The sequence below is a fragment of the Heteronotia binoei genome, chromosome 7 (genome assembly GCF_032191835.1).
Source record: "Heteronotia binoei isolate CCM8104 ecotype False Entrance Well chromosome 7, APGP_CSIRO_Hbin_v1, whole genome shotgun sequence".
NCBI classification, from domain to species: Eukaryota; Metazoa; Chordata; class Lepidosauria; order Squamata; family Gekkonidae; genus Heteronotia; species Heteronotia binoei.
Genome location: NC_083229.1, coordinates 7,136,741 through 7,353,628, shown reverse-complemented (window position 1 = coordinate 7,353,628; position 216,888 = coordinate 7,136,741). Strand labels below are relative to the sequence as shown.

General features: G+C 48.8%; 1 protein-coding gene across 4 annotated transcripts; it reads left to right on the top strand.

Moving 5' to 3' along the window:
- The first annotated feature begins 6,278 nt into the window (after positions 1-6,278).
- LOC132574922 (adhesion G protein-coupled receptor B1-like) lies at positions 6,279-168,919 on the top strand. 4 transcript variants are annotated; one of them, XM_060243175.1, is made up of 15 exons: positions 6,279-6,430; positions 53,572-53,675; positions 64,980-65,082; positions 71,258-71,408; positions 78,473-78,542; positions 88,720-88,786; positions 95,173-95,258; positions 117,938-118,109; positions 120,451-120,546; positions 123,343-123,397; positions 138,796-139,514; positions 140,894-140,929; positions 142,183-142,287; positions 148,041-148,094; positions 167,410-168,919. In XM_060243175.1, exons 1-15 carry the CDS (start codon positions 6,428-6,430, stop codon positions 167,605-167,607), a joined length of 2,019 nt encoding a protein of 672 aa, XP_060099158.1. In that variant the 5' UTR covers positions 6,279-6,427; the 3' UTR covers positions 167,608-168,919. The 4 variants fall into 4 exon arrangements, with proteins under 4 accessions (XP_060099158.1, XP_060099161.1, XP_060099159.1 ...); XM_060243178.1 differs by lacking the exon at positions 148,041-148,094 and having other exon boundaries at positions 123,343-123,382; XM_060243176.1 differs by lacking the exon at positions 148,041-148,094.
- The last annotated feature ends 47,969 nt before the right edge of the window (positions 168,920-216,888 follow it).

Sequence of the window (216,888 nt, the reverse complement as noted above, 5' to 3'; positions counted from 1 at the left end):
CCCTGCCCAAGGTCTTTACAAGTTAAATCACAGCATGGTGGAGAAAATGCGTTGGGTTTCTAGCACACACAAATACAGAAATGCGTGCACAAATGCTGAACCATGCAGTGCACAGCCGGCCCTTTTTCACACCACCGCTGTGTGTGTGAGCTATGTGGTGTCAAATCGCTTCTGACTCTTACAGTGTCCTTATGAATTAATGTCCTTCAAATCATCCTCTCATTAGCAGCCATGTCTTGCAAAGGGAGGGCCAAGGCTTTCTTGAAGGAGTCAATTCATCTGATCTTGGGTCTCCTTCCTCGTTTCCTGCCGCCTTCAACTTTTCCTAGCATTATTGTCTATCCCAGTGACTCTCATCTTCTCAGAATGTAACAAAATTTGATAGCCTCAGTTTCACCGTTTTAGCTTCTGTAGAAAGGACAGCTGTGATTACTAAAAGCCAGCATGGATTTCTCAAGAACAACTCATGACAGTCTAACCCTATCTCTCTTTTTTTTGAGAAAGTTACTACCTTGCTAGCTCAGAGAAATGTAGACATAGTTTATCTTGATTTCAGTAAGGCCTTTGATAAGGTTCCACATCATATACTTGTTGACAAGTTGATAAAATGTGGTTTGGATCCTGTTATTGTTATGTGGATCTGTTAACAGATCACACCCAAAGAATGCATGTTGATGGTCCTCATCCTCTTGGAGAGGAGTGACAAGTGGAGCGGCTCATGGATCTGCCTTGGGGCCTGTTCTGTTCAACATCTTTATAAATAATTTGGATGAAGGAATGGAGAGAGTGCTTAATGAATTTGCAGACGATACTAAAATTGGGAGGGGTTGCAAAGACAGTAGAAGACAGAAACAGGATACAGGATGACCTTGACAGGCTGGAAAACTGGGCTAAAACCAGTGCATAATTACAGGATGAAGGAGACTTGTCTTGGCTGCCGTATGTGCAAAAAGGATCTAGGAGACTTCGTGGATTGTACACTGCACACGAGTCAGCAGTGTAAAGCAGTTGCTAGAAAGGCCAATTCAATTTTGGGCTGTATCAACAGAAGTCTAGTGTCCAGATCATGTGAAGCGATGGTATCATCTTACTCTGCTCTGGTTAGACCTCACCCGGAGTATTGTGTTCAGTTTTGTGCGTCACAGTTTAAGAAGGATATAGACAAGCTGGAATGTGCCCAAAGGAGGGCAACAAAGATGGTGAGGTGTGGAGACCAAGTCCTATGAGGAAAGGTTGAAGGAGGTGGGGATGTTTAGCCTGGAAAGGAGATGACTCTGAGGTGATAGGATCAACATCTTCAAGTACTTGAAGGGCTGACATACAGAGGATGGTGTGGAGCTGTCCCAGAAGGCTGGACCAGAACCAACAGTTGTAAATTAAATCGAAAGAGTTTCCAGCTCAACATTAGGAAGGACTTCCTGACTGAGTTAGAGCGGTTCCTCAGTGGAACAGGCTTCCTCGGAAGGTAGTGGGCTCTCCTTCTTTAGAGGTTGCTAAACAGAGGCTAGATGGCCATGTGACAGCAATGCCGATTCTGTGAACTTAGGCAGATCATGAGGAGAAGGGCAGGAAAAGTCGCATCCGTGCTTCATTCTCATGACCCTTTTGTAGACACCCAGGGAAATGCCGATTGCCACTTCGGGGCTCCAGGCGAGTTTGGCCAAGGATCCTGGAGGTTTTTTGCTATCTTCTGGGCATGGAGCAGGGGTTACTGGGGGTGTGTTGAGAGGAGGTATTTGTGGATTTCCTGCCTTGTGCAGGGGGTTGGACTAGATGAGCCTGGAGGTCCCTTCCGACTCTTTGATTCTATTATTCTAGGGAGAGTTCAGACTTGAACTCACTGATTTATCATTTTGGCAGTTCACGGTATCTGTAAAGCAACTTGCTTGCTGTCAAGGTCCAAAAAAAAAAATGCTGGTGATGAATCAAAGTTCAGTAGTCATAAGACTCCATGCATATTCATGCAACAACATGCATCCCGGGTCCAAAAGCATGTTTCTATATGAAAATCTTCTTCTGGCCGTAATTACTATAGAAACCAGTGCTCTTGTTTTCACAGTGCATCTCTGCTCTTGCTTTTTCCATAGCCAGGGCCAGCTCTTCCACAAGGCCAACTAGGTGCTTGCCTAGGGCGCCGGCCCTGGAGGGGCTCAAAATTGGGCACCCCCACCCTTTTTTGTTCTTAAAAAAATTACTTCCCCGACCCAATCACTGCTGTCTAACTCGGTTGCTTTGCCGCCGCTTCTCCCCGCCTCCTTCCCCGCCCCGATTTCTACGGTCTTCCTCCGTTGCCTTGTCGTCCCTTCTTCCCACCTCCTTCCCCTCCCTCCCCACCCCGATTGCTGCTATCTTAAGAACATAAGAGAAGCCATGTTGGATCAGGTCAGTGGCCCCTCCAGTCCAACACTCTGTGTCACACATAAGAACCTAAGAGAAGCCATGTTGGATCAGGCCAGTGGCCCCTCCAGTCCAACACTCTGTGTCACACATAAGAACCTAAGAGAAGCCATGTTGGATCAGGCCAATGGCCCATCCAGTCCAACACTCTGTGTCACACAGTGGCCAAAAATTTATATATATATATATATATATATATATATATATATATATATATATATATATATATATATATACACACACACACACACACACATATATATATATATACACACTGTAGCTAATAGCCACTGATGGAGCTCTGCTCCATATTTTTATCTAACCCCATCTTGAAGCTGGCTGTGCTTGTAGCCGCCACCACCTCCTGTGGCAGTGAATTCCACATGTTAATCACCCTTTGGGTGAAGAAGTACTTCCTTTTATCCGTTCTAAAAGTACTTCTTTCTCTACCTTCTCCATCCCAGGCATAATCTTGTCAACCTCTATCATGTCACCCCCGCAGTCGACGTTTCTCCAAGCTAAAGAGCCCCAAGTGTTTTAACCTTTCTTCATAGGGAATGTTCCCAGACGGAGAGTTCCAACAATACACTGTGGCTAATAGCCACTGATGGACCTCTGCTCCATATTTTTTTATGTATCCCCCTCTTGAAGCTGTCTATGCTTGTAGCCGCCACCACCTCCTGTGGCAGTGAATTCCACATGATCGCCTGCTATAACAATCGATCTCAAGGCCACAGAGCAGTTGCCCTGGAGAAGATGGCTGTTTTAGAGGGTGGGCTCTGTGTCGATATACCCTGCTGCAGTCTCTGCCCCCCCCCCCCCCACAGGCTCCACTCCCAAAAATTGTCAGGTGTTTCACAACCCAGAGCTGGTATCTCCACATATGCAGGAATGAAAGTAGCCCTGTTGCTGGGAAGAAGAAGATGATGATGATATCGGATTTCTATCCCGCCCTATACTCTGAATCCCAGAGTCTCAGAGTGTCTCACAATCTCCTTTACCTTCCCCCCTCCCACACACAACATACACCCTGTGAGGTAGGTGGGGCTGAGAGGGCTCTTACAGTAGCTGCCCTTTCAAGGACAACTCCTGCTAGAGAAAATGCGGTAGGGGAAGAACTTTTGTAAGTCACTTCTTCAGGCAGAGAAGAAGAAGAGCACATTGGATTTATATCTCACCCTCCACGAAGAGTCTCAGAGCGGCTCACAATCCCCCCACGACAGACACCTTGTGAGGTGGGTAGGGCTGAGAGATCTCCCTGAAGTTGCGCTTTCAAGGACAACTGCTACAAGAGCTATGGCTGACCCGAGACCATTCCAGCAGATGCAAGTGGAGGAGCGGGGAATCAAACCTGGTTCTCCCAGATAACAGTTTGCACACTTAACCACTACACCAAACTGACTTTCTATCCAAACTGGCTCCAAACTGAAGTCAAAATGCCCCAGGAATTTTTCATTTCTTGGTTTTCTGAATCAGATGTAAACAGTCTTGTTTTCTCTCTCTCCCTCTCTTTTCGGTGACTGCAGACTATTGACTCCACTGTTTTTAGTGAACTTTGCCTCCAAAGGATTCATTTCGAGGACTTTAACCATCTTTTAATTTGCTTTGATGATATTGACTAGCAGCCAGCCCTGGAGGATTCCTCTAAGTATGGTGGTTGGCTGCTGTTACTAAAACGTCCATCCTGCAATGAGGTTGTGTAGAGGAGGGAAGCTATCCTCACAGCTGACGGAAGATTTCCTTTTAATGTGTGGTTCCATGTGAGCATCTCTGATGTTCAAGTAATAGGTGTATAGAAGTTACAACTCTTGTCATTTTTTTTTAAAAAAATTTTGTGGAAAAGAGATGGCAAGGACAAAATATTCCACCAGCTGGAACAGTTAGAATCAAAGAATCATAGAGTTGGAAGGGACCTCCAGGGTCATCTAGTCCAACCCCCTGCACAATGCACCTCCCCCTAAATTCACAGGATCTTCACTGCTGTCAGATGGGCCTCTAGCCTCTGTTTCAAAACCTCCAAGGAAGGAGAGCCCACCACCTCCCAAGGAAGCCTGATCCACTGAGGAACAGGAAGTTCTTTCTAATGTTGAGCCGGAAACTCTTTTGATTTAATTTCAGCCCATTGGTTCTGGTCCTACCTTTTGGGGCCACAGAAAACCTGTTCCATTGAGGAATCGATCTAACGGTCAGGAAGTTCAAACCGGAGAGCCGGTTTGGTGTAATGGTTAAGTGTGCGGACTCTTATCTGGGAGAACTGGGTTTGATTCCCCACTCCTCCACTTGCACCTGCTAGCATGGCCTTGGGTCAGCCAGAGCTCTGGCAGAGGTTGTCCTTGAAAGGGCAGCTGCTGTGAGAGCCCTCTCCAGCCCCACCCACCTCACAGGGTGTCTGTTGTGGGAGGGGGGGAAGGTAAAGGAGATTGTGAGCAGCTCTGAGACTCTTCGGAGTGGAGGGCGGGATATAAATCCAATATCTTCTTCTTCTTCTTTGATTTAATTTCAGCATGTTGGTCTGGTCTGACCTTCTGGGACTATTTCATAAGTTACTTTTCCATGTGTACACCAGAGGCACTTTAAGTGTGCTCCCTTGTGTTAGAGACAGGGATGGAATTCTAGCAGGAGCTCCTTTGCATATTAGGCCACACACCCCTGATGTAGCCAATCCTCCAAGAGCTCTTTTTTTGCGAGCTCCTGGAGGATTGGCTACATCAGGTGGGTGTGGGCTAATATGCAAAGGAGCTCCTGCTAGAATTCCACCCCTGATTAGAGACATAACCCTTTTTTGAGGGGATACACTTCTCTTATGCAGGTCTGTATATCACAGGGTGTAGATAGTTGGCAGCTCATTTAGGAACATTCACCCGGTGACAAACCCAAGTTTTCTGCGTAATGCCCCTCGGACGCACTCTGCACATGGAATGAGTGTGGGCATGTGGACAGCTGTGTGTGAGGATGTGTAAAGTGAGTAGAGCAGTGCGTGTTTCACGGAGTGGGTGTTGTGGGTTGGAGAGAAGCCCGGCTTTGTTTGCAGCCGGGGTGACGCATCAGCATCGGGGCCTTTTGACAACGAAGCGCGGGAGGCTCTGAAAACTCTCTGAAATTTGTGGGCATAGCGGCGGCAGCGGCCAGGCCGTGTGGACCAGCCGCACCACGAGGTGGAGGAGGACAGAAGGGGCCCGTCAACAAAGGGGTTCAGCGCACAAGACTTGCGCATGGACCTTTTTTTGGGGGGGGGCATGTGTCCTTGACCTGGGTCACCTTCCTTGAGGAGAAACAAGTGAGCATGGAAAGAGGTGACGTCCCAGAGGGGCAAGAAGACAGTGCCGTAAGCGGGAAAGACAGGTCTGTCACTTTCAATGAGGAATCTTCTGAGGGGAACAGAAGCCAGTGAGGGACACTAGTCGTGGGGGGCACATTTTGTCTGGAAGACTTCGGCGCAAGGGAACTGCAGAAACAAGAACGTAGGCCTGACAAGGCCACCAAAAGCGGTGTTTCAGTTGGGGGGGGGGGAGAAGAGAAGGTTGTGTTTCTCTGGGGGCACAATTTGTCTCACAGTGGGGGAGAGTGTGACCCAGGAATGCGCTCCATCAGGTGTGTGGGAAGGCTTTGTGTGCCTGCCTCTCCTGTTGTGTCACGACAAGGGTGTCATTTGTAGGGAAGGGGGGGCACGGATGCGGTGGGCACGGGGTGGGGGGGGTTGGCTGTTGCCGTGCTGTTTTCCTGTGGCAATGTGTTAGTGATGCTATTTTTTTTTCTCTCCCTCTTCTCTCCCTCCTGTCTTTCTTTCTCTCTCTCTCTCCCTGTGTGTGTCTCTCTGCCTCCGTCTCTCATCCTCTCTGGCACTCCCCGCACACTGCTACCCCTCCTCCCTCCCCTCCACAGACCCTCCTCCTCTTCCTCCTCCTCCTCCTCTCAGCTGGGTGCGTGGTCCTGGCGTGGCTGCCGAACGGTCCCCGTCGATCCTTTCCGAACTAAATGCCTCTGTGACAGAATCTCCACCTTCGCCATCTTAGCCCAGCTCAGCGCCGAAATGGTAAGTGCTGCTCTACAGTTGCCAAGGGGGCACCCAAAACAGCCGAAGGAATGAACCTGCCGGGGATGCCAAGGAGGAGGAGAGAGAGAGAGGGAGGCAAAGAATATTGTCCAGCGTTTGACATTTCCATGTGGCAGGCGATTGCCGTGGGGTGGGGGGGGGGGTGCACGCTTGCGTGTGTGCATGGCTGGGCTACTACTGTGTGGGCAACTGGAGCGCGTTGGTACGTTGTGCGGTGTAAGTGTGTGCGCGTGTGTACACACACACACGCGCGCTTCAATCTGCTGATTGCAATGCATGGACATATGTGCGTTGCAATAAGCGCTGCCCTAATCGAAAAGGCAGTGCATTTGCATCTGGGAGAGAGAGCGAGAGAGAGCTGTGACCTAAAAGCGAGCAATATTTTTTATTATTATTATTAACCTGCTCAGCTTTTTTTGCTGCATTGAAATGTCACCGTTGCCTTTAATCGAGGTCAGTCTGGGATGATGCTTTTGTGTCCCTGCCCGACTGCTGTCTCTCTCTCCCCCATGCCCCCCCTGCTGCACTCCGACCCCCTTCCTCACCAATGGGCAATGCAGTTTTGGCCAGCTGCCTGTGCCAAAAGAGGTGGGGGGGGCTTCTGTTTCTTTGATTGCTATGGGGCTGAGGCCTTGCTCTTTGAATCTGAATGGGGGGTCGGGGCAGGTGGAGGAAAATAGGGGCAAAGTGGGGATGAGGAACTGAATCCATCTCCTTTTCAGAAGGTTGTCACAGCGTCCCCTAATCCTGTTTGGGGGGGTGAGGCTGTCTCCAGGAATCTTTTTGTGTGTCTGGCTTTTGTTTCCGGCCACTTGAGAGTCTCTTTGCAACGGGGGTCAAAAGTGTGTGTCGATGAATCACCTCTGGTGCTTAAAGGATTCTTATGGAAGAACCGGATTGTGGCTTTTTGTGTGTGTATGCGGGTCGGCCATCAGAACTGGGAGGTGACTTGACCAAAATTAGATTGTGCTTGGAGTTTGTAAAAAAATAAAAATGTTCTTGGTTGTGTGTGGCTTTGGTGATGCCTTTCCCTTAAACGCATCTGCCACCCCCCCTTTCTCCTCCTAGACTTTTGGCTTAGTGTGACCTAATGCAGCTCATTGAAGCTACGGGACCCACCATCTTGGCCTTGAGGCCTCGCGCAGCCCTCCCCACAATTCCCTACTTCAGCCTCCCGTCTTTCTTGACAAGGGTTGCTTCATTTCAGGAAGGGGAGGGGAAGTGAAGGAGTGATGGAGAGCAGGGGGGAGTGGGAGGGGCGCTGCTGGGGAAAGGCAGGTTTGGTTTATTATTAGAAACACTAATGTATTTGGTCCACTAGTTGCCATGGAAACATCTGCACTGAAGTGGCTTTAAAGATGGGTCGTCCGTCTATGCGTGCCTCAGCCCGAGGCAGGCCCACCCCCCTTCAGGAATCGCAGGACTTCTGAGGGGCAGGAGGAATTTTGGTTTGGGAAGCTGCAGCACTTTCCGAGGGCCCAGGAGTGGGTGGAGAGGGGGAAGTCCGCAGTGTGGTTGGACAAAAGTGGTCCCATTTTCTCCATTGCCTTCGCTGCTCTGCTATCTTGACCAAATAGGTATATATATACCTGTTCAGATTTTAAGATCTCTCATCTCCACTCACACCTTGACTTGGGTGGCCCAGGCTAACGATCTCAGAAGCTAAGCAGAGTCAGCCCTGGTTACTACTTGGGTGGGAGACCACCAATGAAACCCGAGAATACTATGAAGAGACCACCTTGGTTTAGCTCGTTCCTTGGCTTGGTTGGTGTCAGATCTTAGATGTTATGCAGAGTTGGCCCTGGTTACTGCTTGGGTGGGAGACCACCAATGAAACCCAAGAATGCTATGCAGAGTCCACCTTGGTTTATCTTGTGCCTTGGCTTCGTTGGTGACAGATCTTAGAAGTACGCAGGGTTGGCCCTGGTTACTACTTGGGTGGGAGACCACCAATGAAACCCAAGAATGCTATGCAGAGGCCCCCATGGTTTATCTCGTGCCTTGGCTTGGTTGGTGTCAGATCTTAGAAGTTATGCAGAGTTGGTCCTGGTTACTACTTGGGTGGGAGATCACCAATGAAACCCAAGAATGCTATGCAGAGGCCCCCATGGTTTATCTTGTGCCTTGGCTTGGTTGGTGTCAGATCTTAGAAGTTATGCAGAGTTGGCCCTGGTTACTACTTGGGTGGGAGACCACCAATGAAACCCAAGAATGCTATGCAGAGGCCCCCATGGTTTATCTCATGCCTTTGCTTGGTTGGTGTCAGATCTTAGAAGTTATGCAGAGTTGGTCCTGGTTACTACTTGGGTGGGAGACCACCAATGAAACCCAAGAATGCTATGCAGAGGCCCCCATGGTTTATCTTGTGCCTTGGCTTGGTTGGTGTCAGATCTTAGAAGTTATGCAGAGTTGGCCCTGGTTACTACTTGGGTGGAAGACCACCAATAAAACCCAAGAATGCTATGCAGAGGCCCCCATGGTTTATCTCGTGCCTTGGCTTGGTTGGTGTCAGATCTTAGAAGTTATGCAGAGTTGGCCCTGGTTACTACTTGGGTGGGAGACCACCAATGAAACCCAAGAATGCTATGCAGAGGCCCCCATGGTTTATCTCGTGCCTTGGCTTGGTTGGTATCAGATCTTAGAAGTTATGCAGAGTTGGCCCTGGTTACTACTTGGGTGGGAGACCACCAATGAAACCCAAGAATGCTATGCAGAGGCCCCCATGGTTTATCTTGTGCCTTGGCTTGGTTGGTGTCAGATCTTAGAAGTTATGCAGAGTTGGCCCTGGTTACTACTTGGGTGGGAGACCACCAATGAAACCCAAGAATGCTATGCAGAGGCCCCCATGGTTTATCTCGTGCCTTGGCTTGGTTGGTGTCAGATCTTAGAAGTTATGCAGAGTTGGCCCTGGTTACTACTTGGGTGGGAGACCACCAATGAAACCCAAGAATGCTATGCAGAGGCCCCCATGGTTTATCTCGTGCCTTGGCTTGGTTGGTATCAGATCTTAGAAGTTATGCAGAGTTGGCCCTGGTTACTACTTGGGTGGGAGACCACCAATGAAACCCAAGAATGCTATGCAGAGGCCCCCATGGTTTATCTCATGCCTTGGCTTGGTTGGTATCAGATCTTAGAAGTTATGCAGAGTTGGCCCTGGTTACTACTTGGGTGGGAGACCACCAATGAAACCCAAGAATGCTATGCAGAGGCCCCCATGGTTTATCTCGTGCCTTGGCTTGGTTGGTATCAGATCTTAGAAGTTATGCAGAGTTGGCCCTGGTTACTACTTGGGTGGGAGACCACCAATGAAACCCAAGAATGCTATGCAGAGGCCCCCATGGTTTATCTCGTGCCTTGGCTTGGTTGGTGTTAGATCTTAGAAGCTACGGAGGGTTGGCCCTGATTACTACTTGGGTGGGAGACCCTCAAGGAAGTCCAGGGTTGTGACGCAGAGGCAGGCAATGGCAAGCCATCTCTGTTCAAGTTATGCCTTGAAAACCACATGATGTGTTGCCATACATTGACTGAAACTTGATACACTTTATAAATGCTGCAGTCATGGCACTTTTTGTATGAGCAAAGGTAACCTTTCTGCCCTCCACTGGTTATTCTCCCTTTCCTGTCCCACATTACGCCTACTGCCTAGTTCTGCATGCGCATATGGAGCAGAAGTCCATCAGTGGTTATTAGCCAGGAGGTAGAACTGGAACATTGTCTGAGGCCACGGTGGGAGGGCTTCTGGAGTTCTGGCCCCACTGGTGGTCCTCCTTTTTTTTTTTTCTCTAACATGAAGCCTACCGTTTAAAACCATTTTACTTAGTAACATATGGTAACAATATCTGTTTCTTGCATCGTTAATAACTTCTTTTTATCTATCCTATATATTACTTTCTAACCACCCCTCCCCCCGTTACTTGACCCCCGCCCGTGTTATTTACTTAAAATACTAACATTTAATGGTACCCTTAACTAATAAAAACAAAGATTAATATTCTTCTTCCTTCTAAGACTTAATCATGATCAAAAATTGTCCAATGTCCTTTTATTTTCCACTCTTTTTCTACATATCTTCTAAACTTTTCCCACTCCATCTTAAAAAACTTCTAAGTCATAGTCTCTTAAAATTCTTGTTAATTTGTCCATTTCACTCCATGTCATAACTTTTACATCCAATCCCATTTTTCTGGTATTTTTTCTTGCTTCCACAACTGCGCATACAATGTCCTAGCAGCTGAAAGCAAGTACCAGATTATAGTTCTATCTTCTTTTGGAAATTTTTCCATTTGTAATCCCAACAGAAAAGTCTCTGCAACTTTCTTAAATTCGTATCCCAAGATCCTAGAAATTTCTTGTTGAATCATCTGCCAATACTTTTTTGCTCTTTCACAAGTCCACCACATATGGTAGAAAGAACCTTCATGTTTTTTACATTTTCAACATCTATCTAGCATCTTATTGTTCATCTTTGCCAACTTTTTAGGAGTCATATACCACCTGTACATCATTTTAAAACAGTTCTCTTTAATACTATGACATGTCGAAAGCTTTAAAGAATTCTTCCACAAATATTCCCAAGTTTCCATCTGTATTTCTTTATTTACATTAATTGCCCACTTAATCATTTGAGATTTCACTACTTCATCTTCCATAGACCATTTTAAAAGTAATTTATATAAGTTTGAAATTAATTTTTCATTGTCTCCAAGCAGAACTTTTTCCATTTCTGTTTGCTCTCTTATTCCTTCAGTTTTAATATCATTTTCCACCAAGCTCTTTATTTGTTGCATTTGGAACCAATCATATTTATTATTCAACTCTTCAGCAGTTTTCAATTCTATTTTGCCACTTTATATTTTTAATAGTTGATTGTCTGACAACCACTTCTTCACCCATCTCAGCTGTTATTTTTATTACTTCTGCTGGCACTATCCATAACGGCTTTCTCTCACCCCCATACTTCTTATATTTCATCCAAGTATTTAGCAAATTATTTCTTATATAATGGTGGTCCTCCTGATGGCCTCTGGGCTTTGACCACTGTGTGACACAGAGTGTTGGACAGCATGGGCCATTGGCCTGATCCGACATGGCTTCTCTTAGGTTCTTATGTGTGACACAGAGTGTTGGACTGGATGGGCCATTGGCCCGATCCAACATGGCTTCTCTTATGTTCTTATGTCTGTGGTAGTGATGCTCTATATTCTTGGTATATGGGGAGTAACAGTGGGAGGGCTTCTGAAATTCTGATCCTGCTGGTGGACCTCCTGATGGCACCTGTGTTTTGGCCACTGTGTGACACAGAGTGTTGGACTGGATGGGCCGTGGGCCTGATACAACATGGCTTCTCTTATGTTCTTATATGACTCAGAGTGTTGGACTGGATGGGCCATGGGCCTGACCCAACATGGCTTCTCTTATGTTCTTATGTGACACAGAGTGTTGGACTGGAGGGGCCACTGGCCTGATCCAACATGGCTTCTCTTATGTTCTTATGTGACACAGAGTGTTGGACTGAAGGGGCCACTGGCCTGATCCAACAGGGCTTCTCTTATGTTCTTATGTGACACAGAGTGTTGGACTGGAGGGGCCACTGGCCTGATCCAACATGGCTTCTCTTATGTTCTTACGTGACACAGAGTGTTGGACTGAAAGGGCCATTGGCCTGATCCAACAGAGCTTCTCTTATGTTCTTATGTGACACAGAGTGTTGGACTGGAGGGGCCACTGGCCTGATCCAACATGGCTTCTCTTATGTTCTTATGTGACACAGAGTGTTGGACTGAAGGGGCCATTGGCCTGATCCAACATGGCTTCTCTTATGTTCTTATGTGACACAGAGTGTTGGACTGGATGGGCCACTGGTCTGATCCAACAGGGCTTCTCTTATGTTCTTATATGACTCAGAGTGTTGGACTGGATGGGCCATGGGCCTGACCCAACATGGTTTCTCTTATGTTCTCTTGTGTTCTTATGCTTACAGACAGACCTAGGGCTAGTCACACACTCACAGACTAACTTATTTCGCAGGGCAGTTGGAAGGGCAAAAACGGATGAGGAGAGAACTATGGAAGCTGTTTTGGAATTGGGAAAAAAGGCAGGGTGTAAAGGAAATGAACCAACAAGTAGAGTGAATATGTAGATTCGCTTGCTTTGCTGAAAATTCGTCTTCAGTGACCCACAGCATCCATGAAAAGGTGCCTATTTTCTATAGCAACTGGGGACCAATTCAGATGTGACTCCTTCTCCTACTTCTTAGTGTATGCCTAAATTGTTTTACATGCAGAGTTGATAATGTGAATGCACTCTAACAAAGGTTTTTGACAAATTGAAAATGGATTTAGAAATGGGCAACTGACATGGTTAGGGATCTGGAAATTAAGTCCAATGGGGATAGGTTGAAGGGGCTGGATATATTTAGCCTGGAAGAGAGAATAGCGGTGGGGGACATGAATGCACTTTTCAGATAAAGGGCTGTCACGGGGGAGCTGTCCTAAGTCTTGCTGTCTGCAGCTCCAAAGGGTGAGACTAGATCAAATGGGCAAAAGTTCTGGGACAGGAGATTTCATTTGAATACTAGGAGAAACTCTCTGTAATCAAGACTGGATAATCATATGATTGGACTGATATGACTGGACTGGATAAACATCTGGAGTAGAGGTCCATCAGTGGCTATTAGCCACAGCATATTGATGGAACTGTCTGTCTGGGGCAGTGATCCTCTGTATTTCTTGGTGATTTGGGGGGCAACAGTGGGAGGACTTCTGGTGTCCTGGCCCCACTGATGGACCTCCTGATGGCGCCTGGTTTTTTGGCCACTGTGTGACACAGAGTGTTGGACTGGATAAGAACATAAGAGAAGCCATGTTGGATCAGGCCAATGGCCTATCCAGTCCAACACTCTGTGTCACACAAGGGCAAAAAAATTTATACATACACACACACTGTGGCTAATAGCCACTGATGGACCTCTGCTCCATATTTTTATCTAAACCCCTCTTGAAGGTGGCTATGCTTGTGGCCGCCACCACCTCCTGTGGCAGTGAATTCCACATGTTAATCACCCTTTGGGTGAAGAAGTACTTCATTGTATCCGTTTTAACCTGGCTGCTCAGCAATTTCATCGAATGCCCACGAGTTCTTGTATTGTGAGAAAGGGAGAAAAGTACTTCTTTCACTACTTTCTGCATCCCATGCATTGTAAACCTCTATCATGTCACCCCGCAGTCGACGTTTCTCCAAGCTAAAGAGTCCCAAGCGTTTCAACCTTTCTTCATAGGGAAAGTGTTCCAGCCCTTTAATCATTCTAGTTGCTCTTTTCTGGACTTTCTCCAATGCTATAATATCCTTTTTGAGGTGCGGCGACCAGAACTGCACACAGTACTCCAAATGAGACCGCACCATCGATTTATACAGGGGCATTATGATATTGGCTGATTTGTTTTCAATTCCCTTCCTAATAATTCCCAGCATGGTGTTGGCCTTTTTTATTGCAATCGCACGCTGTCTTGACATTTTCAGTGAGTTATCTACCACGACCCCAAGATCTCTCTCTTGGTCAGTCTTTGCCAGTTCACACCCATCAACTTGTATTGGTAGCTGGGATTCTTGGCCCCAATGTGCATTACACACACACACACACAAATATACACAAGCATAGCCACCTTCAAGAGGGGGTTAGATAAAAATGTGGAGCAGAGCTCCATCAGTGGCTATTAGCCACAGTGTGTATATTTGTGTGTGTGTGTGTGTGTGTATAAATAACATTTTTTGGCCACTGTGTGACACAGAGTGTTGGACTGGATGGGCCATTGGCCTGATCCAACATGGCTTCTCTTATGTTCTTCTGTGACACAGAGTGTTGGACTGGATGGGCCATTGGCCTGATCCAACATGGCTTCTCTTATGTTCTTATGTGACACAGAGTGTTGGACTGGATGGGCCACTGGCCTGATCCAACATGGCTTCTCTTATGTTCTTATGTGACACAGAGTGCTGGACTGGATGGGCCACTGGCCTGATCTAACATGGCTTCTCTTATGTTCTTATGTTAAGGCTCATATCCCCCAAACCTTGTTGGTCTTTAAAGTGTTGCTGGTGAATCAGCCTGTTCTACGGCAGCCCCATATGGCTACCCTCTGAAATTGCTTTTTGATGGGATTCAGTATTAGACCGTTTGGGAAAATAGGCACAATTTGTCGAAATAATTTGGGCCAATATTCATCACCTGGTGTTGGAGAAACGGAAGAACTCTGAGGAGACTTTAAGGGCCAGTGAGATATGCTTTCTTTTTTGTTCTTTTTAAAGAAAAGCAAGCCCATAACAAAAACAGGGACCTTATTAACAGAAGTACTGTTGCAATCATCTGTACTTACAGGAAAGCAGTCGAGTCGGATGAGGTCCTCATTCATTCCTTATAGATACTACACTTGGCTAGGCTTGCCAATCCCCAGGTCAGGGCAGGAGATCCCCTGGTTTGGAGGCCCTTCCCCCACTTTAAAGGTAAAGGTAGTCCCCCGTGCAAGCACCAGTCGTTTCCGACTCTGGGGTGATGTTGCTTTCACAGCGTTTTCACGGCAGACTTTTTTAATGGGGTGGTTTGCCATGGCCTTCCCTATCACAAGTGGCTAGCTAATCTGGCATCACGCGTACGGGAGTGTGTATCCAGGGGTGGAATTCTAGCAGGAGCTGCTTTGCATATTAGGCCACACCTGCCTGATGTAGCCAATCCTCCAAGAGCTTACAGGGCTCTTTTTTGTAAGGTCTTGGAGGATTGGCTACATCAGGGGTGTGCGGCCTAATATGCAAAGGAGCTCTTGCTAGAATTCCACCCCTATATGTATCTACAAGAGAGACTTGTAGGAGCATACGTCTCCATGGAACGCCATGTTCAGAGAGTGAGAGGGCAAAGGGAGAGAGGAGAGGAGTCAGAGTCAGCTCCCAGGTTAAGACAAAGACAGGCATCCTGGTAAAGGGAATAAAATCTACACACCCTTAGAACGGTCTAGCGCCTAGGGTTGCCAATCCCCAGGTGGGGGGCAGGGGATCCCCCGGTTTGGAGGCCATCCCCCCGTTTCAGGGTCATCACAAAGCGGGGGGAGGGGAGGGAAACTGCTGGGAACTCTGGGAGTTCTGCTGGGAACTCTATTTTTCTCTACGGAGATTTATTCCCATAGAAAATTATGGAGAATTGATCTGCAGGTAGCTGGGGCTCTGGGGGGGCTGTTTTTTGGGGTAGAGGCACCAAATTTTCAATATAGCATCTAGTGCCTCTCCCCAAAATACCCCCCAAGTTTCAAAAAGTTCAATTCTATGAGCCCCAAAAGAAGGTGCCCCTATCCATTATTTCCTATGGAAGGAAGGCATTGAAAAGGTGTGCCGTCCCTTTCAATGTGATGGCCCGAACTTCCTTTGGAGTTCAATAATGCTTGTCACAGTCTTGCTCTTGGCTCCACCCCTAATGTTTCCTAGCTCCACCCCCAAAGTCTCCTGGCTCCACCCCCAAAGTCCCCAGATATTTCTTGAATTGGACATGGCAACCCTACTAGCGCCTCCCCCCCCCCCAGTGTCCACGCACGCTGAGTCGCCCACTCCAAACACTCCAGGGGAACTGATCTCTGTGGTCTGGAGATGAATTGTCATTCCCAGAGGTGCCGCTTGGATGTCGACGTCCTTAGCTTGCATAACTACATTGGGGTAATTGTCCTGTTGCAGTGCGAATCCTGGGATAGTTAGACTAGAACATCGTGGCTGTTCAGCTTCGCCATCAAGACACTCCAACTTGTGATGCTGTAACCATGCTAGGGAAAGGGGATCCTAGAAACGCCTTGAGCAGAATGTTAAGGCGGAATGTAGAGCCCTCCATCTTTACCCAGGGCTTTTTTTGTGTGTGGCAGGAACTCATTGGCATCTTAGGCCACACCCACCTGATGTCGCCAATCCTCCAAGAGTTTACAATAGGCCCTGTAAGAAGAGCCCTGTAAGCTCTTGAAGGATTAGCTACATCAAGGGGTGTGGCCTAATATGCAAAGGAGCTCTTGCTAGAATTCCAAGCTCTTGGAGGATTGGCTACATCAGGGGTGTGTGGCCTAATATGCAAAGGAGCTCCTGCTAGAATTCCAAGCTCTTGAAGGATTAGCTACATAAGGGGGCGTGGCCTAATATGCAAAGGAGCTCTTGCTAGAATTCCAAGCTCTTGGAGGATTGGCTACATCAGGGGTGTGTGGCCTAATATGCAAAGGAGCTCCTGCTAGAATTCCAAGCTCTTGAAGGATTAGCTACATCAGGGGGTGTGGCCTAATATGCAAAGGAGCCCATGCTAGAATTCCAAGTTCTTGGAGGATTAGCTACATAAGGAGGCGTGGCCTAATATGCAATGGAGCGCCTGCTAGAATTCCAAGCTCTTGAAGGATTAGCTGCATAAGGGGGCGTGGCCTAATATGCAAAGGAGTTCTTGCTACCAAAAAAATAAACAGAAGCCCTGGGCTGGGCTGAACCAAAGCAACCATTCATTAGGTTTGTTTGTTTCCCTCCTTCCATCAGGACTGTGATGTGTTTGTTGAATTGAAATATTTATTCACTGCTGTCCTCCTTTTTCACATCATCAGGCTATCTCCTGTTTCACCCTCTGACCAACCGTAGTGCGTCGCTCAGGCTGTAGGAAAATGGCTGCCTCAAAGCGGCTGATGATAGGAGTTTTGACTCTCAAAAGCTCATGTCCTTAAGCTTGTCATTGTTCTTCAGTTGCACAGTTGAGTCCGACTCTGCGACCCCATGGACCAAGTCACGCCAGGCCCTCCTATCTTCCGCCATCCTCTGAAGTCCGCTCAAATTCGTGTTTGTTACATCAGTAATGCTGTCCAGCCATCTCCTCTTTTGCTGCCCCCTTCTTTTGCCTTCTGTCTTTCCCAGCATCAGGATCTTCTCCAGGGAGTGCTCCCTTCTCATTGGGTGGCCAAAGTATTTGAGCTTCAGCTTCAGTATCTGACCTTCCAGTGAACAGTCTGGGTTGATTTCCCTTAGGACTGACTGATCGGATCTTCTTGCAGTCCAAGGGACTCTCAAGGATCTTCTCCAGCACCACATCTCCAAAGCATCTATTCTTCTGCGCTCAGCCTTCCTTATGCTCCAGCTCTCACAGCCATACATTACTACTGGGAATACCATCGCTTTGACTATACGGACTTTTGTTGGCAGGGTGATGTCTTTCCAAGCATCTTCTCCAGGGAGTGCTCCCTTCTCATTGGGTGGCCAAAGGATCTGAGCTTCACCTTCAGGATCTGACCTTCCAGGGAACAGTCTGGGTTGATTTCCCTTAGGACTGACTGCTTTGTTCTTCTTGCAGTCCAAGGGACTCTAGTTGTGTTGTTCAGTCACACAGTCAAGTCTGACTCTTTGCGACCCCATGGACAAAGTCACGCCAGGCCCTCCTGTCTTTCACCATCCTCTGAAGTCCGCTCAAATTCGTGTTCGTTAATCAGTAACGCTGTCCAGCCATCTCCTCTTCTGCCGCCCCCTTCTTCTTTTGCCTTCTCTCTTTCCCAGCATCAGGGTCTTCTCCAGGGAGTGCTCCCTTCTCATTGGGTGGCCAAAGTCTTTGAGCTTCACCAAAGGTCCGCCTCCTACTGCAGACCAACACAGATGGTGGTGGTCATAGAAAGTTGCAGCCAACTTATGGGGATCCCATAGGGTTTGGAAGGCAAGAGACTTTCAGAGGTGGTGAGCCAGTGCCTGCCTCTGTTTAGCCACCTTGGACTTTCTCGCCAGTTTCCCATCCAAGAACTAACCGGAGCTGATCCTGCTTAGCTTCTGAGACCAGATTAGCCTGGGATATAATTAAATGTCAAGTCACAACCAACTCAGGGTGACCTCGAGTGGGGTTTTTGAGGCAAGAGGTAGTTGGCCATTGCCTGCCTCTGCATAGTGACCCTGGACTTCCTTGGTGATCTCTTATCTAAACACTTTTTTGTTGTTCAGTTGCACAGTCGAGTCCGACTCTTTGCAAACCCATGGACAAAGTCACGCCAGGCCCTCCTGTCTTCCACCATCCTCCGAAGTCTGCTCAAATTTGTGTTAGTTACATCAGTGATGCTGTCCAGCCATCTCATCTTTTAGAACATAAGAGAAGCCATGTTGGATCAGGCCAGTGGCCCCTCCAGTCCAACACTCTGTGTCACAGAAGAACATAAGAGAAGCCATGTTGGATCAGGCCAATGGCCCATCCAGTCCAACATTCTGTGTCACATAAGAACATAAGAGAAGCCATGTTGGATCAGGCTAATGGCCCCTCCAGTCCAACACTCTGTGTCACACATAACAACATAAGAGAAGCCATATTGGATCAGGCCAATGGCCCCTCCAGTCCAACACTCTGTGTCACACATAAGAACATAAGAGAAGCCATGTTGGATCAGGCCAATGGCCCATCCAGTCCAACATTCTGTGTCACATAAGAACAGAAGAGAAGCCATGTTGGATCAGGCTAATGGCCCCTCCAGTCCAACACTCTGTGTCACACATAAGAACATAAGAGAAGCCATGTTGGATCAGGCCAATGGCCCATCCAGTTGAACACTCTGGGCGTTTTCGCACTGACCTTAATCGGCAGTGACGCCCCTCTTCAGCGCGCAGGATCAGCCTGGATTTCGCACCAATTGCCGCGGAGCACCCGGAAGAGCTGGAAAGTCCCGCAGCTTTTGCAGCGCAAATGGAAACTGGATTTTGGCAGTTTCCATTTGCGCCGCAAAAGCCGCGGGACTTTCTGGATATTCCGGGTGCTCCGTGGCAATTAGTGCGAAATCCGGGCAGATCCTGCGCGCTGAAGAGGGGCGTCGCTACCGATTAAGGTCAGTGCGAAAATGCCCTCTGTGTCACACAGTGGCCGAACAAACAAAACCCAAGTGCCATCCGGAGGTTCACAATTGGGGCTAGAAGCCCTTTCACTTTGCCCCCCCCCCTCCAAAGCACCAAGAATACAGAGCATCACTGCCCCAGACAGTTCCAACAATACACTGTGGCTAATAGCTACTGATGGACCTCTGCTCCATATTTTTTATTCAATTCCCCCTTGAAGCTGGCTTTTGCCGTCCCTTTCTTCTTTTTCCTTCTGTCTTTCCCAGCATCAGGATCTTTTCCAGTGAGTGCTCCTTCTCATTTGGTGGCCAAAGTATTTGAGCTTCAGCTTCAGCATCTGACCTTCCAGGGAACAGTCAGGGTTGATTTCCCTTAGGACTGACTGAGTGGATCTTCTTGCAGTCCAAGGGACTCTCAAGAGTCTTCTCCAGGGAGTGCTCCCTTCTCGTTGGGTGGCCAAAGTATTTGAGCTTCAGCTTCAGCATCTGACCTTCCAGGGAACAGTCTGGGTTGATTTCCCTTAGGACTGACTGATCGGATCTTCTTGCAGTCCAGGGGACTCTCAAGAGTCTTCTCCAGGGAGTGCTCCCTTCTCACTCAGTGGCCAAAGTATTGGAGCTTCAGCTTCAGCATCTGACCTTCCAGGGAACAGTCAGGGTTGATTTCCCTTAAGACCGACTGATCTGATCTTCTTACAGTCCAAGGGACTCTCAAGAGTCTTCTCCAGCATCATAGCTCAAAAGCATCTATTCTTCTGCGCTCGGCCTTATCTAAGTACTAAGCAGTGCCAACTCTGACAAGATCAGGCTTTCCGGGACCATACACAGCTACCCACATGAAAGTCTACCAATGAGTTCATGCTCTGAGGCAGAATTTGAACCCAGCTCTCTCCAGCTCATTTCACACCTTACCTACTGTACCGGGTTAGCTGAGAAAAACTGGCCGAGCCTTTTTCTTAGAAGACGCCATTTGTTTCATTTAGGATTTTTAATCATGGTTAAACTGGATCGTTATATTACATTTGCACAGGGTTCTTCTTTTCCGTCTGAGCTGTTACATGACGGATGGAGACAGCCACCATCTGCCGGTTTCGTGGAAAACAGGGCAAAGGAGGCAAAGTTATAAATCGCCTTGATTTCAGCACTATGATTTATACGATATTATTTCTGTGACACAAACACACTTTCCCCACCCACCCCCAGTTTGCATTTAGGTTCAGATCTAGATGTACACAATAACGTTAGATCAGCATAAGCCGTTGGTGACATTCGAAAGGAGTCTAGAAGCGGTGCCGGCGGTTACTTGCTTCAGATGAAATTTATCACAAAACAAAAAGACCACGGATAGCTATGAAATATATGGGGCAGAAACCGCCGGTACAAATTCATTTCAATGTGGTGGTCTCAGAAGAGAGGGGAGGGGGGGAAGGCCTCTGGGTAGCTTCTCTCCCTCAGAGGGAAGAGTGTTGCATTTGCCCAGGGTAAAATCCTGCACTCCAGACTTTCTGCAGAGCTCAGCAGTAGCTTCTGGGCAGGTCAGCTCAGCTCCTCTGAATTGAACCGATTTGACAGGTTAGTCTGCAGTGAGATTTCTTTTTTTTTTTTTAAGTACATTCAAAAGTTCTATATAGAAGGTTCATAATACAAAGCAAGACTTGCAAAATGCCTAATAAGAAAGCCAGTTTGGTGTAGTGGCTAAGAGTGAGGACTCTTAACTGGGAGAACCGGGTTTGATTCCCCACTCCTCCACTTGCAGCTGTTGGAATGGCCTTGGGTCAGCCAGAGCTCTCTTATCTGGGAGAACCGGGTTGGATTCCCCACTCCTCCACTTGCAGCTGCTGGAATGGCCTTGGGTCAGCCATGGCTCTCTTATCTGGGAGAACAGGGTTTGATTCCCCACTCCTCCACTTGTACCTGCTGGAATGGTCTTGGGTCAGCCAGAGCTCTCTTATCTGGGAGAACCGGGTTTGATTCCCCACTCCTCTACATGCAGCCAGCTGAATGACCTTGGGTCAAGCAGAGCTCTCTCAGAGCTGTTCCTCTCAAGAGCTGTTCACCCAGTGTTCTCTCAGCCCCACCTAACTCGCAGGGTGTCTGTTGTGGGGAGGGGAAGGGAAAGGAGATTGTAAACCACTCTGAGATTCATTTGGGTCATAAAAGGTGGGGTATAAATCCATTCTCTTCTTCTGCTATGGTAGAAGCCAGTTTTACCATAGAGTTTATGCCCAAATACAGAGTGTCGCCTAGAAGTCGCTGGCATGACAATGTCACTTCCTGTGCGACACTAGCACTGTGGCTTGGGCCAGTACCGAGCCCTGCGGCACCCCACTGCTTACCGTCCTCCACTGCGAAGACTGCCCATTTATACTCACTCTCTGCTTCTTATTAATTAGCCAGTTTTTGATCCACAAGAGGACCTGTCCTTTTACTCCATGACTCTCGAGTATGATAGAGTATTTTGCTTCCGAAATGTGGATAGACAACACCATAGAGCAGGGGCGGCCAACGGTAGCTCTCCAGATGTTTTTTACCTACAACTCCCATCAGCCCCAGCCAGCATGACCAATGGCTGGGGCTGATGGGAGTTGTAGGCAACAGACATCTGGAGAGCTACCGTTAGCCACCCCTGCCACAGAGCTACAATTCACTTTGACCTTGTCTACAAAGATATTTGGACCATGAATATGACCTGAGCAAGGCTGTTAAGGACGAGATTCTCGGGAGGTCATAAATTCATTGGGTTGTCATAAACGGGAGGTGACTCTTCTGTGCCACCAACATTGGGGAGATATATTCATTTTGTCAGAGAGATTTTAGAAGAAGAAGAAGATGACATTGGATTTATATCCTGCCTTCCACTCCAAAGAGTCTCAGAGCGGCTCACAATCTCCTTTACCTTCCTCCCCCACAACAGACACCCTGTGAGGTAGATGAAGATATTGGATTTATATCCCGCCCTCCACTCCAAAGAGAGAGGCTCACAATCTCCTTTACCTTCCTCCCCCACAACAGACACCCTGTGAGGTAGATGAAGATATTGGATTTATATCCCACCCTCCACTCCGAAGAGTCTCAGAGCGGCTCGCAATCTCCTTTACCTTCCTCCCCCACAACAGACACCCTGTGAGGTAGATGAAGATATTGGATTTATATTCCACCCTCCACTCCGAAGAGTCTCAGAGCGGCTCACAATCTCCTTTACCTTCCTCCCCCACAACAGACACCCTGTGAGGTAGATGAAGATATTGGATTTATATTCCGCCCTCCACTCCAAAGAGTCTCAGAGCAGCTCACAATCTCCTTGACCTCCCCCCCCCACAACAGACACCCTGTGAGGTGGGTGGGGCTGAGAGGGCTCTCACAGCAGCTGCCCTTTCAAGGACAACTCTGCGAGAGCTACGGCTGACCCCAGGCCATTCCAGCAGCTGCAAGTGGAGGAGTGGGGAATCCAACCCGGTTCTCCCAGATAAGAGAGCTCTGGCTGACCCAAGGCCATGCCAGCAGGTGCGAGTGGAGGAGTGGGGATTCAAACCCGGTTCTCCCTGACAAGAGTCCGCACACTTAACCACGACACCAAACTGGCTCTTACACTCGGAGAAAGAGGAAGTGTTGTGTAGGGATGGGCACAAACCAATCTATGAAGCAATATTCATCACGATTTTTTAGCCCTGTTCATAGTCCGCAAGCCAAAGCAGGCACCTGGCAACCCTCTTTCAGTCCCCAAGCTCTTTTGGTCTGTTGCCCCACCCCTGATCATAGCCTTTGCTCCCTTCTTCCTGTCATGTGATTCTGATGTCGTGTAACTTCCTGGGAGTGGTCTGAAGCCCAACGTCGGGCAAGATGGCTGAATTATGCTGTCTCAGGGATGCATTAACTGCTGGGCTCAGGTTGTGCCTTTCCCTCCCCCCCCCCCTTATGTCAAGTTGACTCCATTCCTGGGACCGGCTTTTACGCAAGTGCCTTTGCATTACCCCTTGGTGCAGGGAGATGCTGAAGCGATGCTGTAAGCGGAGTCGCCAGATTCCATTCCCAAATCTGCAGGAGCTTCCCAACCTTGAGCTAGCATCCTTACCTCCCCATCCCTTAATGGTAGGGTTGCCAAGTCCAATTCAAGAAGTATCTGGGGACTTTGGGGGTGGAGCCAGGAGCAAGGGTGTGACAAGCATAATTGAACTCCAAAGGGAGTTCTGGTCATCACATTTAGAGGGACCAAACAGCAGTCGTTGCACCTCTAAGACCAAGCAAGTTTTATTCAGAACGTAAGCTTTTGTGTGCTCCAAGCACGCTGCGTCGGACGAGGGGATCAGGTATTGTGGCCTGAAATACCAGCAGGTTGTTGATTAAGTATGCAGACTGATCACACGGTAAACCAGTGTGCCTCGGCCATTTGGTCTGGATAGCCATAAAAGGTGATAAAGTCCTCTGCCAATTGGTGTTTCTGTAAATCTAGGTGAATCTCAAAAGGACATGTATTTTCTAGTTGTAGTCCACCTAATTTACTTATCAACGCCTTTTTAAATGCCTTCCAGTTTGGCGTGGTGGTTAAGTGCGTGGACTCTTTATCTGGGAGAACCGGGTTTGATTCTCCACTCCTCCACTTGCACCTGCTGGAATGGCCTTGGGGCAGCCATAGCTCTGGCAGAGATAATCCTTGAAAGGGCAGCTGCTGTGAGAGCCCTCTCCAGCCCCACCCACCTCACAGGGTGTCTGTTGTGGGAGGAGAAGATAGGGGAGATTGTAAGCCGCTCTGAGTCTCTGATTCAGAGAGAAAGGCGGGGTATACATCTGCAATTCTTCTTCTTTCTTCCATAGGAAATAATAAAGCATAGGGGCATCTTCTTTTGGGGCTCATAGAATTGGACCCCCTGCTTCAAACTTTTTAAAACTTGAGGTATTTTGAAACAAGGCGCTGGATCCTAAACTGGAAGTTTGGTTTCTCTTCCTCAAAAAACAGCCCTCCCAGAGCCGCAGATACATGTGGATCAATTCTCCATTATTTCCTATGGGAACAAGCCTCCATAGGAAATAATGGAGATCCCAGCAGGTATTTCCCTCCCCTCCCCCCGCTTTCTGATGACACTGAAGTGGGAGGACGGCCTCCAAACCAGGGATCCCCTGCCCCCACCTGGGGATTGGCAACCCTACCTAATGAAGACATTGGATTTATATTCTGCCCTCCACTCCGAAGAGTCTCAGAGCGGCACACAATCTCCTTTACCTCCCCCCCCCCCACAACAGGCACCCTGTGAGGTAGATGAAGATATTGGATTTATATCCCACCCTCCACTCCAAGGAGTCTCAGAGCAGCTCACAATCTCCTTTATCTCCCTCCCCGACAACAGACACCCTGTGAGGTGGGTGGGGCTGAGAGGACTCTCACAGTAGCTGCCCTTTCAAGGACAACTTCTTCCAGAGCTCTGGCTGACCCAAAGCCAGTCCAGCAGGTGAAAGTGGAGGAGTGGGGAATCGAACCTGGTTCTCCCAGAAAAGAGAGCTCTGGCTGACCCAAGGCCATTCCAGCAGCTGCAAGTGGAGGAGTGGGGAATCAAACCCGGTTCTCTCAGATAAGAGAGCTCTGGCTGACCCAAAGCCATTCCAGCAGCTGCAAGTGGAGGAGTGGGGAATCAAACCCGGTTCTCCCAGATAAGAGAGCTATGCCTGACCCAAGGCCATTCCAGCAGCTGTAAGTGGAGGAGTGGGGAATCAAACCCGGTTCTCTCAGATAAGAGAGCTCTGGCTGACCCAAGGCCATTCCAGCAGCTGTAAGTGGAGGAGTGGGGAATCAAACCCGGTTCTCTCAGATAAGAGAGCTCTGGCTGACCCAAGGCCATTCCAGCAGCTGCAAGTGGAGGAGTGGGGAATCAAACCTGGTTCTCCCAGATAAGAGAGCTATGGCTGACCCAAGGCCATTCCAGCAGCTGCAAATGGAGGAGTGGGGAATCAAACCCGGTTCTCCCAGATAAGAGAGCTCTGGCTGACCCAAAGCCATTCCAGCAGCTGCAAGTGGAGGAGTGGGGAATCAAACCCGGTTCTCCCAGATAAGAGAGCTCTGGCTGACCCAAGGCCATTCCAGCAGCTGCAAGTGGAGGAGTGGGGAATCAAACCTGGTTCTCCCAGATAAGAGTCCGCACACTTAACCACTACACCAAACTCGCTCTCTAGTTGTACCTGGCTACCTTGCCGCTGATAGACCTCTCCTCCTCCTCCATTATCCCCCCTTTTAAAGCTTTCTGTCCTTGTGGCAGTCACTGTCACTTCCTCTTTGTCTGCTCCTCCATTTTTTTAACTGGCAATTCCTCCCCTGCCCACCGCTTTGCACTGGAGCTTTAAGTTCAAAGCTAGAAGCTGCAACCCTTCTTGCTCGCAGGGCTGGCGACTTAGAATCATAGAAGCGTAGAGTTGGATGGGACCTCTAGAGTCAACTAGTCCAACCCCCTGCACAATGCAGGAAACTCCCATACACCTCCCCCTAAATTCACAGGATCCACATTGCTGTCAGATGGCCATCTAGCCTCTGTTGAAAAACCTCCAAGGAAGGAGAGCCCACCACACCTCCTGAGGAAGCCTGTTCCACTGAGGAATCGCTCCAACGGTCAGGAAGTTCTTCCTAATGTTGAGCCAGAAACTCTTTTGATTTAATTTCAACCCATTGGTTCTGGTCCTACCTTCTGGGGCCACAGAAAACAATTCCACCCCATCCTCTATAGGACAGCCCTTCAAGTACTTGAAGATGGTGATCATATCACCTCTCAGCCGCCTCCTCTCCAGGCTAAACACGCCCAGCTCCTTCAACCTTTCCTCATAGGACTCGGTCTCCAGACCCCTCACCATCTTCGTCGCCCTCCAGGCTAAACATTCCCAGCTCCTTCAACCTTTCCTCATAGGACTCGGTCTCCAGACCCCTCACGATCTTCGTCGCCCTCCAGGCTAAACATCCCCAGCCCCTTCAACCTTTCCTCATAGGACTCGGTCTCCAGACCCCTCACCATCTTCGTCACCCTCCTCTGGACCCGTTCCAGCTTGTCTATATCCTTCTTAAAATGTGCTGCCCAAAACTGAACACAATACTCCAGGTGAGGTCTTACCAGAGCAGAGTAAAGTGTTACATATGAAATATGAACATATGAAGCTGCCTTCTACTGAATCAGACCCTCGGTCCATCAAAGTCAGTATTGTCTACTCAGACTGGCAGCGGCTCTCCAGGGTCTCAAGCTGAGGTTTTTCATGCGTACCTGCCTGGACCCTTTTTAGTTGGAGATGCCGGGGATCGAACCTGGGACCTTCTGCTTACCAAGCAGATGCTCTACCACTGAGCCACCATCCCTCCCCATCGCATCACGTGATCTGGACACTAGACTTCTGTTGACACAGCCCAAAAATTGCATTTGCCTTTTTAGCCACCACTTTTCAGACTTGAATGAAACCTCCATTTGGCCCCCCCAAATCCTTCCCAACCTTCTCCATGTTAGCAGTGAGCTCTGGTGTGCTGGGTTTCTCTGCATTGATTCATGCACTCCACACACCCCCCCCTCCCTCCCCTGTGTAATTAGCTTACTGAGCTGTCAAGGCTGTCAGGACAAATTGATTCCATTCAGGTCTTGTTAATTCCTGTCCCCTTTGGCGACTTCACCCGGGCGGCCACCTTTGCTCGCGACGATTTGGCAGCGTGGCGCTCATTTCCATACGGGCCGGGGAACAGAGTGTCTTCGCGCGGCAAGTGGCGTCTCCTCTGGAAAAAGCTCTCGGGGGGTATCATAGCTCGGTGAAAGTGTCAACCCAGAGTGGTGGGAAAAGGCAATCTAGGGGTTATTAGAAAAGGGACTGAGAATGGAACAGCTGATATTGTAATGCCTCTGTATAGACCTATAGCGAAACGGTACGATCTTAGCGTACAAATGCATCAATAAAAACCCACTAAGAGACACCGTAAATTTTAAATGAAGAAGAAGAAGATGATATTGGATTTATATCCCGCCCTCCACTCCGAAGAGTCTCAGAGCGGCTCACAATATCCTTTACCTTCCTCCCCCACAACAGTCACCCTGTGAGGTGGGTGGGGCTGAGAGGGCTCTCACAGCAGCTGCCCTTTCAAGGACAACCTCTGCCAGAGCTATGGCTGACCCAAGGCCATCCCAGCAGGTGCAAGTGGAGGAGTGGGGAATCAAACCCGGTTCTCCCAGATAAGAGTCCGCACACTTAACCACTACACCAAACCGGCTCTCCGGTTTAAATGACAAAACAATGTAATATGAAGGTCAGTGGCGAACCTGGAAATCTATTGGATATTTCTTGAACCTTGTTGGTCTTCTGTGAATGCATTGTAAGCAGGTCTCGGATTCAGCAGGAGCTCACAGGAGCACAGTCCCTGAACCTTTCGGAGGACTCCCCCTCCTTCTCCCAACCTTGTACATTGAATAGTTGGTGCAGCTGAATAACAATCCCTGGATGAGCTCTACCACCTATTTTCCTACAACGCGACCCCTGATTGCAAGAGATAGGATTCCAGTGGAAAATAAGCCTCCATACTGAAGGAAGACGGATGAAACGTCTCGATATCTAGAACAGACGTCGTTGGAAGGGCTTCCTTTAGCTCTATGAACTAAATACTGGAATCTGGATATTACTTTGAGATTGGAAAGTTTGTTGGACTGCTTTTGCACTGATTTGTGGGGATGTCCTTTCGAAGCGTGTTTTTGTTCATTTTAAGGTCTGTGCGCAAGCCTGGTCAGAACACCACTGACCTTCACATTACATTGTCTTGTCATTTAAACATTATGGTGTCTCTTAATGGTTCTGTCCAGCTCTATGGCATTGCCCCATTTGGAATAGTGTGTACGGTTCTGGTCAGGGGTAGTTTTGTAGGTGGTGGAACTCATTAGCATAACTCATTAGCATATCCCCCCCAGCCAAAAGCAACCTGATGCAAGAAAGGAGACCCAGGCGAGTGAGGCGTGCTTGGGCTGGCTAGAGATCCAGCCAGCCCAAGCAGACCTCACTCGTCTGTAGGTCTCCTGGACCGCCCCCCCCAGTCAAAAGGCCAGCAAGTCACCAGCCACCCAAAATCACAGAAGAAGTGGAGAAAGGGTGGCGTGGGCTTCTCCAGGGATTAATAGGGGCTGCTGGGGGCGTGGCAAATAGGGTTGCCAAGTCCAATTCAAGAAATATCTGGGGACTTTGGGGATGGAGACAGGAGACTTTGGGGGTGGAGCGAGGAGACATTGGGGGCGGAGCCAGGAACAAGGGTGTGTCAAGCATAATTGAACTCCAAGGGAGTTCTGGCCATCACACCATTTTAAAATGTCTTCCTTCCATAGGAAATAATGAAGGATAGGGGCAATCGTTTTGAAACTTGGGGAGGTACTTTGGGGAGAGAGACTAGATACTATAATGAAAATTTGGTGCCTCTACCTCAAAACACAGTTCCCCCAGAGCCCCCGAAACCTCCAGATCAATTCCCCATTATACCCTATGAGAATTGATCTCCACATTGGACATATGAACATATGAAGCTGCCTTATACTGAATCAGACCCTTGGTCCATCAAAGTCAGTATTGTCTATTGACTGGCAGCGGCTCTCCAGGGTCTCAAGCTGAGGATTTTCACACCTATTTGCCTGGACCCTTTTTTGGAGATGCCGGGGATTGAACCTGGGACCTTCTGCTTCCCAAGCAGATGCTCTACCACTGAGCCACCGTCCCTCCCCTTCCACATAGGGAAGAACATAAGAGAACATAAGAAGAACATAAGAGAAGGCATGTTGAATCAGGCCAATGGCCCATCCAGTCCATCACTCTGTGTCACATAAGAACATAAGAGAAGCCATGTTGGATCAGGCCAATAGCCCCTCCAGTCCATCACTCTGTGTCACACATAAGAACCTAAGAGAAGCCATGTTTGATCAGGCCAGTGGCCCATTCAGTCCATCACTCTGTGTCACACATAAGAACCTAAGAGAAGCCATGTTGAATCAGGCCAATGGCCCATCCATTCCAACACTCTGTGTCATACATAAGAACATAAGAGAAGCCATGTTGGATCAGGCCAATGGCCCATCCAGTCCAACACTCTGTGTCACACATAAGAACATAAGAGAAGCCCTGTTGGTTCAGGCCAATGGTTCATCCAGTCCATCACTCTGTGTCACACATAAGAACATAAGAGAAGCCCTGTTGGATCAGGCCAATGGCCCCTCCAGTCCAACACTCTGTGTCACATAAGAACATAAGAGAAGCCATGTTGGATCAGGCCAATGGCCCATCCAGTCCAACACTCTGTGCCACACCGTGGCCAAAAATTTGAACGAGGAATTTGAAATTGTACGTATCTGAACTGTTGTTCCAGGTTAGGGTGGCCAGGTCCAACTCGAGATATATCTGGGGGCTTTGGGGGTGGAGCCAGGAGACTTTGGGGGTGGAGCCAGGAGCAAGGGTGTGCCAAGTGCAATTGAACTCCAAAAGGAATTGTGGCCATCGCATTTAAAGGGGCCATGCTCCTTTTAAATGCCTTCCCTACATTTGGAATAATGGATAGGGGAGCTTTATTTGGGAGCTCACAGAATTGGACCCCCCCCTGTCCAATCGTATTGAAACTTGGGGGGGGGTGTTTTGAGGGGAAACACCAGATGCTATGCTGAAAATTTGGTGCCTCTAGCTCAAAGAACAGCTCCCCCAGAGCCCCAGATACCTGTGGATCAATTTTCCATTAAACCCTATGGAAATCACTCTCCATAGGGAATAATGCAGTGCCCAGCAGACATTTCCCCCACACACACACTTTCTGATGACCCTGGAGGGATCCCCTGCCCCCACCTGGGGATTGGCAAACAATGAGACCTTGGCTGCTATTGTAGCCATGAGATTAAAAGACATTTGCTCCTAGGGAGGACAGCTATGGCGAACCTGGGCAGTATAATAAAAAAGAAGAAGAAGATATTGGATTTATATCCCGCCCTCCACTCCGAAGAGTCTCAGAGCGGCTCACAATCTCCTTTACCTTCCTCCCCCACAACAGACACCCTGTGAGGTGGGTGGGGCTGAGAGGGCTCTCACAGCAGCTGCCCTTTCAAGGACAACCTGTGCCAAAGTGATGGCTGACCCAAGGCCATTCCAGCAGCTGTGAGTGGAGAAGAAGACTGCTGTAGATTTATACCCCGCCCTTCTCCCTGAATCAGAGACTCAGAGCGGCTCACAATCTCCCATATCTTCTCCCCCCCACAACAGACACCCTGTGAGGTGGGTGGGGCTGGAGAGGGCTCTCACAGCAGCTACCCTTTCAAGGACCACTCCTGCGAGAGCTCTGGCTGACCCAAGGCCATTCCAGCAGCTGAAAGTGGAGGAGTGGGGAATCAAACCCGGTTCTCCCAGATAAGAGAGCTCTGGCTGACCCAAGGCCATTCCAGCAGCTGCGAGTGGAGGAGTGGGGGAATCAAACCCCGTTCTCCCAGATAAGAGAGCTCTGGCTGACCCAAGGCCATTCCAGCAGCTGCAAGCGGAGGAGTGGGGAATCAAACCCGGTTCTCCCAGATAAGAGAGCTCTGGCTGACCCAAGGCCATTCCAGCAGCTGCAAGTGGAGGAGTGGGGAATCAAACCCGGTTCTCCCAGATAAGAGAGCTCTGGCTGACCCAAGGCCATTCCAGCAGCTGCAAGTGGAGGAGTGGGGAATCAAACCCAGTTCTCCCAGATAAGAGTCCACGCACTTAACCACATCAAACTAACTCTTTTTCTACGAACTTTTTCTACGCACTTAACCACTACACCAAACAGGGCTTTTTTTTTTTTTGTAGCAGGAGCTCCTTTGCATATTAGGCCACGCACTCCTGATGTAGCCAATCCTCCAAGAGGCTGCAGGGCTTTTAGCTGAGGGCCTACTGTAAGCTCCAAGACGATTGGCTCCATCAGGGGTGTGTGGCTAATATTCAAAGAAGTTCCTACTACAAAAAAAGTTCTGGCTGTGTCCGTGAAACGTTTGAACCTCTGTTAAGAGGCCAGCGAACGTGGTGCTAGGTCAGCGATGTGGCTTGCCCCCCCTCCCAGTTCTCCAGCCACGAGAAAAACAAACTTGACATCATTTCTTATGGAGAATTCACGCTTACAGTTTATACCACCCACGGATATGCATTCATCTCTGGGCTGCCTAGATTCGATTCCTGCCCTGGGCACATTTGGACTGTGGTTGCACCTTCCTTTGAGAGAGCCCGTTTCCTCATCTAAATCTGCCTGCTCTGTTCAGCATCATCTAAGGATGAGTTCGCCGTCTGTTGTTTTGGTAACATCCCTCGGGGCGTTGACAGCTGGTCTCCAACAAAGATGACATTTCTCTCAGGATAGGAACAGCAGCTGGGATCTCTTTCCCTGTCGCGGTGTTCTCTCTGTCTCTGGCCGACTCCTTACTAGCAGTTATTCCATCTCTGGGCTTCTGCTTTCCCTGGCTCAAGGGATTGTTTCCCCACTAGTTGCTGCATGGGCACATTTTGACCCACGGCTCCCTCCAATTCCCCCTGCGGCTTCCTGGTTTAAGCTATCAGGAATCCACGAGGGGAATTGGAGGGAGCTGTGGGTCAAAATGCACCCATGCAACAATAGGTGGGGAATCAATGGCTTGAGCTGGGGAAAGAAGAAGCCTGGGAGTCGAGAGAGCCAGTTTGGTGTAGTGGTGAAGTGTGCGGACTCTTATCTGGGAGAACCGGGTTTGATTCCCCACTCCTCCACTTGCACCTGCTAGCATGGCCTTGGGTCAGCCATAGCTCGGGCAGAAGTTGTCCTTGAAAGGGCAGCTGCTGTGAGAGCCCTCTCAGCCCCACCCACCTCACAGGGTGTCTCCCAGATAAGAGAGCTATGGCTGACCCAAGGCCATTCCAGCAGCTGCAAGTGGATGAGTGGGGAATCAAACCCGGTTCTCCCAGATAAGAGAGCTATGGCTGTTTCAAGGCCATTCCAGCAGCTGCAAGTGGAGGAGTGGGGAATCAAACCCGGTTCTCCCAGATAAGAGAGCTATGGCTGACCCAAGGCCATTCCAGCAGCTGCAAGTGGAGGAGTGGGGAATCAAACCCGGTTCTCGCAGATAAGAGTGCACACTTAACCTGAACTTCCAGGGGGATCTGGTAACCCTAGAAACATGTGTGCTCTAACCCTGATCCATGGTCCCTCTCCACCAAATGGCAGAGGAGAGAGACAGATAAACAGACAGACCGTTCAGTCCGCATACTTAACCACTACACCAAACATGGCAGTTCCCTTCAGCCACCACGGCCAGTAGCCACTGATAGACCTCTTCTCCATGAATCTGCCTAATCCCTTTTTCAAGTCATCTACACCTGTGGTCATCACTGCATCTTCTGGCCTTATCATCACTCTCTGTGTAAAGAAGCATTCCCTTTTGTCTCTCCTGAATCTACTACTCATCAGCTTCATTGGCTGCCCTTGAGTTTTCATATTTGGTGAAAAGGAGAAAGAAAGGTCTCCCTGTCCACTCTTTCAACCCTGTGCATCATTTTATAAGCCTCTTTTGTATCCCTCCATAGTCATCTCTTTTCTAAACTGAACACTCCCAAAATCTTCATCCCTTCCTCATAGGAGATGGGCTCCAATCCATTAAGTGAGCCAGTTTGGTGTAGTAGTTAAGTGTGTGGACTCTTCTCTGGGAGAACCGGGTTTGATTCCCCACTCCTCCGCTTGCAGCTGCTGGAATGGCCTTGGGTCAGCCAGAGCTCTTGCAGGACTTGTCCTTAAAAGGGCAGCTTCTGGGAGAGCCCTCTCAGCCCCACCCACCTCTAGGGTTGCCAAGTCCAATTCAAGAAATATCTGGGGACTTTGGGGGTGGAGCCAGGAGACATTGTGGGTGGAGTCAGGAGCAAGGCTGTGACCAGCATAACTGAGCTCCAAAGAGGGTTCTGGCCATTGGATATAAAGGGACTGCACACCTTTTAAATGCCTTCCCTCCACTGGAAATAGTGAAGGATAGGGGTACTTTCTTTTGGGGCTCATAGAATTGGAACCCCTGGTTCAATATTTTGGAAACTTGGAGGGTATTTTGAAGAGAGATACCAAATGCTATGCTGTAAATTCGGTGTCTCTACCTCAAAAAACAGCCCCCCCCCAGGCCCCAGATACCTACGGATCAATTTTCCATTATACCCTATGGGAATTGGTCTCTATAGGAAATAATGGAACGCCCAGCAGACATTTCCCCCCCATCACTTTCTGATGACCCTGAAGTGGGGGGGAGGGCCTCCAAACCGGGGATCCCTGCCCCCACCTGGGGATTGGCAACCCTGCCTTGAAAGCCCTACGGGGGTTGCCATAAGCTGGATGCAACATGGTGGCGTAAGAACATTCAGTGCTTAGCTCTCCTGGCTCTTTCTTACATGTCCAGGGAAATGCTGATCACCTCTTTGGGGCCAGACAGCAATATTTCTCCAGACCAGTTCGGCCAGGGAGCCTGAATTTTTTTTTGCGGGGGGGGGCATCTTCTGGGCTGCCACCTCACAGGATGTCTGTTGTGGAGGGAGAAGCTATAGGAGATTGTAAGCTGCTCTGAGTCTCTGATTCAGAGAGAAAGGTGGGGTATAAATCTGCAGTCTTCTTCTTCTTACACCTCTTGATTGTCCATTTCTGTACTTCCTCCCCACCCTCACCCCCCCAATCTGCAAAGTTCTTTTTGAAGTATGGTGACTGAAGCTGTTTGCTCCGTAAGAGGAACTTACAAGTAGCCCATGTACAAGTAGTACATGATCAGGTATCCGCACCCCCCCCCCAACAGGGCAAAGACTGGGTTCCCCTGAGCCATTCCAGGTTGGCAAGAACATCTCCCCACACCTGTAGAGGTGTGCACACCTGGGCAATAAATAAAATCAATTGCTTTCCAAGTACAGAACTCGCAGACCATGTTTGATCAACATTTCTTTTTAAAGATAACATTGGAGGCTTTGCAATGTGTGAATTTGCCCCAAGGTGGAGAGAGAGAAAGAGAAGAGGTGGGATGGAAGAAAGGGAACTCAACAGTCTTTGGTAGAACCAGAGGGGGGAAGCCTCTCTAGGAATCCAGTTTCTCTCACTTTCTGTCAGCACTCAGACACCTCCTTCTGGGTGCTCACAAACAAGATATGACCGTAACAGCCTTTTATCCTGTTGTGGTTTCCCCGCCCCCGCTTTATTTATTCACGTGGGAAGGGAGACCATAACAATGTGACTATTCCCACATGCAGCCTCAAGTCTATGCTTTCTCCTTAAGAAGATAAGAGAAGCCATGTTGGATCAGGCCAATCGCCCATGCAGTCCAACACTCTGTGTCACAGAAGAATATAAGAGAAACCTTACTGGATTAGGCCAATGGCCTACACAGTCCAATACTCTGTGTCACATAAGAACATAAGAGAAGCCATGTTGGATCAGGCCAATGGCCTACCCTGTCCAACACTCTGTGTCACACATAAGAACCTAAGAGAAGCCATGTTGGATCAGGCCAATGGCCCCTCCAGTCCGACACTCTGTGTCACACATAAGAACATAAGAGAAGCCATGTTGGATCAGGCCAATGGCCTACCCAGTCCAACGCTCTGTGTCGCACAGTGACCCAAAAAAAACCAGGTGCCATCAGGAGGTCCATCAGTGAGGCCAGGACATTAAAAGCCCTCCCACTTTGCCCCTCCCAAGCACCAAGAATATAGAACATCACTGCCCCAAACAGAGAGTTCCAACAATACGCTGTGGCTAATAGCCACTGATGGACCTCTGCTCCATAGGTTTATCCAATCCCCTGTTGAAGCTTGCGATGCTTGTAGCTGCCGCCACCTCCTGTGGCAGTGAATTCCACATGTTAATCACCCTTTGGGTGAAGCAGGACTTCCTTTGATCCGTTCTAACCCGACTACTCAGCAATTTCATGGAATGGCCACGAGTTCTCGCATTGTGAGAAAGGAGAAAAGTTCTTCTTTCTCTACCTTCTCTATCCCATGCAAAATCCTGTCAACTTTGGTCACGTCACCCCTCAGTCCTAAAGTTTCCTTGGGAGGCTTTAGGAATTTTTTTTCTTTCTTTTTTTGGATATTCTGTTTACAAAATCTCAACTTCCCTGTTTTTGTGGCAGCTCGCTGTATCGTTTCTTTTTTAAGGCTGTGAGGAGAAGCAGAGCGGGTTACCGAATGGTGACTCCCAGGGCGTTTGCTTAATAGAGAGCGAGGAGATAATAATTGCTAATGAATAGCGCTACACCGAGATGGCTCTCTGGATCCTTTTTATTTACTATAATGATGCGGAACATCCAGTTAAGTCTGGCTCAATCCTACGGAAAAAGGCACTTTAAGGCGGCCCGCCATGTTTTGCGAACCGAAATGGTATTTTCTGTTATGCTGTCTGCACTTTTTAGATGGCTCTGCTGGGGAGAGGGCATAAAACATAACGATTGCGATTCTTATTATTAGGAGAAAAGATAATAGCCTTTTGTATCCTTTGTGTTGAAATGATGTGTTCGTGGGTACGGGTTACTCTTTCTTTAATAATCTAGTAGATGGCATTTGACAGAGTTTTAATGAGTGGAAGAATGAGGGGGAAAGACAACTCCTGCCTTACGCAGCCATTCCCATGTGACTTCTATTTTTTTAATAAAAAAAATATTTTCATTCTCCACTTTTCACTGTTCATTTGAAATAGGGTTGCCAGCCTCCAGGTGGGGCCTGGAGATCTCCCGCTTTTCCAATTTATCTCCAGTTGGCAGAACTCCAGTTTCTCCCCTGGAGAAAATCTGCTGCTTGGTGTAATTAGTAGACAAGCCAAAGCCATCACGGAATACACCGTCCTTTAGTCTGCAAAAATGTATTACAAGAATTGTGTGCAACGCAAAGTAATTCTGGCACACTAAGGCGAGGTAAGCTCCACAATGAAAGGGCCCGTGGTGCACGCTGAAATGAGAAGCTTGACGCCGCGATTAGAGGATGTAAAACGGGGGGTGGGGGTCAGCCTTTGCAAATAATTGTTGCGATATGTTAAATCTGCAATTTATCCTTTTGTGCAAACCTTAGTTGGTAATTGCTGTTATCATTGTAATTCTAAATAACTGAGCTGTTAAACTGAAGAAAGAATTGAAACGTCATAAAAATCTAGAGAGATGTCTTTTTCAGCAAGCGGCTTCATTAGGCTTGCCGATCCCCAGGTCCCAGCGGGGGTTCTCCTGCTTTCCCAGGCTCCTTCCTGCTCCCAGTCAGCTGGCCGACGAGGGGAAGCCCCGCCCCCACAGCCATCATGTGCCTTTCCCCCTCCGGAGGCTTCAGTCTCTACTTGAGAAAGCCTTCCTCTTGGAATGGTGTGTCTGCCTCTTTAAGGCTGAAGGGGAGTGGGGGTGGGGGGAGGAGGCAGAACAACACGGCTGTGAAAGGAGCCCAGACCCTCTGTTGGTTGCACAATCCTTGCAGAGGACGTTTGCATAGCGTGAAGGTCAACTTGAACCTTTCGGTGCCCTGTGTTACTGCGAAGAACTTGGAAGTTCAGCAACTCGTGAGTGGAGGTGCCAATCCCCAGGTGGGGGCAGGGGAGCCCCGCTTTGGAGGCCCTCCGGAGCTTCAGGATCATCAGAAATGGAGGGGGGGGGCGGGCAGGGAAATATCTGCTGGGCCATAGGGTATAATGGATAGTTAATCCCGGGGTATCTGGGGCTCTGAAGGGGCGGCTTTTTGAGAAAGAGGTACCCAATTTTCAGTGTAGCATCTGATGAGTCTCCTCAAAAGGCTCTCCAGGTTTCAAAATGATTGGACCAAGGGGTCCAATTCTATGATCCCCAAAAGAAGGTGCCCCTATCCTTCATTATTTCTAATGTAGGGAAGGCATTAAAAGGGTATGTGGTCCCCTTGAGTGTAATGGCCAGAACTTCCTTTGGAGTTCAGTTGTGCTTGTCACAACTTTGCTTATGGCTCCGCCCTCAATGTCTCCTGGCTCCACCCCCAAAGTCCCCAGATATTTCTTGAATTGTACTTGGCAACCCTAGGCTGCGTTGAAACTATGTTCCTCAGGAGCACCCACCTTGTGAATTTCAGTTGGACTATTTCCAAGTTTGGAGTTATATCTATTCATTTTGGGACAGGGGATTTTGGCCCCTTTGGGGCTTCTGTTACTTTAAAAGGTCCTAGCACCGCCAACCTTTATCATTTATTTTGTGCTGGCCACAATTCTTGTAATATATTTTTTGCAAACTGAAAGAGGGTGTATTACTTTGCGACTTTGATCAGCTGCTTTGAAGGGTGGACTCTAGGGCATTGTACCATGCTGAGGCCCCGCCCCTCCTCAAACCCCGCCCCCTCCCAGCTCCACCCCCAAAGTTTCCAGGCAACCCTATGCATTTATTTTATACAGTTACTTGCTCTTTTTGCATGCAATGTGTGTGGATGGAAGAAAGTTTGAGTCCAGTGGCACCTTTAAGGCCAACGAAGTTTAACTCTAGGTGTAAACTTTTGTGGGCATGCGCACTTCGTAAAGTTACCTGAAGAAGTGCGCACGCGCATGAAAGCTTATGCCCAGAATTAAACTTTGTGGGTCTTAAAGGTGCCCAGACTGCACTCAAACTTTATATATTTATTTATGGCTTAAATTTCTATCCCACCCTTCACTGCACGCGGGGTTCAGAGCGGCTCGCGGCAATTTTGAAACGCAATAAGTGACAGAGCAATGAAACAATTCTGCAATACAATGATTAACAAATCCAAATGGCTCCGAGGTCTATAAGAAGGCCCGAGACAAAACGCAGGGTGTAAATATTCTAAGAAAGAAAGAATTGTGTTTGGGTTCTTACAAAAGGACTGTAAAAGCAACATGGGAGGTTTCAGTCTGGAAAGGCTGGGGGTAGGATTACCGAGTCTGTGCTGGAAAATACCTGGAGAAGGCGGGGTTTGGGGAGGGGAGGGGCCTTAGCAGTGTACAATGCCACAGAGCCCACCCTTCAAAGCAGCCATTTTCTCCAGGGGGAAAGCACTATGAGATAACCACCGGAAACAATAAAACTTTTACGCAAAGCGTGTAAATATGCGTTTTTAGTGAAGTAAAACAAAAACAAAACTAAGGAATATTGAACATTTTTGAAATTTCCCCCACAAAGTCTCTCAACAGTCACCAAGAATGATAGCTTCTTCAAATAGGACTTAATGAAGACGTGGGTGAATCTTTAAATTCTTAGTGTTCCACTCGTGATGGTAACAGAGATGGTACAGAGAGAATAAGGAACCGCTTTTAAAAGGACTCCTCCCGTTTTCAATGGTTTTTCCTCAGCCTCTTTCTCCCGACGTTACACGGAGCCACAGCTCTGCTCTTTACAACATGGATCCATGCATGCTCTAATTTGCTGCTATCCATGTTGTAAAGAGTAGAGTAGTGGCTCCGTGTAACGTCAGGAGAAAGAGGCTGAGGAAGAACCATTGAAACCGGGAGGAGTCCTTTTAAAAGCGGTTCCTTATTCTCTCTGTACCGTCACGAGTGGAACACTAAGAATTTAAAGACTTCACCCACATCTTTATTAAGTCCTATTTGAAGAGGCTATCATTCTTTGTGACTGTCGAGAGACTTTGTGGGGAAAATTTCAAGAATGTTCAGTGTTCCTTAGTTTTGTTTTTGTTTCACTTCACTAAAAACGCATATTTACACGCTTTGCATGAAAGTTTTATTGTTTCCGGTGGTTATCTCATATTGCTTATCTCCACATCAGCTCCAGTTGTATTTACTCTTTTCTCCAGGGGAGCTGATCTCTGCCAGCTGGAGACCAGTTGTAAAAGTGGGAGATCTCCAGGCCCCACTCGGAGGCTAAGAAAAACCGTGTTCCAAAGAGATGATAAACCTCACCAAAAAGTCTCTAAGGACTGATAAGAAACTTCAAAGAGTTCCACAGGCCAAGAATTGTTTTTACTGCCAGTCTAACTAGTAAAGCTGTGAGCTCGTTAAAGGCACAAAGCCTATTTTTTTACAAAGTTATACCACTCAAACAAAACATTTACAAAATCACAAATCATACAGAAATGCAAGTCACTTGAAGAGTCCACCTCAGGAAGGGCTGCTGACCTGTAGAAAAACAAAGTAGTTGCTGACAAAGCCTTTGAACAACCATGTTGCAGTATAGTGAAGACTCGAAGACAAATAAGAAGTATAATTGATAACACGTTTCCCAGGTAAAATGTACGTGTTTCGATACCAACTTCCTCTGATCAAAATACTTCAATAATCTGGAACCAATGCTCTATCACGCGGTATGCGCGCAGTTGTCCAATTACTCCAAACAGGCATTAGCTGTTCTGTTGGTTTTCACATCCACCTGGAGGCTAGCAAACCTAGACGGGGTAAGAAGTTATCAGCTGGTGGGGAAGGGGTTTTTTTTTGGGGGGGGGGCAGAGTGCCATGAGGAAAATTAGAAAGAAAAACAGTGCCTTGCCTATTTTAAATATATATATATTTATATTTTTTATATATATATATATTTATATATATTACCATAGAGTTCCTTGTGTTTCCCAGAACTACAATTTATCTCTCCTGGGTAGCTCTAGGAATCACCAAGATCTCTATGGTAAGAACTTCCTGTAAAAATATGAGGCCTTATTTTCGTTAGTTTTTCAGCTATAGGATTGGGGGTGGAGGATCTCCTGCCCCACTGGGCGCTTGACATCCCCATTTAGCCCCTCTTTCCCCTCCCCCGCATATCACCCAGTTCTAAACAGGAGCTGCACAAGACTGTAATTTGCCTTTAAAAGACAAACGGTAGTCTGTAGTTTGTCTCACGTCTGCTTTGGCCTAACATTTTCAAGAAGAGCTAGGGTTGCCAAGTCCAATTCAAGAAATATCTGGGGACTTTGGGGGTGGAGCCAGGAGACATTGGGGGCGGAGCCAGGCACAAGAGTATGACAAGCTTAATTGAACTCCAAGAGAGTTCTGGCCATCACATTTAAAGGGACAGCACACCTTTTTAAATGTCTTCCTTCCATAGGAAATAATGAAGGATAGGGGCACCTTCTTTTGGGGCTCATAGAATTGGACCCCGTGGTCCAATCGTTTTGAAATTTAGGGGATACTTTGGGGAAGGGAGATACTATATTGAAAATTTGGTGCCTCTACCTCAAAAAACAGCTCCCCCAGAGCCCTCGAAACCTCCAAATCAATTCCCCATTATACCCTATGAGAATCAATCTCCACATAGGGAATAATGAAGACGTTTCCCTCTTCACCCCCTCCGCTCCCCCCCCCCCCGTTTCTGGCAAATCTGATGTAGGGGACTGGCCTCTCTACTCACGAGTTGCTGCCAGCTTTTCACAGCAACACAGGCACACCAGCTGGGCACTTTATGGCATGGAATAGGAAGCTGGCAGAACTCACTCACCTCCGGAGGTGCAAAGGCACATGGTCCTTTGGGGGCGGGGCTGGGCTCCCCTCCCTTCACCGGCCAGCTGACTGGGGGCAGGAAGCAGCCTGAGACAACGGAAGAGCTCTGGCTGCTGCGATCGGGGCTGGGTGGGAAGGGCTGCCATTCTCCCCCCTCCCGCTTTCCCTTTTTTGGCGCGCGGGGGGAGGAGGCTTCAAATCGGGGGTCTCCAGGGCAGGCGGGGGATTTGGGAAGCCTAAGAAGAGCGGAAGAAAGGGCCCAAAGAGAGAGAGAGAAGGACAGTTGCACATTGACGCTTCCTTTGGCTTGTCAACAGAAAAGAAAGCGTTAAGTCAACAGTCACAAGTCTGAGTGAAGAAATTTCTGGGGATTTTGGGGGTGGAGCCAGGAGCAAGGGTGTGACAAGTATGATTGGACTCGGAAGAGCAAGGGTGTGACAAGTATGATTGGACTCGGAAGAGAGTTCTGGCGGTCAAATTTAAAGTGACCACACTCCTTTTAAATGCTTCCCCTCCATTGGAAATAATGGAGGATAACGGGCACCTTTTTGAGGGGCTCATAAAAGTGAACCCCCTGGTCCAATCGTTTTGAAACGTGGGAGGTGTTTTGGAGAAAGGTACCGGATGCTATGCTGAAAATGTGGCGCCTCTACTTTAAAAAAAAACGCCCCCCCCGCCCCCCCAGAGCTCCAGATAACCATGGATCAATTCTCCATTATACCCTATGAGAATTCATCTCCATAGGGAATAATGGAGTGCCCAGAAGACTTTTCCCTCCCCCCACCACATTCTGATAACCCTGAAGTGAACGGAGGGCCTCCAGTCTGGGGGATCCCCTGCCACCACCTTGGGATTGGCAACTCTATTGAAAAAGGTGGGTTTTGTAGCAGGGATTCCAGCCTCCAGGTGACACTTGAAGATTTCCTGGAATTACAGGTTATCTCCAGGTGACAGAGATTAATAATGGATGGGCTCTAGGGCCTTGTACCCCACTGAGGTCCCTGTCCTCCCCAGGCTCCATCCCCCAATATCCAGGTGTTTCCCAGCCTAGATCTCACAACCATATCCCCCATTCCTCACCAGTGGCCAAGAGGGACCTAGCAGCTTTACTTTGTAGACAGATTTGAGGATAGAGGACCCTGTGGATTTAGGGGGAGGCATTTGTGAGTTTCCTGCATTGTGCAGGAGGTTAGAACCAAAGAATCATAGAGTTGGATCTCTAGGATCATCTAGTCCAACCCCCTGCACAATGCAGGAAACTCACAAACACCTCCGCCTAAATTCACAGGATCTTTGTTGCTGTCACATGGCCATCTAGCCTCTGTTGAAAAACCTCCAAGGAAGGAGAGCCCACCACCTCCCGAGGAAGTCTTTTCCACTGAGGAATCACTCTAACGGTCAGGACATTCTTCCTAATGTTGAGCTGGAAACTCTTTTGATTTAATTTCAATCCATTGGTTCCGGTCCTACCTTCTGGGGCCACAGAAAACAATTCCACACCTTGAAGATGGTGATCATATCACCTCTCAGATGTCTCCTCTCCAGCCTAAACATCCCCAGCTCCTTCAACTTTTCCTCACAGGACTTGGTCTCCAGACCCCTCACCATCTTTGTCACCCTCCTCGGACTAGATGACTCTGAAAAAGAAAGGAAAGGTCCCCTGTGCAAGCACCAGTCATTTCCGACTCTGGGATGACGTTGCTTTCACAATGTTTTCACGGCAGACTTTTTACGGGGTGGTTTGCTATTGCCGTCCCCAGTCTTTTACACTTCCCCCCCCCCAGCAAGCTGGACACTCATTTCACCAACCTTGGAAGGATGGAAGGCTGAGTCAACCTCGGGCCGGCTACCTGAATCCAGCTTCAGCCGGAATCGAACTCAGGTTGTGAGCAGAGAGTTCAGACCACACTACTGCAGAACTGCTGCTTTACCACTCTGCGCCACGGGGCAGCTTTAGATGACCCTGGAGGTCCCTTCCAACTCTATGATTCAAAGAGATTTGAAGTGGGGGGGGGCGTAAGGTCAGTAATGGAGACCATGTCAAGCCAAAAGAGGTAGGAGATGAGAAGAAGGAGCAAGAAGAAGATATTGGATTTCTATCCCACCCTCCACTCCGAAGAGTCTCAGAGCGGCTCACAATCTCCTTTACCTTCCTCCCCCACAACAAACACCCTGTGAGGTGGGTGGGGCTGGAGAGGGCTCTCACAGCAGCTGCTCTTTCAAGGACAACTTCTGCCAGAGCTATGGCTGACCCAAGGCCATTCCAGCAGGTGCAAGTGGAGGAGTGGAGAATCAAACCCGGTTCTCCCAGAGAAGAGAGCTATGGCTGACCCAAGGCCATGCCAGCAGCTGCAAGTGGAGGAGTGGGGAATCAAACCCGGTTCTCCCAGATAAGAGAGCTCTGACTGACCCAACACCACTCCAGCAGGTGCAAGTGGAGGAGTGGGGAATCAAACCCGGTTCTCCCAGATAAGAGAACTCTGGCTGACCCAAGGCCATTCCAGCAGCTGCAAGTGGAGGAGTGGGGAATCAAACCCGGTTCTCCCAGATAAGAGAGCTATGGCTGACCCAAGGCCATTCCAGCAGGTGCAAGTGGAGGCGTGGGGAATCAAACCCGGTTCTCCCAGAGAAGAGAGCTATGGCTGACCCAAGGCCATGCCAGCAGCTGCAAGTGGAGGAGTGGGGAATCAAACCCGGTTCTCCCAGATAAGAGAGCTCTGACTGACCCAACACCACTCCAGCAGGTGCAAGTGGAGGAGTGGGGAATCAAACCCGGTTCTCCCAGATAAGAGTCCGCGCACTTAACCACTACACCAAACATGCAAGAAGCATGTTCTGAGTTTTACGGCCTGTAGAATCAGGCTGCCATCCCTTTGCTAACTTATGTTCCAGAGGAAGGGAAGAGCCACCCCACCTGCCCCGCTTTCCCCAGTTCCCCTTTCTCCAGCTGGCCACGTTTGGATGTTCGTGCAGAGAGTCTTGCCAAACTCCCCTTCCAGGAGAGGAGCAAGCTGAGCTCTTCCCACTGGGAGATGCCGCCATCTGCATCCAGGTTTCTACTGACTTTGGAGCCTGGCCAGTGGGAAGGTCACGAGAGAGCCAAGTGTCACTTCAAATTATACGAAGTACAGTCGGCAAAGACAGGCACCTGTGCGTTCTGCCAAGCTGATCCCCCGTAGGAGCCGGGAGCGCGTCTGCTCTCTTGGCTGTCCACGCAGCCCAAATCCCTGCCAGCACTTTCCGAAGCAGTAGCTCCAGCTGAAGGCCTCCCTCTGCCCCCTTGGTGGGCATGGAAGCTTGGAGGAAGAAGAAGGGGAAAGCTGAGCAGAACAGAGGAGGGCGACAAAGATGGTGAGGGGTCTGGAGACCAAGTCCTATGACAAAAGGTTGAAGGAGCTGGGCCTGCTTAACCTGGAGAGGAGGCGGCTGAGAGGTGATAGGATCACCATCTTCATGGACTTGAAGGGCTGTCCTCTAGAGGATGGGGTGGAATTGTTCTCTGTGGCCCCAGAAGGTAGGACCAGAACCAAGGGGTTGAAATTAAATCAAAAGAGTTTCCGACTCAACATTAGGAAGAGCTTCCTGACCATTAGAGCGGTTCCTCAGTGGAACAGGCTTCCTTGGGAGGTGGTGGGCTCTCCTTCCTTGGAGGTTTTGAAACGGAGGCTGGATGGCCATCTGACAGCAATGCGGACCCTGTGAATTTAGAGGGGGTATTTGTGAGTTTCCTGCATTGTGCAGGGGGTTGGACTAGACCCTGGAAGTCCCTTCCTACTCTTTGATTCTATGATTCTATAATTCTAAGTTCTTCAGGGCCCGGATCTCCAGCAGAAGCTCATTCCACCAAGTGGCGGCCCAGACCGAAAAGGCCCTGGCCCTCATTGAAGCCAGTTGGGCGTCCTTAGGACCACGGATCACAAGAAGATGTTGTGCAGCTGACCTCAGAGCCTGGGGGGCTCATATGGGGAGAGGCAGTCTTGAAGATAGGGAAGGAAAGGGTTTGGGAAAGGACCCCCAGGCTTGGTCCACAGCCATCCACCTCCATATCCATCTGTACCCTGAAAGAACATCTGCACAATACTGTTGTTGTTGTTTTTCTCACCCCAGTGATTCAAACATAATCAGCTCAAAGTGAATAATCAGTCCAAATAAATAACCTTCGCTAAGAGAATCGTCTACATTTTTTTTAAAACACCCACAAATTCTAATTGAAAAGGGCATCTTTCAAATACCAAACGTTTGAAATAATATAGCATTACTTTATGTTGCGTCCTTGAACGAACGACAAAAGCCCACGGAAGCTGCTCAGCTGCAGTTTGTGGCCACGCACTGTCCTCATGACTAAGCTAGAGGGGGCTGTTTCCACATCTCAAGATGGAAGGCAAGGAGGGGTGAGATCCAAAGTTATTCACATATTTTTAGTGATGGTTCAAGACGGGTCGCCGTATTAGTCTGTCTGTAGCGGTAGAAAAAGGGTAAGAGCCCAGGAGCACTTTCAAGACTAACCAAATTTAGGGTATATATAGTTGGTGTGTTCAGCGCTTTTTTTGAGCAGGAATGCACAGGTCTGGCTGTCTTGGTATAAAGGGGTGTGGCCTAATAAGCAAATGAGTCCCCGCTGGGCTTTTTCTACCCCAAAAGCCCTGGGTGAAACAATGGTGGCATCTGGGGTGTGGCCTAATAAACAAATGAGTTCTTGCAGAGCTTTTTCTACCGAAAAGCCCCACGTGAAGCAATGGTGACATCAGAGGGTGTGGCCTAATATGCAAATGAGTTCCTGATGAGCTTTTTCTACCAAAAAAAGCCCTGGGTGTGTGCCATTCAGCCCATGGATCTTAGTCACCAGTTCCTCAGAGGTCATTCACAGCAGAAACTCAGTTTGGAAGCAAACTGAAGTTACTGATGCTTTACTATATGCTAATGACAACCAATCTGGGGATTCATGTAATCCATTTGAATCTGAGTTACGCTGCCTGAGGGACCATCATTTTACTGATGAAATTAAGAACATAAGAGAAGCCATGCCGGATCAGGCCAGTGGCCCATCCAGTCCAACACTCTGTGTCACAGAAGAACATAAGAGAAGCCATGTTGGATTGGGCCAATGGCCCCTCCAGTCCAACACTCTGTGTCACACATAAGAACCTAAGAGAAGCCATGTTGGATCAGGCCAGTGGCCCATCCAGTCCAACACTCTGTGTCACTTAAGAAACTAAGAGAAGCCATGTTGGATCAGGCCAATGGCCCCTCCAGTCCAACACTCTGGGTCACACATAAGAACCTAAGAGAAGCCATGTTGGATCAGGCCAATGGCCCATCCAGTTCAACACTCTGTGTCACTTAAGAAACCAAGAGAAGCCATGTTGGATCAGGCCAATGGCCCATCCAGTTCAACACTCTGTGTCACTTAAGAAACTAAGAGAAGCCATGTTGGATCAGGCCAATGGCCCATCCAGTTCAACACTCTGTGTCACTTAAGAAACTAAGAGAAGCCATGTCGGATCAGGCCAGTGGCCCCTCCAGTCCAACACTGTGTCACATAAGAGAAGCCATGTTGGATCAGGCCAATGGCCCATTCAGTCCAACACTCTGTGTAACACATAAGAACCTAAGAGAAGCCATGTTGGATCAGGCCAATGGCCCATCCAGTCCAACACTCTGTGTCACTTAAGAAACTAAGAGAAGCCATGTTGGATCAGGCCAATGGCCGATCCAGTCCAACACTCTGTGTAACACATAAGAACCTAAGAGAAGCCATGTTGGATCAGGCCAATGGCCCATCCAGTTCAACACTCTGTGTCACTTAAGAAACTAAGAGAAGCCATGTTGGATCAGGCCAGTGGCCCCTCCAGTCCAACACTGTGTCACATAACAGAAGCCATGTTGGATCAGGCCAATGGCCCATTCAGTCCAACACTCTGTGTCACATAAGAACATAAGAGAAGCCATGTTGGATCAGGCCAATGGCCCATCCAGTCCAACACTCTGTGTCACACAGTGGCCCAAAAAACCCAAGTGCCATCAGGAGGTTCACCAGTGGGGCTAGATTATTTATTCAAATATTCATATCCTGCCTTTCCTCGCGGCTCATAAGAACGTAAAAAGAGCCCTACTGGATCAGACTGGTGGTCCATCTAGTCCAGCATCATGCCATGGCCAACCAGTTTTTCTGCAGGTCCAGCAACAGGCCAGAGAGGCCTAGGCCTTCATAAGAACATCGGAATGGCCTTGTTGGATCAGACCAGTGAGGGTCCCTCTAATCCAGCCTCCTGTCCCACACAGTGGCCAGCCAGTTCCTCTGGAGGTTCAACAAGAGGGTAGAGAGGCTGAGGCCTTCATAAGGAGATCAGAAGAGGCCTGGTGGATCAGACCAGGGAGGGTCCATCTAGTCCAGCCTCCTATCTCACACAGTGGCCAACCGGTTTCTCTGGAGGACCAGAAATAGGGCAGAGAGGCAAAGGCCTTCCCCTGATGAAAACATTAGAAGAGCCTTGGGGGATCAGATCAGTAGACCACCTTGTAGGATTGTCATGTCCTCCCTGGCAACCAATGGGGGATGGGGGTTTAGGTTCCCCAGATACAGGGAAGGGAACTCCTGGAGATTTGGGGCTGGGGCCTGGGAAGGACGGAGACCTCAGTGGGGTAAAATACCATAGAGTCTACCTCCAAAGCATCCAGAGGAAGTAATATCTCTGCTGTGCTGATGATCTGTTAATTCCCAGGTCCCAACTGGAAGCTGGCATTGCTACCATCTAGTCCAGCCTCCTATCTCACACAGTGGCCAAGGGGTTCCTTTGGATTTCCAGCAACAGGGCATAGAGACAGAGGACTTTCCCTGATGTTGCCTCCTGGCTCTGGGATTCAGAGGCTGACTGCCCCTGAATGTGGAAGTTCCTTTTAATCATCCAGGCTGGTATCCACAGATAGACCTCACCTTCATGAACCTATCAAATCCCGTTTTTATTCATTCATTCATTCAATCACTCATTCATTCATTCAACTTATATCCTGCCCTCCCCACCGAAGCAGGCTCAGGACTGCTTTTAAAGCTGTCTATGCCTGTGGCCATTACTACATCCTCTGGCAGTGAATCTCACATTAAACAGGGAAATCCTAAGCACATCCACTGAGAGCCAGTTTGGCGTAGTGGTTAAGTGCGTGGACTCTTATCTGGTAGAACTGGGTTTGATGGACCCAAGGGGGTCTAATTCAGTAGAAGGCAGCTTCATTGGTTCATATGAACAATGTATCTCCCAAAACCTTTAGGGGAGGGACGGTGGCTCGGTGGTAGAGCACCTGCTCGGTAAGCAGAAGGTCCCAGGTTCAATCCCTGGCATCTCCAACTAAAAAGTGTCCAGGCAAATAGGCGTGAAAGACCTCCGCTTGAGACCCTGGAGAGCCGCTGCCAGTCTGAGTAGACAAGACTGACTTTGATGGACCGAGGGGCGTCTGATTCAGTAGAAGGCAGCTTCTTAGGTTCTTGGCCCCAGAGCACACTAATTTAGGGAGGGACAGTGGCTCAGTGGTAGAGCATTTGTTCGGTAAGCAGAAGGTCCCACATTCAATCCCTGGCATCTCCAACTCAAAAGGGTCCAGGCAAGTAGGCATGAAAAACCTTAGCTTGAGACCCTGGAGAGCCATGAATGGGACTGTGGCTCAGTGGTAGAGCACCTGCTCGGTAAGCAGAAGGTCCCAGGTTCAATCCCCGGCATCTCCAACTAAAAAGGGTCCAGGCAAATAGGTGTGAAAGACCTCAGCTTGAGACCCTGGAGAGCCGCTGCCAGTCTGAGTAGACAAGACTGACTTTGATGGACCGAGGGGGGTCTGATTCAGTAGAAGGCAGCTTCATAGGTTCTTGGCCCCAGAGCACACTAATTTAGGGAGGAACAGTGGCTCAGTGGTAGAGCATTTGTTTGGTAAGCAGACGGTCCCAGGTTAATCCCCGGCATCTCCAACTAAAAAGGGTCCAGGCAAATAGACATGAAAAACCTCAGCTTGAGACCCTGGAGAGCTGCTGCCAGTCTGAGTAGACAATACTGACTTTAATGGACCTAGGGTCTGATTCAGTAGAAGGCAGCTTCATATGTTCATATAACACTTAATGGAATAAAATGCTGATAATAACAAGAGATGGGCGAGGAAAGAAAGACCGGGCGTATGAAGGGAAGTAAGGAAAAGCAGACGGCTCGCTCCTTGCTTCCAGGCAGGGAATGTGAGAGAAGAACCGGCTTGGTGCCCTGGACTGCAGTGCACATTACTTCCAGCCTAGTTGGGAGCATTGATTGAAAGCTCCTCGTTCCCCCGGCACGGGAGGGGCTGTGGCTCAGTGGGAGAGCCTCTGCTTTGCATGCAGAAAATCCCAGGTCCTTTAAGGTATTGCTACCCACCTTTTGCGTTGGGCATCAGTACCCACGAAGCTGCCTTATACCGAATCAGGCTGTTGGTCTGTCAATGTGAGTATTCTCCACTCAGACAGTTAGCGGCTCTCCAACGTCTCAGGTCTCTCTGATCCCGCAAACTGGAGAGGCCAGGGATGTAACACAGGGCTTTTGTTTCTTTTGAAGCAGGGATTCCTTTGCATATTAGGCCGCACCTCCCTGATGTAGCCAATCCTCCTGGAGCTTCCAGCAGGCCCTGTACGAAGAGCCCTGTAAGGAATTCTAGCAGGACCTCCTTTGCCTATTAGGGCACACACCCCTGATGTAGCCAATCCTCCTGGAGCTTACAGCAGGCCCTGTTAGAAGAGCCCTGTAAGTTTTTGGAGGATCGGCTACATCAGCGGTGTGTAACCTAATATGCAAAGGAGTTCCTGCTACAAAAAAAAAAAGAGAAAAAAGCCCTGATTAAACATGGGACCTCTTGAATGCAGTGCCGTTGCTGTTCCACTGTCTGCAACATAAAATGGCATTGCTGTTTCTATGTGGCAGGGGACCTGAGTTTGCTTCCCCACTCCTGCACATTCACCTGGGAATGTCACCTTGAGTCAGTCACAAGTTCTTGCAGACCTGTTCCTCTCAAGAGCAGTTTCTGTCAGAGCTCCCTCAGCTCCACCTACCTCACAGGGCTGTCTGTTGTGGGGAGGGGGAGGGGAAAGGAGATTGTAAGCTGCTCCGAGAGCCAGTTTGGTGTAGTGGTTAAGTGTGCGGACTCTTATCTGGGAGAACCGGGTTTGATTCCCCGCTCCTCCACTTGCACCTGCTGGAATGGCCTTGGGACAGCCAGAGCTCTGGCAGAGGTTGTCCTTGAAAGGGCAGCTGCTGTGAGAGTCCTCTCAGCCCCACCCACCTCGCAGGGTGACTGTTGTGGGGGGAGAAGATATGGAAGATTGTAGGCCACTCTGAGTCTCTGTCCTTGAAAGGGCAGCTTCTGGGAGAGCTCTCTCAGCCCCACCCACCTCACAGGGTGTCTGTCGTGGGGGGAGACGATATAGGAGATTGTAAGCCACTCTGACTCTCTGATTCAGAGAGCAGGGCGGGGTATAAATCTGCAATTCTTCTTTGGGTACTGCAGGGGGGGGGATAGAAATCTCTTCTCCTCCTCCTCCAGGAGAGGTCTGGCAATCTTTGCTACACCCATACTGAAGACAGCACAGCCTCCTCCTACAGCCTCTAGTGTTGAAATGCAAACCCCGAAATGCATTTGTAGGGTTGGCTTCACTACTCTTCAGAATCATACAGTGGTGCAGGGCTTTTCCTGTAGCAGGAACTCCTTTGCATATTAGGCCACCCCCACCCCCGATGGAGCCAATCCTCCAAGAACTTACAGTAGGTTCTGTACTAAGAGCTTCGTCAAAGGGCTGCGGCTTAATTTGCAAAGGACTTCTTGCTCCAAAAATTTTAAAAAGCCCTGGTTATCAGAATGCCGCCAGAGCAAAGGGCCTACAGGGCTCCAGCACTAGGAGCTAGGGTTGCCAATCCCCAGGTGGGGGCAAGGGATCCCCCGGTTTGGAGGCCCTCCCCCCGCTTCAGAGTTGCCAGAAAGCGGGGGGAGGGGAGGGAAATGTCTGCTGGGAACTCTTATTATTCCTTATGGAGATTTATTCCCTTAGAAGATAATGGAGAATTGATCTGTGGGTATCTGGAGCTCTGGGGGGGGCTGTTTGTTTGAGGGAGAGGCACCAAATTTTCAGTATAGCATCTAGTGCCTCTCCTCAAAACATCCGCCAAGTTTCAAAAGGATTGGACAAGGGGGTCCAATTCTATGAGCCCCAAAAGAAGGTGCCCCTCTCCTTCATTACTTCCTATGGAAGGAAGGCATTGAAAAAAGTGTGCTGTCCCTTTAAATGTGATGGCCAGAACGCCCTTTGGAGTTCAATTATGCTTGTCACAGCCTTGATCTTGGCTCTACCCCAATGTCTCCTGGCTCCACCCCCAAAGTCCCCAGATATTTCTTAAATTGGACTTGTCAACCCTACTGGGAGCACAACTGCAGATTTTCTCTGTACCTTCCCCCGCCCCCGGTAACCTTCATTCAAAACAACTCCTACCGGAGTCATGCCAGCCCAGCATAATCTGCACAGACTCCAGATATTGTTCTGAGCACTCCATATTGTTCCATATTGCTCCATATAAAGAAAAGACATCCCCAGCTTGTCTCAGAGGTCCTTGCTTCTAAAGGGACCATCTGCCACAAATTACAGGCACTTTTGTACCTACATCAGACCTGAATAGCTAGAGATGGATGCCGCCTGGTGCCTCCACTGCTTCCAGTGGAGTTTGCATTAAGAACATAAGAGAAGCCATGTTGGATCAGGCCAATGGCCCCTCCAGTCCAACACTCTGTGACACAGAAGAACACAAGAGAAGCCATGTTGGATCAGGCCAATGGCCCCTCCAGTCCAACACTCTGTGTCACAGAAGAACACAAGAGAAACCATGTTGGATCAGGCCAATGGCCCATCCGGTCCAACACTCTGTGTCACATAAGATCATAAGAGAAACCATATTGGATCAGGCCAATGGCCCATCCAGCCCAACACTCTGTGTCACACAGTGGCCAAACAAAAACAAAATCCAAGTGCCATCAGGAGGTTCACAATTGGGCCTAGAAGCCCTTTCACTTTGCCCCCCCCCCCCAAGCACCAAGAATACAGAGCATCACTGGCCCAGACAGAGAGTTCCAACAATACGCTGTGGCTAATAGCCACTGATGGACCTCTGCTCCATATGCTTATCCAATCCCCTCCTGAGGCTGTCTATGCTTATATGAACATAAGAGAAGCCATGTTCAATCAGGCCAATGGCCCATCCAGTCCAACACTCTGTGTCACACAGTGGCCAAGAAACCCATGTGCCATCAGGAGGTCCATCAGTGGGGCCAGGACACTAGAAGCTCTCCCACTGTGCCCCCCCCTCAAAGCACCAAGAATACAGAGCATCACTGCCCTAGACATAAGAACCTAAGAGAGGCCATCTTGGATCAGTCCAATGGCCCATCCAGCCCACCACTCTGTGTCACACAATTGCCAAAAACCCAGGTGCCATCAGGAGGTCCATCAGTGGGGTCCTGACACTAGAAGCCCTCCCACTGTGACCCCCTCAAGCACCAAGAATACAGAGCATCACTTGCCCCAGACAGAGAGTTCCATCGATAGTCTATGGCTAATAGTCACTGATGGACCTCTGCCCCAGATGTTTACCCTATCCCCTCTTGAAGCTGTCTATGCTTGTATCCACCACCACCTCCTGTGGAAGCGAATTCCATGTGTTAATCATCACCCTCTGGGTGAAAAAGTACTTCCTTTTTTCCATTCTAACCCAACTGCTCAGCAATTGAATGTCCTTGAGTTCCCGTATTGTGAGAAAGGGAGAAAAGTACTTCTTTCTCAACTTTCTCCATCCCATGCATAAGCTTGTAAACCTCTATCATGTCACCCCCTCAGTCGACGTTTCTCCAAGCTAAAGAGCCCCAAGCGGTTTCACCTTTCTTCATAGGGAAAGTGTTCCAAACCTTTAATCATTCTAAGCCAGGGATGGCCAAACTGTGGCTTGGGAGTAACATGCAGCTCTTTCACACATATTATGTGGCTCCCAGAGGTCAACGGAGAAACTTAATGCAGACTTACTCTCAAGTCTTCCCTTTGCTGGTCTTATGGGGACTGTTATTTCCTGCTTTTGTTCTTTAAAAAGTCTCTTTCTAACATGGTCATGTTATATAGCGCATACATATATATTTAATCTTTCTGTGCAAAGAAAGGATTAAGAGTTTTCATAAAGACTTGTGTGTAATATTTGTTGGTTCTTGTGACTCCCAAATATCTGATGTTTATTCTGTGTGGCTCTTAGGTTAAGCAAGTTTGGACGGAGAAACTTAATGCAGACTTACTCTCAAGTCTTCCCAGTGCTGGTCTTATGGGGACTGTTATTTCCTGCTTTTGTTCTTTAAAAAGTCTCCTTCTAACATGGTCATGTTATATAGTGCGTACATATATATTTTATCTTTCTGTGCAAAGAAAGGATTAAGAGTTTTCATAAAGACACGTGTGTAATATTTGTTGGTTCTTGTGGCTCCCAAATATCTGATGTTTATCCTGTGTGGCTCTTAGGTGAAGCAAATTTGGCCACCCTTGTTCTAAGCATTCAGATATATATCTGAAGATACATTCCGCAATAGTTTGAAAAGCCTCAGTAGCCTGCTCCAAGCATTTCTGGTCTCTCAGCTTCTCACCGGCTTCTCCCAACATTTTGTGCATGAAGTCACTGGCATTTTTTAGCCTAGACGGAAACTGGGCAATTAGAAATAGGGAGAGTTCAGCCTAAGCGTTCACTCTTGCGGAACGGCAGCGGCTCCCGCACAGGTAAGATGACAAGAACTGGGTCAAGGATCAGACCTGTTAGCGTAGCACCATGTCCCTGGGAAAGATCTTGTTGTGAAATGTAGGTCAGCGGTCCTTTTGTGCCTCTTCATCTTTGGGCTTTGCTCTCTTTCAGAATACGGAAAAAGTTCTCGTCCCGTCGGTCACGCTAATCGTCGGGTGCGGAGTGTCTTCCCTGACTCTCTTGCTCTTGATCATCATTTACATCTCAGTCTGGAGGTAGGCGTTCTGTTCTCCTTTATCTGTTGTGTTATTTATAATTTTATCCTTGTCTCCTGGGTTCTTTTTCTAATAGGAGTGCCTCTGCATATTAGGTCCAGCCCCCCTGATGTAGCCAATCCTCCAAGAGTTCCTTAGTACAGGGCCTACTGTAAGCTCCAGGAGGATTGGCTACATCAGGGGGCATGGCCTAATATGCAGAGGAGCTCCTGCTAGAAAAAGAGCCCTGTTTTGTATGGAAATTTTGTGACTTGGGACTGACAACACAAGTCCTTTCTGGGGGCCCATTCCCTTGTGAATGTGAGTTAAACGTGCCTCTGCTTGGTCCCTGGCCTTTTTGGTAGTGGCTCCCATATGAAGGAATAGTCTCCTTAAATGTATCAGAAAGGTACACACTCATTTGAGAGCCAGTTTGGTGTAGTGGTTAAATGTGCGGACTCTTATCTGGGAGAACCGGAATTGATTCCCCACTCCTCCACCTGCAGCTGCTGGAATGGCCTTGGGTCAGCCAGAGCTCTGGCAGAGGTTGTCCTTCAAAGGGCAGCTGCTGTGAGAGCCCTCTCAGCCCCATCCACCTCACAGGGTGTTTGTTGTGGGGGGAGAAGATAGAGGAGATTGTAAGCCGCTCTGAGTCTCTGATTCAGAGATAAGGGTGGGGTATAAATCTACAGTCTTCTTCTTCTTCATTTACTCTTTAGAAAACTGCAGGGCCAAACTGATTACAAGGGCTTACAGCTCAAGATAGGCATGAACCACAGTTTTGCAATTTGGTTCATAACTCATGGCTGAACTATGAACCAAACCACAAACTGATACAGCAGTTTGCAAACCGAATTGGTTTGTATCAGATTGTGGGCTGCTTAAGACCGATTCTCCACTAGCCTTGTGACGGTCTTGTTGCACCCATCTCTAGGTCTTATTATCGGGGTAGGGCTTATATTTAACAAATGCATAGAAATCCTGCTAGGGCTTATTTTTTGGGTAGGTCTTATTTTCGGGGAAACACGGTAGAATTGTTAGTAACCTCACTCATGATATTTTGCAGTTGGTTCCACCACCTGTAGCAGCCATTTTGATTGGCTCTGCCCCCTGTAGCAGCCATTTGATTGGCTCCGCCCCCTGTAGCGGCCATTTTGATTGGCTGCAGCAGCCATTTTATGGTTGGCTCGAGCTTCTGCAGCAGCCATTTTGTGGTTGTGCACACCTGTCTGTATCAGAACTCCAAAGATACCCACAAGCTCAAAAACGTCGGGGACCCCTGGTTTAATGGCTCTGAGTCCAATTGTTTTTAAGATACCGTTGTGATCGTGTTCCTTATTTTGAGACATTGTTGTAAGTCTCAAGGAGAAATTAATTGTAAGTCTCAAGGATACACTGAGACATCATTGTAAGAAGGGTGCGTTAGAAAATCCTTTCACAAATGAATAAATGTGGATTTATTCGTGTGGCTCATGCACTGCTTTTCTGCACCAGCAAAGGCAGTTTACCGCTCAGAACCATCTCCCATGACATAATACACACAACACAAAAGGAAACTCAGGCAGACAGGGAAGACAATAATACGCACGTTCAGGGATAAAACTCTTACCGCGCACGTATATGTCTTGCCTCTTCTTTTCACCATGAATAATGATTTCCACCACACATTTCACTCTCCTGCTTTATGACCCTTTATGTATAAATCCTAAAAAAAAAAAAAAACCTTCAGGAGGTAGGACAAGATCTGAACGTCACCCTGGCTTTAACAGAGTTTGGAGGTGTTGAGTCATTTAAGAGCGTAAGAAAAGCCATATTGGATCAGGCCAATCCAACAGAGGGGCCAAAACCCAGGTGCCATCAGGACATCTACCAGTGGAGCCAGAATTCTAGACGCCCTCCCATTGTGGCCCCCCAAGCACCAGGAATATAGAGTGTTACTGCCAAAGACAGTGTGTTCCATCTATACATTGACTAAGTAGAGGCCAGGGAGCAGGGCTGCCTCTGCTTAATGTAGATGCCTGGAAAGCAGAATTAAAGCACACTATAAAGTATGTTCACTATAAAGAGAGCCGGTTTGGTGTAGTGGTTAAGTGTGCGGACTCTTATCTGGGAGAACCGGGTTTGATTCTCCACTCCTCCACTTGCGGCTGCTGGAATGGCCTTGGGTCAGCCATAGCTCTGGCAGAAGTTGTCCTTGAAAGGGCAGCTACTGTGAGAGCCCTCTCCAGCCCCACTCACCTCACAGGGTGTCTGTTGTGGGGGAGGAAGGTAAAGGAGATTGTGAGCCACTCTGAGACTCTTCGGAGTGGAGGGCAGGATATAAATCCAATATCTTCATCTACCTCACAGGGTGTCTGAGGGGGAAGGGGAAGGTAAAGGAGATTGTGGGCCACTCTGAGACTCTTCAGAGTGGAGGGCGGGATATAAATCCAATATCTTCATATACCTCACAGGGTGTCTGTTGTGGGGGAGGAAGGGAAAGGAGATTGTGAGCCGCTCTGAGACTCTTCGGAGTGGAGGGCGGGATATAAATCCAATATCTTCATATACCTCACAGGGTGTCTGTTGTGGGGGAGGAAGGGAAAGGAGATTGTGAGCCGCTCTGAGACTCTTCGGAGTGGAGGGCGGGATATAAATCCAATATCTTCATCTACCTCACAGGGTGTCTGTTGTGGGGGAGGAAGGGAAAGGAGATTGTGAGCCGCTCTGAGACTCTTCGGAGTGGAGGGCGGGATATAAATCCAATATCTTCTTCTTCTTCTTCATTGAGTTGCAACTGTTTTAAATTACTGGTTTTATTGATTCTATGTGTACCTTTTGTTGTTCATCGCCTAAAGCCCAGCACTGGCCGGGATCAGGCTTAATAATAATAATAATAATAATAGGAGAGGAGGCAGCCGAGAGGTGATATGATCACCATCTTCAAGTACCTGAAGGGCTTTCCTATACAGCAGGGGTGGCCAAGGGTAGCTCTCCAGATGTTTTTTTGCCTACAGCTTCCATCAGCCCCTGCCATCGGCCATGCTGGCTGGGGCTGATGGGAGTTGTAGGCAAAAAAACATCTGGAGAGCTACCCTTGGCCACCCCTGCTATTGAGGCTGGTGCGGAATTGCTTTCTGTGGCCCTGGAAGGTAGGACCAGAACCAACGGTGGACTGACCGTCTGGTTCATTAGAAGGCAGCTTCACATATTCATTTGGTCATGTGCTAGTCTATCATATGTAGCCACAAGAAGATGCTTTTTTTTTTCTGTATCTGCCCTTGTAGCCAGGTGTAAATACAGACTTCACCATACCTCCCGCATTTTGCTTGGCATAACCGGGTATCTCTTAACCCTGGGATTGTTCTGGGGGTGATGTGACCTAGAAATCTGGGGGTTGTGGGATTGTTCTTGGGTGACCTAGAGTTCTGGGATTGTTCTTGGTATGCTGTGACCCCTAGGAGATGTATAAGAAGTTGTCTCCTTTACATATATATAGGGTTGCCAAATAGTTTTCTGTTGCCCCAGAAGGTAGGGCCAGAATCAACAGATTGAAATTAAATCAGAAGAGTTTCAGGCTCAACATTAGGAAGAACTTCCTGACTGTTAGAGAGGTTCCTCAGCGGAACAGGCTCCCTCGGGAGGTGGTGGACTCGCCTTCCTTGGAGGTTTTTAAACCTTGGAGGCTATCTGGCCATCTGACTCCAATGAAGATCCTGTGAATTTAGGGGGAGGCGATTGTGAGTTTCCTGCATTGTGCAGGGGGTTGGACTCGATGACCCTGGAGGTCCCTTCCAACTCTATGATTCTATGAATAGACACTGATGGACCTCTGTTCCATATATTTATCCAACCCCTCTTTTTTTGGGGGGGGGTATTTTTGTATTTTGTGTGTGTGTGTCCGTGTGCATGCATGTGTGAGTGTGTGTGTGGGCACCTGGAAGTCAGGGTGACTTCTGGTGACTGACTCCTACTGGGAGGCTGGAGGATATTCAGGGAGGTGGCCGAATAAAGCCATCCCCTGCGCTCCCGACTGCTCATATTTCAAGGAGGTCTCCCTTCCAAGTACTTGCCAGAGTTGGCGCTGGTTAGCTTCCGGGATCTGACAAGACAGGGCTTGCCTTGGCTATGCAGGTCAGGGCCTGTCCAACCCCCTCTTGAAGCTGTCTGTGCTTGTAGCTGCCACCACTTCTGCCCTTGGGGAGCCAGTTTGGTGTAGTGGTTAAGTGTGCAGACTCTTATCTGGGAGAACCGGGTTTGATTCCCCACTCCTCCACTTGCACCTGCTAGCACGGCCTTGGGTCAGCCAGAGTTCTGGCAGAGGTTGTCCTTGAAAGGGCAGCTGCTGTGAGAGCCCTCTCAGCCCCACCAACCTCACAGGGTGTCTGTTGTTGGGGAGGAAGGTAAAGGAGATTGTAAGCCGCTCTGAGACTCTTCGGAGTGGAGGGCGGGATATAAATCCAATATCTTCATCTACCTCACAGGGTGCCTGTTGTGGGGGGGTGGGGAAGGTAAAGGAGATTGTGAGCTGCTCTGAGACTCTTCGGAGTGGAGGGCAGGATATAAATCCAATATCTTCATCTACCTCACAGGGTGTCTGTTGTGGGGGAGGAAGGGAAAGGAGATTGTGAGCTGCTCTGAGACTCTTCGGAGTGGAGGGCGGGATATAAATCCAATATCTTCTTCTTCTTCTTCAATCCACTTCCTGCAGCACTGAGTCATCCCTAAGCTCTGCTCATTTCCTGGCCCCATGGGAGAAAGAATGTGCAGATTCAGATAAACAGCAGAAGCAGTTCCTGAAATGTGGAAGCAGTTGTTTTAGGCCTGGCCACCTAGAGTTGCCCACCTCCAGGTAGGGTTGCCAGGTCCAACTCATAAAATATCTGGGGAATTTGGGGGGGGGGGGCGGTGGTGGAGCCAGGAGACTTTCCAATTCCCTAAAATAAAAATACAGCAGTGCAGTTCCCCAAACACAGTCTTCATTTCCTTGTCCCCCAGCAGCTGCACTTCCACTAAATGGAAGTGGACACACACACACTCCCTCACAAAGCAGCCATAATAAATACAGTTAGCACGCACACACTTTTGTGATCTCACTGGGGGCAGTTTACACACAGGAGTTGCTGAATGTAACCATCTGCTGTATTTCAACCAACTTTTTCAGGCTAACAGGAAAATGAAAGCACAGCAGCCCAGGGGGTACAGTTTTCCTCCAAACAAAGAGAGGGACATTGCTTGCTTCTCTTCCTTTCTCACATGCTTCACACACTCACCTGAAAGACCCACAAGGCTCCGCCTACTCCCCCCACCCATTCAGCTTTCCTCTTGTTCAAATTGAAAGCCGCATACTGTCCAAAACACAGAGAGTTTGCAGGCTTCTTTTAACCCAGCACAGATTTGAAAGCACACGGTAGCTGTTGGAGCGGGGCTTCCCCCCACCAGTTAACTGGTAGCAGGGAGGAGCCTGCAAAGTGGGGCAGGCTTGCTGGGTCATGGAGACTGGCAAGCCTATCTCCAGGTGGACTGGAGATCTCCTGGGATTATAGCTGTTCTCCAGGTGACAGAGAGTAGTTCCCCTAGAGCAGGAGTGGGCAAACAGTGGCTCGGGAGCCATATGTGGCTCTTTTACACATATTGTGTGGCTCTTAAAGCCCCACCGCCCTGTCAGCCAAATCGGAGAAGGCATTTGTCTCTTTAAATCACTTCTCCAAGCCAAGCAAGCCAGTGGATTGGAGAATGCATTTAAAATTAAATTTGCTTTATTTCCACCTCCCCTCTCCTCCCCCCCCTCCCATTTTCTTTCTTTCCTTCCTTGAGACCCAGTTTGGTGTAGTGGTTAAGTGCGCAGACTCTTATCTGGGAGAACGGGGTTTGATTCCCCACTCCTTCACTTGCACCTGCTGGCATGGCCTTGAGTCAGTTAGAGCTCTCTTATCTGGGAGAACCGGGTTTGATTCCCCACTCCTCGCTTACACCTGCTGGAATGACCTTGGGTCAGCCATAGCTCTGGCGACGGTTGTCCTTGAAAGGGCAGCTGCTGTGAGAGCCCTCTCAGCCCCACCCACCTCACAGGGTGTCTCTTGCTGGGGAGGAAGATAAAGGAGATTGTGAGGTGCTCTGAGACGCTGAGGTTCAGGGTGGAGGGCAGAATATAAATCCAATGTCATCGTCTTCTTCTTCTCTTCCCTCCCTCCCTCCCTCCCTCCCTCCCTCCCTCCCTCCCTTCCTTCCTCCCTTCCTCCCTTCCTCCCTCCCTTCCTCCCTTCCTTCCTTCCTTCCTTCCTTCCTTCCTTCCTTCCTTCCTTCCTTCCTTCCTTCCTTCCTTCCTTCCTTCCTTCCTTCCTTCCACTCTCAACCATTTGACATTCACATTCTGTGGCTCTCAAACATCTGACATTTATTTTGTGTGGCTCTTACATTAAGCAAGTTTGGCTGCTCCTGCCCTGGAGCAAAATGGCTGCTAGGGAAGGTGGACCGTGCGGCATTATACCTCCTTGAAGTCCCTCCCCTCCCACACCCCGCCCTTCTAGACTCCAGCTCTCAAATCTCCAGGAATTTCCCCTCCTGGGACTGGCAGCCCTGACCACCATTGGCGTGAGTGTTCCAGCATTCGGCAGGCAAAGAGCCAGTCCAGCTCCTGGTTTGCTCCCCAGTTCCAAGGTATCCCAGCAGATGGGAAGCTGTAATCCCTCTGTTTGGCTACCGCATGTCGTAGCGTTCACACCAACAGTGGCTGCCGCCAGATCCAATAAAACACCATGCCAGAGCGGCTGCTTTATCTCTAATAACCAGCAACTCAGGCATTCGGGTCTCCAAAAGCAGAGCCCAGAATTAGGCCGTGAGAGAGAGCAAGGCTTGACGGAACAGCCTAGACATCTGCCATGGCTTTGGATCGCAGTGGCCGCTGAGATATAATCTTAGACTGAAACCCAGCCATTGTAAGCTCCTCTAGGCCTCGCAGCCAGCAGGAAGCTTAACTCGCTCACCCAATGTCTTCTGAATGATCTCGGTCCAGATGTAGCCGTCCTGTTTGGACAATCGGAGGAACAGCCGAAAGCTCAGCCGTCACCGTGAAATCCTCCTTTTGATTCCTGGATGATTCCATCTAGGATAACAGCTTTGCAGGGAACAATCCGGCATATCTTTGTGACCCAGTGCCGCGTTCTCCGGGTGCAGGCAGGCAGGAGTCCAAAGCCAGTCCAAGTCCAGGAAGTCAAGCAGGAGCCAAGTCACCAATACAGAATCACAAACCGGAATCAGAAGTCAATGTCCAAAAGCCAAAAGGTCAGGCTGCCAAGGAAATCAAACAGGTCAGGATCAGGAATCAGGAGGGAGCGTTGATGCAAGCCACAGAATAGACTTGTTGCTTCCACAAGGTTACCAGCTCCTGGGTGGGAGCTATATGGGAGTCTCAATCAGCCTGCTCGAAGGGTCACAGTGACTCTGCTAGAACTCAGGGCTGAGAGATCTGAAGCATCGGTGTGCCTCATGTCTTTGCTCTGAAAGTTCTTTCCGGAGCCTGCTTCGAACTCTTGAGATGGGAGGAGGAGGGCTTGGAGGAGATTGATCGTCAATAGCTGACACTGGTGCCTAGAGAGTGATTGATGGGCCAGCTGCTGTTTGTTCAGCTGAGGAACTGGCTGGCAACTCTTCCAGGTCTGTTAACCCTTCCAGCTCCTCCTTGTCAGGGCTCATGACACCCAGTCATACAAGAGCCAGTTTGATGTAGGGGTTAAGTGCGCAGACTCTTATCTGGGAGAACCGGGTTTGATTTCCCACTCCTCCGCCTGCAGCTGCTGGAATGGCCTTGGGCCAGCCATAGCTCCTGCAGGAGTTGTCCTTGAAAGGGCAGCTTCTGTGAGAGCTCTCTCAGCCCCATCCACATCACAGGGTGCCTGTTGCGGGGGAAGACGCTGTAGGAGATTGTAACCTAAGTCTCTGATTCAGAGAGAAAGGCAGGGTATAAATCTGCTATCTTCTTCTCATGGCTTCCCAGCTATATATTATGACTTGCTATAGCTCATGCCTCTCTTTTTTCTATTCTCTCAGGCGGATATTCCTTTAATATATCGAGGATACCTCTAGGTGGGCTGCTGCCTTGGAGGAGCCATTGCTGACCACAAGCAAAGCCACATGACACACACACACACACCCATGATAGTGATAGAGACTGTGGCTCAGTGGCAGAGCCTCTGCTTCGTACGCAGGAGGCCCCAGGTAGTAGATGATGTGAAAGACCCTTTTCAAGGAGTTGTCCTTGAAAGGGCAGCTTCCGTGAGAGCCCTCTCAGCCCCACCCACCTCACAGGATCTCTGTTGTTGGGGGAGAAGACATGGGAGATTGTGAGCCACTCTGAGACTCTCAGATTCAGAGTGGAGGGCGGGATATAAATCCAAAATCTTCTTTTCCTTCCTTCCTTCCTTCCTTCCTTCCTTCCTTCCTTCCTTCCTTCCTTCCTTCCTTCCTTCCTTCCTTCCTTCCTTCCTTCCTTCCTTCCTTCCTTCCTTCCTGTTTGAGCGAGCCAGTTTGCTGTCGTGGTTAAGTGCGCGGACTCTTATCTAGGAGAACCAGGTTTGATTCCCCACTCCTCCACTTGCACCTGCTGAAATGGCCTTGGGTCAGCCAGAGCTCTCTCTTGCAAGAGTTGTCATATGAACATATATATGAACATATGAAGCTGCCTTATACTGAATCAGACACTTGGTCCATCAAAGTCAGTATTGTCTTCTCAGACTGGCAGCGGCTCTCCAGGGTCTCAAGCTGAGGTTTTTTCACACCTATTTGCCTGGACCCTTTTTTAGTGGAGATGCCGGGGATTGAACCTGGGACCTTCTGCTTACCAGGCAGATGCTCTACCACTGAGCCACCGTCCCTCCCTAACATATGAAGCTGCCTTCTACTGAATCAGACTCTCAGTCCATCAAAGTCAGCATTGTCTTCTCAGACTGGCAGCGGCTCTCCAGGGTCTCAAGCTGAGGTTTTTCACACCTATTTGCCTGAACCCTTTTTTGGAGATGCCAGGGAATGAACCTGGGACCTTCTGCTTCCCAAGCAGATGCTCTACCACTGAGCCACTGAGCTCTACCACTGTCCTTGAAAGGGCAGCTTTTGTGAGAGCTCTCTCAGCCCCACCCGCCTCACAGGGTGTCTGTTGCGGGGGGAGAAGATATAGGAGATTGTGAGCCGCTCTGAGTCTCTGATTCAGAGAGAAGGGCGGGGTATAAGTCTGCAGTCGTCTTCTTGTTCTTCTTTTCTACCTCAGACCCTTTCGAGTCACTGCCAAACTGAATAGACAATATCGACCATGATGGACGGGTGGTCTGATTCACTATGAGGGGGCTTCGTGTGTGTATTCTCTGTGAGAGCTGCTTGCTTGGACCTGGTGGTGATGGCCGTCAAACTCCCCATTTTATGTTTCCTTCTCCTTCCTGTGCGCTTGACTCAGGGGAGGGGGCCGTGGCTCACTGGCAGAGCATCTGCTTGGCGTGGAGAAGGTCCCAGGTTCAATCCTCAGCATCTCCAGTTAAACTGTTCTGGCAGCAGGTGACGTAAAAGACGTCTGCCTTGAGACCTTATGGAGAGCTGCTGGCAGCCTGAGTAGTCAATACTGACCTTGATGGACCAAGGGTCTGATTCAATATAAGGCAGCTTCATGGAAGGGATTTTGGTTTAATAGTAGATCCTCTGCTTGGCATGCAGAAGGTCCCAGGTTCAATCTCCAGTTTAATGATCTGGCAGTAGTGGATGCAAAAGACCTCGGCATTGAGACTTTGGAGAGCTGCTGCCAATCTGAGGAGACACTGCTGACCTTGAGAGGCAGTTTGGTGTAGTGGTTAAGTGTGCAGACTCTTATCTGGGAGAACTGGATTTAATCCCCCACTCCTCCACTTGCAGGTGCTGGAATGGCCTTGGGTCAGCTGTAGCTCTCCTAGGAGTTGTCCTTGATGGGGCAGCTGCTGGAAGAGCTCTTTCAGCCCCACCTACCTCACAGGTTGTCTGTTGGGGGGGGCGGGGAAGGTAAAGGAGACTGTGACCACTCTGTGACTGTAAGATTCAGAGTATAGGGTGGGATAGATAGAAATCCGATTTCTTCTTCTTCTTCTCAGGAATTGGTGGCGGCTACAAGCATAGCCAGCTTTAAGAGGGGATTGGATAAAAATATGGAGCAGAGGTCCATCAGTGGCTATTAGCCACAGTATGTATGTATGTGTGTGTATGTGTGTATATATATATATATATATATATATATATATATATATATATATATATATATATATATGTGTGTGTGTGTGTGTGTGTGTGTGTGTGTGTGTGTGTGTGTGTGTGTGTATGACACAGAGTGTTGGACTGGATGGGCCATTGGCCTGATCCAACATGGCTTCTCTTATGTTCTTATGTGACACAGAGTGTTGGACTGGATGGACCATTGGCCTGATCCAACATGGCTTCTCTTAGGTTCTTATGTGACACAGAGAGTTGGACTGGATGGGCCATTGGCCTGATCCAACATGGCTTCTCTTAGGTTCTTATGTGACACAGATTGTTGGACTGGAGGGGCCCTTGTCCTGATCCAACATGGCTTCTCTTATGTTCTTATGCGATACAGAATGTTGGACTGGATGGGCCATTGGCCTGATCCAACATGGCTTCTCTTATGTTCTTGATGGACCAAAAGGTCTGATTCAGTGTAAGACAGTTTCATATGGGGGCAGATACTGGGAGGGCTTCTAGTATCCAGGCCCCACTGGTGGGCCTCCTGATGGCACCTGCTTTTTTGGGCTACTATGTGACACAGAGTGTTGGACTGGATAGGCCATTGGCCTGATCCAACATGACATCTCTTATGTTCTTACGTATATGCCCTTGAAATTCTTTATCTCTCTGCCAGTTTCTGTCCCCTCTAATTATCTTCCCCCATAAAATGCATGCATTTTGTTCAATGTTAAGTTAGCAGTATGCCTTCTGTAATAGCCTGAATAGCACGTCAGAGTTCGGAAGCTAAGGAGAATCAGCACTTGGATGGGAGACCGCCAACGAAGACAGGGGCTGCAAAGCAAACTGAACGAAGAAGCAAGGCACAGATTTCGCATTCATTGTGCATTTAAAAAATGGTACAAGAGGCGCGCTATACTCGTCTGTCTGCGAGAGCAGCAGAGAAAACCGGGGAATCCCGACAGCTGACGGGATCGGAAACGAATATAAATAGAAACGACCGCCAAGAACATTTTCTACAATTTCCGCTTTGGCAGTCAAGGTTTGCTGGTCTGTTGCAGTGTCTCGGAATGATAATCGTAGTAATTGAAGGCTTTCCCTTTCCCCTCCTGCTTCTCGCCCTTCCCCTTGCAGATATATCCGCTCGGAACGGTCTGTCATCCTAATTAACTTCTGTCTGTCCATCATATCTTCCAACGCTCTCATCCTGATCGGGCAAACGCAAACCCGGAACAAGGTAGGGATTTTATTGTCAGTTGGAAAGGCTGAATGGACTCCCACCAGCCACCCTGCTGTGTATCCCTTTCCTCTCCCTCTGCTAATTATGTTAAAAGTTACTGCTTAAATCAGAGGTGTCAAACTTGCGACCCAGGGGCCAAATCAGGCCCCCGGAGGGCTCCTATCGGGCCCCCAAGCAACTGGCTGTCGTCTGCTTCCTTCTCCTTCTCTCTTGCTTCCTTCTGCACCACAGTTTGCTTTGCCAGGCTTGCTCAATCGCACAGAGCAAAACCTCTATTTTCTCCATTGGCTGAGGCTCCTCCCATGGGGAGGAAGGGGGGGGAGGGAGAACTTGCTTTGCCAGGCTGCATTTGGAACAGAAGCAGCTATGCATCCTGATTAATGCCAATCTTTTAAAACAGGGGTGTCAAACATGTGGCTAAGGGGCCAAATCAGGCCCCTTAGCCACATGTTTGACACCCCTGGCTGTCGTCTGCTTCCTTCTCCTTCTCTCTTGCTTCCTTCTGCATCACAGTTTGCTTTGCCAGGCTTGCTCAGTGGGAGAACCGGGTTTGATCCCCACTCCTCCACTTGCACCTGCTAGCATGGCCTTGGGTCAGCCATAACTCTGGCAGAGGTTGTCCTTGAAAGGGCAGCTGCTGTGAGAGCCCTCTCCAGCCCCACCCACCTCACAGGGTGACTGTTGTGGGGGGGGGAGGAAGGTAAAGGAGATAGTGGAGGGCGGGATATAAATCCAATATCTTCAATCGCACAGGAGCTACAGAGCAAAACCTCTATTTTATCCATTGGCTGAGGCTCCTCCTTTGGTATCCCATGGGAGAGCTACAAAGAAAGCACCTTTAAGACCAAAGAGTGTTAATGTTTTAAGCATGTTTTAAGGGTTTTTAAAAAATCTTTAGTTTTGCTTATTTTTGTCCTTTATTATATCCGTGTTCCCTAATCTTAAATAGGTGCACTCATGGCTCAGTCTGACATGGCGTGGCCCAACAAAATCTGATTTATGTCAGATTCGGCCCTCATAACAAATGAGTTTGACACCCCTGGCTTAAATGGTGCAGAGCTTATTCACGGCCCGGAGTCCATTTTGAACTGCTCTATATCTTTCATTTTTTTTTTAAAAAAGGGGAAATTTCAAACAAGAGGCTTTGTGGAGCAGAGGACCATCAGTGGTATTAGCCACAAGGTATAGATGGAACTCTCTGTCTGGGGAAGTGACGCTCTGTATTCAGGGCCGGCTCCCCCGCTAGGCAAACTAGGCGGTTGCCTACGGTGCCGGTAGGTCAGGGACGGCAAAATCGGCCTCCCCTCTCGCAACTGCCTAGTTTGCCCTCTCGTGCCTCCACCTCCTCCCTCCCTTCCCCACTGCATTTTAATTTCAACCACCCCCCACCCCCAGCAATCGGAAAAACCACGCTGCGGGGCCGTGCTCCCAGTCTGTCAGGAGCAGTGTCCTGAAAGGGCGGCCTCGCGGCTGCTGATTCCTCCCCTCCCCACTTCCTGGATCGAATGGAGTCAGCTCAGCAGCCGCGGGACCGCCCTTTCAGGACACTGCTCCTGACAGACTGGGAATGCGGCCCCGCGGCGCGGTTTTTCCGATCGCTGGGTGGGGGCTTTGAAATTAACATGCAGTGAGGAAGGGAGAGAGGAGGAGAAGAAGACGGGAGGGGGCTTTAGCTAGCCGGAATGCGGCACTAGAGCCCGTTCCAGCTTTGAAATTAACATGCTGTGGGGAAGGGCGGGAGGAGGAGGAGGCGCAGGAGGGGAGGGGGGTTGCGAAGTGGGGGGCCGCCAGGCAGCAAGTCAGCCTAGGGCGCCATGGGGTGTCAGGTTGTCCCTGTCTGTATTCTTGCTGCTTGTGGGGTGGGCACAGTGGGAGGGCTTCTAGCCCCACTGATGGACTTCCTGATGGCACTTGGGTTTTTTGGCCTCTGTGTGACACAGAGTGTTGGACTGGATGGGCTATTGACTTGATACAACATAGCTTCTCTTATGGTCTTATGTCTGGGGTAGTGATGCTCTGTATTCTTGGTGCTTTGGGAGGGCACAGTGGAAAGGCTTCTAGCCCCACTGATGGACCTCCTGATGGCACCTGGTATTTTTGGCCACTGTGTGACACAGAGTTTTGGACTGGATGGGCCATTGGCTTGATCCAACATGGCAGATGATCCAGCGTGGCAGATGCAGTTCAGTGTGGCCAAGTGCAAAGTAATGCACATTGGGGCTAAGAATCCAACGGGGCTTGATCCAACGTGGCAGATGCAGTTCAGTGTGGCCAAGTGCAAAGTAATGCACATTGGGGCCAAGAATCTCAGCTACAAATACAAGTTGATGGGGTGTGAACTGGCAGAGACTGACCAAGAGAAAGATCTTGGGGTCGTGGTAGATAACTCACTGAAAATGTCAAGACAGTGTGCGTTTGCAATAAAAAAGGCCAACGCCATGCTGGGAATTATTAGGAAGGAAATTAAAAACAAATCAGCCAGTATCATAATGCCCCTGTATAAATCGATGGTGCGGTCTCATTTGGAGTACTGTGTGCAGTTCTGGTTGCTGCACCTCAAAAAGGATATTATAGCATTGGAGAAAGTCCAGAAAAGGGCAACTAGAATGATTAAAGGGCTGGAACACTTTCCGTATGAAGAAAGGTTGAAACGCTTGGGACTCTTTTGCTTGGAGAAATGTCGACTGCGGTGGTGACATGATAGAGGTTTACAAGATAATGCATGGGATGGAGAAAGTAGAGAAAGAGGTACTTTTCTCCCTTTCTCACAATACAAGAACTCGTGGGCATTCGATGAAATTGCTGAGCAGACAGCTTAAAACAGATAAAAGGAAGTACTTCTTCACCCAAAGGGTGATTAACATGTGGAATTCACTGCCACAGGAGGTGGTGGCAGCCACAAGCATGGCCACCTTCAAGAGGGGTTTAGATAAAAATATGGAGAAGAGGTCCATCCGTGGCTATTAGCCACAGTGTGTGTGTGTGTGTGTGTATATATATATATATATAATTTTTTTGGGGCCACTGTGTGACACAGAGTGTTGGACTGGATGGGCCATTGGCCTGATCCAACATGGCTTCTCTTATGTTCTCTTATGTTCTTATCAAGGGTTGCCTTTAAACTCTTGCAGACGGAGGGGTGGGGGGAGGCTCTGAGGTTTCTGCAGCTGTCTGATAAGAGTGTCCCCCACCCATCCCCCGCCACTCTCCAGCTGTATCCGTCCATCCGGCGCTCAACATCCATACTGGTGTTTGCAAGCCCCTTGCAAGATGAAAGGGCCGCGTTAGAAAGACGGCCTTGTGCTGCTGCAGGTCACCCCAGACAAAAGACAGCAGGCTTCATCCTCGGAGGCTGGGCCCGCCCGGCTTTCTTGCCATTATTATTAGCAAATCACGCTTGGCCGAGCATAGCCGCTTGCTTCAAAGGACGAGAAAGCTCTCGCTTTTGAAAGCAGAAGGGGGAAAGCACCTTCCTGTGTCTCTGCCCCCGGAGAGCCTTTACTGCTCGGGGAACGTAAAGAGCTGGACTGAAGCTGATTCCACACTATCTGTGCCCGTTGTAGGGTTGCCAAGTCCAATTCAAGAAATATCTGGGGACTTTGGGGGTGGAGCCGGGAGACTTTGGGGGTGGAGCCGGGAGACATTAGGGGTGATTAACAAGGCCGTGACAAGCAGAATTGAACTCCAAAGGGAGTTCTGTCCATCACATTTAAAGGGACGGCACACCTTTTCAATTCCTCCCTTCCATAGGAAATCATGAAGGATAGGGGCACCTGCTTTTGGGGCTCATAGAATTGGACCCCCTGGTCCAATCTTTCTGAAACTTGGAGGGTATTTTGAGGAGAGGCACTGGATGCTATACTGAAAATTTGGTGCTTGTACCCCAAAAAACAGCCCCCCCAGAGCCCCAGATGCCCGTGGATCAATTCTCCATGATTTTCTATAGGAATAAATCTCCTTAGGGAATACCAGAGTTCCCAGCAGACATTTCCCTCCCCTCCCCCTGCTTTCTGACGACCCTGAAGCGGGGGGAGGGCATCCAAACCGGGGGATCCCCTGCCCCCACCTGGGGATTGGCAACCCTAGCCTATTGAAATGGTTTTAAAACCAAGAATCGGTTTGCAGCTCCGGGGCTGCAGCGTTTGAGGCTGGCCAGATTCCAGTGCTTCTTGCGCTAAGTGTTTATGCATATGGAATAGGGTTGCCAAGCCCCGCCCCCCCAGCCTCAGGCAGGGGACTCGTTTCACGCGCTCGAAAATCGCACATGACTCGATGACATCACCTGCGGACAACGTCATCACTTCGACGACACGGTGCGCTGGCCACTCTAGACGTTTCTGGGGGAAACTCGATGTTTTTCCCGGACGCGCTAAAATTCTGGGAGGGAAAAACTCTGTGGTGCCTGTTGTACCGTAGAGTTCCCCCCCCCCAAAATTGCTAAAGCGTCCGGGAAAACCATAGAGTTTTCCCAGAAACGCCTAGAGCAGCTGGCATGCAACGTTGTTGGCACAATGACATCGCTTGCAGGTGATGTCATCACGCCAGCAATGTCGGGGGAGGTTCCCCCCACCGGCCCAGTGTGGGCCGGAGGGTTGGGAACCTCCTGGGTGGGAGAACCTGGAGCCTTGGCCTAAAGCCTGCCTCAGGGGTGGCCAAACTTGCTTAATGTAAGAGCCACACAGAATAAATGTCAGCAGTTTGAGAGTTGCAATTCAGGAACATCAGGTGTTTGAGAGGAGGGAGGGAGGGATGGAGGGAGGGGAGATGGAAGGAAGGAAAATAGATAGGGGAGGGAGGGAAAGGTAGAAAGAAAGCAACTTTAAATACATTCTCCAAGCTGCCAGCTGGCTCGGAGAAGTGACTTCAAGGGACAAATGCCTTCTCCAAGCCGGCCAATGGTGGGGGCTTCGAGAGCCCCACAATGTGTGTGAAAGAGCCCCGTGTGGCTCCCAAGCCACCATTTGGCCACCCCTGCATTCTGGTAATTTCAGGTTGGCCATTTTCTGAATGGAAAACTGAACTCGTCCGACAGGCCTGGGTTCCCAGTTGTCTTGGGTGGTCCTTCTGTGGTGGTCTCCACATCTGACTCCTGACCTCGGGTCTCTAATGAGCATGTCCAGATCTTGCGACCTTTGCTAGTCGACTTGTATCAAGGTTCCCCAGCTCAAAGGCAGCCCAATGATCTGTGTGTGTTTGTGTGCAGAGTGTGAGCCGGAGCGTCATCAGAGCCAGTTTGGTGTAGTGGTTAAGTGTGCGGACTCTTATCTGGGAGAACCGGGTTTGATTCCCCACTCCTCCACTTGCACCTGCTGGAATGGCCTTGGGTCAGCCAGAGCTCTGGCAGAGGTTGTCCTTAAAAGGGCAGCTGCTGTGAGAGCCCTCTCCAGCCCCACCCACCTCACAGGGTGTCTGTTGTGGGGGAGGATGGGAAAGGAGATTGTGAGCCGCTCTGAGACTCTTCAGAGTGGAGGGCGGGATATAAATCCAATATCTTCATCTACCTCACAGGGTGTCTGTTGTGGGGGAGGAAGAGAAAGGAGATTGTGAGCCGCTCTGAGACTCTTCGGAGTGGAGGGCGGGATATAAATCCAATATCTTCATCTACCTCACAGGGTGTCTGTTGTGGGGGAGGAAGAGAAAGGAGATTGTGAGCCGCTCTGAGACTCTTCGGAGTGGAGGGCGGGATATAAATCCAATATCTTCTTCTTCTTCTTCTGAGGTTGCAGGAGTCATCAGCGTTTGTATCCCAATCCTGGGACAGATTTCTCTCTGCTGAGATGTTCCTGGAAGGAGAGAAAATGAGTGGGCTGAGAGGCAATTTGGCATGGGAGTGAGAGCCAGTTTGGTGTAGTGCCGACTGGATGGTGGGGGCTTCAATATGTGTGAAAGAGCCACCCCTGGCCTGGCTCCTTGTCTGAGAAGCAGACAAAACTTAAAACTGGAGTCCCTGACGTAGTCCTTATGGACACCATGGCCCCCACCAAGCACCCAAGAAGGGTTTTGAGAAAATGACCTTGGACCGGTTGGTGCCACTGGGGTGTCCAGGGTCCGAAAGGGATTTGGTTCTTCAAGCACGTCTCTTTTCTTCCGATCCAACCAGCTTGCTTCACTTCACTCCTCTTCTGACCCCCCCATCCTTTCTCCTGCCCCCCCTCCCCCCTCCTCTCTCCAGGTGATCTGCACCTTGGTGGCCGCATTCCTGCACTTCTTCTTCCTCTCCTCCTTCTGTTGGGTGCTGACGGAGGCCTGGCAATCGTACATGGCCGTGACGGGAAGGCTACGGAACCGCATCATCCGCAAACGCTTCCTCTGTCTCGGATGGGGTGAGGAGTCCTGGCTTGGAACCCCGGGCAGTTTACGATGGGACCATCGAATGGAGGGCTTGGAATCGGACAAAACCAAACTTCCAACTCTGTGAATCTCCAGAAGCCAGTTTGGTGTAGTGGTGAAGTGCACGGACTTTTATCTGGGAGAACCGGGTTTGATTCCCCACTCCTCCACTTGCAGCTGCTGGAATGGCCTTGGGCCAGCCATTGCTCTGGCAAAACTGTCCTTGAAAGGGCAGCTGCTGGGAGAGCCCTTTCAGTCCCACCCACCTCACAGGGTGAACCTGAGAGCCAGTTTGGTGTAGTGGTTAAGTGCATTGACTCTTATCTGGGAGAACCGTGTTTGATTCCCCACTCCTCCACTTGCACCTGCTGGAATGGCCTTGGGTCAGCCAGAGCTTTCCTTGAAAGGGCAGCTTCTGGGAGAGTTCTCTCAGCCCCACCCACCTCACAGAGTGTCTGTTGTGGGGGAGCGATAGGGTTGCCAAGTCCCATTTTTAAAATATCTGGGGACTTTGGGGGTGGAGCCAGGAGATACTGGGGTGGAGCTAGGGGGAGGGGGGGGGAAACGGCGCCGGGGAGCGTCGCTGCGCTGCCGTGGCTGCTCCTCCGAGATGGGCTCAGGCTGGGCCCATCTCGGAGGAGGAGCAGCTGTGGGGGGGGGGTGGCGCCGCGGCGGCGTCGCGTGCTCCGCTCTGCCTCTGGGTTGGAATGGGGGGGTGGAGGCGGGCCAGGAGCGTGGCGAGCCGTGAGTCCGGGTCCTAGAAGGGCCCGGATTCGCGGCTCGCCATGCTCCTGGCCTGCCGGGGGGGGGCGGCGCGGCGGCGTCACGCGCTCTGCCTCTGGGTTGGAATGGGGGGGTGGAGGCGGGCCAGGAGAGTGGCGAGCCGTGAATCCGGGTCCAAAAGGGCCCGGATTCACGGCTTGCCATGCTCCTGGCCTCCCTCCACCCTCCCCTTCTCTGGTTTGGCTGCTTCTCTGAGATGGGCTCAGCCTGGGCCCATCTCGGAGGAGCAGCTGCGGGGGGGGAGGGGACGGCAGCAGCGCGGCAACGTCGCCCGCTCTGGGATGGGGCGCCTGCCGTTTCCCCCCTCCCCCCGCTTCCGTTTTTTTGGGGAGCGGGGGAAGAGGGTGGAAATCCTGGCATCCCCCGCCAGAGCGGGAGGGTTGGGAAGCCTAGGGAGGGAGGGAAAGGAGATTGTTAGCCGCTCTCAGACTCTGATATTCGGAGCAGAGGGCGGGATATAAATCCAATATCATCTTCTTCTTCAGAAGTTCCCTCATTCATATTCTGATGTTGAGATGGGATATGTGGACACCATTAGACTCTGGTACTGATATTTGAGACTGACCTTTTTAGGGGTGAAAAATGCATTGATTTTGCCTTGCTTTGCCTCCCCAGTTTGCATCAGGGGGACTCGCTTGCTCTCTGCCTGTTTCCTGTTTATTTATTTATGGCATTTCTAATTCCACCTGCATCCCAACTGAGAGCCAAAACGGCTTACACAAAATACCACCAATATTTAAATAAGAAATGCATATGTGCCCAGGGCTTTTTTTTGTAGCAGGAACTCCTTTGCATATTAGTCTACTCCTCCTGATGTAGCCAATCCTCCAAGAGTTTACAGGGCTCTTCTTGCAGGGCCTACTGTAAGCTCTTGGACCATTGGCTACATCACGGGGTGTAGCCAAATACGCAAACGAGTTCCTGATTCAAAAAATTCCCTGTATGTGCCCTTTATGGGGATAAGCATTAGAGACACACTCTAATACATGCACATAGGCCCTGCAAGAAGGCCCTCCCTGGAACTTGCTGCCAGGGAGCAACTGTGGCTCAGTGGCAGAGGATCTGTTTGGCATGTAGAACGTCCCAGGTTCAATCCCTGGCATCTCCAGTTAAAGGATCTGACAGTTGGTGATGTGAAAGACCTCTGCCTGAGACCCTGGAGAACTGCTTCCAGTCTGAGTACACAAGACTGATTTTGAGTGACGGATGGTCTGATTCAGTATAAGGCAGTTACATGTACTGGGGAGAAGCTGTGGCTCAGTGACAGAGCATCTGCTTGGCATGCAGAAGGTCCCAGGTTCAATCCTCAGCATTTCCAGTTCAAAGGAACAGACAGGAGGTGATGTGAAAGACCTCTGCCTGAGACCCTGGAGGCCTATGGAGATGGACCATGGCTCAATGTTAGAGCATCTGCTTGGCATGCAGAAGGTCCCAGGTTCAATTCCTGGCAGCATCTCCAGTTTAAAGGACCAGGCAGAAGGTGATGAACATCTGAAGCTGCCTTATACTGAATCAGACCCTTGGTCCATCAAAGTCAGTATTGTCTTCTCAGACTGGCAGCGGCTCTCCAGGGTCTCAAGCTGAGGCTTTTTCACACCTATTTGCCTGGACCCTTTTTTGGAGATGCCAGGGATTGAACCTGGGACCTTCTGCTTCCCAAGCAGATGCTCTACCACTGAGCCACCGTCCCGTGAAAGACCTCTGCCTGAGGCCCTGGAGACTTATGGAGATGGACCATGGCTTAGTGGCAGAGCATCTGCTTGGCATGCAGAAGGTCCCAGGTTCAATCCTCAGCATTTCCAGTTCAAAGGACCAGGCAGGAGGTGATGTGAAAGACCTCTGCCTGAGACCCAGGAGACCTATGGAAATGAACCATGGCTCAGTGTTAGAACATCTGCTTGGCATGCAGAAGGTCCCAGATTCAGTTCCAGATTCAATCCCCGGCAGTATCTCCAGTTGAAAAGGACCAGGAAGGAGGTGATGTGAAAGACCTCAGCCTGAGACCCTGGAGAGCTGCTGCCGACCTCAGTGGACAATACCAACCTCAGTGGACTGACGGTCTGGTTCATTAGAAGGCAGCTTCATGTGTTCATCTGGTCATGTGCTAGTCTATCATATGTAACCACAAGAAGATGCTTTTTTCTGCATCTACCCTTGTAGCCAGGTGTAAATGCAGACCACCATACCTCCCGCATTTTGCTTGGCATAACCGGGTATCTCTTAAACCTTGTTCTTGGTTTGGTGTGACCCCTAGGAGATTTACAAGAAGTTGACTCCTTTACGCATAAATAGGGACGCCAAATTGTTTTTTGTTGCCCCAGAAGGCAGACCCAGAACCAACGGATTGAAATGAAAGCAAAAGAGTTTCCGGCTGAACATAAGGAAGCACCTTCTGACTGTTAGAGCGGTTCCACAGTGGAACAGACGTCCTCCTTGGAAGGTGTTGGGCTCTCCCTTATCTTCCTCCCCCACAACAGACACCCTGTGAGGTGGGTGGGGCTGGAGAGGGCTCTCACAGCAGCTGCCCTTTCAAGGACAACCTCCTACAGAGCTCTGGCTGACCCAAGGCCATTCTAGCAGGTGCAAGTGGAGGAGTGGGGAATCAAACGCAGTTCTCCCAGATAAGAGAGCTCTCCACACTTCACCACTATGGCTGACCCAAGGCCATTCCAGCAGCTGCAAGTGGAGGAGTGAGGAATCAAACCCGGTTCTCCCAGATAAGGGTCTGCACACTTCACCACTATGGCTGACCCAAGGCCATTCCAGCAGTTGCAAGTGGAGAAGTGGGGAAGCAAACCCGGTTCTCCCAGATAAGAGAGCTCTGGCTGACCCAAGGCCATTCCAGCAGCTGCAAGTGGAGGAGCGGGGAATCAAACCCGGTTCTCCCAGATAAGAGAGCTCTGGCTGACCCAAGGCCATTCCAGCAGTTGCAAGTGGAGAAGTGGGGAAGCAAACCCGGTTCTCCCAGATAAGAGAGCTCTGGCTGACCCAAGGCCATTCCAGCAGCTGCAAGTGGAGGAGTGGGGAATCAAACCCGGTTCTCCCAGATAAGAAAGCTCTGGCTGACCCAAGGCCATCACAGCAGGTGCAAGCGGAGGAGTGTGGGAATCAAACCCGGTTCTGCCAGACAAGAGTCCACACACTCCACCACTCCACGAAACTGGCTCTCTTTAGCCATTGATAGACTTCTCCTCCACGAATCTATCTGATCCCCGTTTAAAGCTGTTTACTCTTGTGGCCATCACTACATCCTCTGGCAGCGAATGCCACATTTTAATCATTCGCTGTGTAAAGCAGTAGTTCCTTTTGTCTGTCCCGAACCTACTGCCCGTCAGTTTCTCTGGATTCCCTCAAGGTCTAGTAGTTTGGGAGAAAATATTGAACATATGAAGCTGCCTTCTACTGAATCAGACCCTGGGTCCATCAAAGTCAGTCTTGTCTTCTCAGACCGGCAGTGGCTCTCCAGGGTCTCAAGCTGAGGTTTTTCACACCTATTTGCCTGGACCCTTTTTAGTTGGAGATGCTGGGGATTGAACCTGGGACCTTCTGCTTCCCGAGCAGATGCTCTGCCACTGAGCCACAGCCCCATTCATGGCTCTCCAGGGTCTCAAAGCTGAGGTTATTCATGCCTATTTGCCTGGACCCTTTTTAGTTGGAGATGCCGGGGATTGAACCTGGGACCTTCTGCTTCCCAAGCAGATGCTCTACCACTGAGCCACCGTCCCTCCCGTTGTCAGCTCTCTCCATCCCATGCATAACTTTATAAACCTCTATCGTACCCATCCTCCGTCGTCTCTTTTCTAAACTGAAAGGTTGCATGTTCTTCAGCCTTCCCTCACAGGGAAGGTGCTCCAATCCCGTAAATTGCTAAAATTCCAGGGCTTTTTTTTTTTTTGTAGTAGGAACTCCTTTGCATATTAAGCCACACACCCCAATGTAGCCAATCTTACCCGAGTTACAGAACTCTTCTTACAGGGCCTACTGTGATCTCTTGGAGGATTGGCTACATCAGGGCTGTGTGGCTCACGCCTTGAATTCGGCAGGAGCTCACAGGAGCACAGCTCCTGAACCTTTCTGAGGGTTCCCCCTCTTCCTCCCCACCTACCTTGTCCATTGAATAGGAGGTGCAGCTGCATAACAATCCCTGGATTAGGAGAGCGGGCAGCCAGCCAGCCACCAGGGGCTTTGCCACACTTGTAGCAGCCCTCATTATACCCTGGAGAAGCCCACACCACCCTTTCTCCACTTCTTATGGGATTTTGAATGGTGGGTGGCTTGCTGGCCTTTTGACTGGGGAGGGGGGCGGCCGAGGAGAGCCCCAGGTGAGCGAGGCCTGCTTGAACTAGCTGGATCTCTAGCCAGCCCAAGCAGGCCTCGCTTGCCCGGGGCTCTCCTTTTTTGCGTCGGGTTGCTGTTGGCTGGTGGGGGGATGGCATGCACTAATGAGTGATGCTAATGAGCTCCACCGGCTATTTTTCTACCAAACGACCCTTGGTGTGGGCTAATATGCAAAGGAGCTCCTGCTACAAAAAAAGCCCAGCTGGTCACACTCCAACACGTGTCAAGCTTACCAGGTACTTTGGCCCTTCTTCAAGCTTACCAGGTACTTTGGCTCTCCGAGATGAGATTTTTCTCCGCCAAGAAATCCCCTCTTCACTGCCGCTCCAGTTTATTGTCTCGAACGGCTTTAATTTATTTGCTTTTAGTCTTACCTCATGTAATCCTAGTTGAAGTATTATTTAACTTTTCCTCCATAAAAGCCTGGCAACGCTGAGAGCTTTCTGAAAGTACCACCCCGCAGCAAATGGGAAGGTGGAAACGTTTCAATGTGATTCACCAGTGAATGTGATGTGATGTCAAAGTGTGTGTGTGGCGCGGGGCTCTCTAAATCAGTGAAGGGCAAACGGATTCATCACTTTTAAAGGGTTTAACCAAAATGAAAACCAGGTCCGCATCAGTGCTCTCTCTAAGCTGAGTTAGCATGAGCTAGCTCTCAGATTTTTAGCCTCTGGTTCAGATTTTTTTTTTAAGAGCCCCGTGGCGCAGAGTGTTAAAGCTGCAGTACTGCAGTCCTAAGCTCTGCTCACGACCTGAGTTCGATCCCCGGTGGAAGCTGGGTTTTCAGGTAGCCGGCTAGAGGTTGACTCAGCCTTCCATCCTTCCGAGGTCAGTCAAATGAGTGCCCAGCTTGCTGGGGGGGAAGCGTAGAGGACTGGGGAAGGCAAGGGCAAACCACCCCGTAAAAAGTCTGCCGTGAAAACGTTGTGAAAGCAACATCACCCCAGAGTCGGAAATGACTGGTGCTTGCACAGGGGACCTTTCCTTTCCTGCCTTCTGCGGCTGCCATTTTAAAGCTGGCTCCACCTTCTGCAGAGATCAGTCAAATGAGTCCCCAGCTTGCTGGGGGGAAAGTGGAGATGACTGGGGAAGGCAATGGCAAACCACCCCGTCAAAAGTGTGCCGTGAAAATATTGTGAAAGAGTCGGAAACGACCGGTGCTTGCACAGGAGACCTCTCCTTTCCTTTCCTTAAGCCCTTAAAGAGCCCCGTGGCACAGAGTGGTAAAGCTGCAGTACTGCAGTCCTAAACTCTGCTCATGACCTGAGTTCGATCCCCGGTGGAAGCTGGGTTTTCAGGTAGCCGGCTCAACGTTGGCTCAGCCATCCATCCTTCCGAGGTCGGTAAAATGAGTCCCCAGCTTGCTGGGGGTAAAGCGTAAGTGACTGGGGAAGGCAATGGCAAACCACCTCGTCAAAAGTCTGCCGTGAAAACGTTGCGAAAGCAACATCACCCCAGAGTCGGAAACGACTGGTGCTTGCACAGGGGGACCTTTCCCTTCCTCACGCATTTTTATCTTCGCTCAGGAAGGATGACCGCAGAGCACAATCATTTATGCAGTTGCTCACAATAGTGCCAGTAGCTCACAAAGTAGCATTTTTGCTCGCAAGACTCTGCAGCTTAGAGGGAACCCGCTGAAGTGCTATAACCCGAACCCAAGACCCACATCCAGTTCAGCCACTAATGTTGCCAACTCCACCTTTGGAAATTCTCAAATATTTGGGGTGGAACCCAGGGAGAGCGGGGTTTAGAGAGGGACTCCAGTGAAACGTGAGCCGATCGAGTTCGCCTTCCAAAGCAGCCGTTTCCTCCAAGGGAATTGATCGATGTTGTCTGGAGATGAGCGGGTGACGCTGAAGGGAGGAAGCAGATACCTTAAGGAAAATAATTCTGCATTTTGCAAGTAACTCTTTCTCTTTTGTTTCACTCTGTTTAGGCCTCCCAGCCCTGGTGGTTGCAATCTCTGTGGGATTCACGAAAGCCAAGGGGTACGGCACCGTGAATTAGTGAGTAATCCCTCTCATTCTTTCCTGGGATGAATTTGTCCTCCAGAATTCGTAATAAACGATTCCATGTCAGATTCCATGGGCAGGAAAGGGTCAACAGGCACTGAAGAGCTGACCTTAGCACCAAACATCATGTGACCTTGGATATCTGGGAGGCAGGACCACCGTAGCGGGTTTGGGAGAACCGGGTTCGATTCCCCACTCCTCCGCCTGCTGACATGGCCTTGAGTCAATCACAAGTTCTTGAAGAGCTGTTCTGCTCAAGAGTAGTTCTGCCAGAGCTCTCTCAGCTCCACCTCCCTCACAGGGTGTCTGTTGAAAAAGAAGAAGGAGAAGACTGCAGCTTTATACCCCGCCCTTCTCTCTGAATCAGAGGCTCAGAGCGGCTTACAATCTCCTTATCTTCTCCACCCACAACAGGCACCCTGTGAGGTGGGTGGGGCTGAGAGGGCTCTCCCAGCAGCTGCCCTTTCAAGGACAACCTCTGCCTGAGCTCTGGCTGACCCAAGGCCATGCTAACAGGTGCAAGTGGAGGAGAGGGGAATCAAACCCGATTCTCCCATATAAGAGTCTGTGCACTTAACCACTTAGCAAGAGCTACGGCTGACCCAAGGCCATTCCAGCAGTTGCAAGTGGAGGAGTGGGGAATCAAACCCGCTTCTCCCAGATAAGAGAGCCCTGGCTGACCCAAGGCCATTCCAGCAGCTGCAAGTGGAGGAGTGGGGAATCAAACCTGGTTCTCCCAGATAAGAGTCTGCGCAGTTAACCACTACACCAAACTCTTGTGGGGAGGAAAAGGAAAAGGAGATGGTAAGGTGCTTTGAGACTCTTTTGGGTAGTAGAGGGAGGGGTATAAATCCAATCTCCTCCTCCTTCTTTTGGGCCCCAATCCATATCAGAAATGTTTGATGGATCAAGAGACTTTGATGTACTTTCTGTGCCAATTCTGCCCTCCCCCTTTCCATCCTCACGCTTTGGCATTACTAAGATTCTGGACTGGAAAATACCTGGAAATTTAGAAATGTAGCCTGGGGAGGGTGTGGCTTGGGGGGGAAGGGACCTCACCTTGGTATATAGCGCCATGAGGTCTATCCACCCAAGCATTTATTTTCACCGGAGAACTGATATCTGTTGCCATTGCTCTCCCCACAACAGACACCCTGTGAGGTGGGTGGAGCTGAGAGAGCTCTGACAGAAACGGCTGTTGAGAGGAAAGCAAGAGTCACGTTGCAACTTTAAGACCAACAACGTTTTATTCGGAATGTCAGCTTTCGTGTGCTAGAAGCACACTTCATCAGACAATAGTTTGGAATGGCAGGAAGTCCTAAATAAAGAGAAAGTGGTGTTTGTTAGTTTGTGTTGACTGGGCTGAAACAACAATTAAGTTGGAATAGCAGATCGATGTCCATGTACGGAACCCGTTAAGTATCCCGGTTTTTTGGGGGGCTACTGTGTGGTTGCAATAAATGAAAGTCTGTTGTAATGTTAGCTCTGGGTTAAAATGAGGGCATCGGTTTCTCAGGGGTTTGATTTAAACATGTCAGAACGGCTTTGCAAAAACTTGTGACTGACTCAAGGACATACCAGCAGGTGCATGTGGAGGAGTGGGGAATCAAACTCGGCTCTCCCAGATAAGAGTCCACGCACTTAACCACTATACCAAACTGGCTCTGGTATCAATTATCCCATGACTATTTCAGACATAGTGGTGGTAACAGAGAAGTCTTTGGCCGTTTTCCCACTGAGCTTGCCTCGGAGCGACGTCCCTCGTCACCGCGCAGCGTCTGTGCGGATTTCCCACCAACTGCTCCGAGTAACCAAGTAGAGTCGCGGCTTTTGCGTCGCTAACGTAAACTGGTTTTTAGCGGTTTCCATTTGCGACGCAAAAGGTCGGGAACTTCCTGGTTCCTCGGAGCAGTTGGTGGGAAATCCGCGCAGACGCTGCGCGGCGAAGAGGGACGTCGCTCCGAGGTAAGCTCTGTGGGGAAACGGCCTTTGTTTTGAACTGAAGTTCCCTTGCATTTATTCTGAGTCCGTGATCAACTGTAGGAACATGAACAGGGGGTGTTTTCCGTGCCCTCCAATTGCTCTACCACTGAGCTCCAGTTCTCCAACTGTTGCTCAGTAACATTGGCTAGCAGAAGATCCCAGAGGCCCGGCTCTGGCACCGAGCGGGAGAGGAGCAGATGCTCTTGAAGACAAAATGAATGAGAACTCCATGCCGAATGGCTCAGCAATGATGTTCAGGTCCATCAAGGTTTAGAGATTCCATATGGCCACATGGCAGATCCCCCAGTGGTCATAGATAAACAGAGAAGAGGGCAAATGGAAATTATTTCCTGCTGAGGAGGAAAACAAAGGCAATCGAGTGCAAAATTCTGGAGCATGTAGACAATATATATATATATATATTCCTGCCCACTTTCCGCTGATCTCCAGAAATCCGATATGCATAAATCATTTTGGGTAAAGGCATCTTCTTGGAAATCTTTATTATTCATGAATAGGGTTGCCAATCCCCAGGTGAGAATTTAAACAGACCAGAAACCACAGTGTACAGATCAGTAAAGCACACAACAAACACCATGTAATTATATGCTGCAAAAAAAATGTTTTAAACATTTCACTTGTAAGTTTCTTCATAATTCTTTATACACCCATCACTCTACACAAACTTCTCATTAGTCCAAAGTCCATAAGCAAACTTCCAATAGTTGATACAATTCCGGATACTTGTAGAAATATGGTACCAAATTCCGCTGTCAATTGCTTCCTCCTTGTTGATAGACGCAGACGGTACCGGTAATTATGATTCATTCCCGAGGTAGCAGAATCCAACAGGTACGGCGACACGAGTCCCAGGTTTAAATCGCGTTTCATTACCGCTTCTGCTTGGCCGTTTATCCTTCCTCCCGGAACCGATGCTTAGGTCACAGCTCACTCACCACAGCTTCCTGAAAAATCTTTCTTTTTTGCACAAGTGGTTCTCCGGATTGAAGGAATTGACAGCAGAATTTGGTACCGTATTTCTACAAGTGTCCAGAGTGGTATCAACTATTGGAATTTTGTTTATGGACGTTGGGCTAATGAGAAGTTTGTGTAGAGGGTTGGGCGTACAAAGAATTATGAAGAAACGTATAAGTTAAATGTTTAAAGCATTTTTTTTTTGCAGCATATAATTACACGGTGTTTGTTGTGTGCTTTACTAATCCCCAGGTGGGGGCAGGGGATCCCCCGGTTTGGAGGCTCTCCCCCCGCTTCAGCATCATCAGAAATAAGGTGGGGGGGGGGAGAGGGAAATGTCTGTCCGGCACTCCATTATTCCCTATTGAGGCCGATTCCTACAGGAGATAATAGAGAATTGCTCCGCGGGTATCTGGGGCTCTGAGGGGACTGGGTTTTTTTTAGGTAGAGGCACCAAATTTTCAGCATAGTATCCAGTGCCTCTTCCCAAAATACCCTCCATGTTTCAAAAAGATTGGACCAGGGGGTGAAAATCTATGAGCCCCTAAAGAAGGAGCCCCTATCCTTCATTATTTCCAATGAAGGGAAAGTGTTAGAAAGGTGCGCGGCCCCTTTCAGCCTGATGACCAAAACTCCCTTTGGAGTTCAATGATGCTTGTCACAACCTTGCTCCTGGCTCTGCCCCCAAAGTTTACTGGCTCCACCCCCAGAGTCCCCAGATATTCCTTGACTTGGACTTGGCAACCCTATCCATGAACCCTTGACCAGAGGGCAACCTTTTTGAAATTTAAAAGATGGACTGGGAGAAATGGAGAAGCCGGTTGCTCTGACTGAAGGATCTGGAGGCTCAGAATTTAGTGTTCATATTCCCTGCAGAAAATGGCTTGGGAGAGATTTCAGATTCCCACCTAATCACCTCCATTCAGATTTTTTTTTTAAAAAAAATCCTCCAACAAGAAGCCAGTGTGCTATAATGGTTAGATTGTTGGACTAGGAGCTGGAAGAACCAGAGCCAAAGCCCCACTGGGCCATGGGAACGTTGCTAGGTGATCTTGGGTCAGTCACAGACTGTTCTCACAAGGATAAAGTCCTGTTTTCATAAGAATAAAGTCAGGGCTTTTTTTGTAGAAATAGGCCAGTGGGGGCTTATTTGCATATTAGGCCACACCCCCTGACATCACCATTGCGTTTCACACAGGGCTTTTCTGTGGAGAAAGCCTAGTGGGAGATCATTTGCATATTAGGCCACACCCCCTGACATCACCATTGCGTTTCACACAGGGCTTTTCTGTGGAGAAAGCCTAGTGGGAGATCATTTGCATATTAGGCCGCACCCCTGACATTTAACTATCAATGGGCCATCCACTCACACATCGAGCACCTCATCTCTTTTAGCCATCAGCTTCAGCTTCCTTCCGATAGCTAAGGAATTGGCAGAGGCGACTGGGGTCTCCAGTTTGGCTGAACTGGGATACATCTGATGCAGGGAACCACAGATATGGTTGCCAATTGCAGGTTGGGAAATTCCTGGAGATACAGGGTTAGAGACAAGAGAGGACAGGATGTGGGGCGGGGAGAGACTTCCGTGGGGTACAATGCCACAGACTCCACCCTGCAAATCAGCCATTTTATCCAGGGGAATTTATCTCCGTAGAAGGTGAAGATATTGGATTTATACCCCGCCCTCCACTCTGAATCTCAGAGCGACTCACAATCTCCTTTATCTTCCTCCCCCACAACAGGCACCCTGTGAGGTGGGTGGGGCTGGAGAGGGCTCTCACAGCAGCTGCCCTTTCAAGGACAATCTCTGCCAGAGCTATGGCTGACCCAAGGCCATTCCAGCAGCTGCAAGTGGAGGAGTGGGGAATCTAACCCGGTTCTCCCAGATAAGAGAGCTATGGCTGACCCAAGGCCATTCCAGCAGCTGCAAGCGGAGGAGTGGGGAATCAAACCCGGTTCTCCCAGATAAGAGAGCTCTGGCTGACCCAAGGCCATTCCAGCAGCTGCAAGTGGAGGAGTGGGGAATCAAACCCTGTTCTCCCAGATAAGAGAGCTCTGGCTGACCCAAGGCCATTCCAGCAGGTGCAAGTGGAGGAGTGGGGAATCTAACCCGGTTCTCCCAGATAAGAGAGCTCTGGCTGACCCAAGGCCATTCCAGCAGGTGCAAGTGGAGGAGTGGGGAATCAAACCCGGTTCTCCCAGATAAGAGAGCTCTGGCTGACCCAAGGCCATTCCAGCAGGTGCAAGTGGAGGAGTGGGGAATCAAACCCGGTTCTCCCAGATAAGAGTCCGCATGCATAACCACTACACCAAACTTTAAGTCTGGAGATCAGTTGAAATTCCAGGTCTCCAGCCCCCACCTAAAGGAAGGCAACAATACAAACTTACCTTGTGGTCATCTTCGCATCTTGGCTAGAAAGGCCTGGGGCCTGCATATCTTCCGGACCGCCTCTCCCCATACAAGTCCCCCCCCCCGACTTTGAGATCATCCACACAACATCTTCTCATGATCTCTGGTCTTAAGGATGCCCGATTGGCCTCAACAAGGGTCAGGGTCTTTTCAGTCTGGGCCCCTACCAGGTGGAATGAGCTCCCGCTGGAGATCCAGGCCCTGCAGGACTTATCTAGTTTCGCAGGGCCTGTAAGATGGAGCTCTTCCACCAGTAGGGTTGCCAAGTCCAATTCAAAAAATATCTGGGGACTTTGGGGGTGGAGCCAGGAGACTTTGGGGGGTGGAGCCAGGAGACATTAGGGGTAGAGTCAAGATCAAGGCTGTGACACACATAATTGAACTCCCAAGGGAGTTCTGGTCATCACATTTAAAGGGACGGCACACCTTTTCAATGCCTTCCTTCCATAGGAAATAATGAAGGATAGGGGCACCTTCTTTTGGGGCTCATAGAATTGGACCCCCTGGTCCAATCTTTTTTAAACTTGGGGGGTATTTTGGGGAGAGGCACTAGATGCTATACTGAAATTTTTGTGCCTCTACCACAAAAAAGAGCCCCCCCCCCAGAGCCCAAGATACCCGCAGATCAATTCTCCATGATTTTCTATAGGAATAAATCTCCATAGGGAATAATAGAGTTTCCAGCAGACATTTCCCTCCCCCCACTTTCTGACGACCCTGAAGCGGGGGGAGGGCCTCCAAACCGGGGGATCCCCTGCCCCTACCTGGGGATTGGCAACCCTATCTGCCAGGCTTCTAATTGATCTAACGGGCATCCTCTGAAATCTTTGCTTCTTCAGCAATTTACTATCTAGGTGCTTAAACTGTGCCAAGTGTCTAAATTATGGTCCTCGGCTGTGCCAGTTATCTGAAGTTGTACCAATTGTTAGAAGGTGGTCTCAGGCTGTGCCAATCGCCTGAATTATGGTCTTTTTGAATTAATCTATATGTATTATATTGACGTGTAAAGAGCCCTGTGGCGCAGAGTGGTAAAGCTGCAGTACTGCAGTCGGAGCTAGGGTTGCCAATCCCCAGGTGGGGGCAGGGGATCCCCCGGTTTGGAGGCCCTCCCCCCTCTTCAGGGTCATCAGAAAGCGGGGGGAGGGGAGGGAAATGTCTGCTGGGAGCTCTATTATTCCCTAAAGAGATTTATTCCCATAGAAAATCATGGAGAATTGATCCATGGGTATCTGAGGCTCTGGGGGGGCTGTTTTTTGAGGTAGAGGCACCAAATTTTCAGCATAGCATCTAGTCCCTCTCCCCAAAATACCCCCCAAGTTTCCAAAAGATTGGACCAGGGGGTCCAATTCTATGATCCCCAAAAGAAGGTGCCCCTACATTATTTCCTATGGAAGGAAGGCATTGAAAAGGTGTGCCGTCCCTTTCAATGTGAGGGCCAGAACTCCCTTTGGAGTTCAATTATGCCTATCACAGCCTTGATCTTGGCTCCATCCTTAATGTCTCCTGGCTCCACCCCCAAAGTCTCCTGGCTCCACACCCAAAGTCCCCAGATATTACTTGAATTGGACTTGGCAACCCTAGTCGGAGCCCTCTGCTCATGACCCGAGTTCGATTCCAGCAGAAGCTGGTTCAATTAGCCAGCTCCAGGTTGACTCAGCCTTCCATTCTCCTGAGGTCAGTAAAACGAGTACCCAGCTTGCCGGGGGGGGGGGGGGGGAGAGTGTAGATGATTGGGGAAGGCAACGACAAACCATCCCGTAAAAAGTCTCCCGTGAAAACGTTGTGAAAGCAAAGTCACCCTAGAGTCGGAAACGACTATGAATTTAGGGGGATCCTGTGAATTTAGGGGGAAGTGTTTTTGAGTTTCCTGCATTGTGCAGGGGGTTGGACTAGATGACCCTAGAGGTCCCTTCCAACTCTATGATTCTATGATTCTATGACTGCTGCTTGCACGGGGGACTACCTTTTTAAAATTATATTTATGAGATAGCTTAATTTCAATCTGCCTCATTGATTGTCATTGTAATGTTTTAATGTTGTAAGCTGCCCTGAGCCCGCTTGCAGGATAGGGCAGGGTATAAAACACAAATGAAATTAAATTAAAAAATTAAAACGCCAAAATGATGCGTCCCTCTTTTGCTCCCTAAGACCATCAGAATTTGTGCTTTGAGATACAATACTTGAAGCAGACTAGAAACTCAGTACAAAAAGCATTCTAACAACAGCAGTCTTAAAGGGCGGGGAGGGGGGCGGTTAGTAAACAGCAGTTCTCCAGGACCTCCTCGCTCCTGCCGCAGAGTTGAAAATCTGTCACAGCGAGCACAGTGTTTGCAAACACAGACTTGTTAGTATCAGCCTGGAGGGAAGAGGTCAGTTCTCGGCTGTTCGCGAAGCGCGAGAATTTGGTCACTGCATTGCCAGGGGACCGAAAAGCTGCACGTAGCTCAGTGACAAAGCTCCAGTTTTGCTCTGCAGGAGATCTTGAGCTCCTGAACGCTGATCGCAGCTGGAAGTTCTGGTCTGGCATCCCTGAAGAAGAGTAGAGGCCGAAGGCCGCTGGACTTATCTAATGGGGCTTTAGAGAGAGCCGGTGTCACTGGCAACAAACCGATGTGTGCTTCATCACACGAAAGCCAGACTTCCTTCCCGTTCTCTAAACTCAAGATTTTGGGACAGGGCCTTGAATAGGCTTCGAAGGAGATGCACCAACGGCCTCGTATTAGGGTTGCCAAGTCCAATTCAAGAAATATCTGGGGACTTTGGGGGTGGAGCCAGGAGACTTTGGGGGTGGAGCCAGGAGACATTGGGGGTGGAGCCAAGATCAAGGCTGTGACAAGCATCATTGAACTCCAAAGGGAGTTCTGGCCATCACATTTAAAGGGACGGCACACCTTTTCAATGCCTTCCTTCCATAGGAAGTAATGAAGGATAGGGGCACCTTCTTTTAGGGCTCATAGAATTGGACCCCCTGGTCCAATCTTTTTGAAACTTGGGGGGTATTTGGGGGAGAGGCACTAGATGCTATACTGAAAATTTGGTATCTCTATCCTCAAAAACAGCCCCCCCAGAGCCCTAGATACCCGTGGATCAATTCTTCATGATTTTCTATGGGAATAAATTTCCATAGGGAATAATGGAGTTCCCAGCAGACATTTCCCTCCCCTCCCCCCACTTTCTGACGACCCTGAAGTGGGGGGAGGGTCTCCAAACCGGGGGATCCCCTGCCCCCACCTGGGGATTGGCAACCCTACCTCATATACTCAAAGGAGATGCACCAACTGCCCCATATATTTTTGTAGCAGAAGCTCCTTTGCATATTAGGCCACACACCCCTGATGTAGCCAATCCTCCTGGAGCTTGCTCCTGTATGAAGAGCCCTGTAAGGTCTAGGAGGATTGGCTACATCAGGGGTGTGTGGCCTAATATGCAAAGGAGCTCTTGCTAGAATTCCAAGCTCTTGGAGGATTGGCTACATCAGGGGTGTGTGGCCTAATATGCAAAGGAGCTCCTTTTACAAGAAAAAAAAAAGCCCTGCATATACCTATATGATTGCAAACCTCCAGGAGGAAAAAAAACTGGAGAGAGGTCACCCTGGAGTGTGAATGGAAACAACCAAGAGGTTATAGTGACCAAATAACAATGCTGTAACAAGAAAAAGGCCCTTGGCACAGAGTAGTAAAGCAGTAGTACTGCAGTCTGAACTCTCTGCTCACGACCTGAGTTCAATTTTGGCCGAAGCTGGGTTCAGGTAGCCGGTTCGAGGCTGACTCAGCCTTTCCTCCTTCCGAGGTTGGTCAAATGAGTGCCCAGCTTGCTGAGGGTGGGGGGGTGGGAAGTGGAGATGACTGGGGAAGGCAATGGCAAACCACCCCGTCAAAAGCCTGCCATGAAAACGTGAAAGCAACGTCACCCCAGAGTCGGAAACGACTGGTGCTTCCACAGGGGACGACCTTTACCTTTTTATTTTGTAACGATAATAAAGGATTAAGAATATACATCAAATACAGAAATCCTTGGAAGGAGGAGTCCCGATGTGGAGGAAGTCGACTTGGCCAGCCCTGCTATGATTATTCTTCTGGCATAGGGTGCGCCGTGAAAAACTGGTTGATGAAAGACATGAAGGTTCAATGTTAATTACAAAGCATTCTCACTGGCGTTCCCAAAACTGCAGGGATAATTCTTCCTTTCCCTAGAGGGACTGAAAAGTCTCCAACAAAATTCTAACCGGCACTATGCTCAAAGAGCTGGGCATGTTTAGCCTGGAGAGGAGGCGGCTGACAGGTGATATGATCACCATCTTCAAGAAGAAGAAGATATTGGATTTATATCCCGCCCTCCCCTCCGAAGAGTCTCAGAGCGGCTCACCATCTCCTTTACCTTCCTCCCCCACAACAGACACCCTTTGAGGTGGGTGGGGCTGGAGAGGGCTCTCACAGCAGCTGCCCTTTCAAGGACAACCTCTGCCAGAGCTCTGGCTGACCCAAGGTCATTCCAGCAGGTGCAAGTGGAGGAGTGGGGAATCAAACCCAGTTCTCCCAGATAAGAGTCCGCACACTTAACCACCACACCAAACTGGCTCTCCACAAGTCTCTTCAAGTGTCATTGGGCCAGGTTCTCTTTGTCCATTTACGCCTTTTGCTTTGTTAGTGCTGATTTTTTTGTCCCATAATTAGTCTCCTCCATGGGAAGAATTCTCCTTGGTTTTGATTCTCGCTATTTTGATGTGTGCTTTTTTGATGGCCATACCGTGCCTTCAGGGTAGTGTTGAGCTAATGTCTCTTATTCTCCTTCTTTCTTTCCTAGTTGTTGGCTGTCTTTGGAAGGTGGTCTCCTTTACGCCTTCGTGGGACCAGCAGCTGCTGTCGTTTTGGTATTTGACTCCGCTTCTCCGCTTTCTTTTTCTGTGTGTGCCTTCTCCATGTCTCTGTTTTGTTTTTGTTTTGTTTTCTGGAAGAATCAAAGCCTGAAGGAAAGCCAAAAATGCTTGCGCTAGAGTCCTTTCTCCATAGGGATTTTTTTTTCCTGGATTAATTAAGAGTGTCACCATCCTAGCAATGGGTCAGTTCGAACGAAAATCCTTTCAGAATGTTGGTATTGCAATATTTTTTTCCCATGTTGCCGTAACAGAGGCCTGCCCAGGAGCTCCTTTGCATATTAGGCCACACCCCCTGATGTAGCCAAATCCTCCAAGAGTTTACAAGGCTCTTTTTGGTACGCTCTTGGAGGATTGGCTACATCAGGGGGGTGTGGCCTAACATGCAGAAGAGCTCCTGCTAGAATTCCACCCATGCCTGTAACTATGCTGAAGTGATGCCAAAATAATTACTTATTTATTACATCCCTGTCTCTACTTCCTTACAATGTGGAAACCAAGAAGGAAATCGTGGAGAGAGAGAGGGCTGTCCCTGGATACCTTCTGTTCAGACGCTGACCAGACGCGCCCCCGCTTAGCTTCAGCAGAATTTGTGTCAGAAATTGTGTTAGCTTCAGCAGAATTTCTTGGCCACATCCATAGACAAGATCCTAATTCAGAAAAATGAACAATCCTAGGGTTGCCAGCCTCCAGGTGGGGCCTAGAGATCTCCTGTTTTTCCAGCTGTTCTCCAGCTGGCAGAGATCAGCTCCCTTGGCTGCTTTGACGGGTGGACTTTGGGAAGGGGAGGGGCACCAGGCGGAGGCCCCTCCCCTTCCCAAACCCCACCCTCTCTTGGCTCCGCCCCCGAAGTCTCCAGGTGTTTCCCACAAAACAGACCTGGTAGCCCTAAACAGATCTGAAATGTTTTACACACGGTGTCCATAATCTGAAATTGGAGGGGGGGGGGGGGAAATTAAGTAGAACGTTTTTGAGTAAAATGTCCTTTTGTAAAAAAAAAAAAAAAAATTAGATTCGAGTCCAGTAGCCTTTCAGAGACCAACAATGGCATTTGGACTCTCAAAAATACATACCCTGAAAAATCTGGTCTCTAAGGGGCTACTGGATTCGAATCTAGTCCTTCTACTGCAGACCAATACGGCTCCCCTCTGAAACATTGCAAAATAAGGTCGTTCTTCATTCAGTAAGACTTTTGCATCATCCTTGCAGTCCCTAAGAAAGCCCAGCACATCCTCTGATGTCACTGAACCGCAGGGCATTCTCCCTTGCATGCGGCTGGTTATTGACAGCTGAGTTTCAGGCAGTCACAATCCGTGCTGGCTTTCTTTAGACATCATGAGGAAGGCGAGCAAGACGGGGCAGCTCTGTGTCTCTTCTATGGTCCAGTTCAGCCCTCAAATAATCAAGAGGTTAGAGCGGGGCTGGCCAAGCCGTGGCTCAGGAGGCCACATGTAGCCCCTTTAAACATCTTGTGTGGCTCTTGAAGCCCCTGCCTCTCCATTGGCCGGCTTGGAGAAGGCATTTCTCTCCTTAAATCACGTATTGGCTACATCAGGGGTGTGTGGCCTAATATGCAAAGGAGCTCCTGCTACCAAAAAAAAGCCCTGCATATACCTATATGATTGCCAACCTCCAGGAGGAAAAAAACTGGAGAGAGGTCACCCTGGAGTGTGAACGAAAACAACCAAGAGGTTATAGTGACCAAATAACTCTGCTGTATTCTGTAACAAGAAATAGCCCCGTTTAGGCTTATTATTTAGGCTAAGCCAGCTGCAAGGCCTGGAAAATGCCTTTAAAGTTAAAATTGCTTTCTTTCCATCTCTCCCTCTCCTCCATTTTCCTTCCTCCCTTCCCCCTCCCTCCCTTCCTTGTGTCCTCTGTCCCTCCCTTCCCCCTCCCTCCTTGCCTTCCTGCCTCCTTTGTTTCCTCCCTTGCTTCCTCCCTCCCTCTCTTCCTCCTTCCCTCCTTCCCTTGCTTCCTCCCTCCCTTCCCCCTCCCTCGCATTCCTCCCTTCCTCCCTCTCTCCTTTGCTTCCTCCCTCCCTTGCTTCCTCCCTCCCTCCCTTCCTCCCTCCCTTCTCCCTCTCTCCCTCCTTTGCTTCCTCCCTCCCTTGCTTCCTCACTCCCTCCCTTCCTCCCTTCTTTGCTTCCTCCCTCCCTTCCCCCTCCCTCCTTGCCTTCCTCCCTCCCTTGAGACTCTCAAATATCACGTGATGTGATTGTATCACTTTACTCTGCTCTGGTAAGAACCTCACCTGGAGTCTTGTGTTCAGTTTTGGGCACCACATTTTAAGAAGGATATAGACAAGCTAGAACAAGTCCAGAGGAGGGCAACGAAGATGGTGAGGGTTCTGGAGAGGAAAGGTTGAAGGAGGTGGGGATGTTTAGCCTGGAGAGGAGGCGGCTGAGAGATGAGAGGATCACCATCTTCAAGGACTTGAAGGGCTGTCATATAGAGGATGGGGTGGAATTGTTTTCTATGGCCCTGGAAGGTAGGACCAGAACCAACGGGTTGAAATTAAATCTAAAGAGTTTCTGGCTCAACATCAGGAAGAACTTCCTGACTGTTACAGCGGTTCCTCAGTGGAACAGGCTTCCTCGGGAGGGGGTGGGCTCTCCTTCCTTGGAGGTTTTTAAACAGAGGCTAGATGGCCATCTGACAGCAATGAAGATCCTGTGAATTTAGGGGGGGGGGGCGTTTGTGAGTTTCCTGCATCGTGCAGGGGGTTGAACTAGATGACCCTGGAGGTCCCTTTCAACTCTATGATTCTATGAAACATCTGCCATTTATTTTATGTGGTTCCTACGTTAAGCAAGTTTAACCATCCCTGGGTTAAAGCATCATCCCCCCAAGGAAACTCTCTGGCTCTTGCAGATTTCTAATTTAGTTTTTTTTAAAAAAATGCTAACAAATGGGCTTGATGGAATCTTAAATAATATTTAACAAGGAATGACAGATGAAGTGAATGGTGTTTTTCACTCTATTGATGCCTGACAGCCCTGGAGATTGCGATCTCTGTGGGATTCACAGATGCCACACGGTACAGCAGCACAGTGATTGGCACCAGGAGAGGATGAAGCCATGTAAGGCTTTAAAGGTCAAAACTAACACCTCAAATTGGGCTTGGGAGCAGATTGGCAGCCAGTGCAATTGCTGTAATGTCAGGGTCATGTGCTCTCAGGAGCCTTGAACAGCAGCCTGGCTGCAGCATTCCACACGAGCTGCAGCTTCTGAATGCCCCTCCGGGGTAGCTCAAAGTATAGTGCATTGCAGTAGCCCAGTCGGGATGGATAGAAAGAAGGGGTGGCCAAACTTGCTTAACAAAAGAGCCGCATAGAATAAACACCAGATGTTTCAGAGCTGCAAGAAACAGACGTCAGATGTTTGCGAGCAGGCAGGCAGGAAGGAAGGGAGGGAGGGAAGATGGAAGGAAGGAAGGAAAGAAGGGAGGGAGGGAGGGAGGGAGAGAGGGAGGGAGGGAAGATGGAAGGAAGGAAGGAAAGAAGGGAGGAAGGGAGGGAAGGAAGGAAGGAAGGAAGGAAGGAAGGAAGGAAGGAAGGAAGGAAGGAAGGAAGGAAGGAAGGAAGGGAGGGAGGGAGGTAGAAAGAAAGCAACTTTAACTTCAAATGCATTTTCCAACCCACCAGTGATTTAGAGAAACAAATGCCTTCTACAAGCCAGTCAATGGGACAGTGGGGGCTTTGAGATTCACACAATATATGTGAAAAAGCCACATGTGGTTCTTGAGCCACAGTTTGACCACCCCTAATATAAGGCATGATCTGTCTGACCACGAATGAATGCAGCTGATGTGCCAGCCAAAGGTGGGCATGAGCCCTCTGAACCACTGCAGGTTTTCTAAGGTGACTGACGTGTCCCACAGCACTCAAAAGCTATGGAATGGCTTTTCAAGGGAAGTATAACCCCATCCAAGATGGGAGAGATCTGAAGTCCTTGGCCTGCCTTTCTGCCAGCCCATGGAACCTTTGTCTTGTCAAGAGTCAGACAATCCAATAGAGTTACCAGCCTCCCCCCCACCCCCACTACCAGACTCCACTACCCCACGGCTGATTAGATGGCCAACAAGGGGGAACTTGTCCAGAAAAAGAGGACGATCCGGCTAAAGTGCAGCAATGTGTCTACGTCGTATCCCATGTGACCTGGAAGTGACATCATCATATCAAGGTGATGCTTTGGTATTTAGGCAAAAAATTCTATGGTAGAAACCAAATTTACCATACAGTTTGTGCCCAAATACCCGAGCGTCACCTCTGTGTCCCCATTGTGATGACATCAATTCCAATGCGACGACATCACTTCCAAGTCACTTCCATGGGCGTGTTGAGAGCCAGTTTAGTGTAGCAGTGAAGTGCACCGACTCTTGTCTGGGAGAACTGGGTTGGATTCCCCACTCCTCCACATGCACCTGCTGGTGTGACCTTGAATCAACCACAAGCTGTCTCAGAACTCCTCCTCTCAAGAGCAGTTTCTGTCAGAGCTCTCTCAACCGCACCTGCCTCATGGGGTGTCTCTTGTGGAAAGGGAAAGGAGATTGTGAGCCACTCTGAAACTTCACTCCTTCAGGCAGTGAAGGGAAATCCAGTTTCTCCTTTTTTGCTGCACATCAGTTGGGTCTTCCTCTTTCTCCTCCTGACAACCCAAAAATCCGGGGGGGGGGGGGATATTAATCCTGTCACTGGCATACTAATGTAATAAATACGTCCAAACAGGGGTGGAGTTCTAGCAGGAGCTCCTTTGTATATTAGGCCACACACCCCTGATGTAGCCAATCCTCCAAGAGCTTGGAATTCTAGCAAGAGCTCCTTTGCATATTAGGCCACAAACCCCTGATGTAGCCAATCCTCCAAGAGCTTGGAATTCTAGCAAGAACTCCTTTGCATATTAGGCCACAAACCCCTGATGTAGCCAATCCTCCAAGAGCTTGGAATTATAGCAAGAGCTCCTTTGCATATTAGGCCACAAACCTCTGATGTAGCCAATCCTCCAAGAGCTTGGAATTCTAGCAGGAGCTCCTTTGTATATTAGGCCACACACCCCTGATGTAGCCAATCCTCCAAGAGCTTGGAATTCTAGCAAGAGCTCCTTTGCATATTAGGCCACACACCACCTGATGTAGCCAATCCTCCAAGAGCTTACAAAAAAAGAGCCTTGTAAGCTCTTGAAGGATTGTCTACATCAGGGATATGTGGCCTAACATGTAAAGTTGCTCCTGCTAGAACTCCACCCCGCGTCCAAATACCAGAAAGCAAAGGACGAGAGAATCAGGACAGGCGAGCGTCTGCATGGGAAAATCCATCAGAAGTATATTTAGCACAACATTTTGGAACGATTTCCCTGGGAAGCTGCCCCGGTGCATCAAGGGAAATGTAGTCCCAGCCCTACGATCGGCCTGCCTGTCGTGTCAGGTGACAGGCTGCGTCTCTCTAGGACATTCCCTCCCGCAGGAAACCGAGGCAAGCTTGAAACAACCCGAACCCACCGACAAAGAAATAACTAGGATGCTGACGTCTCCCAGGAGCCCCAACGCATAGGGTTGCCAAATTCAATTTAAGAAATATCTGGGGACTTTGGGGGTGGAGCCAGGAGACTTTGGGGGTGGATCCAGGAGACATTGGGGTGGAGCCAAGATCAAGGTTGTGACAAACATAATTGAACGCCAAAGTGAGTTCTGGCCATCACATTTAAAGGGACGGCACACCTTTTCAATGCCTTCCTTCCATAGGAAGTAATGGATAGGGGCACCTTCTTTTGGGGCTCATAGAATTGGACCCCTTGGTCCAATCGTTTTGAAACTTGAGGGATATTTTGGGGGAGACATTTCCCTCCCCTCCCCCTGCTTTCTGATGACTCTGAAGCGGGGGGAGGGCCTCCAAACCGGGGGATCCCCTGCCCCCACCTGGGGATTGGCAACCCTACCAACGCAGCTGCTGCTGAAACTTGTAGTGAAGGCGGTTGAAAGCCATACCCTTGACCAACCGGAAATGTCATTGCTCATGCATATGCGCCGGTCACCTCCCGCCTATTGGTATTCCACGGGGCTCCCCTGAAAAATTGGTTCAGCTCCAACGTCTGCCTTCCCAGACACCGAACGTCCATTGTGCAAATAGCATCAGGGCTGAAAATCAGAGGGAGGCCCAGTTCCGATTTTTCTTGACCTTGGTGCGAATTCTGATGACCCCCCCCCAACGGTTTGCTCTTAGCCTCTCTTTAGCATGGGTAAGCAGGATTGGGGTGGGGTGGGGTGGGGGTTTGCAGTGAACGGGCAACTTTCAATGGTCGTTTCGTACGTGACGATGTTTCTGAACCTGAGCAGGCTGAGCTGTCAACCCACACCTCTCTGTTGTTGTTTCTTCTCCCAACAGGTGAACATGGTTATTGGTATTCTGGTGTTTAACAAACTTGTATCCAAAGATGGAATAACAGATAAGAAACTGAAGGAACGGGCAGGGTATGCCTTCTATCAATCATAATACCTCTAAGCCAAGAGTGAAACCTGGACCTTTGAAAAGTCACAATCGATAACCGGGCCGGAGCTGAGGAATGGAGTGGTGATAAAGTGGAAAAAGGATAACTGGTAGAGAAAATAGAAACTCTCCGGGTGGGCTTTGGTTCCATTGTAGCAGAGAGGCATTGACTGCGGTGCGGTTTGGGAACGCACTCCAAATCCATCTTCTAAGACATGTCCCATCAAAGCGCACTGACCCAAATCATGCTGAACCCAGGGCCAAATGAGGAAGTGTTGCAGCGCAGCTTTGTGTGTTATGTAGGGTGGCCAGCTCTGGGATCAGAAATTCCTGGAGATTTGGAGGAGGATCCTGGAGAAGGTGAAGTCTGAATGGATCTCAGTGGGCTATAACGCCATACAGTCCACCCTTCATTTCTCCAGTGGAACTGATCTCAGTAATCTGGAGATCAGTTGGGATGCTAAGAGATCGATTCCGCACCCTCCCTTCCCTGGATATTGGCTATCATAAGAACACAGGAGAAGCCATTTTGGATCAGGCCAACAGCCAATCCAGTCCAACACTGTGTCACACAGAGGCCAAAAAAAACCCCCAGGTGCCATCAGGAGGTCCACCCGTGGGGCCAGACCATAAGAGAAGCCATGTTGAATTATTTATTTATATTTTATTTTATTTATATCCCGCCCTCCCCTAACAGGTCCAGCGTACATCCAGGCATCCAGTACAACACTCTGTGTCACACATAAGAACCTAAGAGAAGCCATGTTGGATCAGGCCAATGGCCCATCCAATCCAACACTCTGTGTCACACATAAGAACCTAAGAGAAGCCATGTTGGATCAGGCCAATGGCCCCTCCAGTCCAACACTCTGTGTCACATAAGAACATAAGAGAAGCCATGTTGGATCAGGCCAATGGCCCATCCAGTCCAACACTCTGTGTCACACAGAAGAACATAAGAAAAGCCATGTTGGATCAGGCCAATGGCCCCTCCAGTCCAACACTCTGCGTCACATAAGAACACAAGAGAAGCCATGTTGGATCAGGCCAATGGCCCATCCAGTCCAACACTCTGTGTCACACATAAGAACCTAAGAGAAGCCATGTTGGATCAGGCCAATGGCCCCTCCAGTTCAACACTCTGTGTCACACAGTGGCCAAAAAAACAGGTGCCATCAGGAGGTCCATCAGTGGGACCAGGACACCAGAAGCCCTCACCCTGTTGCCCATCCCAAGCACCAAGAATACAGAGCATCACTTGTCCCTGATGGAGAGTTCTATCAATATGCTGTGGCTAATAGCCACCGATGGACCCCTGCTCCAGATGTTGATCCAATCCCTTCTTGAAGCCATCTGTGCATGCAGCTGCCACCACCTCCTGTGGCAGTAAAGATAAAGATGCAGCTACCCTAAAACACATAAGATGAGGTGGGGGGTTCCAGTGTTATCTGTCAAATGAGTGTATGGTTGAGGGTCACCAAGCTTCCCCCAGGAGGCTACAGAACAGTGGTGGGATGAGCCAAAATCACTCCTTCCCCTCTTATGTGATCTCTCTCATACATAGAGCAATTCCTCACCGAAGAGATAAGGGGAACTCTCTGCCCATTCCTTTCAGTTGGCACCTTCCCCTTGCTACATCCCACTGCGTCCTCAAGGATTCCTCCAGCCCTTTGGGGAAAGGAATGCAGTGGGTTGTAAGAAGGAGGGAAACACTGGGAAGATCCATTCTGTTAACTCCTCCCATTCATGGGATCCAACCTGTAACGAGGACAAAAAGGCAGATAAAAGGATCCTAATTACTGGCCATCTAAAATTGATTCCCTTTTATGGAGTTCAGCCGAGGAGCAAAGTGATCACACGAACACACGTGGAGCTAATTGATATTCAATCAGACCATTGATCCATCAAGGTCAACATTGTCTACTCGGACTGGCAGCAGCTCTCTAGGGTCACTGGTTGAGGCCATTCACATCACCTACTGTCATAAAATCATAGAGTTGGAAGGAACCCCCAGGGCCATCTAGTCCAGCACCCTGCACAATGCAGGAAATCCACAAATACCTCCCCCTAAATTCACAGGATCCGCATTGCTGTCAGATGGCCATCTAGCCTCTGCTCAAAAACCTCCAAGGAAGGAGAGCCTATCACCTCCTAAGGAAGCCTGTTCCACTGAGGGACCACTCTAACTATCAGGAGGTTCTTCTTAATGTTGAGCCGGAGAATTCTTTTGATTTAATTTCAACCCATTGGTTCTGGTCCTACCTTCTGGGGTCACAGAAAACAATTCCACACCCTCCTCTATAGGACAGCCCTTCAAGTACTTGAAGATGGTGATCATATCACCTCTCAGCCGCCTCCTCTTCAGGCTAAACATAACCAGCTCCCTTAACCTTTCTTCAAAGGACTTGGTCTCCAGGCCATCTTCATCACCCTCCTCTGGACCTATGTCCTTCTTAAAATGGGGTGCCCAAAACTGAGCACAGTACTCCAGGTGAGGTCTTACCAGAGCTGAGTAAAGTCTTACCAGAGCAGAGCAGTCTTACCAGAATCTTACCGGAGCATAGTCTTACCACATCAGAGCCGGGTCTCCAGCTGAGGCCTTCACATCACCTACTATATGGTTCTTCTAACTGGAGATGTTTTGCTTGCCAAGTGGATTGCCCCAGTTTACAGATAAAAGGATTTAGGTGTTGTGAAAGATCTCCATATGAAAGCCTGGAGAACTGCTGCCATTCTGAGAAGACAATATGGACCATTGATGGACCGTTGGTCTATATCCGTGAATGACAGTTTCATGTACCGTTCCTGCAATTAGTTTTGGAATTTCCCCATGTTCTATTAGGCAGGTGAAGTGGTAGTTAGAGCATACCCATCCGCTAGAACGATGGCCGAAGAGAATGGAGGAAATCTGTGCATTCCTTTTCTTTACCTCTGCATGTTCCGCAGAGCACATTAATCCTACGTCACACCGCATGGTGACAGAAGCGTTTTATTGGGAGTTATTCTCTTGAACTCAAACACGGCCAAGTGTTTATATACAACTTAGCTCTGGCTGGTTATCGATTGTGTCCAAGCATGCTTTGAAAATGAAAACGCCACGGGGGCAAAGCAAGAAAAATTGTGGGATGTTGCTTCTTGTATCTCTTCTTTCCTTTCATTTCTTTGCTTGCGTGTAATTTTTTTTTTTAAAGTGTTCTCCATGTTGAGTGACTCTGCTTATCTCGTTTGCCTGTTTTGAGATGTACCGTTTGTTGACAATGCAGAGGCTCTTGGGAAAGCTGTGTCCGTTAAGGTCTTCGATGTGGTTGTGTTTTGACCTGGGGTGTTTGGAACTCTGTTGGAAAGAAAACACACACACACACACAAATATTTGGATGCAATTGAGTTGGCAAAATTTAAGGGGGGGTGAGAATGGAATGCGATTATAGAGTCCCCCCCTTTGCAATAATCAGAAGTATGATTTGCAAGACAGGAAGAGGCTGATGGCTTAAATATATCAAATGTCCCCAAATGAATACCTGCAAAAGAATGTAGAGAAGCCACGTTGGATCAGGCCAATGGCCCACCCGGTCCAACACTCTGTGTCACATAAGAGAAGCCATGTTGGATCAGGTCAATGGCCCATGCAGTCCAACACTCTGTGTCACACATAAGAACATAAGAGAAGCCCTGTTGGTTCAGACCAATGGCCCATCCAGTCCAATAATCTGTGTCACAGAAGAACATAAGAGAAGGCATGTTGGATCAGGCCAATGGTCCATCCAGTCCAACACTCTGTGTCACATAAGAGAAGCCATGTTGGATCAGGCCAATGGTCCCTCCAGTCCAACAATCTGTGCCACATAAGAACATAAGAGAAGCCATGTTGGATCAGGCCAATGGCCCATTCAGTCCAACATTCTGTGTCACATAAGAACATAAGAGAAGCCCTGTCAGATCAGGCTAATGGGCCATCCAGTCTAAATCTCTGTGTCCGACTGTGGCCAAATCCCAGATGCCTTCTCAGCATGAAATACGATGGTGCGTATCTAGCCACCCATGGATTCTACAGAGTTGAGCTTTCAGGCTTCCCCGCTGAAGCCCCTGACATTTTAATCTGGGGAGTCAGCCAAGGGTGTCAACCTCCAGGTGGGGCCTGGAGATCTCCCAGAATAACAACTGATTTCCAGGCTACAGAGAGCAGCTCCCCTGGAGACAATGGATGCTTTGGAGGGTGAACTCTGTGGCCTTATACTCAAATGAGTCCTTCCACTGCTCAAGCCCCACCCTCCTCAGCTGTGCCCCCATATCTCCAGGAATTTCCCAGCAGCCCTAGGGTCAGCACAGGGTACAAAACAAGGGTGTTCAGAGGCAAGGAGGTACTAGACTATTGGTCTGATCTGGCAACGCTCTTCTTATGTTCTTCCTTTGTTTGTAATATTTTAATGCTGCGTTTCCACCCAAGGTCCATATATATATTAAAAACATTAATACACTTAAGCGACTAAAATTGCATTTGAAGGCATCAAACAACACTTGAAGGAGGCTCAGTAACTGTTATTGTCGTTTGCCACCCTTCAGATGGTGGTAACCGTCAAAATAGGGCCTCCCCAAACTGACTGGAGTCTATGGATAGCTTCATATATACAGGGCTTTTTTTGTAGCAGGAACTCCTTTGCATATTAGGCCACACACCCCTGATGTAGCCAATCCTCCTGTAGCTTAGAGTAGGCCCTGTATGAAGAGCCCTGGAAGCTCTTGGAGGATTGGCTGCATCTTGGAGGATTGGCTACATAAAGCCTTTTATGGCCGAGGACCTGCCTACCTGAGGGACCGTTTGTTCCCACAGAGGGGACTGAGATGGGGAACTCAGCATCACTTAGTGATCCCCAGGCCGAGAGAGGCGAGACTGATAGCTACCAGGGATCGCGCCTTCTCAGTAGCAGCCCCCCTACCTGTAGAAGCAGCTGCCAGAAGAGGTCAGGGCCTTGTGGGACCTCACTCAGTTCCGCAAAGCCTGTAAGACCATACTTTTCCGGCTTGCTTTCAGCTGACCCTTGAGACCTACAATGGAGAGCCAGTTTGGTGTAGTGGTTAAGTGTGCGGACTCTTCTCTGGGAGAACCGGGTTTGATTCCCCCCTCCTCCACTCACACCTGCTGGCATGGCCTTGGGTCAGCCATAGCTCTGGCAGAGGTTGTCCTTGACAGGGCAGCTGCTGTGAGAGCCCTCTCCAGCCCCACCCACCTCACAGGGTGCCTGTTGTGGGGGAGGAAGGTAAAGGAGATTGTGAGCCACTCTGAGACTCTTCGGAGTGGAGGGCGGAATATAAATCCAATATCTTCATCTACCTCACAGGGTATCTGTTGTGGCGGAGGAAGATAAAGGAGATTTTGAGCCACTCTGAGACTCTTCGAAGTGGAGGGCGGGATATAAATCCAATATCCAAAGAGTCTCAGAGCGGCTCACAATCTCCTTTATCTTCCTCCCCCACAACAGACACCCTGTGAGGTAGTTGAAGGTATTGAATTTATATCCCGCCCTCCACTCCGAAGAGTCTCAGAGCGGCTCACAATCTCCTTGGATCAGGCCAATGGCCCCTCCAGTCCAACACTCTGTGTCACAGAAGAACATAAGAGAAGCCATGTTAGATCAGGCCAACGGCCCATCCAGTCCAACACTCTGTGTCACATAAGAACCTAAGAGAAGCCATGTTGGATCAGGCCAATGGTCCATCCAGTCCAACACTCTGTGTCACATAAGAACATAAGAGAAGCCCTGTTGGATCAGGCCAATGGCCCATCCAGTCCAACACTCTGTGTCACATAAGAACCTAAGAGAAGCCATGTTGGATCAGGCCAGTGGCCCCTCCAGTGCAACACTCTGTGTCACAGAAGAACATAAGAGAAGCCGTGTTGGATCAGGCCAATGACCCCAGCAGTCCAACACTTTCCTTCAGGCCTAGAGATGGTTTTGTGCCTGGGACGATTTTTTGAAAAAATGGCCATCCCTGCTTCTTTGACTCAGTAGTACTCATCTCTATTTTGGCTCTTCCTTCTGAGAGTCAAGCCCGTGATGTTTTTGTTTCTGTCTTTTGTGTTTCCTCATGCTGAATTTGTCCTGTATAATACAATTTTTTTTCCAATGTTATTTGGGTGCTGATAGATCAACGTTCTATCATATATGCAACTGCTCCCCCAAGGGACAGTAGGGCATAGTGGTTAGAGTAGGACTGAGAAAACCCTGGCTCAAATCCCCTTTCAGACATAAAAAAGATCCATGGGTAGCCTTGAGCTAGCCACATTCTCTCTGCTTAATTGACCTCCCACAGTTGTTATGCGGATAAAATCCATAAAAAAAATCCATAAATGGTATATTAAAATGAACAATATCCAGGGGTGGAATTCTAGCAGGAACTCATTTGCATATTAGGTCACACCCACCTGATGTAGCCAATCCTCCAAGAGCTTACAAAAAAAGAGGGTTGTAAGCTCTTGGAGGACTGGCTACATCAGGGGTGCGTGGCCTAATATGCAAAGGAGCTCCTGCTAGAATTCTACCTCTCACAATATCCATACATGAAGATAGTTTCAGAAGGTTGCCATGTTGGTCTTCAATGGAATAGTTAGATTTCAGTCCAGTAGCAACTCAGAATCCAACAAGATTTTCAGGGTATAAACTGGGGTGGCCAAACATGCTTAACATAAGAGCCACATAGAATAAACATCTGATGTATGAGAGAAGGAAGGAAGGAAGGAAGGAAGGAAGGAAGGAAGGAAGGAAGGAAGGAAGGAAGGAAGGAAGGAAGGAAGGAAGGAAGGAAGGAAGGGAGGGAGGGAGGGAGGGAGGGAGGGGAGGAAGGAAGTGGAGGAAGGAAGGAAGGAAGTGGAGGAAGGAAGGAAGTGGAGGAATGGGGAATCAAATCCAGTTCTCCCAGATAAGAGTCCGCACACTTAACCACTACACCAAACTGGCTCTCTTATCCAAACTAGCCTTATCCTCCATGAATGTATCTAATCCCCAGACAGTAGATGATGTGAAAGACCTTAGCTTGAGACCTTGGAGAGTCACTGTCATTCTGTGTCGACAACAGACCAAGGGTCTTGTTCAGTAGAAAGGCAGCTTCACATGTCCATGTGCCCCATCATCTTTCCTGGTCTGGCTCCAAAGAATGGGGAGTGGGGTTGATGGCAGAGAAGAGTTCTCTTTCCTTCTCCCACAAGGCCTTTTGAATATAACCAGTATCCTCCCAATTCGTTTTATATGTGAATGACGCTGGAAGGTGAACGAAGGTGGATGCGCTATAACGAGTGGCCAAACTTGCTTAACATAAGAGCTGCATAGAATAAATGTCAGATGTTTGAGAGCTGGGAGGGAAGGAAGGAAAATGCAATTTTAACTTGAAAGGCACTCTCCAAGCCCCTAGGTGGCTTGGCCTGGAGAAGTGATTTAAAGAGATAAATGCCTTCTCCAAGCCGCCTGATGGGGAGGTGGGGGCTTTGAGAGCCACACAATATGTGTGCAAAATCTGTGAGCCACAGCTTGGCCACCCCTGGTATAAGCTTTTGAGGGTCAAAACTGTCTTTGTCAGGGACAAGCTTGTATTTTCATGGTATAAGCTCTGGGGATTTCGAGGTAAGATTTTCGTGGTATGAGCGTTTGAGGTCAGAAGCTCGCATCTGAAGAAGAGAGCATTGAACCTTGAAAGCCCATCCCCCCAAAAAAATCTTGTTGGCCTCTAAGGTGCTAATGGACTTGAATCTAAAAATTCATACCGCAGCAGATATTCAAAATCGATTGAGCGGTCTGGGACCGATGTATTTACGGGACCGCCTCCTCCACTATGTCCTTGGAAGGGCACTGTGCTCTAGTAGTCAAAATCTGCTGGTGATATCTGGCCCAAAAGAGGTCCGGCTGTCCTCAATAAGGGCCAGGGCTTTTTCAGTGCTGGCCCCGACTTGGTGGAACGCTCTGCCAGAAGACATCAGGGCCCTGCGGGGTCTCTTACAGTTTCGCAGGGCCTGTAAGGCCAACCCTATGTATAAGGACAGCGACGGTTGCCATGCTGGCACCTTCTCCTCTCCACTCCCTCTTGGGGGGATCCCCCCTACCCCTGACGTGATGTAATAACTAAGAGCACTTTAAAGATGCCATCAGGGTCTGTAAATTTTAATGTAATTGATTTTATAGATGCGTGTTTTTTTACTGTTATACATCGTTCTGAGGCTGGCACTAGCTGGGATAGGGTGATTAATCAAATGCAATTGATAATAATAATAATAATAATCATAATAATGTGAGGACACGGAAGACTGGACAGATATAGAAAGAAATCTAAAAACGAATCTTAGTGAGAAAATTCACTCATCCCAACTTAATGCACAAAGAACAACTAACACACGGAAGGCAAGGCTGGATCAATGGACCCAATCCCCCCCACACCCAATGCATGTCCATTGTTACACAGCCGAAGCAGGGCTCGAGAAGAGCCACGCCGTTGAAAAGGGGGAATGACTCTGGAGTGACGATTTGTGATGTCACAGCCCCAGCAGCTTCCAGTGGCCTATTTTCTTTCCCAACATGGTTCCATCTAATCCCAGCAACACCGATGCATCTCTAGACCTTTTGGGGGAGACGGGTGGTGGCTTTGGGTTCCCCCCACACCCAGAACGATGCAGCTAAGAGTGTTTATTCCCCCCCCCCCCTTCCCTGTTATTTTCTTTCTCTTCTCAAGCTCCGGGTGCTTGGTTGGAATTTTTATTTTCTTTCTAGTTTCCCTTATTCTTTTTTGAAATTCAGTTAAATATTCTTGTCCCCTTCCTCTCTTCCTTCCTTCCTTCTTTTTCTTCTTTTTTTTTTTTTTTTGGTTCCCCCGCTCCCTTTCCGTTGTGTTCACGAGCAAAGTGTTTTATTTCGTTTCCGTCTTTTAATTTCAATTGCAGTCAGCTGCCAGTGCCTCTTTACGGCATCACGCTCAAATGTGCCAAGTGCGGAGTGGTTTCTTCCGCTGAAGTTTCGGCCACAGCCACCAGTAACGCCATGTTAGTTCCTCTAATTTCAACTTCTTTTCTTTCTCCTTTTTAAAAAATTATTTCTCTCTCTCTCTCCTTTTTCAAATTTCAAATCTCCTCTTTCATTCTTCCTTTCTGCACCTGGTTTGGTTTTTCTCTTCCCCACCCCCTCTGTCAGTGCTTCTGCCTCTCTTGTTCTCTTCCTTGGGCCAACAAGACCTCCTAAGATGCCCTACCACATTATTACGTTAAGCTTATATTACGTTAAGCTTAACGTAACTAACACGTGGAGGGCACAACTAACACACGGAGGACAAGGCTGGACTTTGAAGTCTGGACTTTCCCAGAATTCCCAGCATGGTCATGGTTCAGAGCGGTGGACTGTAATCTGGAGAACTGGGTTCAATTCCCCGCTCCCCCTTCACATGAGGCCTGCTAGGTGAAGATATTGGATTTATATCCCGCCCTCCACTCCGAAGAGTCTCAGAGCGGCTCACAATCTCCTTTACCTTCCTCCCCCACAACAGACACCCCGTGAGGTAGATGAAGATGTTGGATTTATATCCCGCCCTCCACTCCGAAGAGTCTCAGAGCGGCTCACAATCTCCTTTACCTTCCTCCCCCACCACAGACACCCTGTGAGGTAGATGAAGATATTGGATTTATATCCTGCCCTCCACTCCGAAGAGTCTCAGAGCGGCTCACAATCTCCTTTAACCCCCCCCCCCCCACAACAGACACCCTGTGAAGTAGATGAAGATATTGGATTTATATCCTGCCCTCCACTCCGAAGAGTCTCAGAGTGGCTCGCAATCTCCTTTACCTTCCTCCCCCACAACAGACACCCTGTGAGGTAGATGAAGATATGGGATTTATATCCTGCCCTCCACTCCGAAGAGTCTCAGAGTGGCTCGCAATCTCCTTTACCTTCCTCCCCCACAACAGACACCCTGTGAGGTAGATGAAGATATGGGATTTATATCCTGCCCTCCACTCCGAAGAGTCTCAGAGTGGCTCGCAATCTCCTTTAACCCCCCCCCCCCCCACAACAGACACCCTGTGAAGTAGATGAAGATATTGGATTTATATCCTGCCCTCCACTCCGAAGAGTCTCAGAGTGGCTCGCAATCTCCTTTACACCCCCCCCCCAACAACAGACACCCTGTGAGGTAGATGAAGATATTGGATTTATATCCCGCCCTCCACTCCGAAGAGTCTCAGAGTGGCTCACAATCTCCTTTACTTTCCTCCCCCACAACAGACACCCTGTGAGGTAGATGAAGATATTGGATCTATATCCCGCCCTCCACTCCGAAGAGTCTCAGAGTGGCCCACAATCTCCTTTACCTTCCTCCCCCACAACAGACAGCCTGTGAGGTGGGTGAGGCTGGAGAGGGCTCTCACAGCAGCTGTCCTTTCAAGGGCAACCTCTGCCAGAGCTAAGGCCTTTCCTCCCCCCTAAAAAGATTCTCCTCCAGATGACCCCTTCTCTCCCTGCCCCCCACACACTTAGCCCTAGTTTCCATCTGCTAAGCTGCTGAGCATTAGTGAGCATGGGAAATCTTTTTCCATAAGCAGGCAAATGGGTACCCTATATATAAACGAGGGAGGGATCTGGCACTTACATCAAAGGGGGGGGGGACTAGGTCTGATTCCCCACTTTTCAACACGGCCCTGCTGATGTGACCTTGGGTCAGCCACAAGTTCTCTCAGAGCTGTTCTGCTCAAGAGCAGTTTCCGTCAGAGCTCTCTCAGTCCCACCTGCCTTACAAGGCGTCTGTTGTGGGGAGGGGAAGGGAAACGAGATTGTAAGCCACTCCGAGACTCCTTCAGGTAGGGAAGGGCAGGGTATACATCCAATCCAATCTCTTCTCTTCTTCTTCATCATCTCTTGTCTTGAAAACCATATGAGGTCGCCATAAGTGGACTGCAACGGGATGGCGCTTTCTGCCAGCGAACAAGTAGTGCAATCTTAAACAGAGTCCATTGAAGTCAATGAGATTAGAAAGATGTGGCTCCTCTTTGGATCGCCTGACAGGATTGCTTCTTAGAATAGGAGCTTGGATCTATTCCTGTAAGTGAATGGGCTGGGGAATCCCTGTTACACCGGTGAAAGTTGCCTTGCGTTAATTGAAGCCAGTCTTTAGACCCAACCCATCTTTTATCCTCTGGTGCCTCCACCCAATAACATTCAAGGTTTCGCACCAGCCTAGCCTCAAAAAAGGAAGCCATGGCCCTCAGTTTACAGGGGGAAGGGCTCAGAGGCGAAGCGTATGCTCGGAATGCAGACGGTCCCAGGTTCAATCCCTGGCAACTCCAGCTAAAAGAACCAGGCAGTGGGTGATGTGAAAGACCTCTGCCTGAGGCCCTGGAGGCCTATGGAGATGGACTCTGTCTTGGTGTTAGAGCATCTGCTTGGAATGCAGAAGGTCCCAGGTTCAATCCCTGGCAACTCCAGCTAAAAGAACCAGGCAGTGGGTGATGTGAAAGACCTCTGCCTGAGGCCCTGGAGGTCTATGGAGATGGACTCTGTCTTGGTGTTAGAGCATCTGCTTGGAATGCAGAAGGTCCCAGGTTCAATCCCTGGCAACTCCAGCTAAAAGAACCAGGCAGTGGGTGATGTGAAAGACCTCTGCCTGAGGCCCTGGAGGTCTATGGAGATGGACTATGCCTTGATGTTAGAACATCTGCTTGGGATGCAGAAGGTCCCAGGAGAGCCAGTTTGGTGTAGTGGTTAAGTGTGCGGACTCTTATCTGGGAGAACCGGGTTTGATTCCCCACTCCTCCACTTGCACCTGCTAGCATGGCCTTGGGTCAGCCATAGCTCTGGCAGAGGTTGTCCTTGAAAGGGTAGCTGCTGTGAGAGCCCTCTCCAGCCCCACCCACCTCACAGGGTGTCTGTTGTGGGGGAGGAAGGGAAAGGAGATTGTGAGCCGCTCTGAGACTCTTCGGAGTGGAAGGCGGGATAGAAATCCAATATCTTCTTCTTCTTCAATCCCAGGCATCTCGAATTAAAACGACCAGGCAGGAGGGGATATGTAAAAGCTCAGCCTAAGGCCCTGGAGATCTACTGCCAGTCTGAGTAGGCGATACTGACCTTGACGGACCAAGCATGATTCAGTATAAGACAGGATCCCAGGTGACGTGTGGGAAGACCTGACCAATGTTGTTAATGAAAGGACTTTTTGGAGGACATTAATGCATAAAGTCACCATAAGTTGGAAGCAACTTGATGAACGCTTAACACACCAACCTAAGTTCTGCATTAGTCATCTACAGCAGGGGTGGCCAACGGAAGCTCTCCAGATGTTTTTTGCCTACAATTCCCATCAGCCCCAGCCAGCATGGCCAATGGCTGGGGCTGATGGGAGTTGTAGGCAAAAAACATCTGGAGAGCTACCGTTGGCCACCCCTGATCTACTGGATGCCAATGAATAAGTCTGGACATACTTGAGAGCCAGTTTGGTATAGTGGTTAAGTGTGTGGACTCTAATCTGGGAGAACCAGGTTTAATTCCCCAATCCTTCACATGCACCTGTTGAGTGACCTTGGGTTCTTGAAAGAGCTTCTCTCTCAAGAGCAGTTCTCAAAAGAGCTCTCTGAGCCCCACCTATCTCACAGAGTGTCTGTTGCGGGGAGAGGAAGAAAAGGAGATTGTAAGCTGCTCAGAGACTCTGAGTGAAAGCAAAGGATAAATCCAATCTCCTCCTCCTTCTTCTCCTCCTCCTCTTCTTCTTCTCCTCCTCCTTCTCCTTCTTCCCTACTTTGACTTCTGTGCAGAGACTTCAAAATAGTTATACTAATCATGACCTCAGTCAGCTCTCAGCCTACTGAAGCCCCAGCAATTGGCATTAGTTCAATAGTTTGCCTCTGGCAAGAACCCCAGACTGTGGGATGGGGCACCGATAGCACATGGAATACCCAAGCTACTCATCTCATGCTGTGCAGAGGTTTAAAGAGGGGCACATGTCAACTCGTGAACAGTGGTTTGCCCTCTGCAAACTCTCCCCTGGAATCTTTACAGGGATCTTGAGGTGCATATCATAGAGACAGAATGTCCCATCCAAAGCTCCCTTACCCCCCTTTACCACAGTGCTTCAGAAATTATTCTTTCCCTGCATCTGAGAAGCCCAGGAAGCAAGCATCCTCTTTCATACCTTGAACACACAAAGCTGCCTTCGACCCAGGGGTGGAATCCTAGCAGGAGCTCCTTTGCATATTAGGCCACACACTCCCAATGTAGCCAATCTTCCAAGAGCTTACAAGGCTCTTTTTTTGTAAGCTCTTGGTGGATTGGCTACATCAGGGGTTCGTGGCCTAATATGCAAAGGAGCTCCTGCTAGGATTCCATCCCTGCTTCTACCAAATCAGACCTTTGGTCCATCAGTGTTGGCATGGTCTGCTAATATTTGCAGTGGCTCTCCAGGGTCTCAGGCTGAATTCTTTCACATCACCATTAACTGGAGATGCCTGGGATTGAACCTGGGATCTTCTGCATGCCAAGTGAAGACTCTTCCGCTGAGCCACAGCTTTTACCAGTCATGATGCTGCCTTATATGGAATCAGACCTTTGGTCCATCAAAGCCAGTGCTCAGGCTGGCAGCAGCTTCCAGGGAAGTGGAGGCCTTTCATCTTTCACATCGCCTGCTGCCTGGAGTTGTTGTGGATTGAACCTGGGACCTTCTGCATGCCAAGCAGATGCTCTTCCACTGAGCCATGGCCCCTCCCCAATACATGAAGTTGCCTTATACTGAATCAGACCAGGGGTGGAATTCTGCTAGAGCTCCTTTGCAGCTCCTACCCCTGATGTAGCCAATCCTTCAAGAACTTATAAGGCTCTTTTTTTGTAAGCTCTTGGAGGATTGGCTACATCAGGGTTGTGTGGCCTCATATGCAAAGGAGCTCTTGCTATAATTCCACCCCCTGAATCAGACCATCTGTCCAGCAAGGTTAGTGTGGTCTGCTCAGACTGTCAGGTGTTCTGCAAGGTCTCAGGTTGAGGTCTTTCACATCACCTCCTACCTGATCCTTCAACTGGAGATGCAGGGGATTGAACCTGGGACCTTCTGTATGCCAAGCAGATCCTCTGCCACTGAGCCATGGTCCATCTCCATAGGTCTCCAGGGCCTCAGGAAGAGGTCTTTCCCATCACGTACTGCTTGGTCTTTTTAAAGAGGAGATGCAGGGAACCTGGGACCTTCTGTATGCCAAGCAGATGCTCTGCCACTGAGCCATGGTCCATCTCCATAGGTCTCCAGGGCCTCAAGCAGAGGTCTGTCCCATCACGTACTGCTTGGCCCTTTCTAACTGGAGATGCAGGGGATGGAACCTGGGACCTTCTGCATGCCAAGCAGATGCTCTGCCACTGAGCCATGGTCCATCTCCATAGGTTTCCAGGGCCTCAGGCAGAGGTCTTTCCCTTCACGTACTGCTTGGTCTTTTTTAACTGGAGATGCAGGGGATGAAACCTGGGGCCTTCTGTACATCGAGCAGATGCTCTGCCACTGAGCCACAGCCCCCTTGACATTACCTTTCCCTCTTGCTCTTCATATCCCTTTTCCTAACCCTGCTGCTGTTTTCCTTGAAGTGCATTAAAGATCTCTCTTTTCCTCATTGCACCTTCTGCTTCAATACTTTGCTCTTTGCTCAGGGAGGTCAGACTTCCCTCTTTCTGGCCTGCCTCCTTCTGCAGAATCCATCCTCTATTCCTCTTCTTTCCCCCCTCCCCCCGGATTATTCTCATTAGGGTTTCTTTTTAAAAAAAACTCTGTGTCCTCTTCCCCCTTTTCTAGCTCCTTTCCTGTAATCGCCTCTTCTCTCCTTCTCTCCCCATCCCATGCCATCTCCAGTCCTTCTCTGTATACTTGATATTTGAAAACAGACGAGGGGGGCGACCGTGGCGCCGTTCTCCCTCTGCAGATGCCCACTGCAAAAAAGAATTCCCCACTGCCGCATCGCTGGAGAGCAAAAGTGACTCGGGAAAAACCTCATACAACAAACCAGGAAAAAAGCACCATGCTCACGGTTAACAGAAGCTATGCGTTTAAATATGTTAAAGAAATTCAAAGAAGGATACAATAGTAATTTTCTCAAACATTCCAAAGGGGACAAGTCCCACCTTCACAGAAGGTAAGTACAATGCAGACTTGACAATGATGCAGACTGAGCGGTAATTGACGCCAACCTTTTTGCATGACTCGAAATCATAGGATCATAGAGTTGGAAGGGACCTCCAGGGTCATCTAGTCCAACCCTCTGCACTATGCAGGAAATTCACAAAGACCTCCCCCTAAATTCACATGATCTTCATTGCTGTCAGATGGCCATCTAGCCTCTGTTTCAAAACCTCCAAGGAAGGAGAGCCCACCACCTCCCGAGGAAGCCTGTTCCACTGAGGAACCACTCTAAACTTACAAACACCTCCCCCTAAATTCACAGGATCTTCATTGCTGTCAGATGGCCATCTAGCCTCTGTTTCAAAACCTCCAAGGAAGAAGAGCCCACCACCTCCCAAGGAGGAAGCCTGTTCCACTGAGGAACCGCTCTAATGGTCAGGAAGTTACAGAATCATAGAATTGGATGGGACCTCTAGGGTCATCTAGTCCAACCCCCTACACAAAGCAGGAAAGTCACAAACACCACCCCCTAAATTCACAGGATCCTCATCACTGTCAGATGGCCATCTAGCCTCTGTTTCAAAACCTCCAAGGAAGGAGAGCCCACCACCTCCCGAGGAAGCCTGTTCCACTGAGGAACCGCTCTAACGGTCAGAAAGTTCTTTCTGATGTTGAGCTGGAAACTCTTTTGATTTAATTTCAACCCATTGGTTCTGGTCGTACCTTCTGGGGCCACAGAAAGCAATTCCACACCCTCCTCCATAGGACAGCCCTTCAAGTACTTGAAGATGGTGATCCTATCACCTCTCAGCCGCCTCCTCTCCAGGCTAAACATGCCCAGTTCCTTCAACCTTTCCTCTAAGGACTTGGTCTCCAGACCCCTCACCATCTTCGTCGCCCTCCTCTGGACCCGTTCCAGCTTGTCTAGATCCTTCTTAAAATGTGGTGCCCAAAACTGAACACAAGACTCCAGGTGAGGTCTTAGCAAAGCAGAGAAGTGCTGGAATGTTTTCGGAAATGAGTCCTGAGGAAGCCTCTGGGAAACAGAACGTATGTGCGCAGGGACCGATTAAGAATTGGGGCCCACTGACCCTTTTCCTGTTTGACACCAGCACAGTATAAGGAATGGGAGTTCCCTTGAAACGGACTGTATTTTCATATGGACTTAAGCAAGTGTTTTGTTGTCGAATCTGCATTGTACTCACTTTATATGGAGGTGGGACTTGTCCCCTTTGGAACGTTTGAGAAAATTACAATTGTATCATTTTTTTTAAAAAAATGTATTTAATATATTTAACATATAGCTTTTGTTAACCGGGTGCATTGTGCTTTTTTCCTGGCGTCGCTGGAGAGACCATATCTTGTTCTGGATTTCCACGTGGCCTAAGACACATAAGCAAGGAGGGCTTTTCTTGTAGCAGGAACTCCTTTGCATATTAGGCCGCACCGCCCTGATGTAGCCAATCCTCCCGGAGCTTACTGTAAACCCTGTAAGAAGAGCCCTGTAAGCCGTTGGAGGATTGGCTGCATAAGAGGGATGCGGCCTAATATGCGAAGGAGTTCCTACAACCCCCCCCCCCCCAAAAAAAGCCCTGTAAGCAAGCCACGCAAGAGGAAAACGTGGATGTCTGCTCAGCCTCACAGTCCAGCATGTCCACTGATAGGATAGGGTGCCGTCCACGAGGGGGCATTGGCTCTGTGTGCCCCGCCATGGCTACAAACCACCGGTAACCCGCCATTTTGTCTTGCGGGTGATAAACAGGGAACTAACACTAGGGACACTGACTTTGTGGAAACGTTTGACAGCGATGTCATCAAACGCTGCTGGCGGGATCCGCTAGGGTTGCCATCCTCCAAGTGGGGCATGGAGATCTCCCAGAAATACAATTGATCTCCAAATGACCAAGAGCAGTCCCCCTGCAGAAAACGACAGCTTTGAACTATGATTTATACCAGGGGTGGAATTCTAGCAGGAGCTCCTTTGCCTATTAGGCCACACACCCCTGATGTAGCCAATCCTCCGAGACCTTACAAGGCTTTTATTTTTTTTTTGTAACCTCTTGGAGGATTTACTACATCAGGGAGGTGTGGCCTAATATGCAAAGGAGCTCCTGCTAGAATGCCACCCCTGATTTATACTCTGCTCAGGTCGCTCCTTTCCTCTTCTCAAGCCTTTCCCTCTCCACCCCCAAACCCTCAGGGATCTCCCAAATGACTTGAAACAGGGCACGGCGTATCAAGCAATGCAAAAGCCTTCCCGGGAGAACCAGCATTATCTTCTTTCTGCAGGGGATGAAAGTTAGAAGTCCATGCAGCAGCACCAAAACTACAGACAAATGTATCACGCTAGCGTAGAGTTGCCAAGTCCAATTCAAGAAATATCTGGGGACTTTGGGGGTGGAGCCAGGAGACATTAGGGGTGGAGCCAAGATCAAGGCTGAAACAAGCATCATTGAGCTCCAAAGGGAGTTCTGCCCATCACATTTAAAGGGACGGCACACCTTTTCAATTCCTTCCTTCCATAGGAAATAATAAAAGATAGGGGCACCTTTTTTGGGGCTCATAGAATTGGACCCCCCGGTCCATTCTTTTTGACACTTTGGGGGTATTTTGGGGAGAGGCACTGGATGCTAGGCTGAAAATCTGGTGCCTCTACCCCAAAAGACAGCCCCCCCCCCAGAGCCCCAGATACCCGCGGATCAATTCTCCATGATTTTCTATGGGAATAAATCTCCAGGGAATAATAGAGTTCCCAGCAGACATTTCCCTCCCCTCCCCCCGCTTTCTGGCGACCCTGAAGCGGGGGGAGGGCCTCCAAACCGGGGGATCCCCTGCCCCCACCTGGGGATTGGCGACCCTACACTAGCGGCATCATAGCTTCACAACCGAAAAAAAACTGCCTCTCCTCCTCCTTGCATGGGGTCTCCCTGTGCCGCTGTGTCATCCGTCTCTCTCCTTTACCCTTCCCAACCTTCCCCGTTTTGTCATTTCCGATCACTTTTCGGTTGGGTCGGGTTCCGTTCTCCCCGATTCTACGCTTTCCCTTCGGTTGGGTTTTTTTTTTTTTAATCGATGTCCTGTTGCAAAGGGGAACTGTCGGGACTGTCTGCTAGCCGCTGTATTTGTGTCGGACTCAAGGGGGCCAGAGGGAGGGCATGCCTCGGATGGAAACAAAAGAGGGGTGGCGGAAGACCTTTCAAATGATTGGACGGCCACCGCTGAAGAACTGCCAATCCTGCTTTGATCTGATGAAGGGAATGTTGACTCTCTGAAGCCCCCCTGCCGAAAAGAAAACCCTTGTTGGTCTCCAAAGCGCTACTGGATTCGAGTCTAGCTGTTTGGAGCCCTACTGTCAGCCCAAAGAGGGGTCTGTATCCCTGGTGCTTCACATGAGTGTGGACAGCTAGGTCTTTTTTGATCTCCAAATGACCGAGAGCAGTCCCCCTGCAGAAAATGACAGCTTTGAACTAGGATTTATACCAGGGGTGGAATTCTAGCAGGAGCTCCTTTGCATATTAGGCCGCACCCCTCTTATGTAGCCCATCCTCCAAGAGCTTGTAGGGCTTTTCTTACGGGGCCTACTGTAAACTCTTGGAGGATTGGTTACAACAGATCAGGGTTGGGATGCTATCATGAGCTCCTTTGCATATTAGGCCACACACCCCTAATGTTGCCAATCCTCCAAGAGCTTACAAAAAAGAGCCCTGTAAGCTCTTGGAGGATTGGCTACATCAGGGGTATGTGGCCTAATATGCAAAGGAGCTCCTGCTAGAATTCCACCCCTGGGTGGAAGGCAGCTTTGTGCGTTCAAGGCCCTGTAAGCTCTTGGAGGATTGGCTACATCAGGGGCGTGTGGCCTAATATGCAAAGGAGCTCCTGCTAGAATTCCACCCCTGGTGGAAGGCAGCTTTGTGTGTTCAAGGCCCTGTAAGCTCTTGGAGGATTGGCTACATCAGGGGCGTGTGGCCTAATATGCAAAGGAGCTCCTGTTACAAAAAAAGCTCTGACCTTGGGCCAGTCACAAATCTCACAGGAGCAGTTCTCTCAGAACCCAGAGTGGAATTCTAGCAGGAGCTCCTTTGTATATTAGGCCACACTCCCTGATGTAGCCAGTCTGTCAAGAGCTTACAGAAAAGAGTCTTGTAAGCTCTTGGAGGATTGGCTGCATCAGGGGGGTTTGGCCTAATATGCAAAGGAGCTTCTGCTGAAATTCCACCTCTGCTCAGAACTCTCTCAGCCTCAACTACCTCACAGGATATCTGTTGTGGCGAGAGGAAGGGAAGGAGATTGTAAGCCACTCTGAGAGTCCGAGCTAAGGGCAGGGTATGAACTCGGTCTCCTCCACCTCTGTTTTAGTATAACAAAAAAAGAGCCCTGTAAGCTCTTGGAGGATTGGCTGCATCATCAGGGGGTGTGGCCTAATATGCAAAGAAGTTCCTGCTACAAAAAAAAAAGCCCTGCTGACAGCATAGAGCTGTCTTTGAGAGTTTCCCAATCGCTTCTCCCTGCTATGGAAAGGAGTGCCCTCTGCCCTGCTATGGTGAAGGGTTTGAGCTAGGATCTGAGACTCGGGGGGGGGGGGTTCTTACCAATTGCTGCCACCACTCTGGGCTAAGGGTCTCCCTTAGGGTTGCCAAGTCCAATTCATGAAATATCTGGGGACTTTGGGGGTGGAGCCAGGAGACTTTGGGGGTAGAGCCAGGAGACAATGGGGGTGGAGCCAGGAACAAGGGTGTGATAAGCATAACTGAACTCCAAAGGGAGTTCTGGCCATCACATTGAAAGGGACAGCACACCTTTTTAAATGCCTTCCTTCCATAGGAAATAATGAAGGATAGGGGCACCTTCTTTTGGCGCTCATAGAATTGGAGCCCCCGGTCCAATCGTTTTGAAGCTTGGCGGGTACTTTGGGGAGAGGCACTAGATGCTATACAGAAAATTTGGTGCCTCTACCTCAAAATCAGCCCTCCCAGAGCCCCCGATACCTCCAGATCAATTCCCCATTATACTCTATGAGAATCGATCTCCACATAGGGAATAATGGGCCCAGCAGACATTTCCCTCCCCCTCCCACCACCCCGTTTCTGGTGACTCTGAAGCGAGGGATTGGCCTCTCTACTCACAAGTTGCTGCCAACTTCTTCCAAGTAACACAGACACACCATCCCAAGAGGAAGCCTTTCAATCGGAGACTGAAGCCTCTGGAGGTGGAAAGTCACATGGTGGCTGTGGGGGCGGGGCTTCCCCCACCGGCCAGCTGACTGGGGGCGGGAGGGAGCCTGGGAAAGTGGGAGAACCCCCGCTGGGACCTGGGGATTGGCAAGCCTAGACCAGGCAGAGTGAACAACAACAACAAAAGGTTTATTTTAGTGCAATATAAATGAACAAGGTGCATTAACCAGTTAAAGGGTGAAGGGGAAATAAATAAAAGCCCTAATGCGTCTATCTCTACAGTCCCTACAATAATACTACATTTACCCCCCACCCCTTGGGTAAGGGCCTTTCCCCTGCTTCCAGCCCTCCAGGCAACAGCCTGCCTCCAGCTAAGCCTTCCAGGGAAAGAACACTCACATCCTGGGCTTGGCCTTTATATTCTCTTCCCAGGCCCCACCCCTCTCTGGGCCTGTTTCCCTCCAAACCCCTTGCTGCCCAATCAGAGGGACAGAGGGGATCCTGGGAGATGTAGACTTTTCCCAATAACTCCAAAGCAGGCTTTCCTGGGGCCTGCAGGCCTCGCTAGACCCAGGATCATGACATGCGTGAAAAAAGCAGATAGTGTGAAGTCCGACGGAAGCCCCGCAGAGAAGGGAAGCGTGAGAGTGGCATAAGGCTAGCGAGGAATCGGTCCAAGTTCGAATCCTCACTCTGACACGGAGGCTCGCTCAGTGACCTTGGGCCACTCACACTCTTTCAGCCTAACCTGCCACACAGGGCGGTTGTGAGGATAAAATGGAGGAGAGGAGAAAGGTGTCAGCTGCTTTGAGTCCCCATTGGGGAGAAAGGCAGAATAGAAATTCAGTAAATCAATAAAATAAGTATGTGCGAGCAAATGGTACAGGGAGGTGTCATTTGCTTCTGGCCATCCTGTGTGGAGACATGCTCTTTCATGGGTCCACATGATGTCGGCCAGTGACTTTCCATCTCCCCCAGGCGAAAAGACTCCATTTATTTCACAAAAGAAGATGCTAAGAGGCAATTTGCATTAGCCAACCTGGATTTGCAAGCCATGTTTGCACATGAGAGGAGATGTGCATTACTGCTTCCATGAGCGAGCACGCACACGCACCCATCCCCAGTGAGCTCTTGCTTATGGAAGCTATATTTTCCCTGAGTAGAATCATAGAGTTGGAGGGGATCTCCAGGGTCATCTAGTCCAGCCCCTGCACAATGCAGGCAACTCATAAATAAGGGTAGTCCCCTGTGCAAGCACCAGTCGTTTCCGACTCTGGGGTGATGTTGCTTTCACAACGTTTTCACAGCAGACTTTTTACGGGGTGGTTTGCCGTTGCCTTCCCCAGTCACCTACGCTTTCCCCTCCAGCAAGCTGGGGACTCATTTTACAAACCTCGGAAGGATGGAAGGCTGAGTCAACCTGAGCCGGCTACCTGAAACCAGCTTCCACAGGGATCGAACTCAGGTCATGAGCAGAGAGTTCAGACTGCAGTACTGCAGCTTTACCACTTTGCGCCACGGGGCAAAGACCTCCCCCTAAATTCACAGGATCTTCCTTGCTGTCCGATGGCCATCTAGCCTCTGTTTAAATTAGTTTAAGAGTAGTCATGCCTTGTTATATTGCCCATATAAGCAGCCCACTCTCCTAAGTAGTTATTTCTCCAAATTAAAGCTAATTCCTCACTGGCATTTGCGCCACCCCTGCTCTCCTCCCTGTGCCAGCTCAGGCTATGGATTCCCCACTAGCTGCTCCGTGGGCGGTTCCATTTGCTGCGACAGGAATGGCAAGAAGCCCCGAAGCTGTGTAGCAACTGGTGGGGAATTGATGGCTTGTGCCGATGCAAGGAGACACACAGAGGCGGAGCAAATGCTGGAGAGGAATCCGTCTTAGACGAAGTAATAAAGTCCGGGAGGATTCCCGTCTCCACTTCCCTCCGCATAGGGAGATTTTACTATGACTTTTAGTCACCATCTGGAACAATCCACACGCCGAAAAACTAGGTGGCAAAGAAGACGTGACGCCGTTTTTCACCTCACGCTGTTTGCGTATTTGACAAGCTAGACTTTAGAGCAGTTGCGAGAGCACACAAATATACCGCTAAAAGGGGGGGGCAGAGAAGCGGGGTTCCGCCTTGGGCTCAGGAACCCCTAGAGTCAGGCCTGCTTGAGAGCAAAAAAAGAAGAAGCTCTTTGTCACCAAACCATGCTCGTCTACAGTCATCCTGTTGACAGGTTGGAAACTGTTCTGTCTCCTTTTTGTATGTAGCGGAAGTAATTGGCGCATAGTCCTTTAGGATCAGGAGGTTCCTGGGCAGAAACCCTTTGACCGGATACAGCACTACAGCCAGAATAAACTCAACCGTCCCCTCTTCTCTTCCATCTCACAGGGCGTCGCTGTGGAGCTCCTGTGTGGTCCTCCCGCTTCTGGCCTTGACGTGGATGTCGGCGGTGCTGGCCATCACAGACCGGCGGTCCGCCCTCTTCCAGATCCTCTTTGCGGTCTTTGACTCCTTAGAGGGCTTTGTCATTGTGATGGTCCATTGCATCCTGCGGAGAGAGGTGGGCACCCTGAGGGTTTATAGGTAAAACTTCAGCCGAGCTAGATTCTTGACGTACTTAAGAGACTGTCGCCCTGTTCTCTAGTTACAGCGAATGCACGAAAAATCCGCGTACAGTTTCCACTCGGTTTTTCCCTTTGTGTTCGCGCTGAGTTCCATTCTCATGTTCCATTCGACGCATGTACAGCTGAATGTGTGAATTGAATCCCACACACCACCACCCCAAATACTGGTCCCTGCTTTCATTTCTAAAGTGAATGCATGTTGGCTCTTTTGTGCAAACAGACGTATGCTCATACATGCAGAATGTACGTGCGTTCACTGTAATGTGTGAACAGGACTTCGTATTTTACATTCATGAAAGCATATAACTGCTGGGTGGGGGAATGAGCTCGAGATCCGTAAAGATCCTTTTGTCGACTGCTCCTACTGTTTCCTTACTTCGCTCTGTAAGCCACTGCCTTCTGCTTGCATGTAGTTTAATTGAATTGATTACAACGATTTATTCCCCCTCTTTTCTTCCCAAGAAACAGGCTGCCAGGTTGTATAACAGCAGCTGAGTTGCGGGTTGTGGGATTTTGAATATGGAAATCAAAAACTTCTTAATTGCAAAAAAAAAAGGATCATTTTTTAAATTTCCGCAGACCGTTGCTGTTTCCTCCAGTTAAGGGGGTGAACTGAAGAAAAGTTACTACTATCTGGAATGTGTTATCAATGCCAGCGATAGAAACCGATTTTGCGCTAGGGCTTGTTCCAAGTGGCGAGCCCTTTTGCTCCCGGGGCTTCTCTGCATTTCCGTGCAAGTTGCCCTGGAGCTCTGAGTTGGCGTGACATTCTCCCGCAGCAGGTGAAAAGCCCTATGGCATCCATGTCAAACCAGCCTCAATTATAGAAAATTCAAAAATTTGATATAACATAATTCACTTGTAAGATAATATGATGCTATGCAAAGTGCAAATATAAGCCACACTCAAACGTAAAGTCCATCTACTTATAGTTGACAGTCTATCCAGTCTATCCAGAGGAGAGCCAGTTTGGTGTAGTGGTTAAGTGTGCATACTCTTGTCTGGGAGAACTGGGTTTGATTCCCCACTCCTCCTCCACTTGTACCTGCTAGCATGGCTTTGGGTCAGCCGTAGCTCTGGCAGAGGTTGTCCTTGAAAGGGCAGCTGCTGGGAGAGCCCTCTCCAGTCCCACCCACCTCACAGAGTGTCTGTTGTGGGGGAGGAAGGGAAAGGAGATTGTGAGCCTCTCTGAGACTCTTCGGAATGGAGGGCGGGATATAAATCCAATATCTTCATCTACCTCACAGGGTGTCTGTTGTGGGGGAGGAAGGGAAAGGAGATTGTGAGCCACTCTGAGACTCTTCGGAGTGGAGGGCAGGATATAAATCCAATATCTTCATCTACCTCACAGGGTGTCTGTTGTGGGGGGGGGGGGAGTTAAAGGAAATTGTGAGTTGCTCTGAGACTCTTCGGAGTGGAGGGCAGGATATAAATCCAATATCTTCTTATCCTTTGAAACTGGAACTCCGGGATGTGGTATGGTGAGCCGTGAGAATAGAGTCCGATGCTCCAAATCTTCTTTTGAAAGTTGGAAGCAGCAAGGCACATGATCACAAAGATAGCTGCTTCCAACGTTTACACCAGCTAAAAGAAGATTTGGAGCATTGGACTCTATTCTCACGGCTCACCATACCACATCCCGGAGTTCCAGTTTCAAACTATAAGTCAACTATAAGCAGATGGACTTTATGTTTGGGTGTGGCTTATATTTGCACTTTGCATAGCATCGTATTATCTTACGAGTGAATTTTGTTATCTCAAATATTTTAATTTTCTACAATCGAGGGCGGTTTGACGTGGATGCCTTAGGGCTTTTCACCTGCTCCAATTTCCACGTTACTCTTTTTGGTCGCTATATTCTCCCGCGGATCCTGCTTGCTGCAGAAGAGCACCGCACCGACTCGCAGCTCCAGGATAACTTAGGCGGAAATAGAAGCCCCGGCTCTCCACCCGGAATAAGTCTAGTGCAAAATCGGTCAGAATCTAATTCTATCACTTTGCAATCAATGGATCCAAGACCAGAGAAAGTCGGCATAGGATTGCATTGGGTAGATGGATCCATTTCCAGCGTTGTCCCCTCAGTCCCGTTCCCTTCAAACTAGTGAGATCTGTTTCTGTATATATATCCTTTTTGCCTGGCTCTTTTAAAAATGGTCTTAACGATTGTATGTTTGACCCGCCCCCCCCCTTCCCCCGTGTCAAAACTATATGCCGCCCTCAATGTACTCAACCTGCTATGTCCATCGATTTCCTTCCTCACGCAACGTCCTTCTTTAGGTACAAGATGCCGTCAAATGTCGAGTGGTGGACCGCCAAGAAGAAGGAAATGGCGATTCTGGGGGGTCATTTCAGAATGGACATGCTCAGTTAATGGTAGGCTGAAGAGCCTCTTGCTCTAAAGACAGCTTAAAAGTCACGGGAACCCCCTCTTGACTCCCACCCCCATAGGTCTCTGAAGCACGCATGCCATAGGGGAAAGCACACAGCGTCAGCAACACACAGCCCCACACTCCCGCTTAGCCCGGTACATCTCCTTTCCCGAACCGTTTTTCACGATTATTCTTCACGGCTGCAGCCTCACCCTTGGAGTGGGAAACACCACCTTGCCTCTAAGTCTTCTCATCAGGGCTTTTTTTGTAGCAGGAACCCCTTTGCCTATTAGGCCACACACCCCTGATGTAGCCAATCCGCCAAGAGCTAACAGGGCTCTTCTTACAGAGCCTACTGTAAGCTCCAGGAGGATTGGCTACAGCAGGGAGGTGTGGCCTAATATGCAAAGGTAGGGCTGAAATTCTAGCAGGAGCTCCTTGACGTATTAGGCCACACACCCCTGATGCAGCCAATCCCCCAAGAGCTTGGAATGCTAGCAAGAGCTCCTTTGCATATTAGGCCACACACCCCTGATGGAGCCAAGCCTCCAAGAGCTTGGAATTCTAGCAAGAGCTCCTTTGCATATTAGGCCACACACCCCTGATGGAGCCAATCCTCCAAGAGCTTGGAATTCTAGCAAGAGCTCCTTTGCATATTAGGCCACACACCCCTGATGTAGCCAATCCTCCAAGAGCTTGGAATTCTAGCAGGAGCTCCTTTGCATATTAGGCCACACACCCCTGATGTAGCCAGTCCTCCAAGAGCTTACAGGGCTCTTCTTACAGGGCCTACTGTAAGCTCCAGGAGGATTGGCTACATCAGGGTGCGTGTGGCCTAATAGGCAAAGGAGATCCTGCTACAAAAAAAAGCCTTGTAAAATTCATATATTTTAATTGGTGGATTGTCAGAGGAAATGGGTTCTAGAAGGTGAGCTCCTCTGCAGAATATCTGAGCCTCGATTGTGGTCCTGGTTGTCACCAACGTTCCCTTAAATGTTGCAACCTAAACGAGTGGAACTTCTAACATGTTTCAGGTGGGTAGCAGGCCCAGATCCAGGACTTTTTTTGGTAGCAGGAACTCCTTTGCATATTAGGCCCCACCCCCTGATGTAGCCAATCCTCCAAGAGTTGACAGTAGGCCCCTGTAAGAAGAGCCCTGTAAACTTTTGGACAGTGCCGGATTAAACTCTGTGCAGGCCCCGAGGCAGTGAAAATCTTGGCCCCTCCCCTCACAAATTATCTCAGAGCTGCAGCGCCTGCCTCACTGCCTGCAGCCCCCAGTTTGGTGTGGAGAGCCAGTTTGGTGTAGTGGTTAAGTGTGCAGACTCTTATCTGGGAGAACCGGGTTTGATTCCCCACTCCTCCACTTGCACCTGCTGGAATGGCCTTGGGTCAGCCAGAGCTCTGGCAGAGGTTGTCCTTGAAAGGGCAGCTGCTGTGAGAGCCCTCTCCAGCCCCACCCACCTCACAGGGTGTCTGTTGTGGGGGAGGAAGATAAAGGAGATTGTGAACCGCTCTGAGACTCTTCAGAGTGTAGGGCGGGATATAAATCCAATATCTTCTTCTTCTTCTTCCCAGTAAAGGTAAAGGTAAAGGCAGTCCCCTGTGCAAGCACCAGTCGTTTACGGCAGACTTTTTACGGGGTGGTTTGCCATTGGCTTCCCCAGTCATCTACACTTTCCCCCCCAGCAAGCTGGGGACTCATTTGACTGACCTCGGAAAGATGGAAGGCTGAGTCAACCTGAAGCCGGCTACCTGAACCAGCTTCCGCTGGGATCGAACTCACATCGTGAGCAGAGGGCTCCGACTGCAGTACTGCAGCTTTACCACTCTGAGCCACGGGGCTCTCTGCAGCCTTCAGGCACCTTCAGGCACCTTCTCAGGCACCACACCTTCCCTTTAATGAAGCTGTGGGGGAGAAGTAGAGAAAGGCAAACTTGGAGACGATGCCAGCAGCCACCTCAGGCAAGTCGGGCAAAGAACGGCTCAGTTGCTGGCTGCGTTTGCAGACTTTCAAGGGCTGCAAGCAGGAGGGAAACGGGGGGAGGGGGGTGGAATCCGGTTCGGGGCCCTTAAAGGTATGGGGGCCCATAGGCTAGTGCCTAATTTGCCTAATTGTTAATCCGGCCCTGCTCTTGGGTGATTGGCTCCATCAGGGGTATGTGGCCTAATAGGCAAAGGAGCTCCTGCTACAAAAAAGGCCCTGCTTCTCAGGATTGCAGACTGGTTGTCAAATGAGGTTTTTCATTTTGGCTCAATTGCCCTTTGCTTGGCCCAGCCTAAGCTTTTGAGATGACAGGCAGAAAAAATGTCAATCCGAGGGACCAGCCCCTTGGTGGGCGCGATACAGTGAATCTCACTGCAGCAAGCGGGAGATGCGCGGAATCCTGGCTTTGAATGAAACGTGTGTTTGGAAGGGCACCCAAATGCACTTTCTGTGTCTCCCTTTTGCCCCTGTCTCATTAGCTTGCACAAGAATCGGCCTTCACATCCAGCTTCATAAATGTAACGAACCCCATTGCGCTATCCTCAAGGCAGATATTAATTGTGTGCTCAAGGTAGAATTACAGTATCTGGACTAGAAATCCAGCTCATTGGATCCCTGCTATTGAGAGTCCCCAAAACGTTTGCCTCCCAACAGTTCTCTGGTTTATGACTGGGGTTTGTGATGGGTGTTATTTTTTTTTTTGTTGTTGCCCTGCAAGACTCAGAAGTGTTGGCTTGGTGGCCCCCTGCCTTTCTCTTCCCCCCTCCACCCGGTTGACCGCACCCCCCCCCCTCTGTTTTCTCTGTCTTTCAGACCGATTTCGAGAAGGACGTGGATATGGCTTGTAGATCAGGTGAGCACATCACAGGTGAGGACTCGGCAAGTGACCTGGTTTGGGGATTGAACTTGACCTCTCTTTTTTTTTCCAATTTACAAAAAAACAAATGTATCCTGTTTTGCTGTTTTGCTGTCTGAGCTGTTCCTTGCTTGCTCTGCCCCCCGAAGGGCTCCCAGCTCTGCCCACTTCCTGTCTGCCAGCTCTCCTTCTCCCGTTTTCCTCTACAAGTAGGGTGTTAGCGAAAGCCAAGGATGGGCTTTGTTTTGGCACATTTTTTTTTTACAAGATTCAGCTATGATTGAAGGGTCAACAGCACCAAACTTAAAACTTATAGCTTGCCGCGGGAGAATATAGCAATCAAAAAAGAGTAACGTGGAAATTGGAGCAGGTGAAAAGCCCTAAGGCATCCGCCCTCAATTGTAGAAAATTCAAATATTTGAGATAACAAAATTCCCTCGTAAGATAATACGATGCTATGCAAAGTGCAAATATAAGTCACACCCGAATGTAAAGTCCATCTACTTATAGTTGACAATCTATCCTTTGAAACTGGAACTCCGGGATGTGGTATGGTGAGCCGTGAGAATAGAGTCTAATGCTCCAAATTGTCTTTTAGCCAGTATAAACGTTGGAAGCAGCAATCTTTGCGATCTTGTGCCTTATATTTGCACTTTGCATAGCATCGTATTACCTTACGAGTGAATTTGTTATATCAAATATTTGAATTTTCTACAATTTTCACACACATTGTGAGACTCTCAAAGCCCCCACCAGCCTGTCAGTTGGCTTGGAGAAGGTATTTGTCAAGCCAAGCCAGCCAGCGGCTTGGAGAATGTATTTAAAGTTGCTTTCTTTCCACCTCCCACCTCCTTCCCCCATCTATTTGTCTGTCTTCCTTCCTTCCTCCCTCCCTCCCATCTCTCAAACATCTGCCATTCATGTCTATGCAACTCACAAAAATCTGACATTTATTCTATGTGGCTCTTACGTTAAGCAAGTTTGACCACCCCTGTTACAGCACATCCACCTTCATTCACCTGCCTGCCTCACTCACGTATCAAATGGAATTGGGAGGATACTGGTTATATCTAAAAGGCCGTGTGGGTGAAGGAAACAGAACTCTTCTCTGCCATCAACCCCCACTCCCCATTCTTTGGAGCCAGATCAGGAAAACATTCCTGGAGATGATGGGGCACACGGACATGTGAAGCTGCCTTTCTACTGAATAAGACCCTTGGTCCGTTGTCTACTCAGAATGACAGTGACTCTCCAAGGTCTCAAGCTAAGGTCTTTCACATCATCTACTGTCTGGGGATTAGATACATTCATGCAGGATAAGGCTAGTTTGGATAACAGAGCCAGTTTGGTGTAGTAAGAGCCCCGCGTTTCAGAGTGTTAAAGCTGCAGTACTGCAATCCTAAGCTCTGCTCACGACCTGAGTTCGATCCCCGGCGGTAGCTGGGTTTTCAGGTAGCCGGCTCGAGGTTGACTCAGCCTTCCATCCTTCTGAGGTCGGTAAAATGAGTCCACAGCTTGCTGGGGGGGAAAGCATTGATGACTGGGGAAGGCAATGGCAAACCACCCCGTAAAAAGTCTGCTGTGAAAACGTTGTGAAAGCAACGTCACCCCAGAGTCGGAAACGACTGGCGCTTGCACAGGGGACCTTTCCTTTCCTTCCTTGGTGTAGTGGTTAAGTGTGCAGACTCTTATCTGGGAGAACCGGGTTTGATTCCCCTCTCCTCCACTTGCAGCTGCTGGAATGGCCTTTGGTCAGCCAGAGCTCTGGCAGAGGTTGTCCTTGAAAGGACAGCTGCTGGGAGAGCCCTCTCCAGCCTCACCCACCTCACAGGGTGTCTGTTGTGTGTGGAGGGGAGAAGATATAGGAGATTGTAAGCCACTCTGAGGCTCTGATTCAGAGAGAAGGGCGGGTTATAAATCTGCAGTCTTCTTCTTCTTCTATCCATGGCTAGTAGCTATGGTGACTGAGGGGAAGCTCCACATTCAGGGGCACTAAATCCCAGAGCCTGAAGGCAACATCAGAGCAAGGTCCCAGCCATGTTGGCCCTCCAGAGGAACTGGCTGGACGCTATGTGAGACAGGAGGCTGGACTAGATGGACCCTCCCTGGTCTGACCCAGCAGGGTTCTTCTGATGTTCTTCTCAGGGAAAGGCTTCGGCCTCTCTGCCCTGTTGTTGGCCCTCCAGAGGAACTTGTAGATCACTGTGTGAGGCAGGAGGCTGGACTGGATGGACCACTGGTCTGATCCAGCAGAGCACTTCTTATGTTCTCGTCAGGGTAAGGCCTCAGGTTCTATGCCCTGTTGCTGGACCTCCAGAGGAACTGGTTGGCCACAGTGTGAGGCAAGATGCTGGTCTAGATGGACCCTCTCTGCTCTGATCCAGCAGGGCTCTTCTGATGGTCTTATCAGGGGAAGTCTTTGGCCTCCCTGCCCTGTTGCTGGACCTCCAGAGGAACTGGTTGGCCACTGTGTGAGCCTGGATGCTGGGCTAGATGGACCATTGATCTGATCCAGTAGGGCTCTTCTGATGTCCTTGTGTTTAAAACTCCCCTCACGGTTCACTCGGGATTGCCTGCACTTGGGGAGACAGTGTGTGGACTGCTTTCCACCCACCTTGCCTCTTTTGCGTCCCTCTTGCTCTCTCGAAACCCACATCCTCAGGCCTCTGCATGGCCCTGCAGACATGAATGGGCCACCAGTCTCAGCAGCAGCTCAACAGGAGGTCCCGCCTCAGACCCCCTTCCCCAGCCGTCACTGCCCTGTCCTGCCTTCCCCCAAAAAACCCCAAGGACTCCCCATTCTCAATCTCTGAGTGTCTTTAGGCCCATCTGGCAAGCCATACATGACCTACAGAGCTTCCTGAACCATTGTGAGATCCCTCTAGCATGAATTTTAGAAGACCTTCTGGGCATGCATGGTCTACTGCCCTGTTTTGAAGCATGAGAGGGAAACGAGGAGGGAAGGGCCCTTGGCTACTCCTGTGGCAGGGGAGAGAGGCAGAGCTGAGAGGGAAAGCGATGGAGGTGAGGGCTAAATGCTTGCGGTGGCAGAAGAAAAGGAGCTAGTGCTTGTCCCCGCCTTGGAGATCTGCCTCTGGGTCCACCACTTCCCCATGCCTCTTTAGAGAGCCAGCCCTGACCCTTACGCCTCCCTTCCCCATGCCTCTTTAGAGAGCCAACCCTGACCCTTATGCCGCCCTGTCCGTGCTTGAAGAGACTGCCGTTATGGACTGCTGCCAGCAAGAACCCAGTAAACGCTGCCTGTCCCTTCCTCTGGTGCTCTGCTCTTCTGCATCCTAGGCTCATAGGGTTGCCAAGTCCAATTCAATATCTGGGGACTTTGGGGGTGGAGCCAGGAGACATTGAGGTTGAGCCAGAAGACACTGGGGGTGGAGCCAGGAGACTTTGGGGGTAGAGTCAGGAGACATTGGGGTAAGACCAGAAGACGCTTGGGGTGGAGCCAGGAGATGTTGGGGTGGAGCCAGAAGACGCTGGGGGTGGAGCCAGGAGCAAGGGTGAGACAAGCGCGATTGAACTCCAAAGGGAGTGCTGGCCATCACATTTAAAGGGACCACGCACCTTTGAAATGCCTTCCTTCCATAGGAAATCATGAAGGATAGGGGCACCTTTCTATTTTATTTATTTATTTATTTTTATTTACTTTAGATTTGTATCCTGCCCTCTCCGCAAGCAGACGCAGGGCGGCTAGCAGTCGTTTTCAAAACAGCAATATCAGATGACAGTTTTAAAAACGTTAACCCCTAAGAGAATTAAGCAATTAAAACGACGTAGCTAGCGCTACGCGGGAAGAAACTATATTGGCCAATCACAGTTTTCATTCTTCGCATTCTAGTTATATTGCTATTGTAATTTCTTTTGGGTCTCATTGGACTCCCCCACCCCAGTCCAAACATTTTGAATCCTGGAGGGTATTTTGGGGAGAGGCACTGGATGCTATGCTGAAAATGTGCTGCCTCTACTTCAAACAACAGCTCCCCCAGAGCCCCAGATACCCATGGATTAATTTTCCGTTATACCCTATGGGAATCGGTCTCCATAAGGAATAATGGAGTGCCCAGTAGACATTCTCCCCCCCCCCCCCGCTTTCTGATGATCCTGAAGCGGGGGGAGGGCCTCCAAACCGGGGGATTGCCTGTCCACATCTGGGGATTGTGCAACAGGAAAAAAGTCACACTGATAAGTGAACAAAGGAAAGCAACAGCTCCATGTATAGAGTACCTCTTCTCCAATATGAAATATTCACAAAAAATGTCCAATAAAGATGCCTTCTCCAATTAAGAACCTAAGAGAAGCCATGTTGGATCAGGCCAATGGCCCCTCCAGTCCAACACTCTGTGTCACACATAAGAACATAAGAGAAGCCATGTTGGATCAGGCTGGCCCATTCAGTTTTGTGCCACACATAAGAACCTAAGAGAAGCCATGTTGGATCAGGCCAATCGCCCATCCAGTCCAACACTCTGTATCACACAGTGGCCAATATGTGTGTGTGTGTGTATACAGTATACATACACACACACATACATATACACACACACATTCATATACACACACACACACATGTATATATATATATACACACAAACTGTGGCTAATAGCCACTGATGGACCTCTGCTGCTCCATATTTTTATCCAATCCCCTCTTAAAGCTGGCTATGCTTGTAGTCGCCACCACCTCCTGTGGCAGTGAATTCCACATGTTAATCACCCTTTGGGTGAAGAAGTACTTCCTTTTATCCGTTTTAACCTGTCTGCTCAGCAATTTCATTGATCGCCCATGAGTTCTTGTATTGTGAGAAAGGGACGAAAGTATTTCTTTCTCCACTTTCTCCATCCCATGCATAATCTTGTAAACCTCTATCATGTCACCCCACAGTCGACGTTTCTCCAATTAATGTAGAAAATTCAATCTCTTTCCTCATATAAAAAAAATCATAAAAGAACCGGGTTTGATTCCCCACTCCTCCACTTGCACCTGCTAGCATGGCCTTGGGTCAGCCAGAGCTCTGGCAGAGGTTGTTCTTGAAAGGGCAGCTGCTGGGAGTGCCCTCTCCAGCCCCACCCACCTCACAGGGTGTCTGTTGTGGTGGGGGGGGGGAGGTAAAGGAGATTGTGAGCCGCTCTGAGAGTGTTTGGAGTGGAGGGCAGGATATAAATCCAATATCTTCATCTACCTCACGAGGTGTCTGTTGTGGGGGGGGGGGAAGGTAAAGGAGATTGTGAGCCGCTCTGAGACTCTTCGGAGTGGAGGGCGGGATATAAATCCAATATCTTCATCTACCTCACAGGGTGTCTGCTGTGGGTGGGGGAAGGTAAAGGAGATTGTGAGCCGCTCTGAGACTCTTCGGAGTGAAGGGCGGGATATAAATCCAATCTCTTCTTCTATACACGGAGCTGTTGCTTTCCTTTATTCACACCTAGGGATTGGCAACCCTATCGACGGCTCACCTTTGACATTCCGTAGCTTTCCCAAGACCCTCTCCTGCTTCTGGGCAAGTACACCCCTGGCTCGCTCAGACCCTGCCTCAGATTCCAATCTTCCAAACCAGGATCTCTCTGAGGGAGCGATTCAAAATAAGTCTCTCTGTGCTGCCTGACAAAATCGCTTTTATTTACCTTCCTGGCTTTCTCGTGCTTCCTGCTCTCTGTCTCTCTTTTCTGTCTGTTTGCATCTCATGACCCGTTACCGTCATCAGGGATGCCACACGCCGTATGTGACTGGGAAACCTTGTCACAAAGCCATGGCCGATAACAGATTGCAGATGACTGTTTGTGTGCGAAGTGTACCCTGTGGAGATTAGGGATACTTCCCGAACTCTCTGCATCCCACTTTTTTCTTCTTGGTATTTGGGACTCTGAATTGTATGTAATTCTTAATCGGTACATCTGGATCTTGTGCACTGATAAGACGTCACACAAAGAGAATCTGGGCACGGCCACTTATGCAATCACCTCCGAACAGATTTTTTTTTTAACACTGTTAAATCAATGTACACATTGGTAATGCAGAACCTGGGGGTGGGGGGTGGGGTGGGGAGACAACACAAAAATGCTAAAGGAGGGGCGGCCAAACAAAGGCTCGGGAACCACGTGTTTAATTGCAGTATTCCAGATAGACTGGTGTGCATACATGGTCAGAGCTTTTTTCCACAGCAGGAACTCCTTTGCATATTAGGCCACACCCCCGTGAAGTAGTCAATCCTCCTGGAGCTTACAGTAGGCCCTGTACAAAGAGCCCTGTAAGCTGTTGGAGGATTGGCTACATATTAGGAGTGTGGCCTAATATGTAAAGGACAGCACCAAAACGTAGATCTTATAGCACAGGGGCGGCCAAACTGTGGCTTGTGTGGCTCTTGAAGTCCTCATCATCCCATCAGCTGGCTTGGAGAAGACATTGCTCTCTTTAAATTACTTCTGCAAGCCAAGCCAGCTGGCAGCTTGGAGAATGCATTTAAAGTTAAAGGTGCTTTTCTTCCTTCCTTCCTTCCTTCCTTCCTTCCTTCCTTCCTTCCTTCCTTCCTTCCTTCCTTCCTTCCTTCCTTCCTTCCTTCCTTCCTTCCTTCCTTCCTCCCTCCCTCCCTCCCTCCCTCCCTCCCCCCTCCTTCCTTCCTTCCCTCCCTCCTTCCTTCCTTTTTCCTTCCTTCCTTCCTTCCTTCCTTCCTTCCTTCCTTCCTTCCTTCCTTCCTTCCCTCCCTCCTTCCTTCCATCCTTCCTCCCTCCTTCCTTTCTTGCTTCCCTCCCAACCTCCTTCCTTCCTTCCCTCCCTCCTTTCTTCCTTCCCTCCTGCCCTCCTTCCTTCCTTCCTTCCTTCCTTCCTTCCTTCCTTCCTTCCTTCCTTCCTTCCTTCCTTCCTTCCTTCCTTCCTTCCTTCCTTCCTCACTCCCTCCCTCTTGTGGCTTTCAAACTTCTAACTTTCATTCTGTAAACAGACAGACAGAATTAGAGATATACCAGAGTGTCTGAAACCCCAAAACTGCTGCTTCAGAGTTGTTTTTCTTTGCACTATTTTCATTGCAAGATTGCAATGAAAAATAACTCTGAAGTGCCACGTTAGGGGTTTTGAATTACCTGATCTTCTCCTTGATATCTAAAGATGTACGCATGCACAAAAGAGTTGATACCCAGAATTAAACTTTGTTGGTCTTAACGGTGCCCCCGGACTCAAAATTTTGCTCTAGGAACTATTGCAATATTTTAATTGCAATATTCCAGATAAACTGGCGTGCATATGTATTTAACTGTGATCAGAGCTTTTTTTTATAGCAGGAACTCCTTTTCATATTAGGCCACACCCCCATGAAGTAGCCAATCCTCCTGGAGCTTACAGTAGGCCCTGTATGAAGAGCCCAGTAAGCCGTTGGAGGATTGGCTACATCTGTGCTACATCTAATATGCACAGGAGTTCCTGCAATAAAAAAGCCGATTGTGATTTTGCCCACATATTCACATCCTTTTATCCCTCTTCAACATCACTGGAGCACAGGTCCATCAGTGGCTATTAGCCACAGTGTATGTGTGTATATAACATTTTTTGCCACTGTGTGACACAGAGGGTTGGACTTGATGGGCCGTTGGCCTGATCCAACATGGCTTCTCTTATGTTCTTATGTGTACATTGACCTAACAGTGCAAGAAATCCGTTGGGAGGTAATTGTATAGATGACTGCAATGTGGATTGAAAGTGTATTCTTTAGTGTGTGTGAGAATACTCAGTTCCTTTAGTGAAAAGAAATCTAGATGCAATCACGCATTAAGATGTTGGGGGAGGCAGAGGTGCAATATATTATTAATGAAAATGTGCTCCTCACTTATGGAAAATGCCAAGCATCGATATTTCTCAATAATCAGTCTCTCGTTATTCAATTAAAAGTTGCTTTATTGTAGAAACTCCATAGCTTTGCCAAGGACAGAATCCTTGGACGTAGTGACGTATACAGACACACATAGATACTTTATAGGATAGCTTCAAAGAGTCACATAAAGATGCAATTTGAGTCATGGCTTCAAAGGTTACTACAAAGTATCTCTTTTACCACTTAGGAATGCAGGCTGTTACAAACATCTCCCTTTCTCACACTTTCTCTGAGAGCAGATGAGACCTGGCTGTGTGAATCTGTGGGAGAGGCACATCGCACGGTTCACAGCAAGGCTAACCTAAACATCCTTGGGCCAGATGGATTTATTACTTGCCCTAGGTTGTAAAAGAAGAAAGGGGGGGGGGGAGGAGATGGATAGGTTGGTGTTCTGCTCTTTGTCTTATGGACTATCATGGCACACAGAAACATGCATGCTTGAAAATGTACTACGTAAGTGGAAGGAGCCAGGGCTTTTTTTGTAGAAAAAGCCCAACAGGAACTCATTAGCACATTAGGCCACACCCCCTGACGCCAAGCCAGCTGGCACTGCATTCGTATGTGCTTCTGCTAAAAAAAAAAATGAAAAGAAAAGAAAAGAGGGGGGGGGAAGCCCTGAAAGGAACGGAACTCTATGACAAGCTGAACACATGCCGATTCTGGAATTATTATTATTTTAATTCTTCCAGTTAAATTCAAACTGAGGACTGGGATACAGCGCTAGGAGAAACTCCAGTGCATTAGAGGAAATCTGTGCATCTCTTTTGCAAATGTGTTTGCTGGGGTCATTCTTTATTTTCCTTTGTGCGAACGTTGAATAGTTGCAGCTGAACAATTGAGCCTATTGTGTTTCTATGGTTCATGCTCTTTCTTTTCCCTGATCTCTGCCGTCTTCCCACCATCCCTCCCCATGTACCAACCTGAATAATCCATATTCATCCACTTCAGCTACGCGCTCACCTCTGTGAAGTCGTGAAAAGTGCCATAAAGTCACCGCTAACTCATGAGGACTCTGTAGGGTAGGGTTGCCAAACCCCAGGTGGGGGCAGGGAATCCCCCGGTTTGGAGGCCCTCCCCCCCACTTCAGGGTCACCAGACAGTGGGGTGGGGGAATGGGAAATGTCTGCTGGGCACTCCATTATGCCCTATGGAGACTGATTCCCATAGGGGATAATTTGAGAATATCTGGGTGTATCTGGGGCTTGGGGTGGTATCTGGGGCATGAGTATCTGGGGCTTGGGGTGGTGGTGCTGTCTTTTGAGGTAGACTCGTCAAAATTGCAGCATAGCATCCAGTGCCTCTCCCCAAAATTCTCTCCAAGTTTCAAAAGGATTGAACCAGGGGGTCCAATTCTGTAAGGCCCAAAAGAAGGTGCCCCTATCCTTCATTCTTTCCAGTGGAGGGAAGGCATTTAAAAGGTGTGCGGTCCCTTTCAATGTGACGGCCAGAACTTCCTTCGGTGTGCAATCGGGCTTGCTGCAACCTTGCTCCTGGCTCCACCCCCAAAGTCTCCTGGCTCCACCCCCAAAGTCCCCAGATATTTCTTGAATTGGACTTGGCAACCTTACTGTGGCGATGGAGAAAGTAGAGAAAGAAGTACTTTTCTCCCTTTCTCACAACACAAGAACTCGTCGGCATTCAATGAAATTGCTGAGCAGTCAGGATAAAATGGATAGAAGGAAGTCCTTCTTCACCCAAAGGGTGATTAACATGTGGAATTCACTGCCACAGGAGATGGTGGCGGCTACAAGCATAGCCACCTTCAAGAAGGGGTTAGATAAAAATATGGAGCAGAGGTCCATCAGTGGCTATTAGCCCCAGGATATATATATCTTCACACACACACATATATGTATATATATGTATATATATGTATGTATATATGTGTGTGTGTGAAGATATAGAGAGACATAGAGAGGGCAGAAGCCAAAGTAGGGAGGCGAAAAGAAACAGTGGAGCATTTGATTGATGAGTATTTTATGAAAGTAGGAAAGGAAGCAATGAGCAATATACATGTGTGTGTATATATATATACACACACATGTATATATATATATATATATATATACACACATGTGTGTATATATGTGTGTATATGTATTTATACATACAGGAGAGCCAGTTTGGTGTAGTGGTTAAGTGTGCGGACTCTTATCTGGGAGAACCGGGTTTGATTCCCCACTCCTCCGCTTGCATCTGCTAACATGGCCTTGGGTCAGCCATAGCTCTGGCAGAGGTTGTCCTTGAAAGGGCAGCTGCTGTGAGAGCCCTCTCCAGCCCCATCCACCTCACAGGGTGTCTGTTGTGGGGGAGGAAGGTAAAGGAGATTGTGAGCCGCTCTGAGACTCTTCGGAGTGGAGGGCGGGATATAAATCCAATATCTTCTTCTTCAATATCTTATGTATATGAGTGTGTGTGTTATACACACACACACACAGATATATTGGCCACTGTGTGACACAGAGTGTTGGACTGGATGGGCCACTGGCCTGATCCAACATGGCTTCTCTTATGTTCTTCTGTGACGCAGAGTGTTGGACTGGAGGGGCCACTGGCCTGATCCAACAGGGCTTCTCTTATGTTCTTCTGTGTGACACAGAGTGTTGGACTGGAGGGGCCACTGGCCTGATCCCAACATGGCTTCTCTTAGGTTCTTATGTGTGACACAGAGTGTTGGACTGGATGGGCCACTGGCCTGATCCAACATGGCTTCTCTTATGTTCTTCTGTGTGACACAGAGTGTTGGACTGGATGGGCCACTGGCCTGATCCAACATGGCTTCTCTTAGGTTCTTATGCCCAAGGCAAGAGATATTCAGAGGTAGTTTGTCATCGCCTCCCTCTGCGTAGCAGCCCTGGACTCCTTTGGTGGTCTCCCATCCAAGAATTAACTGGGGCCAGCGCCACTTAGCTTCTCAGACCCAAGGAGATCAAGCTAACCTGGGCCATTCAGATTTGGGTCACCTCTATGTAGAACTTATTGATTTATTTTATTGAGACCTTTACGCCCCACTTCTCTTCTGGGCCGAGGCTCAAAGCAGCTGACAGCTGATTCTCCCCTGCTCCATCCACCGTGCAAGAAATCACAAAGCCAAGGAAATGGAAGGGCAATCAATTCAGGACAGCCAAAAGGAATCCGGCTTCAAAATTTCAAGACAGTGTGAGGAAATTGTAAATCATTCCAGTACCGATATGCCCTTTAGGAAATTCTCATTGCTTCCTTTCCTACTTTCATAAAATACTCATCAATCAAATGCTCCACTGTCTCTTTTCGCCTCCCTACTTTGGCTTCTGCCCTCTCTATGTCTCTCTTTTTCTCTCTTTCTATACAAGAATCTGATAAGCAGCAAAGGACCCCTTCCTCATTTGTGCATACTTCCCCTGCCTCCCCCCCCCCCCATAGAAACAGTCTGGCTGTGATCACATATGCTAAGTAATGCACTTTCAACGCACTTTCCAACTGGATTTTGCCAGTTCACACAACTGTAGTGTGTGATTGCAGCTTTTGATTCATATCGTGGTTCTAAGCAGTGGTGGAATTCTAGCAGGAGCTCCTTGCATATTAGGCCACGCACCCCTGATGCAGCCAATCCTCCAGGAGCTTACAAAAAAAAGAGCGTTGTAAGCTCCACGAGTATTGGCTGCATCAGGGGTGTGTGGCCTAATATGCAAAGGAGGTCCTGCTGGAATTCCTTACAGGGCTCTTCGTACAGGGCCTGCTATAAGCTCCAGGAGGACTGGCTACATCAGGGGTGTGTGGCCTAATATGCAAAGGAGGTCCTGCTAGAATTCCTTACAGGGCTCTTCGTACAGGGCCTACTGTAAGCTCCAAGAGGATTGGCTGCATCAGGGGTCTAATATGCAAAAGAGCTCCTGCTAGAATTCCACCCCGGTTCTAAATATATTACCTGGAAGTAAGTCCTGGTTGACTCAGTGGGTGGGATCCTGCAGAACCATTCTGCTCCCTTCTTCCCCCGGTCCAAGAAGCCTTCCAAGCTGACTTCCAATCCAAAGTTGACAGTGATTCCAATCCAAAAATAGCTTGCATGAAAGACCAAAATCACTGGGTGTTCTTTGAAGCCGCTTTCCCTTACACTGCCCTTGCTAGAGAGAGAGAAGGGCAAGGTAAGGGCAAGAGAGTCCTAGGGAAACAGGAAGTGATGTCACACCTTATTTATTCTGTGAGAAAAAAAAATGTACACCTGGGCTTTTGTTCCCCAAACAGACTGAAGTAAAAAGGGGAGAGCAATCTCTTTTGTGTTTATTTGAGTCTCTGAATTTTTCCATTAATCCAGAAGAAGATGCTGATCTGTTTTAAACTCAACTTGGTCTAGCTATAGAATCATAGAATCATAGCGTTGGAAGGGACCTCTAGGGTCATCTAGTCCAACACCCTGCACAGTGCAGGAAATTCACAAAAACCTCCCCCTAAAGTCACAGGATCTTCATTGCTGTCAGAGGGCCATCTAGCCTCTGTTTAAAAACCTCCAAAGAAGGAGAGCCCACCACCTCCCAAGAAAGCCTGTTCCACTGAGGAATCGCTCTAACGGTCAGGAAATTCTTCCTAATGTTGAGCCGGAAACTCCTTTGATTTAATTTCAACCCATTGGTTCTGGTCCTAACTTCCAGGGCCACAGAAAACAATTCCACACCATCCTCCTCTCTAGGACAGCCCTTCAAGTACTTGAAGATGGTGATGCTATCACCTCTCAGCCGCCTCCTCTCCAGGCTAAACATCCCCAGATCTTTCAACCTTTCCTCATAGGACTTGGTCTCCAGATCCCTCACCATCTTCTTCGCCCTCCTCCAACTTGTCTATATCCTTCTTAAATTGTGGTGCCCAAAACTGAACACAAGACTCCAGATGAGGTCTTACCAGAGCAGAGTAAAGCGATACCATCACATCACATGATCTGGACACTATACTTCTGTTGATAGTGGATTTTCAGGAAAGGGTGATGCCAGGATTCAAGACTGTTTGGAAATACAGTGGCTAGAATTTTATCTGCTCGGTTCAGTGTCAGAACTGGAGAATACAATGCTAGAAAAAAATTTAAACCCTTCTTGCTGTTTGTATCTGTCTGTATGTGATTATTTGAATCACAATGTGATTATTTGAACTACAATGTGAGCAATTATTTGAAATGTGGTACATACAGAGGGTTAGGTCTGCCCAGCTTTTTTCTGATAGTGAAAAAAAGGAGGCGGGGCTTAGATCATCAAAGGGGGGGGCTATGCTGAGAAGGCTGAGATCCCCGTGTCCAAAATGAATGAGGGGGCTACAAAAAGGGGCTTGGGTGAAACAGCTGGCTGGATCCAACCCATCACATAAAAATGACTGCATTTAAATTATCTATGGATGGATGCATGGATGGATGGATGGATTGATGATAGATAGATGGATGGATAGATGGATGGATAGATGGATGGATGGATGGATAGATAGATAGATAGATAGATAGATAGATAGATAGATAGATAGATAGATAGATAGATAGATAGATAGATAGATAGATGATGGATAGATGGATGGATGGATGGATGGATGGATGGATAGATAGATAGATAGATAGATAGATAGATAGATAGATAGATAGATAGTTGGATAGATAGAGACAGACTAGCAATCCCATTCAACAGGTTTGGTGGGCACCAGCAGTTCAAATATATAATTTATATAGATCCAAGTGGGCAGCCATGTTGGTCTGAAGCAGTAGAACAAAGTAGGAGTGAAGTGGCACTGTTAAGACCAACAAAGTTTTTTTTTTTTCAGAACGTAAGCTTTCGTGTGCAGCCGTACTTCTTCAGACGAGGGGATAAGGTACCTTATCCCCTCGTCTGAAGAAGTATGCCTGCATACAAAAGCTTACACTCTGAATAAAACTTTGTTGGTCTTAAAGGTGACACTTCACTCCTACTTTGTTCTATATAATGTATATGCCATCCAGAATTCATTGGTAGTGTTTGCTTCCAATCCCTGTCAAGCTTTTGTGGACCTGAAGTCATAAGTTTTGTTGCCCTCAGGTCATGCTGGAAACAGGTCTATCTGTCTATCCCCTCCTTTTTACAAAGAGCTGAGGACAGCATCTGTGGTGCTCCTTTGCTCTTTGCACCCCTGTAGTTGGAGAGAGTGACTGAACCAAAGACACCCAGGAAAGCTGCGACTTCAACCGGGGTATCCCAAGACCTAGTCTTGACCTCTGCATCGCGCTGGTCAACTTGATAGTGTACTATAGAGGTCACCATCCATTTTGAGCCTGTGGTCGACTTTGGAATCCTGACACAGGATGGTGGGCACAACCACAAAATGGCCGACACAGGAGGCGGAGCCAGCTGCAAAAAGTCAGGGAGCAGGGTTATGCATAACTCTAATAGTTGCTCTTCAACATTTCAGGCAGGAACTCTTTTGTAACAGGATGCCTTTGTAATTGAACATATGGTTCGATTTTTCCTTGGCTCGGGGTGGCAACTGCTGCCAAAACAACATGAGTTTTAAATCTGCTTGGTCAATGACCAACTACTAGGCAAAAAAAAAAAAGCACACATTTGGCCCCTCCTACTTTCTAAAAAGAGGTAGGCGCCGAGGCTTTTTTCGTAGCAGGAACTCCTTTGCATATTAGGCCACACACCCCTGATGTAGCCAATCCTCCAAGAGCTTACAGGGCTCTTAGTCCGTGGCCTACTGGAAGCTCCAGGAGGATTGACTACATTAGGGGTATGGCCTAATATGCAAAAGAGTTCCTGCTACAAAAAAAGCCCTAGTAGGTGCCATAAAAGGTGTTGGTGGGGGGCATCACGTTGGAGACAAGTGGCATGTCAGATTGCTGTGAAACACTGATGGGGAGGAACAGAAGGATCTTAAAAATCTAAGGCCGTTTTCCCACTGAGCTTACCTCGGAGCGACGTCCCTCTTCACCACGCAGCGTCTGCGCAGATTTCCCACCAACTGCTCCGAGGAACCAGGAAGTTCCCAACCTTTTGCGTCGCAAATGGAAACCGCTAAAAACCAGTTTACGTTAGCGACACAAAAGCCGCAACTCTACTTGGTGCCTCGGAGCAGCCTCGGAGCAGTTGGTGGGAAATCCGCGCAGACGCTGCGCGGTGAAGAGGGACGTCGCTCCGAGGTAAGCTCAGTGGGAAAACGGCCTCCGCATTAAAAGCTATATTAAACATGTAAAAAAAAAAATCATAGAATCCCATAGTGTTCAACTGGCAGGTGTTTATCCAACCACTACTTGAAGGCTGCCAGTGATGGAGCGTTTCTTCCTACCCTTGCATAATTAAGAACAGGCAATGGAAAACCAGCTGCGATATCGGCATGCAGTTCTTCCAGACATAGCTGATGACTGGAACTGCAAAAGGGAAGATTCACTGGGACCAAGTTTAGAGCAGGAAACTGCAATCCTCTGTGGTAGTTTTTAATCTGGAGAGATGTATCTGAATGACATGATTTGGTGTTGAGTGTTTTTTATTAAGATGGAGAGAGCCTTTTGGTTGCAGCCACTGACCCTGTGCTTCCCTTCCCCTGACCTGTTAGTTCTAAACAAAGACATCAGCACTTGCCGTACCATGACGATCACGGGGACCCTGAAGCGCCCATCTCTGCAGGACGAGGAGAAGGTGAAGCTGAACCATCAGAAGGGCTCCTCCAACTTTAACAGTCTTCCAGCCAACGTCTCCAAGATGCACCTCCAAAGTTCCCCGCATTACATGGGGCCCATCAACCTCAATGAGTTCGGCAACCACACCCTCACTCTGAAGAAGGACAAGAGCCAGCAGCCTCCCAAGTCCATCTACATTTGCGACGGGGACATCTTCAAAAAGCTGGACTCAGAGCTCTCCCGGGCTCAGGATCAAGCCATAGACACCAGCTATGTCATCCTGCCCACCAACACTGCCACCCTGAGGCCCAAGCCGCCCCCACCACCGCCACCCCCGAAGGACGATACAAAATACAGCATCAATATCGACCAGATGCCTCAGACGAGGCTCATCCATCTCAGCATGGCCACCGACCCAGGTTTTGTTGTCAAGAGTCCTCCAAGGGAACCGGTGGTGATGGGCTGTGGGGAGGTCCAGGCAACTCCTATGATGCAACAGCAGCAGCAGCAGCAGCAACAGCAGCTATCACCACCGGTGGTCAACAAATCCGGTGACTCGCAGATGCTAAGCTTGTGCGATGCAGGCGATTCTGGTACTTCTGGAATGGTGTCTAAGAGCGAGACAGTCTCCACATTGTCCATGAGCTCCCTAGAGGTAAGTACCAAGGATAACTTCATGAAAGAATGAATGCCTTGAATGTTTCTTTTTCTTTTCTTTTTTGCAGTGAAGTCACAACTGACTTACAGTGACCCGGTAGGGTTTTCAAGGGCATTGCCTGCCTCCATAGTTTTCTTTGGTGGTGTCCTCTCCATGTGGTTTCCCATCCACCCTGGTTTTCCTTCATGGTCTCCCATCCAAGTGGTTTCCCGTCCACCCTGATTTTCCTTGGTAGTGTCCCATCCAAGTGGTTTCTTGTCCACCCTGTTTTTCCTTGATAGTGTCCCATCTAAGTGGTTTCCCGTCCACCCTGGTTTTCCTTGTTGGTGTCCCATCCAAGTGGTTTCTTGTCCACCCTGGTTTTTCTTGGTAGTGTCCTATCTAAGTGGTTTCCCGTCCACCCTAGTTTTCCCATCCAAGTGGTTCCCCATCCACCCTGGTTTTCCTTGGTGGTCTCCCATCCAAGCGGTTTCCCATCCACCTTGATCTTCCTTGGTGGTCTCCCATCCAAGCGGTTTCCCATCCACCTTGATTTTCCTTGGTGGTCTCCCATCCACCCTGGTTTTCCTTGGTAGTATCCCATCCAAGTGGTTTCACATCCACCTTGATTTTCCTTGGTGGTAGAGCACCTGCTTGGCATGCAGAAGGTCTCAGATTTAACCTCCAGCATCTCCTTCTAAAAATATTAGGTAGGGGGTGATATGAAAGATCCTCTGCCTAAAACCTTGGAGAGCCATAATCTGTTGCAGTAGACAGCACTAACTGTGAAGGACCAAGGGTGCCTTCAGGTGTGATGTTAGGTTATCTGGGAAGAGCAATTTGACATCTTCATTTGGAATCCGATGGTCTGCTGCACAGAGATGATTTGGGGCTCTCTACCTCTATGGACTCTGTGGGGAGGGTCATAGAGCCAGTGGTATGCAAACAGATGGTCATAAGAACATAAAAGAAGCCACACTGGATCAGGCCAATGACCCATCCAGTCCAACACTCTATGTCACACATAAGAGCAAAAGAGAAGCCATGTGGGATCAGGCCAGTGGTCCATCCAGTTGAACACTCTTTGTCATACAGTGGCAAAAAACAACAGGTGCCACCAGGAGGTCTATCAGTGGGGCCAGGACACTAGAAGGCCTGCGTCCCAAGTATAGTCCCCACCACTTGGAGCTGGCACATATGTAGAGAAACAGAAGCTGAAGCAGCTATTCTGCCATTTTGTGCTTTAAGTGTTGAAATTATTTGTGGAGTGCCTCATCTCAGGGGATGTCTTATGAGTAGGGAAAATTCTGTAGCCAAAATGACCATGTGAAAGTCTGTAGAGGGAGGAAAATTTACTGTCATCCATAAATAATGTGTTTGTGTCTTTCTGTTCCCAGAGACGGAAATCCCGGTATGCAGAGCTAGATTTTGAGGTGAGTGCTTTCCATTTGGGGGAAAGGGATGTTACAATGAAAGACAAGTGAGATGAGGATAGAGCTCCCTTTTCCCTGGGTTGACACCACCATTACAGATGTTCATTCATACAAAAAAAAATGCTAGAAGAGAGCTGAATGAAACTTGTGAATTTTCATTTCCATATCAAAACGTTTCCATTCAACAAGGGAGAACCTTTTTCAAGGAATCAAAGGCAAGAAATCTTCTGAGCATAGGGAACAATTTTAGAGGTAGACGTAAGTTCTTCCACCAAAGAGAGTGAAAGGCCTGTAACACCTTCTTCTTCTTCTCCCTCTCCTCCTCCTCCTTCTTCTTCATAGACAGACAGACAGACAATAGAGACCCAGTTTGGTGTAGTGATTAACTGTGCAGACTCTTATCTGGGAGAACCGGGTTTGATTCTCAACTCCTCCACTTGCAGCTGCTGGAATGGCCTTGGGTCAGCCAGAGCTCTCTTATCTGGGAGAATCGGGTTTGATTCCCCACTCCTCCACTCGCAGCTGCTGGAATGGCCTTGGGTCAGCCAGAGCTCTCTCATCTGGGAGAACCGGGTTTGATTCTCCACTCCTCCACTCGCAGCTGCTGGAATGGCCTTGGGTCAGCCAGAGCTCTCTTATCTGGGAGAACCGGGTTTGATTCTCCACTCCTCCACTCGCAGCTGCTGGAATGGCCTTGGGTCAGCCAGAGCTCTCTAATCTGGGAGAACTGGGTTTGATTCCCCATTCCTCCACTTGCAGCTGCTGGAATGGCCTTGGGTCAGCCATAGCTCTCTTATCTGGGAGAACCGGGTTTGATTCCCCACTCCTCCACTTGCAGCTGCTGGAATGGCCTTGGGTCAGCCAGAGCTCTCTTATCTGGGAGAACCGGGTTTGATTCCCCACTCCTCCACTTGCAGCTGCTGGAATGGCCTTGGGTCAGCCAGAGCTCTCTTATCTGGGAGAACCGGGTTTGATTCTCCACTCCTCCACTTGCAGCTGCTGGAGTGGCCTTGGGTTAGCCGTAACTCTAGCAGAGTTGTCCTTGAAAGGGCAGCTTCTGGGAGAGCTCTCTCAGCCCTGCCCACTCACAGGGTGTCTGTTGTGGGGGAAGAAGATAAAGGAGATTGTAAGCCGCTCTGCGACTCTGATTCAAAGAGAAGGGCGAAGTATAAACCTGCAGTCCTCTTCTTCTTCTAGAGGTCTCGGGGAACCCCAGAACTTCCTAACCCAGCTCTCCCTTTTGTCTGCTTCAGAAAATCATGCACACGAGAAAGCGTCACCAGGACATGTTCCAAGACCTGAATCGCAAATTGCAGCACGCAGAGAAAGAGAAGGAGTCTCCACCGGCAGACAGCAAGGTGAGTCTCTGAACCACCCGCCAGAAAATTCCATCTTCTGATCTTTGGGTCTGATCTTTGCAAAGGGAAATGATCCTCGGCCCCTTCCTCCCTCAGATATCCTCAAAATGCGATTTGGCGTCTACGGGCAGGGTGACTCTGCTTCTCACGCAGAGTTACAGCTATTTGGGAATTTGTACAAACGGGAAAACCGTAGCCCGAGCCCCTTTATTGCATTGACTCAAAGTCATAGCAAGCAAACCTAATTCCAGTATACTGATTGGGTTATTGGATAGAGGAATGAAGAATTAAATCTCTGGGACTGTGGAGAAGTCCTTTGTGTCACTAGCTGTCTGTAGTGTCCTTCGGATAGTTTCTACAAGACATGAATAGAGTGACAAACCAGGGGTGGAGGAGAGAGAGAGAGAGCTGGCAAAGGGAGCTTTTACTATCCTAAAAAGTAGTCAGAAGCCATCAGGTCTTATACCCCCAAAAAATCCTGTTCTCTGTGGTGCTACCAGACTCAGAGCTAAGTAATAAAAGTTTAATATCTGATAACTTTCTTTTAAAAATTGACTTTTTTCTTATGTATTGGAAAAAATAAATACAAAGACAGTACATGACATTATGTTTCCTTTGAGGTCGGTAGATAGGTAGACAGACAGACAGATAGATGTTGAAGAAGAAGATGACGGAGATGAGGAGATGGATGGATGGATGGATGGATGGATGGATGGATGGACGGACAGACTAGATAGATAGATAGATAGATAGATAGATAGATAGATAGATAGATAGATAGATAGATAGATAGACAGACAGACAGACAGACAGACAGACAGACAGACAGACAGACAGACAGACAGACAGATAGATAGATAGATTTTATTTATTTATTTATTTTATGACTTCTATCCCGCCCTTCCCAACAAGTGGCTGAGGGTGGCTTACAACACAGGAATCTAACATAGATAGGCGTTAAACATAAAGCATTTAAATTTAAACATTAAACCATTTAAAACATTGAACCGTTTAAAACATTTAAAGCATTTAAAACATTGAAAAACATTGGGGGCAGCAGACATCCAGTATAACTACGCTCAGTTTCTTGTACCAGCTAGTCATAGGCCAGCCGGAAGAGGGTTGTCTTACAGGCCCTGCGGAACTGGGCGAGGTCCCGCAGGGCCCTCACCTCTTCCGGCAGCTGGTTCCACCAGGAGGGGGCCATAATAGAAAAGGCCCGGTCCCTTGTTGATTTTAAGCGGGCTTCCTTTGGCCCGGGGATAACAAAGAGATTTTGAGTTCCCGATCTCAGTACTCTCTGGGGAACATGCGGGGAGAGATGGTCCTTCCGGTAGGCAGGTCCTAGGCCATATAGGGCTTTAAAGGTAATAACCAGCACCTTGTACCGGACTCGGTAAGCTATCGGCAGCCAGTGCAGGTCCCGGAGCCCCGGCCGGATGCGCTCCCTTCTTGGGAGCCCTAACAACAGCCGGGCCGCGGCATTCTGCACTAGCTGCAGCTTTCGGGTTCGGCACAAAGGCAGCCCCATGTAGAGAGCATTGCAGTAGTCCAACCTCGAGATAGATAGATAGATAGATAGATAGATAGATAGATAGATAGATAGATAGATAGATAGATAGATAGATAGATAGATAGATAGATGATAGATGATAGATAGATAGATAGATAGATAGATAGATAGATAGATAGATAGATAGATAGATAGATAGATAGATAGATGATAGATAGATGATAGATAGATAGATAGATAGATAGATAGATAGATAGATAGATAGATAGATAGATAGATAGATAGATAGATAAGGAATACCTTAATTTGGATCCAGCATCACCTTGCAGACCAAGCAGATTTTTGGGAGATGAGCTTTTGAATGTCAAAAATCCCTTTGTCCAATTCTTGTATCCAGTGAAGGGACTTTTGACTCTTGAAAGCTCATAGCTCGGAAATCTGGTTTGTTCATAAAGTGCTCCGGGACTTGAGTCTAGCTACTTAGTCTGACAGTGGGGAAAAAACCTATTTTCCCTTTCTGTGTGAGCAGATTTCACGGCACCCCTGGAAAAAGACCGAAAGGCCCACGTAGTGGCAGTGTGGTGCAGTAGTTAGAGTGCTGGGCTATAATCTCAGAGACCTGGATTCAAATCCCCGCTCTTGAAGGAAGCTTACTGTGCGGCCTTGTACCACTCTCTCTCTCTCTCTCTTGCTCCTCTTACACTAAATTAAGAAATTAAACTGCAGAACACCCGCACACGGGCCTTTTCTTCCGCGGCCCCACATCTCTGGAATCAGCTCCCAGAGGAGGTGCGGGCCCTGCGGAACCTTGACCAGTTCCGCAGGGCCTGCAAGACCGCCCTCTTTAAATTGGCATTCACGAACAGCTGAGCAATAAGTGCATAACAAGAAACACTCGCCGTCTACACCAATTGTTAGGTTTAATTTAATCTATTAGATTAATTGTTTTAACTAATGTATTAAGTGGTTTTATTATTAATGTTCATTAGTATAATGTTTTATCAATGTATTGTTATCTTTTTTGTCGTTAGCCGCCCTGAGCCTGCTTCGGCAGGGGAGGGCGGGATACAAATAAAATTTTACTTTACTTTACTTTACTTTACACTAGCCCAGGGGTGGCCAATGGTAGCTCTCCAGATGTTTTCCCCCTACAACTCCCATCAGCCCCAGCTATTGGCCATGCTGGCTGGGGCTGATGGGAGTTGTCGGCAAAAAGCATCTGAAGAGCTACCGTTGGCCACCCCTGGGCTAGCCTATCTTATAGGGTAGTTTTAAGTACAGAAGGAGGGAAGAAAACCATGTAGTCTTTCCTGAGCTCCTTTGAAGAAAGGCAGGGGAACAACTGCAGTTGTCAGAAGCCATCAGGTCTTTTCGTGGTTGCCCATTTCCTTGATCAAGTGATTGAGGGCCAAACACCTCAAGGAGAAAGAACGGATCTGCTCAGGGGCGGGATTCTAGAAGGAGCTCCTTTGCAAATTAGGCCACACACACCCTGATGTAGCCAATCCTCCAAGAGCTTGGAATTCTAGCAAGAGCTCCTTTGCATATTAGGCCACACACCCCTGATGTAGCCAATCCTCCAAGAGCCTGGAATTCTAGCAAGAGCTCCTTTGCATATTAGGCCACACACCCCTGAGGTAGCCAATCCTCCAAGAGCCTGGAATTCTAGCAAGAGCTCCTTTGCATATTAGGCCACACACCCCCTGATGTAGCCAATCCTCCAAGAGCTTGGAATTCTAGCAAGAGCTCTTTTGCATATTAGGCCACACACCCCTGATGTAGCCAATCCTTCAAGAGCTTGGAATTCCAGCAAGAGCTCTTTTGCATATTAGGCCACACACCCCTGATGCAGCCAATCCTCCAAGAGCTTGGAATTCTAGCAAGAGCTCCTTTGCATATTAGGCCACACACCCCTGATGCAGCCAATCCTCCAAGAGCTTGGAATTCTAGCAAGAGCTCCTTTGCATATAAGGCCTCACACCCCTGATGTAGCCAATCCTCCAAGAGCTTGGAATTCTAGCAAGAGCTCCTTTGCATATTAGGCCACACACCCCTGATGCAGCCAATCCTCCAAGAGCTTGGAATTCTAGCAAGAGCTCCTTTGCATATAAGGCCACACACCCCTGATGTAGCCAATCCTCCAAGAGCTTGGAATTCTAGCAAGAGCTCTTTTGCATATTAGGCCACACACCCCTGATGCAGCCAATCCTCCAAGAGCTTGGAATTCTAGCAAGAGCTCTTTTGCATATTAGGCCACACACCCCTGATGCAACCAATCCTCCAAGAGCCTGGAATTCTAGCAAGAGCTCCTTTGCATATTAGGCCACACACCCCCTGATGTAGCCAATCCTCCATGAGCTTACAAAAAAGAGCCTTGTAAGCTCTTGGAGGATTGGCTGCATCAGGGGGTGTGTGGCCTAATATACAAAGGAGCTAGAATTCCACCCCTGGATCTGGCCATGCTCAGTAAGGCACAGTAACTATCTCATACATAGGTGTTTCCGCCTGCCCATGAAAACCTTAGCCCCAACTGAATGGAAAAACGGGGAGGGATGGTGGCTCAGTGGTAGAGCATCTGCTTGGGAAGCAGAAGGTCCCAGGCTCAATCCCTGGCATCTCCAACTAAAAAAAGGTCCAGGCAAGTAGGTGTGAAAAACCTCAGCTTGAGACCCTGGAGAGCCACTGCCAGTCTGAGTAGACAATACTGACTTTGATGGACCAAGGGTCTGATTCAGTATAAGGCAGCTTCATATGTTCATAAAGAACTATCTCTTTAGAGAATTTCTTTCCTTGGTGGCAGTCAAGAGGCATTTTGAAGACTGTTCTCCTTTGTTCTGGATTTATTAACCCAGAATTCACCCAGAATAAATGATACGCCTTCGTTCTGGTCATGGCAATATCGGCATTTTACAGATTTCACTGCTGTCAACTCAAGGCATTCTCCGCTGGACTGTCTGATTAACTCAGGGGAATCCAGTTACAAATTACAGCAGTTTCACAAAATCCACCGATGTGGGGACGTTGTCATGACCAGTAGGGTTGCCATCCTCCAGGTGAGACCTGAAGAACTCCCAGAAATGACAACTGATTTCCAGACTATGGAGATCAGTTCCTGCGGAGACAACAGCTGCCTTGGAAGGTGGACTCGATGGCATTACAGCCCACTGAGGTCCCTGCCCTCCCCAAATTCCCCCTCCCCAGGTTCCACCCCCAAATCTCCAGGAATTTCCCAAAGTGGAGTTGGCAGCCCTAACCATCAGCAATGGCCTCTCATCCTCAATCTAACCTCAAAAACCCCCACAAAACACTCACTGTTTTGGCTTCTCAGAAACTAACCAGCGCAATATGACAGTTTCTGCCGACCTAGTCCAGTCTGAAGCAATGCTTTAGTTCTAAACTCCCCGAATGTGTCAACCCAAATACTTGAGTCATGGAATCATAGAGTTGGAAGGGACCTTCAGGGTCATCGAGTCCAACCCCCTACACAATGCAGGAAACTCACAAACACCTCCCCCTAAATTCTCAGGAACTTCATTGCTGTCAGATGGCCATCTAGTCTCTGTTGAAAAAACTCCAAGGAAGGAGAGCCCACCAACTCCCGAGGAAGCCTGCCACTGAGGAACTGCTCTAAGTGTCAGGAATCATAGAGTTGGAAGGGACCTTCAGGGTCATCGAGTCCAACCCCCTACACAATGCAGGAAACTCACAAACACCTCCCCCTAAATTCACAGGATCTTCATTGCTGTCAGATGGCCATCTAGTCTCTGTTGAAAAAACTCCAAGGAAGGAGAGCCCACCAGCTTCCAAGGAGGAAGCCTGTTCCACTGAGGAACCGTTCTAATGGTCAGGAAGTTCTTCCTAATGTTGAGCCGGAAACTCTTTTGATTTAATTTCAACCCGTTGGTTCTAGTCCTACTTTTTGGGGCCACAGAAAACGATTCCACCCCATCCTCTAGACGACAGCCCTTCAAGTCCTTGAAGATGGTGATCCTATCACCTCTCAGCCTCCACCTCTCCAGGCTAAACATGCCCAGCTCCTTCCTCCAAGGAAGGAAGGAGAGTCCACCACCTCCCGAGGGAGCCTGTTCCGCTGAGGAACCGCTCTAACAGATCTTCGTTCTTCCTAAGGTTGAGCCGGAAACTCTTCGGATTTAATTTCAACCCATTGGTTCGTTTGAGTCAAACAAAGGGAGGGAAAAGAAAAAAAAAACCACCATCCTGTTCTCTCTTGTATATTTAGGCTATAAAACGATGGAGCGTTTCTTCGGGTGGAAGTGATAAAACAAACACTAGCGTAAGTCTCTATTGCATCGTTTGCCTTGAGGAACGTCATAGACACCAATCCATACTATAATGCATGTCTCCAGTAGAAATCGCTGCCCTCCCAGCCCTCTTGGTCACATGACAAACACCCTTGGAATGCCTCCTTTATCTCCTCCCCATGCCTGGCATCACCCAACTGAGAGGTCCTGGGCCACAGGCCTACCAATCCATCCATATACATTTCAAGAGCCTTGGCTGCATGGCTCCCAAGCCATCCCTGACTCGAGGATCGCCTCCTTTTGCCTGGTTCAGTACCCCAAGGCATTTCCCATCTTTCAGAGTAGCATGCTTTTACAAAGTTCTTTTTCCCCCTAGTTCGACTGCCAGCCGATCAGGCACAAATGGATGAAAAAAAAAAGTAATTAACTGTTTTGCAAGATATTTGCGACCCACGCTTGCTTGGTGGGAAGCTACCGTTGGCGTTGAGCTGGATTTATGTTTCCGTACCGTGATTTGGTTATTACAATATGCATCGCGTTCCATCGAGGTGGAAATTTAATAGCACTTGGCTTGCATCTTTTGATGGAATTACTGCGGGATTAGGAGAAAAGGTTTCTCGTGTGCACGCGGGGGGGGGGGGGAGAGCTGGTGGAAATAATAATAATAATATTTAATTTGTATCCCGCCCTCCCCGCCGAAGCAGGCTTAGGGCGGCTCACATAGCATAACATAAAATACAATCATTACAATAATCAAAGCATACATTACATATCACAATTCACTTATATAGATACTATTACATTACAACCATCTAAACCATCCAATTCAGTTACAGCAAATTAGTTTGGGGCTGCAGTCTCGACGTTTCGCGTCTTACAATTTTTCGTGACAACGGCACAATAGATTCCACATTAAGAAAAAGCCAGCTGAAAGAGGGTAGTCTTGCAGGCCCTGCGGAACTGGGGAAGGCTCCGCAAGGCCCGCACCTCTTCTGGTAATTGGTTCCACCCGTGGGGAGCTATGATCGAAAAGGCCCTTTCTCTTGTAACTTTCAGTTTGGCCTCCTTGGTGTAGCGGTGAAGTGTGCAGACTCTTATCTGGGAGAACCGGGTTTGATTCCCCGCTCCTCCACTTGCACCTGCTAGCATGGCCTCGGGTCAGCCATAGCTTTTGTGGGAGTTGTCCTTGAAAGAGCTGCTGCTGTAAGAGCTCTCTCAGCCCCACCCACCTCACAGGGTGTCTGTTGTGTGTGGGGGAGGGGGAGGTAAAGGAGATTGTGACCACTCTACGAGGGTTGCCAAGTCCAATTCAAGAAATATCTGGGGACTTTGGGGGTGGAGCCAGGAGACTTTGGGGTGGAGGAAGGATGTGACAATTGAACTCCAAAGAGAGTTCAGGCCATTACATTTCAAGGGACCGCACACCTTTTCAATGCCTTCCTTCCATTGGAAATAATGAAGGATAGGGGCACCTTCTTTGGGGGCTCATAGAATTGGACCCCCTAGTCCAATATTTTTGAAACTTGGAGGGTATTTTGGAGAGAGGTTCTGGATACTATGCTGCAAATATGCTGCCTCTACATCAACAAAAACTCCATCAGAGCCCCAGATACTCGCAGATCAATCTTCCATTATACTCTTTGGGAATTGGTCTCCATAGGGAATAATAGAGTGTCCAGCAGACATTACCCCCGCCCCCACTTTCTGATGACCCTGAAGCGGGGGAAGGGTCTAAACATCGGGGGTCTCCCATCCCCACCTGGGGATTGGCAGCCCCATCTGAGATTCTGAGTTTGTCCAGCGTCGTGTCTGTGGGAGTATGAGAGCCTTGTCTCTACAGGAGAGACCTTCAGAGCCTTATGTCTCCATGGAAGGCCATGAGCAGAGAGGGAGAGGACAAAGAGAGAGGAGGGGTCAGAGAGCAGCTGCCAGGTTAAAACAAAAGAAAGGCGTCATATCTGAGGAGATAACACCTATACACCCTAAGAGTGATGTAGCACCCCCCAGTGTCCGGGCATACTGAGTTGGAATCCAAGTGCCCCCCCCTAAAGTTCTTAGCCATAACCCGGTCCCCCGTATCTAGCCCCTGAGGTGCCCGGATCAACTCTGGAACCTCCTGCAGGTCGAGAGCTCTGTCTGAGTGCAATCGGTCTAGTAGGGTGGCTACCCGGCGGCCTATGAGGAGTTTGGCAGGGCTGCGGCCCATGACCGAGGAGGGGATACTGCGCTGTGATAGTAAGAATTCTGCAAAGCGGCCCTCCCAGTCCCCCTGGATGATGCGGCAGAGCGATTCTTTAGTCTTTCGCACCATCCTTTTGGTCTGGCTGTTGGTGGCCGGGTGGAATGGGGCTGACCTGATGTGCCTAATGAGGTTGCAGGCGCAGAAGTCCTGGCATTCCCCCGACATGAAGGCCGTCCCATTATCTGAGAACATTGTGTCCGGGAGGCCATGCGTGGTACTCACCCGGCGGAGGCTACCGATGGCGGCCCGGGAGGAGGTGGATGCCACCGGGAGCACCTCCAGCCATTTTGAGTATGAGTCCACAATTAAGAAAAACGTTTGTCCCTGGAAGGGTCCCGCAAAGTCCAGGTGCAACTGGGACCAGGGGTTTTGCGTGGATTCCCAGTGCTGCACCGGAGCCCGGGGAGGTGCCGGACAGGTCTCCTGGCAGGGCTAGCATGGAGCAACCCAAGACTCGATCCCATCGTCCATCCCAGGCCACCATACATAACTGCAGGCGAGTGCCTTCATGTGCACAATCCCCAGGTGGGTTTCAGGAAGCGCCGTGAGGACTCGGTGTCTCAGAACCGGGGGCACCACCACCCTGTTCCCCCATAGCAAACACCCCTTATGGACAGAGAGCTCGTCCCTGCGGGACGCGAATGCCCCAAACTCCGGTCCCACCCAGGCCATGAGCCATCCCCTCCATACCCAGTTCAGAACTCGGGAGAGTATTTTGTCCTTGGCCGAGCAGCGTGCAATGTCTTTCATGTGCACTGGGCGGTCCAGGAGGGACTCTAGAAGCAGGATCTGGTGTGCTGGGGCCAGATCCAGATCTTCTGATGGCAGCGGCAGGCGTCTGAGAGCATCTGAGTGGCCCATGGCTTTCCCCGGCCTGTACTGAAGACCATACTGGTACCCCGCCAAGAAAATGGACCACTGTAGTACCCTGGGTGACAACATCTGGGGCGTTTGTCGGTCAGGGGCAAAGAGGCTGAGTAAAGGCCTGTGGTCCGTATGGATGATGAAGGGCCGGCCATATAAGTAATCATGGAATTTTTTTACTCTCGCCATGATTGCCAGGCCCTCCTTGTCTATTTGCGCGTAGTTGCGCTCCGGTTTCTGCAATGTTCTGGAGTAATGGGCCACCAAGACTTCCCTGCCATCTGGCAACACATAGGCCAGGACAGCGCCCACCCCGTAGGGGGAGGCGTTGCAGGCCAAAGCGATGGGCATCCTCTCATCGAAGTGCACCAGCAAGCTGTTGGATGTCAGGAGATCTTTAACAGCATGGAAGGCGGCAGCTTGCCGGCAGCCCCAAACCCACGGAGCCCTTTTGTCTAAGAGCCTATGCAAGGGTTCCGCTACCGCCACCTTGTGGGGTAGGAAGGCGTGGTAAAAGTTGAGGATGCTGAGGAATGATTGCAATTTGGCTTTGTTAGTGGAGGCTGGCGCGTCGCAAATGGCTGTGATTTTGTCCTTGGATGGGTGGATCCCATTTGCATCCACCGTGTACCCCAAAAAGTCTATTGTAGGGACCCCCAACAGACATTTTTCCCTCTTTACCTTGAGCCCCGCCTCGTTGAAACACTGTAGTACGGTGCAGAGGCGGCTGGCGAATTCCTCTTCCGTTGCTGCGGCGATCAGCACATCGTCAAAGAATGGCTAGACCCCGGGAATCCCTTTTAAGAGAGAATCCATTAAGCGCTGAAAAATCCCCGGGGCCACGCTGACCCCAAACTAGAGCTGCTTATCTGGAAAGCGCCCCAATGTGTGACTATGGTTTGGGCCTCGCCCATGGCGTCGTCCACCAGCAATTGCTGGTACGCTTGGGCCAGATCCAGCTTCCCAAAAATTTTGGCGCCTGCTAGGGATGCTAACACATGACTGACCACCGGGACCAGGTAGGCGTGGTCCTGCAGCACTTTATTGATCGTGCATTTATAGTCTGCACAGATGCAGACGCTCCCGTTTGGCTTGACTGGGGTGACGATTGGGGTTTCCAATCGTGTGTTGGCGACCGGCTCCAGGACCCCTTGTGCCACTAGGCAGTCTAGCTTTTCCTCTATCTTGGGTTTCAAGACAAAGGATACCCGCCGGGCCTTTAGCCGTACAGGTGGCACGTTAAGGTTTATTTGTAACGACATGGGGAAACCCATGTATGTTCTAGTGTCCCATCGAAAACTGACGGGAACTCCCCGCAGATGTCCCGGAAATCCATGCTGGCGGGGGCATGATGGATTCCCTCTACTCGAATCACCAAGGGTGCAAACCAAGCCCGGCCCAACAGGCTACTAAGGTCCCCTTCTGCCACCAGCAAGGGAAGGTCTCTCGAAAATTTCCCGTATTGTGCCTTGACTACCCTGGCCCCTTTGATGCCAATCGCCCTTTTCTGGAAGTCTCGTACGAGCACGGGGGACGGGTATAGCTTAGGTCCCCCCTTGGGGCAGTTTCTTTAGGGTCTGGGCAGAGATGATGGTGTGTGTGGCCCCTGAGTCAACCTCCATTCGACAGGGGGCGCCCTCAATAAAACAGTGTTGTTTTGAGTTTATCTGGGGACGGCATGGGGATGTCGCATACCTGTCTGACAAACGCGGTGATGGTGTTGATATCCTCTACGACGGCGACCTCATGCGGTGACCGTTTTTTCCACTCTTCCGTGTTGGTCTGAAGCAATAGAACAAAGCCGTAGACGAGTGCACCTTTAAGACCAACTGAGTTTTATTCAGAACGGAAGCTTTCGTATGCCCTTAAGCAGACTTCATCAGACATGGGAATGGCAAGCAGCAATTCTTAATATAAGTGGGCAGACTCTTATCTGGAAGAACCGGGTTTGATTCCCCACTCCTCCACTTGCACCTGCTGGAATGGCCTTGGGTCAGCCATAGCTCTGGCAGAGGTTGTCCTTGAAAGGGCAGCTGCTGTGAGAGCCCTCTCCAGCCCCACCCACCTCACAGGGTGTCTGTTGTGGGGAAGGAAGGTAGAGGAGATTGTGAGCCGCTCTGAGACTCTTCGGAGTGGAGGGCGAGATATAAATCCAATATCTTCATCTACCCTCACAGGGATTCTGTTGTGGGGGGGAAGGTAAAGGAGATGGTGAGCCACTCTGAGACTCTTCGGAGTGGAGGGCGGGATATAAATCCAATATCTTCATCTACCTCACAGGGTGTCTGTTGTGGGGGAGGAAGGTAAAGGAGATTGTGAGCCGCTCTGAGACTCTTCGGAGTGGAGGGCGGGATATAAATCCAATATCTTCTTCTTCTTCAGTGTGGAATCATGGGGATGTTTTTAGCAGATTAAAAGAATCGCAAATAGGGATCAGTGTTTGTTAGTGTTAGGACAAAGCAGGGCTGAAAAAACACTGGAGGGTGATAAAAAACGCAGACTGCTGTTGTAGGTGCGAAGTGCCATAAGTCTAGGTAACATTCTGGCTTTGTTCGGTTAAATAGAGGGCATGGTTTCTCAAGAGATTATAACATCCGTTATAGTTTGCCGTTAGAAAAAAAGGAAGACATTAAAATACAGCGGAGGATGGAATTAGGGCATTGTTTTGGCACTCACTCAATTGCTCCAGGCTTCCGAGTCCGACCTGGATGATCCTTGAAACCCTCTTAGCTTTGCCTAGAGCTATTGAAACGCAAGAAGGCCCTCTGTTCTGAAGGGCTTGCTGTTTGCTTTGAAAGGGACGAGAGCAGCACTCCCGCGCACACGCTCGTTCCCAGGGAGGCTTTGATCCAAGAGGTCAAGAGGAAGCAGAGGGCCCCGCAAACAGCTGCCTCTTTTCTCTCAACGCATCCGGCAACCTCTTGCTTTGAATGGGAGCCTTTCATCAGCGAGCCAGTCATCAAACGGAGCCACCCCGAATGCATCCATGGAGGCGGGCAAATGTTACGTTACTTTGTTTTCTTATCGGTAGATCCAAGTGGGCAGCCGTGTCCGTCTGAAGCGGTAGCACAAAGTAGGAGTACGGTGGCACCTTTACGACCAACAAAGTTTTCTTCAGAACGTCAGCTTTCGTATGCAGGCACACTTCTTCAGACGAGGGGATCAGGCGTACAGTGGGCTGAGATACATGCAGTTGGTAGGTTAAGAGGGCAAACTGATACAAGGCTAGGCTCACATGGCAAAACGGTGTAACAAATTAGAAGGCCATTCGAAGATTTGGATAGCCATCAAAGGTAATAAAAGTCGCCCGCCAATTGGTGTTGCTGCAAGCCTTGGTAAATCACAAAAGGACGTGTATTTCCTTGTTCTTGGCCACCTAATTTAATTCTCAACATCATTCTATACATTATAAGAACATCAGAGAAGCCATGTTGGATCAGGCCAACGGCCCATCCAGTCCAACACTCTGTGTCACACAGTGGCAAAAAATTTTATATATACACACACACTGTGGCTAATAGCCACTGATGGACCTCTGCTCCATATTTTTATCTAAACCCCTCTTGAAGGTGGCTATGCTTGTGGCTGCCACCACCTCCTGTGGCAGTGAATTCCACATGTTAATCACCCTTTGGGTGAAGAAGTACTTCCTTTTATCCGTGTTAACCTGGCTGCTCAGCAATTTCATCGAATGCCCACGAGTTCTTGTATTGTGAGAAAGGGAGAAAAGTGCTTCTTTCTCTACTTTCTCCATCCCATGCATTATCTTGTAAACCTCTATAAACATCAATCTAGTTTACCATTAGAAAAAAAGAACACATAAAATGAAAATGGGTTGAGTATATGTAATGTAAGTTGCATGACATATTATAAGTATATGTAAAGTTATAAGTATATGTAATTACTTATATATATATTACTTACTTGGTCTTAAAGGAGAGCCAGTTCGGTGTAGTGGTTAAGTGTGCGGACTCTTATCTGGGAGAACCGGGTTTGATTCCCCACTCCTCCACTTGCACCTGCTGGAATGGCCTTATGGTCAACCATAGCTCTGGCAGAGGTTGTCCTTGAAAGGGCAGCTGCTGTAAGAGCTCTCTTAGCCCCACCCACCTCACAGGGTGTCTGTTGTGGGGGAGGAAGGTAAAGGAGATTGTGAGCCGCTCTGAGACTCAGAGCGGAGTGGAGGATGGGATATAAATCCAATATCTTCATCTTCTTAAAGTTATAAGTATATGTAAGTATATGTCATGTAAGTTACATTACATATTATACGTATGTAAAGTTACTAGTATATGTAATAGCCTCTGCTTGGTATGCAGAAGGTCCCAGGTTCAGTCCCCAGCATCTCCAGTTAAAAAGGACCAGGTAGGAAGTGACGGGAAAGACCTCAGCCTGAGACCCTGGAGAGCGGCTGCCGGTCTGAGTAGACAAGACTGACCTTGATGGGACTGAGGGTCTGATTCAGTAGAAGACAGCTACATGTAAGAGATTCAGGGGATGGGCCGTGGCTCAGTGACAGAGCATCTGCTTTGCATGCAGAAGGTCCCAGGTTCAGTCCCCGGCATCTCCAGTTGAAAGAACTAGGTAGGAGGTGACGGGAAAGACCTCAGCCTGAGACCCTGGAGAGCGTCTGCCAGTCTGAGTAGACGAGAGTGACAAAGATAAACTGATGGTCTCATTCAGCATTTAGCAGCTTCATGTGTGGCCTCTTAGCATCTTGGGTAGTGCCTGGACTAGAAGAAATTCTCCTCTTCTGAGAGAATGTATGGAGGGCTTCTTTTGAGCAGGAATGTAGAGAAACGCAGTTCTAGCTGGCTTGGCATCGGGGGGTGGGGTGAACTAATATGCAAATGAGTTCCCACTGGGCTTTTTTTTTACAAAAAAAGCCTATGTGAAATTATGCTGATGCCAGGGGGTGTGGCCTAATATGCAAATGAGTTCCTGCTGAGCCTTTTCTTCAAAAAAAAGGCCCTGGAGGTATCCACCTTCAGCTGTGGCCCAGGACATGTCCTGACTGCTGTTTTGAATGTCAGCTATTAGAAAAGAAATATGTTATAATGGCTGGGGATTAGGGGCATGCAAAAAATACACCCTGGTATGTTTTGGGTTTGATAGACTGAACCTGGAAAATATCAGCATTTCCTAATTTTCCATCATCCCAATACCTCCACGGTATTCAAATTTGATAAATATTCAGGATTGCCAATTTTTTAAAGCTCCACTATACCCCATGGGGAAGAATGAAGAATCAATATGGGGCTATCTGGGCCCTGTGGGGGCTGCTTATTTTAGGTAGAAGCACCAAATTTGCAGCATAGTTGCTGGTGCCGCTCCTTAACACCTCTCCCTGAAGTTTCAAAAATATTGGATTAGGGGTTCAAATGTTATGGAACCCAGAAAAAACATGCTCCCATCTTCCATTGTTTCTAATGAAGGGGGAAAGGCATTTAAAGGGAATGCAGTCCCTTTAAATGCCTTTTGGCAAGACGCAACTGAACTCCAAAGGTATTTAAAGGGCTCATGGTCCCTTTAGATGCCTTCCCCGAGCCATGACTTCCCCTGGAACATGTTTAAAGGGACCGCAATCTCTTTAAACACCCTTTAAGGAAAGTTATCTGGTGGCCCTAAAAATCCCAAATATTTTTTCTGATTCGGCCATACTGGATGGTCAGATACATACTCCAGCTTATATCCAGCTGAACCCCCCCCCCCCTGAAAAATACTGGTATTTTTTGGTGGGAGGTTGACTTGGATACACCGACCTACTGGGGACTCATCCATCCTCACATTCTGCTGCATGTCTAAGCCCAGCCTGAGAAGGACGACAAGCCAGTTTGGTGTAGTCGTTAAGTGTGTGGACTCTTATCTGGGAGAACCGGGTTTGATTCCCCACTCCTCCACTTGCACCTGCTGGAATGGCCTTGGGTCAGCCATAGCTCTGGCAGAGGTTGTCCTTGAAAGGGCAGCTTCTGGGAGAGCCCTCTTAGCCCCACCCACCTCACAGGGTGCCTGTTGTGGGGGAGGAAGGTAAAGGAGATTGTGAGCTGCTCTGAGACTCTTCAGAGAGGAGGGCGGGATATAAATCCAATATCTTCATCTACCTCACAGGGTGTCTGTTGTGGGGGAGGAAGGTAAAGGAGATTGTGAGCCGCTCTGAGACTCTTCGGAGTGGAGGGCAGGATATAAATCCAATATCTTCATCTACCTCACAGGGTGTCTGTTGTGGGGGGGGGGGGAGGAAGGTAAAGAAGATTGTGAGCCACTCTGAGACTCTTTGGAGTGGAGGGCAGGATGTAAATCCAGTATCTTCATCTACCTCACAGGGTGCCTGTTGTGGGGGGCGGGGAAAGGTAAAGGAGATTGTGAGCCGTTCTAAGACTCTTCGGAGTGGAGGGTGGGATATAAATCCAATATTTTCATCTACTTCACAGGGTGTCTGTTGTGGGTGGTGGAAGGTAAAGGAGATTGTGAGCCGCTCTGAGACTCTTCAGAGTGGAGGGTGGGATATAAATCCAATAGCTTCATCTACTTCACAGGGTGTCTGTTGTGGGGGTGGAAGGTAAAGGAGATTGTGAGCCACTCTGAGACTCTTCGGAGTGGAGGGTGGGATATAAATCCAATATCTTCATCTACCTCACAGGGTGTCTGTTGTGGGGGAGGAAGGGAAAGGAGATTGTGAGCCGCTCTGAGACTCTTTGGAGTGGAGGGCGGGATATAAATCCAGTATCTTCATCTACCCCACAGGGTGTCTGTTGTGGGGTGGGGGGAACGTAAAGGAGATTGTGAGCCACTCTGAGACTCTTCGGAGTGGAGGGCAGGATATAAATCCAATATCTTCATCTACCTCACAGGGTGTCTGTTATGGGAGAGGAAGTAAAGGAGATTGTGAGCCGCTCTGAGACTCTTTGGAGTGGAGGGTGGGATATAAATCCAATATCTTCATCTACCTCACAGGGTGTCTGTTGTGGGGGGGGGAGAGGGAAAGGAGATTGTGAGCCACTCTGAGACTCTTCGGAGTGGAGGGCGGGATATAAATCCAATATCTCCATCTACCTCACAGGGTGTCTGTTGGGGGGGGGGGGGGAAGGTAAAGGAGATTGTGAGCCGCTCTGAGACTCTTTGGAGTGGAGGGCGGGATATAAATCCAATATCTTCATCTACCTCACAGGGTGTCTGTTGTGGGGGGGGGGGAAGGTAAAGGAGATTGTGAGCCGCTCTGAGACTCTTCGGAGTGGAGGGCGGGATATAAATCCAATATCTTCATCTACCTCACAGGGTGTCTGTTGTGGGGGAGGAAGGTAAAGGAGATTGTGAGCCGCTCTGAGACTCTTCGGAGTGGAGGGCGGAATATAAATCCAATATCTTCATCTACCTCACAGGGTGTCTGTTGTGGGGGGGGGAGAGGGAAAGGAGATTGTGAGCCGCTCTGAGACTCTTCGGAGTGGAGGGCGGAATATAAATCCAATATCTTCATCTACCTCACAGGGTGTCTGTTGTGGGGGGGGGAGAGGGAAAGGAGATTGTGAGCCACTCTGAGACTCTTCGGAGTGGAGGGCGGGATATAAATCCAATATCTTCATCTACCTCACAGGGTGTCTGTTGGGGGGGGGGGAAGGTAAAGGAGATTGTGAGCCGCTCTGAGACTCTTCGGAGTGGAGGGCGGGATATAAATCCAATATCTTCATCTACCTCACAGGGTGTCTGTTGTGGGGGGGGGAGAGGGAAAGGAGATTGTGAGCCACTCTGAGACTCTTCGGAGTGGAGGGCGGGATATAAATCCAATATCTTCATCTACCTCACAGGGTGTCTGTTGTGGGGGAGGAAGGGAAAGGAGATTGTGAGCCGCTCTGAGACTCTTTGGAGTGGAGGGCGGGATATAAATCCAGTATCTTCATCTACCCCACAGGGTTTCTGTTGTGGGGTGGGGGGAACGTAAAGGAGATTGTGAGCCACTCTGAGACTCTTCGGAGTGGAGGGCAGGATATAAATCCAATATCTTCATCTACCTCACAGGGTGTCTGTTATGGGAGAGGAAGTAAAGGAGATTGTGAGCCGCTCTGAGACTCTTTGGAGTGGAGGGCGGGATATAAATCCAATATTTTCATCTACCTCACAGGGTGTTTGTTGTGGGGGGGGGGGAGAGGGAAAGGAGATTGTGAGCCACTCTGAGACTCTTCGGAGTGGAGGGCGGGATATAAATCCAATATCTTCATCTACCTCACAGGGTGTCTGCTGGGGGGGGGGAGGTAAAGGAGATTGTGAGCCGCTTTGAGACTCTTTGGAGTGGAGGGCGGGATATAAATCCAGTATCTTCATCTACCCCACAGGGTTTCTGTTGTGGGGTGGGGGGAACGTAAAGGAGATTGTGACCCACTCTGAGACTCTTCGGAGTGGAGGGCAGGATATAAATCCAATATCTTCATCTACCTCACAGGGTGTCTGTTATGGGAGAGGAAGTAAAGGAGATTGTGAGCCGCTCTGAGACTCTTTGGAGTGGAGGGCGGGATATAAATCCAATATCTTCATCTACCTCACAGGGTGTCTGTTGTGGGGGGGGAGAGGGAAAGGAGATTGTGAGCCACTCTGAGACTCTTCGGAGTGGAGGGCGGGATATAAATCCAATATCTTCATCTACCTCACAGGGTGTCTGCTGGGGGGGGGGGGAGGTAAGGGAGATTGTGAGCCGCTTTGAGACTCTTTGGAGTGGAGGGCGGGATATAAATCCAATATCTTCATCTACCTCACAGGGTGTCTGTTGTGGGGGGGGGGAAGGTAATGGAGATTGTGAGCCGCTCTGAGACTCTTCGGAGTGGAGGGCGGGATATAAATCCAATATCTTCATCTACCTCACAGGGTGTCTGTTGTGGGGGAGGAAGGTAAAGGAGATTGTGAGCAGCTCTGAGACTCTTCGGAGTGGAGGGCGGAATATAAATCCAATATCTTCTTCTTCAAGCCTTTTTTTCCCCCAACAAGAAAAAAAAAATGTTCCTGTGTGTATTTTTTTTTTAAAAATCAGCCATCCATTTATTCTATTACAGCAATATAAGTGTGTCCTAAAGCCAGGTAAATGGCTGCATATTGGAGTTATACGGCACAATGATGAGCCATTCCAGTGTACCATTTGCCAGGTGATAAGAGAGGATGCAGGGGATCGTTCTAAATCAACATGATTGCCTCTTTGATTTGTATGCAGCCGATGTTGCGATGTGCTTCTCTAATGCTTAACAATGAAGGGGACCGTCGAGATGGTGTCATGCCGATTCCGTCGCAGCTGAGAAAGCCGACCTGGGGGAAAAAAGAAACCCAGGAGTCATCAGAGCGAATGTGTATTTCATCCAGAAAATTTGTGCCGAGATTATCTTCTTCGAACCGAGCAACCAACAGAAATCCTAGAACTCGTGGGCATCCAATGAAGCCGATGTGCCGTAGATGCAGGACAAAAGGAAATACTTCTTTACATAGAGAGAGATTAAAATGTGGGATTCGCTGATGGCCACAGCAGAAACAACTTTAAAAAGGGGATTAGGTAGATTCATGGAGGATAGATCTATCCAGGGCTTTTTTGTAGCAGGAACTCCTTTGCATATTAGGCCACACCCCCTGATGTAGCCAGTCTTCCTACAGTAGGCCCTGTACTAAGAGCCTTGTAAGCTCTTGGAGGATTGGCTACATCAGGGGTGCGTGGCCTAATATGCAAAGAAACTCCTACTAGAATTCCAAGCTCTTGGAAGATTGGCTGCATCAGGGGTGTGTGGCCTAATATTCAAAGGAGCACCTGCTAGAATTCCAAGCTCTTGGAGGATTGGCTGCATCAGGGGTGTGTGGCCTAATATGCAAAGGAGCTCTTGCTACAATTCCAAGCTCTTGGAGGATTGGCTACATCAGGGGTGTGTGGCCTCATATGCAAAGGAGCTCTTGCTAGAATGCCAAGCTCTTGGAGGATTGGCTACATCAGGGGTGTGTGGCCTAATATGCAAAGAAACTCCTGCTAGAATTCCAAGCTCTTGGAGGATTGGCTGCATCAGGGGTGTGTGGCCTAATATGCAAAGGAGCACCTGCTAGAATTCCAAGCTCTTGGAGGATTGGCTACATCAGGGGTGTGTGGTTTAATATGCAAAGGAGCTCTTGCTAGAATTCCAAGCTCTTGGAGGATTGGCTACATCAGGGGTTTGTGGCCTAATATGCAAAGGAGCTCTTGCTAGAATTCCAAGCTCTTGGAGGATTGGCTACATCAGGGGGGGTGCGGCCTAATATGCAAAGGAGCTCTTGCTAGAATTCCAAGCTCTTGGAGGATTGGCTACATCAGGGGGGGTGCGGCCTAATATGCAAAGGAGCTCTTGCTAGAATTCCAAGCTCTTGGAGGATTGGCTACATCAGGGGTGTGAGGCCTAATATGCAAAGGAGCTCTTGCTAGAATTCCAAGCTCTTGGAGGATTGGCTACATCAGGGGCGTGTGGCCTAATATGCAAAGGAGTTCCTGCTACAAAAAAAAAGCCCTGGAGAGGTCAGTGATCTCACTTGTGTTTACATGACATAAAGAGATGGCTTGCAGAGCTGCATCACTGGGTGACCATGTGACAATCTGCCCGCTTTAATAGTCCATCATAAATCCAGAGCTGTCCTTTCTAATTATTATTGAATTGGCTGCAGCATGTAGCAAGCAAATCGATTTTCTATGTGCCTAACCAAGAAAGGATCTTATTTACAATGCTGACAAACGCCAGTGGTGTCTAGTCACTGCTGACTGATGGCGACCCCAGCAAGGGGCTTTCAAGGCAGGACAGAAGCAGAGCTGGTTTGCCATTTCTTTCCTCTGCATGGCCTTCCTTGATCCTGCATTCTTTTCCCCCTCTGGATTCGCTCCGTCCTTTTTAAAAAAAATAAACATTAACATTAGGGTTTGTAGAATCTTTCGGGCTCAAGTGCCGTGTTCTACTGGAGAAAGTTTTTCTTCCAGACGTTTCGTTCTCCGCAGCTGAGAACGAAACGTCTGGAAGAAAAACTTTCTCCAGTAGAACACGGCACTTGAGCCCGAAAGATTCTACAAACCCTAATGATGTTGCCAGCCGTGAATACCTGAAATCTTTGATAAACATTAACACTTGCACAAGGTTGCCACTAAAAATGTATTTTTCATTTCCCTGACTTTCCCCGACCAACATTTGTCAGTTTCCCTGACCACCACTGCAAAAAATATTTGTCAAAGTAAGGGAAAATCAGTTTCTTTCAACATTAACTGCAGCAACATCTGTTTTGCAATTGCACCAAAAATTACACCAAAATACAAATTTCAATTCAATTTCTAAATGCTAACAAGTAGGAACTTTCTAATGAGCAGATAGCAGCAATAAAGGAGGTGGAGTTTCTGCAATCTAGAGAAGCAGACAACCCTCATTTGCAACCTTTATGCTTGGGAGAAGTCAGGAAAGAGGGCGAGAGTGCTGTTACTCTGTAAACTCCAGCAGGAACAAGCAATCACATTTGCAAAATTTACTTTGCATATGCAGAGTAGAAAGTACTAGTTGTCTGTGAAATCCAACAGCAGCAAAACTCATTTGCAACTCTGTGCTGAGTTTATCAGGAGACAAAATGTCCATTCCATACCCCAAAACATGCTTATCTTCATATGTATGTTACATGCAGTACTAGCAGGTAGGGATGAAAACAGATGTTTAAAGTTCATATACTGCTAAACTTTTAAACTAGCCTTGCCTTGCAAATGCTACAGGCAGACCTTGGAAATCATGCAGGGACAGAGCTCAACAAACACATTAGGCTGGTGGCGGGGGGCGGAGCTCAGAAGAAGGTGGAACTGGGAAAGGGCACCATGTATTCTGCTACTTCTCTATTCCAGTTGCCATAAGAACAGATCATGCTCTTGCAGCAGCAGGTCAAAAATCCACAGTTTGAACATATTTTAACCACAATTTCCCTGACTTCCCCGGACGTCAGACCAATCTCCCTGACTTTTCCTGACCAATTTCCATTTCCCTGACTTCCCGTAAAGTGACAACCCTGTCGCAGTTAAGGAACGGGAGACTTACATCTGGGAAGGGGGAGGGGGGTCCAGTTCATGAAAGCAGATGTCCTAGCAAGCGTGGTAGTCAGCCAGGCTAAACCAATCTCCAGATTTCAGAAGTTAAGTACAGCTGGCCCTGGTTAGCACTGGAGTAGGAGACCATCACCAGACTCACGTGCCACAGAGTGGTAAGCTTCAGTACTGCAGTCCAAGCTCTCCTCACAACCTGAATCCGATCAAAATAGAAGAAGAAGAAGAAGAAGAAGAAGAAGAAGAAGAAGAAGAAGAAGAAGAAGAAGAAGAAGATGATGATGATGATGATGATGATATTGGATTTATATCCCGCCCTCCACTCCAAAGAGTCTCAGAGCGGCTCACAATCTCCTTTACCTCCCCCCCCCCCACAATAGACACCCTGTGAGGTAGATGAAGATATTGGATTTATATCCCGCCCTCCACTCCGAAGAGTCTCAGAGCGGCTCACAATCTCCTTTCCCTTCCTCTCCCCACAACAGGCACCCTGTGAGGTAGATGAAGATATTGGATTTATATCCCGCCCTCCACTCCAAAGAGTCTCAGAGCGGCTCACAATCTCCTTTACCTCCCCCCCCCCCCACAACAGACACCGTGTGAGGTAGATGAAGATATTGGATTTATATCCCGCCCTCCACTCCGAAGTGTCTCAGAGCGGCTCACAATCTCCTTTACCTTCCTCCCCCACAACAGACACCTGTGAGGTGGGTGGAGCTGGAGAGGGCTCTCACAGCCAGGAGACTTTGGGGTGAAGTTAGGAGACATTGGGGGTGGAGCCAGGAGCAAGGTTGTGACAAGCACAGTTGAACTCCAAAGGGAGTTCTGGCCATGACATTTCAAGGGACGGCACACCTTTTCAATGCCTTCCTTCCATAGGAAATAATGAAGGATAGGGGCACCTTTTGCGGCACATAGAATTGGACCCCCTGGTCCAATCTTTTTGAAACTTGGAGGATATTTTGAGGAGAGGCACCAGATGCTACGCTGCAAATTTGGGGCCTCTACCTAAAAAAACAGCCCCTCCCCCCAGAGCCCCAGATACTCGCGGATCCATTCTCCATTATTTCCTATGGGAATACATCTCCATAGGGAATAATAAAGTTCCCAGCAGATATTTCCCTCCCCTTCCCCCGCTTTCTGATGACCCTGAAGCGGAAGGAGGACCTTCAAACCGGGGGATCCTCTGCTCCCACCTGGGGATTGGCAACCCTAGCATTGTAGCACTCCCCTGACTCCACTCAGGCGGCTCCAACTTTCCTATGCAAACAGAGGGAGTGGGCAGGAAGACCAGCTCTCATGCAGGCCAGTTGCCAACAGTCCACAGACCGGTATTTGTCTGTGGACCGGGGTTTGGGAACCCCTGACTTTGAGTAATGAGCAAACAGCCGATCTATGTGCCCAGATTGAAAGAGGAGGTGTGGTTTGCTCCCATGTTTTACAGTATTTGGAGGGGCGGAGACCCCTTCCAGAGCTATAATGACTCTTAATGGTCATTGATGATGATGATGAGAAGGATGATGATATGATATTGGATTTATATCCCACCCTCCACGCCGAATCTCAGAGCAGCTCACAATCTCCTTTATTCCAGTCACCGCACCTCAAAAAGGATATTATAGCATTGGAAAAAGGGCAGAAAAGGGCAGCTAGAAGGATTAAAGGGCTGGAACACTTTCCCTATGAAGAAAGGTTAAAACGCTTGGGGCTCTTTAGCTTGGAGAAACGTCGACTGCGGGCTGACGTGATAGAGGTTTACAAGGTTATGCACGGGACGGAGAAAGTAGAGAAAGAAGTCCTTTTCTCCCTTTCTCACAATACCAGAACTCGTGGGCATTCAATGAAATTGCTGAGCAGTCAGGTTAAAACGGATAAAAGGAAGTACTTCTTCACCCAAAGGGTGATTAACATGTGGAATTCACTGCCACAGGAGGTGGTGGCGGCTACAAGCATAGCCAGCTTCAAGAGGGGATTGGATAAAAATATGGAGCAGAGGTCCATCAGTGGCTATTAGCCATGGTGTGTGTGTGTGTGTGTGTGTGTGCGTGTGTGCGCGCATTGGCCACTGTGTGATACAGAGTGTTGGACTGGATGGGCCATTGGCCTGATCCAACATGGCTTCTCTTATGTTCTTATCTTCCTCCCCCACAACAGACACCCTGTGAGGTGGGTGGGACTGAGAGGACTCTTACAACAGCTGCCCTTTCAAGGACAACCTCTACCAAAGCTATAGCTGACCCAAGGACATTTCAGCAGGTGCAAGTGGAGAAGTGGGGAATCAAACCCGGTTCTCCCAGATAAGAGAGCTCTGGCTGACCCAAGGCCATTCCAGCAGGTGCAAGTGGAGGAGTGGGGAATCAAACCCGGTTCTCCCAGATAAGAGAGCTCTGGCTGACCCAAGGCCATTCCAGCAGGTGCAAGTGGAGGAGTGGGGAATCAAACCCGGTTCTCCCAGAGAAGAGAGCTCTGGCTGACCCAAGGCCATTCCAGCAGGTGCAAGTGGAGGAGTGGGGAATCAAACCCGGTTCTCCCAGATAAGAGAGCTATGGCTGACCCAACGCCATTCCAGCAGATGCAAGTGGAGGAGTGGGGAATCAAACCCGGTTCTCCCAGATAAGAGTCCGCACACTTGATCACTACACCCAATTGGGTCTCTTGATGGGTCTTTCCTGAGTATCTGAATAGATTCCCAGTTCGACAAAAGGCGAGAATGACCCTTAATGTTTGTCATGATGGGCTTAATGCTAAGTATCAATTTGGTTTTGATACCCTGAGGAAGAGTCGGAAGCTGAAACAAGATTTGTGCAACGTGGTCTGCATTAGCAGAGAGGTAACACAAAAGGGTGCTGAGTTGGAGCAGGAAGGTAGAGAAGTTTAGCTGTTTGTTGCTAGCCAGAGATTAAGACATGAGCAATACTTGACCTGAGACCCCTTCAATTCTACATATTTCATTGTTGGGTGGGAGGAGGAAACGTAGCCCGGGGTTGCTGCTGTTCTACTCAACCACAAACACTGTCTACATGCTGCATTTCCATTCCAGCATGGCTTCTCTCGGCCTGCTTTTTGCAATGAATCATGGTTCAGTGAAAGACTTGGGGTCCCCATCTCTTTGTGGGGTGCTTCCCCAAGTGCCGGCTTCCCCTGGGTAACAATCAGTTCTAAAAGATATTATACTTTTGGAAAAAGTCCAGAAGAGAGCAACTGGAACGATTAAAGGGTTGGAACACTTTCCTTATGAAAAAAAGAAAAAGGTTAAAACACTTGGGGCTCTTTAGCTTGGAGAAATGTCGACTGAGGGATGATGTGATAGAGGTTTACAAGATTATGCATGGTTTAGAGAAGGTAGAGAAAGAAGTACTTTTCTCCCTTTCTCACAGTACGAGAACTTGTGGGCACTCAATGAAATTGCTGAGCAGTTGGGTTAGAATGGGTAAAAGGAAGTACTTCTTCTCCAAAAGGGTGATTAACACATGGTATTCACTGCCACAGGAGCTGGTGGCAACTACAAGCATAGCCAGCTTCAAGAGAGGAATAGATAAGCATTCGGAGCAGAGGTCCATCAGTTAGTCACAGCGTATTGATGGAACTTTCTGTCTGAGGCGGTGATGCTCTGTATTCTTGGTACTTGGGGGAGTCAACAGGGTGAGGGCTTCTAGTGTCCTGGCCCCACTGATGGACCTCCTGATGGCACCTTTTTTTTGGGGGGGGGCACTGTGTGACCCAGAGTGTTGGACTGGATGGGCCATTGGCCTGATCCATCATGGCTTCTCTTATGTTCTTATGTGACACAGAGTGTTGGACTGGAGGGGCCACTGGCCTGATCCAACATGGCTTCTCTTATGTTCTTATGTGACACAGAGTGTTGGACTGGAGGGGCCATTGGCCTGATCTAACATGGCTTCTCTTCTGTTCTTATGTGACACAGAGTGTTGGACTGGAGGGGCCACTGGCCTGATCCAATATGGCTTCTCTTATGTCCTTATGTGATCCAGAGTGTTGGACTGGATGGGCCACTGGCCTGATCCAACATGGCTTCTCTTATGTTCTTATTACCAGAGATCTCCTGGCTCTACTTGGAAGCTGTTAACCCTACTCTGCAGTCCTGCTCAGCCTTTGTGCCTTTGAACTCTCATCCAGTCCTTCTTTCTTTCTTTGTGTGTCTGTCTGTTTTTTTCTTTTTCTTTTTTTGCAGCAAGAGAAGCAGCAGACCCCCAACAAGAGACCCTGGGAAGGAATTCGGAAGGTCCATTCGCCACCAGCATGGGTTAAAAAGGACATGGAACCCGTTGCTCAGTCTCCCTTGGAACTCAAAACTGTAGAGTGGGAAAAAACGGGAGCAACAATCCCCCTGGTGGGACAGGACATTATCGACCTCCAGACAGAGGTCTGAGGAGGCAAAAGAGACAAGAGACTCTTGACGGTGTTTTTTCCTCTTCCCCCCTTTGGAAAACAAAACCGAATACAAAACAGATAAGATTTTTTTTTAAATAAAAAAAAAAAACCAAAACCCAGTTAAATGGAATCGAAACCGAGAGAGAGCAAAACCCGGTTGGTTTCTTTTCGAAACCTCGCGGTTGAAATGGAAGAAGATAACGGTGTAATCTTGGTATTGTTCTCTGCAGACAGAGTTTGAGAGAAGTATTCCTTTGTAGAACATAGTAGCAGTAGGTGCAGAATGAGAGACGGTCTTTCCCAGGTAAGGGGGGAAAAGGCTTCGGGGAATGGAAGCAGGCCAGGGGTGGGGAAGGAAAGGAAATGGGGGAAGGGGAGGAATCTAGGTTTGATCTTTTTCCCCCTCAAAAAAATGATGTTTTTAGTGACAAACAGACAAGAGTCTTTACCAAGAGGGTTCTGGTGGTTGAACAGTGGCCATGGTTTTCAACAGAGTAGCAGATGGAACGGTTGGGTCATCAAAAAAAGAAGCCCACTGGTGGACAGCAAATGATTCCACTGGACAGCCTTCTACCGGTTGGTTCTTGTCTAGATGGTGGGAGGGAGAAGAATAGGCCCGTCTCCCTTCCACCCCCTCCATACCACCAAGAAGAAACTGGTCCTTACTCTCCTCAGCTCAAGAAGAGGCCTCCTCATAGGCTGGTTGCCTTCAGCCGCCCTCCAACGAGACAGCCCCAAGGATTCCAAGTTGGGGCGAAAGAGCGGGATGGGAGAGGGCATCTCCGTGGTTAATTCCTCGACATTTTTCTTCTTCCATATTGGATTTCCCTGAACTCTTCAACGACGACAAAAAAAGTGTGATGTGCGATCAAACGAGAGAGATCCTCTTAAGACAATTCTGATCCACTCAACCTGTCTCCAGATAAAAGACCTTGACTGGGGAGGGGAGGGTTTTTAAGAAAACAGACAAAAAACGAGAAAGAATGTAGGTCATCATATTGACTGTTAGTAGATCCTAGACAAGCTCATTGTGGGCCTTTGTGCACAAGGTCCCATGGCCTCATTTTTATTTTCTTTGTTTTCAAAGACTCAAATAACAGCACCTTTCCCTCTTCATGCTTTCCCAAAGCGGACAATTCCCAGTTAGAAGACCTGGAGAAGTTGAGAACATGGACAACATTGCCTTAGGACTGAGATAAACTGAAAACAAACACAAACATTGAGTAACATCCACTTGGGAAAAAAAAATCTATTTTTTTCTTCTTCTTTTTTTCTTTTCTTCAATAAAAAGACAACTTGAAACCCGAGGACTTTCCTTTCTTTGACTCGCATCACACCAAATGCCTTCCCATATTTTTGTTCATGGGCGAATCTTAGGGTTGCCAAGTCCACAGCGTTGCCCAGCATTTTGTGCGTGTGAGCCTCAGTGACGTCGCCTGGACGTGATGTCATCACTGTGGCGACGTTGCTCATGGCCAGTCTAGGCATTTCCGAGAAAACTCTAGGTGTTTCTGGGAAAACTCTATGGTTCTCACGGATGCTCTAGCAATTTGGGAGAGGGGGACTCTATGGTACCTATTGTACCATAGAGTTTTCTCTCCCAAATGGCTAAAGCATCTGGGAAAACCATAGAGTTTTCCCAGAACCATATGGTTTCCCAAAACCATAGAGTTTTCCCAGAACACCTAGGGTGGCCGCCGCGTGATGTCGCTGACGTGATGACATCACTTCTGGGTGACTTCATCATGCCAACGGTGTTGGGGGAGGTTCCCCCCGCCGGCCCAATGTGGGCTGGCAGGTTGGGAACCTCCCGAGTGGTTGAATCCCCGCCCAGACCGGGAGCTTGTCAGCCCTATCAAATCTACTGCATTCTTCCAATTATCCCCAGAGGAGGAAGGAAGGGACCAACATTAATGACAAAAGAAAATACTACTTTACACAGAGAGAGATTAAAATGTGGGATTCGCTGCCACGGGATTAGCGACAGACAGTGATATAAACAGCTTTCAAAGGGGGTTAGATAGATTCATGGAGGATATCTCTATCAGTTACAGATGATGTAGTGGTAGTCGCAGGAATCAAAAGGGGATTAGGTAGATTCATGGAAGATACATCTATCAGTGGCTACTAGTAGTGGTGACTGAGGGGAATCTCTTCATTTAGAGGCACTAAGCCTCTGAATCCTAGAGGCAGCAGGCAACATCAGAGGAAGGCCTTGGCCACACTGCCCTGTTGTTGGCCCTCCAGAGGAACTGGTTGGCTACTGTATGAGACAGGATGTTGAATGAACCCTCATTCGTCTGATTCAGCAGGGCTCTTCTGATGTTCTTCTCAGGAGAAGGCCTTGGCCTCTCTGCCCTGCAGTTGCCCTCTAGAAGAACTGGTTGGCCAATGTGTGAAACAGGATGCTGGACTGGAGGGACCCTCACTGGTCTGATCCAGCAGGGCTCTTCTGATGTTCTTATCAGGGGAAGGCCTTGACCTCTGTGTCCTGTTGTTGGCCCCTCCAGAGGAACTGGTTGGCTACTGTGTGAGACGGGATGCTGGGCTACATGAACCATCACTGGTCTGATTCAGCAGGGCTCATCTTATGTTCTTATGTTACAGTGATGATCACACTGGGGCCTCTGCTTCCCATGACGCAGAATCCCAGTCCCCCTCCCCTTCCTGTCCCCTTTTCCTGCTGAGCCTCAATGTAATGCTACAGTGAGTCTCAGTAGGGAAAGCCCTTTAAAGGACTAAAAAACTGGGCAATTATGAGCATCAGAGAGCTGCCCTGGCTGTACCACATTGGAAGTGACGTAGGGTTGACTTTCTCTGGAGCCCCTCTGCATATTCCCTTTTGAGCTAGTTTAAAAGGGAAGCCCCCAGGAATGTTGGAATGAGCACTATGTCCTAACGTGGGAGCTTCCTTGCTTTCCATGTGGAAGGATGGTAGCTTGGATATAAGGGCCCTGGATCAGTGATGTGGGTTATATGCTATGGAGAAGGGGTGGCCAAACTGCAGCATGGGAGCCACATGTGACTCTTTCACACATTTTGTGTGGCTCTCAAAGCCCCCACTGCCCATCGGCTGGCTGGTGGAAGGCATTTGTATCTTTTAATCACTTCTCTGAGCCAAGCCAGTTGACAGCTTGGAAAACACATTTAAAGTTGCTTTCTATCCAGCTCTCCCTCCCCCTATCTTTCTTTCTTTCTTTCTTTCTTTCTTTCTTTCTTTCTTTCTTTCTTTCTTTCTTTCTTTCTTTCTTTCTTTCTTTCTTTCTTTCTTTCCTCCTTCTTTCCCCCTTCCCTCCTCCCTTCCTCCCTTCGTTCCTCCCTTCCTTCCTTCCTTCCTTCCTTCCTTCCTTCCTTCCTTCCTTCCTTCCTTCCTTCCTTCCTTCCTTCCTTCCTTCCTCCCTCCCTCCCTCCCTCCCTCCCTTCCTTCCTTCCTTCCTTCCTTCCTTCCTTCCTTCCTTCCTTCCTTCCTTCCTTCCTTCCTTCCTTCCTTCCTTCTCTCAAACATCTGACACACATGCCTTGTGGCTCTCAAACACCTGATGTCTGGGCACTGTGGCTCTTGCTATGGAGACTCCCCACCCAATCCCTTCAGCGCAGTTCTAGGTACAAACTAGATTGCAAACTGGAGTGATTCAGCTGTTGAGTTAGCATCCCGTGTGGACAAACTGAAACCCCTGGGCCATGGCTATGTTGTAGAACATCTGCTTGGCATGCAGAAGGGCCCAGGTTTGATTCCTGGATTAGGTGGGATATCCAAAGGGGTAAAGGTGCTGCTTTCTCTGTGTCTATTACCCCTCTGGATATCACACCTAATCCAATCACACCTACTATAGTCATTCACCTGCTGTTGTCCTTTGCCAACTACTGTCATTCCCAATAGGTTGGTGATGGGACCCGGTCTCAGCAATGTGCTCAGTATAGGAACCCATTCATTCAGTCATGGAAGATCATGGGTCCTCCATGACTGAATGAATGGGTTCCTGTATTGAATACATTGCTGAGATCGGGTCCCATCACCAGCCCATTGAGTTTGAAAAAGAGACACTCGAAATGCGACATTTCTTATCCGGAGAACATGTCATTTTCAAGATTCTGCACAGTCCACTCTTTTTTCAGAAGTGCACATCAAGGTAGACAATAGAAATTCTTGGGCATTATAAATTATTGGAGTGAGACTACTGAAAGCTGTATTTTACTGTGCTGTTGTAATACTATTTTGGTTCTGACCACAAACCAAACAAGACAGAGATTGGACTATTGTACAGAATAAATTACCATTTAATGTTTTTTTTTAAGATACATGAGTGTTATCTAGTGGTCATAGTCAGCTGTCCATTTGGCTTTTCAATTCTGTGTCTGCACACTAGTTCCCCCTCCTCCTTTTCTTACTAACATCATTCAGCATCTGAAATCTCTCTGTTCTCCAAGATATAAGGGCAGATGGACTCAGGGTCTAGCTGTATTTGGAGAAGTGAGCTGCAACTTACAAACTGTCACACATTTTGTTTGTTTCTAAGGTGGTGCTGGACTCTCCTCTACTGCTCTCCTCTACTGCTCTCCTGTACTGCTCAAGACAGATGGCTATCTATCTTGATAAAACTCCCCGAGATTTCATTTGTTACTTATTATTTAGTTCATGTCATACCCTGCCTGTCTCCCCAGTGGGGACCCAAAAGTGACCTCCAGCATTCTTCTCTTGTTCATTTTACTCACCTGATAACCACATGAAAAGAAGAGGAGAAGAGATTGGATTTATATCCCGCCCTTCACTACCTGAAGGTGTCTACCTGAAAGGAGCCAGTCTGGTGTAGTGGTTAAGTATGTGGACTCTTATCTGGGAGAAGTGGGTTTGATTCCCCACTCCTCCACTTGCAGCTGCTGGCATGGCCTTGGGTCAGCCATAGCTCTGGCAGAGGTTGTCCTTGAAATAGGGTTGCCAATCCCCAGGTGGGGGCAGGGGATCCCCCGGTTTGGAGGCCCTCCCCCCGCTTCAGGGTCGTCAGAAAGCAGGGGGAGGGGAGGGAAATGTCTGCTCGGAACTCTGTTATTCCCTATGAAGATTTATTCCCATAGAAAATCATGGAGAATTGATCCATGGGTATCTGGGGCTCTGGGGGGGGCTGTTTTGGGGGGTAGAGGCACCAAATTTTCAGTACAGCATCTAGTGCCTCTCCCCAAAGTACCCCCCAAGTTTCAAAACGATTGGACAAGGGGGTCCAATTCTATGAGCCCCAAAAGAAGGTGCCCCTATCCTTCATTATTTCCTATGGAAGGAAGGCATTGAAAAGGTGTGTGTGATGTGTGTAAATGTGATGGCCGGAACTCCCTTTGGAGTTCAATGATGCTTGTCACAGCCTTGATCTCGGCTCCACCCCTAATGTCTCCTGGCTCCACCCCAAAGTCTCCTGGTTCCACCCCCAAAGTCCCCAGAAATTTCTTGAATTGGACTTGGCAACCCTACCTTGAAAGGGCAGTGGCTGTGAGAGCCCTCTCAGCTCCACCCACCTCACAGGGAGTCTGTTACGGGCGGGAAGATAAAGGAGATTGTGAGCCGCTCTGAGACTCTGATTCAGAGAGAAGGGTGGGGTATAAATCTAATATCATCATCATCTTCTACTACTACCACTTCTCAGAGCGGCTTACAGTCTCCTTTTCCTTCCCCTCCCACAACAGACACCCTGTAAGCGAGGTGGGGCTGAGAGAGCTCTGACAGAAATTGCTGTTGAGAGAAGAGCTCTGAGAGAATGTGGGACTGACCCAAAATCACATCAGCAGGTGCAAGCGGAGGAGTGGGGAATCAATCCCGGTTCTCCCGGATAAGAGTTCTTTGCACTTACCCACTACACCAAACTAAGATAAGTTAGGCTTAGAGAAAGAGCCTGCCCCAAGGCCACCACACAGTCTTCTTTGGCAAAGTGAGGATTGATTTGAACTTGGGCCTCTCAGATCCTTATCTGAGGCTGTAACGATGTCACCACACTGGCTCTTGAAGGATTAGCTACATCAGGGGGTGTGGCCTAATATGCAAAGGAGCTCTTGCTAGAATTCCAAGCTCTTGGAGGATTGGCTACATCAGGGGTGTGTGGCCTAATATGCAAAGGAGCTCCTGCTAGAATTCCAAGGTCTTGAAGGATTAGCTACATCAGGGGGTGCGGCCTAATATGCAAAGGAGCTCTTGCTAGAATTCCAAGCTCTTGGAGGATTGGCTACATCAGGGCTGTGCGGCCTAATATGCAAAGGAGCTCTTGGTGGAATTCCAAACTCTTGGAGGATTGGCTACATAAGATGTGTGTGGCCTAATATGCAAAGTAGCTCCTGCTAGAATTCCAAGCTCTTGAAGGATTGGCTACATCAGGGGGTGTGGCCTAATATGCAAAGGAGCTCTTGCTAGAATTCCAAGCTATTGGAGGATTGGCTACATCAGGGCTGTGCGGCCTAATATGCAAAGGAGCTCTTGCTGGAATTCCAAGCTCTTGGAGGATTGGCTACATCAGGGGTGTGTGGCCTAATGTGCAAAGGAGCTCTTGCTGGAATTCCAAGCTCTTGGAGGATTGGCTACATCAGGGGTGTGTGGCCTAATATGCAAAGGAGCTCTTGCTAGAATTGCAAGCTCTTGGAGGATTGGCTACATCAGGGGTGTGTGGCCTAATATGCAAAGGAGCTCTTGCTAGAATTCCAAGCTCTTGGAGGATTGGCTACATCAGGGGTGTGTGGCCTAATATGCAAAGGAGCTCTTGCTAGAATTCCAAGCTCTTGAAGGATTAGCTACATAAGGGGGCATGGCCTAATATGCAAAGGAGCTCTTGCTAGAATTTCAAGCTCTTGGAGGATTGGCTACATCAGGGGTGTGAGGCCTAATATGCAAAGGAGCTCTTGCTAGAATTCCAAGCTCTTGGAGGATTGGCTACATCAGGGGTGTGTGGCCTAATATGCAAAGGAGCTCTTGCTAGAATTCCAAGCTCTTGAAGGATTGGCTACATCAGGGGTGTGAGGCCTAATATGCAAAGGAGCTCTTGCTAGAATTCCAAGCTCTTGAAGGATTAGCTACATAAGGGGGCATGGCCTAATATGCAAAGGAGCTCTTGCTAGAATTCCAAGCTCTTGAAGGATTGGCTACATCAGGGGTGTGAGGCCTAATATGCAAAGGAGCTCTTGCTAGAATTCCAAGCTCTTGAAGGATTAGCTACATAAGGGGGCATGGCCTAATATGCAAAGGAGCTCTTGCTAGAATTCCAAGCTCTTGGAGGATTGGCTACATCAGGGGTGTGTGGCCTAATATGCAAAGGAGCTCTTGCTAGAATTCCAAGCTCTTGGAGGATTGGCTACATCAGGGGTGTGTGGCCTAATATGCAAAGGAGCTCTTGCTAGAATTCCAAGCTCTTGAAGGATTAGCTACATAAGGGGGCATGGCCTAATATGCAAAGGAGCTCTTGCTAGAATTCCAAGCTCTTGGAGGATTGGCTACATCAGGGGTGTGTGGCCTAATAGGCAAAGGAGCTCTCGCTAGAATTCCAAGCTTTTGGAGGATTGGCTACATCAGGGGTGTGTGGCCTAATATTAGGGTTGCCAAGTCCAATTCAAGAAATATCTGGGGGCTTTGGGGGTGGAGCCAGGAGACTTTGGGGGTAGAGCCGGGAGACTCTGGGGGTGGAGCCAGGAGCGAGGTTACAACAAGCATCATTGAACTCCAAAGGGAGTTCTGGCCATCACATTTAAAGGGACCGCACACCTTTTCAATGCCTTCCCTCCATCCCTCCATTGGAAATAATGAAGGACGGAGCCACCTTCTTTGGGGGCTCATAGAACTGGACCCCCTGGTCCAATCCTTTTGAAACTTTGAGGGTCTTTCCAGGAGCGGCATCAGATGCTATGCGGCAAATTTGGGGCCTCATCTTAAAACAACAGCCCCCACCCCACCCAGAGCCCCTGATGCCTGCAGATCAGTTCTCCATTATACCCTATGGGAATCGGTCTCCATAGGGAATAAAGTGCCCAGCGGCCATTTCCCCCCCTCCCCGCTTTATGATGGCCCTGAGGCGGGAGGAGGGCCTCCAAACCGGGGGATGCCCTGTCCCCACCTGGAGACTGGCAACCCGATGAGGACGAGACAGCGGAAGGAGGGATCTTAGAATCATAGAGTTGGAAGGGACCTCCAGGGTCATCTAGTCCAACCCCCTGCACAATGCAGGAAACTCACAAATTCCCCCTAAATTCACAGGATCTTCATTGCTGTCAGATGGCCATCTAGCCTCTGTTTAAAAACGTCCAAGGAAGGAGAGCCCACCACCTCCGGAGGAAGCCTGTTCCACTGAGGAATCAGAATCAGAGTTGGAAGGGACCTCTACGGTCATCTAGTCCAGCCCCCTGCACAATGCAGGAAACTCACAAACCCTTCCCCCTAAATTCACAGGATCTTCATTGCTGTCAGATGGCCATCTAGCCTCTGTTGAAGAACCTCCAGGGAAGGAGAGCCCACCACCTCCCGAGGAAGCCTGTTCCACTGAGGAACCGCTGTTAACTTTCAGGAAATCCTTCCTAATGTTGAGCTGAGGAAGGAGGGAAGCGAGCTTGTGGGCCTCTTCTGCGGCAGCAGAAACATCAAAGCTAACTAAGGCAGGCAAACAAATGAAAGAAAAGTGAGCTCCGTTGCTGCTGGCCGCGCTCGCTACCTTGGCGCCCGCAGCCACTCAGCAGGCGACGACGGCTCCTGCTGCATCACCACCCCACGACGAGCCGGCGGGTGAGCAAAGGCCCAAGAAGAGAGTCGCTGCTGCCGGGGTGGGGGCAGGGGATTCCCAGGTTTGGAGGCCCTCCCCCTGCTTCAGGGTCACCAGAAAGCTGGGGGAGGGGAGGGAAATGTTGCTGGCCACTCCATTCTTCCCCATGGAGACCGATTAAGAACAACCTTGCTTCTGGCTCCACCCCCAGTGTCTCCTGGCTCCACCCCCCAAGGTCTCCTGACTCCACCCCCTAAGTCCCCAGATATTTCTAGAATTGGACTTGGCAACCCTAGATGTAGCCAATCCTCCAAGAGCTTACAGGGCTCTTGGTGCAGGGCCTACTGTAATCTCCAGGAGGATTGGCTACATCAGAGGGGTGTGGCCTAATAGGCAAAGGAGTTCCTGCTACAAAAAAAAGCCCTGGGCTGAGACATTAGGGTAGCACCATCGAATTGCTTACCCAGCACCCCCAATCCAGCCTTCCCGTGTTAGAATTAAAGGCTCCAGATGAATCACGCATAAGTCTTTGTGTAATAACCAGGGCTACCAATGCTGTGTTGGGAAATGCCTAGAGATTTGGGGTGGGGTAAGGAGGGGAGGGACTTCCATGGATGTCAGTAGGGTTGCCAATCCCCAGGTGGAGGTAGGGGATCTCCTGGTTTGGAGGCCCTCCCCCCCCTTCATGGCCATCAGAAAGCAGGGGGGAGGTAGGAAAATGGCTACTGGACACTCCATTATTCCCTGCAGAGACTTATTCCCATTGGAAATAATGGAGAATAGATCCATGGATACCTGGGGCTCTGGAGGGGCTGTTTTTTGAGGTAGAGGCACCGGATTTTCAGCATAGCATCCAGTACCACTCCCCAAAATGCCCCCCAAGTTTCAAAAAGATTGGGCCAGGGGATCCAATTCTATGAACCACCAAAGAAGGTGCCCCCAGCCTTCATGATTTCCTATGGAAGGAAGGCCTTTAAAAAGGCATGTGGTCCCTTTCAATGTGATGGCCAGGACTCCCTTTGGAGTTCAATCATGCTTGTCACACCCTTGCTCCTTGGTCCACCCCCAAAGTCTCCTGGCTCCACTCCCAAAGTCTCCTGGCTCCACCCCCAAAGTCTCCTGGCTCCACCCCCAAAGTCCCCAGATATTTCTTGAGTTGGACTTGGCAACCCTACCATACAGTCCACCCTCTGAAGCAGTGATGTTCTCCATGGGAGATCTCCAGGCCCCACCTGAAGGTCAGCGACTCTAGGGCCTGGTCCAGTGATCCTCTCAGCATACTCGAGACCCCATCATATCAAGGGTGGAGGTGTCCATTTTGACAATTCCAGTTGCCTATTGAATTTGAAATGGGGATGCAGTCACAAAATGGCTGACACAAAATGGCTGCTATAGGAAGTGGAGTCAGCTGCATGCGGCTGCCCAGCTCCTTCTGAGGGCAGAGGATCCCCCAGTCTGGAGGGCCCCACACCCACTGGCAGGGAGCAGGCCACTGGGGGGATCCCAGCCCCCAAACAGCAATGACATCACCCAGAAGTGATATTATTGCACCAGGGTAGGCTTCCCAATCCCCAGGTCCCAGCGGGGGATCCCCTGCTTTTACAGGCTTCCCCCCCGCCCCCAGCCAGCTGGCCGGAGGGGGAAGCCCCGCCCCGAGCCAGCTGGCCGGAGGGGGAAGCCCCGCCCCCAGCCAGCTGGCCGGAGGGGGAAGCCCCGCCCCCATCTATTATTCCCATAGGGAATTAATCTGTGGGTATCAGGGGCTCTGGGGGGGCTGTTTTTTGAGGTAGAGACACCAAATTTTCAGTATAGCATCTAGTGCCTCTCCCCAAAATACCCCCCAAGTTTCAAAACGATTGGACCAGGGGGTCCAATGATATGAGCCCCAAAAGAAGGTACCCCTATACTTCATTATTTCCTATGGAAGGAGGGCATTTAAAAAAAGTGTGCTGTCCCTTTAAATGTGATGGCCAGAACTCCCTTGGAGTTCAATTATGCTTGTCACACCCTTGTTTCTGGCTCCACCCCCAATGTCTCCTGGCTCCACCCCCAAAGTCTCCTGGCTCCACCCCCAAAGTCCCCAGATATTTCTTGAACTGGACTTGGCAACCCTACACCAGGGACATCACATAGGGGACGCTCTAGGACTCGCAGTAAAAACTCTATGGTACCAATTTCATGATAGGCTTGCCAATCCCCAGGTCCCAGCGGGGGTTCTTCCACTTTCCCAGGCTCCTTCTCACCCCCAGCCAGCTGGCCGACGGGGGAAGCCCCGCCCCCAGAGGACCATGTGCCTTTCCATCTCTGGAGGCTTCAGTCTCCGATTGAAAGGCTTCCTCTTGGGATGGGGTGTCTGTGTTACTTGGAAGAAGTTGGCCCCAACTCGTGAGTAGAGAGGCCAATCCCTTGCTTCAAAGTCGCCAGAAACCGGGGGGGGGGAGGGAAAAGTCTGCTGAGCACTTCATTATTCCCTATGTGGAGATCGATTCTCATAGGGTATAATGGGGAATTGATCTGGAGGTTTTCGGGGCTCTGGGGAAGCTGTTTTTTTGAGGTAAAGGCACCAGATTTTCAGGATAGTATCTAGTCGCTCTCCCCAAAGTTCCCTCAAGCTTCAAAACGATTGGACCATAGGGTCATAAGAACATAAGAACATAAGAGAAGCCATGTTGGATCAGGCCAACGGCCCATCAAGTCCAACACTCTGTGTCACACAGTGGCAAAAAATGTTATATACACACATACACTGTGGCTAATAGCCACTGATGGACCTGTGCTCCATATTTTTATCTAAACCCCTCTTGAAGGTGGCTATACTTGTGGCCGCCACCACCTCCTGTGGCAGTGAATTCCACATGTTAATCACCCTTTGGGTGAAGAAGTACTTCCTTTTATCCGTCTTAACCTGTCTGCTCAGCAATTTCATCGAATGCCCACGAGTTCTTGTATTGTGAGAAAGGGAGAAAAGTACTTCTTTCTCTACTTTCTCCATTCCATGCATTATCTTGTAAACCTCTATCATGTCACCCCGCAGTCGACGTTTCTCCAAGCTAAAGAGTCCCAAGCGTTTCAACCTTTCTTCATAGGGAAAGTGCTCCAGCCCTTTAATCATTCTAGTTGCCCTTCTCTGCACCTTCTCTAAAGCTATAATATCCTTTTTGAGGTGCGGCGACCAGAACTGCACACAGTACTCCAAATGAGACCGCACCATCGATTTATACAGGGGCATTATGATACTGGCTGATTTGTTTTCAATTCCCTTCCTAATAATTCCCAGCATGGCATTGGCCTTTTTTATTGCAAACGCACACTGTCTTGACACTTTCAGTGAGTTATCTATCATGACCCCAAGATCTCTCTCTTGATCAGTCTCTGCCAGTTCACACCCCATCAACTTGTATTTGTAGCTGGGATTCTTAGCCCCAATGTGCATTACTTTGCACTTGGCCACATTGAACCGCATCTGCCACGTTGACGCCCATTCACCCAGCCTCAACAGATCCTTTTGGAGTTCCTCACAATCCTCTCTGGTTCTCACCACCCTGAACAATTTAGTGTCATCCGCAAACTTGGCCACTTCACTGCTCACTCCGAACTCTAAATCATTTATGAACAAGTTAAAAAGCATGGGACCCAGTACCGAGCCCTGCGGCACCCCACTGCTTACCGTCCTCCACTGCGAAGACTGCCCATTTATACTCACTCTCTGCTTCCTATTACTCAGGTCCAATTCTATGAGCCCCAATTCTATGGTGCTCCTATCCTTCATTATTTCCTATGGAAGGAAGACATTTAAAAAGGTGTGCTCTCCCTTTAAATGTGATGGCCAGAACTCCCTTGGAGTTCAATTATGCTTGTCACACCCTTATTTCTGGCTCCGTCCCAATGTCTCCTGGCTCCACCCCCAAAGTCCCCAGATATTTCTTGAATTGGACTTGGCAACCCTAAGGCTAAAAAACTGTGAGTTAGCTCACACTAAATCAGCTTAGAGGGAACACTAGTTTCCAGAGTTTTCTGTTTTATTTTGTTTTGAGCAGGAACACACAAGAATGCAGTTCCGGCTGTGTTGGCATCGGGAGGTGTGGCCTAATACGCAAAAGAAACAATGGTGATGCCAGGGGTGTGGCCTAACATGCAAATGAGTTCCTGTTAGGCTTTTTCTACCAAAAGGAAAAAAAAAACCTGGCTAGCCTCCTATACCAGGGGTGGGCAACGGTAGCTCTACAGTTGCTTTTTGCCTACAACTCCCATCAGCCTCAGCCATTGGCCATGCTGCCTGGGGCTGATGGGAGCTGTAGGCAAAAAACATCTGGAGAGCTACCAGTGGCCACCCCTGTCCTATACCAGTACAAACTAGGGCCGTTTCTGCTTAGCTTCCAAGATCTGATGAGATCAAACTAGCCTGGGCCATCTAGGTCAAAGGCTTAATTGGATTACACCGTTTTTTTAAAAAAGTGAGCCAGGATTGCTTCTATTAATATAGGAATATGAGTGGAAACAGCTCAAGGCACGATTTCTTTTAAAAGAGGCATGACTTTTTGAACTGCTTTCCAGACCATCACCATTTCTCAGTCGATGTCGCAGAGCACAACCCCCCCCCCACCCCAATTTCTCTTCACTGAGAACATCAGTTCAGGAGAAATTATATGGTAGAGTAACTCCAGTTCCACATCACTGAATAGGGACGAGTGGGTTTTCCGTGCTCTGTTCCATTATGGATTCGGCAATTGGCTCTACATGGAGTTCTTGTCTTCCTCAAGTTTAGCATAATTAGCAGCATTTCTCCGGGCGGGAACCACAAGCCTATTGAAGCTTCCGTTTGCTTTATCTTTTTGGTGCTTATCTTTATCTCCCCCCACACCCTCCACTGTGGTACTAATGCAGATGTCCAGTGATTAAATATCCCAAACTAAGATGATGTGATCAAATGCATGGCAGCATTAAGAAGAAGAAGAATTGCAGATTTATACCCCACCCTTCTCTCTGAACCAGAGACTCAGAGCAGCTTACAATCTCCCACAAAAGACACCCTGTGAGGTGGGTGGGGCTGAGAGAGCTCTCCCAGAAGCTGCCCTTTCAAGGACAGCTCTGCCAGAGCTCTGGCTGATCCAAGGCCATTCCACCAGCTGCAAGTGGAGGAATGGGGAATCAAACCCGGTTCTCCCAGATAAGAGTCCGCGCACTTAACCACTACACCAAATTGGCTCTCTTCTTATGTGACACATTCTCCCAACAACGACAGGATGCTGGACTAGATGGACCACAGGTCTGATCCAGTAGAGCTCTTCTGATGCTCATATCAGCGGAAGGCTTTGGCCTCTGCCTTGATGTTGGCCCTCCATAGGATCTGGTTGGCCTCTATGTAAGACAGGATGCTGAACAAGATGGACCACTGGTCTGATCCAGCAGGGCTTTTCTATTGTTTTTATCAGGGGAAGGCTTCACTCTCTATGCCCTGTTGCTGGCCTTCCAGAGGAACTGGTTGGTCACTGTGTGAGGCAGGATGCTGGACTAGAAGGACCACTGGTCTGATCCAGCAGGGCTCTTCTGATGCTCTCATCAGGGGAAGGCCTCAGTCTCTCTGCCCTGTTGTTGGCCCTCCAGAGGAACTGGTTGGCCACTGTGTTACACAGGATGCTGGACTAGAAGGACCACTGGTCTGATCCAGCAGGGCTCTTCTGATGTTCTTATAAGGGGAAGGCCTCAGCCTCTCTGCCCTGTTGTTGGCCCTCCCGAGGAACTGGTTAGCCACTGTGTGAGACAGGAGACTGGACTAGATGGACCTCACTGGTCTGATCCAGCAGGGCTCTTCTGATGCTCTCATCAGGGGAAGGCCTCAGTCTCTCTGCCCTGTTGTTGGCCCTCCAGAGGAACTGGTTGGCCACTGTGTTACACAGGATGCTGGACTAGAAGGACCACTGGTCTGATCCAGCAGGGCTCTTCTGATGTTCTTATAAGGGGAAGGCCTCAGCCTCTCTGCCCTGTTGTTGGCCCTCCCGAGGAACTGGTTGGCCACTGTGTGAGACAGGAGGCTGGACTAGACGGACCCTCACCAGTCTGATCCAGCATGGCTTTTCTTCCATAAACATTTATAATCCTTTTGTTTAATACGCACTGCTTGCAAACAAATTATATTACAGTTTTGTTTCTTAATCCAATGAAATGTTGCCCTTCTTTTTTTGTGGTGAATTTAGTCCATTAACGTTCCAAGACAAAAATTTGTAATCCATCAGGGTGCAAATTCTTTATTTTCTTCAAAGAATCTACGCAGCTCCTGAGCATTTGTAATTGTGATTCTCTTCCCTTGGAGTTCAAAGCTCAAACCTTCAGGTATTATCCATCTAAACCTCATTCCATTGTCTCTCAATTTTTCTATCAACTTTTTATATGTTCTGTCGTTTATCACTTGCCTTGGCAGCTCCATGATTCTCACTTTACTGCCTCCCACTATCAATGTCTTTTCAAAGTTTTTATTCATGATCCTTCCCACCATTTCCTTTTGTCATATATCTTATAACAACAGCTCTTGGTAAGTTATTTTTCTTGGCAAAAAGTGAATTCACTCGATACATATAATCATGCATGTTTTTAGTCTCTTCAGGGTCTTCATCTAAAAATTCGGCAATTATTTTTATTATATATCCTTTTAAATCACCATCCTCCCCTTCAGGTACTCCTCTCAGACGTATCTGGGTCTCCATCAATTTGCAGTCATGGATCGTCACTTTTTCTTGCACTCTCAACAAGGTGAAATCATATACTTTCATTTTGTCTTCTACCTCCTGCACTTTCTTAGATGTTTCCTCAGTTTCCTTTCTGAGATCTTCCACGTCTTTTCTAATCTCTGCAATAATTTCTTTTTTTCGATTCATCAATCATCTCTCTCACCCCTTTCATCATTCTGGCCTCTATTGCCTCTGATTGGTCCTGCATTTTTTCCAATGAAGTAGCCCTTGTACGGGGCTGCTTGTGTTCAGACATTTAAAAACACCAACAATTTTACTCTCCAGCATGGCTTTTCTGATGTTCTTACCAGGGGAAGGCCTCGGCCTCTGCCCTCTTGGCGCCTGTTTTTCTTTCTTTCCTTTTTTCCGCACTGTGTGACAGAGTGTTGGACTGGATGGTCCATTGACCTGATCCAGCATGGCTTCTCTTATCTTCTTATGTGACACAGAGTGTTGGACTGGATGGACCATTGGCCTGATCCAACATGGCTTCTCTTATGTGACACAGAGTGTTGGACTGGAGGGGCCATTGGCCTGATCCATCATGGCTTATCTTATGTGACACAGAGTGTTGAACTCTAGGGGCCACTGGCCTGATCCAACATGGCTTCTCTTATGTGACACAGAGTGTTGGACTGGATGGGCCATTGGCCTGATTCAGCATGGCTTCTCTTATGTTCTTATGTGACACAGAGTGTTGGACTGGATGGGCCATTGGCCTGATCCAGCATGGCTTCTCTTATGTTTTCTTTGTTTGGCCCTCCAGAGGAACTGGTTGGCCATTGTATAAGATGGGATGCTGGACTAGATGGACTACTGGTCTGATCGAGCAGAACTCTTCTGATGTTCTTACATTCTTAAACAAAGGGAACAGTCAAAGTTTCCTAGCGCATTGCTTCAGCTTTGCATACAAGACCATGTAATTTTGAAATGCCAGCTTCCAGGGGAAAATGGAGATGATTCAGATCTCAGAAGCGGCCATAATCCCGGTCAAATATTTTAATGTCTTCATAACCTTTTCTTTTTTCTTCTAACACGTAAAATTGGATTCCAGGGGAGGTGGCGGGAGGATGACATGGTTGTCTCCACGCTTTGCCGTTCGTTTTTAAAGTCATGTTTTGAATCTTAAGGAAACGTCCCTGGGTAACAAGGAGCAATTAGGACAGATAATAATGATAAATCGCTCTGCCAGTCTGATGCCTGCTTCCACGTCTTCATCCGTGGCTCCATTTTTTTTTGGCTCTGGTTTGCCATCTAATGTCAAGAAGCCGGATTTTCCCTCGTTGCTAAATGTGGCATGAAAATGCTCTCCGACACTTTTGTGCACATCCAGAGGTCATTTTGTAGAAAAAATAGGTGCTGAAGCTCATCCAGGGATTTTTATGCAGCTGCACCTATTTATTTATTTATTTATTTACTTACTTACTTTCCATTTATATCCCGCCCATTCCAAATGGACTCAGGGAGGCTAACGATCAAAATAAAACCAACATCTCCGTTTCCGATATAAAACGATACGACATAATAATTTAGAATTTGAAACATTTTCAAACAAAATATCGGTGCTTTACAACATATTAAAAGCTTAGGTGGCTCAGATCGTACTAGGCTTTCCATTTATCTGTTGGTGGTCTTTCTGGTGAAGAAGATGATATTGGATTTATATCCCGCCCTCCACTCTGAAGAGAGCAGCTCACAACCTCCTTTACCTTCCTCTCCCACATCAGACACCCTGTGAGGTAGATGGAGATATTGGATTTATATCCCGCCCTCCACTCCGAAAAGTCTCAGAGCAGCTCACAACCTCCTTTACCTTCCTCTCCCACATCAGACACCCTGTGAGGTAGATGAAGATATTGGATTTATATCCCGCCCTCCACTCCGAAGAGTCTCAGAGCAGCTCACAATCTCCTTTACCTTCCCCCCCCCCACAACAGACACCCTGTGAGGTAGATGAAGATATTGGATTTATATCCCGTCCTCCACTCCAAAGAGCCTCAGAGCGGCTCACAAGCTCCTTTACCTTTCTCCCCCCCACAACAGACACCCTGTGAGGTAGATGAAGATACCGGATTTATATCCCGCCCTCCACTCCGAAGAGTCTCAGAGCAGCTCCCAATCTCCTTTCCCTTCCTCCCCCACAACAGACACCCTGTGAGGTAGATGAAGATATTGGATTTATATCCCGCCCTCCACTCTGAAATGTCTCAGAGTGGCTCACAATCTCCTTTACCTTCCTCCCCCACAACAGACACCCTGTGAGGTGGGTGGGGCTGGAGAAGGCTCTCACAGCAGCTGCCCTTTCCGGGACAACCTCTGCCAGAGCTATGGCTGACCCAAGGCCATTGCAGCAGGTGCAAGTGGAGGAGTGGGGAATCAAACCCGGTTCTTCCAGATAAGAGAGCTCTGGCTGACCCAAGGCCATTGCAGCAGGTGCAAGTGGAGGAGTGGAGAATCAAACCCGGTTCTTCCAGATAAGAGTCCGCAAACTTCACCACTACACCAAACTGGTGGAGTCACCCTGCAGAATAAGAGTGGCAGATTTCTCCCCTAGTTGTTGTAGGCTTGTTTGAAAAGCTGGGTTTTACAAGCCCTGAGGAATTGGGGTCACCCAGTGACCTCTGCTCCATGCCTGGAACATGGCAAAAAACTCTTCCAGAATCCCTGACCAAAGTAGCCTGGTAAAAAATGCTTCTTGACCCTATTGTAGTGATCAGCATTTCCCCGGGTGTGTAAGAAAGGGCTACAACAGGTGTGGCCAAACTGTGGCTCTTTCAGACATATTGTGTGGCTCTCAAAGCCCCATCCTCCTGTTGCTTAGTCTGGAGAATGCATGTAAAGTTGCTTTCTTTCCACCTCCCCCTCTCTCTCCATCTATCTTCTCCTGTGGCAAGGGGCGAGAAGGCAGAGCATCTGCTTGGCACGCAGAAGGTCCCAGGTTCAATCCCTGGCATCTCCTATTGAAAGGACCAGGCAGGAGGGGATGGGAAAGATTTCTGCTTGAGACCCTGGAGAGCTGCCATCAGTCTGAGTGGACAATACTGGCTTTGATGGACCCGTTGTGTGATGCAGCCAGTTTCGTGTAGTGGTTATGCGTGCGGACTCTTATCAGGAAGAACCGGGTTCGGTTCCCCACTCCTCCACTTGTAGCTCCTGGAATGGCCTTGGGTCAGCCATAGCTCTGGCAGAGTTGTCCTTGAAAGGGCAGCTGCTGCGAGAGGTCTCTCAGCCCTACCCACCTCACAGGGTGTCTGTTGTGGAGGGAGAAGGTATAGGAGACTGTAAGCCTCTCTGAGTCTCTGATTTAGAGAGAAGGGTGGAGCATAAATCTGCAGTCGTCATCGTCCTCTTCTTCATCAGAGCCAGTTTGGTGTAGTGGTTAAGTGTGGAGACTCTTATCTGGGAGAACCAGGTTTGATTCCCCACTCCTCCACTTGCACCTGCTGGATTGACCTTGGGTCAGCCCAGGGCAGGATCTAGGAGGGGGGCAGAGGTGGGTGCTTGCCCAGGGCGCCGACTGAGAGGGGGTGCCAAATTGGGTATGGCGTCCTGTTTAGCCAAATGCCCTCAAAACGAGGTTGGGGAATTAGTTAGGTGGACACCTGGCTTAATAGGAATCTTTTTACCAAATGTATACCAGGCTCAATCATCCAGAAGGTAAATGCTCAATAAAAGGACTCTAATTTAATAAAAACCAATTGCAATTTATTTAGAATAATAGTTCTTTCATACAAGGTAAAAATACAAAACAATCACACATTCACACAGGTCTAAGGAAATACAGATAGATTGATAGGGGAACATATATGGGTAAACAGACAGGGCGATATTTACCATCGTAGTCTTCCAGGAAGGTTCCAATGGCGACTTAAGAGGACAGGGGAAATGGACCCAAAACTGTGGCCAGAATTGGGGATGGATCTAGACAGCGGAACTGGGATACTGTTAGATGCACACATGAGTGGAGTTGGGTCAGAGGTTAAATAGACTTCCTTAGACCCTCAGGGGCTGGGAGGTCTTGGGGAGGAGCAGGGGGAGGCTCTGTGATGACGAAGGAGGCTGGACATTAGCAGAGCCAATGGTGAGTTCCTTGGTAACTCTTAATTGGATGCCAGCTTTGACCAATGAACTACACCTTAGTCTGGTGAACCTGGAAGTTTCCAAGCTGCAATATTGCCTGAGGCGGCTCCAAGGTATTAGACTGGGGTGAGAAATGGGAATGGCTGGATACTTAAGGTTTAAATGGGATTATCTGGGAAGGTGACAATAGGGAATCAAATACTGGCCTAGGTATCACCCGGGTTAGACAAAAGACTTGGTTGAGACAGGAGATGGTTTTCCTCTTCCTTATCTTCTTCCTGTGAGGAAGAATCGCACTGCTACAGGACCAACCCTAAATCAGACTTTTCCCTGCAGCTGCTGTGGCTGGACCTGCCTGTCCCACATTGGTCTTGTCAGCCACCAGCGAGCCTGCAGCAAACGTGGGCTATTGCACCCTTCTTAAATCTTCGTTCGCGAAGCCAAGCCGAGAGAGATCTTCTTCCTGGCAGGATCCATTGTCTAGGGTATTTCCAGACAATCAGGACTAACAGTTGAGCTATTAATCCATTCATGGGGCAAATGGGTTGCTTGCAGGCTCAGGGTGTGTACGTGTGACTTTCCCACTAAGAAGGAATGAGTCCAGCCTGGCAGGGTATGCTTGGATCAGGAAAGCAAGATGGATTCTGGTGGTGTTAAGCCTTTGGTTCATGGAGACAGGCTGGAAACATGGTGGCCTGGCTTCTTCCACTGCAGCGGCCAAGACTGGGCACACAAGGAGCAGCTGGAGCATGTCTGTAGTTCTGGCTAACACCCTTCAGAGATGTAGAATGCTGCTGCAAAGCTGAGGCTTATAGTATCCACATAAGCCTTAGAAACTGTAAGCAAAGTCCACTTCTTAGAGCAGATGTGTGAGAGTCAAAACTCCAGGCACCCTGGCAACCATACTGGTGATCACAATGTCCATATGTATGAAAAGTAGGGGGCTTTTCCTCACAGTCCATTGTATTCTATGGGACCATAAGATAGAATGGCTCATAAGGGGACATCATTTTTTTTTTATTTTGCCCCCCCTCAAAAACATGCTGATCCGATCTTGGGTCAGTCATAGCTCTGGCAGAGGATGTCCTTGAAAGGGCAGCTGCTGTGAGAGCCCTCTCAGCCCCAGCCACCTCACAGGTTGTCTGTTGTGGGGGAGGAAGGGAAAGGAGATTGTGAGCTGCTCTGAGACTCTGTCCTTGAAAGGGCAGCTTCTGGGAGAGCCCTCTCAGCCCCACCCATCTCACAGAGTGTCTATTGTGGGCGGGAAGATAAAGGAGATTGTGAGACTCTTCGGAGTGGAAGGTGGGATATAAATCCAATATCGTCTTCTTCTTCTTGTGTCCATGCGATCAGTTTTCTCCATTGCAAAGACATTTTCCTCTCTCCCAAGAAGCCTGGTGTTTGTTTTCTAGAGGCTCAGCCTGAAGAGCGGATTCTTTCCAAGAGAATACAAAGTGAAGAAAAGAAAAAGGTGTATGCATTTTTTTTTTTTTGCAAACTGCCCCCCCCCCGTCTTTTCCGCCTCTCCTCCCCTCCCAAGCTTAACTAATTACAAAACACTTTTCAGAGCGCTCCCATCAAACAGGTGAGGGGCTTAATCTGCTGGGATGAACTCCATCAATGATCCAATTATTTGGGATTTGATGCCTTTTGCTTCCCTGCGCCTCGGCTCTACCATCGCCGTCCCCCCACTCCCTTTGCAGGTGAAGCGTGTTTTGCCTCGCGCAACAGAGCGTTGGCAGGATCGAACCGTGAATTCTAAAACCATGGACCATTAGCATATAAATTGATACTATAGGTTAGTCAGGCAGGTAGGCTGGCCAGGCAGAGATGATGGGGGGAGGGGTTTGAATTAAAAATTCTCCTTGTGCCTCTCATCTTGCCGAGGGTGAGAATGAAAGTCGTTTTTTTTTTTTTTTTATCATCCTGCTTTATTTTAGATTAATATATATATTTTTTTTCCCTCAAAAGCATACGTCTCCTCTGGAGCCTTTCTTTCTTTTCTTTTAACTCCCTGCCGCCATGTCCCCTCCCCCTTCTCAGACATGCTATGAGACTTTTGAAATTAGGATTTGATTTTACTGGGGTCAGTAAAATGAGTCCCCAGCTTGCTGGGGGGGGGCAGGAAAGGAAGCGTAGATGACTGGGGAAGGGAAGGGCAAGGAAAGGAAAGGTCCCCTGTGCAAGCACCAGTCGTTTCCGACTCTGGGTTGACGTTGCTTTCACAACGTTTTCACAGCAGACTTTTTACGGGGTGGTTTGCCATTGCCTTCCCCAGTCATCTACACTTTCCCCCCAGCAAGCTGGGGACTCCTTTGACCGATCTCGGAAGGATGGAAGGCTGAATCAACCTTGGGCCGTCTAGCTTCTGCCGGAATTGAACTCAGGTCATCAGCAGAGAGTTCAGACCGCAGTACTGCAGCTTTACCACTCTGCACCACGGGACTCTTCAAAAGGAAAGGTCCCCTGTGCAAGCACCAGTCGTTTCCGACTCTGGGGTGACGTTGCTTTCACAACGTTTTCACGGCAGGCTTTTTACGGGGTAGTTTTGCCATTGCCTTCCCCGGTCTTTCACACTTTTCCCCCAGCAAGCTGGGGACTCATTTTACCGACCTTGGAAGGATGGAAGCCTGAGTCAACCTTGGGCTGGCTACCTGAATCCAGCTTCCGCAGGATTCGAACTCAGGTCGTGAGCACAGAGTTCAGACCACGGTACTGCAGCACTGCTGCTTTACCACTCTGCGCCACGGGGCCATTTCTAGGCGAGAGCAAACCACTCTGTAAAAAGTCTGCCGTGAAAACCTTGTGAAAGCAACGTCACCCCAGAGTCGAAAACGACTGGTGCTTGCACAGGGGACGACCTTTCCCTTTTACAGCTCCAAGGCCTAATGTTTCTTTTCTTTTCTTTTCTTTTCTTTTCTTTTCTTTATATCCCGCCCTCCGCACCGGAGCAGGCTCAGGGCGGCTCACAACATAGAAATCCACAATCGTAAAATAGGAAAGCAGTAAAATATGCCAGCTATAAAATAACCCATTCAATAAAATTATACGTTCAGAATTAAAATCCGCATGACGTATCGTTTGGCGCTAAGATCTAAGTATTATTCCATGTTTCAGTGTGACGGCATTCCACCTGCGCTGTAGGCACTCCGTTAGTTCAAAGTCAGCTTGAAGAGAATGGTTTTGCAGGCCCCTTTGCAGTGACTACATAGTCTAGTTTAATATACACAACTGAGTTGAAATAGCACACAGAGCACAGCATTTTCAGAAAAGTGGAATAAAATTAGGGTTGCCAACCTCCGGGTTGTAGGTGTTCTTTCAAATATGCTGGCTGCTTGGCCTAACGCTTAAGAGAAATTGCTAAGAGGATTGCTGCAGCTTGAAGAGGCTCACTGCGGCTTGAAGAAGCTCGCGCGAAACAAGGCCTTGTCCTTGGACACTTGGATTATTGGCTGCATCTGTGGACAGACATTAAACATCTGGAGTACTACGCCAGGATTTCATGGAATGAGATGGGAAGTTTTACCATAGGATGAAAAGAAAGACTCTTGGTGCTAAGGCTTCCTTTTCTATTAAAGACTAAAAGTTATGGTTGTTTTGTAATTTATGATGGTGGAATTTGTGTTTATTTTTTGTTGACCTTGTATAATTTAATATTAGAAGCTGGTTTTCACGGTGGGTTATGTACCTTTGATTTTTTTAACCCCCAGGTGGGGGCAGGGGATTTCCCGGTTTGGAGGCCCTCCCCCCGCTTCAGGGTCATCAGAAAGCAGGGGGAGGGGAGGGAAATGTCTGCTGGGAACTCATGATTCCCTAAGGAGGCTTATTCCCATTAAAAAATAATGGAGAATTGATCTGCTGGTATCTGGAGCTCTGGGGGGCCTGTTTTTTGAAGTAGAGGCACCAGATTTTCAGTATAGCATTCAGTGGCTCTCTCCAATATACTCCCTAAGTTTCAAAAAGATTGGACCAGGGGGTCCAATTCTATGAGCCCCCAAAGAAGTTGCCCCTCTCCATTATTTCCTGTGGAAGGAAGGCATTTAAAAGGTGTGCGGTCCCTTGAAATGTGATGGCCTGAACTCCCTTTGGAGTTCAATTATGCTCGTCTCACCCTTGCTCTTGGCTCCACACCCAATGTCTCCTGGCTCCACCCCCCAAGTCTCCTGGCTCTGCCCCCAAAGTCCCCAGATATTTCATGAATTGGACTCGCCAACCCTAAATAAAATTGTCCACAACTTTTAAAATTGTCCACAACTTTCACTGCCACAGGAGGTGGTGGCGGTCACAAGCATGGCCACCTTCAAGAGGGGTTTAGATAAAAATATGGAGCAGAGGTCCATCAGTAGCTATTAGCCACAGTGTGTGTGTGTGTGTATATATACTGTGTGACACAGAGTGTTGGACTGGATGGGCCATTGGCCTGATCCAACATGGCTTCTCTCATGTTCTTATGTGACACAGAGTGCTGGACTGGATGGGCCATTGGCCTGATCCAACATGGCTTCTCTTATGTTCTTACTTGTTACAGCCATAAGAAGCCTTGGCACAGCGTGGGGTAAGGATCATGTCCATCGACTGCACCTCCTGACAGTCGATGATCAGCTGGGAGCTTTGGGGTGGCAGGTTTTGGATCCCACTAGGGCGGAAGCCCGGAGGTGGTCTCCCCTGCCAACTTAGCTTGAGGGTGATCCCCAGACATGCCCCCAGGCTGGACACCTCAGCTGCCCCTCACGCCAAGATCCCCTATTGGGATCCCCACACTCAGGAAATGAGCACGCAGGCTGCTTTTCTTGAGAATGGATCCAGCCCTATGCTGATACCGCCAAGTTGTGACGGGAAGGAACATACGAAACATAATAATAATAATAATAATAATAATAATAATAATAATAATAATAATAATAATAATAATATTTTATTTTTATATCCCGCCCTCCCCGCCAGGCGGGCTCAGGGCGGCTAACAGACATGGGAGTCCCATGATTCACATAAAATAACATAACAATTTAAATATCAATTACAAATAAGTTATTTAAAATAGGTAAAACATATAAAATAGGTGCTAAAATGCTGTAATCGTAATGTACACAAGATGGCTAGGTGTCCGCTTGTTAAGTTAATCAGGTTCTATCTCGAAAGCCAGCTGGAAAAGAAATGTTTTGCAAGCCCTGCGGAATTGGTTCAGGTCCCGCAGGGCTCGCACCATCTCTGGAAGGTCGTTCCACCAACGAGGGGCTATCACCGAGAAGGCCTGCTCCCTAGTAGCCTTCAACCTAACTTCTCTTGGCCCAGGGATTGTTAGTAAGTTCTGAGAACTAGACCTCAGTGCTCTCTGGGGCACATATGGGGAGAGGCGGTCCTTTAGGTAGGCAGGTCCTTGGCCATATAGGGCTTTAAAGGTGATAACTGAACACAACCTTAAAAACCCTTAAATAAAGGGCTGGGCGGGCCAAGTGACCAGGAGTCCAAAAAGGGAGGGCGGTAACGGCTCGGCACCCTAAATAATTGCAGGCACCCCCCACCCTCTGCCGTCCCCCAAAGAGACCCCATAGGTCTGAGAGGGACTGGGTGGGCACCCAGCTTCCCACGCTGTGCCCCTGGCCCGCCTCCTCCACTCCCCCTGTAGAGAAGCAGCAATGGCCGCCCTCCGTCTTCACCCTCCCTGCGGCTCTGCAAACGACAGCCCGGATAAGTCTGGATTCTGGCTATTGAAGAGTCCCCACAGTCAGAGCTTGCTGGGCCAGGGCTGCTCTTCAAAGCCATGACACTTCTCATTCTAGGGTTTCCAGGTCTGGGTTGGGAAAGACTTGGAGATCTTGGGGGCACAGCTTGGGGAGAATTGGGAACCTCAGCAGGGTAGAATGTCATGCAGTCCACCTTCCAAAGTAGCCCTTTTCTAAAGAGGAAATGCTCTGTTGCCTGTGCAGACCTGTTGTAATTCCAGGAGACCTCCAGCCATTACCTGGAAGCTGCGAAACGATAGGATCTTAGCGTACAGCTGTGTAAATTAAAAAAAAAACTGCCAAGAGACACCATAAATTTTAAACGAGAAGACAGTGTAATGTAGAGGTCGCTGGTGTTCTGACCAAGCTTGCGCATAGAACTTCAAATAGACAAAAGCATGTAGCAAAAAGATATTCACAGAAGACAGTTCAGAAACAGTCTTTCCAATCACAAAGGAGTAGCAATATTCCGGTATTTAGTTCATAGAACTAAAGGAAGCCCTTCCAAAGACGTCTGTTCTTGATATCAAGAAGTTTCATCCATCTTTCTTCAGTTCGGGGGCTTATTTATCACTGGAACCCAATCTTCAATATATTCATAGAAGACCAACAAGGTTCAAAACATGTCTGTTAGATTTCCAGGAAATGGTTTATTTGAAGTTCTATGTGCAAGAACTCCACTGACCTCTACATTATACTGTCTTGTTGTTTAAAATGTATAATGTCTCTTAGTGGTTAGTTATTTACTAACTACCTGGAGGTTGGGAACTCTATCTCATTCTGAAAGCATGTTAGAAACTTTACCCAGCCATTATTCCAGCTAGCAGTATTATACAAAGAAACCACAAAAACAACTTTGTAGTAATTAGTAGTTGAATACATTTATGGCGTTCACATTTCTGGGATCCAAGATCACTGCAGATGGTGACTGTAGCCATGAAATTAAAAGACGTTTGCTCTTTGGGAGGACAGCTGTGGTGAACCTGGGCAGTATAATAAAAAGTAGAGACATCACCCTGCCAACAAAAGTCCATATAGTCAAAGCGATGGTATTCCCAGTAGTGATGTATGGCTGTGAGAGCTGGACCATAAGGAAGGCCGAGCGCAGAAGAATAGATGCTTTTGAGCTGTAGTGCTGGAGAAGAATCTTGAGAGACCCTTGGACTGCAAGAAGATCCAATCAGTCAGTCCTAAGGAAAATCAACCCAGACTGTTCCCTGGAAGGTCAGATGCTGAAGCTGAAGCTCAAGTACTTTGGCCACCCAATGAGAAGGGAGCATTCCCTGGAGAAGACCCTGATGCTGGGAAAGACAGAAGGCAAAAGAAGAAGGGGACGGCAAAAGATGAGATGGCTGGACAGCGTTACTGATGTAACTTGCACAAATTTGAGCAGACTTCGAAGGATGGTGGAATACAGGAGGGCCTGGCGTGACTGGGTCCACGGGGTCGCAAAGAGTCAAAATTGACTGTGTGACTGAACAACAACAAATCAGTTATCACACGCACAACTTGTGTTACCAAAAGACTCCAGAAGGCAAGCAAGAACTTTTAAGGTTGTGAATATGACCAACGATGGAATGTCTCCGTGCTTGGATAATTCCCCCAACGCATTTGCCAGCTATTGGCCAGAGCAGTCAAATCTCAAAGTTATTCGGGTGTGAGAAACAGTGAATGAATGTTATTAAGACTAAATGACTGTTTTTGATAAAGGCCAGGTTGCGTTGTGCGATCTCGAAACACACTAAAAAAAAAAAAATAGCTGGCAAATTCGTTGGGGGAATTATCCAAGCACGGAGACTTCCCATCATTGGGGACGATAGCCCTATGAAGAAAAGAAAAGAGGGGCATAAATCTGCAGTCTTCTTCTTCTTGGGGAGGGACGGTGGCTCAGTGGTAGAGCACCTGCTTGGGAAGCAGAAGGTCCCAGGTTCAATCCCCGGCATCTCCAAAAAAGGGTCCAGGCAAATAGGTGTGAAAAACCTCAGCTGGAGACCCTGGAGAGCCGCTGCCACTCTGAAGAGACAATACTGACTTTGATGGACCAAAGGTCTGATTCAGTATAAGGCAGCTTCGTATGTTCATATGTTTATTTCATTATTAATGACCGAATGAAACTTACCTCTTTGGAACTTTAACATACTTGCCTGAGTGGGACTCAGCTCTCACAACCATAAGAGTTCTTGCTTGCCTTCTAAAGTCTTTTGGTAACACAATTTGTGCATGTATTGCAATGTGCGTGTACATGTAATAACTGATTTGGAACACCATAAATTTATTTAAATACTAGTTACTACGCAGTTGTTTTTGTGGTTGCTTTGGATAGTACTGTATACTGCTGGTGTAGAAAGCCAGTTTGGTGTAGTGGTGAAGTGTGCGGACTCTTATCTGGGAGAACCGGGTTTGATTCCCCACTCCTCCACTTGCAGCTGCTGGAATGGCCTTGGGTCAGCCAGAGCTCTCTTATCTGGGAGAACCGGGTTTGATTCCCCACTCCTCCACTTGCAGCTGCTGGAATGGCCTTGGGTCAGCCAGAGCTCTCTTGTCTGGGAGAACCGGGTTTGATTCCCCACTCCTCCACTTGCAGCTGCTGGAATGGCCTTGGGTCAGCCAGAGCTCTCTTATCTGGGAGAACCGGGTTTGATTCCCCACTCCTCCACTTGCACCTTCTGGAATGGCCTTGGGTCAGCCATAGCTCTGGCAAAGGTTGTCCTTGAAAGGGCAGCTGCTGTGAGAGCCCTCTTAGTCCCACTCACCTCACAGGGTGTCTGTTGTGGAGGGAGAAGATATAGGAGATTGTAGGCCGCTCTGAGTCTCTGTCCTTGAAAGGGCAGCTTCTGGGAGAGCTCTCTCAACCCCACCCACCTCACAGGGTGTCTGTGGTGGGGGGAGAAGATATAGGAGATTGTAAGTCACTCTGAGTCTCTGATTCAGAGAGAAAGGCGGATATAAATCTGCAGTCTTCTTCTTCTAGTGGTGAAGTGTGCAGACTCTTCTTCAGTCCCGTCAGCTATCGCAGAGGTTGTCCTTGAAAGGGCAGCTTCTGGGAGAGCTCTCTCAGCCCCACCCACCTCACAGGGTGTCTGTGGTGGGGAGGAGAAGATATAGGAGATTGTAGGCCGCTCTGAGTCTCTGTCCTTGAAAGGGCAGCTTCTGTCAGAGCTCTCTCAGCCCCACCCACCTCACAGGGTGTCTTTGGTGGGGGGAAAAGATATAGGAGATTGTAGGCCGCTCTGAGTCTCTGTCCTTGAAAGGGCAGCTTCTGGGAGAGCTCTCTCAGCCCCACCCACCTCACAGGGTGTCTGTGGTGGGGGGAGAAGATGTAGGAGATTGTGAGCCGCTCTGAGACTGTGATTCAGAGAGAAGGGAGGGGCATAAATCTGCAGTCTTCTTGTTGTTGTGTATTACATTGTATCGTGGCAGTTATGGCATCCTTTGACAATGTTTTAGCTATGCTAGCAGAGCAGCTGGAGGCTCCCTGGTGCCTAGAGAGGCGCCCTGGAAACAGGAAAATCTGTCAGACATCATGTTAACAGAAGGCAGTGAGCTCACAGCCACCGAATACCCTTAATTCTTTCCTTATCGGAACCCAAAAGACAAGATCCAATCTCCATCGAAGGTGGCCTTTAACAAAACACCATCAAAGCCTTCTTCTCCCTCCTCCGCCCCATGTTTTTAATTACTTCCTTCCCTTCCTAAATCTCATTGTAAGACACATGTCGCATTTCCATAATTTCTGCTCTGATGTTCTTCGTAAAAGGAAATGGGAGAGGGCGAACCATTCCGGCTGATTTCCTATGTCTTCTTCGTCTGAATCCTTTGTCTCAGAAGGGCACCGTTTCCTCTTCCCCCCTCCGAACCCAGTAAGATTTATCTTTGCAATTTCTTGCATTTTATCATCCACCTCCACTAGGGAAGGCAAATATGACGCCGTCAAGCGGCTGGCTTCTTGCAGCGTTCTGCGGATGATGCTGTAAGACGGAGCATTAAAAAGAAACAGCTTTAAATTCCGGCAAAGGTTTAACGATGGGGGGGGGGGGGTGGGGGGGCCCTGCACCAGACATGTAAATTAAAAAAGCAAGCCCAAGACACTTCAAGTAGACTGAGGAGACTGTATAATCGGGCTGGCTTTTTATAGGGGGTCATTTCCACGGGGTTTTTAGCATCTGCACCTTGATCTGCAGGAATCACAGATTCACAGAGGGGGAAGGGACCTCCAGGGTCATTTAGTCCAATCCCCTGCACAGTGGGGAGGGGCGGTGGCTCAGGGGAAGAGCATCTGCTTGGTAAGCAGAAGGTCCCAGGTTCAATCCCCGGCATCTCCAACTGAAAAGGGTCCAGGCAAATAGGCATGAAAAACCTCAGCTTGAGACCCTGGAGAGCTGCTGCCAGTCTGAGTAGACAAGACTGACTTCGACGGACCGGGGGGGGGGGTCTGATTCAGTAGAAGGCAGCTTGGAGAGCAAGTTTGGTGTAGTGGTTAAGTGTGCGGACTCTTATCTGGGAGAACCAGGTTTGATTCCCCACTCCTCCACTTGCACCTGCTAGCATGGTCTTGGGTCAGCCATAGCTCTGGCAGAGGTTGTCCTTGAAAGGGCAGGTGCTTGTGAGAGCCCTCTCCAGCCCCACCCACCTCACAGGGTGTCTGTTGTGGGGGAGGAAGGGAAAGGAGATTGTGAGCTGCTCTGAGACTCTTCGGAGTGGAGGGCGGGATATAAATCCAATATCTTCATCTACCTCACAGGGTGTCTGTTGTGGGGGAGGAAGGTAAAGGAGATTGTGAACTGCTCTGAGACTCTTCGGAGTGGAGGGCGGGATATAAATCCAATATCTTCTTCTTCATATGTTCATATGTACTGCAGGGGAAGGACGGTGGCTCAGTGGTAGAGCATCTGCTTGGTAAGCAGAAGGTCCTAGGTTCAATCCCCGGCATCTCCAACTAAAAAGGATCCAGGCAAGTAGGCGTGAAAATCCTCAGCTTGGGACCCTGGAGAGCCACTGCCAGTCTGAGTAGACAAGACTGACTCTGATGGACCAAGGGTCTGATTCAGTAGAAGGCAGCTTCATAATTGTTAGGGAGGGATGGTGGCTCAGTGGTAGAGCATCTGCTTGGTAAGCAGAAGGTCCCAGGTTCAATCCCCGGCATCTCCAACTAAAAAGGGTCCAGGCAAGGAGGTGTGAAAAACCTCAGCTTGGGACCCTGGAGAGCCACTGCCAGTCTGAGTAGACAAGACTGACTTTATTATTTATGCATGTATGTATGTATGTATGTATGTATGTATTACCTTAGATTTTTATCCCGCTCTCTCCTCGAGTGGACTCAGGGCAACTAACAATCAGTTCAAACATCCACAATCATAATTTGAAACAATAAAATACAATTAAAACATTTGTATGGTGCTGTTCAGCAACAATATAGGCGGGATCTTCCTTTACTATCAGTGATCCCATAACGATCGTAGTTCCTCAGCAGTGTAGGGTGGTAGTCCTCTCCTGGTTTTAGGTGTCGAAGGCCTGTTGAAATAGTTCAGTCTTGCAGGCCCTGCGGAATTGAGAGAGATCTCGCAGGGCCCTTATGGCGTCCGGGTAGGGCCGGTGGGGGGAACCTTCCCCTACATCGTTGGCGTGATGACGTCACCCAGAAGTGACATCATCAAAATGGTGGCACCTGTGCGGGACCGCTCTTGGCATTTCCGGGAAAACTTTATGGATTTTTCCAGACGCTCTAGTCATTTGGGAGGGAAAACTCTATGGTACAATAGGCACCACAGAGTTTTTACCTCCCAAATCGTTAGAGCATCCGGGAAAATCATAGCGTTTCCCAGAAATGCCTAGAGGGGCCCCACATGGGTGCTGCCATTTTGATGACATCACTTTCGGGTGACATCATTGCACCACGTGGGTGATTCACGTGTGCAAAAGTCCCCCGCACCGGAAAGCTGGGGACTTGGCAACCCTTCCTTCCAGGAAGGCATTCCACATTTCAGGTGCTGCCACTGAGAAGGCCCTGGTCCATGTAAAACATAGCCTAGCCTCCTTTGGTCTCCCTTTGACGGACTGAGGGTCTGATTCAGTATAAGGCAGCTTCATATGTTGTTCAATGCAGGAACTTCACAAATACTTTTCCTCACACATACATCCCCAGCGATCCCTGCTTCATGTCCAGAAGATGACCAAAACTTCCAGGACAAAAACCTCCAAATTGGCCTGGAGAAAAAGTTGTCAAGATGTGGAACTTCAAATAGAGGCGGATCATATTGTTGCAAATATTAATCCATTTATTCAAGAACAAACAGTCATCAGAAAGGCAGATTGAGTTTGATACTGGCCCAAGGCTGAAGCCAGCCTTTTCTACATTTCAAAAGCAGGAAACAATACAGCCCTTTTCACACCCCCAGAGAAGGTCGGGTCTTCCCAGGGCCTTATCTCTTTCTCAGAGAAAGGGACCTTGGATATGCTGACTTCAAAGCCGCAGATGGCTTCTCAGCTGGGTGTGAGATTTTACTCCTTGCGCTTACAAGATGCTTGGGGAAAAGGCACTTGCTACATTTCTCAGGGTTAGTAAAGCAGAGGTCATATCAAAGCACATTGTGGCGTTAGTCATGTCAAGCATTTCTATTCTACAGTTCAGTTCCAGTAAGTTACATGTCTGACATACTGCCCCCCCCCTAAGCTCTTGCTCGGGGTTTGTCTGGGTGCAGTAGGTAAAACTTCTTCAGCAATTGTGGGGCTCGCAGATCTTCTGATTTTACCCACTCATCGCAGCTGGGGGGAAAGTACTTCCAGCGAACTAGATAGTACAAGATCCCCCTCTGGACCCTGGAGTCCAGAACTTCCTGCACCTCATGGTGGCTCTGCCCCTTCACTTGGATAGGAGGTGGTTCTGGAGGGCGGGGGTGCCAAAATGTGGGCCCAGGGTCCTTCCGAAGAAGACTGCAATGAAAAACAGGGTGGATCTTACTAAACATTTTAGGTAACTCCGGCTCTACGGTAACCTGATTGATGACCCATTTTACTTTAAATGGTCCCAGGAACTTGTATGCTAATTTACGACAGGTTTGTGGTAGAGGGAGGTTTTTTGTAGACAGGAACACCGTTTCGCCCACTTTGAACTCCCACTGGGGGGAGTGTTTCTTGTCAAAGTAATCCTGCCTGACTCTGAAGTGGTCATCAGTGTTTCCCGGGGGGTGTAAGAAAAGGCCACAAGAACTATGCAACTTTGAAAACTATGCAACCTTATGCCAAAATCAGAGGCGGGGGTGGTGGTGGGAATAGATCGAAATGTCCTAAAGAAATGTAAATTCATAGAATATAGGGATTTTTTTTTTTTACTGTATCTGACCATATCAAATAAATGAGAATAAGAATACAAGAAAGACTGATCAGACCAGTGGTCCATCTAGCCCAGCATCTTGTCTCCCACAGTGGCCAACCAGTTCCTCAGGAGGGCCAATGACAGGGCAGAGAGGCCGAGGCCTTCCCCTGAGAAGAACATCAGAAGAGCCCTGTTGGGTCAGACCAGGGAGGGTCCATCTAGTCCAGCCTCCTGTCTCACACAGAGGCCAACCAGTTCCTCTGGAGGGCCAGCAACAGGGCAGAGAGGCCGAGGCCTTCCCTGAAAAGAACCTCAGAAGAGCCTTGATGAATCAGGCCATTGAGGGTCCATCTAGTCCAGCCTCCTGTCTCACTCAGTGGCCAGCCTGTTCCTCTGGAGGGCCAATGACAGGGCAGAGAGGCCGAGGCCTTCCCTGAGAAGAACCTCAGAAGAGCCTTGATGGATCAGGCCAGGGAGGGTCCATCTAGTCCAGCCTCCCATCTCACACAGTAGCCAACCGATTCCTCTGGAGAGCCAACAACAGGGCATAGATGTCAAGGCCTTCGTAAGAACATCAGAAGAGCTGTGTTAGATTAGACCAGTGAGGGTCCATCTAGTCCAGCATCCTGTATCTCACAGTGGCCAACCAATTGCTCTGGATAGCCAACAACAGGGCAGAGAGGCCGAGGCCTTCCCCAGATGTTGCCTTCTGGCGTTGAGATCCAGAGGATGACTGTCACCAAGTGGAGACAGGGGATTCCCCAGTTTGGAGGCCCTCTCCCTCCTTCTGGGTTATTAGAAAGCGGGTGGGGAAGGAAATGTCTTCTGGACTTTCCAATATTCCCTATGGAGACCGATTCCCATAGAGTATCATGGAGAATTGATCTACGGCTATCTGGGGCTCCGGAGGGGCTGATTTTTGAGACAGAGGCACAGCATTGCATCCAGTGCCTCTACCCATAATACCAGGGGGTTCAATTCTATGAGCCGTAGAAAAAGGTGCCCCTATCCTTTATTATTTCCTATGGAAGGAGGGCATTGAAAAAATGTGCTGTCCCCTTAAATGTGATGGCCGGAACTCCCTTTGGAGTTCAATTATGCTTGACACACCCTTGTTCCTGGCTCCTCCCCAAAGTCTCCTGGCTCCACCCCCAAAGTTCCCAGATATTTCTTGAATTGGACTTGGCAATCCTAGGTTTATTTCTTACCCATTTAAGGCAGAAGCAACTGGAGGGGACCAAATAGCCGTATTTTCCTGCTGCGATGGAAGCAGGTGCCCGTTAATTTGACAGTTCATGGTTATGAGCATTCGGGGTCTATCGAAAACCACAACCTGTCCCAGCAGATCTCATTACTGCCGGCAAAAAACCCGTTCTCTCAGCTGCTCTCCCCTTTCTTGGAAGGGAGCCACCCACAATTACCGATGCAGCAGAAAGAGGTTAATAAGGACGCTGGGGGGTGGGGTGGGCACATGTAGGAGGACAGACCCCTTGTGCTCAATTTGGGAATGTACAAAGCTCTTTTCCTTCCCCAATTTGGACTGTGACCGACCAGCGAAAGCCACCCGGGTCTAATGCTTTCGAGATACAGATGCTCGTAAGCGCATGCTCCTCCAGTTCTCCACTGCCTACAACAGCTGGGGAAGCAGAGGGATCTCCCCAGGTTCAAAAGCATTCCGGCTTTGCATGGCTGTTGTCCGGGAAACTGTTCCAGGTGTGCATCAGGCTCAGTAATATCTTTTGCAACCGAGGGGACTTGCAGAGAGCAAGTTCCATCTTGAATGCCCCAACTTGACATCTGGAAGAAGAAGAGGAGGAGGAGATGGGATTTATACCCTGCCCTTCGCTACTTGAAGGAGTCTCGGAGCGGCTCCCAATCGCCTTTCCCATCCCCTCCCCACAACAGACACCCTGAGAGGGAGGTGGGGCCGAGAGAGCTCTCCCATAAACTGCTCTTGGGCAGAACAGCTCTGAGAGAACTTGTGGCTGTCCCATCAGCAGCTGCAAGTGGAGGAGCGGGGAATCCAACCCAGTTCTCCCAGATAAGAGTCTGGGAGACTCTTAACCGCTACACCAAACTGGCCAGCAAGAGCTCATGCAAGGCCCCCATCTAGGGCTGCAAACTTCTTCCAGGTCTACAACTGATGTCTCAGATCCAAAGATCAGCTCCCCTGGAGGAAATGGCTGCTTTGGAGGGTGGACTCTATGGCAGGGGTGGACATAAGAACATAAGAGAAGCCATGTTGGATTAGGCCAGTGGCCCATCCAGTCCAACACTCTGTGTCACATAAGAACATAAGAGAAGCCATGTTGGATCAGGCCAGTGGCCCATCCAGTCCAACACTCTGTGTCACATAAGAACATAAGAGAAGCCATGTTGGATCAGGCCAGTGGCCCATCCAGTCCAACACTCTGTGTCACACAGTGGCAAAAAATTTTCTACATAAACACACACTGTGGCTAATAGCCACTGATGGACCTGTGCTCCATATTTTTATCTAATACCCTCTTGAAGGTGGCTATGCCTGTAGCCGCCACCACCTCCTGTGGCAGTGAATTCCACATGTTAATCACCCTTTGGGTGAAGAAGGACTTCCTTTTATCCGTTTTAACCCGACTGCTCAGCAATTTCATTGAATGCCCGCGAGTTCTTGTATTGTGAGAAAGGGAGAAAAGTACTTCTTTCTCTACTTTCTCCATTCCAACGGTAGCTCTCCAGATGTTTTTGCCTACAACTCCCATCAGCCCCAGCCAGCATGGCCAATGGCTGGGGCTGATGGGAGTTGTAGGCAAAAAAACATCTGGAGAGCTACCGTTGGCCACCCTTGCTCTATGACATTATACCTTGCTGAAGCCTTTCCCCTCCCCAGACCCTTGCCCTTCTCGAGGCTCCGCCCTGCCAAATTTCCAGGAGTTTCTCAATCCAGAGCTGAAAACGATATGATGTCTTCCATCACAAAGATACCGTTTATGTGCAGGATTCTAGCAGGAGCTCCTTTGCATATTAGGCCACCCCCCCCCCCGATGTAGCCAATCCTCCAAGCGTTTACAGAAAAGAGCCTTGTCAGCTTTCGGAGGATTGGCTCCATCCGGAGGGTGTGGCCTAATATGCAAAGGAGCTCTTGCTAGAATCCCACCCCTGTTCATGGGAGATGGTCCACTTGAATTACTCAAAAAATCAGCTCCTGTTTGCGAGTAACAAACAAGACATGAGCTGAATCAGGGAGCATTTGAGAGTAATCGTCAGAAGATATCTGATAAAATGGGCTGATGTTTCGGACAGGACTGCGAGGTCTTCCACTGGCATCCCTCTCTGAGATTTTTTTTTATTGGGTATCACTTGTAGGAAGGATTGCCAAGTCCCTCCACTGCTCTGGTGGGGGAGCCTTTTCTCTCATGTCCACAGCACATGGGGCACAATGATGTCACCCAGAAGTGACATCATTGCACCAGACACGTCACGCCATGGACGCTCTAGGACTCACGGTAAAACTCGGTGGTACCGTAGAGTTTTACCATGAACCCTAGAGCATCCCTGACGCAACACTCTAGGATTCACGGTAAAAACTCAATGGTACCATAGAGTTTTACTGTGACTCCTAGAGTTTCCATGGCACAACATGCCCGGCATGATGATGTCACTTCTGGATGATGTCACTGCGCAGTGCATGTCACACGATGATGAGGCTGTTTGGGGGCAGTGATCACCCCTGGCAGACGATATCACCCAGAAGTGACATCATCGCACCAGGCACGTCACGCCATCAACGCTCTAGGACTCACGGTAAAACTCGGTGGTACCGTAGAGTTTTGCCATGAATCCTAGAGCACCCCTGACACAACACTCTAGGATTCACGGTAAAAACTCAATGATACCATAGAGTTTTACTGTGACTCCTAGAGTTTCCATGGCACGACATGCCCGGCACGATGATGTCACTTCTGGATGATGTCACTGCGCAGTGCATGTCACACGATGATGAGGCTGTTTGGGGGCAGCGCTCACACCTGGCAGCCTGCTCTGCGCTGTTGGGTTGGCCCCCCCGAAAAACCAGGGGATCCGTACTTCCGGGATAGTTCTAGGAACGGCTACGGTTTTACCATACAGTTCCTGGTGATTCCTAGAGCTGCCCAATGCACAGGCATCACAGTGGCCCCACATGACCCTGTCCCTGAAGCGCCTACCAGATGCCAAGTCCAGCCCACCAGCTAGGGTCTGTGTGAAGCGCTTTGCCATGTTTTCAAACGGGGTCCGTGTCAAATGCCTTGCCATGTTTTCTGTTTTATGCCCGCAATGCTGTGCCTCTGCGCTGCTTGCTTATCTCTATACCGAGTTACCAAGATTCCTTTCACTGGCCCTAGGAGGTTACCAAGGGAAGATGAAGATATGGATTTATATCCCACCTCCACTCCGAAGAGTCTCAGAGCGGCTCACAAATCTCCTTTACCTTCCTCCCCCACAACAGACACCCTGTGAGGTAGATGAAGATATTGCAATTTATATCCTGCCCTCCACCCCGAAGAGTCTCAGAGCGCTCACAATCTCCTTTACCTTCCTCCCCACAACAGCCACCCTGTGAGGTAGATGAAGATTTTGGATTTATATCCCGCCCTCCACCCCGAAGAGTCTCAGAGCGGCTCACAATCTCCTTTACCTTCCTCCCCCACAAACAGTCACCCTGTGAGGTAGATGAAGATATTGGATTTATATCCCGCCCTCCACCCCGAAGAGTCTCAGAGAGGCTCACAATCTCCTTTCCCTTCCTCCCCCACAACAGCCACCCTGTGAGGTAGATGAAGATATTGGATTATATCCCGCCCTCCACTCCGAAGAGTCTCAGAGCGGCTCACAATCTCCTTTACCTTCCTCCCCCACAACAGACACCCTGTGAGGTAGATGAAGATATTGGATTTATATCACGCCCTCCACTCCGAAGAGTCTCAGAGTGGCTCACTATCTCCTTTCCCTTCCTCCCCCACCACAGACACCCTATGAGGTGGGTAGGGCTGGAGAGGGCTCTCCAGCAGCTGCCTTTCAAGGACAACCTCTACCAGAGCTATGGCTGACCCAAGGCCATGCTAGCAGGAGCAAGTGGAGGAGTGGGGAATCAAACCTGGTTCTCCAAGATAAGAGTCCGCACACTTAAACCACTACACCAAACTGGCTCTCCACCAAACTGATTAAGGAACACCTGCAAGAAAAAGGGACTGGACAACTGGGATGGGGTAGAGGAAATGACCTCAGGATGTCATTTCCCCCTGGAGAAAATGGAACTTTGGGGGATGGACTCTATGTCATTACATCATGCTGAGGTCATTTCCTCTGCCCAAACCCGCCCTCCCTGCAAATTTCCAGGTACTTCCCGACAGGGAGCCAGCGGCCCTCCCCTCCATCTTCTATATTTCCGCCTCCATGTCAGGAGAAACAAGCAGAGCTAGGATTTTAAAGGACTTTGTTTCTTCTTCATCTTTTTCAACTGAACATCATTTATATTTCAATGCACTTTGTCTTTATGGGATTCTTTCCATTTTTTTTATAGCCATGCTTATTTTACTTTTTATTTTTATCTCCTCTCATTTCTGCCTTTTTTACACTCCTCATTTGGTTCTACAGCAATTCTTTTATACATTTTGGCTGATAATTGGTAAGATCCAGGAAAAAAAAATTGTATCGCCTCATTGTGGAACCGTAAAACAACCGGCGCTGTTTAGATTTGGGACGAGTTCATTTATTCCAACATTTTATATTTTTCCGAGAGAGCTGAGTCTCATAGTAGTTATAGATTTCCTCCATTTCTAAAAAAGCATCACGAGGGAGTAGTTTTGATGCCAGAATCATTGATTTGAAATAAAGAAAAAGAATGTGCCTGAACTTGAAAAATATCATAACAAGAAGATGACGACATCGGATTTATATCCGCCCTCCACCCTGAATCTCAGAGCCTCAGAGCAGCTCACAATCTCCTTTACCTTCCTCCCCCACAACAGACACCCTGTGAGGTAGATGAAGATATTGGATTTATATCCCGCCCTCCACTCCGAAGAGTCTCAGAGCGGCTCACAATCTCCTTTCCCTTCCTCCCCACAACAGACACCCTGTGAGGTAGATGAAGATATTGGATTTATATCCGCCTCCACTCCGAAGAGTCTCAGAGCGGCTCACAATCTCCTTTCCCTTCCTCCCCCCCACTACAAACACTCTGTGAGGTAGATGAAGATATTGGATTTATATCCTGCCCTCCACTCCGAAGAGTCTCAGAGCGGCTCACAATCTCCTTTCCTTCCTCCCCCACAACAGACACCCTGTGAGATAGAAGAAGATATTGGATTTATATCCCGGCCTCCACTCCGAAGAGTCTCAGAGTCCGAAGAGTCTCACAATCTCCGAAGAGTCTCACAATCTCCTTTCCCTTCCTCCCCCACAACAAACACTCTGTGTGGTAGATGAAGATATTGGATTTATATCCTGCCCTCCACTCCGAAGAGTCTCAGAGCGGCTCACAATCTCCTTTCCTTCCTCCCCCATAACAAACACCTGTAAGGTGGGTGGGCTGAGAGGGCTCTCACAGCAGCTGCCCTTTCAAGGACAACCTCTGCCAGAGCTATGCCTGACCCAAGGCCATGCCAACAGGTGCAAGTGGAGGAGTGGGGAATCAAACCCGGTTCTCCCAGATAAGAGTCTGAACACTTAACCACTACACCAACTGGCTCTCTACACCAAACTGACTCATCAAAGGCATAGTCTCTCTGGTTAGGTACAGATGGGCAGCTTGGAGTGGCAGCCTCCATCTCAAAAGAAAGCTGGTTTAGTGGAAAGCTCCTTCCGGATGTTCAGACAGCATGGAGCCCACTGCCAGATCAGGGATGGGCAGTGCGCCCCTGAAGGAGCAGTCACACCAAGTGCATGAGTGAAGTTTCCCTGGTGCTCCCTGATGGTTCATACAGCGCTAAGGCACCCTGAAGACAAGATGTTTTTATGCCATGGTCTTCCACTAACTGAAGGACCCTCAGAGTGGCTTGCCATCGCTTTCCCTTTCTCCTCACAACAGACACCCTGTGAGGAAGGTGGGCTGAGAGAACTCTAAGAGAGCTGTGCTGGCTTCATGTGGAGGAGGAATGGGAATCAAAACTGGCTCTCCAGTTTAGAGCAAGAACATGAGAGAGAGGAGAAAAGAAGAGGAGAGGAGAGGGGAGGGGAGGGGGAGGGGAGGAGAGAGGAGAGGAGAGGAGAGGAGAGGAGAGGAGAAGAGAAGAGAAGAGAAGAGAAAGAAGAGAAGAGAGAGAAGAGAAGAGAAGAGAAGAGAAGAGAAGAGAAGAAAGAGAAGAGAAGAGAAGAGAAGAGAAGAGAAGAGAAGGGAAGGGAAGGGAAGGGAAGGGAAGGAGGGGAGGGGAGGGGAGGGGAGGGGAGAGGAGGGGAGAGGAGAAGGGAGAGGAGAAGGGAGGGGAGAGGATAAGGGAGGGGAGATGAGAAGGAAGGGAAGGGAAGGGAGGGAGGGGTGGGGAGGAGAGGAGAGGAGAGGGGAGGGGAGGGGAGGGGAGGGGAGGGAAGAAGAGGAGAGGAGAGGAGAGGGGAGGGGAGGAGAGGAGAGAGAGAGGAGAGGAGGGAGAGGAGAGGAGAGGAGAGGAGAGGAGAGAGAGGAGAGGAGAGGAGAGAAGCCCTGTTGGATCATGCCAGTGGCCCATCCAGTCAAATGTTGTGTGTCACACAGCATCCAAAACCCAGGTGCCATTGGGAGGTCCACCAGCAGGGCCTTCCCATAGTTTCCTCCCGAGCCTCCCAAGAACATAGAGCATCACTGTCACAACAGAGTATTCCATCTCAACTGATGGCTCTGCTGCATACTTTTATTCAATCCCCTCTTGAAGCTGTCTGTGCTTGTAGCCGCCATCATTTCTCAAAGCTGTGAGTCTTCCGCTGTTAACTCCTACACCCTGCTAGCAGAAACCCAGCTCTCCTTTATTTCTGGAACGAGTCCAGAAGCTGCTGGAAAGCCTCTCTACTTCGCATTCACATTTGGAGCCTTCCGCTTGCCAAGGCAGGTATCCAAAACCGGCGCTTGCCCCCTTTCCCTTCCCAAAGAGCAATTCCCTCCAATTAACCTTGGTCCCTGGCAATTGGCTTGCTCTTTTCCACGCAGCGCTGTCATTTGGAGACACTGTCTTTTTTCTAAAATGGACGCCACTGGAGAGTGAGCCGCACAGAGAAGCCGCTGATGGAGCGCACCAATTACAGGCAATTCATCAGAGGCCACAATCTCAAATGGATTGACCAGACAGAACATCCTGTCGGGCTCTTTGGAGCCTAGCTCCAAACGGAAACACCTTAGGTAAGGTTGTAGGGTTGCCAATCCCCAGGCGGGAGCAGGGGATCCCCGGTTTGGAGGCCCTCCCCCACTTCAGAGTCAACAGAAAGCGAGGGGTGGGTGGGAAAAGTCTGCTGGGCACTTCACTATTCTCCATGGAGACCGATTCCCATAGGGTATAATGGAGAATTGAGCCACAGGTATCTGGGGCTCTGTAGGGCTGTTTTTTGTTGTTGTTTTTTTAGGTAGAGACACCAAATTTGCAGCATAGCCTCCAGTGCCTCTCCCCAAAATAACCCGCCAAGTTTCAAAAGGATTGGAAACTGTGCTTGTCACAACCTTGCTTCTGGCTCCACCCCCAAAGCCTTCTGGCTCCACCCCCAAAGTCCCCAGATATTTCTTGAATTGGATTGGCAACCCTATAGGGTTGACAACCCTACCCTTGACGCTGACTCGGAAACTACAGCTAGTGCAGAACGCTGCGGCACGGCTGTTAATGGGGCTTCCCCGACGGGAGCACATTCGGCCAGTGCTGAAAGAGCTGCGCTGGCTACCTATTGTGTTCCGAGTCCATTTCAAGGTGTTGGTATTGACCTTTAAAGCCCTTTATGGTCAGGGACCTGTCTATCTGCGGGACCACCTTTCTCCACATGTTCCCCAGAGAGCACCGCGTTCAGGGACAAAAAATCTATTGTCCATCCCGGGACCAAAGGAGGCTAGGTTGCGTTCGACGCGAGCTAGGGCCTTCTCGGTGGCAGCACCAGAATTGTGGAATGCTCTCCCGGAGGCCATAAGGGCCCTGCGGGATCTTTCCACTTTCCGCAGGGCCTGTAAGAGCGAATTGTTTCGACAGGCCTTTGAGATCTAGCCGGGAGAGAGCTGCCACCGGACATCATATCGAGTATTAGGCGATCACCGTCGGAAAAGAAGAGCTCGCCTATATTGTAGCGATACAGCGCCACGCAACGTTTTGAAAATCTTAAATTGTAATTATGGTTTATTGGTTTTTACTGGTTTTAACTTGTCAATATGAATGTTGTCAGCCGCCCCGGAGTCCGCTTGCGGAGAGGGCGGGATAGAAATGTAAAGTAACAAATAATAAGTAAACCACAAGGGGGAGGGGAACCTGGAGGTCTGCCAGAATTAGGAGTGACCTCCAGACAAGAAAGAGCACACCTTTTAAATGCCTTCCCTCCCTTAGCTGTTTCAAAAGGCAGCCCAGGAATGAAGACAGATTACTGGACTCAGGTATGCAGAGGTCTGAAGTGGACAGCCCAGGGGTAGGAACGTTGGCTCTTCAGATGTTTTTTTTTTGCCTACAACTCCCATCAGCCCCAGCCATTGGCCATGCTGGCTGGGGCTGATGGGAGTTGTAGGCAAAAAAAAAACTATCTGGAGAGCTTACCGTTGGCCACCCCTGCCCTATAGGGTTGACAACCACGGGGGTGGGGGGGGGAACCTGGAGGTCTGCCAGAATTAGGAGTGACCTCCAGACAAGAAAGAGCACTTCTCCTGGAGAAAATGGCTGCTTTAGAAGGTGGCAGCATTGCAAGCTGCTGAGCACCGTCCCTTCCCAAAACCTGCCCTCCCCAGGATCTACCCCCGTAATCCCTAGGAATTTCCCAACCCGGCGATGGCAGTCCTGTGTTTAGGATAGGGTTGCCAATCCCCAGGTGGCGGCAGGGGATCCCCTGGTTCGGAGGCCCTCCCCCCCGCTTCAGGGTCATCAGAAAGTGGGGGGGAAGGGAAATGTCTACTGGGTGCTCCATTATTCTTTATGGAGACTGATCCCCATAGGTATAATGGAGCATAGGGGATGGACAGTGGTTCAGTGGTAGACCATCTGCTCGGCAAGCAGAAGGTCCCCAGTTCAATCCCCGGCATCTCCAACTAAAAAGGGTCCAGGCAAGTAGGCGTGAAAAACCTCAGCTTGAGACCCTGGAGAGCCATGAATGAGGCTGTGGCTCAGTGGCAGAGCATCTGCTTGGTAAGCAGAAGGTCCCAGGTTCAATCCCCGAAATCTCCAACTGAAAAGGGTCCAGGCAAGTAGGCATGAAAAACTTCAGCTTGAGACCCTGGAGAGCCATGAATGGGGCTGTGGCTCAGTGGCAGAGCATCTGCTTGGTAAGCAGAAGGTCCCAGGTTCAATCCCCGAAATCTCCAACTGAAAAGGGTCCAGGCAAGTAGGCGTGAAAAACCTCAGCTTGAGACCCTGGAGAGCCATGAATGAGGCTGTGGCTCAGTGGCAGAGCATCTGCTTGGTAAGCAGAAGGTCCCAGGTTCAATCCCCGAAATCTCCAACTGAAAAGGGTCCAGGCAAGTAGGCGTGAAAAACCTCAGCTTGAGACCCTGGAGAGCCATGAATGAGGCTGTGGCTCAGTGGCAGAGCATCTGCTTGGTAAGCAGAAGGTCCCAGGTTCAATCCCCGAAATCTCCAACTGAAAAGGGTCCAGGCAAGTAGGCGTGAAAAACCTCAGCTTGAGACCCTGGAGAGCCATGAATGAGGCTGTGGCTCAGTGGTAGAGCATCTGCTTGGTAAGCAGAAGGTCCCAGGTTCAATCCCCGAAATCTCCAACTGAAAAGGGTCCAGGCAAGTAGGCATGAAAAACTTCAGCTTGAGACCCTGGAGAGCCGCTGCCAGTCTGACTTTGATGGACCAAAGAGGGTCTGGTTCCGTAGAAGGCAGCTTCATATGTTCATCTCTGTCCTCTAGAGATCAGCTGTGATTTGGGGAGGTCTCCAGCCCCACTTCGAGGTAGGCAGCTCCACTTCCTTATTGTTTGGCCTGATGGAATGTAAACCAAGACATCAGCTGATGATCTCAATGACTTGGAGGTTCACAGCAAGAACGTCTCATAGTGGGTAATGCTGAAGACCAAGTGCTGGTCCATTATCCCTTCCAAATTAAATTGAAGCTTAACAGTTTCAGTATATTTACTTCCGACGATGTGATGAGGACACCACATTTCTGAGATTAGAAAAGAAAAATCAGAATTCATGCGAACCAATAAAGTCATTAGAAAGATTTTGGAGATAGGGTCTTTCAGGATCAAAAGAAAATCTGTTAAGAGAAGGCAAATGTTGGCCATACCCCATGTGAAGGCTGCATATCGTGATATCCTTTCTAGCAGTGTGATTTTCTCTCCCCCTCTCTCTCCTTTTTTAATCTGAAAACTTTATTTCTTGCCATGAAAAATTCTCAGTGTTTTATTAGGTACTTGGATGCCCCAAAATGACCCAATTTTGTGGATCTCGGTAGTTATATAAACTCTTCCTTCCTTCTTTGCTCCCTCTCTGTTCAGCCATTTTTTGGTGACATCTAAAAATGGCAATTTTAAATGAATAGGAATTTAACAAGAATTAGGGTTGGAATTGCGTTCATTCGATAAATTACCCTGCTACTTTTCAAAAAAAAAAAAAAATTCACATTATTTCAGAGCTTACCATTCAGTTCTGTGACTTGGGAATGTTGCCATAATCCACCTCAAGTGACATGTATGTCATTTGCATGCATGGATACGAGTTCAGTTAATGTGTGACTTCTCTAGCATGGGTCTGCTGACAAATGGTTTCTCTGTGGTCAGCTCCTATAATAAAAAAGGGGAAAACCTACTCAAAATGAGTCTGTCTTCTATCTGTCCGTCCATCACCCATCTCTCTCTCTCTCTCTGTATATATATATATATATATATATATATATATATAATCTATCTCTCTATCTAGTCTGTCTGTCTATCTATCATCTATCCAGGGCTTTTTTGTAGCAGGAATTTATTTGCATATTAGGCCACACACCCTGATGTAGCCAATCCTCCTGGAGCTTACAGCAGGCCCTGTAATAACAGCCCTGTAAGCTCTTGGAGAATTGGCTATATCAGAGGTTTGTGGCCCAGGGCTTTTTTTCTAGCAGGAGCTCCTCTGCATATTAGGCCACACCCTCTGATGTAGCCAATCCTCCTGGAACTTACAGGAAGCACTGTACAAAGAGCCCTCTAAGCTCTTGGAGGATTGGCTACATCAGAGGGTGTGGCCTAATATGCAGAGCAGCTCCTGCTAGAAAAAGAGCCCTTGTGTGATCTAATATGGAAAGTTCTTGCTACAAAAACAAACAAACAAACCAATCCATCCATCCATCATCTATCTATCTATCTATCTATCTATCTATCTATCTATCTATCTATCTATCTATCTATCTATCTATCTATCTATCTATCTATCTATCTATCTATCTATCTGACATAACCCAGATTCTACAAAAAAGCCCAGTATGACACAATAGTGATGTCAAGGGTGTGGCCTAATATGCAAATGAGTTCCTGATGGCTGTCTTCTACAAAAAGCCCTGCCTCTAATAGTATTTCTTTAACATTTCCAGAAGACACTCTGTTTAAAAGGAATGTTTTTTTTTTATTTGCCCAGCTAATCTGAAGCTTGACGGAGCAAAGCCCCACCCACTTTCTCAAAGCACTTGGTGGGGGCCAGGAAATGTGCTGGCAGGTACTCCGGTGCCCCTGGGCACCATGTTGGGGAACCCTGTTGATGTCTTGAGAAGAGCTCAAGGTCTGGCATCCTCTTTGGGGCCTCTGTGCTCCGATGGTCATGAGGGGACAGACGTAGCTAACAAGAAGAAGAAGGAGGAGGAGGTGATGATATTAGACTTATACTTCTTCACTCTGAATCTCAGCGTCTCAGACTTTGCCCGACTTGCAACGTTCGTTGGCAATTTATGTTACAGCAACTGAAAGCTATGGAATGTGATGAAATTTTTTTGAGAGCAGTAGAAGCAATATACTCTTTCCAAAGAGCAAGGGTGACAGTGAACGGCGAACCAACAGATGCAATTAATATTCAAAAAGGTACAAGACAAGGCTGTCCACTGTCACCACTACCTTTTATTTTATCTCTAGAGATACTGAACAACCAAATAAGAGAAGACACAAGTATCAAGGGAGCAGTGATAAAAGGTGAACAATACAAACGGAGAGCTTTTGCAGACGACCTAGTTTTTATATTAGAGCAACCAATAGATTCAATAGACTGTCTTATAAACAAGATCACACAATTTGGTTACTGGGCAGGACTGAAGATCAATTGCCGCAAAACAAAATTTTTGACAAAGAATATGACGATGGAACAAATCCAGTCTCTTCAGCAAAAATCAGGGAGTTTTTGTATGAGAAAAGAATCAGATATCTAGGTGTACTTATTTCAAATAAGTGCAGCAATTTAAAAACAGACAATTATGATAAACTACTTAAAGAAATTAAAAAAAGATTTGGAAAAATGGCATGACTTGAACTTATCCTTAATGGAAAGAATAACCTTAATAAAGATGAGGGACGGTGGGGGAGGGACGGTGGCTCAGTGGTAGAGCATCTGCTTGGTAAGCAGAAGGTCCCAGGTTCAATCCCCGGCATCTCCAAAAAAGGGTCCAGGCAAATAGGTGTGAAAAAGCTCAGCTTGAGACCCTGGAGAGCCGCTGCCAGTCTGAGAAGACAATACTGACTTTGATGGACCAATGGTCTGATTCAGTATAAGGCAGCTTCATATGTTCATATGAATATCCTTCCAAAGTTATTATTTTTCTATCAAGCTATTCCGGTATTTCTAAATAGTGGTTTTTTTCGAGAATTGAATAAGATGGTCTCCAAATATGTTTGGCAAGGCAAAAAACCTGGAATCAAACTAAAGACATTGCAAGACTCCAAATTAAGAGCAGGTATGGGCCTTCCAGACTGGCAATTGTATTGCAAAGCTTCTGTGCTTTTGTGGGTGAGAGACTGGATATTATTGAATGACAAGAGACGACTGTTGTTAGAGGGACATGATCTCACTATGGGGTGGCATGCGTATCTATGGTATCAAAGACTTGAAGGACATTCCTATTTTAAGAAACATTGGTTTCGGAAATCTTTGTATCATACATGGTCATGGTTAAAAATGAGAATTTAACAAAAAATTCCAAGATGGGTTTCCCTAGTGGAAGCATTTACTCATCCAGATCTTTTAAAACCAAATCAGAGTTATAGATTATGACGACTTGTTGGGAAAAGATAATCAGCTGAAAACTAGAGAGGAGTTGGAAAATATGGACATTAAAATGAACCGGTGGTTGAGAATGCAAGTTGAATCTAGGTATGCCAAAGACAAGATGACAGGTTTCAACACAGAACAATACCCATTTGATAAAATATTTCTAGGCCCACAAGAAAAGTTAATCTCTAAACTACATGCATATCTACTACAGATGAAGACGCAAGGCGAAATTGTAAAAGACTGCATGGTTCAATGGGCAAAAAATTTTGGTCACAACATTACATTAGAAGAATGGGAGAGATTGTGGAAGCTCAATGTTAAATTAACTAGGTCAGTAACTTTTAAAGGAAGCTTGTATAAGATGTTTTATAGATGGTACTTGACCCCACAGAAATTGTGTAAGATCTATACTAATATGTCTAACAAATGTTGGAAATGTACTAAACTGATTGGTTCCTTTTATCTTATGTGGTGAACATGTGAGATGGTCAAGGACTACTGAAAAATGGTTCATGAACTATTACAGAAGATTATGAAGACACAGATTCAATTCAAACCAGAATTGTTTTTATTGAATATATTTCCTGAAGATTATTTCAAAGAAATGAGACGTTTGTTGGCACATTTCAATACAGCAGCCAGGATTCTCTTGGTGCAGAAATGGAAATCTCAAGAAATCCCCACGAGAATAGACTTGGTGGGGAAAATTCTGGAAATAGCAGAGCTGGACTTTTTTGTCCCAGCTGTTGGCTGGGAAATCTAAAGAAGAAGCAAGAAAATATTGGATGAAATTTTATGCCTGGCTAGACACTCAAGACTCTTAAGATTCTCTGGTGTGAACTTATATCTCCTTTTTTCCTGTATTTTGTATCGCAAAATTTCCTTTGTTGGAATTGTCAAAAACAATAGATACCTTAACAAAAAGATTCATAACATAAAACATCAAAATGTTGATGATGCATAGTTTAGAGACAATAATATGTGACAATTGATGTATTTTAAGAAAGTATTGCAGATGTAGACTTATATCCATTGAAAGTATTTTTATGCAGAAGAAGATTAATATGCACTTTTGTTCTCTACCCTCCCTACTCCCTACCCCTAATTTCTTGAAACCGATAAAACTTTTGAAAACTGAATCTCAGCATCTCAGAGCAGTGTACAATCCCCTTTCCCTTTCTCCCTCACAACCAGGCTGGATTAACAATTAGGCCAAGTAGACACTGGTCTATGGGCGCCCATGCTTTAGTGGCCCTGGGCCAGCTCCCCCCCCACACACACTACCCTCCCCTACTTGCAACCTTCCCAGCCTGCACACGCAGCCAGCAACTGGACTGCTCTTTGCCCGACTTGCCTGGTGTGGCTGCTGCTGGCGTTGTTGCCAAGTTTTCCTCTCTCGGCCTCTCCCCCACAGTTTTGTCAAAGGGGCTTTTGAGAAAGTGCCTGTAGGATGCAGCGGGGGCCACGGCGGTGGGGCGGTTGCTCCAGTTCTGAGATAATTTCCAAGGGGGCCCGCGAGATTTTGACTGCCTAGGGGCCTCCACAGGGTTTAATCTGGCACTGCTCACAACAGACACGCCGTGAGGTGGGTGAGCTGAGAGAGCTCCCACAGAAGCTGCCCTTTCAAGGACAGCTCTGCCAGAGCTACGGCTGACCCAAGGCCATTCCAATCAACTGCAGGTGGAGGAGTAGGGAATCCAGATAAGGGTCTGCACACTTAACCACTATACCAAACATGCCTCTTGGAGTGCGCTACTCATGGATTTCAGGACACCAATGATGAATTGCCAATTGAAACTCATCCCATTTTGAGAAACTCTTTGCTAGGGCAGTCCTACAAATGGACCTTGAGCTGGTTTGGAGGTTCTAGCAGGGGACCACAGCTATCGTATCCCCTTCCTATCTGGAATGGTCGTCCTCTTCCACCGAGAGAGCGCGTCAAGAGGGATGCACATGGAGCGTGAGGGAGGTAGGGGACACCCGCCTAGCCAGCCAGATCAAGCCGAATCAACCCTGGTGATCAATGGGGTGACAGATTTCGCAGCCTCACATCCACTAGGACAGTCGTTGTCTGCACAGCAGCCATCTGGGTGAAGTTCACCTATCCGGAGGCAAGCAAGGGACTTGTTCTGTTTGCAATGTGGCATTCGACAGCCTTGTCTACTGAGCAAAGCCGTACAGCTTTAATCGTGTTCCTTTGAATTAATTTCTACCGGTGTTTTGCTTTGCTCCTAGAGAGAAAGGTGAAGTATAGGAGCATAGACCCGAAGGAACTCCCGGGGTGCTGGCGTGTGGCTACACAGGAGTAAACATAATTAATTGTAGCTGTTTAATTCCTGCTTCCCACCGCCGGATCTCTGTGCCAAAGCTCAGGTGCTTTGGTT

Bases quoted from the DNA above. Each gene is read 5' to 3' on its own strand.
- LOC132574922 (XM_060243175.1), top strand. The intron at 95,259-117,937 runs GTATGCCTTCTA...TCCATCTCACAG, and splicing joins AAACTGAAGGAACGGGCAGG to GGCGTCGCTGTGGAGCTCCT. The intron at 118,110-120,450 runs GTGGGCACCCTG...GTCCTTCTTTAG, and splicing joins ATTGCATCCTGCGGAGAGAG to GTACAAGATGCCGTCAAATG.